This window comes from Sturnus vulgaris, chromosome 3, assembly GCF_052056855.1.
Source record: "Sturnus vulgaris isolate bStuVul1 chromosome 3, bStuVul1.hap1, whole genome shotgun sequence".
Taxonomy (NCBI): Eukaryota; Metazoa; Chordata; class Aves; order Passeriformes; family Sturnidae; genus Sturnus; species Sturnus vulgaris.
In genome coordinates, this window is record NC_142245.1 from 99,870,389 (window position 1) to 100,158,746 (window position 288,358).

The 288,358-nt window shown below is 39.9% G+C and overlaps 6 protein-coding genes and 1 long non-coding RNA gene across 15 annotated transcripts in view; 4 read left to right on the forward strand and 3 right to left on the reverse strand.

Annotated features, from left to right (window-relative positions):
- The window catches only part of LOC148224501 (uncharacterized), an 18,457-nt gene extending 18,052 nt beyond the window's left edge, over positions 1-405 (forward strand). Inside the window, exon 3 of the long non-coding RNA XR_015802730.1 lies at positions 1-405. This exon is cut by the window's left edge and continues 89 nt beyond it. This is a non-coding gene — a long non-coding RNA (uncharacterized LOC148224501).
- A 34,178-nt stretch (positions 406-34,583) lies between these two features.
- Positions 34,584-119,553, forward strand: ASAP2 (ArfGAP with SH3 domain, ankyrin repeat and PH domain 2). Of its 4 annotated transcripts, XM_088162389.1 has the most exons (29): positions 34,584-34,893; positions 52,364-52,436; positions 56,313-56,458; positions 65,112-65,186; positions 66,777-66,826; positions 77,462-77,591; positions 79,691-79,776; positions 81,162-81,237; positions 81,728-81,814; positions 83,524-83,532; positions 87,105-87,208; positions 87,328-87,397; positions 92,360-92,447; positions 94,217-94,265; positions 94,374-94,540; positions 95,892-96,025; positions 96,753-96,847; positions 98,510-98,699; positions 99,109-99,194; positions 99,378-99,493; positions 99,950-100,017; positions 100,811-100,924; positions 104,509-104,764; positions 107,177-107,338; positions 108,179-108,347; positions 109,667-109,734; positions 111,347-111,456; positions 115,238-115,360; positions 116,919-119,553. In XM_088162389.1, exons 1-29 carry the CDS (start codon positions 34,768-34,770, stop codon positions 116,991-116,993), a joined length of 3,102 nt encoding a protein of 1,033 aa, XP_088018515.1. In that variant the 5' UTR covers positions 34,584-34,767; the 3' UTR covers positions 116,994-119,553. The 4 variants fall into 4 exon arrangements, with proteins under 4 accessions (XP_088018515.1, XP_014750483.1, XP_014750484.1 ...); XM_014894997.2 differs by lacking the exon at positions 83,524-83,532; XM_014894998.2 differs by lacking the exon at positions 83,524-83,532 and having other exon boundaries at positions 111,350-111,456.
- Positions 119,554-119,829: 276 nt separating this feature from the next.
- ITGB1BP1 (integrin subunit beta 1 binding protein 1) lies at positions 119,830-128,523 on the reverse strand. 3 transcript variants are annotated; one of them, XM_088162391.1, is made up of 8 exons: positions 128,388-128,517; positions 126,960-127,060; positions 126,205-126,280; positions 125,968-126,046; positions 125,122-125,258; positions 123,848-123,940; positions 120,884-121,033; positions 119,830-120,182 (listed from the first exon to the last, which is right to left on the reverse strand). In XM_088162391.1, exons 2-8 carry the CDS (start codon positions 127,037-127,039, stop codon positions 120,111-120,113), a joined length of 687 nt encoding a protein of 228 aa, XP_088018517.1. In that variant the 5' UTR covers positions 127,040-127,060; positions 128,388-128,517; the 3' UTR covers positions 119,830-120,110. The 3 variants fall into 3 exon arrangements, with proteins under 3 accessions (XP_088018517.1, XP_088018516.1, XP_014750488.1); XM_088162390.1 differs by lacking the exon at positions 126,205-126,280 and having other exon boundaries at positions 128,388-128,523; XM_014895002.2 differs by lacking the exon at positions 126,205-126,280 and having other exon boundaries at positions 126,960-127,057; positions 128,388-128,427.
- Positions 128,524-128,542: 19 nt separating this feature from the next.
- On the forward strand, positions 128,543-146,660 carry CPSF3 (cleavage and polyadenylation specific factor 3). The gene is made up of 18 exons (XM_014895001.2): positions 128,543-128,643; positions 129,159-129,222; positions 129,628-129,725; positions 130,661-130,789; positions 131,547-131,724; positions 133,306-133,395; positions 134,376-134,526; positions 136,762-136,937; positions 137,444-137,602; positions 138,358-138,504; positions 139,444-139,596; positions 140,004-140,112; positions 140,846-140,944; positions 141,978-142,072; positions 142,622-142,709; positions 143,673-143,742; positions 144,329-144,425; positions 146,455-146,660. Exons 1-18 carry the CDS (start codon positions 128,573-128,575, stop codon positions 146,554-146,556), a joined length of 2,076 nt encoding a protein of 691 aa, XP_014750487.1. The 5' UTR covers positions 128,543-128,572; the 3' UTR covers positions 146,557-146,660.
- An 863-nt stretch (positions 146,661-147,523) lies between these two features.
- IAH1 (isoamyl acetate hydrolyzing esterase 1 (putative)) lies at positions 147,524-159,058 on the forward strand. Of its 2 annotated transcripts, XR_015802732.1 has the most exons (8): positions 147,528-147,844; positions 149,155-149,207; positions 149,653-149,801; positions 150,638-150,799; positions 152,532-152,650; positions 153,333-153,655; positions 157,832-158,054; positions 158,420-159,058. XR_015802732.1 is itself a non-coding variant. In XM_014894994.2 (6 exons), the coding sequence occupies exons 1-6, from the start codon at positions 147,764-147,766 to the stop codon at positions 153,498-153,500; spliced, it is 732 nt and encodes a 243-aa protein (XP_014750480.2). In that variant the 5' UTR covers positions 147,524-147,763; the 3' UTR covers positions 153,501-153,667. The 2 variants fall into 2 exon arrangements, 1 of the variants encoding a protein (XP_014750480.2); XM_014894994.2 differs by lacking the exons at positions 157,832-158,054; positions 158,420-159,058 and having other exon boundaries at positions 147,524-147,844; positions 153,333-153,667.
- On the reverse strand, positions 155,324-190,001 carry ADAM17 (ADAM metallopeptidase domain 17). Of its 2 annotated transcripts, none has more exons than XR_015802731.1 (19): positions 189,846-190,001; positions 177,526-177,658; positions 175,916-176,049; positions 174,931-175,019; positions 172,772-172,940; positions 172,091-172,221; positions 170,328-170,417; positions 169,156-169,269; positions 168,481-168,625; positions 167,839-167,927; positions 165,822-165,974; positions 164,832-165,031; positions 163,705-163,808; positions 162,913-163,103; positions 161,851-161,981; positions 160,848-160,926; positions 159,660-159,748; positions 158,959-159,015; positions 155,324-157,325 (listed from the first exon to the last, which is right to left on the reverse strand). XR_015802731.1 is itself a non-coding variant. In XM_014894993.2 (19 exons), the coding sequence occupies exons 1-19, from the start codon at positions 189,940-189,942 to the stop codon at positions 156,975-156,977; spliced, it is 2,490 nt and encodes an 829-aa protein (XP_014750479.2). In that variant the 5' UTR covers positions 189,943-190,001; the 3' UTR covers positions 155,324-156,974. The 2 variants fall into 2 exon arrangements, 1 of the variants encoding a protein (XP_014750479.2); XM_014894993.2 differs by having other exon boundaries at positions 162,913-163,047.
- Positions 190,002-213,025: 23,024 nt separating this feature from the next.
- Positions 213,026-234,878, reverse strand: YWHAQ (tyrosine 3-monooxygenase/tryptophan 5-monooxygenase activation protein theta). 2 transcript variants are annotated; one of them, XM_014894992.2, is made up of 6 exons: positions 234,688-234,878; positions 233,277-233,661; positions 218,147-218,270; positions 215,627-215,790; positions 215,163-215,258; positions 213,026-214,096 (listed from the first exon to the last, which is right to left on the reverse strand). In XM_014894992.2, exons 2-6 carry the CDS (start codon positions 233,568-233,570, stop codon positions 214,037-214,039), a joined length of 738 nt encoding a protein of 245 aa, XP_014750478.1. In that variant the 5' UTR covers positions 233,571-233,661; positions 234,688-234,878; the 3' UTR covers positions 213,026-214,036. The 2 variants fall into 2 exon arrangements, with proteins under 2 accessions (XP_014750478.1, XP_088018518.1); XM_088162392.1 differs by lacking the exon at positions 234,688-234,878 and adding an exon at positions 234,122-234,241.
- Between the last annotated feature and the right edge of the window lie 53,480 nt (positions 234,879-288,358).

A 288,358-nucleotide genomic window follows, 5' to 3' on the forward strand; every position in this document is an offset into this window, starting at 1 on the left:
GAAGGACCAGGGGCCATGAGGAAGGACAATTGCCTGACTGTAATAAGAGGCACCTGGAGCCAATTGAGCTAATGTTCTGCAGGTATTGACCAGATAATTGATCTCCTACTATTTCCTAAACTAGCTGCGTCTTTATTAGATATTGAGTGATAAAATGGAAAAGCAATAAATGGATTTAAAACTTCCTCCTCTCATATATAATGATGATTAGATAAAAAACATTATATGATCCATTTATAACCCTGATCTGAAACTGATAGAACTAAACCCAAACTAGATCAAATGCCAAAGCACAAAAGAGCAGGGACAAAAGAGCAGTTTGGTTCTCATATATGGCAGAACATAAAGGAACTCCACAAAGAGAGAGTATCTAGTAGCTATTTAATGCCAATGCAGAAATTCTTACCCAGTCTTTCCTAAGGGTTGCAGTCCAGTCCATTTTTAGACACAGCCAATCTCTTACTAGATATTTTGGATAGGAGCACATTGCACTGTTGGGCAGCATTTTTCTTCACAAGCTAAGAAGAGTTCTCATTTTCATCCCTTCATTTTTTCTCTTATTACTACACAAAATTTTTCAGCATCATGAGTGTTTACACCCTTTTTAATACTTACTTGCCTGTTAAATCCCCCAGTACCTTCTTTACCTTCCTTAAATTAGCAACCACAACTCACTACTCAGAAAGTTATAAAAACATTGGACTTTCATCAAACAAGGTTAAGACAAAAATGGAAATTAAGCAAGCCTCCCCAGCAAAAAGCTGCAGAACACTTCCAGAGAGTGTTGTAGATTTCAAAATATTATGCATGTGCATAATGCAATTAGATTCATGGAAGAAAAACACTTCAAGTGCAGTGAAAAGAAAGATGTCACCTCTCAGCAAGTCAGTTAGTTGCAGATCACTGAGGAATGGGATGTGAACTGGGGAAGAAGCACCACATGTTTCCCAAGCACCTTGTGTCAGCCACTTTCAGGGAAGACTAATGAACTAGATGGACCTCTGGCCTGGTTCAATACATCAGTCCTTACATTTTTTTGTTATCCCTTTGGGATGGGTAGATTGCTTGTTTGATGCAATTTATCTGCTGTATCACACAGAAACTCTGCCAAGGAAACAAATTGCTATATTCATCATAATGTTGCTGGGACAGAGGTCCACAGTGCAGAGCAGCACTTCTGGGCTGATAAAGGTATAGCCTGACAACCTGGAAAAGGGTTTCAGAGAGAGATGCTCAAGGTGTGTGCTTGTGAGGGGAGAGAGAGATTGGGTAAATGCACAACAACACGAGTGCTACTCGGGTTTTGCTCCTCATTCACCTCCCGTGGCAGAGGACAGATCCCTCCCTGGACAGCTTCAGTGAGCAGCTGCTGAAAGAGGTGATCCAGCAGCGCTGCACTGGTGGGGCCCGAGCGAGCTGCAGTGGCGCTGTGAGGTGGCGCTGGCCCGGAGCTGGGAGCAGAAGTGCAGCTCAGCTCCATCAATGTCTGTGCTGGCAGGGTGTCCCGCTTAGCCAGGGCAGTGCTCCTTACGAGAAAACATCAGCACCATGCCGTGCAACGGCGCTTCAAGCTGCAGAAGAGTCAGGACACTGGCTGAAGTTTCACTAAATAAAACTTGCACTTTCAGGCCATTACAACCTCAGGATTGTACTTTCTTATGCACAGATTCCTCTATCCTCACTTCACGTTCTGGCTCAATCAACAGATGGCTGGCTCCTAACACGCTCAGCACAATGTAATTGAGGGCAAGTGCCCAGACCTCAGTGATGGTACTTGGACCAGGAGAAGGTGAAACAGTTGATGGAGACTCATGGACACAAACCAGAATGGGATTCAGATCTGTTTCCTTATCACTTCAAATAAAACTAGGTTCATTTAGTCCAAGGCAATGAAATGTAATACTGGCATTCTGAAGTTTCAAAAATAAATAATACTTGTCTGTTCCTATAAGCTTAAATAAGCAGTGACTTATTTGGAAATACTAAGCACAAACACTTGATATATAGCACTTGCTACTGGGAGAAAAATTGTCCAAACCAGCCAACCTTCAGCTTGATTCATTACTACTCAGCAAAACAGAACTCTGCCACAAGCTAGGCATTGCACCCCCTAGTCCTGCCAGTCAGCTGTAGTCTCTGACTATATTTGTCTGTAAACAGACCTAATAATCACAGCCCCAATAATTATTAAATTATTGGAGTTTATTGGTTTCAGTCTTTGAGTTATTTTTTATCTAAAATTAATTATTATTTTATTGTATTTATCTAGCTCTCTATCAGCATAAAGAAAGAAGGATTCATGGGCCAGTTACTGTTTTCTTGATCATTTTATATGTTCTGTGATTGCCTAACCTAGGCTAAGATGGGGACAAACATCTGTGTTTTTCCATTGAGTTCTGCATAGTTTTCTTATTTGTGAAGCTAGAAAAATATTTCCTCTATTAGTTCAGTGCTCTGTTCCTATCAGTTTCAGTTCTCTGATGCATTTCACTCCTTCTTTTCTGTAATTCATTTCCATTTCCAAGTTAAAAAATATTTGGGCCAGGTACTCTGCTCTAAATTGATTTAAACCTGCTGAGAACAGGTTTCAAGAGCTCATCAGTAAAAAAGAATCTTGTTCATCTATTTGTTTTTTCCTTATTAAAGCAAAGCTACATTGTATTATGTATTCAATTGCATTATAATCATCTTAGTACATGTGTCAGCAGTAGTCAGCAATTCACAAACATATGGTTATATGGATAGTTTTATGCCTGAGATACTTCCAGTTGTTTTGGGGGTTATTCCAGTATCAACATCCTCATGTGTGTTTATGTGTGCAGGATCAGGGTCACAGCTTTCAGGGGAGTCATTTCTAAATGGGAACATGACATGCTACGTTTCACACTGACAGATCTTATAGTAATACTCAAATCTTCAAGAAATATTCTCACAAGAGTGTGACTCAAACCAGCCTCGACTGTCAGCACATGTAAAGGATCAAATGCTTAGAAAGAAGAAGTTTCAGAGTAAGAAGCCAAAGCAGCATAACTATTCTTAGGAAAAATGAAGATAGTGAAGAATGATAGACTGAGGGCTAGTTTTAAGGAGTTGACATAACTTGTCTTTGGCTTTCACCAGCCTGATTTTGAGGTTTGGTGTTTCTGCCCCAGGAGCGCAGCTGTGGTTTGTGGGGTGTTATCAGTATCAAATATTTTTCATGGTAAAAACTACTGACAAATAAATATTTTCACAAAGCAGGACTTCCTTAAAATATTTAAAAGTTTATAGTTAATACTTTCATTTTCCTACTTTCAATCCCAACCTTAGAATTATTTACCAAACTTTTCATTCTGTATTTTTGTGTGAATGTTGCAGGTTTTCTAGATTATGTTTACTTGATAACCTAATTTTTTTGTGTCTGAAGTGTCATAGACTGCCTTATGTGTTGATGTACTAGACAACTAGAAAACATTTTTAATTCAATCAGCTTAGCTATATGATGTCACAATCTCCTTATGACTAAGCAATATGTTATCAATAGGCCTTGTGCTTATGGTCTATGGATATGCCTGGGATTTCACCTGATATTAATTGTCTCTTTCCTACTGAATTTACCCTTTCATCACTCTCCTCATCCTCCTATCACCAGGTGAAACAAGTACAACTCCTTTAACCTTTCCTTGTAGGTGTAGGCCCTTTACAATCCTGGCATCCTCCCCTCCATTTTCTCTGCATCCATCCTAACTTGACCAAAAAACGCTTCCTGAAAGATGTGTTTCAGATGGAGCCTCCCCAACACTAAGTAGAGAACAAGGCAGTGGGACAGAGAATGTGAAGCCATGCAATATAAACGTGGCGGACCTGGACATTTTCACTTGGGGTAAAGAGTCTTTAGAAATCTCTAACGAAAATGCTGCAGGGTAAGATCACCCTCACCCTGGACATGAGCACAGCATCAGGGCAGATCTCTTTGGGGCACGTGTAGCAAAGACTTAGCACTTTCTCCATCATGTTCATTTTCTTCAATGTTTTTAGCTGATAAACTTCCACGAGTGCACCCTTAATGAGCTGGTATGAACACTGCACCAGCTGAGCACTGCTGCCACACTGCAGTCAGGGCAGGTGATCCAGGCAATGCTTCTCACCACTCACTCACCAGCTGATCCTGGTGGCAAGGCTGGGAAAGGGGCCCTCGATCAGGGTCCAAATCCAAAGGACAAGTAGAGTGATACAAATACCTTACTGGTGGCAATAATGAACAACTACCAGACAGATTAAATTAATTCTTTGTCTACTACAGCTAATGTTAAGTATGATTTGATCAACTCTTGATCCCTAAAGGAGTCTGAGGTTCTTTGGTTCTCATACTTCTTTGGTGTAGAACAGTAGTTTTGGTCATGTTTATTGCCCCCCTTGAGGATGTTTGGTAAGGATCATCTTTTCTGATGTTTTTATGACTGCCATCATGGCTAAGGTGTTATGCAGAACTGTGGTTTTGCACAGTCAGGGGCTTTATCACATCTGCCATGGACAGCCCACACTCCTTGGCATCCTCTCCCACTTGTGATCTTCAAACTGCTGTAATTTATGCACTTGCTAGGCCAGTTTAGTATAAGTAACATTCTGGAAAAGATGTGGTTGTTTACTAGCACTCATCCCAGGAGAATGGCATCTCAAAAACACTAACAGAATATATATCCATTTACATAGAAATAACCACACTCTGGTGAATTTAACTTCCTGAATTCAAAACACATCCATTTCTGGCTTCACCAGAGATTTGTTTCTGGTTTGAACCATTTTTTAGTGACCACAGCTGTTCCTCCATGTCTCTGCTTTTTTGAGTTATGTAAAGAATTGCTAACACTCAGTATGATCCTCATATCCAGACTGATAATCCAATACTGCTTTCTCTCGTGATGAATGATTACAGTGTTCTCCATATAATGGGTTATGGGTTCTGTGAACTCTGGTTACAGCTTTTCCCCTCAGTGGAGGGATTGACATGCTTCTTCAAGGTGAGAGTCTCTCTCTCTGTTTAAAGAGAACTCGTGCTGCAGCTGGTTCCTCAGCCACAGCGTTTCTAGCTTCCCATTCCAGGCCCTGATGATCTTCTTTTATTAAACGTTCGGGAATTACGTGTGGAATTAAGATAGCAGATGGGCGTTCTGGTTCAGATGGGCAGGATCTCCATCTGGAGGCCTCCAACAGAACTGCTTCTCTCCCTTGGTTTCAGAGACCCCGGGAGAGAAGCGCTTTGGCAGAACCAAAATGCTGCTGAAAATCAGACACACCTCGGACAGGATGCCCTTGCTTTCTGATTTGCCTTACGCCACCAATCCTTCTGGCAAACATGGCTGCAATTTGCCAGCAGCTTCAAAAGCTCTTGGAATGGCACCTCTCCCTCTCCATCCCAAACGGAAGAGGCAGAAGGGCCGAGGCGTTTCCATGCGCGGGCAGCGCTGCCCGCCGAGCCGCGGCTGCCGGGGCTGCTCGGAACCACCGAGCCAGCTGATGTGACAGGAGCACCGGCGGGACTAAAGCTGTCTGATAGAAATGAGTCTTACAGAGATGGCAAGGGAAACACTGAACCCATAATGAAGCTTCTAATGCTAAGATTTGAAAAACATACAAGAAGGCCAGCATGAACTACTTAGGGTTTTAGGCATGTTCAGGGGTTAGTCCCACAGGTGCTGGACTTCAGTGTCATAGTCCCCCATCCAAAGTTGAATCACTTCTCCTGAAACATACTTGACATAAAATGAAGCATTTCTGGGCATAGGAAGGAAGATATGCAAGCTACCAGTTTTTCCCAATGAAACATTCTGGATTTTAGAAAAGGTTTACAGTTGTGACTCTAAAAATAACAAATGAACCCTTTTTTCATTAACTGGAGTAATTTTTATCAAGAATTTAGAATCAACTTTTATTGTAGAGACCATGTTGAATTAAATGAGTTTCACTTAGTACCTTCCTCTCTTCTTGCACATTGTTTTTTCACTTTCATGAGTCTTTTGAACTCATGTTGATCAGGTCTCCCAGTAATAGGTTCCTCTCCACCACACTTGTAAAGGATGCTATCAGACTGAAACCCAGCAAGAGGCAAAGGTTGTTTGAAAAGTTGTATTCAATACCAATACCTATGTATAAATAAAAGGCTTCCATTGAATTTCAGCCAGCTAAGCTGGTAAAAAATCCTGACTAAAGAACTCAGACTGCAAATTCTTTGGAAATTCTACTAGTTAGCAAATCAAATACTTCGTAATCAAAAAGCATCTTTAGTAGATTTAAGATGGGAATTTGTTTCAGTAATAGTTAAAAGATGTTTTTCAGATTTTAGAAGTATGTCTAAGCTAAAAAAAATGAAAAGAGAAACATCAACCCATGATCTGAAGGGGAGATTGTAGTGCAAATCCATGCCTATTCATAAACACAACAAGAACTGTATTTTGAAAAATAACAATAACTCTCAGGTATACGCTGTTGGAAGTTGTTTGTCTGCTGTGTTAGTAACTTGGGAATCAAGAAAACTGAAAGGTAAACAAAAGTATTCCTGCTCCCGTAGCAGCTAAATGCAGAATTGACTTCCATCACTAAGAGGCGCTGCTGCATCAGGCCCATGGGCCACTCTTGCTCGTCATACGGTGAGGTGGAACCAAGAGCAAATAAATACCTGCACACATATATATTTGGAGGGGTTTTAAATGCTGGAACGTGTATGTGTTATTTATCTATCATCTATCTATCTATCTATCTATCTATCTATCTATCTATCTATCTATCTATCTATCTATCTATCTATCTATCTATTTATCTATCTGTCTGTCTGTCTGTCTGTCTGTCTATCTATCTATCTATCTATCATCTATCTCGATCTTTGAATTAATATTCTTCTTTCAATTAAAAAGCATTAGCTTAAAAAATACACTTTAGTGAGTGGCTGCTTTATCTTCCGTCAGAAATATCCTGTATTTTCATTAAGCTGTGAAAGATTTTGTGCTGTACTTGTGATATTGGAAATCATTCTGAGAGTTATGATGATGCAGGCAGCAAATTTTTGGTGCGTGGAGCTGTGTAAGTCCTCAAGCTGGTAATGTACATTAAAAGGAATTTTAGATCTATAGAGCCAACTCTCCTTTCATGAGAGGATCTAAGAACAGGCTTAAAGCACTTCTTACACTTAGCACTCTGTGATCCGCAGAGCATGTTAAGCAATGTTTTACTCCTTCATTTGTAAAGATGGAGTTTCAGGAAGGGATGTAGCTAAGCCAGAAATAAACACAAATATTGTAAAAATTGTTCATGCAACTAAGGTGGCTGCTCCCAGCTGGTAGAACTTGTTTCTAATTTGGAAAGGAGTTTTTTCAGCAGAGTTCACAGCAAGCTGGATTTGGACTGGGATGGAATAGGGTAGGAAGAAAGGATTTGCAGTTGATGAGGGTGAATACACCTATAAAAGAAAACCAGTACAAAACTACAATGATCACAGCTCCAGCATGCAGCAGGTCTAGAAAGTACAGGTTAGGCTTAGTAGACTTGTCTTGAGTTTGTTCTTTACATCCTTGCTGTGGACACTAGAAATCCTAGAGATAGAAATTTGTAAAGGCTCTTGCAACTATAGGCTCACACATTTTTTGTGTTAGGAAAAAATAAACAAATTAACACAGAATAAAGTAGTAGTTACAACCACAGCAATGTTTACTGCTTCCCACTCCTTGATGATTATTTAACAATTAAATTAGAGGAGGAATGTTCTTCTATTGTGATTGGTGATGGTGGAACTATAAACCAAAATGCTTTTCAAAGAAATGAGGAAAGAGCATGATTTCAAACACAGCAAAGCTGCCAAAATGCAGCCCGCCTCCCCTTACCCACCCTTGAGCCCTTGCGTGGTACTTGCCTGATCAAATCACAAGCCAGTTAGAAAATCTAAACTGACAGAAAATACACCAGCCACTGAAAAAATACAAGTCAATGCATTTTCAGAGTAGGAGCACAGAATCATAAAATCATTAAGATTCTCTGGAAAAGAACCTTGAGTCCAACCTTTGACCAAGCACCACCATATCAATTAAACCATAGCACTAAGTGCCATGTCCATGCATTTCTTGCACACTTCCAGGGATGATGACTCAACAACCTCCCAGGGCAGCCCATTCCAATGCTTAACCAGCCTTTCAGTGAAGAAATTCTTCCTGATGTCCAACCTGAACACACTGTCCTGGCACATCTTCAAGCTTATCCTGTCACTGTTGCCTGGGAGAACAGATCAACCCCCACCTGGCTGCACGCTCCTTTCAGGCAGTTGTAGAGAGCATTAAGGTCATACCCGAGCCTCCCCTTCTCCAGGTTAAACAACCCAAGATCCTCTTCAGATGTTAACTATTATAATATCTTTTTGTCTTCAATTGGAAGACCAGTGTTGTTCCCAATGCAATTTCTGAGTCAAAGAAAAAGTATCTGTTCCAATCAAGAATTTAGAGAATTTCTATATATTCGTTCTGTTTCTTTTGCTACATCAGCATATCAGAAATGGTCGAGGGATATTTTGGACTTCCAAGTTACTCTCTCCAGCTGCTCTTCAGATCTGTAAAGCAGATTACAAAGATGTGCTGCCAAGATGCTTGCTCCTTCTCCCACTGCCACTGCTGGCAATGGTATTGCATGGAGAGGAGCCTGACCCAGCAGGCCATGCCCAGGTCCTCTCCAAAGGCACACTCTCCTCTGGCAAACTCTGCTTTCCAAAAGGACAAGTTATGAAGGAAGCAAAGGGTATTATAGCAGAGGTCAAGAAGACTTAATCTATGACTCTAACCTGGTAGTGATACAGCAGTGTGTGATAACAAGGAGCTGTAAAGCACTTCAGCATGCTCCATTCTCTATATGTGTCAAGACAGGAAGGTAACGTGGTTTGTATCCTCTTAGCATTCACATCTTGTGCCTCCAATTATCCCTGTGAGAACAGAGATTTGTTTCCTTTTGTAAATTATGCTATACTTTTGGCATCAGATGCCTGAAAGTTACTAACATTATTCAATGTTGTGCAAAAAAAAGTCTTTTGTGGTTTTAAGAGAGATTGTTCCACTGTGACAATTTGTAAGTAGGAGACAGTGGCAGACTTAAGATGCAAAATTCAGTTCATGCAGACAACAGCAAAACAGGAAAATGGGTCAGCCTCTTCCAGCAGAGGGGGATTTATAATTGTCAATATATAGAATAGGAACATAGTAAAAATATTCAGTGGAACTTACCCTTTTTTAAATTTCTAAGGGAGTGGTAAAGGAAATTCTGCCTAGTTTCTAGTATACCTTTGTGTAAATGCTTCTCACTATAGCAAATCATTAAGACATCATCAAAGCAGACCAAACATCAGACTTGTATTTCTATCTTCAGCAATTGTAATAAAGCTACATATTCCTTTAAAAGGATAAGGGCATAATAGCAGGGGTGGCATCAGAATTTGTTTTCATTTATTAGCATTAAGATTTTGGTGGAAAATATTCTAAATCATAATTAATGGATTATGTGGTGATTGTATTTGTGAGAATACTTTGCTTTCTCATGAGGTCTGTACCACATCCCAGTACAGCATTATCAGGGTCTGTCTTTTTCTTTATTGTTCAAGCTCAATCATTCTTTCCATCTCCAGAGCCACCACAGAATTCATAATTGAACAACTCCATGTAAAGAAAAAGTGCTTTCTGCCATAATTAAATACTCTCTCTGTGCTGCAAACATCATAATAAATTAATCAACATTCTGAAATTTTTCCAATTACTAAAATTCTTGTATCTCAAACTCTTATAATAGTTCTTTAATTTCAAGCCCGTAAACAAGGTTAAGTAAGAAATAATCTAAAGAAATAGTAAAGAGAGGAAAAATATATTTTCTCTGATAATGTAGTGACCGTGTTGTACTCCATCCAAAACGTCCCACAACAGCAAGGCAGTGACTCTATGTCAACCACTGAGCAAACCTCACAGCATTTCTTCTTCACCTTCCCATGGTGTAAAATTTAGAATAACCATCTAGCTGCATATTGCAGCTACTACTTAACTTCGACTGTTTCTTAAAAAATGTTGTAAGGATCTAAAACACATAAACTCTTCTGCTTGTCCTCAGCTTTAAAAAAACTCATCTGGTGGTGAGCAGCACAGAAATATTGTGGAAACTCTAGGCTGATGTTCATTATGCTTATAATTTTTTTCCTGTAGCAATTGTGATCAGAAACCAACCTTTAACTAAGATTTCTCCTCTATCACTTCCAGAACTGGACATGATAAAGATAAACAACGGTCCTAAGTTTTGTGATAAGATCAGTAAAATTAGCTCAGCATGGAAATGTAACATATTAGGAATATCTTATACATGAAGTATAAGTATATAGTACAAGAGGTAAAAGTAAATTGACACACAGAATGACAGTTACTTCAAAACGAAACCATTTTTGGGTCCTGGGAATTCTTGTCAGTGCAGATTCATCCACACAACATGCTATTTCTGATTCCTTTTTCCCAATTAAACAGAATGCAGTCTTATTATCTGATTGTTTTTCTGGCAAAGACACTGTGTTTTCCTCTTGTGCTTCTAAAATAGAGATGCAGATTCTAAACAGCTGGACATTCAGCAGAAATGATCTCATTCTTTAAATCTGTAGCGTCAAAACAAGACAGAAATAACCTTTGAGTGCAATGAATATTTTTTACAACATTAAGGTCCCGCGCAGGAAATGGGACACTCAATTGTTCTTAAGATCTTTGATACAGATCTGTCAGAAGAAATCTAAACTGACTTTTGGAAAGGAAGGATGAAGAGGACTGAGAACTTTCTTGTGTCTGTACCATAATTAAAGTTATTGTTGCCAGGCTAATTTATAATCACTGAAAGTCTCTGCTTTCCCCTTTGACTTCATGAGGAATTTGACTGCAGAATGGAGTCAATTTTTCCAGTAGCCTGGGTAATCCTTGTTTTTCCCACCCATCACTAAAACCATTCTTTGCATTAGTGTGGTTTTCAGCTGCACTTCAGATCTGAAAGCAGAACTCTTATCAGTTACTGAAAAAAAATCCAAAATATTGTGCTTAATGCTACTGATAGAGCTATAAATCCTCATGCCAATAAAGGGTAAGGTCTAAAAAAATTTATCTTTGTATTTCTAAGACACCAAGATTTTAATATAAACCCTGAATCATCGGGGTTTTTCAGGGTTTGTTGTGGCTCTATGCATGCCAAAGTCCTCAGGAAGCAACAGAAGCAGACAAGATTTGTGTGCAGCTTCCCAAAAGGTTCTCAGCTCCTGCTTCCTACTCACCACCGCTTAGTGCCAAAGCATTAGGTGATTTTTGGAAGTGGAATTTCGGAAGTTTGCATCCCTCAGGAGTTTTGTACGAGTGGAGTTTTGTTTTGTTGGGTTTTGTGGTTTGATTTTTTTATTGAGTCAAGAGTTTGAATAAATTTTCTGAGTAAACTGGAACAGATTAAGCCTCCAAGGTGAGGGACAGCTGTCAATGGAAGAAAAGTTCCTGCTCACAAAGGCCTGTCTTTCCCACATTTGCTTGAAAAGTAGTTCTACACATGTGCCTGTGTACTTTAGGATATAATTTATTGTAATAACAAACAGGATACTAAGGTCTCTGGGAACAGCTGCAAGGGGCTTTGGAGCAGTGGTGTGGAAAGAGCTACATCCTTCCTGCAGCAACCAGCAAGAACAGCAGCCAGCCCAGCACAGAGCCAGGCTACAGTCTTGGTTAATCTCAGTCTAAATCCCCCAGAATCCCTGCAGCAAACAGTGTTTGACAAACTCCTCTGATGAATCTGCCACAAAGGCCACTTTTCACCTGGACTTGTGTCTGAAGTTCCATCTCATCCCATCATCCTGGCAGCTACCCAGGCTGTGAAATGGGGACTAAGTGGACTTATTTTTTCAGAGGAAGAGGAACTTTAGCAGTAAGCAGGAATTTCAAGCCCAGTAGCTGTGTGAAGAGAACCACTGCTGTGGGGATGCTCATTGGAAACCATAACCAGAGAACTTTTGATGTCCCATGGTCTCAAGAGTCAGAACAGGGTGGTGCAGATGGAGAGCAACCCAGCCATCCTGCAGTTCAGGGCAGGCTGTCCCATGGACTGCTGCCCAGGCTCCAGACCACTTGGAAGCTATGCACACCTCCCTCATTTTGCAATTTCTTCAAAGATCTGACAAAATTGCTGAAAATAAAGAAGCTTTGCCCATACGTAGGTGCAGAAAAATGTCATAAATAATTAAAGCTGATTAAAAACAAAATCACTGAGACCTTTTAATATTTTGTTCTAAATCAGGACATTTCTAAAATCACAGGATCATAGAATCATAGAATGGCATGGGTTGGAAGTGACTCTAAAGACCATGTAGTTCCAACTCCCTTGCTAGGGACACCTCCCACTAGACCAGGTTGCTCTGAGCTCCCTCCAGCCTGGCCTTGAATACTTCCTGGGATGGGACATCTACAACCTCCATGGGCAACCTGTTCCAGTGCCTCACCACCATCACAGTGAAGAACTTCCTTCTAATATCTAACCTAAGCCTACTTTCTTTTACTTTGAGTCCATTCCCCCTTGTCCTGTCACTAGAAGTGCTTGTAAAAATGAGAAACGCTCAAATATTTTAATTATAAATACAAGAATTATATTCAGGCATTTTGCATAGATATGAAATGCTTCCTTCCTTAACACATTAATCTTTCAAAGAGGCAGAAAAAAACACTATTCACTTGAATTTCTTTAAAATTTTTCCACTTATAAATATTTTTTTAACCTGATATTATGCCATTTTGGAGAGAGGGTACTGAAACAAAGCAATCTGTTTCAAACACTATCACCATGCAGCCACCAGACTGTGGTCTGATCAGGCATCTTGTGGTCTACACCTGCACAAATAGGCATGTCCCAGGTTGAGTTTCCATGATGGGAAATCACATCCTTTTAGCAATCAAGAATGGATCATGGAGATATGAAAGGCAGAGCTATGACCAAAAGCTGAAAAGCTCTTGCCAGACTTGGTTTGGCAGCCTCACACTCTCACACAATGTGCTCTATTGAGTGGAGGTTCACCAAATCTTTTGTCCTGGGAAAAGCTATGCAAATTTTTCGTGTATTCAAATTTTTTATGCTTTTCTATGAACCAGTGCTTTGGAAAACAGTTTCTCATGTAACTTCTTCAGTCAAGAACTCTCTGAAGAAGGAAATCTAACTGTGAGAAACCCTCAAGTGCTGTAGGATGCTGCTTCAAGTCCAGTTATTCCACTTTTTTTGAGTTTTCCAGAATTGTACTTTCTCATCACGGGACCATGAACCACTACTTCTTAACATAGTCCACATGTCATGGAAAATGGTGACTGATTTAATGAGCAGTTTCTCACTGACCCAAACCCCCTACAGGAACATCTCTGGTAGACTGCAAGTACTACACAAAACTACCAAGACTCTACAATCAGAGTAAGTTTCTGCTGCAGCACAGAAAAGTGTTTCTGGAAGGCAGCGCTTGAACATATTCTTAGATTTTAGAGACTGAAAGACTTTATGTCTGCTTTTCTGACTGCTCATCCATCATAAGCCTTTAAATGGAAAAGCAAAGTTTACATATTTTGTGAGAGCCTATTTTACTCAAGTTTGGGGAATTCAAGCCCCTCCTACAAGACACTCAGCCTGGTCCTTGTTCCAAACTCCCTTTTCAAATTTAAAGATGGATATGAATAAATTTTAAATTACTTCCAGCCACTGTCCTGGGCTTAGGAGAAGATGAAGAAGGAAGGAGAAAATTCTTGCCCAAGCAGTTACGAAAAGGGACATTTTGGCTGTTGTTCTCCTCTGTATTTCCAAAATAAATCTTCTCGTCTCTTGTCTGTCTGTTCATACACACCCTGGCAGTTCTACCTGACTGACACCATCTGTTATTCCCCTGCTTGGGAGAGAAATTAGTCTCTTCCATCTCTGTAGGAAACCATATAAAAACAAATGCTGAAAAAGTAGTGGCTGTCTCTAATATACTGCAAGAGCTTAAACCAGTGATATTTACATCTTCAGCCACATTAAATTTAGGCTGTGGGCAAATGACCAAATCTTTTTGCAAGATGCTCCAAATATTTGTTGACAATAAACGTGACACAAGTTTCCAGAATATCTATGAGGAAGTGGTATTAAAACAACATTTTTGCAGATCACTGTTCATAATGAAGTCTTGGAAACTTGTTGTTGAAGTATGTTTGCTACCTTGATGTGTATTGTAGATTTATCTTGACACCTGAAATTTAGGGAAAAAGAAGTATTTTAAAAAACCGAAAGCAAACAACAAACCAAGATCTTCAATGTTTATACAAATAGAAAAAGCATTGGTGGTGGAGAGAAACTATGACTGAAAATTAACCACACCTCCCCAATAAGATTCTTTCTCTACACTTCATCTTGTCATCTAGGATGCATCATTGCTGTATTGTGTTGCTTTGGGTGAAACAGATTTTTTACTAAACTGACAAAAAAGTGTACATCTTTAAGGTGAACCTCCAGTATTAGCAAATTCTATCAGAATTAACTAGCTGGAGTTAATGAAGAAACTTGCTTAAAATGGATACTGCAGTTACTGGGAGCCAAAAAAAAAAAAAAAAAAAAAAAAAAAAAAAAAAAAAAAGTGCTTAAAGCTTAAAATCTTAGATCTTATCCATAGAAAGTCTAGAGGGTGGTAACTTACAACAGCAGTTACTGATGTTTCTACTTCCTCTGCTCTAAGGAGAAATATCTCCATATCCATTAAATAAGCAGAGAAGAGCTGAGAAAACTCTTAAATTACATCCTATGTAGCTTTATTGGCTGCTTCATTCAAGCAAGAGTAGGTTGACACTGCCATAGTAATGTCAGATGTTGTTTGCTTAATAAAATGTCTCTTTGATTAGACTGTGGGCAGATATCTTGGCATTCAAACTATTAGACTGTGGTGGATTTCACTTAATTTAGAAATAAATTTCTCATAAGCATTTTATTTCTTCTTTCAGGCAGTAAAATCAGAATTAAACATATACTCATCTTTCTATAATCAAGGCATATTTTAAAGGACCTCCCACACAGCCCTTCCTGTGACTGATTTTTTTTGCTTGCAGGGAACCATAACCTAATGCTTCTACAGGAGACACCCCCTTAAAGAGATCTTGAATGTTTTTCTGAGAAATCTGTTCCTATTTGGAGCTGTCAGATTAAATATCCCTGTTTCAAGGCAGTTGTCTTCTTTTGGTGATTGAGGTTTTCCTGTTATTTTTTTCCTACTACTTCCAAACAGTGGGGTAGTATCAACACCTTTCTGGAAGTTCTCTGGCAGTTTGCAAAATTCTAAATCACAGTTAGACATGCAGTATCACACCCCGTGTATTTTCTTCCACAATGGAAGATGAAGACATAAAGCCTTTCTGTCTGAAGATGTTTTTTGCCTCTTCCTGGTGAGGTACTAACTTATATCCCAGCAATTGCTTATAAAATATTAAAAATCAGAGTTGTAACATATTTACTTTGATTTTATAGCAACATGTATTACCTAGCAAGGTGCAGGGCAAAGGGGATTCATGTCCCCTGTACCATACTGACATAGTATCAGTGTGCTAAGTGTAACATCCAAGTGTAACACAATTTGACTGCCATTATCATGGTCTGTTACAATGGTGTCAGTCTTCAAAAAACATAGAAGTCATCAACAGACACTACATTATCATTAGCAAGCAGTTTGGCTAAGGGATTTCTGCAAAGACTTTAAGTGGTAAGTACTATCCAGTCATGATTGACTCCAGTACTGTGGACAGTAAAGGTCAAAACTGAAATATCTGGCAGACTCAGAGAGTGACCGCATGCTGCTGTGACATAATTCTGTCCATCTCACTACAGAGACTTCTTTATCACCGCCAACAAACTAATTCAGTTAGAAAGGGAAAAAAATCTGGTGATTTCTACAAATTCTCTTGTATAAGAATAGAGAAAATAACTTCTGAGTGTAATACCATCCCCACAGTGACCTTGTATCACCAAACAAATGCTGACAGTGACAACAAACCTAAATTAAGTCTTTTCTACTCAGTTAGATGCTTGTCTGCTTATGTGTGCAGGAGAGTTTGTGCCTTCAAAGTTGGCAGCACACATGTGCATGCTTCAAATAATACCTTCTCACTAAGCAAAGCCAACACTGCCTCTTGACACAACCTACTGCAAGCACTGGCCACTGGGCAGAAGCAGAGATAGCAACTGGTTTATGTATGGAATTGACGTCTTGAGCCTGCAGTTAAGCTTTCCTCAGAATACTGTGGAAGGAAAACTGAGTGGCCTTTTCTCTTCCTTTAGCTATTATTAATTGACATTGTTTCTATAGTTCCACTGCCATGCATTTTTTCTCCTTTCAGTTAACCAATGAAAGTAATGTCTAAACAGAGAGTACATGAGTCAGGGACTACCTGCCAGCTTCTTTCTTTAGTGTCAATCACCTGCAGAAAGTAGGGAACTATAAGAGATAAAAGAACAACAGAATATTTCAAAGAACAGCACTGAAGATGCTATATCATAGCATTAAGATATAAAGGCTTATTGTGGGAGCAGCCGGGTTTGCAACCTCAACGAGTTATCAAAATGTGCAAGGAGCTACTGTTTTAAACAATGTGTGTTCTCCCCTACCATGGGGATGCCTCATACATGCCCCACTTGCACAAAGAAAAGCATCAACAGCCTTACTGGCCACAAAACTATGGAGAATAGTTACCACTAATGAGGCTGCGCTTCTTTTGCTTTTTTGTGAAAAGTCAGCAAGTATTTTCATTCACTGGCATAAAAGAAAGAGATGAGGAAGATGCTGACTTCCAGACTCTGCAAATGCTCACAGAAATTGCAGACCAGTGACAGGTAATTTATTTATTGTCACTCTGTTGTGAAATCACCGTATTAATTTCCCACCATTGTGGGAAGATTAGCTACTGTGTATTCAGGTGGCCTTATGTGTAGAAATAAGCTGCCTTTAGAGGTCAAACAAACTGTCCCTGAAAATGCTTATCATCTGGGTATATGAGAATCCATTAATACAGTGAAGGTTGGACACAGTTGAGAGAGATGAATTTCAGAAGACATTTAATTGAAAGGAAGGGAAGGTAGGTACAAAATCTAATTGGACAGCAATATGCTAAGAGTAGTTATTAATGGACCCACTGTTTAAATCGAGAGATTGATCAACAAGCCTATTTCTATTAAGCTTGGGGCTACAGAAATCTGGCCCAGGTCCAGTTTCATTCAAAGTTTAATTTGTAACCTGGATGATAGACTAGGCAACATTTCTATTAAATTTACAGACAACATGAAACTGCAGAAGACTGAAAGGATATTGGCTGACAGGATCAGAATTCAAAATAGTTTGAACTCATAGGAAAAAAATTCAGAAGAAGACATGAGAGGGAATTCAGACCAAGTGATGGAAACCTATATACTTAGGCCATGATTCCACAGTCATGTGAGATCTGTGCATTGCTAAATCACCCACCTTTACCACCTCTTTTAGAAGCAGATTCAATGTTTGTCATCATAATCTGCAACCTATTACCACATGCCGTGTTCACCTCTACCTTAAGCAGCAGCAGTAGGCTGGATATCTACCTGGAGGTGGTCAGAGAGCTGTGTGAAGAGGAATGGACCCATTCACACACAACACAAAGGGACAGTGCAATTGTATGGCCATCTGTAGTAAATCCGGGCTGCTGTAGTTCTGCCATCTGCAGGACTTCTCAGCTATATTCCCATTCTTTTATTTTTGCTACCACTGCTTCTAATTCAGCCACATGCTGAGACAGTTCAGGGGGCTGACAGCTGGCTCTGCCAAGAAAGTGATTATTTTTTTGTCAGAGCAGCTCTCAGAGTCAGCTCACCACATAATTCTGTGAGCTTGTGCACTGTAGGGTGGGAACGTGTCTGGGGCTGAGTGGGGCAGCAGGAACTCAGCAGCTCAGATGTGATCGGCTCCAGGTACCATAGCACTGTAAACAGAGAGAGGACACAGCTAAGACTTTAGGAAGTCACAGTAGCTATGTGAATAAAGGGACTCCCCTTCTGAAATCATCCCATGAGAAAAGAGGTGTCTCATAACTGTGGGATGAGCATCCATAGGTGGCTGTAGAAAATGTGCTTGATCACCTGAAGGCCAGAAGAATATTCCTTAAAGGGGGGAAAAATCTCTGACTAACTTGAAAATGATTCTGCTTCTCTGTTGTCTCCTGCATGGCATTTGCAGCAGCAAAGAGGAGCAGATGGCACCACACAGAGAGCAAGAAGCCCAAATGGAGCCCTGGTCACCACCTGTGCCTGCCACAGCTTGTTCACTCACCCGGGACAAATGGGAGGGGCAAATTGTGGAGAATGCCCTGACCGACTGTGCTGTGCACAATCCCTGACCACTGCTTGCTGTGCTGTGAAATTATGCATGTGCTAGAGTGAAAGCAGTAAACAATTGTGTTCTGCAAACCTTGCTCCCAATCTTTTTTAAGGTGTTATCCCTGCAACCACCCTGGACCCCCAGCCTCTGCCAGAGCTGGCATAGGGCTGGCAAGGCCTAGATCCCCCAGGCTGCTGGTTCATTGATTACTCCTATCTCTGTGTTAATAATCCTCCAAATTACTCTTGCAAATTTTCTGCTTGGCAAAAGTGCAGACAACCCAGAGATGTTAAAGTGTAACAGGATCTGTTAAAATGTAACAACGGCCGAGCTACGCACAGACAAAGGTAGTACTGAAAGAGAGGGACTGTGGATGACGGGAAAGGTTAGAATCCCATCATGTGTCCTTCTGTGTCCATCCCATCCAGTGACTCTTACAATCCACTGTTCCCCAATCAGAAGGATTTTTCAGTTCTAGGAATCTTCTGGGGACAAAGTTGTCCTGGGGAGCTATAACAACTGCCTATAACACAAGGCCATGGTATGGGGGTGGAGGAAGATGCAGGAGAGCAGAACATGGCATGAAGTGCTGAGATCCCTTGGCCACTGGCACTTCCACTCCATCACCTGCTCTCTCTCCAACAAAAACACAAGATATCATCACCTGGACAGAAACCAGGAGGGAGCAATAAAAGCAATTGGAGGTCTAGGAAGGAATTGAAGAATAAAAGATATTTATTCTATGGAGGAAAAATAAAGGGAAGCCTCATAATTGGCTTCAGAACATTTTGGCATAATTGGCATTCAGAACAGTGGAGAGGACCAGAGCAGTGGAATTACAATGTTTGCAGCAATTACACTCACAAAGTTTTTAGGATCTGGTCAGACAAGTCCCATGAGGAAGCTGGTGATACAATCTTGGGACTAATTGATGACCTGTGCCACCTCTGAGTAAATTTTTAAGATCTTATCATTAATATGCATCGCTGCATTTGCATCCTAAAGCAGACAAAGCAATAAAGAGATCCATTAGATATGAAAGAGGATTATAGGGATTTGGTTAAGAATATTGCTGTAATCAGAGTCCCCTCTCAGCACACTGAAAGGATTCTGCTCAGAAATCAGAGGCCCAGATAACTCTGCAATGCATATTCCCAACACCATTCCTCTTCAGTCTTCAAGTTATTATGTAATTGCTCTTTTCATTACCTTTATCAGAATTTGCTTGAATTAATTTAACTCAAATAAAAAATAATTACTCATATTTACCAAAATCAGAAGGATTATATAAATTGTACTTTTGTGTATATTACATGCTGCCACGTATTTGAGCACTATTCTGTGGATTTAGGACTGCTAAATAACATTAAATTCTTTATCCAATTCTCTTTGAGTCCTTCAGTGTGTTGGACTAACAAGCAGGCTCTGGGAAAATGCTTCTGGAATCACATCCTGTCTTTTAAGATAGCATCAGAATGGTTATAGTAATTATTTTGTCAACCAAACCCATTTTATTGAACTACCTACATGATCTGATTTGAAAGTAATGATAACAATGAAACAGAGGATCAGGACAGGAACTCTTTCAACAATTTTTACTCCTTAGTTCAATTTCTCTATGAAAATAGTAATTTTGCTGAGCTTTTCCTTATTTACTGTCCTTTAGCAGCTAGCTTGTCCTTTTACTGATGCATTTGTGTACCTGAATTTCATTGTTTGTGTCATTTCAGCTGCCTGGGTGTGCTCATGCAGTGCTACAAGGAGAGGAAGCCTGGAAGCAGTGCCTGTTGCATCCCAAAGGACAGGCTGAAATGTCATTTAGTGTTTTGCTATTGCTTACACTCCAGAGTTGAATGACAATGTAGAATATAAATTGTGATCATCTGATTCCAGATTTTCTGGTGGTAAAATGAATCATGGAAGAACAGACATCCTGGTACACTGCAGGTTTATTCTGGATCCTATTAATATTTCCTATCCCCCGTTTCCAAACACACTTATTGCCTACAATTCAAAAGGTTGACCAGTTTACCAGGGTTGTGCCAGGGAGAAGGGGGAGCTGATTTGAGGGCAATGTTGTGATTCTTCCCTTTAGATCCTTTCCAAACAGATTACCTTTGTTCTAAACACAAGAAAAATCAAAACAAGAGTGTATAATTCTATAGCTCCCATCCTCAAGTCTTTCTCTTTCAAAACCCAGTTAAAAATCCCTTCTTTCTCAGCTTTTTCTCAGATCACCAGTACCAGACTTCTGCGGGTCTGTCCTATTCCATATTTATTTATTTATTTATTTACTTATTTATTTCTCTAAGTGATATTTCTGCCTTCTTTTGTAAAGACAACCCAAAAGGAACAAAACAATAACCAACAATTTCCTCTGTATATGTATGTCTGTATATGTATGTGCTTTCTTTTGGATGAAGCCAGCTGGTGCTTCAGCTGCTTTTTTTCCATGGAAGTGTTTAGTAACTTCTTAATCTTAAATGGGGAATCCTATACAAAACAGTATACTCATCCTTGATGAATGTCCTGATAAATCCTGACTTTTTACTGCAATATAGGAATTCAGCCAAGTGGAGAAGAACACCATAAAAAAATCCTTTTATTTTTCATGTGAATTTTACAGAGGTTTCAAATATTAGCTTTGTAGGCTGTACTTCCTTTGGTCTTTGTCTTCTCTTCTGTTTATTTATGCTATTTTAGCCCCTCCAGCAATATTCAATAAATAATAATTTCCTTTCTGCTAAAAACTGCCATTGTATAATGTTTTCTCCAATGCATAGTTCCTATAGTTTTAGCTGAAAATCAACATCACCACCAGCCTGAGGAAGCTTAATTCAATAAGTTGTTAGTGCAGGCTAGTGCTTAGAATTTACCTCACAGAAATTAGGAAAATGAAAGCAAACACATCTACGTTTGGCTATGTTTCTACACAATCCTGCATGAAGTGAAAGTCAAAGGATTTATTGTTTCTATTACATGTTTGCATATCAAAATACATTTGATGTATTAGCAGTTTTGATAAGCATATGACAGAAGGAGCCAACAGAAATATATTTCCCATTGTTACTGAGTCTGTAAGCCTGATTCAGCTTCAGGCTGATTTCCAGTTTGCAGACTTAGCAGACATCCAGTGCTGGTGGAAGAAAGGATAACTGCATGCTTTTCCAACAGAAAACTCCTCAGAAAGGAGAGACATCTGAGGATTTTTGAGACTGAAATAATTAATATGTCCATTCAAAAGACAGAAGATTTTTTTAGTATTCACTGAGCAGAATTATTTTCTCAGACTGAAAATAAAAGTGCATTGAGAGATTTTATCCTAGAATGACTGTGGCATACAATATCTTGGCTAGCTGTGACAAGAGCAGCTTACAAGGTGAGCTTCGGACAGATACTCAGTCTTACTCTGGTACCTTTACTATGCTAATCATGAAGGCATCCCTCCATCACTGCAGTTTTACTGCTGCCTCCCCACAGTCGTACCAGCAAGCTCATGTTCTTCCTTTGAAACAACACACTTTGCTGTATGTACTTGTCTCATCTGAAAAGCTTTAAATCATCCTGGGACCTCCTTAACAAGACAGACCCTAAAACATCGTCTTTGTTTAAAGCTTTGCTGGCAAGTTCCTCGTGAGACATACAGTAAATTCACTCAAATGAAAAACAGGTCACCCCACTGCACCTTGCCATTAATCATTGCATACCTCCCTTTCCTGTGCTTCAGATTCAAGTACTGGGTTTTGTAACTCCATTACATTTTAGCTGTTTTCCTTCAATAAAAGGAGTTCAAAGCATCACCAAAACTAAGTTTTCCACTTGTTCTGTTGCTAAGTTTTATAAAATCCCAGCATAAATGAAAACTTTGTTATAAAATGAGGTCAGCACAGGACTGCTATATGAGGTCACTGAAGAGCTCATAGAGCACGTGTTACACAATGCCAGCAAGTCAAAGTGAGCTACCAGTAACAAACCATGGCAATGGCAACAGAACTCATAATGATGAGTAGCTGCCTCACAGTTATTATTCGAGGTTTTCCACAAACCTCAGCACTTGTCATGCAAATAGAAAGTCAGAACCTGCTAACAATAGTGTACGAAAACAACACACTGTTTTACAACAAACAGGCATTATGTTAATGCACAAAGCCTAAACACTCTTTTGGACTAGATAATTATTCTCCTTGTACTTCTGGAAAGGCAGAATTGCACAATGGAGAACTAGCACTAGCAGTAGCTCAGACGTGGTCAAATAGTGGCCCAACTGAGACCTCTGTGCCTCTGGGTACTTTTTATTATTGCTGTAAAACAATGATAATTTGTGATAGCTAGAGACAGAACTTTTCTTCTGCAAACCCCTATAACACTGCTTTAATTATCTTTTCCAGCGTTTTCCAGACAGTGCTTGCAGTCTATAGCAGAGCTGAGGTAGCATCACACAGCATCAGGGAAAAATAGAGCATTAAAGCACATAATGGACATAGGCTGTCACAGGGAGCTCCAAATGAGGATAGAGGTCAAGCACCAGCAAGAGGTCATTTTATGTAAACAGAAGTGGAGAGCACTAAATTTAGTCAGCTGATTATTTATCTCATATTACATTTTGCTTGAACATTTGGCTGTGGAATACAAAAATGCTAATGTGACTCCATGGATATTCTTGAGAGCATAATAAATTTGTAGAGTAGATAGATAATCCCATTGAAATAAATACTTTGGACCATGCTGAAAATAGCACTCAGGACAATACCACTTAGACATTAGAGATATTACAATAATTGGTTTCATGTAAAACAGATAGCTAAAGACATTGGATTAGTTCCCAGGAGTGTGCTAGACTACATCATTGAAGATGGGTTCTTTAATTGAATGCACATAGGAATAGATATAACAGCTTGAGCCATACACAGTATGTCACAAACCTTAACAATTATGGCTACATTTCATTTTGCACACCATCTCAACCCCATAAAATTACTTGTTTCAAATTTAAAGGTACAGAATCCAATATATTTGCTTAAGAGACATTTTATATTCTTCGACGAAGTAGACACATCCTCCTGCTTTTTACTGAGAAGAACCAAGTACAGTCCTGGAGCAATATAAATAATAAATCTCTCTCTTACACATTTATAAAGACTCCATCAGTATGATACATATTTAACATGCAAGCACTTCATATTTCATTATATATGTATGTGAAAATTACCTCCACTTTCTAGGTTTCCATACATTTTCCTGTATTACTGGTTTGAAAATATGGGCTATGTATTTTTATTTTCCATTTTTTAGTTTTATTTTCCTTTTTTTTGTTTTCTTTTCCTTTTTAGAAGTATGTTTATAGAAAAACTGTTTGCAGCTATATTTAGCCTTTTCCTACATCTTAATTTTTTTAAAAGGAGCTGCCAATATCTAGACTGTTTTTTGTTTAAGTGCAGGAAACTAAGAATTTTCATTGGTAGAATGTGCCTACACTGTTCTGATTTTGCAGTTGTATATACGGGAAAGTAAAAACACACCAATTCAAGCCATAAGGATCACAGATCGATCTGGGCAAATAATCAGACATCCTGCATTAAAGAACTTCCTCAATTTTTGAAAGATAAGGAAAGATAAGTATTGTAAATTAAATCTCTACCTTCAGCCAAAACCAACTGTGCACTGTAATGGCTCTCTCATGAGCATGATCACAAAACAATAGCTTTGGAAACAGAGTGCTGTGTTGTCTGTAAGTGTAAAGATAATGAAAATATGTGAATGGAAATCATGTGATTTCCTTGGAATGTTGTATTAAACCTCTTGACTGACTCTCATAAATTGCTTTGCAATTACTGCACTAATTCTTTTCTCTGGTTAAAGATGAAACAATGTAGTATTTACTCAACAAGTTTTCTAACACTTAAAAATGCATCAGAAAAAGCCTCAGCTGCCTTCAAAATGGCATATGTGCTTTGAAGCATATACTGGAATTCTTTATAAGTTTTTCATAATCAATTAGTCTCCTACAGGATAAAATTAGATTGTAAAACCATAAATATCAAATTAGGCTGCTTGCAGTTTACACCAGAGCAGCCTCATTTCAGAGGTGCTCAGAAACCACAGGAGGGAGTGGATTGCATCAGCTTTCAGCCCGGTGAAGACACTTCCCATAACTCACCATTCATGCACGCAGCAATTGTGAAGCAAATCTTCATCTCAGCTTACTCTGACCCATATGGACAGTCTAGTTCTGTGGAGCCAGATTTCCTTCATGAGCTGCTACTTGGGATGCTAATGCAGAGGAATTAAGGGGCTGCCTTAAGGCTCCTTACACACATCACAGTAACAACTGCGCTGCATCCAGGCACTGCTGCATTTGAACTCTTAACCGCAAGTCAGTTATTGGTGTTTATTTTTTTGTTTCCTTCATACAACATTGTAAATGTTTGTGTTGGTATAAATGAAGGATTAAAAAAATATTTTTAATCATCTCCTACACACCAAGCAACATGCTGGCATGTGATTTGTTTCACTTCATTGATAATATGCTCAGAGCCTTTTGTGCTGAGGCATGAAAAGTTAATTACTTGCAGCACAGGCTATTTATTACATCTCCTTGGATTCTAAGTGTTAGTATTTTCTGGATGGATATTTAAATGAATTTTTGAGGTAGTAATATTTTTTGTTGTTGTTATTTTAATGCACATCAGGATTATGTACATTTTTCATCATATCTGGACTTTACCAATGGCTTGTTTTCTCTTTTTCCTTTAGGTATTGATGACACATTATTTTAGCCACTGAGAACTGTGTGTTCATTACTACCTTTTAGATATTAGTGACACCAAAAGACAGACTGTCAGATACCTAAAGATAGTGAGTGTAACTCAGTTCAAACACAAATAAAGCTGATGTAAAAGGACTGAGCTTTGTGGCATCCAAAAGTCTGTACATTTCTGCTGAAGTTCGTCACTGTCTGCCACTAATCCCACAAAGCTCAGTAGGGATCAGCTGCTGATAACACCAATGAAAGGGGGTCTTTGTTACAACACCCTGTGTTTTTGTACATATTGAAGACCCTGTGAGCCTCATTCAGATTGTCTGTTACTTAGCAAATATTAACAGTGTGTATAATGCAGTGCTTCAGACAAATCTGTATTTTCTCAGGGTTTTTTGTGTTATTTCCATTTATCACAAATGTTTTATATACAATTCATGCTTATGATTTAATTCGCTATCCACAATAAATACCTCATAAATAAACATTTTATTTTTTTGGTCTTCCCTTTAGTGGCAAAATAATGATTGCATGGATAAAGTTCAAAGCTAGAATGTTTTTCCTGTGGTGGATTTATTATTACCATTCTAAAAGTTGTCTTCAAAGAGTTAAAGTTGGTTAGTTAGTTATCTCAATTCTCCCTGTTTAATGAAATTAATTTGTTTCCTTAAACTGTGTTTAATAAATAATAAGGAAGACTGGAAAATTAATACACATCTTGCTGTATTGATTTAGGTTTAATTCATTCTGTTTTCTCTCTGAAGTCTACAAGCCTTTAGGTGCTAGCTGATCTGTTCATTTCTGACATGCACATCTTTCTACTGCCTAAGCTCCTGCGCTGTTCTTGAAACAGCCTCAGAGATTATTTAAATCCACATGCTTTACTTTTTCACTTGTTCACTATTTCCCACATACTTTTATTATGCACTTCAAAACATTATAACTGTACTCTAAGATACTCCATTGTCATATTAGGTCTAATTTAACACAACCACATTATCCAAGGATAGTCTCTACATCCATTGTCCTGCAACCACAGGAATTCTGCTAGATCTCCCCTTGAGTTCTGAAAGTGCCTGGCAGCAATTCCATACCCAGGACTGCATTTTAAGATGGGTAGCTACTAGTGTTGGAGGGAAATGACCCAGGTTGTGCACATACAGGTAAGATGCGAGCAAAGTTAATACTGTGGTACTATGGTAAGTGTGATGAGAGCAGACTGCAGCTATTTTTAGATGACAGCACAGGAAATAAAATGGTATGCTTAAAACCCACAAAATGCTAAATGCAAACCTACAAAGTGCAGAGTCATTGTGACTGACGCAGCCATAATTAGCAAAGTGAAGCACCAAAGCTGGTGTAAAGGCTGGAAAGGCATGTCCTGCATGGAGTGGTTGGCTTTGTCTAGTTTGGAGCAAAGGCAACTGAGGAGTGAATCTATTGCTCTTTAAAGCTTCCTGAGGAATGGACATGGGGAGAGAGGGAGGTGATGAGCTCTTCTCCCTGGGGTGCAGTGATAGGACATACGGGAATGGTTCCAAGCTGCACCAGGGGAGGTTCAGACTTGAAGCATTTCTTTACCCTGAGATTGGTCAAACACTGGGAAGGCTTTCTTGAGAGACAATCAATGCCCTGAGCCTGTTAGTGTTTAAGACGCATTTGGACACCACCCTTAACAGCATTCAATGTTGGTCAGCCCTGGTGGTCAGGCAGTTGGAGAGAGGGTCACTGTGGTTTCCTTCCAGCTGAAACACTCTATTCCAGTCTATCCATATAGTTATAGTGCCATGCTATACAAACTACATCTCAGTATAACTTCTCACCTGAATCCTTCTGCCTGAGCCTCCTTAGGCAGAGGTTGGCCCAAGCTGTACAGACTCCATAGGGTCTTTCCCTATCACTCAGAGCACCTGTGAGCAGTTCCCACAAAAGGATGCAGGCCTTTTGTAAGCCTGGAATGCCAAATAGCTAAGTACAGGTGTCAGTAGCTAAAAACACCCTGGACTATGATCTTGTTCAGGCAAAATTCAAGAACAGAACCACCACTTTGAAGAGAGTTCCTTTCTGTACTGCCTAGGACCTGCCATGTCCCCTACCACCAAAAAGTTGTCCCACCAAGTAAACTAATTTCCTACATTTTCCATTGATTCCAGATCATGAGATGCAGGCAAGCAAAAAATGTAGCAAAGGATAGCACCTGAAAGGCATCCAAGGCAGCTAGTTCATATAATCACAGAATAGGTTTGGGCTGGAGAAGACCTTAGAGAGCACCCAGTTCCAATGCTCCTGACAAAGGCAGGGACATCTCCCACTAGAGCATGTTGCTTAAAGTTCATCACTGCCAGATATTCGTATTCAAGGCAGTTGCTCTTGCATATGTTTGAATAAGTGAGGATTACCATACAAGGATAGAAGATGCCAGGCTAGTAGACTTATTTTTGTTTCTAAATGTATTCTCCACTTTAAAGGTCATCATATTTTATTTAGCAGACATTCATGAAGTGCTTGATCTCATATGCTACACTCTTGATTGCAAGCCTGACTCTGGGAAACAAAATAATTTATGCTCTTTTGTTTAAATTCTATTTTGTTTTGAGCCATGCCTTATTACAATGGGGAAACTTCTAATTTCTATGCTTGTTTCTCATGTTAAAGCCAGGCGAACTTCAGTCTTATTTCTCTTTTTTAGGCAGTCTTTGTCTACTGAATTTCATTTCTTAGGGTTTTGTAGTATTCTAAGTAGCTTTTTGAAGATAGACTAATTTCTAAATTCCAGTGGAGCAATGGAGCACTGCTGTCTTCTGAACTGAGTTTCAGGAACTGATCCTTTACAGTAAATTTATGAGAGAAATAAAGGTGCTTTGTGTTTGACAACAATACAGGCTATTCTTTCTTTCTAAAAATTCTTGAATTGAGAACATTCCTCGTCTTTTCATTGTGTGCCCATGGGAACTAATGCCTCTAAACACCATCCAGTTGCCTTCCTTGTAAGTGCTGTCACCTGAAACTTTGCTGATTCTGGCACTGAATTGTAAATCTTTAATTTCTCAGAAGAGAAATCACCCTACCTCAAACTATATGCCAGGGATCTGACACAACAGAGCAATGTACTGAACATGGTGAGTACAAAAGTGGCCCACAGACTGCTGATCTTGCCTATTTTCATTGGTGATCTGAAACTGTAGGATCAGACTAAGATCAAAAAGCCACGTCGATGTAAGGGTACCTCCATTGTGTAATCTTTAGACACAGCTGAGCTGCTGACAGGAAGGATGGGGTCCAGCATGACCTGAAGCTTGAGAAGTGACCCTTCAGGATGTGCTTGTTCTCGCAAACATTGTGACTGCAGAGGTATTTACAACTGCCTGGTTGGGTACTAGGAAGACTGAGCTTCCCTCTGCAGATGTTACTCTCCTCCTCTTGTGTCAATAGGCTGGCTTATGGCCCAGTGCAGAGACTGAACGGCTAGGGATGGTGACACAGGAGCAGCCCAGCCAGGGGAAACACAAGCTCTGCAGATGAATGTTAGAAGAATCTCTCTGGGACTGTAGCAAGGTAACTTCAGGAGTCGGTCTCCCTGAGGCCTTCCCATCTGATATGTGTTCCTGAGGTGGCTCAGGGGCCTGAGGCTTGATCTGCACAGCACAAGACAGCCCGAGGCTCCATGAGAGGAGCGGCGCTCCAGGGAGTCCTGAGAGATAACACACAGCAGTGCACACGTTCACCCAGGGCATACCTTACAAATACTGTGAGCCCAAGATATTAATATTGAATTTAAGTTAAAACATACAGTGTAGCTCTGCCAAATCGCAGTGAGCAAAATTCTGATTACATTGAAAGATGTTATAGATGCAGTCCTGTCCAGTTTCACCCTTGGAATAGCATGTCCCCACACTGCTGGTTTAAATAATATCTTTGAGGAGTTTTGAGGGAAACAAAAAATGCCAATACTCTTCTCCATGTTTTCCTTCTTTCTTTTGTCTACACACTACTATTTCAGTTACAGGTGATGTTGTACTATTAACACTAGACAAAATAAATATTTTCAAATTCTCAACAAAAGTCTGAGAGCAATGCAATATATAACATGGAGTAAGGGTGGGAAAAGCATACAATCACATGTGCTTGAGACAGATTTTTAAGTAGGCATTTCCATATGCAAAAGGACCTGAAAAAATCTACTTGTCTGAACTAACTTTCTAGATTTGCAGAATTTGCACTTATTTATAGAAATAAATCTCTGGAAATAGACCTATGAGACCAAATAAATTTTCAAATAGCAATTATTTTCAACTTAATTCTAAAAGAGCAGACACATTTGCTATTCTAAAGCTGCTACATGTTGTTGTTGGTATCATTAAAACACGAGTTAAACCTCCAAAATCATAGGATAGACTTTAAAATAACCAGATATCTGCTCTTTTGGGGATTAATACATTTAGAAATCGTGAGAAGCCTTTCTCCAAAACTGTGGTAACAAATTTTCAAAAGTGGAAGCCGTTTTGAAAGTGTTTCTCTGAGCAATCAACACCAGGGATTGATGCTTCATGGAAAAAATGTAAGGATTGGGATGAAATGACAGAATCCACAAATAAGACTCACCACAAAGTGTTTTACTTATCTTCTGTGAATTATATGTACTATAGAAATTTCCTGAGTTTATCATCCACCTGCCTCAAAATTGTCACCCAGTAATTAGCAGCTGCCAGACTACATTTATTTGCATGCTTATTTTTAAAGTTCAAAGACAAGTGATGACGGTAATGAGATTTTCTATGAACCATCTTCTTGTTGTGTTCCCTCAAAACACCCTTAATAAAATTAACAAATACACCTCAGAATCATTGCAAGTACTGAGTATATACAAAGAAGGCCAAGAAAAAAATAATTCCTCAAACCGTCTAAAGCTACCAAAGAAAGAAATTCTGTGAAAAACCATGACATAAAATAAAAATAGAGCAAATAGAAATAATCTGTCATGGAGCTGGTCACTGAGGACACTGAGGTACACAAGTGCTGTGGGTTAAAAAAAACAACCTTACACGTTTTGGGTCCTATCCTAGGTAGCTGCTTGAGGGATCATCATGTTCTAATCAGATCATCATGTTCTTTCCCTGCTATTCTCACAAGCACTTTAACATGTCCTCTCATTAAACAGACATTAATTTTGCCTCTGATCCATGACTCTTACCTCCAACTCTGATATGTTAAATTTCAAGGATGCAAAGTCTTTTGGGCTTTCTCTCATGCTGACCCTTAGTATTGCAATAATTCCCCCTTAAACATACCAATCTGTCACATAACTCTTCTTGAAAATCCTACTTAAAATGTCTAGAGAAACACTTGGGCAGCAGGTTGTGAAGATCGTAGACTAATACAGACCAATAATGAGTATTTCCTTATATTCACTCAATTGCTTTTCATTAGCTAATTTTAGATATCAAGATCTCCAGGGGCTGCCTTATTGTTCTGTTTCTATAGCACCTGGTCCTCGGTTTGAGTTCTCATTTACTAGCAGTGATGCAAATAAAGATTTTGACATACAGATAAGATTTCTAAAGGCTCAAAACCAATCATACAAATAAATAAAAGAGATAAGAAAACCAGTTATTTTTAAATCTGTCTTACTATTTTGAAGATCTGACATGTTTTTAACAACACTGACTGATGCAACCATTAATACTATTTTGAAGTGTTGGAAGAAATGTTTGTACAAATCAAGTATTCTGATTAATAGAGCTGTAGTCTGTGTGTATCCACATTAGAAGCTTTCCAGCAATGTGTAGAACATTAATCTTTGGAAAATATTTTTGTTATTAATTTCTCTTTAGTAGAAGACTTCTAACTGAGTGACTGGGTCAAAGAAGACAGTGGCATTTTATTGAGGGAGGGAGGAAAGGAGGAAGGAAGGAAGGAAGGAAGGAAGGAAGGAAGGAAGGAAGGAAGGAAGGAAGGAAGGAAGGAAGGAAGGAAGGAAGGAAGGAAGGAAGGAAGGAAGGAAGGAAGGAAGGAAGGAAGGAAGGAAGGAAGGAAGGAAGGAAGGAAGGAAGGAAGGAAGGAAGGAAGGAAGGAAGGAAGGAAGGAAGGAAGGAAGGAAGGAAGGAAGGAAGGAAGGAAGGAAGGGAGGGAGGGAGGAAGGGAGGGAGGGAGGGAGGGGGAAAGGGAGGGAGGGAGGACCTATGGTGAGGAAGCAAGCAGGAAAACCTAGTTCACAACTGTCTCGTTATCAAGGCATTCCACTTCAGTACTTATTCGCAGGTTCAAAGAATGGAGTGTTGAAATTAAGTATCACTCATAAATAGCTAAAGACCAGAGTGTAGGGTTAGATGAGCCTGAGTATGACATTGGGATCAGCAAGTCTAATAATATTCTTGAATATAACAATGAAGGAGTAGAGAACCAGGAGAATAATTTATTGAGGTGTTAGAACTATGAAAATGATGGAAGCGCTGAGAAAACAGCCTTTCAGTAAGAGACACAGGACTCGCACACACTAATAAAAGTGTCACTGCAGAGTAATGAGGTGCCATGTGTGAGCTGACTCACAGTCACCACCTGGACACTCAGTCTGGGTTTGTGGCCAATGCAAAGCAGTTCAAATTAACTCTGCCCTCTTTAGAAGAGGGGAGTTGTTCTGTTTGCTTTATCAAGAAATAAGCTGGGAAATTATTTCATGCCTGCGTACAAGAATGCTTACAAGGAGAAAAGCCTGAGTACCAAAAAGTTCCTTAACTACTGAAAAATTGGAATAATAATAGCTGTAGATGCAATTAGCTGATGTCCTAAAACACAACAGAAGTAAAGAATTCTCCAAACTGTTGAGTCTTGATATCAAGTCTAAACAACTTCTAGCAAGTTTACCCAAGCACAAGTCTTTAGCTTCATAAAGAGAAGAGCTGGGGCAAATGCACAGTCTATCAAGCAAAAAAAAAAGGCCTTGCACTTTCATTGGGATAGCTAATTTTTGAATCTATTTAACTTAAAGACAGAAGATCATATACCGCAGCAATCATCTAACCTAACCTGCTGTACAAAATAGAATCTGTAGAATTTGAAGACTCATTGTATGATGGTACTGTCTGTGTTTTTTCAGCTGGGATAGAGTTAATCTCCTTCGCAGCTGGCACAATCCTGTGTTTGGAATTTAGTATGAGAATAATGTTGACACTACACCAATCTAGTTGTTGCTAAGTAGTGCTTACTCTAAATCAAGGACTTTCCACTTTCCCATACTCTCCCTGCAAGCAGGTGCACAAGAAGCCAGGAGGGTGCATAACTGGGACAGCTGATCTGACAAGGCCAAAGGGATATCCTGGACCAGTGAATGTTATGTTCAGCATGTAAACTGGGGTTGGCTGGGGGCATCAACCACTGCTCGGTGATGGGATCGATCAGCAGCTGGTAAGCATTGTCCTATGTATCACTTGTTCATCTTCAGTTTTAGTCCTTTCTCTCTCTCCTCAATAAAACTACTATTGAAATTATTATTATTATATTTGATTTTGTTTCCATTAATAAACTGGTCTTAGCTCAACCCACAAGTTTTTTTCTTTATTTTTTGATTCTCCTTTCCACTGGGCAGACCAGCAATGATGAGTGTCTGTGTGGTACTTTGTTGCTTTGTACCATCTCAGTTGCATATACTCCAATATCAAACTGTGGATGTAAACACTAGAGGCTGCATTATTATGTTTATTATTAGTATCTGATGGAAGACCTGCTGCTGAAAGTCAAAGTCTAGTAGTAGTTGCCTTTCAGACCCCAAGTTTTTCATCCCCTTCAAAATGTCAAAATAAATATGCCAAACTGGAAGGTATGCTAGGCAGTTTAAGAATGCTAGTGTTTACTAAGTTTGGGTAATAGTGTGGTAAGTGTTGCTTTAAAAGTACCACCATCAGCTAGTGCAAAAATGAAGATGTAAGATCACACATTTTTAGCAAGAATGAATATTTATATTCAACTATACTTATTTATTATGTGACACACAGATACAGACAATAAATTTAAATTCATTAGCAGCATAACAATGTGTACCTTTATATGGTGTAGTAATTGATCATGCATAAGTATTAAGGAGATTGGCAAAGAAGTTAAAAGCAAAATGACAGTGGTGACTTTCATCGGAGAAACTACGGAATGATTAGGATGGAAAAACTATTAAGAGTTTTTGATAGAACATGTAGAAAGTGTAGAACATGTAGATAGTCCCTGTTAATTCATCTGATTTACTACAACCAGTAAAATAAATATGGTAGACAAGCTTTATTATTTATGCTAAAGGATCTAGCAAGGATTGCAAAGGGCAGTAACATCTGGGCAGGCCTGCAGTTATTTATTTGGACATTTTACAAACGGCAGCAAAAGAGTACCTGCTTACTCATTTGAATTCCCTGAAGAGTTTTAAAACCAAGTAATAAAGAATCACTTATAGAAAGCTAATAACTGTATCACCAGAGGAGAGTGAAAGAGCCACAGGAGAGTTTCTGGACCAAAATACAGGCTTCTGAAGCTTTCTGCAGGAATCAGCTAGAAGTCCTAAGGGCTTTGAGGCTGAAAAAAACTACTGCCATGGATCACATCCTCGTATTCCCAAAATAAGCAACACCATGCTCAGTGACACCTTGCCAGTGTCCCTTCTGCTGCATCAGTCACAGCTCGGGCTGAGTTTCACCCTTTTTGCCTGGAGTGATCCTTGTTGCTTTATATTGAAGAACAAAGCACCTCCTCTGATAGCTCTTATTCCTTGATTACAGAAAAAGCTTTCTAAGAATTTAGATTTAAACGTTACTTAGTCTAAAAGTATTTTTGCACGGACCTCTTGGGAACGGCAGCATTTCACTCTAGCCCACTCGAAACAAGACAACGAACTCGTAAAACAGATTAAACTGTTAAAACATAAATTACGAGTTTTGAGGGAAGAGAGTGTCCCTGCACCTGCGGGCAGTCCCGGAGGAGACAGCGCGGAGACCTGTCCTGTGGGCTTCAACCTGCTCCCCCTCGTACCAGGCAGGCACTGTGCCTCACCTTCCCCTGCCCTTGGGTTTTTGTTGTTAAACACTATCCATACCACACGTCTGGATTCGTCCTGCCTGTCGCTGGGATTACCCAGCCGGCGCCTGCCACCTCCTCTCCCCTCGGGGCTCGGGGAGGACGGGCTGAGGGAGGGAGAGAGGGAGGGGGCCGCCATCTTCTCAGGGCGGGCGGCGGTGGCGAGTGCGCGGCGGCAGGTCCGCTCCGGGGGCTGCAGGGGGGTCGCGAGGCCGCGCCCCCGCCCCGCCAGCGTGTGAGGGAGCGAGGGAGGAGGAGGAAAGCGAGAGGGAGAAAGCGAACGGGAGGGCGGGGTGCGTCGGCAGCTCCCGCGGCTGGGCGTGTGCCCGGCCCCCGGTGCTGCGTGACCGCGCGGGAGGAGCAGGAGGAGGAGTGTGGGTGCGGGGAATTTCCTTGTGTGGCGGCGGAGGAACAACACCGCTCCAGACGGCGGGGCTGCGAGGAGGGCGCTGCCGCCGCCGCCGGTTGCCGAGCGATGTGAGGGGGAGCCCCCCCCTGCGCCCTCCCCTCCCTGCCCCTGGAGCCGCCTGCTTTCCCCCTCCCTCCCCTCGCTCATCCCCGCCCCGCCATGCCGGACCAGATCTCCGTGTCGGAATTCGTGTCCGAGACCAATGAGGATTACAAGTCACCCACCGCCTCCAACTTCACCACCCGGATGGCCCAGTGCAGGAACACGGTGGCGGCCATCGAGGAGGTGAGCCCGGGCGGGGGGCGTGGGGCGCGCAGCCCTCTCTGGCCTGGCTGCAGAGAACAAGGCGCTACCGGCGCTGGCTCCTGCCGCTCCCTCTCCCGCCCGGCCCCGAGCAGCGCCCTCGACTGCCGCTCGGAGGAAATGGGGCTCGCCCGAGTGGAGAAGGGAAAGAAAAGGAGCGGGGGAAGGGCTGGGGCGCCGTTCCCCCGGCCCGCGGGGCTCACGATCCGCCCGCCCCTCAGCGCACGGCGGGGCAGGGTCGCCCGCCGCCTTCAGCTGGGGGAGCCCGAGCCGTCGCTTCTCGCTCCTCCTGACGCCCGAGGAACCCCGATCCAGGCGGTTCCATCCGCTTTCCTCGTAACTGGGTGTGTGGGGGGGTAACTTGAACTCTGCAGTCTCCTCCGTCAGCCCCTTCCTTCACAGCGACACCTGAACAGCCTTGGCCTCGCCAGCTGCCGCGCGGGGCTTCGGCATTCCCTGTTTGTCCTTTTCCTGAGTGTGTGTCTGCTTGCCTCTGGGCACAGGTGGGATTTAATCCGCTTTCCAGTTCCCGCACACAGAAATTTAAACGCACTTCCCCCGGCCATACGGTTTAAAGCAGCCTTCCTTGGGGATCTGCTCCTTCAGGGCCGTGCCCGCCCTTCGGTGTGCGGGATCCCGAGCTTCCTCTTCCCTGTCTCCTCCGGGACAGCCGGGCTGCGGGTGCCTGGCGTGAGCCGCTTTTGTCTCGCCAAGAGCCGGCTGTTTCTCTGTCTTTAAAGATCCTCGGAACGTGCCGCTGAACCTGATGGTGAGAGCCCACCCTGCCTTCCCGCGGGGGATGTCTGGCAGCACTCGAGAGAGGGAGGCTCTTTTCCCTCCTGTTTCAAATCAGTGGGAAATCTGGGACAGGTCTGAACAGAGTGAGAGCACATTCCACATCCCAGTCATACACGCACAATGAAAGGAGTAGCGTCTGTGTATCTTGACTCCTCTAGCAGCTTCTCTGAAGTAACTTGTAGGAGGGGGGAATCTTACTTGTGCTGCAGATTAATTTGCTCCATCTACCTGTTACATCAGTTCTTACAGTGCATGTTCAGTTGATTTGTTTTGCAGTAAGCATATATTTTAAAAAGAGCCTCTTCAGCAAAAAGAATCTTGTCAGTTGTTGATGTCCCTTCTTACAAAAGAACTGCCACTAGCAATGGATTATTAACGTGTCTTAAGTGAACAAAACCCAGGTTAGGTGTTTAAACACCCTTTTCAGGATTTTCCTGTTTTGCCAGTTCCCAAAACCACTAAAGCAAGGAGTTGAATTCAAAATAATCTTGTTCCTGAGGTAATTTTCTGCCCTGCAAGCTCTTGCACTTAAATGCCTGGATTTAATTATGCACTATTAACCCGATAGTCTTAACATCAACAGTTCTGTAACAAAGACAACCTCTTCCTGAATATTCATAGTAATGAATAATTTTAATTGCAAGGTAGAACTGCTTAATAATTAATACAAGATCGAAGTTGGTATAAGCATTTGGGTCACAAGCAGTTTTATGAGATTTAGAGATTTTTATTACAGTTCTGAAAAAAAAATTTGTTTTTTTTCTCTATGTTGAATTTAGTGGATTGGTGTTTGATTTTTAATGGAACTCAATCAGAATATTAAATCTTTCTTAGTATCTGCATATTTCTGGTATTAGATGCTGTCTGCTAGTTTAGTACAAAATTATCTTTAGTAATAATGATGATAAAGAATGAGCCTAGTAAAGTTTGCAAGGCAGGAGGTGAGAGATTGCAGAGACAGGCAGTAGTTGTTAATAGTATTGATCTATCTGGCACTTCTGGCAAAATATCAGCAGTTCCTGCCTGTTTGTGCTGCTGCCTGAAAGCATGTGTGGAAATGCTTTTTCTCTGTGATTTGTCAAAAAAGAACAGCAAATATATTTTCATCGTTTCAAAATAGTGAGGGGTTTTTTCAGGCTTAGACTTCTTTGGTTTGGAAATACTCATGTCCTTTAGCATGACGTGCCTGGTTTTTCAGGTTAAATGTGATTCTTGGATAAAAAGCTGTCTATAAATTGTGCAATAGAGAAGTCAGGACTCAGCACTTTTTTTCTGGGAGGCTTGGCAAGAAGTAGTTCATCAGCTTGTTATGAACTAAAGCTTATGAAAGAATGCATGTAAAAATGCTCAGGGAATAAATACAAAGAACCTGTGCGCTTCCAGTGGCACTGGTAGTGTGAAGCACTGGTTTCCAGAGGACACTGCTCTATTGCAGCAGGCAGTGTACTGGGAACTGGAAAGTCTGGCTGTGTATGATTGAGGGAATGTGTTACTTTTAAGCAGTTAATAGGTAAGTTGAAACTGGCGGACTGCTGACTTTGTGTATGCATTGGTTTGAACAAGCGACTGTAAGAGCTAGTTTATTAACTGAAGACACATTTTTGTTTCCCAGGATATTGTATACATTTATTAACTCAACAAATTAAGTGGTTAATACGGATACACAGAGGATGTCTCTTTACTGCTACTCCCAGAAAATCTGGTTCTGGAATGGAGTATTCAGCTGCCTGCATGAAGCCAGCTCTAGCCTCCCAAGTCTGGGGCTCCCTTGGGAGCTGGGGAGGCAGTGCAGGAGCACAGGAGGGTGAGGCTGCTGTGATTTGTTAGCCTGAGCTCAACTGTCGGCAAACACAGATATGTTTTCACATCCCACTGCGATGTCTTCTGCACTTAACGTTACTGGCTACTAGTTTTGTAAGGCTGTCTTTGTTAATTAGTAGGTATCTAATAGTGTCTTAAAAGTTTAATTAATGAAGCTTTCCGTGGTGGAGTGGAAGAGGCTTGTTAAGTGAGGAAATCAATAAGATGTTGGACAATTAAAAGCGTATAATTTATCTTTATATCTTTGTGGGCAGTGGAACTGTCTTAAATCTGAACTTGGATTAACTGACCTTTGTCAGTATGATTGATTCTTAGTATCAGTTGAAAATACTTTCAGTGTTATGTGATTATATACACTGATTACAGACCATGGATCATGACTTTTGAGTTCACCAGAAACACCTGCATTGCAGTTTGGGAGCTGGTGCCTGTTCAAATACTTGCAGAAAGAGCATCTGATTCTTTGCTTAATCTGTTTCTTTGCTCTCAGTAGTGGAAAAGGGATTAGGAAAGGCATGCTTATGGAACACAAAGTGGTTTCAAAGGAAAAGGAATCATATAATTTCTGTATTGTTCTCAGATTAGGGTGTTGTTTAGCAAAATGTTGGGAATATTTAGCTTCTTCTGAAACAAAATTGTTAGCGAGCAATATGTCACAGGCCCTTACAGGTTACTGTTTAATCTTTACATGTATGATAGTGACTAAGATTAAATAAGTTTTAATTGATAGAGTGCAGAGCATGGTCACATGATTGGGGGAGGGGTTGCTTGAAATCAGTAATCTGGTCTGACGACTGCAGCCTTTTTAATTGTCTGATTCTATTAAAGGTCACAGAATCTAAAAATTTGTGGTGGTCATTCTTAAACTATGAATGTTAAAAAATCTGTTTTCAGTACTGCTGTTACTTAGAACAGACACTTCTCTCTTTTATATGCTGCAAGTTAAATAAAATAGCCCCTAAATTGTAATGAAAACTGCAAAGTGGTTCTAGTAACCACTAGGATCATTTTAATGATTTTAAGAAATTAGTTTAAAGAGTAATTGAATTACTAAAATCTAATTGTGCCACTTTTTTTTGAAGCATGAGTCAAGTGTTACAATAAAGAGTGGAAGTGAAGCCCATATTTCTGTGCTGACTGTTTATTGGGGTCCAGTGCTGGACCAAGTAAGTAGGATAGAGAGCAGTTTTGCAGACTAACATGTAAACAGAGAGTAGCAGACAGTCTCTGTGCTGAAGACATTTCCATCTAAATCAAGATTGAGGTATAAAATTTTCCCACCTACTTAAACTTAAATGCATGCACAGATTTCCCTATGAAGGGAGGAGAATGGAAACACTGAGAGAAGTTTAATAGGTTACTGGAACACCTCCACAGCATAGTGGCACTTGCCACTGGAATAAATGTATTCTAAAAAGTAGAGAGGTCAAACATGTGGGGGAAATACATAAAAGTGTACAACCAAAGGAAACAGTATAGTGGTACCAAAGATGGTTTTAGTTCTCTGGATAGAAATGGATTTCAATTGCTTACAGTCTATTTAAAAACCGCTCTCAAGGAATTTTTGTAAAAGATGAGGAATTCATGTGAAAGGCATAACTTTTAATTTCAGGTCTCTACTTGAAGGTTTTGTAGTTCTCATTCCATTATGATTATACCTCAACAATTCTGTTATTTAAATGATTTAAATTTTTTTTCCTCTTTAAAAGTTTTTTTTTTTTAAATTACAACTCCTACAAATGTATCATGTCATTTCTTTATCAAATCCTTTTCTTCCTCATTGTCATTTATGATGCAATTTTCTATCAGAAATGGCAACATCTTCTTGCCACCTAAGGCAATCCACAGTTTTCAGCTGGCTTGGAATGGTGTAAAGGATAGATGTTTATTAAATTTGATTCCCTCTTGTATGGTACAATTGGTAATATTCTCTTCTGCATTTTGGCTCTGCAAAGCTGATAAGGGGGAGATGTAATAGCAGCATGGCAGGGTGGGGGAATGTGAGTCTGGATACATGGATACACGTGTATATTTACTTTTTTTTGCTACGTTTATAGGACTGGATTCTGTTTTTCTATAGTTGATGATTGTGCCTTGAATTTCAAAATTACATGAAGAAGGTGTTTCTGTATGGTTTGAGAAGCAGTAGGAAGTGTCATGTTCTGTAGTGCATTTTGAGAAATCTACTACGGTTTCTTGTGTATTTCTTTTTAATAAAATATATCTTTATTCCCACTATAGCATGTCTTTAGTAGAACATATTTGCACACCTTTCTTACCTCATTACTAAATACACTTCCATAAATGCATGTTGTTTAAAACTTTTTTTGTATTCCACTTCTGCTTCCTTTCTGGAATCATGATTCTCTGTCATCAGCATCCAAAGAGGTTTCTGGAAAAGTCATTATAACACAAAAGGCATGATGATTTCAAAAGGAGTGTGGGAATTGTTTTCTTTTTGAGAGGAATATAGAGGATGAAAATTGCATAAATGCAGGAGCTAAATGGTACATCTTCAGTTGGAGCTTAGTGCATGTTTTCAAAGAGGCAGTTTAAACCTTTAACGGCAACATGCAGTCAGTTAAAACAATGTCAAACCACAAGAAAAGGTTTCTGTGCACCTTACCTTAGTGCATTGGTGATGAATCTGCTTCAGCCTTTACCAAATGCTCCTGTTCCTCCTGGGAGGATGAATGAAAAATATAGATTTATAAAGAAAGAGATAAATCTTTCTGAAGTATTTTACTAATTGGGGGTTTTGTGTTTTGAGTTTTCCATAATGTTGCTATATTTTTCAGAACCATCTTGTCTGAATATAGTGTGCTTCATACTGATGCTAGAAAAGGGTAATGTAGAAAGTGGCTACTTCTGCTTAGGTTTTACCCACCTTCACTTCCTCTTCTTATCTTCACGTTTGTTCTCTATATACCATAATATACAGCAATATTAGGTAAAGGTGAAGCCTTTATTTTGAAAGGCATTGCAAAGTCACAGGACGAAAACCTAATCCCTGCTTCAGAGTTCTTACAGTCCACATGTCAAGTGGATCTGGCTGATGAATATAGGTGGAGAAATGCAAGAAAACTTGGTGCACCTCTAGTGTCATTTGTTAGTAGCTGAACCACTGTGAAGTGCTTTCTTTTTATTCATATGCATTGGAGTAGTGGTTATTAAATACTTAGTTCAACTCTTAAATCTGTTATTTTTTTATAATTTCCACCTTCCATATGTGTGAATATGTGTATGTATTGCATATAGCCATTCCCTGTGTAAGCTCCAGCACTGCACCTTCTGAGCCTCGCTCTTGACAGCCCACATGATCTGCGTGCCCCAGTTTTCCAGAAACAACCTTTCCACTTAAAGCTCCACAAAAGTCGTGTCTAGCCTTGTTTAGGCTGACTCTTCCCTCTCTTGTCTTGAGTATCAAGCTTCTCCATGCTTTTGAAATGTTTACAGTCTCCTTATGTTTCTTAATTTCTTGAAACTCATTTGCTACAGCGATTATTGGTGCTTTGTCCTGCTTCTGTGGAGGTCCCTGCCTTGGCCCAGCCCTGTCCAAGGTACTGGAGCAATGGCTGGAACTCAGGTGGGCTTCATGATGAGATGAAATGCCTCCCATGGATGGGCCAGTGGCAAGAGCCTTTACTTGTTCTCAGCCCTTGCTGTCTTCAAATAAATCTTATATTCTTTGTGAAGTTGCTAGAGAGGGAAGAAGTCATATTATAGTCAGGCATCTGTCATGGCAAGCCAAGATGCTGACTTTCATACAAGGAAACAGAAGCTGGAGGGGCTAATGTGAAAATTACTTGTTTAAAGGAAGGAATCAAGTTGTGGAAACAAGTGAAGTGTTTGTTGAATAGTGGGGGCTAAATTAATTGTGTATTAAAAACAAAACATATATATATATATATATATAAAGAAAAAGGTCATTAAACTGAGTTCTGGTGAGGTTGATAGAACTGAAGAGTTCATGTTCTAAAGTCTGAAAAATGTTCATTAAATATCCTAGGAAAGGGGAAAATAATGGGAAAATTTACAGATGTGAAACACCCCAGGAAGAAAGTCACAAATTATCTGAGCCTGTCAGACATGTGAAGAAAAAGCCAGGTATTCAGAGGAAAGTTTTGTATTAAAGAATATGTGTAAAGGTAAAAGACAAATTTGCAAAGGTCAAGTTTCTTTAGGAGTGACAGGAGGCAGTAAAGAAAACAAAAACACTCTTAAGCACATAGAATTGCAAGGGGGAAAAGAAGACATAATTTGCAGTTAGAATGTAGTAGTATTAAAGATAATGTAGGTATTGCCAAGTCTAAACAAGTGCTCTACTGCAGTTTTTGAGCTCAAATTGTGGGAGAAGGTAGAATGGATGGCAGGAATAGAGATGCAAGTAAGCAAGGCAGTAAACAAAATTGTGAACAAGAAAAGGAAATTTGAATTAAAAACAAATGGAGAGATTGAGTTATCCAGAAACAGAAGTACTGTGATGGCATATGAGGAATTGAAGGGTCAGGAATTGCCACTTGGGGAGAAGCATTAAGGCGGGGATGAGGAAATGCATTAAAAGTCTGAGGAAGTTCAGAGGAATTGGAATTGCCAGGAACTGCAAAGGAAGAGGGAGTGTGACAGTGTTCACACAGGAAGTAGGATGAAAACACGGGCCTGAAAATGTGGGGGCAGGGCTAATGTGAAAAGGATCAGTGTAGCAAGGAGGCAAGCAGGAATATAGGGAAGGGGTAGTGGTGGAGGACAGGGAATAATGGTGATAGTTGTATCCTACTGTGTACTTTAGGAGTGGAAGAAGAGTTCTGTATGTTCCCCAGAAAATGGTATGTGAGTCTAAGAATTATGCAGACTTTATGAGATATTACACATATCTCAGCTTTATTTGGAAAGAGAAAATAATTTACCTTACAGGGGAGAATTTACTGATGGAGGAACTGAGATAGAGTGTTGTAACTGAATAGGCTTTTTCTTATGAGCAGTGGTGCTTTTCAGGAAATTAGCTTGGGTGGTGTGATTCAGTACTTTTCATCTTAAGTATTTGTTTTCAAGTGAGTAGGTGTTGGACAGAATTTGAAAAATTTGCTTCTTTGTGTGTGTGAACTCTGCTTCACAAAAATATTTACTATATAAGTGAAATACTGTGCAGTGAAGTGTATTTCTTTGGAGTATATTCTTTAAGAGGTGGCCATAAAAGTTAACATGAAGGAAGCTATAGTATAAATTCTAGCATCCAAATTGTTAAACCAAGAGGAAATAGAGAACTGAGGGAGAAGGCTGAAACTGCTCCATGTTGTCTTGGAGCAGTGCGGTGTTCACAACCATCTGCTGTTTGTGGACTCCTCAGCTAGCCCTGATTAAAGATGAGATTATCAATGTAGTTCTAGCCTGAAATCTATAATTCTGTCTAGGCATTATGCTAAGTATGTGTAGATACATCAAAACAGCTGAAGTGATTAGAGCTGAACAAACTACTTTCACATTCCTGAAAGCTTTGTACTACATTTAAAAAGCATATAGGAAGGGAAAATGGTAGTGAAGGGTAGTGGATGTTCTAACAGATTTTCTCATGTTTTATGATTTCTGTTCATTGTTAGTGAAAGATTTCTTTCCTACAATATGCAATTTCATGGAAACTTAGGCTGTATTCTAAGGAAGTCAACTCAGAAACAAATGCATTTAGTAATCATTTAAAGCCCCTTCAATCAAACAGGATTACGGTTTGGCAATTGTAATAGGAGTAGAAATTTCCTTAGCATTTGCAAACACATAACCCCTGCTCCATAGTCACATGCAAAACATGCAGTGTGGAGTTTTGCAGAGCACATATTTTTAATAATTTGTTTATTTTCCAGCACCGTAGGTGTATGTTACACAACAATAGAAAAAATGCCATCAGAGTCCTCCTACGCTTTGAGCTCCATGTAGACTAGATGCTAATTGTGCTGATGAGAATAGCATTGAAGAAGCAATGAAGTAGTAAATCTTTTGTAAGCTGCTTTTTGTTTGGTTTCATTCTTCTGCTTAGTTTACTCTCTTCTGTTGTTTAAATGGTCTGGATGTAGATGACAAGCTTTTCATGTAAGTATTTCCAGCCCAGTCTGTTCTAGGGATGGAGTGGTCATGTTTGCCACTGCCTTCTCTGTCCCCCAGGCCATACGGATGTATGCACTGGTGTAAGGACACATGGTGCTTAGTTACATATAGATTCAGGCGTTTGTCTCTTCTGCTTCCATCAGTTCGTTCAGTAGCTCTTTCCTATTCATTCAAGAACAGAAGTTTTGATTCACCTGGACATGCTTCTCTGTTCTAAGTTGCTTCAATTTTAAATGCAGAAGTTCTTTGTCTTAGGTAGTGTTTCGTCTTAGATAACAATTGTGCATGAATTTACTTTCCTAATGCTTCATTGATGATACAGGGAGATACCATCTGTTAAATTTGATAGATGCCTTCTGTGACATGAAATCTCTCATTATTTTGGTGAAGTCCACTCTGGGGATAAAGCTTTTATTTTTGCATCAATATTATGTAAATGAGTATTGTATATCTACTGTTTGGTACCCTAATAATTGTATTAAGTTATACTTAAAGCTGCTGAAATTTCAGTGGAATTTAAGACCATTGCTTTCAAGATTGTAATAGTGTCTTGTGATTTCTGTGTTGAGCACCTAAAATGAATGGCAGGTCAGATGCATTATTTTGTTGAAGTGTATTGATACTGAGCCCATACAGAGATTTTCAAAGGTATCATGAATTACAGAGAAGTTGAAGTGAAAATCACAGGCTGAAGTCTGGAAGCCACTATAGAACAAAAATAATTTTATAATGTTTCAAGAGAAAATAAGTTTTATCATTTGACACTGGGTTTTATGTGTAACAATAAAGGATTAGTATTATAGGTAGATGCTGTTAATAAATTTCTACCCTGATAATAGAGAGATGATGTCCAATGTGCTGCTTTACCTCTGATGAACCTTGTTTTGACAGCTGGTTCTGTATGTCCCTAGGAATAGTTGGTTCGTTTGAGGTGATTTGTCTTGCTCTCCTGAAGTCCCCTCTAGATACCTCTGCCATTCTTTGTTGTGGGAATATGGTGTCCTAAGAGTTTCAGGTGTGCATAAACTAGATAGAGTTTGTGTCCCTTCTATTCTCTTTCAGGATGGTCACCTTGTATGTGTTTGCCAGAGATGTTTGTGACACTGATTTATTATTTATTTCTGTTAAGGAGCTCTCAGAGACCTATCACGACAGAAGTTTGATTTTGCTATGCCGCTGTAGACTCTTTTCTAGGCTAGTTTCTTGTCCCTAGAATTATTGGGTGCCTAAAGAAGAAAAAGTCAAAGGAGTGTTGGATGAGGAGGGATGGATCAGTTTATGGCATCCAGCTGATCTGTGCACACTCTGCAAAAGTTCTCATTTTTAGCATAGAGTAAGTACATCATACAGAGGGGGAAATGTAACTGTTTAGTTTTTCATTGCTTTATAGAGATTGTAACAGGAATGTCTGGTTCAAGTAGAGGTTTTGAAGACTACAGATACCAAATTAGACCACTAATACGGGAACTTTTGAGTATCTGGAAAATGTTTTGATTTGTTAATTGCTTGCATAAATAACTAAAAATTCTCTTTTCCGAAAGCTTATCACATGCAGAATAAAAGGGCATCATGTTCTGCAAAGATTAATTCTTGTTGACTCTGATGGTGTCCAAAAAGATTTAATACTGGGGAAAAGAGTTACTGAATTTAAAAAGTCTGCAAAAGGAAAATCCCATCAGCCAGCTCATCATAATGCTGTTGAATGATACAGGGTGGGGATCAGCCTCTTCCAACAGCTGGACTCCAAACTATGAATGGCTTTGATGGATGCTGACAGCAGACAGAAATGCAAAAACATGAAGATAGAAAAAAGTCTGTTGCACGGTGAGGACCAGAGAATTTTGACATGGGTAAAGGGTTTTGACATGGGTGCTAAATCTTACTCACCCGTTTAAACCAATCATCACTGGAACTTTAATCCTGTTGCCTATGTTGCTTTATTTTACATGGTGATGTATCTTAGGATGTTGAACATGTAATATTAAATAAATAGAGATGGATATCAGGAATTGCCTACTGCAACTGAAAAAATATACAACAATTAAATAAGAGTTTTTGTTTACACAGCCTCTGTTTATAAATGAGAAACAGTAAAGAATAAGTGCATCATCTATTACATTACTTATGAGATCTGTATGTAAAGTCCAGACATGTCTTTGACAGCAGATAGCTGCAGTGTTGGAGAAGGAAAATATATTTCTCAATGTAAAAAATTGGTTAATGCAGGAGGTGGATATGTTCTGGAGAAAGAGTTGACATAAGCAGCTTTCATTCTTTTTCTAAGCATGAGATTTTATTTCACAAAAATGCTTGATGTCTGTTTCCAAGATAAGTATCTGTTGCATTTCTGACTTTTTGTAGTGAGGGAAGCCTGTGGAAAGCAATTAATACACAGATACAGCACCTGCTTTTAGTGTGAAACAGTCTCATTTAGAGACTTGTATTAATGATGTAACATTTTGTATCTCTGAATCTCTTATTTGCGATTTCTCTTCTGATAGAAGTAGTCTGTTAGAGAATTCTGGTTTTTAGGCATCCCTTCTTTGTGTTAATAAATGCATTGTACAGAGTCATCATGCTCAGGCCTGGTTTTATAGAAAACATAGAGCAGTTCCAAATTCTCCTGTCATTTACCTTTGCAGCAGAATTACCTTGCACTTTCAAGTATTAATTTCCCAAAGCACAGTGTTATTACGTTTTTCCACTGTGCATATCCTTAGCTCAAGAGTTTACTACATTCTTCTGCCAAATACACCAGTGCTTGTTTAAAAAGATTGCCTTGGCATTGGGCCCACAAGAACCACGAATGCAGACGCCAGAGAAATAATGCTTTTGTAGAAAGGGACCTTTCAGAGATGATTCTGCCATAAACTCTATCCTTTTTTTGCAGGTTTGTGTCTGAACCTTCAGTCTCTTTAGCTGTCAGGACTCACACCAAAGAGCTCATTTATACAAATTAACTATCAGAGCTACTGCAGTTTTTCATATGCATACTCCAAGTAATGTAATTGCCCCAAAATAAAGTTTTTTTTAAATTACAGCTGTTCTAGGATACATTCAAAAGCTACAATGCCTTGGCCCGGACTATGCCTGTAAGGGTTTTTTCCACCCTTTGTATCAGTACCTCTCTGAATGTGCAAGGTGATGAGTGGAAGGAAACTGGAGAAGATTTAGAAAAGAAATTAATACATTGAAAGAGGAAGTGGCACAACAGTAGGATAATGGAAAGAGGATTCTGGAGAGGGATAACATAATTTAGGAAGTTTTTTTACCACCCTCTGTAACAGAAAAGTGGATTGAAGCCAGTGGTGTTGACAGTTCATTTCTAGTAGAAAAATAACAAACTGAGACAGAATGTCTGTGGATATCTCTGATCTTTTGAGTTAGCAAGGATTAATTACAGCAAATATCAGATTGCCTGTAAAGATACACCAGAAAAGCCAAACTATTGTGCTTCCTGGATACAAGTATAAAAAACTTGCTGTTCTTAATTTTAAAACAAGACCAGTCCAGAGAGGCACAAGAGCCTTGTCTTGTTCTGCTGTCTCTACAATAACTCCTTGTTTGCCTCTCTTTTCCTTAACTGACCAAGTTTCTTCCTGTGCCCTTTTGTTTTTGGGGAGGATGTTCCTATATGTGTTCAGCATCTGCAGCAGCCTCTGGCATTATTATTTATTCTGAAGTACTGGAATGTATGAAGTGCAGGATTTATGACTGGGTAGCCTGATGTTTTAAAGCAAATTGCTAAAATTAAGAGTAAGATATGATATTATTTTAAAGAAATAATGCTAAGATAACTATGTATAGTAGACCAAATATCACTGTGTTAATGTATTTTTGTATATTTGTCAGTTAGATGTTCAGTATAGGGAAGAACACATAGGTTCCTGGCTCCAGAATAGTTTTTCAAATGACATGACGATTTATTTCCCCAGATTTTGTTGCTGCTTTAGCAGTACTTCCAAGCATTTGTTGCTGTTGTTCCAATGGACCTCTATGTTACAAAATGGTAACCTTGAAATTTCCTCAAATTCAGATCCAGTGCTATGAATACTTTCAGTAAAACCCCATCCAAATAGCTGAAAATGTGAAATCGTTACTTTTACACTTTCCAAAAGGAAGCTGCTGTGGGTAAGAAGGAAGGAATATGTTCGAGATTTTGAACTGTTTTAAATGCAAAATAAAGTAAAGATGATGGCCGACTCCTTCCTCTTCCTCTGTCACTACTTTCCATGGTATGCTCTCAGTCCCTTGTCTGGAATGAGAAAACTTGGGCTTCTTATTTCTCCTGAGACTAGCCTGTTGGGCTGTGTAGTGTTTATGGTTGAGAGTATCTCAGTCTGTTTTTAAACTCATTACTGGAAACTGGGGGATTATCCTGGGGAAGGATGTGTACGTGCTTTTCCTTGCTTGCTGCACTGAACATCTGCCATTGGCCGCTCCTGATAGAGGATATCAGGTTAAATGCAGCGTTGATCTGATCCAGTATGGCTGTTTTTCTGTTCCTTCACAGATAATTAATTATTTTCTGGGCCAGAAAGAAAAAAGACACTGGTGTGAGGACACTTGTATAAGATAAAGACCCAGACTACTGTTGTTAGTTTGGCACAAAAGATGTTTAATGAACCACTAGAGCCTGGGGACTCTCCACTTACGTTGCTACTGCCCTGGTTTTCCTTGCACCCTTTGGCTCTGTAAAAGGTGCCAAAATCATCTCTGGGATATTCAGTTTCTGAGTTTCTGTCTTCATTCTTTTTTTCTTCCCTCAGTTAAATATGCTAATAATAGAACAGTTTTTCTCGTCTCTCAACTGAAAAAAGCAAATAATACATTCATCTTTTGTGCCAACCATCTATATTTCACAGATCTATTTAGACAATATAGATTTGGGGATTGATGCTAATATTTTTCTTCTCTGTTTTTTGGGGGGAGAGGGGGGAAACAGTGCAACTAAAGGTTTGAAAGTTGTATATCCTGGTGGTCTTAAAACTTTCTAGGCAATGTGAACAGACTTAAACAGAACTATTATTATTATTATTATTATTATTATTATTATGATTTAGATTGAGGCATACAGAGTTGGATATAGAATAGCATTTCAGGATGTTTCAGTAATCTCAGACTGATTTTGTTCTGGTAAAATGGATTTGGTTCTAATTAGTTGACATATTTTACTGTTCAAAGTAGAAACCTTTGAAGCAGCTATAATGGAAATTGGCCTTTAGCAAGTGAAACTGGACCTTGTTCCTACATGTGGAAAAAAGTTTTGCTACTTATCACTGGTAGCTTGAGTCCTCTGTCTTGTGTTCCTCTGAAAATCTGTTTGATTTTGATATGCTTATTCCCCTCCCTAGTACACTTCTGGCTAAAAAGTAATTTCCCTTAAAAACGGTTTCATCAGATTGCCATCAGAAATCATATGAAAGTAAATGAACAGAAGACATAAATACTGTATTTGGAAAAAGATTGCACAGACAAGGACACACTCAAGAAAGTCACTTTCAAGTTTCTGTTTCAGTTCATGTGCATAACACCACTTCCACAATACTGTGACTTCTTGTCTTTTGTACTGCAGAGAATTTTTTTTTCCCTTAAGTCAAAGCTATATTTACTATTTTTAACAATAGGGAAGTCTGAGTGTGCTCATCAGTAGAAGCTGAGTGGGACTATGAAAATTATTTGTATGGCCTCGTAGACTAAGTTGTGTTGAAACAGATGCTAAAATAAGAAGTCTTACAGTAGAGTTCTTTGAGGTAAAACTAGAAACATTACATGAGAGATTACAATGATCCCTCCATGGTCACTTTTCTTCTTGTTCAGGAGTTTACTGACCATTTTAAGTGAATAAAAAAAATGCTAGTATGTGCAACATCTGACGTCATTTTAAAATTCCCTGCTTCTGAAGCTACTGAGAATGCACCAAGAAGTTGAATTAGGCTGCATTTTGGTGCATATGTGTGCATTGGTATAGTGTGTGTATATTTATGTAATAAACACAAGCTTAGAAATGTGAACTACAATGTAGCTACAGCTGGATTTAAACTGATTTCCCAGTGCTAAGATGTAGACAAAGAAAAGGACAAGGAAATATGAAGAACATTGAAGACAAGGAGCTGACATTTTCAAGTTTTATCCTGAAATGACTCCTTTGAAACCTTAGATGTGAATAAACACCAATGCGTTCAATTAAACAAAGTCCTCCTCTATTTTTTGGTCTGTAAGCAAGATTGAAATACAGTATTAAAGATGCAAAGCTTTTCAGTATTTTGCCCACTAGTTGCAGGCACACATAGGCACTCTTAAATGTCATGCATTATGAGAAGATTGCACCAAGGAAGGGAGGAATAGACAAAACATACTACAAGAGCAAGTGTAGTTTTCTTGCCACAGTTGGAAACATAGTAATTGTATTTCATAAATGTGTCCAGGTCTCTCTTCAAATGGCTAGATATTTGTTATCCTTTGTTTCCTGTTTGGAAAACTTTCCAGAACTGATTTTTTTCCCCAATTTCTAGTCATGATTTGTTAAGGTTCATGTACAACTTTGCACTGACACAGCTGAAAAGAAAGATGAAGAGAGGACCCAAGAAAGCCTGACCTGTATAAGTTTAGGGTTTAGACACATTAAGGTTTTAGGTTTTGCTTATTGTGTTGTCCTTGGTACTGTCAATGGGGTGTTTTCTTTGTTATCCTTTGTTTTGAATTTTTATGTGGACCAGCTGTCTGAAATGGGTTGGCGCTTGAGTTGTCACTGGTGTATTGGGACATTAGCTGCCATTTCTGTTGGACTCTAGTTATGCTGTGCCTTATGGGTTTTTCTTCTGCTGCCTTGTACTGGTGAAAGTAGAGGTTGGTTGAGAGACATTTCAAACCAAAATGATGACTTGATGACTTGAGTTGAGGAAGAGGATTTTCCTTACTGGGAGTTTATGCTTTCTGACTGAGGCAGTCTTGGATGGGAGGATTTTATGAATCCATAGATTTGTTTGGTCCCTCATCACTGTAGTAAAATTAATCCCATGCATTTATCCTTCCAACATTTCTCTTTCTTAAGAATTATCTCCCCCAAACTAAGGTGCAGAGATTTAATATTTTCTCAGCTGCACGCACAAATCTAAGACTTAGCTGAGAATTGAATTTGTAAGTTTTAAATCTCTGGCTGTCATCCTTCTCTTTGGACTGTTGCTCATATTGCTTGTAGTTGGAGACATTCCTTTCACTTGGACTTCAAGAGGGTCATTGCCCTTTGATGAAGTCATCAATTAAATGATTCCTCTGTAGTCAGCTGATTGGAGGGTGCTTTTCTGAGGTTATTTTTAGAAATCATTCAATGAGGGAATTCACTTCATGTACTCCCATCGAAACAGGTGACTAATCTAACCTTGGAGATCACGCTGATACAGACTTGTTGTAGTAGGTGGAAATCAAATTGCTGAAGAGGGTGAACAGATCTGGCATAGCTTTTACGGGCTTGCTTAGATTATTTTATTTTCCCCTTCCTCTGAACTTCAGAATTCCAGGTGAAAAGGCCTCTGCACTTCTGCTAATATATTTCAGGTGTGGACTATAAAGATGCTGGAGTTAAAACCTCCAATGGATACAGCAGTACCATGATGCTGTGACCACTAACCTTAAGGCATTGTCTAAACTGGTTGGTTTCCATGGAATGCTGTGAAGATTTTGTTCAGCTGTTTATGGTCTAAATAGATTCAGTTTAAGAACACTCTCAGAATCAGGGGGGTTAATATTTCTTTTTGCATTCACTATGTTAAAGTAATTGGATAGGCTCCTTGGGGCTGACTTTTCCACATTGTGTCTCTTACACAAAAGATTAACAATAAAACAATGGTAGGTCAGATGTGTAGCTGCTACAATTCATTGAAATGCTTTGAATGAAAACTGGAATTAATTTGGTAGATTTCTTTGCTTTATCATGTATCATGCTAAACAGCTCTTGGCATAATACAATTTGTAGTGTTCAGTATTGTTCTTCAGTGGGGTCTAAAGACACCACCATCTCTGAAACTTATTTTCTTCAAGCTTCACAACTTTTTTTTTTTTTTAATTAATTTGTATAACCATAATTCTGTTTCTCCCTTCTTGAACAATTCCACATTTTTGAATCATATTTCACTTCAGTAAGCAAAATGGTTGCCTGCTTTTATTTCTTTCTTTGAAACAAATTGATTATAAGTGCTTGAGCATTCTGGACAAGATTTAAACTTGAATTTTATATAGTGTTGGGGAAAACTTAGCCTAGTGTTAAGCTGTGTGAAAGCTATTTGAGAGATATGCAATTTATTTTGCTCAGCATAGCATTTAGAAAGTTCGTATAATTGAGAATGCAATTAACTAAATTATCCAGGAAAACTGAAATTAAATTCCATTTTCAGTATTCTGCCTAAGGAAGTGATATTGCTCGTTTTTTCTCCAATGTCAGAACATATGATGAGTGAAAACTGTTTTAAGCTTCTTTAATAATTTAGCATGGAAAAATGATACTGTGTAAATTGTTTCCTGCTGAGTTTACATGATGCTGGTCACCAGCCAAAGATGGAGGTGTTTTTCTGGGCAAGGGGACGGAATAGGTTGCATGGATGGGGGTTGAAGCAAATGGCAAGTAATTTATTAATTACAGAAATAAAGTTAACTATATAATAGTTGTAAGTACAGCAGGTTTCCAGGGCAGAAATTTGCCAAAGGGCAACCCACTATTACATTTTTCTCTATTTTTCAGGCTCTGGATGTCGACCGAACTGTTCTCTATAAAATGAAAAAATCTGTCAAAGCCATAAACTTATCTGGTCTGGGTAAGTACTTAATTCCTATTAGTTTATATTGGTGAAATTTTAAGATTTAAGCAGTCAGATGTCATACTGAATCAGAAAGAGTTGTATGGGTAACTCTGAGAAGAGAAATATGTAAATTTTAAATGGCAATCTTGAACTAGCTCTTTGATCATGACCTCAGTAAGGATGAGATGTTGTGGGGTAGCTTAACCTCTCTTACTGCCATACTGGTACCAAGTGGTGAAGCTGTGCTCTCCTCTTTCCACCGGGTGTGGGCTACTGGCTCCTTCTCTCACACCTGCTGCTTTGCAGATCCCTAGATGAGTTTTTAAGCTTGTATAAAGCTGCATATGCAGTGAGATGAACTTAATTGGCATTAGATGGGTGCCTGAAGTGGTAGGGCCATGTGTAGCACCAAGAGATGAGGGTGTGGGGGGGTGAAATTACTCTTTGGCAGAAACAAGAAGCTACATTGGCTCTACTGCTGTGAAACCTCAGTCTCCCTGGTGGCTTCCACTTATGTATGCTGAGAACTTCATGACAAGAGGGAGATGATGAGCTGCAATTTTTTATTGCCATGATGTAAAAAATCAGATAATTTTCTTACAATGCTGTATAAAATACAAAGAACTATTGCTGCATGCATTTTTTAATGTGTGCAAATCTCTTAGAGTTATGTACATTTATCTCCTTTGAAAAGAATAACTGAAACTTTTGTTTTTTGTGGATCAGCAGCATTTTGTGAATAAGAAACAGCATTTGTTTTTGTGGATAAGAAATGGCATTTGGTTGGCTTTTGTTCTCACTGTGCAGTTCATAGCAATTAGAGCTAACAAAACCTATATTAAATGCAAATAGATAGGCTTGTCAACCTTGGAGAGCCACCAATATCGGACAGACCTTGTGGCCATGTTGGTGTTCAGACAAGGTTTGAACAAGGACTACTGTTGTGGTATAATTCATCTCAGCTAATTGAAAGGCAGCTCCTCGTCAAATGTAATAAAGCTGTTATCTTTGGATTGTGGAGGGTCCAGTTTAAGATTCATTAGGAACTGTTTCATTGATTTGGCATCCTTTCTTCTCTTTCTTGCTTGGCTGGGTTTTTTTCGGCTGTTGATTAAAAAAAAAAGTTATTCTAGTGTGCTAGACTATGCCTCATAATTAGAGTACCTGTTAGCAAATCACTATTCTTTGCATAAAACCGGTACCTTGCCCACATTTTAAATTTGTGCTGCCCACTCAATCTTGACAAGAAAAGTTTGGAGGCATTTATCTTCCACCAGCAGAAACATCACTAATCGAGCCACTTGTCAGCCTCTGGGGCTCCTTTTGACAAAACAAACCCCATGGTCCTACATTCATAAGAGCACAGTGACTGGATTTTTAGTATAAATTCCCTAAATAGTTAATATACATGTTTTGTCTTTCTTTTTTAATGTGAGAGTTTACATAGTTAAGGATTACATAGTGACTCCCAATTTGTATCTAGCTTGGGTTCTTACCTAAAGAAAGCCTCTAAACCCTCAAAACTGGATCAAGTTTCTTTTTTTGGTGTGTTTCATACCTCTTGTTTGTAGAGAAACTTTTAAAATTTGTCAGGAAAGCACCATAGGACAGAAAGGGTATTTTGGAGGGTTCCATGGGAAAAGTAGATTTTTGTGTTCTTCAGAAGCACTTGGGGAGTACCAGCTCAGTTAATAGTGCTGCTGCAATAAACTACCATCAGCATTCTGGGAGTGTCTCAGAATCCAGAAGAATGGTCCTTAGGATGCTGGGGAATAGAAGACTCCCGGGGATGCCATGTGGAATGGATGCTGTGCTTGTTTCCCAAGGTAAAAAGTCAGCATGACTCAGCTACTGGTTGCACATCTAACCATAACACTTAATGGTAGCAGCCTTTTCACCTTGCTTTCATGCAGGAGGCAGCTTTCTCTTTCTGCTGTAGGACTTGTGGCCTGACCTCTTCTCTCACCTGAGTTCACATGAGCTAAGTTGGATGCAGGAAGCATCAAGAATGCAGAAAGCAGTGTGGTGGAAATAATTCACCTTACTGGGTAGATGTGAGATCCAAGGGAGCTGTGACATGCCACATCCTCGTTTTTGCTGCCTGTGCTAGTTCATTGAAAGCTTGCTCAGGTGTATATATGTCACACAATAGAATTAGTTGAATGCTCTTGCTTCATTCTACAGCAAAAATATTGGTAAGTGCTCAGCCCTTGCTGTTGATGCTGAGGAAAATAAGTAACTTTCAGTGCTAGTATTCAGTTTTTAAATTTAATAGCTATCTGCAAACTATCTGTCACAGGCTGGAATTTCAAGTGCTCAAGTTAAAGACTTGTAGAATTAATGCTGCTTGTGTAATTTCCATTCTGCATGTATGTTATGTGAGTCTTTAATTACATGGTGCTATACCACCGCTGCACAGGGTTTTAGTTTCATATATTGGAAATTATAGAAAATTTGTAGCTACTTGTGAAACAAAATTCTTGAATGGCTATCCAGATAGGACACATGAACAGATAGATTTGTTTTTAGTCTGGAGCATGATAAGTTTATTGAACAGGTTGTATAACTAAATCACAGAAATTTGGGAAAGGATGTAGTATCCAAAATCCTTTGGATATTAAATGTATTTGTGTGTACAAATAGGCTTGAAAGGAATCTGCATCATTGCTTGTTTAAACAGATTAATCTTCTCTAAATAATCTTCAGGATTTATGCTAGTCTCATGTAATGACCAAGACAGTCTTTGTCCTTATTAATACATAATTTATTTTCTAGGGTGTGGAGTTTTTTTCCTGACTTCCTTTGAAGCTCTAGAAATCGTCTACAACTAGAATAAGAAATAGGCAACATTAACTTTCTCAGGTGCCAATTTGGTGTGCTTTGTCCACATGCTCAAGCTTGGCATGGCCACTGAACTTGGGTTCAGAAAAACTTTCTGTTTTATTCCACAGGTCAAACTGACTTTTGACAAAAGGACTTTTTATGCCTGTCTATATAGGCAAGTAACCTGGTGACCTAGGAGCAAATCACTTGGGCAAAATAGTTAAGATTGAAGCCTCTCAGGTTTCCTTTATATTTGAATCAGGGGAATTTATTTTATGCCTAGATTTCCTCTCCTGCCCTTGGCTGAATAATCCCCCAATATGCAACTCAAAGCTTTCTGAACGTTGATGATAGGTGTATGCTGGATGAGTTGTCCTGGTGTAGAGCTTCTGGGTTTGTTGTCTCAGAAAGGAATCTGGTTGTCATGAACCAGAACTGCTTTTGGAACTGAACTTGCCTGTGGTAAATGCAGATTGGTAGGATTTGCTTCAGATCCCCACTGCTGCCCTGAATCAGAAAACTAACATGGATAGGGTGTCCTCCTCTGTAATGTGGGTTATAGTCCTTTTTCCTAGGATGACCCAAGCATATTTGATCTATTGCCTTCTGTTGTAGAGGTCCAATACTCTGCCAGCACACTGGCTCCTCTGTTTCTTTTTCAGCACACAGTAAAACATAACAGCACACAGTTAAAATAAGAAAGTGTTAATGAAAGACTCTAAAATCTGAAAGTTCATTATAGGAGTTGGGAGTTGTTATGAGGTCTCTGCTATGGTGCAGAAATATTATAGGTCTTTCTAGAGTGTCAGACATTTGTCTTGTCTTGGCACATTGTCACTTGTCCAGCATGTGGCTATCCACATAGGTACATGCAAACCAGAGTTAGTGAGATATGTCATACTTCTGACATATCAGTGTTAAACTGTAAATAATGACTGTTTTTTGTACCAAGTAAACATTTTTAGCAATAACTCTGGAAAGTTTTTTTTTTTAAAAAAACCCCATCGATTGTGATTTCAATAACCTTTTATCTACTGATGTTATCTTCATGTTTTGCTTTTTTTGAAGCTCACGTGGAAAATGAAGAACAGTATACACAAGCACTGGAGAAGTTTGGTGGCAACTGTGTTTGCAGGGATGACCCAGATTTGGGAACAGCGTTTTTAAAATTTTCTGTGTTTACAAAGGAATTAACTGCACTCTTCAAAAATTTGGTAAGAATTACTTAAGAAAAATGTGTTGGAATTTTAAAGACAAAGGCTGTATTTTGCAATTATAACAGCTTGAAGAAGACAATTTGTGTTTTAGCAATCACCGTTCTTTAAAAATTCTCAGCTTATGAAAATATCTCATGTCCTACGCTTTCCCCTTACAGAAGTCAAAACTCAACCCAAACAAAATAAACCACCATAGAACAAAAACACAACAAACCCCCCCTCTTCCGACACTTCTCACACCTAAAAGCTTTCCACAATAGTTATAACATGCATTATAAAACACACATCTCAATTTGCTTTAAATTGTGAAACCAGCCAAACTTGATTTACTGTGTGATCACAATGTTTTGCTTTACTTTTTCCCACTTTCCATTTATATTTGTAAAGGGAGATTTTAGTGGCCCTTGGAAGAGGGCGTTTTTGCTTCTCAGGGAAGTGAGTCAGGGAAACAAAATCAAGCAAAATGCTAAAACAACAGTAGCATCCATTGGGGACCAATGCTACAGCTGAAGCCAGTAAGTCTTAAAAGCCTCTTTTGGTGAGCCAAATGGGATGGAGCCAAATGGAAGAACGGGATTTTTAATTATAAATGGAGAATTTTCTGCCTCAATTTCACATTAATCAGAGGGTGCAAAAAGGGCAGATTCTGATTACATCCTACAAGCTAGAGCTTTCCCATATCTTAAGTACCAAATTTACTTGAATTCACAGAGCTCTTATACCAGGGGCTAGGAAGGGGAAATGACCCAGATTCCCAGGAGCATTTAAAAGATCTGTGTCTGCTGAAATCAATGGCATGAAGACACATCAAATGCTTTTGTGAGTCTAGACCAAATGTCTGTAGTTTGCAGCCAGCTGGTCATAATCACTTCTTTGGGGAATGTTTCCAGCTGATGGGATTTAGGGCAGTTCCATTCACTCTCTGATGCTGTCCTCTCTTTTTACCTAATCATGATATTGATGAATACAGCCACAAATGTATTTATCAACAATGAAATGTATTTCATATTGGTTATATTGATTTGAACTTCTCTGGATGTACAAATACCATCTGAGATTGTGTATCAGTTATCCCAAGCCTCTTATACATAGGCAGGCAGCTCCTATGGAAAGGAAAATGGAATGAGTCTTCTAATTGATACTTTCTGTTGACTAAAACCCCCTCTCTGTCATCTATTAATTGCAGTATGATGAATTCATTAGGCAAATGGATCTGGGAAATGTGATGTTTAGGTGATTCTAAAAAGCAATCTGCTAAAAGCTACACCCGCTCCCCAGAAAAATCTCTTAATGAATTGCATTTCAAGAATACTTCTAAAAGCTTGAAGGTGTTGCTTTTTTACCAAAAATCTTAAGCTATTTGTTCTCTTAAAACCAGAAACTTATCTTTGTAAAATGTTTCTGACAAGAATAACTGTCCTTCCACACTTTGGAAAGGAAAAACACCAGAATAAGTATCTATGGGAAGTTGGAATGCATGTTTTTGTTACCTGTTATCTACCTAAGTGTTTTGTGTCTTCTCCAAGGAATATTTGTACTTTTGTACTTCTGTGGTTTTTTTTTTAGTAGCATCAATGTTCTTTTGCTTCAATTCAGGTGTATAAGAAGGGGATATGTCATAAGAGAGTAGCTAAGTCTGTAGCTTTTCTCAATTTGTGGTTCTTATTTTCTCTATTTTTGAAGGAAAGAGTAATTTTGCACAGGCATGAATGTAATTTTTTTAAAATAATGCAATAACATAGGCACCTTGTCTCTTTAACACTGTCTGGTGAGGAGTAGATCTCTGTAAAGTTCTGCTCCTTCCTATTATGCCTCATATTATTGAGGTTTGAAGCTTTTTGTTTTTTCCTGACTAGCAAAGGAAACCTAATGGTCCTTAAATTTGATGTCTCAATAGGAAAATAGTTTTCACCAGAAAGAAATACATATGGAAAAAAAGATATGAACTTCATTACTCATATTTATCACTCATATTCATATTAAAAAGAAATGTAGAATAATGAAAAAATATAGCTGTGTATAGCTTTGCCTATTATAAGTTAATGCCACTAGAATAAATTTTTAGTAACTGGAATAAATTTTTAGTAACTTTGAAAATCTGTTCATAAATTCAGTGTTTTGAGGTCTAGTTTTCCGAAAGGTTAAAGTATATTGACCGTATAAAAAGTTCTGTACAGTAATTGGAAATAATTTGGGTGTATTTTGTTAAAGTCATAGCCATATGTGCATTCTCACAATGAGGTGATGTATCCAACTCTGAATGCTTTCAACATACTTACCTTAAAAATATGCCTCTCCTCTGGTGTTTCCTTGTAGCACTCCACATGTTTTGTTTGTAAATTTTTTCATCCAAAGTGTAGCCAGGGCCATGCAACCTGCTACTGTTGAAAAAACATTCTGAAAGGTACTCTTTAGATAGACCTATCCCTGGAGTTTCACAAGATGCTGAATTTCCACAGATTTTAACTGAAGTGGATGGGGAATGTGCAGGGAGGTGAGAGGACATGTTCAGACTGGAACAGATGCCAAAGCTATTAACACTGGCAAAGCTTTAGGGCTACTGTCAAGTTTTGCTTTGTCATGTATTTTACTTTGTTTCTAGAAGCTGATGTGTTCTGGCAGCTCTTGGCCTGGATGTCATTTAGAGCTGTAGCTCTGAAGTGCTTCTGCACAAAGATTTTCTTTAAACTTGTCCTTTGTAAGGTAGAGGAAAGCCATTATAAGGTTGTTCTTCTTTAATTGGAGTTTCAGGTGCTTGTTTTCCCTAATTATTTTTAAAGTTTCCCAAAAGTCTTTGAAGTTTTTATGGCCTTATTAAGGCATCGGTGTTTTAAAGTATTTCAATTACTGAAGTATTTTTGGTTTTAATCCTAAAACCTGTGTACTATTCAAGTTAAAGTTTAGATCTTGAGGTTTTTTATAAATTTGCTATGCTGCTTTTATGTGTGCACTTTCAAATAGTGCATAAAATTAAATAGAAAACCCCACCCCAACCTTTGTAGTTTTTCTTCACTTTTGAAGTGATTATAAATGCATCTTCAATAAATGAATTTATATTTACTGTGTACGAGATTCTTGTAACCACTCATTTTAGCCGTTTACCCCAGTTTGCACTGTTTGGATTGCTTGGTGATATAAACTGTGCAATTATTTTCTCTTGCCAAAGCTCTGATATCAACTTATAAATTTTCTTCAACTTCTGTGTTTTAAGAAGATTGAGCAATCAGCTTGTCTTTTTGGAAGTGAAAGGCCTGAAAATACTAGCGGCCATTTTCAGAGGTAACACTACATTTTGTGGCAAGCATAATATTGCCTGTTGTTGCCAACCTTGTTACCAATCCTAATAGACTTGGACCACCCACTAGAGTAGGAGGAGTTCCCAGGTAGGTGAGGTCTGTGTGGCACTTACTTGTAGTGTTAATTACTCTGTCTTTTTAAGTATTGTGCCAAGGGATAAAGGTGTGAGTCTTAATATGAAAAATGTTAGGGCAAGGAAAGGCTCATTACAATATGTTTGCACTTCAGATATTTTAATAGGATTTTAAATCCTATTAAATTGCTACACTGAGAAGAAATAAACTCTAGTTTTGTATCTCTGCTAACACTCCTTGAAAAGGGGTTTGATCTGTGAAGATGAAGTAGCTATTTAACAAATACCATTTTCTGTATTTGTTGTTGTTATACTTAGTCTTTTCCTTTCTTTTTCATTTATATAAATGTAAAGCTAATGAAACAGGCTGGGTTGAGAGGAGTGGATCTGATATTTCCACTCTGTGGAAGATAGCTGGGAGTAAGAGATTCTGTTTTCTATTAATAATCCTTGGACTTTTAGTTAGAAAAAATGGAAGAACAGCAGTGATATTTTTCTGACCATATGCTCTTTCTTTACTTACTTTTTTAAATTGAAGAAGAAATAAAATTTACTTAATTGTAAAAGGTAACAGCAAAACTCAAGGAATTATCTTTTCTGTATTATATAATGAACTTGAAAAATTTATGCCCAGAATTTTCTTTGTTTAGATCAGGGTTTTAAAAAACAATGTTTAATGCCTGAACCTTCACAAACATATTTTTGTTTAGAAAGACTCACTGAAAAAACTCTACAGGTATATATGTTTGAGATTGGAGTATTATATATATCCATATTGTATATGGAGCTTAATGATTTAAGTTGTGAGCTTTCTGTTTTTCACCAGTACACTTGGGGAAAACTTGGCTAACAGTGAGAGTTAAAAAATAAAGAGTACTGTTTGATTTGTGCTTGCTGAGATATAAACCAAGATGTAATAATTCCTCCTTGGCAGCATGTGTTCAGCTCCACCTGGAATCAAATCTTTTTTTTTTTTTTTTTGCCAAAGAGTATTGATCCAACTGGAGGAAATTCAGAGGACAGTAATAAAACATGATTAAGACTTCAATAGATAGGTTTATAAAGAAAGTTTAGAAGAATTTTAAATTTATGGTTTGCTTCACAGATAACTGATTGTGGAGGAGGAAAATAATAAATTGCTATAAATGGGATCTCACTCTGAAAATATTAGGTGAAGTGTCCCAGAGAAAGTGATAGAAACTTAGATCTTTCAACCTAGATTAGAAAATATGCACCCTGGAATTCACTGGCATGGAAGAAGAGCTAGAATAACCACAAGTCTCTTCCTTCCTTTGCTTTTGCAGCTCTTCATTTTATGCTTTTCAGATTTCTCATTAAATACTTCCTAATAGAGAAGTTCCCAGTTTGTAGTTTGCATATTGGTGCTAATAATGGGGCTGATTCTAAGAAGTCCATGGTGCCAAGACTTGGTATTTTATGTGAAGGCATTTTTCTAGACAGCTGTGCCAGCAGTTCCATATGCACACTTAGTGGTGCTCAGCTCCTGTACTGCTGAAGTCATTTTCCCTGTGGCATAATTGGTGGTGGGTGATGTCCCAGCTCAGTCATACCTGTGCTGCAGGGGAGAGGGGGGAGGACAGAGGAAGGGCAGCATTGTGTTCTTGTGTGCAAGGGGAAGGCACAGTGCAAAGATGAAACTTTGTGCTGCCAGTCTTTGTTACATATTTTTCTGAAGTCTTGAGGGTAAATGCTAAATCTTAAAGTTCAGACAAATATGTCTCATCTGTGGTGGATGTTCTGATTTCCACTTTCTCCCTGCTGTGTTGATTGGCCTTGTCCTACTAGCGCTCATGTCACTAGAAAAATGGTTAGAAACTGTTAAATCCAATAGCACTTGCCATAAAAAAAAAGAAAATAACTTAAACAGTGATTTATCAGCAGGAAGTACTGCCATCACCTGCACACACTCAAGCTCATTGATGGTTGAGAAGCCCACAGCCAAGTACAGTGTCTGCATCTAAAATGTAGTAATGGCAATAGGGGACATATACTGCTCAACTGCTTGAATTTTAGTTTAAACTGAAAAAGTTTTAAGTTCTGTTAAGAGAAGTATTTAACTTCTGAAGTATACTGAAAAGGGTTTTTTTCCTTTTTGCTTGGATTTAGCAAACAAATCCTACAGCAGTACTGTGGGCACCAGTATCCAAAGCTCTTATGGAAAAGAGCTTTACTTTAAAGTAATCAGGAGGGCTGGCAAACAGCAAATTTAAATGTTTAGCCATAGGCCCTTAAACCACTTGAACATCTTTCCCCTTTACAAATGCTGCCTTGCTTGTTGCCTCTACCAGCACTTCTGGCAGCTATGTGTTTTGTTTATATGTTCTCTCCCCTGCCATTTCTTCTTCTCTGAGCCTTCTCCAACTTAGGAAGTTTTAATTTTTTACCCTGTCATCTTGTTGGAAACTGTCAGAGGAAAACTGCAAGTGCCAAAGCAGCAATGTTGGAAGTGGAAATGAGGTCAACTATTTTTTTCCTTTCTTTTTTTTAAACATGTGGAATTTGCTAATGTTTCTCTGAGATGGCATGATTTCAATTTCTGTGAAGTTTTCTTGCACCTTTGTATATTTTTTAGAAGTGTTTTTTAAAACATAAAGTAGTCAAAATGTAGAGGCCATTGCATATGTTCTAGCTCCTGGTACTCTGTACACAGAGTAGGAGCTGCAGCATATCAGTGCTTCTCTGTGTGCCAAAAGTGGGTCTGTATTTTTAGATAGTTCAGCTTATGCTTCTCAAGAAAGAGGGGAAAAACATGTAAGATCTTTCATCTGTGTATTGCTTGCTGACTTATAAATATGAGGGAGTATGATTCATCTAACTAGGTTAATAATGACAAGTTCATGCATTATGTATGCTTACTTTTGTTACAAATAGAATAGGAGCATAGGGAATACAATAGACTGATAGTAATGTACAGGTGATAGCACACAGAAGGAATTAATTTGAATGGGCAAATATTCTGTAAACTTTTTTAAAGAATTTAGAGTTTTTCCTTTTTTTTTTTTTTTTTTTTTTTTTGGTGGGGGGCAGGGGAGGGGATTGGTGGTTTTTGTTTTTTTTTCTTTAGGTTGCTTTGGACTCCAGGCCTAATGGTGTGAAATTCTAGCAAATATCTATAACTATTTTGGAGTCTGATTGATGTTTACACATGAGTGTGTTTGGGATAATACTTCAGATTTTTTTTTTTTAATGACTTAAAGAAAAATCAGTTGTCTTTAGTCTGCTGTTGAGAAATGCTTTGTTCTTTATTCCTGTCTACTGAATTTGAAGAATAATTAAATGAAGACTATGAAAGTATTGATCCTTAAGTTAGACATTTGACTACATCATACTCATAAAATAGAATAACAAACTAGAAAACTTCGCATGGGATGGTATCTTGAAAGAGACCTCTTCTGTTTTCCACCTGAATAATTGTTCTGGATGTGCACTTGCAGCTTCTAGAAGTTTTGGGGTTTTTTTACATAGGTGTTGTGCAGTTTAAACCTTTACACTTACATCCTGTATCTCTGACATAAAATTGTATTACCTTTGGGGATGGTTGTGTTGATATGTGCATGTGGTAGGACTGCTGAGGACTTAGGAGGTGGATGGTCTCCAGCGCTGCCAACTAAGCATGTGTACATGTTGCTTACTCAATTTTTACAGAAAGTACTTTAAAAAACCAGCCCTAACACAGAGCTGAAATTTAACTTGTTGATTCTAAAGGGCCATGGTTGGGTCCTGCAGCTTGTTGAGGAGGAGAAAAAGTAGGGTGGAGGAGAGGAAATGTGATTTATATTAAGAGTTCGAAAGACCAGATTTTCTATATTGCTTTAGCTTTCCCATGCAGAGACAATCTGTGTAGTCTTTAAAACTGGTGAAGATCTTTGACTGGTGGCTGAAATTTCAAGCAAATGCAGTAAGGTAGTTTCTTTGAGGAGGAAAGGTAGGGACAGCTGGGCTTTGCTTGTTTGTTTTCACAACAGCTGTTCCATATGACAGTCTGTTCTAGTGAGGCCACCAAGTAACTACAGGGTGATAATATTTTGTATTTTACAATTCCGGAGAGACTGAAGCATCCATAATTGGAAATATTTTTTAATTAAAATTTAGTATTCTTTCATCTCTGGATGGGTTTTGCTAAAGGGGGCCTTGATGTCCCTGACATTATTCCTGAAGAAATAAAAGCATTTGTTCCTACATGATGCAAAATTTTTTCTGTAATTTGGACATTTGAAATCCATCTTCATATAGGGATTTCAGAGCTTCTTGAAAAAAATCACATTTTGAAAGAACAGCATAAAAAAGAGTAACTTATCCAAGGGCAACTTTCACTGAACTGCTGCAAAAGTTATTCTGTTTTTTTTTTCTCACCATGTTATTCTAAAGTATTTTGAGTTTTGCTCCTCAGAGCAACCAATTCTTCTGAATAGTTACAGTTTAAATTCTCTGCCTAGACATTGTGGTCCATACCTTGAATGTTTTCCCTGAATCATAAAGGAGTTGATATACAATCTTTTCCTAGCTACCTTAGTCCTACAATCTTTCTTTGTTCTTTTTACTTATTAAAATATTAGCATACAGATCCTTAACAAAAAACATTATTATTTTGCCACTTTCTTAATTCAAAATAATTTTTAACTTCTTGAAGTACTTATTTTCTCTTGAGTTCCTTGCATACTAGAAACGTCCTAAAATTCTTATTTTAAAGTTTGCATGAGATAAATAAAGCAGATGTATTGCTTTTAAAAAACAAATGGAAAATATTGGAATGGTGGCTCTTTTACAGGCCAGCATTCTTTGTCTTTATAACTTCTGTCAGAGTAAGATACCATGTATTGGAAGAGTTGCAGATATGCTTTATGGAATAGGTCTGAAGAGGCTGGAAAGTAAACAAGGTTAATATAAAATATGCACATGAACTCAGAACTATCAGTACTAAAAAACTGTATTATTGTTTTCATATAATTTAAATAGGAAATACAGCAATGTAAAAATTAGTGGTCTTATTTTGCAGACACTGTTGGATGAGATATAATCAGCAGTAATTCTGGAGATTTCCTGCTGGCTTGGGTTATGGTGTTTCCAGAGTGAGTTTAATTAACTCGTATTGCTTTCATCTTTGATTACTGGCTGTGCTGATAAACATCTCCATCAGGCAGGGACAGGAAAACAATATGTGAGATTTCCTTGTGAAACTTTCTGAAATGTGTGTATTAAGACAGTTTGTGTTCTCTGCCTAAATGTATTAACTGATTTGGTGTAATTTTCTTGTTACAGATTCAGAATATGAACAACATAATCACTTTTCCATTGGACAGTTTGCTGAAGGGAGACCTGAAAGGAGTAAAAGGGGTATGCATTTCCTCCTGTTTATATATAGGATTGCTGTTGGTACAGTAGGTACTTTTAGCAAGTATATTAATCTTACGTGCTGGGAGGTGTAGGATATTCAAGTATTGTATTAACTCAGTAAACAAGACTTTGGGGGCTTTGTTTGTTTTGGGGTTTTTTTTGTGAATCAAGTCATCCCTTCTGTTTGTGGATTCACATACCTCATGTTCTTGACTGTGTATACAAAACAACATTTGAGAAGCTTTAAAAGCAAGCCTGAGATACACCTTTTTCTCTGCTTATCTTCTGTAAGATTTAGATATTTACTTAATTGAGTAAAGGGTAGTACTATATTTTAAAGGATTATTAGCATTCTAGCATTTAGCATTCTAAACTTACCTTACTTAAGAAGCTACTTAAGTTACTTAAGAAACACACATTAGACTGTATGAGAATAGGATTTTTTCTTAAAGAAGCTGAAATCTATTTGTTTATTCCTCAAGGACATTTCCTATTTGAAATAACAGCAACTTAGGACTCAAATAATGATATGTTTATGATAAATTTCAGAGTCTATGGCGAGCAAACTTACTTGGCTTATGCTTTGTTTACTAGTGAGCAAACAGGAAGTGACTGGCAGCTATTGTTCTAGGACATCGAAGGAAGGAGAAATGTACATAGACTAAAAATGATTTCTGTAAATTACTGGAGGATAAATAGATTATTTAGTAAGATAGACTTATTATCTTTATAAGTTGTTTGCTTACCACATTTCACTCGTGTTCTTCTCTGTGTCAGAATAAATGCATTTATTACAATAGTTTGCCCTCTGCCTTGAGAATATAATCAAATGCTACTTCAGTTAATTTAATAATTGTCTCAATAACTAACTAACTAACATGTCAGAATTAGTTCCTAATCTGTAGTTGCAAAGTTTTTCCAGTGTCTGACAGTTAACATTTTTTTGTAGTTATCTGTTCTCTTGAACTTCATCAAAATTTCTGCTCTTGCAGTCTTAGACATCAATGAAATAAGTTTGCAAGTTGTTAAGATTATTTTATCCAAATTACCTTATTTAGAGGAAAGAAGATAAAGGAATTTGGAATATAACTAATTCAGAATTCTCACAAAATTAGTTATGCCAAGCCATAAGGTTTATACTGTTCCCATTAAGTCAGTGGAAAATTGATTTTTTTAAACTTTAGTGTGATGAATCAAGTTCTTAGCCAAGCTATACCGCAGCCTCAGGACAGGGACTTCTCTCCAGTAGAACCAGAGACAGAATGTTGAGAAAGTAGTTACTTTGATTAATTGCGTAGTGTGGTCTTGGGATAACATGTTATTATACCTTTTAAGGAGTAAAAAGGAGCTGTAAAAATCATAGTAAAAAGCATCCTAGAGATGCTTTTAAAAACATGAGTATATTAATTCTCTTTATGGGATTGGTTTTTCTATGTGCAAGATTGCTTTTGCAGAACCCTTAGGTTCAAGAAAAAGTGAAGTTCCTAATTCTAGTAGGCAATGCAAGCGGCCAAGGTGTGTCTTCATTGTTAGAGCCGCAGTATTTTTTATGTAAAAAGCTGGCTGTTATTTTTTCTCTTTTCTTGACAGGACCTGAAAAAACCCTTTGATAAAGCTTGGAAGGACTATGAAACAAAAGTGTATGTATCTTTTAAACTTTTATTTAAGCAGGAAATGTATCTGAAATCTGTAGAGATTATTACTTAATGCTGAGGCTGAATGCTCTCAGCAGGTGCAGGATGTACTAGAAGTGGATGTACACCTATCTGAGGCTTGTAAATTGTGTCTTATGTTGTGGATCCAACCCAGCTTAGCATAAGCCACTTGTTTGTAGTTACCAGATACACTGTATAAACAGCTGTAAAATAAGTTTATAAAAAATGGAATTTTATATCTAGCTAAATAAATGTAATGAGTCAACAAAGCTCAACACCTAATATCAAACGCAATTTATTCTGGTTCCTAGTAAATCTTAAGTGGTTCAGTGCCCTACATCAGGGGCAGTTGTTTCCAGGGTTTGCCAGGTCAATTGTATCAGTACAGCTGGCAGTCTCTGAAGTAGAATATTGTAGTGAATTTTATTCCGTATTACAGTATTACCTGGATTATAACTATCAGTTTTGTGTCACATGTTCAGTATCTTTATTCTTCTTAAATAATGCTGCCTTGTATTAGACCATCTCTGATGATACGGGTCCAGAAAAATCACGTATGATGACACTATTTAACATAAATAAATTGCAGATCCACAGTCAACTAGACTGGCTGAAAATCTAGCACCATTTATGTGTTTTTTAATTGCACAAAGTTATAATGATTCTCTGGTGCCCACTTAGTCTGTCTCAAGTCTTCAGAAATTATTCCTGTAGCTGAATTACCCATAAAAGCAACCAGTTAGCTAAATTTCATTATTTCTTTTGTGAATAACAATGAGAATGGTCTAGTTATTGCTTTCTAGCATCAAATTGTGAGGAAGACCTGTGTGGCTTTTGGTTTTTGAAATTGCCTAGCTATAGCTGGATTTTCATAAAAAGACATTCTGAAATACTGAGATAAACCTCTGGTCTGACACTCTAAATCCACACAAGATTGTGATGGCCCCAGTGTTTCATGTTCCTGACACCAGTGAGCATTCTCGTTTGGTGCCATACCAATAACTATTGAAGTCAATAACTATTGAAGTAATTAAGATTTCTAATCATTGCCTATGGCAGTGGTTGATCTCTGAGGACAGGCCTTAAAGAATAGTCCTATAATTTAGTCTGCTGTTGTCTAGCACTTCTTGATTGCTGGATCTGAAAGCTTGTTTACTTGTGTGTGACTATTCATATTGACATCCCACAAAGTTTATGTGCAGAATTTAAAATAAATATGTGCACTGCTGGGACATATAGCAAGAGCAATGTTACTACTGGACCAAGACCTCTATTGATTTTAGGATTTCTGATCTAATACTCACTAGGATGAGTGTGTTGAAGTGATGTAAAGATTTGTACTTGATCATCAATTTGCTCAGAGCTGGCATTTCAGAGTCAGATATACCAGAAATATTATCAGTTGTTATTTAATTGAATTGAGTACTTGAGAATGTATAGAAAATGTATTTGTATATTTGGGAATTTTCATTTGAGGTTATGGACATGTTGAAAATGTTGTTTTGTGTGCTATGTCATTCAGGACCTGAAATGATACTGACGATGTGTTTTCTGTCTGTGGGATTGAATCCACTGCTGCTTGTATGATTAGATTTTTTTCTTTTTCTTTCAACTGGCAATCCTTTAGAAAACCTGTTTTATGTCTTTGCTTTTAAGTAAGACACTTGGGTTTTGATTTGAAACGGGTTTCCTTTTTCCACCTGCAGTTATCTACTTTGTGCAAGATTTTGTAACAAATGAAGCAGGCCTCCTTGACAATGCTCATTTCTAAGCCATTTTTGTGTCAGATTATTCAACATGCAAAATTTGAAGGTAGTACATATTCATCAGGAAGTTCTTTCAGATCCATGAACCATTTTTTTGACATTTCTAAGTGGTGGGCTGGTACAATTACTGGTGCTCTATTTTTTTGAAGTGGTCAGATGAAAGCTCCACATCAATATTTTGAAGCTTTAAGCTCTTAGTCCAGCCTGTTGGACTCCTTGACTTTGATCAAGACCAAAAGATCATCCGCTTGAGGCTCAGGATAGGGAGCCTGGGAATTCTGTGTACAAGAAAATTATTTAAAGCAATGGGCTGCTCCTTTTCTGCCTTGCTAGTAGGCTGTTCTACAACAGCAGAAATTACTTTTCCTGGCATAAGGTTGGCAGTCAGGGACTATTGTTTTTCGGTGCAAACTGTGCCAAGGAGCAGACAAGTTTTCCATGTTTTGTTGAGTTAAATTGAGTCTCAGAACTTCTGTGAGACCCTTGCCCCTGCAGTAGGACTATGGGATTTGTCAGACCCCTGGTGTGTAAGATCAGTTCCCAGCTAAATTGAGATGTTATGAGCTGCCATTAGGGAGCATTTGTCTTTAAGAAAACAGAGATGAGAACTTTAATGATGTGATCCAGCCAGAAGTTTAATTATGTGATCAGACCTAGCCAGCATGGGTTTAGGAAGGGTAGGTTGTGTTTGACCAACCTGGTCTCGTTTTATGACCAGGTGACCCACCTGGTGGATGTGGGAAAGGTAGTGGATGTTGTCTATCTGAACTTCAGCAAGGCCTTTGACGCTGTCTGCCACAGCACACTCTTGGAAAAGCTGGCAGCCCACAGCTTGGACAGGAACACTCCTTGCTGGGTTAAGAACTGGCTGGATGGCCAGGCCCAGACCCAGAGAGTGGTGGTGAACAGTACTGCATCCAGCTGGGGATCAGTCACCAGTGGTGTTCCTCAGGGGTCTGTGCTGGGACCAGTTCTGTTCAATATTGTTATTGATAACATGGATGAGAGTATTGAGTATTAGTAAATTTGCAGACAACACTAAGCTGAGAGGGTGTGTCGGTCTGTTGGAAGGTAGGAGGGCTCTGCAGAGAGACCTGGAATGGTTGGAAGGATGGGCAGAGTCCAATAAGATGACGTTTAATAAGTCCAAGTGCCAAGTCCTGCATTTTGGCCACAATAACCCCCTGCAACGTTACAGGCTGGGGTCGATGTGCCCAGGCAGAAAGGGACCTGGGGTACTGGTTGACAGCCGGCTGAACATGAGCCAGCAGTGTGCCCTGGTGGCCAAGGCCAACGGCATCCTGGCCTGTATCAGGAATGGTGTGGCCAGCAGGAGCAGGGAGGTCATTCTTTCCCTGTACTTGGCACTGGTGAGGCCACACCTTGAGTCCTGTGTCCAGTTCTGGGCCTCTCAGTTTGGGACTTTGAGACGCTTGAGCACGTCCAGAGGAGGCAACAAGGCTGGTGAGGGGCTTGGAATACAAGCCCTGTGAGGAATGACTGATGGAGCTGGGGTTGCTCAGCCTGGAGAAAAGGAGACTCAGGAGTGACCTTATCACGCTCTACAACTCCCTGAAAGGTGGCTGTAGTCACGTGGGGGTTGGTCTCTTTCTCCAGACAGCAACTGACAGAACCAGAGGACACAGTCTTAAGCTGCCCCAAGGGAAATATAGGTTGGATATTAGGAAAAAGTTTTTTACAGAGTGATAAAAGTACTGGGGAGGTGGTGGAGTCACCATCCCTGGATGTGTTTAAAAAAGAGTGGATATGGCACTCAGTGCCATGGTTTTGTTGAGGTGTTAGGGCATGGGTTGGACTCGATGATCTTGAAGGTCTCTTCCAACTTAGTGATTCTGTGATTTTCAATTTAGGATGATAATATTAATTTAAGCTTGAATCTGTTCAGGTCATCTTTTTTCTCTTACTAATTTTTGGACATAGGAAAACAGTGAGGTTTTTCTGGGTTGCTATTACACATGCTACTGAGGTTTCTTAAGAAAATAGCTCTCTTCATTCTGTGGCTGTCCCAAATGGATCTAAACTTCCATATAGCTGTGTATTTTGGTCATCTGTAGCAGTGGGTGGATGCAGAGTCACCTCAAGAATTCTTAATTGTGAATTTTGGAGGTTTTGTCGTGGCATCTTCATGCTCTCTGCTTTAAAAAAATGGACAAAGGAACCGAGAGAGGAGGAAACCTCAGTCTCATTTACAGCTTGTGTTGCCAGAGTGGAATGGTGAATGTAGGTGCCAATAGCCAGAGGTTTGCTCAGTCTTCTTCAATCTGTTACTTTTGATAACTCCTTGTTTGAATTGTGCCTAAAACCAGCTCTAGGTGTGTACTTAGTGAGCTGTCTTTTCCAGTGATATTTTTTCAAATACATGAACAATTGTTTTTTAAATTCTTCCTGTTTTTTTTCTTTCTTTCTTTTATTTTTCTCTTTGGGTTAACAAACTATTCAAGACTGCTAGGCTGCTCTTTTTCTGTGCATGCCTCTGTGTCATATGCTTAACATCATATTGTTCATCTGCATTTCCTAATCACAAGTACAGACCTGTGAAACTACATGCCAGCTAATAAGTGGTATTTTTGTAATCTGTTGGGAAGTGACAGTTTTCATATTGATTGCTGTCTTTATAAGGAAAATTTTTAAGCTTGTCACACTATCTCATCTCTTACTCGCACCTTTGCAATGACCTCTTGGGTGCAAATATACCCACGTGTGACCTATTTGAAAAGAAAAAGTTAATTTTAAAATGCCATCTGCTTTGTTTTATTCCCATAACATTCTTTGAGCTACTGTTTCAACCTCTGTATGTAATTAAATACATTTTAAAATTCCTGTGTATCTAGTTCTTGTTTGGGAGAGAGATGTTAAGATCCATTCTGATGCTCTTGGATCACCATTCATCGTTGTTGATTACTATGCACCTCCTTTGCCCTGTAGCCACCTAACTTCTCAGACTATTTTCCTCGGGATTGCCTTAGCTGAAGTAACTGAGGGCAGCTGGATCCCTATTTCTCTGTACCCTGGGGCTGTTCTTGAGTAAGGTAGTATGAGGAGTAAGTAACCTATAGCTTCATGCAAACTTACCTCAGTCAAAAACAGGGACTATCCTGAGGTGACATTAATGAATAATTTATCTTTTTCTCACCATCAGTCATTAACATGACTCAGTTGAAGCTGTAAAGATTTTTAAATGTTTTAAAGTTGTAAAGCAGTGCTTTTCTCATGGGACCTCAGTTACAGTTGTTTCCCACATAAGAGCTGGGAGATGCTGCCAGCCACCGCAGCAGCGTGGCAGGACTGGTCGGTGTCCTTTGGGAGAGCTGTTTCAGACTGGGCTCTTTTTTTACGAGGCAGTGGCTTCCCCTGTGTACTTAAACACTAATGGCAGGCGTGCCCGGGGACCATATGGGGAAGGAGTACACATGTCATAAAACTGCTCATTCTCCCAGCAGACAGATCGGATTCAGCGAGGCGCTGAGCCAGATATCACCCACATGCTTCTGTTTGATCGGTCCTGTTGTGGTAGATTCCAAGGTAAAGACTTTGTATCAATTTTACACAGGAAATAAAAGCATAAACTTAATGAAGCATATTATTCACAATTTTTTTAGTCGAATATGTCTATATTCTAGACATAAACTTGATTTTCCTGAAAAGAAAAAAAAAGTTAGTTTTTTAAAATAGAGTTGGTTTATTTTGGGGCCTATAAATGCCTATTATCTTCAGAAGTCTTCTTTAACAAGTATGCTAATGCTATGAAATGTAAAGGTTTAATGGAGCTATTTCTGGGAAGGCTGATTACCTCTCCTCCTTTGCCATTCTCCTTTTAAAAACAGGGCATGAGGTCTCTTGCACAACTGAGTGAAGAGAACGAGTTGTCTGAATGTGCTTATGGCATTTTAAGATCCAGGCATTAACAATACATTACTGTGAAGAAATGCAAGCGCTCATATCTAGAAATAACTATAATTGATTTCTTAACTATTTGAAGTCAATGGAAAAATTAACAAAGTCAAATATAGTCATCTCTTAAGAAGTCTGCACAACTATTTAAGTGATGCTATTTCCAACTTAGTAAACTCACGTTTTACACAACATGAAACAATTTTATCTGAAAAAATCTGCCAAGTCCACATCTAAAGCATGTCCATAAGTGTAACATCTACACATCTAAATACCTACTATCTAGATAGTACTATAGGGATAGCTACTCAACCACTCCCCTGGGCAGCCTGTTCCAGTGCTTGAAAACATTTTCCAAAAGAATTTATTTTCTAATATCCAATCAAAAATTCCCATGGTGTAACTTGAGCCAGTTTTTTTTTTTTTTTTTTGTCCTATTGCTTGTTACCTGTGAGAAGAAACTGAAATTCCATTGCTAAAACCTCCTTTCAGGTAGTTGTAGAGTGATAAGGTCCCCCTGAGCCTCATTTTCAACAATCTAAAGAATCCCAGCTCCCTCAGCCACTTCTCATCAGACTTGTGCTCCAGACCTTTCACCAGTTCAGTTGCTCTTCTCTGGACTTGCTCCAGCACCTCGATGTCTTTGAGGAACACAGCCCTTGAGGTGTGGCCTCACTGGTGCAGAGTACAGGGGGATGTTCACTGCCCTGTTCCTGTTAATGACACTTTTACTGATACAGGCCAAAATGCCATTGGCCTTCTTGGCCACCTGGGCACATGCTGGCTCGTGTTCAGCTGGCCTCTGACCAGGCCCTCCAGGCTCTTTTCTGATGGGCAGCTATCCAGCCACTCTGTCCCCAGCCTGTAGCACTGCCTGGGGTTGTTGTGATCCAAGTGCAGGACCTGGCATGTGGCCTTATTGAACTTCTTACCATTGGCCTTTCGCTATTGATCTAGCCTGTTCAGATCCCTCAGCAGAGTCTTCCTGCCCTCCAGCAGATCCACATTCCCCCCCAGCTTAGTGTCATCTGTAAACTTACTGGGAATGCACTCAATCCCCTTTTCCAGGTGATTCATAGAGATATTAACCAGGACTAGTACCAGTACCGAGCCTGGGGAATACCACTAGTGAGCAGTCATCAGCTGGAGTAATTCCATTCACCACCCTCCTCTGGGCCTGGCTCTCCAGGCAGTTATTTTGCCCAGTGAAGAGTGCACCTGTTCAAGCCATGAGCAGCCAGTTTCTCCAGGAGAACCCTGTGGGAAACAGTGTCAAGGGCTTTATTGAAGTTTAGGTAACCACATCCACAATATACTGTTTCAAGTTTAAGATTGCATATTAAGTATTTTTATTTTGAAAGAGATTATCTACAAATTAAATGGAAAAATCTTTGAATGAATCTGCAGATGTTTTAGATGAAATGATGAAAATATATGAGCACATTTCACTCCTTCTGCCCTCTTCCCCTTTATCATTCAGAGCAGGATGTATGGAAGGGAAAACCTTTCTAGCATTTCTGAAAGGAAAAGGTGACTTTTCATTGAGGACTTAAGTGATAGGAGAGACATGCTTTACTGTGAGCATTGGCAGGCCGTAGGGTGATATAAAATGGAAGCTCTCACTGAAAAGCTGAAGGGCCAGAGCCTGGAGAGTCAGGCTGAAGACTAGATAAAGAAAGGATATTTGAAATGAAAATGCCTGGTATTATTTTGTCAAGCAAAATACCCTTCAGAGGCACTTTCTTTTCCAGAGTGCTACCAATTCAAGTGTGTTCCTTCCAGGTGCTCTTCTCAGTCTGTGCACCTTCTCATATACGTACCCAGACTCGGCCTGGCTTACTGCTCTATGGAAAAGGAGAGGAAGAATGACAGAGTTGCTTCCCAGCCAGCCAGTTCACTGCTGCATGTACACAGTGTGGTCTGCTTGTTTACCCTTATTAACTGACAGAAAATAAATACAAGTCTTTGGTGCTTATTTATACTACGATCTGTATGACAAAATTGATTTATTTGAAATCAAAATTATAATTTATACTGAAAGATGGTTGCTTTTCAAATTGAAGTGGTAAAAATAGTCTTATATTGGAAACTGAATGGGCGAGACCATTCACTTTATATCTCTTTAACTTTACTGTTGTAATTCTTTATCCTGTATTTCAGCTTTGCTTGTCTGTTACACACATCTGAGCTCACTGTATATTAGTTATGTGCAGCTGTGTTGGACTGACGTGTGCTCACATTTTAATCTTAGTCAGCAAAGTCTGTATATGTGCTATGTGCTGCATGAGCTCCAAGAATAGCAGCATTACAAAACATTTGCTGCTTTCTTATTGCTTCTAGGGTATTTTTTAGAGTTTTCACAATTTTCTTATTAATTTGAGTTAATTGATCTGCTTGGAAAACCTGAATGCCCTGCAACATTTGGAAATCCCACAGTGTAGTGTTACAGGACTGTCTTTGCCAAAAGGATTTGGTTAATGTCACAATAGACTGACACTTGAAGCTGAGTTGATCCTTGCATTTGGATCAGATACTCAGCCAGCCTTTAGCACTCAGAAGATTTGCCTGCAAAATGGCTGTGAGGGTTTTCTTTGTTCCCTAGAAACAAAGTGTCCTGTAGTATCAGACAGATAGGACAGATATTATTGTGGCAAAACAACAGGGTAAATTCTGAATTTTACAAACATGAAGATGTAGTTAGATATTAAAAGCATACATAATGAGGAAATGCACCATGCATGTATCTCTGATACTTGTCACAGAGAGATTATTTGGGGTATTTGGTAAATATATTTTGGAGTTTTTGAGAACAGGTAGCCTGAAGCTCTACCAAATGGCTTCAAGGATATCTTTCTCTGAATGGCTTGATAGAGGTCAGCATATCTTGATATTGGTTTTACCGGTTTTTTTTGCCTGTGGAGTATGATTTATCCTTTAAAGAGCAGGAAGCACTCTTTCACCAAAATCTAGCTTTTTTTTAGGAGGAATACAATGTATGCTGTGATACTGTGCATCATGTTTGACTCTTTGACAGTGTTTGCTGTCTTTTGCTTTAAATAGCATTGAGAGATACCTTATGACATGCTAATAAACTCCTAAGATTTTGGAGATGTTTCATTTTCTTATGCTTGAGTATTGTTCTCTGTAAAAAATGAAAATACTATACAATAGTAATTGGTAATTATTAGCCTTCTCACACCTGGACACATGTTAGTGAGTTCTCTGGTCTCAAGAACTGTTGGGTTTATTTGGAAGTTGAGAGAACTGAACCATCCTGGATCTTTCCTCTGAGGTTTGACTGATTTAGAACTATTGAGTATGATATAATGTAAAGTCCTCTAGAGTGTGTGCTAGAAAGGAGCTGCATATTCATAATTTTCTGTGAATCTTTTTTGTAATGGTTTCTTGTTCAGGATTGTCTGGTTAATTCTTGTATCTGGACTCTTTTTTCTGTGGCTTCAAAATAGTATAATTGGCAGTATTTGGAAAGAGTGCTGGCTTAGTCTTCATGAAAACAGAACATTCTGGAATTGAGTTTTAATTCAGGCGAATGGAGATTTTCAGGATATTTATTTCAAAGGAGAGGAGCTTCTTTCCAAATGTCTGCTTCTGGCGGGATGTGAGGAGCACAGTGCTGGCTGGATGTGCTGGCTGCTGGAATACTGCACAGGACTGGCTCTGCTTTGCCTGCCTGTGCTGAGAGCACAGTGGGGCTTTTTGAATTGCTGCTCAAAATGATTCCCTGTGGGAATGTTGAAGGGAAGGATTAATGGAATTAATTCTTGCTTTCCCTTGTTGCTTGAGGTGTAATAGGAGGCAGTTCCTCATTTTTGAGAAGTGTAAGTACAGAATATTTTTGTTGACTGGAAGTCCTTATGCCTTCTAGACATTTTCCCATAAGATGTTAGGGTAATGTTAACATCAGGTTAAGAGAGTACTTGAGACATGTCATCTTTTCAGAGAAAGAGCTAAGAGACACTTGACTACCCAAGAGGAGGTAGGACAGTTGTGTGTGTTATTTGTTCCTCTGATCTCCTTCCTGTATTCCTGTTGCTTCCTCTTGTTCAAAAGCAGTACAGCATTTCCTCAGGAAGCTCTTTTCAGAATTTTGAGGTTCTAAACAGTATAAGTGCCAAACTAAAAGTCTTCAAAAAGTAAACACCCTCGTGTATTTTCTTTCCTTAATATGTATAATTTTTTTATATTAGACTTGTCTAACTGGGTTGTCAAATTATGCTACTGCATTTAGGAAAAATAAGGAGAACAGCTTTGACAAATGCAGAACTGAGTTTATGGGAATATGCCAGGCTCTGGTTATTCATTTATATTCTGCAGGAGAACCTGTTTTATTCAGAGCTCTTGGAAAATGTTCATGGAAACTTTTAGGGAATTAGGACAGCTGGTCTAGCAGACTTTGAAGTCTGCAACACAGCCAGCTGGTCGGCATTCCCAGTGCCAACTGGCTCAGCAGCAAGTAGAGACAGCAACTGTGATTTTGGCTTAGGAAACCCTGTATATATAGAAGATGACTTGATGACAGGCAAGACTCAATAAATCTGGTGACATAACTGAACTTTGTTAACCAGTGTTTGCTCTGTTGGGATTAAACATCCCCCTATGTTTTCAATTGAAACTCATTATTTTTTCCTGTATTTTCTTCCTTTGGAGCAAGAACTTAGTATGTTCTTCTCATTGACTGTCTTCTTTTGGAATATCTGTCAGAACATTACTTTAACTGATGATTAATTAGATTTCAGCTACTATATGTCATTGCTGATCTTTAGTCATTGTCAAATTTCAAATGAAATGTCATCTGGAAATAAGTCATATGCAAAGCTACAGGAGTTTGGCTCCGCATCTGTCAGGAGAATTTGTGAATAATCTGATTTTCTGAGAGGTTGTGGATTTCTCACTTCATTGACTGATTCTTTTTGCCTTATAGTACAAAAATAGAGAAGGAGAAAAAAGAGCATGCTAAGCTGCATGGGATGATTCGTACAGAAATAAGTGGAGCTGAAATTGCAGAAGAGATGGAGAAAGAAAGAAGGTTCTTCCAGTTACAGATGTGTGAGGTAAGATTCAGTGTGAAACTATTATTGTTCTGCTGCTGTTTTAAGGAAAATTTTGAAAAATGCAATTGTTTAAGAGTAGCTGTGATATTAAAGGAAAATGCCAAGTTATTTGTTGACTCCATGTGTGAAAATACAGTATTTTATTATCCTGGTGGGCAAACTTTGCAGGGAATTTAGATGTTTTCTGATTTCATTTAACAGGTAAATTAATGCAAATAAAACACTAAGAGACTATAATAAATAAGTCTTTACACTACTACTTCACTGTAAGTTATTTTAAGCCCTTGATTGTTCTCTGAATTGCTCCCTGTGCTGACAGCTGTTATTAGGAAGAGAGGCTCTAGTCTAGCACACTGCTGGGCTGGTGCAAGAGAAAAGTGCTAGGGATGGAATCCAGTTGTCTTTCAAGGTGTTTCAGAATGTTTCTACTTCAAAATCTCTGTGATTTTGCAGTATGTTAAACCTGATGTGAATATTTTTATGATGTGAATATTTTTATATGATGTGAATATTTAAGGATATGTCTGGTTCTGTGGTTGGGAATTCAAGTTGCTGTGTTCTTTTTTAGTACACATTAGCCCAAAAATACACCATGTGTGTTTCTACTGCCTTTCATGTGATGATGATAGCTAATTTGACTCACATGCCAGCATAGCATAACTGCAGTTGTCTTGAATATTACTTTTAGTAACTACAGCACTCTTACATAAAGAAAAGCTTCACATTGCTATACAGAATCAGACTAAAATTTTCAAAACTGATAAAGGATTTGAGTAACAAATAAACATATGGATGTTGTCAGCTAATTGCCCATCTGTGTCCTTCCTAAGAAACAACTACCAACAGATGCTTTTCTCTTGCTGTGTCGCAATAAAGGAAGTTGTAGTGATAATGCAGGGTGAAGACTGTGAAATTGGTCAAATTACCTTAAATGTGGAATAGCTGAAGTATATCCTGTCTTTCTTTTGATTTTGTGGAAAAGAAGTTTCATGAATAGTCATGAAAGAGGACTTTGGTTTTGTTGTGATAGTAAATCAGAAGGCTGACCTATTGAAGTTTTCTCATAAGTACAGACTATTTCTGTATAAATTATGGAAGTGAACTGAATACCAAATGCCGAGAGCTCCATTTTAAATTAACAGGAACGGAAGAGGTGATTGTTGTAACTAAATACTATCCAGTGCACATGTCTACATTTAGGCTCATCGTTTGTTCACCTGAACCAGCATAAGAAGTTGCAACATTGAAAGCTGGCACTTGGATGCTCCTTTACTTTGGTTGATTTAAAACATTTAGGGTGTACTGTGAGTAGGGGAAATCCAGATGCATTAGATGCATTAGAGCATCATTAAGTAAACATTCACTCCATCACTTGGAGGTCACTGGCTAAATTGTGGTCAAAATTTGTTGGCATTTAATGGACAGTTCAGGACCTTGATGGTTGATCAATCATATTTCTGCTTGCATGGCTGCCATGTTGTATGCTATGATATTCAGGGGAGGAGCTGCCACTTAATGTGGACTTTGATTGTGCCTTATGCAAAAGGACAGTAATTACAATTCTTTTGCAATTGACAATATATTCTTTGAAAAATCTCTTGCTAAACTGTAATTTGTTGTAATTACCACGTATAAGGATTTGATAAAGAAAGTGATAAAAGCAACAAGCAGATTTTAAAGTTTATTAAAATAATCCCTCGGCGTTTTTTTTAAGCAAAATTATTTTCTCCTTAATGATGTCTGTTTAGCAATTTATTTAACAACTAGTGAGATACATTTTTAGGTGTGCTGCTACTTTTAAGAATGGGTTCCTAAATGTACTCCACAAACCCTTTCACACTTTCTTTAAGAGAGGCTTTCCTTAGAAGCCCCGAAGGATATTTTAACAATTTGAACAAATTATAATGAAATATCCTCACAGGATATCAAAAGTCAGCAGTGACAAGAATTCTTTTTGTGTGATTTGACTCTTAAAGCCACTTTTTGCTGCATTTTATTTAAGTTTCATAAATCTGTGACTGTTAAAACTTGTTGAAATATAACTGAAAATAAAGTGTTAAAAAAATAACTAATTTTTTTGTGAATTATTGTTTTAACAGTACCTGCTGAAAGTCAATGAAATCAAGATCAAAAAAGGAGTGGACTTGCTTCAGAACTTGATCAAGTATTTTCATGCTCAGTGCAAGTATGTTTTACTTTTCTTTATCTCTACACTAACTGGAACAATATTATGCTTTCACCTTTTGACATCATCATAACACTTCTCTAGAATTTTCAAAATCTTAAGATTCAGCTGTTCTTGCTGATGTCTTTTGACAGATTGCTTTTTTTCAGATTAGTCATAGCTTTTGTTACTATATTCTGAAACATGTGATGAGGTAGAGCTTGTTACATGGAATGTAATTGTATGTTCCAAAGGAATACTGAACAATAATTCGCCCTATTCATAAACTATACTTGAAATAGGGGTTTTAGTTTGATCTGTTACTTAGTGGTCCATTAATTTTGATGGACTTGAGTGTGTCTGACAATGATCTAAATTAATTCTGTGCTCAAGAAAAATAAGTTGCATAAGCAGTGGAATAAAACTATATTGAAAGAGGCACTCTTTTCTGGTTTATTGGAGGGGACCCAGTAGTAAAACACAAAGTTGTCATTAGAATTATGTGGTTTTTGTTATGATTGTGTTACAAATCTGTCATGTAGCAATGAAGTCACAGCTGTAAACTTGAAAGAGCCACTGCTAACCTGTTGAAATCAGTTAAGTTTTCATCTTAAAACACCAGTCTGCATCTATGTATTTTTTCCTTAAGTAGCTGTGTTGCTTTTAAAATCAGTTTCACTTGTAGCATGTAATTCATCTGCTCTGTTTAATAAAATTTTGTGCAATTGCTGTGTTGTGTTATCACTTTCATGACTGCTTCCCAGAGTGAAAATATTTTATGTTGCGAACAGTGCAGCAATATTCAATCAAATATGCATGTAACTGTGATTTCTTAAATTTTATTTTTTAAATCTTAAAGTATTATTTTTTAAAAACTGGAATACTTGGTATACATGGCATTACTTTGCCAATATGAAATGCATGTACTACAGAAAGATGTAGCATATTCAACTTGCATATAGACCATAATTAATGCTTGGGAAACAAGGGGGTTTTCCTTTAGTAAAAAGATTGCATCAGACATAAAATTATGTGGCTTCAAGAAATCACAATTATTTTATATCTACCAGAACTTTTGCTGTTCTGCAAATGAATCTTACTTGTTCTGGGCCTTCAGAAAGTCTGATGAGAACTTGTATTTGAGGTGAGAATAAGGAAAATTTATGTGGCAGTGGATTGTGGCATTTCTGAATGTAGTTGGGCATTTTGCATGTTAGAATAAGCTATGATGGAAATAAAGAGGTGGATCAGTCAAAGATAGATTAAAAAAGTTTACTGTCTTGGTAATAAAACTGTTAAGTTAATGGCATGGCATAATAATATGCATGTCATACTTTGGCAACTTTTTAAGCAGAAAATACGAAGTAAAGTTTCATAAACAGCTTGCTTTTGCTTTTCTTTTTAAGTTTCTTTCAGGATGGGTTAAAAGCAGTTGAAAGTCTCAAACCTTCAATTGAGATGCTCTCGACAGATCTTTATACAGTGAGTAGCAGCATTTCATGTTTGTGTGGTAAATTTAGTTTTTTACAGTAGAAGCATGACCATTTTGGTTCAAGTTGCCTGACTGCTTTAATAGTCAGCATTTAAGGTTTAGAGTAGGTTGTTGGTGAAATCGTGTTTTAATATGGCATTCAGAAGCCTTAGTTTCAGTTCAGGACCCCACTGTGTAAAATGTTATGAAAACAGCCTTTGCTCTGAAGTGTTTATTAAGTGGAAAGTAACATATGATTTCAAATGGAACACAAAGAAGCAAGGGCATTGTGAGGCAATATCAAAGTCTTAACCCAGCAATATCCCAACCATTATCAAGTTTTCTGAAGATGAAAGGGAAAATAAACTCATCACATTATCTTTTTTCTTTGCTTTCGTTCTTGCCGAATATTCTCAAATAATGTACCATTTAAGCAGCAAATTTGAAAGACTTGCATTAAAAAAAAAAGTTATTTTTAGCCTGTGTTTTTCTTCATTCAAGATTAAACAAGCACAAGATGAAGAACGAAGGCAATTAACACAGCTCAGAGATATTTTAAAATCAGCACTCCAAGTTGATCAGAAAGAGGTGAGCATATAAGGTGGTTTAACTTTGGAATACCTATTTTAATTCCTTGTAATGTAATGTTAATATTCAAAATAAAGTTATTTTAACTTTTATCAGACATTTAATTATTTTTGTTCATTCATCTTTGTTTTGATGCCAATGTTGAATGTTTCTGACAAAGGCATTTAAAAAAAAAAAAAGAATGCCCACTAAAAATATGAGACTTAGTGAAAAATAATTTCTTTTTGTTATCACTATTGTAAAATACTTCAGATGGTGCTCTGTTGTTCAAACTGACAATAAAAGAACTTGGGCAGTATCAAGAAGACCCTATTCATAGACCCTTATCTCACAATATTATTCTAAACTGTATAATGATTATGTAAAACTGAACTTCAAACCCAAAACACCTCTGTCATCATCTGCAAAAATGACAATCAAGTTTGCTATTCAGCTGCAAAATGCCAGTGTTCAGATGCGCAAGAGCTGGATCAGTTTGGCAATCTAATAAGTATTTTTTGAGTTCCAATCACAATTGCCATTAGATTTAATGACTTCTGGAGTAGTTCAAACTCTGATCTGGAAGTAAGCATCTTTTGTATTATGTAATCCTAAATATGGGATCTACCTTTGTTTCAGATTGCTAGTGCCTCCTCTTCATATAAATAAATGCCAGCCAGCTTCCTTTGTGTGGCTGCTGGGCCATGAATAAGTGATGAATGAACCCTCCAACCCCGCTTTCAGATTCTCTATCTGAGAGGGATCACAATGAAATAGTTTAGTCTACAGAGCTCAGACTTCCTTGATCATTTCTGGTCTTGCTTTGATCTTCCCATGAAAGTTACAGTGATTGCTAGCTTTTACTGGTCACAGATGATGGTTGTTGAGCAATGTAATCTAGTGAAAGATGTCCTTACCCACAGCCAAGGGTTGGGCTTGATGATCTTTAAAGGCCCCTCCCAGCCCGAACTCCTGTGATTCTGTGACTTGCTGACAAGCATTTGGGTCGGTCTGGAACGCTCTTCACTTTGTTACCTTGGGAAGTTTGTGATAAAGACCATTGTGTACAAAGTCTCATAAGATCATCAGGCACTTCCTTAGATTGTGCTTGGCATTCAGGACTCACTGATTTGCCAAAAACTTCCAAATTTGAGCTTGGTAGAATGAGAGACTAGGGAACCGTGTGGAAATGGTGACTGCTTTGGCTTAGCCATTGATTGCCCACTCCCAAAAAGGAGCCTTTGCTGTTTAGGGTGTGTTAGCAGGTGTCCTCTTTTAACTGGGTCTGTGCTCAAGAGAGCTGACAGAAAGTAGTTGGATTTCATGGTTGCCAGGAACATCTATCAGTGATACTGATATTAAATATATATATGGAAGATGTGACAAGTACACAGTTTTTCACAGACTCAAAAATTAATAATATACATAAATTTAGTATTTATACTGGGTTTGTGACATTTAAACATACAGTTATAAAAAGTGCTTTATGCTATAGTCATTATTTATTAATTCTTCAAATTTAGATATAGATGCTTACCTGCAGAGCATGAGAATTAATATAATTATTTTTAAAGCTTTTTGAAAACATCAATTAATCAGTGGGATGCCAAAGAGTTCTTATATCATTTACTGTACAACCCACTAATATTATTCTTGTTGCACTGTAATTTTCTTTACTATAACTGATTTCTTTTTCCTTCCTGAAATGCATTTACATTTTGTGACCGAAGTCTAGGAGAGTAAGTGTTACTATATTTTAATGAAAATAGTGGCATGATTTCCATTCAGATTACAAGAAACTGGATTTTTCCTCTGAGCTTTTGTCTGTTGGCATGAAAAGACTGGTTCTTTCTCCTTTTTAGTGTGTTTTATTACTGGGGGGAAAAACAGTAAAAAAAGAAAAAGAAAAAAAACATTATAAAAAAATTTATCAGATTTTTCTTGGGAAAGAAAATTATTGTAAGACGAATTGGTGATTTCCTTTGTACTTTCTTTTGGAAATTAAATCCAGTTGCTTGATTTGATGTTCTTGTAAGATTTTGAAGGTATATGTATTTTTATTTAAAATGGAATTCACGTATGGAATGACAGGACGTTGACAAATATTGTTCCTGTTGTGTTTAAAAAATTGAACACACACAAAAGCAGTCTTAGTGAACCTTTTTTTGTTGTGCCTGTATGCATAGTTTCTTCCTACACACAACTTCCTCAAACCTGGTTTGTATTGAAATTCTTTTTGAAATGTCATTTTGTCTACACCTTCATAATTTTTAATTTTTAAGCTTTCATTTTTCAAAGGTAGAAATTCTGCAAGTTTCAGTCAACCTTAGAGTTGTCTTGCCTTAATTGTTCTTGTTCCCATTGCCTTGGATGAGGTCACCTCCTGTGACTGTAGTGTTTAGATTTGTTTCTGCTTCTTTGGTAGAACCTATAATCTATTGAGGCCACTGCAAAATAGGATAAATGTTGTGTTTCTTGACAAAAATTAAGGTAGTTTGCTATAGGAGAGGCTGCCTGCAGGGGATTCTGATAGATACATCTTATGGAGACTTTGTAGGGCTATTATAGGGGTAGGGATGGGATAGATAAGGGATAGATCTCTGGAGCATCCTCCTGGGAATGATCCTGCAAATGTCAGAGAAGCTTAGGCTCTGGGAGAGTCCTAAGAGCTTTTTTTGGCAGCTTTACACACAGGAGTGATCTAAACAGTCTAAAAATCCTGCTCCATGGGAGCTGTGGAATGGCTAGCCAAAATTGGTTGTGTATAGGTTGAAGCACCTTGTATGAAAAGTTCTGTTGTGTAGTGGGGCTGATAAATAGGATCTGAGAATATTTCTTATCAGTAGTCACAGACCATCTTTAGAGAATACTGTTTTCACATTTCTTTCATTTTTAGCTCTGCTGTTCAGCTTGAAGAACAGTATATCTGTTCTGACTTAAAGTCAGTATATCCTTATAGACTTTGGAAGAAAGAATTTCAAACCTTTCTATGGTCAGGAAGTGATTCACTAAGAACATGCTGCAAATTTTTAATGACTCACCTCTTTTTATATGCCTATCTGCATTTCAAAGTTGATAAAGTGGTCAAGGTTCAGTTCCTCAGGCTTGTGTACTTCAGCCTATTCTGATCTTGTTATGCTCAAGATATATTTAAAATGACAATACTCTGCACTAGGTGTGTGTCCTCTGGCCTGAGCGATCCATTTCCTCCCCTAGGTAATGAGCATTGTTTCTGCTCCTCCAATGAGACTATTTGGTCTACCCTGTTTTCTGTGATTTGTATCTCTGTTTTGTGCAGTATGCAAACCAGAAATAAGGGAAGATCCTTGGAGAGCCTGCTTATGGAAAAGACATGCTGAAAGGAAAGATGTTAATTGTGGTGGTGATTTGTGGGGTGGTTACCATCTCTTAGGAGCTGGATCAAAATCATGAGCGTCTTGTCAGATGCCTGTAGAAAACCATCATTTGGCAATCATGCTGGACAGTATTGATCTGGACATGACCTGAACTGAGAATTTTAAATGGACAATGTGTTTGTCCTTAAGATCTTTTAATTAAATAGTATTAAATTTTTAAGATACTGTTCATAGTCATGAATGTGTGGAAATACACGTCAGCTGCTGCAGCTTCCTCTCCTGCTGAAATAAGGCAGGAAGCTTGTATTACTGGTTTGCCAGTTTGGCCAAACACAGCAGCTGAGCATAAACAGATGAAGGGAGGTAGCTGAAATGAGGCAGAAAATAATGCACAAAAAGTAGCAGCACAGCCTAAAGTAATGGGAATGGTGCTATGAGCAGGTGCTGGAGGTCATCAGCAATCTTTACATAATTGAGGATGGGGGGAACTGAAATTAATTTCCTGTCAGGCCTCTAATCTTGGGAATGGAGTTCGTTTACTGCCTAATGGGAGGCAGAGATCAAGGCATTGGTAGGGTACAATAGGCAGTGTCAGATCAAATTTTCTTCAAAAGTCAGTAAATGTATGCATGCACTGGTTTTTAATGAGTGACAGGAATATTTTTAAAATGTTGTTCTGGCTTTATGTTGTGCAGAGAGCAAAAACCCAAATTATTCTATGCAAACAAACTAGAAAGGAATGACAAACAACTGGTTTAAATCTGAAGAGATGCTTTGTCAGGCACAGACAGCTAAGTGGTAGTTCTTTAGGGCCTTTAAAAGGCTCAGATGATGTTGTAGCTACCTGGTATGGCTTCCTGGATCACTTGCTGAGAGGCAGGGAGAGGGCACAGGTTGCTTCCCTTGAAAAGGAGCACCAAGGAGTGCTGCAGCCTCTGCGGCACTCAGCTCATGACTCTTTGGACTACTGAGCTCCAGCACTATTCAGAATGAGCCTGAAATCCTGCAGCTTGGAGGTGTGGAGTGCTAAGTGCTCTGAACTGGGGTGTTGGTAGGAGCTCTGTCCTTACCATCCTGTTTAGAATAGCTCATAGTCACATAGGTGAGCTGCTTTGTGTCATTTTTCCTTACTATACTTGTATTATACACCATATAGAGCACAAGAGTAATTATGTCCATAGAGCAATCACAGTAGAAAAGAAAAAAATGAAAATTTAAAGTAATAGTCATTGTTACTGTGTGCATTAAAAGTCCATTCTGTCCTGTTACTGCTGTTAATATGGTGTGACACATCAGAGTCCTCATTTTCAGGATCTTACTTTTTACGAAGTTGAACTCTTGCAGCAGTGGGTCCTGCCTCCGGGTAGTTCTGAGAGCAGTGAGAAGTGAATTAATCCTTGTCTCTTCCTGTCTCAGATTTCTACTTTCTTCCAGATATTTTGCTTTAAGTTATTCTTTTTTGGAAATGACTTTTCAGTTTTCCTGTATGACTCCCGAACTATATTTCCAGGAGGATTCTTCTGCTTTTCAGACAATAACTTGACTCAGTTTCCACAAAGAAAATCACTTCTTCAAACTGATATATGTAATTATTTTTTCAATGGAAGAGTGCACTACCAATTGCAAGTAATAATAGTCTTTAATGTTTGTACTTTGCAGTGTGGAAGGCCACTGCTCAATTAGGTTTTGGGTTAAAACCCTTATATATTGAGGCCAAGAATAAATCTAAATAAAAGCAAGTAAAAAGATTTTGGCAGGTGCTTATAATGAATGCTTCTCAAATGGTTTTGTGCCCTCTGAAAAAATGAATGGATCTTGTTCTCTCTTGCTGAGGAAGAAAAGTGTGTTTCATTTGGCCTGTAGGATTAGAGCAGGAAGGAAAAGCTCTGAAACTCATTAATGGGGGTAGTGTGTTTGGAAGTGTGGAATGCATCACAAATTGTTGATTATTTCAGGATTCTCAGATTCGTCAGAGTACAGCTTACAGTTTACATCAGCCTCAGGGAAACAAGGAGCATGGCACTGAACGGAGTGGCAGTCTGTACAAGAAAAGTGATGGGTAAGTACTGCTGGAGTTTCCTGGGAGAAATGTTAGGTCCTAAGAGCTCAAGCAATAGTAATGCAAAATATATTTAAAACTGTCACCTCTTTTTTTTTTTTTTTTTCCCTTTAAACTAGAATCAGAAAAGTGTGGCAGAAAAGGAAGTGCTCAGTTAAAAATGGTTTTCTTACAATTTCCCATGGTACAGTAAGTATTTGTTTACAGTATTTTATGTACGTGGTTGCTAATACAGAAATGCAAGCTGTGCTGGTCTATATTTATGATTTGGAATTAGCTAGAATCCTGATGCAGTGTTTTGAATGTGAAGGATATGTTTTTTAAGGCAGCCTCTTAGAAATATATCAAGACATACACAGTATCTAAAAATACAGCTATTTTAATGTTCATGACTGTTAATGGGAAAAAAGGGCTTTTTTAGTGACTCAGTTCATGTAAATGTTAATATTTTATCAGGCTATCTAAAAATACAAATTCTAACTTTTTTTCCCATTTTTTAGAGATGAGTTAAACAACTTATGTTTGCAAGATAAACTGAGAGCATGCTGAATTGCTTTTCTCCCCCAGATTTGCTGCTGTATGGTAGTCTGCTCCTTATGGTAGTAAGCTCCTTAGGAGGAGCTGTTGGGGAAAATCCAGTCTAAAACAACTGCTCCCAGAATGACAGAAAACAGAGAGTTTAAAATTCCTCTTTACTGCTACCAATGTTTGAACACATTAACTGTAGCTATTACACATTTGTTAAAATTTTAAAACTTTATGCTTTCATGGTTTGGACCTTTTGCACTTTACCTTCAACTTGGTTTTGCTTTTCTGTAACATTTTTTATATCGTTTTCTCAAAAGTTTTAAGAAAGTTTGTTGAGGCAAAAAATAACACAGTGACAGTATTTCCCATTCTTGGTCTAATAAACAGTCCTGTTTCTTGGTCCTGTTATGAACTGTTCTGTTCTTCATCCTGTTATGCCTGTTGCTATGACTACAAGTTGACCCTGGCAGCAAAAATGAATCAATCTCTCATTTGTGCATCTAACCACAAGCTGCTGCCTTCAGAACTGATAATCAGGAATTAAGGAAGAGCATAAAGTCAGGCCTACAAAGCAGAGTCATTACTATGGCTTTGGAATTGTCCACTTGTTTGTGCCTCTTCTCAATTGAGTGTGTAGGAGTGTGTCTTTGTCAGAGAGCAGTCTGGTGTATTCTGTGCTGGTGTCTCCATGTGCTGTGATTGTGCTTGATGTTGGACATGCTGTACTGGTACCAGTAGGAATGTAGTTGGGGCAGCTCAGAGCTGTCAGAGGCTACAAAATCCACTTGTGGAGCAGAATTTGAAAACTTTCACTTGCAAGTAGTTACTGAGTCTATCAAGATACTGTTTTCTTCTCTTTTTATAAGCTGTCTACCAGATGGCCTGACATTTTTAGAAGCAGTAAGTTCCCACTGAAATCAGTGCAGCTGGAGTTTGAAATCAGTTCCTAAGGCAGATACTCAAATGTGAATTTAGATAGGTGCGTTTCACAGGTATGGTCTCGATATTTTTATATTACAGCATTAGAGAAGTCCCTTCTTGTTTTAAAATATACTCCTGAAAGGTATTTTCACTTATTTGCTCACCTCTCCATTATAATATTGATGACAGCTTTATATAAAAAAATCAATGAATGTTTCACAGACACTGAAACAGGCAGAAGTGATTTTTGTTCATTAAAAATTTTATAGACTGCTCTGAATATCGTTTGAGAATTTGGAAGGAACAACTTTGATTTCTAAGCTTCTCAGAGTTGATATCTCCTGAAATATGATGTGCTGTTCTCTCATCCCAACAGTTCATCAAAATCTCAGAAATTCAGTTGTCAGCTTTGCTTTCTTTATCAAACACAAATTTGTAAATACTTCTCATTAAGGGCTAAGTATTCTTCATGGATTTCCTTTCTTTAGTCATGTAGCCTCTCTTTGTGAGGGACTACTTTGTCAGTCTCTAGAACAGCTATCTTCAGGCAATTGCAGTGCTTAAACTTGCCTGCCAAGTACTCCTGATGGATGGACAGAATATGTTTGCTTCTCTGTCAGTCACCCAGCTGTGACCCTGTATATGCCTGCCTGCATTGGCATATGTGCAGAAGTTATACTTTCAGACAACTTAAAGCTTCAAAGAAATCAGCATTCATACATTTAACATACATGGATGAAAAAACAATGATAGAAGAAGATTGAAACGTAATTAGGAATTCCTAGGTCCTTTCCAGGTCAAGAAGCTAAAAGGCAAGAAGATTTCAGAAATATCAGACTCCTCAAAGCTGGATTTGTGTTTAAAGAAGGTTCACTGGTTGCTTGCAAAGAAAATAATACAAGAGAGACTCCTTATCGAGTCTTTTTTGTTGGTCTTTCTTTACTGCTGAAAACTTCACCATGATGATTAAAAGGATAATCTGAAGGCAAAACAATGAGATTTCTTTTTTTTAATTCTGAAGTTGATCACTGATGTCCAGAAAAAATGCATGATGAAATCATCCAGCCAGTGTGTTAAGTGGACGTATTTGCTCATGCCTTTTGTAAAAGCAGCTCTATATCTTCTGTATTGTCTCAGAGCCTAGCTTTTTGATTCCTACACTTCAGTTTGTTGCTAGAACAGTTTATACGGCAGTTATTCTGGATAAAGCATTGCCATATTTTCAGGAAGGAACACGAGTTGATGCTCAGGTCTGTATGGCATGAAAGGTGACAACACTTTTCAGGGTGTTGGCATGTTAACATGGGTGTCCAAAAACTCAGCACTAGTCTGAAATTTAATTGTCTAATCAGAGACTCGATCAGGAAAGTGAATATCAGAGGTTTCAAACAAGTAGTGTAATAGTAGTTATATTTGTTAGTCTTTTCCATGTCTAGTGTGTCCTGATCCTGCCAAGTGTCTGAATCAGTGTGGCTGAGGAGCTCACACAGCCTTCCTGCCTTTATCTTTGGGCTTCACCTTCTCCCCAGGCAGTCCCTGCTCTGTGATGAAAGTGTGCTGTCCACAAGCAAGGGGCAGAGGCCAGGGAGGCTGCTGGAGGAAAACTGTTATTTGGCTGCAGGATGGAAGCATGAATGAGGAGCTATCAGCCACATGCACAGGGTTTTTAATACCCTTGTTAATGCTGACTTCAGGTTAGGTGTTCTTCAGATAAAAGCTTAAGGATTTGTATGGCTTCCCAGATCAGCATATTGGCCCAGGATATGTTGTTGTTGCAGCCATTTCTTTGGGTTCTCAGATTGTCATACCGAGTTCTCCTGCTGCATTCTCCTGTCCAGAGGGACAATTCCTGTGTGCATTGGTCCTTCAGACCTCTCTGAAGCATTTTACTGCATTCATTTGCAGCTTCATATTTCATAAGTTAGAGAAAATTAATTAGGTCCCAAATGCACTTCAGATCCAAAGTCTTGGGGCGAGGGGATTTTCTCTTAAACATGAATTGCATTTTTACATTCTGATAGAGCCTGTGAGAAAGGTATATATGAGTTGTCCAGTGCCTATACAATTAATAATTTATAAATATTTTTATGTTTATATATAATTTAGAACTAAATAATTAAAACTGTATGCACTTCTTCTACTTAAAAGGAAGCCTGGAATTTGAAAACTATTTATTAGGCAGAGAATACAATGCGATTGTCAATAAATTATCATCTTGCTGCCTCCAAAACCTCTCTTGGGTATAATTTGTTTTTCATTGCCCAGCAAGTGACCTACAAGTTTATTGTTTCAAAGCTTGCATGACTTTGTTTTGTCTGCTGCTTATGCTGGGCAAAGCATGAGCCTGCTATTTTTCAAGGACACCATGCTTCTTTTTCTTCCTAACAGGAAAAAAATACATAATTGTTTCCTTGCTTATGTTTGTCCATGGTTTTGATTTTTTTTAACTGGTCTTCAGATATAACGATACTGTTCTTTTTTGGCCAGCTACATTGTTTTATCCGATTGTTTCAAGGGAATCTGTAATCTTTTGACTTGTCCCTTGGTGTTTTTTGTTTTTTTTAATTAAATGTTTTCATCAATAAATTTAGATGAAATTGTGAGAATGTCTACATTTCTTATGATTCATTGCAAGTTAATGACGTGTTAGCAGAGCTTCATTTGGTAATAGTTTTGTTTAGTTTAAAACTTATTTTAGCAACATAGTCTATTAATATGTTTAGAATGCAACAGTAAGTGTGGTAATGTGTTTATGAATATTGCTATCCTTATAATAGTCCTTTCCTAATGGTTTAAATTATTATTTTTAGATATTGTTTTCTAGGGAAAAGGATGACTAGTTAAATCTGCTTTCTGATCTAATTATTGTAAAAGAAGAGTGAAACTAGTCAATTGTAGGAAGGGAAAGCCTTTCTAGGTCCTACCTCAGGTCTGTAGTGCAGGTAGGTTAAGGGAAAGGAGAGTGAAGAGGTGCTGTTTGAGAAGTCTTTGTAGCCTTTATGAGTCTTTCAAAATGCAGCTTCCTTGTGAATCTTGCTTTTAGTAGAACACTGTTGCTTTCTATTCAAAAAGGAACTGAAATAGCTGAAAGGAACTTGACTAGAAAATATATATCTTTTTAAGATATATGTTATTGAACTTGATTTTTTTAGTAATCAGCTAGCTCAGTTTACTTTTACATATGTTTGCTGCAATAATTCTCTGTGAAAACATCTTATTTTCCTTCACTTGGTTCCCTTTACTGATGTAAAAAATCAGCATTTGTCCTTAACTGGTTATCTGGGGACCCCTTAAAGACATTAGCAGGAGTCAAAATAACTAATCATTGAAAACGAAACAATTAATTTTTTAAAACTAAATGTCTGAGTGTTAGGAGATTAAATATAAGGATGAACCTGTCTCTTTTTTGTACCCAGTTCCTTCAGGTAAGTGTTCCTGGTTAGTGATAATCGAAGAGATTCTACCCTTGTTCCTTTTAAAATTCTACTGTATATCCAGTTACTAGTAAACAAAATAGTCAAATAAAAGTAGCTTATGAACCATGATGCAGAAGAAAACATTAAGTAAAACCTGGAGACCTTAAAAATTTAACAGCCACTTGTCAAGTCTTTTTGGCCAGTGGGACATTATCTTGTGCTTTCAATCTGCAGGGTTCAGTCAAGTATGGATATACTAAAATGTGTATGTTTTATCTTCAAATAGGCTAACCGACCTCCAGCAAAGCTCAATCTGTTAACCTGCCAAGTGAAAACAAACCCAGAGGAGAAAAAGTGTTTTGACCTCATATCACGTAGGTTTGTTGTTCAGGTCTTTTTACTTGCAGCTCATAGCAGAATTTTGCATTATTTCTGTAGATCTGTCAGTAATCCACATTTTTACATTTTTAACATTGTAGAATGCTTCCCTTTATAAAATGCCCGTCCTGTGACAATTTGACCTTTCAGTTATTTTAGCATAATGCAACTAACTGTGCCTGTTTCTTTGGAAAACCACTTGTTTTTAAAAGCTGTCTTCACTTCTTTTTTCTATTTAATTTTTTGCTGTCTTACAGCAGAGTAATTATTTTTTGCTGACATCACTCTTCATACTGAAAATGCCCTAGCTGATCATCTTGAAAAGTTACAACTTTTGGACAAGATCAAAAGATGCTTGTAAAACTTTAAAGTTTAAGTCTGGTGGTTGCTATGCAACTGTGAAGAAAATACTAAAAGCATTTTTTGTTTTATTATCTCATAATAGGTAAAAAGTGAATAATCACCAAAATGGAATAATTTTTGGATCAGAATGGGATGATATGAAATTGTATAGTAGAATATTTCCTTTGTTTTCTCAATAGGATATTTTACTGAATTATCTATCTCAAATTAGCTGGGGAGAAGAATATAAATGTATTCATTTGTTCCTTTATTGAAGCATACATTTCTTCTGCATTTGTGAATGTAAGCTGCACTGCTTAAGTGAATAGACTTGAATGCTTGTGTTCAACATACAGCTAATTCATTTCTGCTCAAGCAAGTGGGCTTCCCTGTTTACTTTTGGACTTTCTTTCTTTGTTGATGACCATGCCATGTTTTGCCCAGTATGAGCTTATTGCAATGTTACCACATACTTGAAAAGGTATGGCTGGCCTTTTAGCCTTCTCCAGATGACTTTTTCACTTCGTTTTACTGTAGACTTAAAAAAAATTCCTTGTTCTTTACAAACTGCAAATTGCTGTATCATGGCAAGAATCTCTTAATGTGGCACTTTGCTTTCTGTTCTTTCATATATCCTCACTGTCTTAATATTTTCCATGCTTGAAGCTGTCTTTTAATACCTTTTAGCCTGAATATTTTTCAAACTTTAGGAATTTCCATCTTAGAATATTTTTGCCAGTAGCTTTACCTCTGTTGTTCTCATCAACTATTATCACTCCGACTAAGTCATTAAACTGTATCATATCTTGTTCTACATAGACTTAAAATGCTTATGCATTTTTCTTTGGTAGTACACTATGATAACAATGCTTAGAATTAGAAAAGTAGTAGTAAATTGAAAATCGTGAGCTTGGTTTAATTAAAACAGCCTGGGAGTCATGCTGGTTGTTGTTTGGACTTTGTGTCTGGCAGGTTTTTTTTGAAGTTTGTGATTACTGGGTTTTAAGAACTCATCTGAACTGTATAAGTCTTTCTTACATACACAGATAAACTTAAATATGAACTCTATATTTTACTCCACTCCCTCCCAGTAGAACTTTATACTTGTGATTACTGAGGTTATATCCAGAACACAGAGCATTTCCTTTGTTCTCCTGCTGCTCGTGTGATAAAAGCACAGCACTGAAGAAAGCAGCTTCTGTTTAAAATGCAACAAGCCACTGTGCAAATGCAGATGTAATCATAGATGAACTGTGGGTAGTAAGGTGAAACTTCTTAAATAGACTTTTTGTCTGTCAACACACTCCAGTGATGAGAATAGAGACATCAAGAATCAATTAATTTTAGATTTCATTGAGAGATTTGTGCAAGATGAGTTGTTCAATAATTTTTTTAATCAGTATGTGAATTATTTATTGTGCAGATGATAGAACATACCACTTTCAAGCAGAGGATGAACAGGAATGTCAAATGTGAGTTACTTTCCTAATTTTATTTTTGACACTGGCCATCTAATGAGACTTACTTTGAACTTCAGAAGTTCCATAACACTTAATAGCAAAATATTACTGCCATTTTAGATGGACATCTGTGCTACAAAACAGCAAAGAGGAAGCTTTAAATAATGCATTCAAAGGAGATGATAACACAGGAGAAAATAATATTGTCCAGGAACTGACAAAAGAAATTATATCTGAAGTCCAGAGGATGACTGGAAATGATGTTTGTTGTGACTGTGGAGCACAAGGTGACTCAATTAAGCATATTTCTAATTGGTAAAAATTCTTTGTCTCATGAGAATATTTAAGCTAATGTTTTATGCTTTCACTTTTACTCAGTATTTTACAAAAATTATACTTATAGTAGAATATGCTTACAGTTTAATGGAACTACTTTAGTAAGATTGATTTGCTATATGCTTATTATCAGAGAGGAGAAAAGTTACCAAGAAGCTTATTTTTCTCCCATGTATTTTGCTAGTTGTAGCTTTTGCTTACATAAATCAAATTAACTTACATAAAATACAAGTTAATAATGTTAGATTTAGGAAAAAACTGAGCAGCCATAAGTTACTTGAAGCATTTTCTTAATACACCTTTTTTCTTTTTTTTTTTTTTTTATCATGTTTGATGAAAAAGTGAGACAGGGAATATGTCTAAAGCTGTATACATTTTGAGAAGAATGCTCCTGCTGACTGTGGTTTGCAGTATTGGTTTTGTTGATCAATTAATTTCTACTTTAACCCTCTTCAAATTATTTTTAAAATCCTGCTGTTTCCTGTGTTCTTTTATGTTGTAGTGGCACTGCAGAACTTAGGTCTTTTGATGTAAAACTGTAGCTGCAAACATCAGCTCTGATGCTGTATGGACTTTCCAAATCGATAATTATTGTAAAAAGACTATGGGAAGAATCAAGCCTGCTGTCTTGAAAAAAAAGAGAATGTAAATGGCCACTAACAAACCTTTATCAAACAAATTAGTTGCTAAGCTGTCTAAGTCTTCAGACATTAATTATTTGGCTGGAAGGTGAGGGAATGATGCAGTAAATGAAAGTTACTAGGGAAAAGACTGTTGAGGGCAATGAAAGGACAGGGATGAGCCTTAGTATCTTTGAAGTAGTTGAGTGAGAATCTTGTAGTGTGTGCTGTGTGTGCACTTCTGAATCACTTCTGCTTCACTTAGTCTAAAGTCTGTATTTGAAGTGCAAAAGAAGCTGAACCCTGTAAATGTTATTTCAGTTTAAACTGCACCTTTATTCCCATTTGAGAGTGTGACACCGTTCTACTGGTGGTGGGAAAATGCAGTTCCAGAAAGTTGTTTGAAGAATGGCAGACGAGGGTGGTTAAGAGACTCCCTTGGATAGCAATGTCTTTCACAAAAATATAATAAAAATTCTCCTCTTCACTTCTTTCAGCATTAAAAAAGATAAAAAGGTGATTTTTTTTCCGTGTAGAGTAAATGTAAAGACATAAATTAAAAAAAAAAAGATAACAATGTACAAGAATCTTATTTTGCAAAATTTCATTTCTGTATTCTATGTTTTCTAGATTAAATGATTGCCTGAATAAATTTTAATTCTGTGGATGCCTTCTATTTCAGATCCTACCTGGCTTTCAACAAATTTGGGAATTTTAACTTGCATTGAATGCTCAGGAATCCATAGAGAACTTGGTGTTCACTATTCCAGAATGCAATCACTTACATTAGATGTGCTGGGAACATCTGAACTTTTGGTAATCAAATTGCTTTCATTAAATTAAAAATAGTACTGTAAAATACTAATAACACAAGTATATTTTTTGTCACTTTAGCATGATGTTCCCATCCTGAAGTTGTCTCTGGATAAACATAGTTTAAGAAAGCTTAATTTTTGAAGTTTATTGGAATTTCCTGGAACATAGTGTCCTACTGTAAAGTTTTTCTTATCTTAGAACTCAAATTAGTAGAGGCTTCATATTTTTTTGTTTTCAAATCTTTTTATCCTGAGCTGCTTTTTAAAAGAACACAGCTGTTTGACATATAAATGCCTCAGATTAAAAATTGGAGGACTTCACAAATACTTAACCCATTAATAATTTAGCATTATTTTAGAAGACAACTTTAATCCCCAAAGGAAAAAATGCTTTTAGCTTTGCTACACAAAGAAGTTACCACTTATCAGCTGCTCTGTGGAAGTTTGTATGTGTGTTCTTACCCAGCACAAAGTATTTGCATTTATTGTATGAACTGGTGTCTTGATGGCTTATTCTGCAGTTATTTGTTCATGTAGTAAATCCCAGCTGAAAATTCACATCAAATAAAAGTCCCTAATCTGTTTGTTGTTACTGACATAGCAGCAGACCAAGAAATCAGAAATGAGAGGTCCTAACTCTCATTTTCCCTTGTTCTCCCCTTGTTATGTGTGTGGCTAATAACTGAACATGTTTATTAATTGAGCTGTGGGATTTTGTTTTTTTACAGCTTGCAAAGAATATTGGGAATGCTGGATTTAATGAGATTATGGAATTCTGTCTTCCAGTTGATGAGATGGTCAAACCTAATCCGAGCAGCGATATGTAAGTAAAGAGCCACTACTTCTGAGAAAGGCAGGCATTTAATTTAATATTGCTAAGGGGCTGTGCCATTATGGTTTTCACTGGCAGGCCATAGAAGATGTGTAATATCTTATTTATGATCTTATAGCTGAGGAGTAAACTTTTTGTTTGATGCTTTGCATGTCTCTTATTGAGCTTTATCTGACTGTACCTTCTCCAATAGTAAGGAACATCTTACCAACTCTTTGAATCATGGTTTGTGGGACAGAAACAATTTAACTGTGACTTGTTGGGAACCTTAAAGACATACAAGGATAGGGATTAAAACCAAAGGAATTAATTTTGTGCTATTTGAAAACAAAATGGAAATTGTAATAAAGTGCACATTTACTTGAAAGATACAGAGCAACATTTAGAAACTACACCTAGGACCGAAGTCCATGTGGAATGAAGACAGAACATTTAACTGAGTTCCTCGAAAGCACTAAACAGTGATGGCAGAGATACAGCAAGGACAGCTGCCTACTTGGCTGGATACTACTCATCATAAAAGGCCTAGTAAACAATGCAGAAACAAACCCAGAAAAATTGGCTCTGGATGAAGCTGATTTTACATTAGGTGGATTTTTAGCATTCTGTCAAAACAAGGCAGTTTAGATAATTATTGACTACTACTATAGATAGTTATACAGAGTATTAATATTAATAATATTAATATTAATAATTTAAATTACTAATGCTTTTACCATATGCTGAATCAATATAATAAGAACACTTCTAAAAATTTGTATTTAAAAAGATCATTTAGTTTGATACCTCTGCTTATCAAATTTGGAGCTATTTTATTGAAATGAGAACCTGAATACTATCAAATGCTTTATGAACAAGAGTTATCTATTGTTCTAATTAATTTTTATTTATTGGGGTTTTTTACTTTTTGCCTGTTACATAGTATTTAGATGATGAGGTATGACTTTGTTAAATGTCTCCTGTGCAATGCTGTGAACATCCCAAGAGCTGGTAAGGAGTTCTGTCTTTGGGAGGCAAGCAAGCTCCTGTCTTGCAGTGATGGGAGGAGGGGTGGATGTGTTACTGGGCATCCACAGCAGAAGCGATAACTTGTGCTGAGTCAGGTGGATCAGTTTTCATCTCGGTTTAGAAATGTCACTAAAAGCTCCAACACATCCTCCCTGTTACTGTTGTGATGAAGGGTTTAAAAAACATACTGCTGTGAATTCAAATTCAAGGCCTGGGTAGTCTGTGCAGAGGTATAAGAGGGTTTTTTTTTTTTGGTTGGTTGAGGTTTTTTTTGTTTTTTTGTATACCATGCCTTCCATCCCTTTCCAGCAAGTACTAAGTCAGGTAAACATAAATCTGCAAGGCAACATAAACCAACATTATGAAGCTTTGATGTATCTTCTGTGCATAGAGCTGGATAGTCGTGATCTCAACATCATCACAGAGTTTGGAGGAAGAAATTTGTGGTCTGTCTTCGTATTGGATATTTGATTCATTTTCTGTAACTACATTTCATACTTGAAATACGAGACTGCATGGTTACATGCATATTTAAAAAGAAAAATTATCATAATGAATGATTTCAAATGACTTGCATGTATTTATGGAAATGCTAATGTGTATTCTCAGCTGAAAGTTAGAGAAATAAATCATATTCAATTTCAGGAATGCAAGAAAAGATTACATTACTGCCAAGTATATTGAGAGAAAATATGCAAGGAAGAAGCATGCAGACAATGCAGCTAAATTGCATGCTCTTTGCGAAGCAGTGAAATCAAGAGACATTCTTGGATTAGTTCAAGTGTATGCTGATGGCGTGGATCTCACAGAAAAGATTCCACTGGCCAATGGCCACGTAAGTGTTGTAAATTTTATTAGACAAATTGTTGTAAGTGAAATATGCATTCGTTAATTAAAAATTATTTGAAATAACATCTGAAATAATATCTGTTCTAAATGTATGTCCTATTAATTATGTAATTTTACAATAAAAAAGATATTAAATAGTTTAATCTAAAATTGTTTCCAAGTACTATCTTAGTTTGAATTTATTAAAACATTAAATCATTTAATAATCTGGGTTTTTTCAACCCATTTATTTATTTACGTTAAAGGAACAAAAGGGACACAGTAAGTCTTGACAGATGTTTTAATGGCACGTTTGAATATTTTGAAATTACATGTTTTATTTGATTCAATTAATGTCTTACTAAAATTTATTCTTCAGAGGAAGAAACAAATGTCTTTTTTCATTTTATTCTTAGGAGCAAGACGAAACAGCGCTGCACCTTGCTGTTAGATCAGTTGATCGAACATCCCTTCATATAGTTGACTTTTTAGTGCAGAACAGGTAAGTATGGAAAGCTAAATATTGACATTTCTTTTATGGAAAGTAATATAAATAATAAATACAATAAAGCTGTATTTGCAAATGTAATTTTATTCTTTGAAAATCTTCTAATGACAGTGGCTTAATAATATAGGGTAGGAAACTTAAGTTAAATTATCTTTCTTCTTTCTTGTACTCCAAAAGTGGCAATCTAGATAAGCAAACCTGTAAAGGTAGCACAGCCCTGCATTACTGCTGTCTAACAGACAACGTTGAGTGCCTCAAACTGCTGCTGAGAGGGAAGGCTTCTATTGAAATAGGTAAAAGGGTAATGTGTTCTTCAATTTCCTATTTGTCATTGCTTCAGATAAGAAACAGTGAAGTTGGAATAAGTGCAATTTATCCTCTATTGTTTATCATAATTCTGTAAATATAATCTTCATTGTTAGAGAATCAGTATTTACTGCTTATTTCAAGTTTAAAATTTACTTATATATTGCACTTAGCCTTTAAACAGGTTTGATTTTTTAATTGCTCTTTTATTGTCACATTATATACTGCCATTTCATGGCTATCATTCATGTGTGTATGGCATGTTGATTTGCTACTGCTTGTCGTGTTCAGAGGGTTGATGTGAGTTGGACCTATCTATGAAAGAAAGAGATGAGTTTTCATGTGTGTTGGTCTAGTACTTCACTATGCAGGTTTGTCTTGAGTAATGGACATGTTAATAGTGACATCTCTCATTGTACATTTCTTTTTTCGCTGTAATATAGCAAATGAATCAGGAGAGACGCCACTTGATATAGCCAAACGTTTAAAACATACTCACTGTGAAGAGCTGGTGAGTATTGTGTCATTCAGTGTGTGCATTTCATGTCTGATCATTTAACAGTTTACAGCTGAATATTCAGTGATTATATTCCAGATGTGATAGTGGTGTACTAGAAATAGTTATATCCTCAGAAATAGTCATATGCTTACGTCAAGTTATATGCTTTAAGAAGAAAACAATATTTTTCTTCAGATGCAAGGGAGTGGTTGAGTCACCTTTCCTGGAGGTATCTAGAAATGGTGTAGATGTGGCACTTAGGGCTATGGTGTAGTGGGGTGTGGCGGTTCTGGGTTTGGGGTTGGACTTCATGATCTTAAAGGTCTTTTCCAACCTAAATGGTTCTATGAATCTAAGTGTCTGACACCTCCTTGAAATCTAATTACTGAAGTACTTTTTATGTGTGAAGGCCATGAATGAAACCTGTTATCTTGTTGCCCAGAGAAATTGTGGATGCCCCATCATAATAGTGGGGGTCAAGGCTTATTAAAAAGTGACTCTGATTCAAGGAAACTGTCATTGCAGTTAATTTCTTTGAATTGCAATTTCTAAATCAAAGCAAATACAATGTACTTCTTCTCAGTAAATGGAAAATGGATCTACAATGGTTAATGAAATGTCTGGATACTTTTGATTTATTTGTGTTGTATTTGGTAGCACAGCTTAAATTAAATTTACTTCAGTGCAGTAACTTTCCAGATTGCCGACATCAAGATTCTTCCTATGTGTCGACTTTGTTTGCTTTTACATATATTGTTTTAAAATAAGTACTGCTCATAATGTGTCATCTTTTTTTTTTCCTTAGCTTACTCAAGCACTATCTGGAAGATTTAATTCTCATGTTCATGTAGAATATGAATGGCGATTACTTCATGAAGATTTGGATGAAAGTGATGATGATGTGGATGAAAAGCTGCAGGTTTGTATCAACATTATTTTTCTGTACACATGTATGTGTAAGTGTGATGTTCATAATTATTTCAATAACCTTGCTTCTTACTGTAGGTATGAAGACACTGTGAAATAAATTTCTGTACTAAAATGCAGTAGCTTAAATTTCTGGAATTATAGTTGGTCTTCTTTTTCCTCTTAAAACATGGCCATGTGGTTCCAAATTATAATTAGCCGTGTTCTATATTTTCTTTTCAATCAAGTCAATAGTTGGCTTCAATACATCAGGAATATTTAGATCTGCTGATTATGAAGCAGATCTAACATGAACTGGGAAAATTGCCTTTACAAAGGCAGGCACCTCAGACTATCTCTTCATGTTTGTGAAACATCTCTAGTCAATGGCTCTAATTTAGAATTTTAAAAGTTTATGCATTGTTTTGTCTCCAACTGAACCTTTTGTATTAAATAAGCCACATCCATTAACAGCAGAGTAGGGTCTTAATGCTGAATCTTCATATATAAAATAATTTTTCATTTTCATGCTTTCATTCATGAAATGTCTAGTGGAGTTGTGGTGCTTTTAGGTTCAGAATCACAGAATGGTTGGGGTTAGAAGTCTAACTTCCCTGCTATAGCAGGATAACCTGGAGCCAGTTGCTCAGGACCATCTCCAGATGGCTTGAACGATGATCATATTACAAAACATTCCAATAGCACAGAAACTTCATTGCATTTTCAAAATTAATTTCCCAGTTTAGGGCCCCACTTGAAAAATTATTTATGCACCTGAACACACAGACAGTTAAAAAACTACTGTGTTTTGACACCTAAAAATGGTATGGCTTTCTAAGGTACAAGTAATTTGAAATTATGTATAGGCTCTAAAATACTAATAATATCCTGAAACTTTCATAATTTGAAGTGTTCCATGTAAGTATTCCATGTAAGGCTTTTGTTCTTTGTGTGTATGTGGTGTTATAATTGCTTATGCCTTTTCTGCTTTCCTTATCACGTACAAGGAATACATAGTAGGCTTTATATTAGTCTTCAGATGTTAGCACAACATTTTTTGAAAGTAGCTAACAAAAACCCCTTTCTCCTCTGGAGAAACTACAAACTTGACCATTTTAATACTTCGCTTGCAAAATCCCCCATCTCAACTAGGGCATGAATTGGTAACTGTAAATTAATAAAATAAAACAAAACTAAGTCTTTCGTGTTGGGCTTTTCTTTGTTTTCAGAAATACTAAAACCTGACAGTCACAGGTTCATTTCCATTACCTTCATGGAATCTCTTTAAAATTGTTAGTTCACCAGACTATTAAATTAGTTTAATTGTTTTGGAGACTAATTTTGATATCAATAATTCCTCTGTTGCAAAATACCATTTTTACAATACTGTGAGTGCATAGGACTCTTTTCCCCATGTCCTGTCTCTCTAGGCCAAGATAGCTGGTGCTTGACTTGAACTAATTAGCAATAGAAGGTGTCACAGGCCATTCCTTTTAAAGCACAATTTCTACCTTGTGAGGCTCTTCTTAAAATTTTTCCTTAAAATTTTTGTATCTGTGGAAGAATCTGGAATCCATGAGCTGTTAAATGCACTTCTTCTGCATGAGCATATTCTATCCCCGTATTTATATATTCCTATATATTTTATCATTTTATTTATTGTATAATAACAATAGTAATGATGATAATTTTGATAAAACAGATTGAAACCGTTAGAGGTCTCATTTTTTTCAGCTGTAAAAGTTTTTGGTAATTTACAAATACAAATCCCTTTCTGGCATGATCTAAATTTGTCTTTTGATCTGTTCTTCTCCTTCACTTTCTTCATTGATGCCTGTTGCCTTCTGCAGTTGAGTGGGTTTTTTTGTCTAGTCCCTGAGCTCCATCTCATATAGGAAGGTATCTGCTACTCAGTAGTGTGACTAAAATAATGCAGCTCCTACTTCACTGCTCACTATTAATAGGTTTATTCTGCAGGGACTTTTGAAAGGATATTAAAGACTATTAATCACAGAGTCACAGTGTCTGTGACTACATTGTTTGCATGGGTCAATACTGCTGTTGCTTAGGATCACATCAGAGTTTTGTTTTTAAATGTCAAGCTATTGGGTGGGTCTTGCTGGCAAGACAGTTGAATAAATTTTGTAATCTATGTCAGAAAAAGTCATGTCTGAAATTTAAGTTCTTTAGTCCAGAATGTTTCATATAAAAGAGTCTAACCTAAAGGAAGGTTAGAATAATTCAACTTGTTTCTGCTGTTGCTGTACACCGTGGCTGCCTGGTCCTGCCTCAGCTTCTGCCTCCACTCTGGCACACATTTGTTCCTGTATTGATCTGCTTCAGTTTGGTGAGCCAGTGAAAAGCTGAATCATAAAGACTAGAAAGAATTTTCTGCTGGTTTAGAAACCAGAAGAAGGTGTGGGCTGAAACAAGTCCCAGAACTAGGACAGTGGAGAGGTCAGGGAATGGAGAGTATCAGCCAGCAAGGAGTGAGGCTGCTAAGCCAAAGCCAAGGTAGAGACTATCATGTACATCATTCTGATAAATCTTGGAGCTATAGTGCTGTGCTATAACATACCTAAATGCCTTACATGACCAATCCAGAAGTAGGCATTGAATGTATTCAGATGAAAATCAATTGCTTGTTGGTGATACTGTTGATATAAATCTTTATTCTGTCTAAATGCTATTACTATAAATGGTTATTTTAATTTCATACAGACAATATGTCAGTATGGGATGTTTATCTAGCACTGTTTCTGAAGTTATATTTATGCTCTCTGGGCTGTGGATTGTTAAAGCCCATTGCTGTACCACACGAATTTGTAACTCCAGCTGTTTTAATTGTCATTTGATAACAGTAATGACTATGCTTGCTGTTGAAACAGGAAGAATGATGCTAAGTGCAGATGATTACTGCAAATCTCAAAAACAGCAAATCAGATACAATTCGATAATGTGTGTGGGATGAGCAATGTTCCATCGCAGCTGCCAATGGAAGTAATCTCCCAAACTTATCCAGTGATACTAGTGAGCTAAAAAGAGTTAATGAGAAGTTTTGGCTACTCATTTCTTGTCTGCTGACCTCTAGGTAGAATACTTAGATGAAATCTTGTCTGGGTTTTGAGGTCATGTTCATCCATTTGGGATTTAGCTCTGCTAAACTTCAGAAAAGGCTTAGGATCTTCAGTTGTTTATTTAGTTTTTAAAATATTGCTGGGTATTTTGATGCAGGGAAACTTTACTTGCTCCAGCATGGAAATCTGTATTGGTTATCTATAGAAGTATAGTCTTGTGTATATAGGGATATAGAATTATCCTGTAGCAGTGTCCTACAGAAGAAATGAGAATATATTAATAGTTTGGAAGTGCAATTTACCTTTAATCTTTTGTTGTTGTTAGGATGCATAGTTACTTTGTCTTGAAGAGGGCAGAATATAGGTTTTAGGTTACATATTAAAAGCAACAAAAGTGCATTTTTGAAGCTGTTTTTTCTTTCTAGAAATGAATAACTTTCTATCAACTAATAAATAAAATTACGTGGTATCATATAAAACTAATATGGTATCAATGAGTACTTTTTTTATTGTGTTAAAGCAACCCAGTCCCAATCGGAGAGAGGACAGGCCTGTCAGCTTCTACCAAATTGGATCAAACCAACTTCAGCCTAATGTAGCATCCTTGGCAAGAGATGCAGCAAACATTGCTAAGGACAAGCAAAGAGGATTTATGCCAAGTATATTACAGAATGAAACATATGGAGCAATACTCAGTGGCAGTCCACCTTCCATTCAGCCTGCAGTACCTGTTACCAGTAGTGCACCTCCTCTACCTCCAAGGAATATTGGCAAAGGTACTAGAAAATATCATTGTGTGTTAGGAGAATAGGATCATAACTTTTTTAAAAAATAATTTAATTGTTAGGTTTTCTCTTACAGTTATTTTCCACAGGTAAGTATTGGAACAGTTATTGATGGCCTTATTTTATATCCTTGAAGTGGATCTATGTAATGTATTCTGAGTTTGATTTTTTATATACCTGCAAGAAAGTACACAATAGCATTTGGGAAAACAATACCCAGATATCCATTTATTAAGAGGATGGCTGCAGTCAATGTAGCTCATAAATTTTTTTGTTATAGTCAGTCTTTTCATGCTTCTTTTTCTTGAAGATGTCATTGTCAGAGTTCAGTATAAAGATAAAATTTCAATAGTATTTGTGTGTTGTGAAGGTTTAAGACCTCAAAGAATGGAGACTGTATGCAGAACATGAGATTTTAACCTTGCAAATTCTTCTCTTAATAAATACGTGCTTCAGGGTCATTGAAATAAAAGTGTAAGTGTCATGATGTGGAGAACTGGATGATTTAGAGATCTGGTAACTGACTGAAAATACAGCTGCCAAATTACTGATTGTCCCCATTACAGCAGTGTAAAAGTATGTGTCTCATCCTGATTCAGAGGGCCATGTGTTTGCAAAATCTACCATTAAAGCTGGTGCTATGAACTTCATTCTTATCTTCATATGTAATCTGTTTGCATCATAGTAAAGAAACATAGAGAAATCTCTGTAGGTCCTCTTTGTACAGGTCATATTTGGTGTGTTTCATTGTTGTAATACCTTTATTAATCCACCGTCTTTCATGGAGGCTAAATTTATGTATTCAATTAAGAAAAGTTACCATTAAACACATGGTTTTCTATGGTGCTGTAATTCAGACTCCATAAGAGGAGATATGATCAGGAAATGTTCTAGGCACACATGGGTGGCTTCTGCCTTTGGGAGCACTGTGCAGAGGTCAGAATGCAGGACTCCACACACCAGTGATTGTGCCTGAGATGGCAAACTGATCTTCTGTGTAATATGAAAAGTCAGTGATGGAATGGCTGCGTAAAAGGGATAGAAAAACTGAGAACCAAAGAACGTGGTTTGGGTTACTTGGAAGGGGTAGCATGGGACTCTGGGGGAAGTTTAGTTGCATGTCAAACTTAACCAGGGTGGGGTTATGTTAACATTTCACATGAAGCCTAATTTCTAGACAAGATTTTTTTACTTGATGGAAGGGAAAGTTTTCCCCACCAAACAGGAAAAGTGACACAAAGAGCTTGCCTGATTTGTTTAACTGTTAGATTCTATCTCTGAATTAGAAATACAATTGAATAGTTAAAAAGACTGTTTTACTCTTTGATATTATTTTAATCACGGCCAATTATACCCACAGTTTGCCCTTGATTAAATGACAGATTTCAAAAAATGTCATTTTAATTTCATTCCCAACCCCAAAATTCTTGGCATTGCTGTAATAGAACTCATGCTGTGAAGACATGCTGCCTGCCTTAGATTATTAGCTCATATTCTTTACTCTAGCAATGTATTAGCCTACTAATTTATATTCCTAGTTAAAAGCTATAATAGTATCATTCACCGTAGCTTCTTGTCAGTTGCTAATGTTGTTAATGTTATGCTTATGGTGTATTATTACTCCTTTATCCTCATAGCTTTAGGCTATTTTCCAAGTCTTCTGAGCCTTTTATGCTTTACCCTGCAACCTAATATTTGTTCATACCTTACTCTGTTTCATCTTTTCTTAATATGATACTCATGTGCTGAGTAGGGAGAAATGGCATAATATGTGCAAAATACTGGCTTTATAAAGAAAACCTGTAGAGTGTTTTTATGAAATGAGGAGGCAGCTCTTCAGAATGAAGTGATTTAAGAGGCTCTGAAGAAGTACTTTGTGATTGTTTCATGACTAGTTATTATAGCTTCTTGCTTGAGTGAAATTCAGGTTTACAGTTTTATTTTGCTTCTAAGTCAAAACAGATGTTTCACTTCGAGTCAGCAATGTGTGCTCATGCTTGTGGAAGAGTGAGGTCCTTTTCTTGCAGTACCTGAGAAAATTACAGTTATCAGTCAGGGATTAAAGAAGGTAGCAAGACTTGCCTTCTGCCTTCTTACTGAGAAATCTGCTTTTTCAAGTATTGACATATTTTAAAGTAATGATTGGAGACAAATTTTGTTTAGGAAAAGTGTTAGAAGTTTCTGGGTGAAGTCTTGCCGTGTAATTTTTAACACCAGACTGATTTCTGCTCTGGCATTCCATCAGGATGCAGTGACTATAGTTGTTGAATATAGTGTTCCTGAATATAGTGGTCTAGCCACACCATTTCTGAAAGCACAGGTGTGAATATTAACACTTTGTGCATAGGGAAGCAATAATAATAATAATAATAATAATAATGCAGTATTTTCCTCTCTTTTTAGTTCAGCCTTCAGTTCTTGGCAGTGGTATTCAGACAATTTCTTCATCTAATGCAATGTGGAAGACAAATTCTTTAGGAGTGGAAAGTATAAGCAGGCAGAGGTCTTCATCAGATCCACCAGCTATTCATCCCCCTGTGCCGCCATTGCGTGTAACATCTACAAGTATGTTTCCACTTTCCCCTGTTTTCCCTTCTACTGTATCTAATCACAGCTGGCTTATTTTTCCATTTCCACAACTCATATTTCCTCTTTTGGTGACTGTAGCTTTGGCCTATCGTTCCCATCCAGTAACAAACAGTCTTCGCTGATGCTCCAGTGAGGACTGTATGGTGTAGTGCAGGGTCAGCAGGAAACACCATCTATTACTAGAGCTAAAGGGCTCATCATTTTACCTATATATGTATGTAATTTTAGTGCTGCATTTCTCACTAGTTGTAAAGGTGAGTGTTAAATGTAAGCCTGGGGCTGTGTTTCCCTATTGTGCTTGATTGTTGTAGACCACTAGAATGCATTCATTGCTAGCTGCTTTTGAGGTGGTTTTAAGAATTCAATAGCAATTTTAATTAATTGGTAAACTTAGTCTGCTGTTAGGTGTGAATCACAACAAGATTTTAAGAAAAGATATTCCTCTAAATAAAATTTGCCAGATATTACTCACTTGGTTACATTTCCACAAAACACAGACTGAAGGATTTGACTGAGAAAATAATATTATCACTTTAAAAAATGTATTCTCATCTACTGTTTTCAAGACTATGACTGACTTCAGTAAGAATTTTCTTTGCTTGCAATTTAATGCTTGAATAAATTTAAGAGCTCTCTAACTTCAGCTAGGTGAAACAAAAGGGAAAGCGCTTTCCAAAGAGGTCCTCCTTCAATGATATGTAGTAAAGCATTTTTCTTAGATAAGTCCTATAACAGGGGAACCTGTAATGAGAACCCAAGAAATGAAATGGTAAATAGAAATTTAATTCCATGTTTCTGTCTGACTTTCCTATATAGATGTACTTTCTCCAGCACCACCACCTCCAGTGGCAAAGACAGCTAGCATTATAGAAGCTTTGAACCAGCAATCAAAACAACAGCCAGCTCCTCCACAAAGCAAGCCAACCCCACCACCACTGCCTCCACAACCTCCTAGCAGAATCTCTCAGAGAAAGCCTATTCCTGGGTAACTGATGTCACTTTTGTCTTTAATATACTTAATCATTTTTAGTAACTTAGTATATCTGTAACATGCAATCATCAATAAAGCATGCGTGCTTTTGCCAGTGATGTGTCCTAGAGTGTGGGAATGAACAGAAGGCAGATGCTAAGGATGTAGATGACAAGGATTCCTACAGTAAAAACAAGACAGCCTAGTGATTTAAGGTTATATGACTTGCAGAATATCTCCAGAATACCTAGCTATGATGGAGATAAAAAACCAGAAAATTATTCAATTCCTTATTCTCTTCTAGTAATAAATAGGAGATAATGAGATCTAATGTTTGATTGTGCCATTTATGCTTTGCATAAGTTTTGTTCCATTGAATCTTTTCATTCGTGGCAGAAGTAGAGAGACCTGGAAAAGAGAAAATGACTTTTAAATTTTCAGAAAAATAAGTTAGGAGAGACAAATGCACTGGAAAACAGGGTCGTATCCAAAGCGTCCTTGAGAAACTGAAGTAGTTAGTAGTCAAGGGAAAAGAAGGGTGTCATTCAATAAGCAACCCTTAGTAATTAAGAACTATGAACTACAGGAATGAAGCATGGAGAACAGCAGAGTATGGGTAAGCACAAGTCCTTAGAAGAATGATCTGTAAGGACATAGTAAGTAAGGCAGTTGACCTACTGCTGTTCCATGAGTTAAAGAGTATACTTTTATGATAGCCTGCAAACTACAGGAATTCATTCTGTCAACTGATTTAACATCAGTGGTGCCTCAGTAGGACTGCTGTGTTCAATTTGGGGCATTGCAGTAAAATGAAATACTGAGGTGGGAACCAGGGGAGATCCAAATAAGGCCTTTGAGAAAAATTTTGAAGAAATAAGGTTTCATTTGCAAATTGAGACTGAAAGATGAAACAGCCTTGACCCTTAAGCTCCTTTCTAGCCCTTTTTTTGCATGTACCATACTAACTAAAAGATAGATACAAATCGTCGAAGCTTACTATAATGTACAGACTAATATGGATGCATACTTTTTAGAAAAAAATAAAAAATAACAGTGAAAGGAACTCCAAATTTCCATCAAAGGAAAAGACACAAATTGCAATAATCAAACCTGTATTATTTTTCTGCCTTACTTTTTTTTAATTAAGTGCAACTTTCAATTGCACCTATTCAAAAGTACAGAAGAAAAGTAGTAATTTTAAAAGCAAAATAGCTGTCACCAGATTTTACTGCAGATACACCAAGACTTTATAATTTGGAAAGTACTCTATATATTGTTGCTTTTTGAGTTCTTGTTTGTTTCCGAAATGGACCCATTTCTCTCTTTCTGCACAGGACTGAGAAGTCATCTGGCTTAACTAACAAAGGGCAGACCAGAGGACTTGGGTCTCTACAACAACCTGGTAATTGTGGTTTAGGGATTTATTTTATTGTGATTAAGTTTTCACAACAATCAAAGGGAGAGTGTGGGTTTGTTGAGGTTTTCTTTGTTTATTTCCCTTACACATTTAAATATAATCAGTTACAACTTTCTTCTTGTTTCTCTTTGTGATTGTGTAGGCCATGATGCCTCAAGCTTTTTATCATGAGCGGAGCTATGGGCCAAATAAAGTCAATAATAGGACCATGTAATAAACAGAATCACAGAATGTTTGATGTTGGGAAGGACCTATGCAGGTCATTGGGCCTAACCCCTTTCCTCAAGTACCAACAAGAGTGGATTACCCAGGACTGTGCCCAGAGGATGGAGACTCCACAACCTCTCTGGGCAACCTGTGCCAGTGCTGGGTCACCCTCACAGTGACAAAGCATTTCCTTGCAGTGACAAAGTGTTTCCTGATGTTCAGACAGAGATCCCTGTATTTCAGTTTGTGTGCACTGCCTCTGGTCCTGCTTTTCAGCCAGGTGGCCACCAGCATATATTGGTGCATGGCCTGTTCATCCCTAGGTGCAGGACTTTGCCCTTCATTGCTCCAGATTCTCCCCTGATGTCTGGACCAGGATTCCTGAAGACCTGTCTTGCTAGTAAAGGCTAAGGCAAAGAAGGCTTTCAGTAGCTCAGCCTTTTCCATGTATTTTGTAACCAGAATCTCATCTTGTTTAACAATGGGTCCACATATTCTTTAATTTTCATTTTGTTACCTATGGATTTATAGAAGTTTTTCTTATTGTCTTGGACATTCCTTGCCAGATTTAATTCCAGCTAGGCTTTAGCTTTCCTAACATCATCTTAAAACCCACTCAAACAAAGGATGCATTTTGAAAATTTTTGTTTGCACTGTTGTTTGCGTATGTCAGAAACAAGGTGTCAGATACACATTTTAGAACAGAAAAATGTGTTTCTGGCTTGAAAATCTAGAGCTTATATAGTGTCACTTTAATTAAATTGCAAATAGATATTGCTCTTTTCATGTTAATAAGCAGAGTTCGTTATTCATTTTATGTTTTTTGTTGTTCAAAGTAACTACTACTTTGGGACATGACAATAATATCATCGTCATGAAATCTCTACAGTAAAGTTTGTGCAGAATCTGTGGTGGTTGTAGTGAAATTTCTCCTACCTTGTTTCTCCTTCTGCTGCATATTTTGTATTCATTTTTTAGTACTGTGATTCTTTTCCATTTCCTCTTGACTTATGCCAGGAGAATTTGCTAATGGCTATCTGCCATCTGTGTTAGGAGTCTCCTGTGAAGGATACAGCACCTTGATAATGATGGTCTTTACTAGGAAAGAAAGATTCTAACAGCATACAGTCTGTAGTGAAGGAAAGGGGAAATTGAATATTTGGTTCTGCTCTCATCTATTTTATCTTTCTTAGCATATCTGCACCATTAAATGTCTTAGGTCGTTGTCTTTGGGAAAAGGATAGAATTCTGTTCAGTTATTTAGAAATGACTCATGGGATATAAAATGATTTATATACTTTAAAGAATAATTAGTTTGGTTTCAATTGATACCGTCACTCTTACTTTTTTTGAAAGCATGCCTAATATTTACTTGGTTTATTTACCTTAGCAGGAGAGTCATCTTCTGTATGTGACATTCCAGGAACACAGACTGGTTCTACAGCTAATACTTTGGCACAAATCCAGCCACCAGCACCAATGCCAAGGAAATCACAAATAGTAAGTACAAAATGTGGTGGTTGATTTTAATAATCTTCTGTATTCTATCACACTGTAGACATGATAGTGTGTCCTGCTATGGTGAAAGTGTGACACCCATGAAACATACAATATATCCTGTGTCCTGTGTTTAAGTATTTGTGTGACTTGTACTAAATAGTTACAAAAACTTTTTTTCTCTTGAATTTCCTATAGAATAGTATGTGATTTTAAGTTTAAAAAAGCAAACCAAACCAGTTGGATTCTTTGCTCATGTCCTGATGTGACCAACACAATCCATAGAATTATGATTTGAATTATTGGAGATAGATAAGCTTTATGAGTTAGCAACTTGTAGATGAGCTTGGTGAGTCACTTTTAACACACGACTTCATTCTCAGTCTTCAGCGAAGTAAGTTATAAGGGAACTCTTGTTCTTTTATAATGGACACAGATACACTGACAGCTGTTCACATAGGTAGGTGAAATGACTTCAGACAAGACTCACTGGAGTCAAGCTCAAAACAATAGAAACTGATTCTTTGTGCTGTTGGTTCTCAGGATTCACCTAGTGACAGCAGAGAAATCTCTTGGTAAGCATATCCCCAACAGAAGGTGATTAATTCTATAGTTTTCTTCTCCACCCTCCCCCAGCCTTATAGTGACTATTAGAAAAGAGATACTGGATTTAGATGGACTCTTGATCCGATTGTGTGGCATTTCTGTACTCTCTACTTATTATTTTTAATCTAGAACTATGACTGGTTACACATATTAGTGTCAGTACCTGTAACCTTATACTGGTGTAGGCAAAGGGATGTATTTCTAGATGCCAATGGAGCTGTACATTAGGTGTAGTTAACTTGGTCTTTGGTCCTTGCTTCAATTTTATGTTGCTTTCTTGTGTGATAGATGTGAAAGATCCATATCCTTGATCATGACAGTGTATCTCTGCAGGAAGCAAATCACATATAAAGAGCCCATACATTTCTGAGATGCTGTGTGTGACTAGGTTTGGGCTGTTTCATACATTCTATGTAGGAGTGTGGTTCAGTGATAAATAATAAACAGAGACGTAGGAGACGTGCTGTTCTGGGCTCTGCAATGGTCTTGTTAATGGCTTGTAATGAACAGACCTGCTTCCTTCAGTCCCCTGTCTCTTTCCCTTCAACCCATTTTTCTTAACTATGTCCACTGAAATAGCAACTCTCCAAGACAGAGCTTAGTGTGTTTGTGTGCATAGCCTTGTCATTGGTCTTGAGTGCACAGAACCCCTGTTAGCTGCTTCTCATCTGATAATGATGAGAAGCCTCAGAGACATCATTTTGCATTTGTTGGAAGTATAAAATTTTCTAGTTTCTTGCCTCCCCCACTCTTGTTCAACCAAGTTACTGTCCATCTTGCATTAAAATAACCTTCATTTTTAGGATACCAAAAATTAAATGGTCTAAGTAATGTAAATTGCTTATGGTGTCCTATTTACTTTGTGAAGCTGTTGGACTGTGATCTTAATTTCTATTGTGTGTGCTGGGATTCAAGTAAGCACTTAATACATCCTTTCAGCACATCTCCAACAGCTCCTAACTTGACTTTCTTTATAAATTGTAGTTTCTCTATGTTGTTCTCTGTTTTTACTTTTTTGTTGTTGTTGTTATTGCTGTTTTTTGTTTGGTTGGTTGGTTGGGTTTTTTTTAATAGGACAAATTGATTTAGCTATGAAGGAATGGGCTGTGCTGGCTAGTTTTGGGGTCAGTGTGTTCCATGTTTAATATTAATTGCACGTAATATGAAAAACATCCGACTCTACAGCTGTTTCTAGGTCTTCAGTAAGGTGAATTCTGTGACTGAGCAAATCAGCTGGGTGATTTTCTTCTGTCAGAGGACAGAGAAGTAAGGGAAAACATGGCTCAGGAGTATGTGCTAGTTAAGGTGCTTTAGCTAAATCAATCTAGCTAAAGCATCTTAGCTGAGGTTTAGTCAAGGGCCCCTCAGCTAAAGAGCTTTAGCCAGATCAGTGTAGCTGAAGTTATTTGGCTAAATTGGTCCATTTAGCCTTATATTCCCGGCTTTTTTGCTAAGACTTTACCCTGCAAGGGAATCTAGAGGCCAGCCCAGGTTTAGAAAATGATTGCAGAAATGCTCCTTGAGTAAAGAAAAGACAGGTCTAGTTGTACATGCACATTTAGCCAGTGGCTTATCTCCTACACAGTCCATTTACCCAATAGACAGTTTATCAGGTGGAAATTCCTGATTCACCTTTTGTTTTCATTTTTTTCCTCAATGTGATATTTGGATTTTTGAAACCATATTGTAGATACATGGGAAACTTCCCTAGAAGGTTTTATTCCTCTGGGGATGAGATCTATTTTAATTTCCTTGCCTTCTAAAGAACAAGAAATACCTGTAATTAATGCACTTTGAAGTTAGTAATTATATAACTGTTGTATTGATGTGAAGCTTTTTCCTTCTAACCTAAAAGGTGGTTGTGGTTCAGACTGTCACTTGTCTGAGAGGGAAGCGTCTGGAAAAATTGCTGTGCTGCAGTGCCAGGCTGGCAGCTCACAGGGGTGAGAGAGCCTCAGGGTGTGCCTGCCCTGGGCAGGCCAGAGCTTTATTTATATTAGAATTTATATAGAATTTATAGTAGAATGCAAATGGATGCTTCTAGAGGAACATAACAATCATGCTGCCTCCATCCTTCCCTGTCCACATTCCCTTTTTTCTCTGCATGGTGCTCAGTTCTAACGAAATGGCACAGTAAGAGACTATTGGGCAGTACTGTCCTCAGCAGAGGATTTTGCTGGTGGAGAAAAGGAGAGTTGTAAATGGAGTCTCTTGTCCCTTTTCAAGCTTCCTGCTCCATGTCTGTCCTCACTAAAGACTAGGCACTGGGGGAACTCCATTAGGGTGATGAGGCCATCTTTTCCTTACGCCATGTAGAGTCCCTGTCCCAAACAGCCAAGGCATTAACAGCCATCTCAGACCTAAATGGCACTTACAGCTCTGCTCTGACCCCTTGGGGTAACAAGGAGAGATTTTTGCTCCCTATGACTGGGAAAAGGGTGGACTCATGGTGGAAAGCTTTACACTCTGCCTCCAGCTCTTGAGCTTCTTCACTTGTTTGGTTATTTTGCATGGAAACACTATAGGCAGCATTATTGTTGGTCTGCAACAGAGAATTAGGAGGCTGAAAAGAAATGCAGCAGCAGACTGGTTTGCACTGGAAAAGGTGTGAGATGAGGAAAACCAGTGTGAAACAATTTTGATATCACTTTGTACAGAACGTGGCTGGGACTTAGTCCCACTGCCATACTGGAATATTGCAACTCCTTACTAAACTTTACCTTTGAAAGAGCTGCCAAAAGACTTCTGTGGCTGCGAGGCAGAGGATGTTTTGGTGGGTTTTTACGCTACTGAAATGGGTTTAGCAAATTAAGAAGGAGCATATTGGCAGCTGGCTCAAGCCTCCCTCTGATAATGCTGCTGCTGTTACATTTGCACAGAACTCGACCACCTCTTGTGAACAAAATCATGCTCGCTGCAGTGATGTAGAGCTACGAAGACAGGTTTAGGTGAGCAAAGTGGAGAATTTCTAAGGGAAACGTGGCTTATGTTATTGTCACAGTGGCTCCAAAAACCTTTGGGTGGCGCCATATTCAGCCTGAAAAATATAGCTGCACTCTAACCTATGAAAAATAGCCACTGGAAGCAGTTCTGAAACTTTCTTTAGATAACTCCAAGTCTACTCTGTCTCTTTGGTGCTGTATTATTTACATTGAGGGTTTTTGTTTTTTTATTTCAGTCAAAAACTAAACCCAAGAGAGTAAAAGCAATTTACAACTGTGTAGCAGATAACCCAGATGAGCTGACTTTTTCAGAGGGAGATATTATTGTAGTTGATGGTGAAGAAGATCAGGAGTGGTGGGTGAGTATTTTGCATTTTCTGTCAACACACTTTAAAAGAAAGAAATTAAATCTTAGAGGTTGGCACTCATTTCAGAAGATCCCCTGCTGGGTTTCCAAATAACAAGAAAATGTTATTTGTTAATAACAAGCTTTCTTGTGGAAAGCAGAGATGAAATTCCAAAAGTCAAACTTCATACAAGGTTTTAGCTTTTCTCATTCAGAAAAAAAAAAAAAAAAGTTTAGTAGGGTTCACAATACACTGGGACATGGTCTGCATGATCCAGAAAATTTTTGGTGTCCTGGTTTGGACAGACTCCCACTTTTGGAAGGAAACTTCCAAAAGGATGTTCCCTAAAGGGCAGAATTCAATGGCCCTTCCCCTCACCTGTTCAGTAGATAAACCTCCCTTTCAAGGAAAGTGGAAAAAACTGTTTATTTAACTTGAAAAGTACTCAGAAACATGAAAAATTAATCATATTAAACAATAAAACCTTTCACTGTTCTGAAGAGAAAGTCCTTCTCGTGGGCTGTAGCTCAGCTCACTCAGTCTCTTACCAGTCCTTCCTGTGCTGGAAAATGCCGTCTCCTGGGCCCCGGTTGGCCACAGGCGTGAGCTCCTGGTGTTTTCTGGGTTTCCATTCCAGAGCAGGGCTGAACAGTTCCAAGGAAAAGAAAAGCCACAGCCCCACAGGGGAACTTCTCTTCCTCAGCCAGCTAAAAAAACTAACTCAAAAGCAAAGGAGAGCTCTCTCCTGTTGTTTGTCCATGCTGCAGACAACACAGTCTGTGAGAAGGAAAGCTGAAGCTCTTATCTCTGTTTTGAATACAACCACCTCAGACATTCCACTGCTTCTCCTTCTCCCCTGCTTTGCTCTTAGATCAAGTTTTAAAGGTGCAGAACTTGTTTCTGGGGTAAACAGACAGATGGGGATACAAATACAATACAGCATTATAAGGTCACTTCAGGACAGTGTCGGAGAAGAGTTTTGTATTGTCCTCAGTCTTCAGATGACTAGGACTGAGTGTATTTGAGCTGGGAAACCATCTCAAGTATTTACATTCCAGAGTCTCATTGGCTAAAGCAAAATCTTGGAAAATTATTGTGCATGAAAACACTTGCCTTAATCTTCAGGCTAGTGGAGAGCTTCAGATTGCATCTAAATTGACAATAATGCTGTATAAACACAAATAGATTTATGTAAAACCTGAAACTGTTGAAGTTTGATCCATCCTTTGGCCTCACAGTGATGGTTAAAGAAGCAACTCGACAGAGGCCAAATATGGGCTGCCAGGCATTACAGATTGCACTGAAATTATGCAGCAGTGGTACTGCAGTAACATGTTTTATATTCAAAGAACTGGATAAAACTTTTGCATTTGACAAAAGCCCAACCTACAGCTGAAAAACATGCACCTGTAGGACTGAATTTTCCTATCGGCAAAAGAAAAGTAGCACTACCACAGAAAAGATTTGGTGGGAGGCTTGTACTATGGGCAGGAAGGTCACTGGTATTCATTTTAGTGATACTGAAATGTCATTTCAAGATTTAACTTGAAAAATATCTGGACTTTTTCAGATTGGTCATATTGATGGAGATCCCAGTCGGAAAGGAGCTTTCCCTGTATCATTTGTGCACTTTATTGTTGACTAGATTGCTACTGATAAGTGGAGACATTTCTCACTTCCAGCAGTCACAGAAATAAGTTTTGTTCTATTTCATTTCACCTACCTATCTGCAGCCACCTTGCCAGAGCACTGCCCAAGTCCTAGGTACTGTAGCTTACTTTTTTATTGCCGTCGTTCTGATTTTGGGACTTTTAAACTTTTTTCTACGTGGAAACTTCTCATAAGTAGTTTACACTTTTAAAAAAAAAACCTCTTCCTGTATTTTTTAAGGTGAACTGAAAAGCTTTAACAATCAAAATCCATGTGTCTGAATATGACAACATTATGAATGTTCTTATCGATCAATTCACTGTAATTTTATTCTCCCTTTTGTAACATGACAGTACAACAGTTCAGTGTTGCTTCCCCAGTCAAAGAAATTGTGTGTGCATCTACCAGGGCAGTGAATTTATCCAGTTCTTGACACCATTTGAAGTGTTGGAACCAAAGCATGCAAGCTGCTGCATAGTTCTGAAATGGACTCATTCAGTAGCTTGCCATACTGGCTGTCATCAAGGATGCCAACAGTTGCAGAAAGAATTGTTCTAATTATGTGTCTTTGGCCAGGTGAAAGTGAAAAAGTATTTCAGTTTACCACAGGAGAAACTTCTTTCTTTCAGAATGGATGTAGATATTTGCTTAAAGTTATCTGAAATGTGTTAGTTGTTGAACTTTCTAGTTCTAATTTTGTGAGCTTGAGACTGTTTTGTTTTTCTATGCTGCATGTGTGTAGAACCTGTTTTTTGAATGTTCTTTATGTATGTTACATCCATTTTGGTCATTTAATGTGACTACTGCTGGTTAACTAAACTATGGCAATATTAATGAGTTACTACATTAACTCAAGGATTTGAAAACTGCACTTCCTGAAATGTACTTAACTATGATGATGGATTGCAGAACATTTCTTACACTTGTCTCATTATAGCATTTAGACTTTGTTTTTAAATTCTTGAATTTTCTTTAAATCATCCAGCAATGTGTTCACAGAGAGAACATATTTGGTGGAACACTTAGGTAATTATCCTTGGTCAATAAGATACCTGACACCTCACAAGTTCACTACGTTATGTTCTGGTTTATGAAATTTGTGTGCCACTACCTTGCAAACAATGATAGTTTGCCAACTCACTCTGTATTTATATGGAATACCCACATATATGGTAGCTACACTGTTGTTAAACTTGTTTTACTGATTTGTGAACAAAAGCTAGGCCATGGATAGTTCCCAGTTGGTTGATGATCCGTCAATACGGACCTGACATCATTTTGATGTTTGTATATTGTGAAATTGTACCAGGTTTTGCTTATGCTACAGGAAACAACTGAGGCATAGGATACAGAAAATCAATGTCTAGGTCACATTGGCTTTGATCACGTTATGTGAACATTGTATCTCTAGATTTATCAAGAGAGCTTTGAATTTCTGGCAAATGGTGCTTAAATTGGCCATTTCATATTGGAAGGAATGGAAACAGGCCACCACCACCATCTGTACTTATTTGGAGAAAAACCACGTTGAGAAAGTGCTGGAAGAGCAACACTGATCTCACCCTGTATCACCCTTCCTGAATGGTACCGTTGGTTGATGCCTCTCGGGCGTGTGGGTACAGCCACGTAGATGTGTAACTTTCACCTCCTAGGTGCTGTTGCTGCAGTATAAATGGGGAACAAACTGGAATGTTTCAAGATATTTTTATTGCAAGTTGAAGCAAATTAGTCTGTATTTTCAAATTTCCCAGTAAAATGATAGAGTAATAGTTTAGCACTACAGTTTTATTCACTTACCGATACGTTCAGTTTTCAACACTATTTTGTATGTTTCTATCCCTGATAGAGTCTAGAGAGTAAATGGGCATATTATTTTGCACAGATCTCCTAATGTACAGTATTTTTAACACAGAATCTTATAGTGTATGTAACAATTCGTAACATTAAAAAAAGATACAAATTTCCCTTTAGTTCTGCTAGAAGAGGAATAGAGTAAAATGTCACAACTTTGTTCACCAGTCACTTAAAAACCAGGAAACTTGTAGACTACAACTTAATAGCACTAACAGTGCAGACAGATAAAATCCCAAGGACCAATAGAGCAGCTAAACAAAATTTATCCCTAGATTTTCTGTGTTTCTCAAAAGTTTTTCTCCTCTAGCAGAGAAAAATGAAATTCTAGAGCCTGTAGATATCTATTTATAATATAAAATTAAGAATTTTAAGTCCAAAATTTTGGCATATTTCATACAACTTTGCAAATCTGATTCAAAAAAATCTGTTAATAGACAGACTATTAGGTTGCTGTGTTAACTGTTTAAAAAGGAGCAAATGACACTTAAAATGCAGCTTAGAATGCTATGAGATGTATAATATTCAATTCAGTTGTTTTTATTTTGTTTAGTTGCAGAGCAACTGTATATATTGTATAACCTAAAATCAACTCTTATTTTCAATGTCCTGGATGCAGTGATTTATAATTAGAGCATGATTAATAAATTTTACTCTTGTTAACCAGTCAAATGTCTGGAAAAATAAAACTACTTTTAAAATCACTTTTTCTGCTTCTCTTCTGTTCCGTTGCATTGCTTATGCAATATTGTTCTTTTTAATATATAAAAATGATAAATACAAGTATCACTTGAGGAAAAAAATGCATTTCTTGTGAACTTCAGTTGAACAGAAAAACTGTAGCTGGCACACTTGAGATTAAATTAGAGGGGTAGAGCACCAAGTAACTCCCTCTTACCACTTTGCTTTTGTTTTCTTTTAATACCTGGGTTAAGCAGAATCAAAGTCTGTATTAACAAATTGTTTCTCAGACAATGAGGTAGAAGCAAGTGTCAGTTTTATTTTACATTTCTGCAATATTGACATTAACATACAAAACATGAAAAAGAGAATTGTGTTAAATATAAAATTCTGTAATGTCCTGGACACTGAAGATGGAATCTTCAAGTCATGTCTGGGGAATGGCAGAGTACCATGTGCAAGGTTGTGTGGCTCTTCTTTGCACACTAAGTCTTTCCTAGGACTGTGTGTGGCTCCAAGCTGTCCGTGGTGTCACGAGAAGCCCCAGTGCCTCCCACACAAACACTGCTGCCGAAGGAAATCAGGACTTCTCCGACATTAAAACTGAATCAAAGGCTGTAGACAACACTTTGCAAATAGCTTGTGCTTGTTCCTAAAAAACCCAAACACACGTTAACACTTTCTGAAGAACTTCTAAACTTCTCAAAATTCACTTAAACAGAATGTGTCCTTCATTTTGCTTTGTGAGACACAGATTTCATCTGTCTAGTCTGCAATGACAAGTGGAAGCTGTCTTACATGAGCTCTTTTGAACCATGTCAGAGTTGCTGGCTGTCAGCACAGCACAGCACCAGCATTCAGAAAGTCATTTATTGTGTTCCCCAGCCATGCCACCCAAGGGTCTGTGTCATCAGAGCATCCTGACAATGAATTCTCCTACTCATAAGAATGGATCACCTCCCTTGCTTAAAAGTATGGCTGTATGCTCTATTACCAGAATTGTTACTCCATGCCTTCCTGCTACATATCTTAAGAGGTTTTTATCTTTGGAAATACAAGTGGAGATTGTCCATAGGAGCTGCCATAGCACTTTTTAGACTGGAGATAGCTTTCTCAGGTGAGTACAGTCACTGGCAATTTTAGGGAATGTAGGTGTTTTCCTCAAAGCTGATCCAGTGTAGGCAGCAGGGCTGTTTTCCCCTCCTCAGCCAGTACACGTTTATAGCTTTTTTTTTTAAACTGAGCAATCCTCCTTCTGACAAAAAGCCTTCACAGGGGCCTTGGATTATAGAATCTCCTTTTACAAACAGAATTCTAATACCTGATTTAAACACTGAAAGCATAAACTCTTACCAAACTATTGCACTGATAAACCCAGAGGCTGCATTCTTCAGAGGCTGCATCTGTTGTCTTCAAAGCCAGTAAACTTTTTCCTGCTCCCAGCCCATCATCATAGCACACCATCCGTACAATCAAATAGAGAGCATGCCTATGTAACACATCCTGAAAGAATATGGAAAATAAAAGTTACTCTGGAACAGTGCAACAGATATTTCAGTTTTCCACATTTTTGGTCTCACTTACAAAAGAATATTCTAGATTTATTTACAGGAGGAAAGTTTTAATTGGTAGGGTTTTTTTTTTTTACTGATAAAAAGTTAAGGTTAACCACAAGTTTAGCTTTAGTTTTTGCTTCTATTTTAGAAGTGCCTTCCTATGTGGACTATGAAGACAAGCTGAGAGAGTTGAAGAGAGAAAGCTCTTGGGGAGACTTTGGGGTACCTTCCAGTACCTGAAGAGGGCCTGCAAGAAAGCAGGAAAGGGACTTTTTACATGGGCATGTAGTGACAAAAATGGGATTCAAATGGCTTTAAACTGAAAAAGAGTAAGTTTATAGTAGGCTATTGAATTTAAGGGAAGAAATTCTTTACTGTGGGAGTGGTGAGGCACTGGAACATGTTTCTCAGAGAAGCTGTGGATTCTCCATCCCTGGAAGTGTTTGAGGTGAGGTTGGAAGGGGCTTTGAGCAACCTGGTCTAGTGGGAGGTGTCCCTGCCCAGGGCAGGGAGGTTGGAACTAGAGGATCTTTCAGATCCCTTCCAACTCAGCCCCTCCCATGATTCTATGATGACATTCCTGACCATAATTTGAAAGGGCACATTTGCTTCCCATCAACCCTCACTCACCCTCTGTGACAGCTGGGACACTCTGTCCTTCTGGCACAGAGGTAACTTAAAACTTTCCCAATATTTTTCCAGAGAATCCCCTGTCTCAGTCTTGGGAAGGATACACACAAGAAACTGTTCCCAGAAGAGGGTTTAGACAAGGTCAGTTGCTTTGGGGGGCAGTAGCCACGTAGCTGTTTGTGACCAAAGCCACATGATGTGTCCTGACTCTTCCACAGATCTCATCTGAGAGAATTCTACTCTCCATCAGAACTGCAGGATTTCCATCATAGTCCCAACACTTCTGATTTTGGCCATTCCAGAAAGGGATTAGTAGAAGACGCCCAGTTCAAGGTTTCTGCAGCCCTACCCTACACAAAGCCTTTCTCCTCCAGCCATCCTGCCCTCTGATATTACTGATCCAGTCTATTCCAGTCATACCATCTCCAGGGTCTTAGGAATTCTAGACAGCTCTGTTTCTGTGCTCATTGCATCAAACACCTGTCTCTGTCAGCTGAAGGGTCTAAAGAAATGCTCACTTTGATACAGAAGCTGTAAAAATGGGCAGTGAGCTTGCTGCCTGCCTTGAAACCCTGGAGGGAGAGCCCTCCACCAGAGCCCTAAGATCACCTTGCTGAAAAACATCTCCATCCTGACGCTCACTGGGCTCATTGCTCACACTGTTCTCACCATCAGCAACTATCATACCATGCTCAGGGCAGCTGGAGCCTGTCTGGAATTTACTGGAACCACCTTCCCATCTCTGTAAGAAAGATGCCAAGACTGTTCACCAAATTACTAATGACTCTCGAGGGTTGCTTGCTTGGAACTTGCTACAGTGCTAATGTGTATGTGGATTATCACTAAAAGGTTTTTTGAGACTTTTGAGTACAGTCTCCTTGTAAATTAATTTCCTCCAATCCTTTCAGTATCTTGGAACTCTGTGAAAAGAATTTGGTGAACAAACTAACACGTTGAAGGACAAATTAAATGCCAACAGTGAGACAGATGCAAGAAACCAAAATTTGAGGAACAATGCAATGCAATAAATTGTCAGTGCAAGCGAGCTTAACCACAAAGCTTCATCTACTTGTGAGTGCTTTCATCTTGAAGACAGAAAAGTGATGGAAGAAAGTCTTAAATTAGATGTTTGATCTTTATCAAAGCAAAAGGAGTTTAAATAATAGTGTAACCTATATTTTTAGTGAGAATTAAGAATTTAGGCGAGCAAAAGCAGAATTCGAAAGGACTCAAAGTCTGAGTAACAACTACTGCCCTTCCTCCCAGGCATTAGAAACAAGTGTTTTATTTTCTGAAGGGACCAAAGGAAACGTTTTTACTCTCTTCAGAGTATTCAACTATTGAGCAATGCTATTCTCTGTGCTCATACTTGAAGCTTTTATGAAGAGGCATTGCTGAGTTGTTGACGGGTCAAGGCTTCATAAGGCCAAGTATTTATGGTATCTGGGGCTCTGAGGGCAACCAGAAGGAAACCACATGGCTGCAACACAAAGCTACACAAAGGCAACTGGAAGGCCCTGGGGAAGAGACCGGATTTTTATTTTTAGCAAAGAAGCTGCTTGAAGTGCACTGAAGGAAAATAACCTACATGTAGGAAATGATGCAAACAAAAAGTAGGCTTGATCAATAAAGTGGAATAATGAGGCTTTAATGCTGGACTGAACTCTTCACTCTTGGATTAGGAGTGCAAGGATGGAATTAAAAGAGGTGGGCAACTCAGGTGTTCTTAGAAAAACCCCATCCTTTGTTTTTGGCTCTTCACAGAAACACCAAGGGGAACTGCATTACTAACTGGGGCTGAGGAAACTATGGTCTTGGCCACCACAGTCACACTACTTTCCCCCATGAAATAATGGCAGGACAGCCACAGAGGAAGGACTATGTGCCAAAGGCTTGCTTGCCTTTCGTCTGGTGCTCTGTCTCAAAAGGAACAGCTTTTTGTCATAAATCCAACCAGAAAAGCACAGCCTGCAGAGATATGACATGAAGCAGTGCTGCTGGGAGAGCTTGTTTGCTTGACTTTTGCTTAAAGCTAGAAACGACATTTTGGTCACACAGATCATCTACCAGAGAAATAAATGAAATCACTTTTCAACTCTCATCAGAAAGGCAAGTTGGGTGAAGCACTTACATACTGATCAGATGTGGAAACTTTAATGCCGTATTTGGAAACTCCCATAATAAACTCCTCTTCACCTGGAACAAAAGGTAACTTTCCATCTTGCTTTGGAGGGAAACAAACAAAAGCCTTTAGTGCAGACAACAGAACATGAACAATGAAGATACATAATAGAAAACATATTCATGTGTAATTGGGTCCACTGGGTCAGCACCACTGTGAACCCTGCTCAGATCCTGATGTGTAAGGTCTGCCCAGTGCTCATGCACTTGCCCAGTCTCTCAATGTTATGTGAAATACATTGAGGGGAGACTGGACATTTCTTTAATGAAAGGGTGACCAGATACTCGGAACAGGCTTCCTAGAAAGGTGGTTGATGCCCCAAACCTATCAAGTGTTTAACAGGCATTTAGGCAATGCCCTTTACAACACATTTAACTGTTTGTCAGCCCGGAAGTGGTTGGGCAGTTTGGACTGGTGGTCACTGTGAGTCCCTTCCAGCAGAAACACTCTATTCCATTCTGTTCTATTCTACTCTAAATATTACATGGTTCCAGGAAGGAATTTATCACCTCAGGGGAGAGTTTGGCTCTGTAGTCAAATCAGGTTGGCTGAAAAATCATGCATGGCCTATCATGCTGCACTGACCCAAGGTGATCCATTTTCACTAGCACAACTTTTGTTGTTTGGCTGCAAAAATAGTTTTAGCACATATTCAGAAATGTCAAGTTGCTGCACGATAAACAGACATTCTGTGCTTTTAAAAATATATAATCAGCTACCTAATGAGAAGAACCAGTTATGGGTTTTAGTACAAAAGTAAGTACAAGCAACCAGAGTTTGGCAAGGATGGATGACCCAAATATTACTCAGGTTCTTTGGTGACAGGTTCATGAGTGACTGCAAGCAGAAACTTGACATCTTCCTCTAAGGCAAAACTTTTACAGTACTGAAGAATCTGTGGAGATATTCCTTTCTGGATACTAATCCTAATTGTGCTGGAGGCAATGTAACAGCTTTCAGCTGGGACTTGTTCAATAAGGACTCACAAAAAGGGCCTTGGCTCTGAGCCTGCTTCTGCAGAATGGTTCTCTGAGTGCATCTTCTCCAGAGAATTAGAGAACTCTGATGGCTTTTGAGATTCAAAGGTTAATAGTTAAGTATGCCACTTTCTTCCAAGTAAGTCTAAATTTAACAGATGTCAAAACACAGGATAAATTAAAAAAAAACCAGCTACGCTTAAGATGTTTTGACTTTGTTGGTATTGCCTTTTTTCACCCACTTACCTGTGCAACATCTATGTAATTTATCAAGTCCAGTGGCCCTTCAAGACTTTTGCTCTCATTGTATTTCAATTTTTCAATGGCACCAACATATTTAACTCTGAATTCTGCACATGTATCAGAATTACTATTGCTTTGTCCTGCAACAAAGTAAAACAAAGCCATTCTGAAGACTTCCAGAACCGTAATGCTTTTCTAATTGCTGTTAACAGGGCAAATGTACTAAATTCCCTAATTTTGCAGACTTTCATCAAACACTTATCACAGTATATTAACTCCTCTTTAATGAACTGTACTGGGTTGATTTAGAACAGACTTTGGTAAAGGCAACAGTTTTGTATACATCCATGATACAGCACTGTTTATACCAATTCAAATTTGGAGTTAACAACATTGAATCAGAAAACACAGAAAAGCTGGTTCTACTTTTTGATGTCTATTTGTTTCAAATTAACTGTTTGGTCCAACAGTGGACATTGTAATCTGGTGACTAAAAACAAATAAAAGCAAATCTTATTCCATTATTTTGGTGCAAATGTAAACTTAGAAAAGCAGAAAACAGCCATCCAAAAACCTGTACAAGATTTGTGCTGGTAACAGACTGGTAACACAACTAAGTTTTTCTTCCTCAGACACTTTACTTTGAAAACAGTGACTTAATCCTAGAAGAATCATTAATAATGCTTAGAGGCCTAGGGCTGTGCCTGCATTAGTCACCAGGCTACCTAACAGATTCACTTGGTATTACTGAAAATACCTATCTTAAGCTTTTCCATTTTCTGCTGTTTTATACAAAGACACAAAGTTAATCCTGCTCCATCCATACCTGCTCAAGCTCTGATTGCATACCTGAACTTTTTGTAGAGTCTGTATCTAGACTGGCCACAGTACTAGACCTGGAAAGTCCCCCAAGACTGGAATCTACAGACTAAGAAAAAAAAAAAATCATCATCATCATCAGCAAGTTACTGAGAATGTGTTAACAATTCACTTCTAGACGTCCTGCCTCAACTCTTTAAAAAAAACAACCCCAACAGTTCATGTTCTAGTTATTTCAGCAGCACTGGAAAATGGGGAGGATAAAACAGTACCACCTGTTTCTTTCCTGAAGTTATCTTTCTGCCTCAATGCAGACTGAACTGATAAAAGGTCATCAGGAACCCTTGAGAAGTCGACAGATATTTTGAAAGAAGGAGGAAATGACAGACAATAAGAAAATGAATCTTAAGGTTATGTCCAGAGAAAAAGGAAAAATAAACCTTAGGGTTATGTCCAAACTTTTCTGGTACTGTATTTTTACATGAAGAAAATGACAACTACATGCTTGTCACCAATACTTGAAAAAAACATAGCAGCGCACGAGAAAAGAAACACCACCTTGGAAAATCCAGAATATTCAACTGATTATTCTAAAACCAATCAGAAAAAAGGAAAATATTATTCAAAATTAAGAATACTTCTAGAGATACTGAGAAAGCAAAAAGTACTGAAGAATAAACTCATTCTTGGTACCTAGCAGCAAGCACTGTCTTTAAAGACAAAATTTAAGAACAAATGTACTAATTTTCCTTCAAACATTACTATGTGCTGCAAGAAAATCTTGTCTTTGTGCAATTCACTGTGGAAGTGACTGAATATTCATCTCAGAATACCTAGGCTTTATGACTGGCAGGTATTTTTAACTCGCATAACACAATCTGAGGAAGTAGAAAATTCTCCTTGCGGAACACGGCATTTTACAGAAATCACATCCTACCATCAGTGCAAATGAACCACTGAACTGTTAACTTGTAACAAACCAAAGTGCTTCACAAAGAGAATAAACACCACATTCAGCTTACCTTGCTTTTAGTGCTGATTTCACTGCTTTGTGAGCTGCTGCTGCTGTGTCGCTTTTTTCCTTTTCTAAACATTTTTTCATAATTGGATCAAGGAAGAACTTCTAAGCAGAAAAAAATAAAAATTAAAGCCTGTAATATCATCAAGTGAAGGAGGTCCAGGCAAATACCAGTGACTGTGTCCAAAGTGGACCAAAAGTGGAAATCTGCATAGGACTCTTTGAATGGAGGTAGGAATTTTACTCCAGTGCTCTTCATGTATGACTAGGGAAAGTTCCTCAAACTCTCTGCTAAAACTTCCCAGTCCTTCTGAGTCGTCAAAAAAGACTACTGCCTAGTTAACAGAGTGTTGCAAAGGCAAGTTTCTAATGCATATATAGATTTAGAAACAAGGCAAAATTTAAAATTTATATTCCCACTTGAACGCCTTAGGTGATTTTTATTTGCGACTACAATCTAAGTGTCCTATAAAGTGCATACATCACATTCCCTGCTCCAATGACTGTTTCCAGTAAAACAAAAGAAAAAAGCAAAATCTACCCCTACCCCCGACTGAACACTCCTTACCCTACAAACAAAAAATCCACAAAAAAACCCCTACTTTTGAAGAACTACTTATTGGAATACTCATAGGAGCAGTGATTATCACTTAACATATTCCTGAGAATTAAAGAAAAATGTGTGGTGCATTTACTGCATTAGAACTGAGTTCCTGGGAGTTGTGGGAGCATTCCAGAAGCGCATTTCCTGTCCCTGCCCCACTATCACCTGCTTCAGTTAACATCGGGCTGGCCAGTGTCAAGCAACAGGATGCTGGCTCTCCATTTCTCAGCTTCAGAGACTAATTATTTTCATTACAAAACTTCAGAACTTTGAGCAGGTGGAAGAAAGAGGACAATGGAGGATGACAACATACGGAAGACAGCTTACATTGCAGAAAATATTGCAAGAGGCACAAGGCAGAACTTAGATGTGCGACGGGTCACAGTCCCTAGGCCGCCGCTGTTCCACCACTACTCAAACACTGGGTCCCTGGCAGACTAAAAGCCATTCTCGGCAACCAGCGGTGCACAGGGCAGGGCGGTGTCCAGCACGTCCCCGAGCCCCAGCACGTCCCTAGCCCCAGCCTCCAGCATGGATGTGCCGGCGCCTCCCGCACAGCGCCTGCGGCCGCGCCACGAGCGTCTGCCGGCTCTGAGCGGCCTGCAGGGAGGCTCCACGGGCACCGCTCCACCAGCGCTCTGCGCGCCCCACACCAGCCCTCACAGCTCCGGCCTTTCCGCGGAGCTCCTCTGCCCCTGCGGCTGCAGCGGGCGGCCCGGGGAGCCGGGCAGGGCAGCACCGCATCCCGCCTTCTCTTCCCTGCCCGTTCCTCCCTCCGTCCCCGGCCCATAACCCGACAAGTGAGAGAGCGATGGGGCCGCTGCTCACCGGGCGCGCCGGGCCCCGCTCGCTGCCGCTGCCGATCCTGCTCCCGTTCCCGATCCCGATCCCGATCCCGCTGCAGTTGGCGATGCTGTTCCCGGGGCCGTTCCCGATCCCGCTGCCGATCCCGTTCCGGGTCGCGCGGGCGGGCGCAGGCGCAGCGCAGGGCGGAAGGCGGCAGCAGCGGCGCCATGGCGGCCAAGCGCAAAGCCGAGGCGCTGATCCCGGCCGAGGAGAGCGACCAGCTGCTGATCCGGCCCCTGTGAGCGCCGGGGGAGCCGCCGGGCCGGGGGGCGCGGGGGGCCGCGGTGGGGCCGGGCGGCACCGGGGCGGCACCGCTGGGAGCCGCTGCCTTCCCTGGCGACGGTGCCGCTGCAGGCTCAGGGGGTTTCTTGGTAGCGCCACAAGCCTTGTTTTTGGGACAGCTTGAAGATGTTACTCCAGGCTTATTCGCCCCCATTTGTTGCTTAGGTGAACTTTAATTACACGTGTCAATACTTTGAGACTCGACTGCTCAGTAAAAAACAAAAGAGGCCAAAATAATTTACTCAAACAGGCTGTTTTTATTTCTGCTGCGTTACGTAGGGCCTCGTTTCCTTTAAGTACAGTTGTTGAGGTACTCTGGATAACTCTGGATACTCTGGTACTCTGAGCTTCAAAAGGCCGTGCAGTTGTTATATCTACGCAGAAAAATAATCCCAGTAAAAGCATCCAGTGTAGCTACATCTATGCGGTGTTGGTTGTTTCAGTCCTCATGACTTTGATATCCTTTTGCAGAGGTGCTGGTCAAGAAGTAGGAAGGTCATGCATCATTCTGGAGTTTAAAGGAAGAAAAATCATGGTAATTATTGCATGGATATATTTGTATGCCCTCTCAGTGTGGTATTTCAGGTCACCAAAGTGATCTGAAATGTTGCAGGTTAAATTCAGCCTCTGCACTCAAGTCAGACACAGTTCTAGAAAAGGCACATTTTGTACCTTTCTGGAGCAGTATAGCATGTATGATATTAGGCATCGCAGAGGCTGTGCTGTAAAATAAAACCATATCCCTGTATAGAATGTATGTGCTTCCAACCCAAACCATTCTACTTGAAATCCAATGCTAAGAGTAATGTTGAATGAAGAAAAAGCTTTTTCTGTATGATGCTAAAAGTTACCAGTCACTAATAACTATATAATAGACCAAGATGGAAGAGGGTTGTTTAATACGTTCTGTTGGAAGCTTTAACTTTCTTTCATTTTTCAGCTTGATTGTGGAATCCATCCTGGGCTGGAAGGAATGGATGCTCTTCCTTACATTGATTTGATCGATCCAGCTGAGATTGATCTCCTCCTTATTAGTCAGTAAGTGGCACCTAAAAGCAGAAATTACTTGAGGTTATGGTCTGAGCTGTGTTCACTTGTAGGTTATTAAGAAAGGCTGAAAATGTTATTTAGATGGTATGGAAAAATTCTGGTTTCCAGATTTTAAAAAAAAAAAAGTTTAAGGATCTCCATCTAGAACTAGGGACTGAATATTGAGGATTCACTTTTGACATTACAACTCTTCTCTGAGCTCACTCTGAGTTCTGTTTTATAACCTTGCCTGCCTTAACACCATTGAGATAGCTCCTGGAGTGAGTTTTTTTACAAAAAGACTGCAGGAGTGTATTGGTTATGGTTTTTGCTTTGAATTGAAAAGGTTCTTGGAGACTTTCACAAGCTTTGAATATGGTTTAATTATTGCTTAGTAGCTGAGAGATGAGGAGAGCTGTTCCTAAATGATGTAATCAGTAATAAACAGCTCTCCATAAAATTCTGAGGTTTTGTGGTATGTGTTTGCTCTACCTGCATTTCAAAAGTGGTTTCTTAAAATGGGTTAAACTAGAAGTGTGAACAAATAATTTACTTTTCAGAGATCATGTTTTATTTTGTAGTGTGAAACGTACAAAATTAGGATCGTGTTTTAGTTTCCATATATTTTTGTTGCTTACTGTCCCTGGTCCTTTACTCCCTCTAAATTTACATGGAAATTAGAAAAAGAAGATAATTCTAATACTATACATAGAATACCTTGGCAATTAATGAAGAATTTCCTGTATTAGTTTTATGTTTTCATGGTTGTGTTTCTGGTCACTAGTCTGCAGAACATAGACCATCACAGTTAACAACAAGGCTGAAAATTCTGTTTCTGGATTTTCATGACACCATGTTAGTCCAGTGAAGTAGTGAACTATAGATATATATATTAGTATTGTGTAATATGAATGTATTAATTGGATTTGTGTGTCTATTTTAAGTTTCCATTTAGATCACTGTGGGGCTTTGCCATGGTTTTTACAGAAAACAAGTTTTAAGGGACGGACATTTATGACTCATGCCACAAAAGCTATTTACAGATGGCTTCTTTCAGACTATGTTAAAGTCAGGTAAGCTAACCTGTGGGCTGTCTCTTCCTGAATTATTTCACCTATTATTTCACTTTCCAACGGGAAACTTAAGGTGAAGCTACCAAAAGTAGCTGGATGAGCTTGGGATGTTGTCATAAGTAGCAATATTATATTTAACCAGATTAGAAGTAATGAATCATCTTACTACCTCATGGATACTTTGCAGTGAATTTTAAGCTCCTAAGGATACAATTCATTTTTCAGGACAAGGACAGATTGAATATACAAAGAGTGCTCCGTTACTTACATGTTGGGGTTTTATTTCTCTCATATATTTTTGTTTTCTTGTGTTTTGTGCCTTGGCACATTATTTCATGTGGCTGCAATGGTCCTGAGCATATCTCAACTCAGCTGTTTTGAGCTTGGAACAGAAACCTGATGAACAGTCCTCTTTTAACTTGTTTGTTCTGGGCTGGTAGGAAAGGCATGGATCCATGTGATTTTTGAGGACTGTTACAAGCTAAGTTGCAGATCTCTGTCCAGGGTCGGGAATCTTACTGGTACGTTTTGGGGAATACAGAGCAGAATATTAGGTGAAAACACTCTTCTAGCATGGCCTTTCAAAAGAAAGCTACTTTAACTCTCCTTAGGTGAGCTACATTGAAGTAGCTGGACTTGATTTCTAATGTAGGAAGCATGGTGTTACTGAATGGAAATCTTAACTGGGGAAAATCCAGGAAGAGTTTTTTCCAGCTGTTCAGATGAGCTGATGTTTAACCATTTCACTTATATCCAGTAACATTTCAGCGGATGACATGCTATACACAGAAACAGACCTCGAAGAAAGCATGGACAAGATTGAGACCATCAACTTCCATGAAGTGAAAGAGGTGGCAGGAATCAAATTCTGGTGCTACCACGCAGGCCACGTTCTGGGAGCAGCCATGTTTATGATTGAAATAGCTGGCGTGAAGGTATTTTCTCTTTATTAAAAGTTGAAATCAAGCCCAAGTACTAATCTAGTCATTAATTATTATTGTTTCTTATGCCTCACTTTGGCTGGAGCTGTCCAGTAGACTTGGACTCAGGTCAAGGTGAGAAGCCCTGGCTTAGGACATGTGTTTTCTCACTGATTAAAACTGACAAGTGACACAGATCAGGTAGGATGTTTGGATTGTATGGGAGTCTGAGACGTGACTCAAGACTTGGCACCACTAAACATGTAGTTTCCCTTGCTGGTCTGATCAGAGGCAGGTGGTAGCTGAGGCAGTTGTGTGGAAGCTGCATTTTAGTAAAATCTCTGAACAGATGTTTTTTTCTGTAATTCTCATTTACTTCTGTGTCCCACGAGCTTAAATAGTATTTGTCAATTGTATCCGAGTTACATTTTTCTCATAACGCTATGCTATGTACCTAAAGTACCTAAAGAAATAAGATTATTATTAATTTTAGGCACAGAGGGATTAAGTAAATCATATAATCACAAGCAGCATTGTGCCAAAACCAGATACTTGAAACACATCTCATGAATTGGAGTTGAGCAGGATAATCACTGTCCAAGGAAAGTTTCACACAGCCCTGCTGAAGAGGGAAGAGAGAAGGTGGTTCTGAGGCTTGCTGCCAGTAGGAGTTTGTTCATGATTTATGATTGAGAATTATGAGAGCTTTAACTAAAAATCCTAGAAATATAACTGAATTTACAACGATCACACTAAAATTTAGATCTCTTAATGTTTCTTTTTTGTTTATTTGTTTTCTGATTGAGGCAAGATGAAGATGATTTCCCTCTTACTGTGCATGACTCAAATAGATTGGGTTTTAATATCATTATTTTCATTAATTCCCTGTGATAGTAGGTTATGTGGCAGACCAGATGCCTGCTGTCACTGACTGTGTGTTCTTACTCACATTTTCATCAATTGAATTATTGTTAAATAAAAAAATGTCAGTTTTGAGACCCATCAGTTTGGGTGCAGAGAGTTGCATTCCACCCTGCAGTTAAGAATCCATTAAAAATTACTTCTTAGTGTAATGGGGAACATGATTATTCCATTTGGAAAATCAATTAGATTACAAGCTCTTTTTTAGTATCAGAAAATATTAAAAGAATTTTTAATAAATAATTTTATTGGATTATTCATTATATTTGTATTTTGGTATGTAAATGCAGTTTGATCTTCGATTTACTTCTTCTTAGGAGTTGCTGTATTTTATGTTATATCTATTTTTACTTCTTTGTGGTCAGTGCAAGTATGCAGAAGGCTGAAAAATGGCACCTTGATATCTGAAATGAAAAATAATAACTTAATTGCTTACCTGGTTTTGTTGGAATTATGGTACTGCTTGAAAAACCTTTACTATTGAGCTTTAAATACTTGTATTGTAGTACTGTTGACCTAATATTGTAATTGCTGCTCACATAAGAAGAGTCTTATTTAAAGTACAGCTGACCTTTTTATCAAAAATTCATTAAAACCATCTTTGCACAGCTTTTTAAAGGCTGCTGACTGGTAGAACCTGTAACCAGAGCACCTGCTTCTCTTTGTCTCCAACAGCTGTTATATACAGGTGATTTCTCAAGGCAGGAAGACAGACACCTGATGGCAGCTGAGATTCCCAATATCAAACCCGATATTCTTATAATTGTGAGTTTTGCCAAATGATGTCTTTCTGTTAGTGATTAATTATTGATTAGGGCTGGGAATTAATTAAAGCCAAAATGGAATGACAAAGACAGTGGAGATTTAGTGGTAGTGATTTGTGTTAAATATCCAAAATACTTAGATGTTCAGAGCTCTGGCATTGCTTCCCATTGTATTGAAAAGTCTAATTATAATTTTATAATTTTTCTGATGAAGTTCCTTAAGGCTCTAGACAACCTTTCTGAGATGGGAGATTTATTTGATTTTGATTTGTGTTATACTAACCCAAATTTAACCAGATGTGTCTTTTAGTAGATCCTAGCCTACTTCCAGATATGTTAAGAATTTGTCCTCAGTGGAGATGCCCTGAGTGCTATTCCATATTTTTGTTTTGTTTTCTGAATGAAATTATTTTATTCTGAATCCATGCTTGGAAAACAACAACTCAAGGCAAACTTTATATGTAATGGTTTCAGCTAGAAACAAACACTGAGAACTTTCAAAATTATTTCATTTACTGTGTCCCTTCTAGCTGTTCTCTGTAATTGATAATCTAAGTCACATCAAAATCTTATATTTTGTGTAATTCCTGTATTTTAAGTCTGAGGTTAAACCATGGTGCATGTACCACTATGGGCCCTGTCAGTGTGATCATCAAAGCACTGGCAGCATTTCCAGTTAGGAAAATAAATGTGTAAAGAAGCATTGAAATTATTATGTTCAACTTCTTTAGTGCTAACAGGATCTCTCTGTCTAAATTGCTTGGAAGGATTTGAGAGAGGGGAAGGTTTCATTATTTGCCTTGGTGGGGTGGTTTTGGGAACTTGGAGTGGTTTTGACTTTTCTCTCTCTTTGACCTCTCTCCCTCCTCTCCCCAACATGTTAACACCAGTATCTTTATCTGTTTTTTTTGTTGGCTTCAGAGAAGATCAGGAATTATTCTCTGTGTCAGCCCTTTCAGAACTGTGTCTCTCCATTTGCAGGAATCCACGTATGGCACTCACATTCACGAGAAGAGGGAAGAGCGGGAGGCGAGATTCTGCAACACCGTTCACGACATCGTGAACAGGGGGGGCCGAGGCCTCATCCCTGTGTTTGCCCTGGGTCGGGCTCAAGAACTGCTCCTAATCTTAGGTATGTACCTTCCCAGCTCCTCTCCATGGAAAGGCACATAAAGGGATTTAGAATGTTTTCAGATGTCATAATTCCTTGAACAACTCTTCAACCATTTTACAGTGTGTTATTTACCTGATAATTTAATATATAATGCATGTTTGTTCAAATGCAAAACGTCCAGTAAACCAACCAGCAGTCTGCTTTGTGAAGTAGGATAGGAGACCTAGAAAAGAAGAGATGAGAGTGTGGTAATATGTGCTTGGCTTTAGAATCTTTTTGAATCAGGATTTCAGCAATTAGGGACAGTTATTACAAATAGAAAAATAACCAGTTGCAACAACAACTGTTTTACTTAAACTGTACTTCTAAAAAAAGGGGTATATTTTCTTTCAAAGTTCTACTATTTTTGTGTTTTAATTCACAAACTTGTATGAAAAAAACTATAGGAAAAGCTTAGAAGAGCATAGAAGACACTTCTAACACTTCTGAAGTACTAATAATAATGAAAAGTAAATTAGACTTTTGAACAAAAATTAGTGAGAATTAACCATGAACATAACAAGTTACTTCACAGGAAATAGATAGTCGTTACAAGGTACTTCAGAAAAAAACAGTTTTTAAGTTAATTATTCTCAGGCCTCTTCGCCTCTTTTTAGCACATTCAATTTGTCCTATGTTACGTGATTTTTTCACTAGTCTTTCTGCTCATTCAAAGGCTGGCCAGATCAAAAGATAATTATCTCAAGCTTAAAATACTTATATTTAGGGGTGTTGAATATGAAGTGTTCTCTAAATTACTGGAAATTTTTCTCACTTTTCATTTCAGTTTAGCTCCGTATTAGAAACTAGTTTGTTTTCAAAATGTCTTACTAGTCTATTCAAATGTTAACAAGAAATTCAGATCTATGCATGGGGTAGTATTTGATGTAGAATTATTTACTATTTATCACTGATTGATAGGGTTTTTTAATTTATAGAGAACATAACTGAACATCTTCAACCTTGTGTAGCCATTAGGTTGTAATTTGTTTGCCTCTCTTTGTGGTGTGTAGATATTAAAGTGAGTTTTTTCTAAAGATAAGCTTGAAAATATATCTAGGAGAGCTAGACATGCAATTGGATGCTTAATTAGGTAGAAAATGCAATTGCATCTTACATGCCTACACAGTTGAGCCTGCAGGCTTCTGTGTTTATTTTTCTTTCTGTAACTGTATGACAAAAATAAAATACTGTGTTACGGTGTAGAAAATTATGATGATGAATTCAGTTTGTGACTGGTTATCTTTTACTGACTGTTTCCACCTTCCACCTGAGCTTATTAAGGTAGCTGTGTCAGTGAGCCTCTCTGAAATGTTGTGAGAAGCTTTGCCTGCAAATCAGAAATGTTAGGTAAAAGCACATTGTAATGTCATTGTAAATGCACCAATAAAGCCAACAGAGTGTACCTCTATTTTTGGACGATTGTGCCTCAGTTGTGCAACATAAATATCTTTCAGACTAGCAGGACTGTATCCAAATGGGAAAATTGATAAGTTACATTTGTACAGCTGCATTCAGTTCTTTATGTTTAGGAAAGGTTATGGCTACTGTCATTAATGATAAAATAAGTTGTGATTAATGAAGGCTTTTTCCTTGTTTTTGTTCCAGTGGGGCTTGTAAAATATAACTGTTGGTGCTATACAGAAAGTCAGGCTTGATAATCGAGTGATTCCTTCTCACCTTGAACTCCATGGACTTGCTTTACAGACATAGAGTGAATTCTCACAAATCTGTGTGCAGATTCTCTTGCTCTTAGATGTATAATTAATATTTGACAGGGACATTTTAGCTTTATTTTAGGTGTTGTCATAAATGTAGAGTTATTGCAGTGTAGTATCATGTATACTTTATACCTTGTCGCTGAAGGTGGTGATTGATTGAAATTTGACCTTCCAAAAATATCTAAAGTTCACCTTTGTCATGTTTGTTTGCCTGTTTGCTTGTTTGTTCTGGTTGTATACAGTTCTAGCTGGTGACTGTTTTAGAAAAGCAGATGAAAGCAAACAGGCTGTGATGGTGATTTTCTGTACTAAAAATGAAAAAGTCCACTGGTAAATCTGTTTTACAAGAGTTACTAATGTTTCTGGGAAGCACACACTTTATAAATAATCCTGCAGATGGAATTTTGTGTTTTGTTGTTTGATGAGTGGGTTTTTTGAGGTTTTTTGTTTTGTTTTGTTATTTTTTATTATTTTGTTTGTTTTGGATTTTTAGATGAGTACTGGCAGAATCATCCTGAACTCCATGATATCCCCATATACTATGCCTCCTCTTTGGCAAAGAAATGTATGGCAGTTTATCAGACATACGTCAATGCCATGAATGACAAAATCCGCAAGCAAATTAACATCAACAATCCTTTTGTTTTCAAGCATATTAGTAATCTGAAGGTAAGCTTGAGATTCTTAAAAAAGGTGAACATAACAGAAGAGCTCATATTTGCTGAATAGTTTGCATGTTGAATATCCTGATATCACAGAATATTCTGATTTAGAAGGGACCCACAAGGATCATGGAGTCCAACTCTGAAGTGAAGGGCCCCTCCAGGGATTGAACCCCCAACCTTGGTGTGTCTTTAGCACCATGCTCTAATCAGCTGAGCCAATCAATATCCTTAATATCTTACAGATTGATTAGGACCAGGCTTATATCTGAGTTATCTGCTGTCCCAGTGCTTAGAGGGAAGCTTATGCCCCAACATTTTTTCCACTATAGATCCCCGTGCTTCCAGTTTACTCCGTGTGGGTATCAGTAAGAGGAATTTTCTGCAAAGGACACTTTTTGGGGTATAATCTGTGAACACAGGGCCCTTTTTGTACATTGTTCAGGGGTGCAGCTGGGCTGTCCTTCATGTAACCAAGTTGTGGTAACTGGTATTCTCACTGTGTCTTTCTAGAGTATGGATCACTTTGATGACATTGGCCCAAGTGTTGTCATGGCTTCCCCAGGGATGATGCAGAGTGGCTTATCCAGGGAGTTGTTTGAGAGCTGGTGCACAGATAAGAGAAATGGAGTCATTATTGCAGGGTACTGCGTTGAAGGAACTCTTGCTAAGGTGAGTTGCTAATGCACCACAACCTCTTAGTAACAGGTAGCATTCATATTAGGTTTTAAAAGAATTGGTCAATAGCAAGTCTTTATTTGATTTACTGAGATTGCTGTCAGGTATGTATGAGTACGTAGTCAAAACTGATTGCTTTTGGCTAATACTAATGAAAAGTACAGAAAATTTGCATGTGGTCATTTCCAGTAATGTTATATAGAATAACCTTTTATAGGAGCAGTGACCTTGTAATGGTCAGTAGTAATGCTTAGTATTTTAGACCTCTCCACTGCATACTTTTTCAAGAAGGTAGCCCTAATCCTGATTCTAGAGAAGCTGATACTAAGTCCAACACTACTTATATATCATAGACCAGGCTGCCTTGTGCACCTTGTGCCACTGACCATCTGTAGGGAATGAAATCCCTCCAAATTCCAGCACCTAAGGGCAACCACATCATCTAATTTTACCTTTAGAGGTAAAAATCACACACATATTACTGTTTTGATACAAGTTAGAGAGATTTATCTGGAAGAAGAATGAAGCCACAGACCTGCTGAGGATGCACAAAATGAAATAGTGTGTTGTGCATGCATTTTTCATGTGGGAGTGTTCTGGGAAATTTGAGAGACTTTTTTTTTACTGCTTCACATTTAATGAAGTGACTGCCACTATTATTTCATTGATTTTTGAAACTTAAAGCATTAGTTACACGGTGTGTATAGGAGGCTTTACTTTTTTTAATTAAGGTGCTTTTTATTTTCTAGCACATCATGTCTGAACCTGAAGAGATCACAACTATGTCAGGGCAAAAACTCCCACTGAAGATGTCTGTGGATTATATTTCTTTCTCTGCTCACACAGATTATCAACAAACAAGTGAATTTATCCGGGCTCTGAAACCTCCACATGTGGTCAGTATCCATGCTGCCCATTTCTCCAGAGTGGGATTCATCAAACCAGCTCGCAGCCTTGAGTCAAGGCAGAGACTGGTGTCTAGCAGTAGCCAGCATCCCTGTGCTTTGCATAATTAAAGGTGGAGATTTAAATGATTTTTTTGTCAAGTTACCTTAGCAAAGTGAAAATCAACTTGTTCTTGAGTGTCTGCATGTGGGATCCCTGGGGATGACTTTCCAGACAATGGTGTAGATCCACAATCTGTGTCAGCAGTGTTTTGAGCAAGCAAGATGCAGTATGGGACAACATTAGGTTGGGGATGCTGGTATTGGAATAATTCACTGGAATTGGCCCTGGAATAAATAAGAAAACATTGATTAAAGGTATATACAGACAGCAAAAGACAAAGGCTGCGCTTGGAGGGGGGCAAAATGAGCAAATCATGGGAAGAAGGACCAGAATATGAAGATGGGGACTAGGATCTGAAGCTGGTGTTGAAACAGTGTGCAAGCACAGATAAGAAAGAAAAAAAGTCATCACAGAAGAGAATTAACTTGGCAAAGAAAATTGTGAACTGTGAAGCATCTTCTCTGAATTGCATGTTTATTATGTTTATAATTACACACAGATGCAAAAATATAAAGCTAACTGAAATTAATACTTCCTTTTCATAATGCAGCAATATATTTGAGTGTGAAAACTTAAATGGGATCTCTGTTATGCACTCTGCTTGGTAGTATGGATTTTTCAACTAATACTCAGGGTTGTGAAATCCTACCCTTTGAATAATGCAGAGAATTCAGACACAGAACTGTAATTGAGCTCATGTTTCCTATACTGTGACCTCATGGAATTGCATGAGATAGAATATGGCAGTTTTCTTGGATAATTTGCTTACTAAACATGTCTGGTTTGACAAATAATTTCTGCTAAAAGGAAAACTTGCTTTTTTATAGATTTTAGTTCATGGTGAGCAGAACGAAATGGCCAGATTGAAAGCAGCATTGATACGGGAGTATGAGGATAATGATGAAGTTCATATAGAAGTTCATAATCCTAGGAATACTGAAGCTGTGACATTAAACTTCAGAGGAGAAAAGCTTGCCAAGGTATGAAATCAATGTTTTCTTATACGTAGAACAATAATTTCTTGTGGTATAAAATCTATATGTTATTTTCCTAGCTCCTATTTTTAATTGATTTCAAATTACATGTTTTCCAGAGTCTTAAAGTATGCGAATGTTTTGTGTTTAATTGTATTTGGGGTTTGGTTCTAGGCTTTTTATTTTGAGGGTTTTTTTTTTTGTTATTGTTTTCGGTTTTTCTTTGGTTTTTCACTCTTACAAACTTTTCTTGTGTTATGTCTCAGAAAGTTTCTAGGTTACTCTGACCTTTGTTTTCAGAGTTAATTTTACACTCTGATTTTTCTGAGAGAACTGTATTTCATCTCCATAATTACTTGAAACTGAATGCTTCAGATTGCCTTGTTGCACTATATGTGTTTTTTTCTCTCCAGGTGATGGGATCTTTAGCAGATAAGAAACCAGAGCAAGGACAGAGGATTTCTGGAATCCTAGTTAAAAGAAATTTTAACTATCACATCCTTTCTCCATGTGACCTCTCCAGTAAGTATAGACAGTGATGCAATCAGTGGGTAATTGAAACTTACTGTGTCATTAAAACACTTATAATTTCGTTTTTTTTTTCCTGCAGTTTCGTGTTTCATAAGCAATTAGTGAACATCTTAGTTTTATTTCTTATTTGCCATAAGTTCTGAACCATTGTAGTGAAGACGAAAGGTATTTAACTCATTGTTCAATCAAATTTTAAATCTTTGCTTTCTCTAACAGAAAAGAAGCAAAATTCCATTCCCCTTCTGGTTACTTAAAACCTTTTCCTCTGCAAGAATATGCATAAAACATTACAGTGAGAACCATAAAACACTCCAATCAATAGTCCTATCATTTTCTAAAATGTTGTTAGTTTTTAGTGTAAAAAGCTACAGAACAGAGAAAATACTTGTGTAGTCCTCTTATGCTTTTTATTACTCAGAGAACTGATCTATTCTCAGAATAGAGGAGGAATTAAATCTAAGGTTAGAAGGGCTTGGGGGAAAGCAGTTCTGCTGTCCTAGTTCATTGTTAGTCTCTAATAGGCAGGATAATAAAACAAGCACAACCACAAATATATTATTTATCTTCTAATAGGTGTTCCACCTTCCTCTTTATAAATTGCCCTTTTCAGCCTTCTTGTTTTAAATGTATCAATGCCATTATTTGTCTATAATGGCAATTCTGCTTATTAGGAAGTGAATTCAGAGGGCTCATTTTTAACATGTACTTTTTAAAATGGTTTCAGATTACACGGACTTGGCGATGAGCACAGTGACACAGACACAAGCCATTCCCTACACAGGCCCTTTCAATCTGCTTTGTTACCAGCTGCAGAAACTCACCGGTGTGTACTTGGGAGAACATGGTTGTGATTTACACTGGACAGCTTTTAAAACAACTTCCTGTCTTCAGAGGTCTTTTGAGTGAAGATTTCTTTGTATTTACAGCTTTCATTAGACTGTGCAGCTTCCTCCAGATCCAGTTCATGAGTGTGACACAGCTTTGGGGGGGGGATTTTACTGTATTCGTATTATAAAGTGATGAGCATATAGCAATATAGAGCATAGGCTGATTTCTGTCTCTGTCAGCCCCCAAAGTGAGTGCTCTGGCCGCACTGATGGAAACTTTATTAATTGATCTTTTATCTCTAGCCCCAAATGGAATGGCTAATGCCATCCAATTAATCAAAACAAGAGCTCTGACCTCCTTTGTGACAGACAGCCTCTTCTGTGCCTCCCCAAGAGGCACGAATTGGCTTTTCCTGGATGAGAAGCCATTTAAACCTGACACTAGGATGATCCCCTGTGCCTCTCTCTGGCTTTCTCAGGGGTTGGGGGCAGCTCCTGTCCTAGGTACATACACCGTGCAGATTCCTTTCCCAGATTTAAGGATCAGAATTTTTTAAATTCCCTAGTGTCAGAATCTAATTCATGTCACTAGTGAAGAGAAAACCTATATTCAGTTGAGGTTCACACAAGTGCTTTTCATTTAAGCTCTATGCTTATATGAGCAATGGATTATCCTTTAAGGGTGTAAGAGCTGGTTACTTCTGCAAATGGAGCAGAATTAACTACATTTCTCATGTATTGTCTTTTTTGTTGGTGTACTCAGTGTACTAAGCTAGTCAAATACGAGCATTCAAACCAAAAATGGGCAGTATTAACTAATAAAAACCCCCCAAACAATCCAGAACAAAGAAAATAATATTGGCAGGTAAGGGAAGAGAGTATGGGTTCCATTTTGTGAGCTACTCTGAGTAGTTGTGATAACAGACCACCCCTCTTATTCTTAAACTGACCTATTTTCTTATGCAAATGAAGTTTGCCTTGCTTCCAGTATAATTTCATTATTGCTAACCATTTGTTGTCACTTCTTAGGTGATGTAGAAGAAATAGAAATCCAACAAAAACCAGCCCTGAAGGTTTTCAAAAATATTACTGTGATCCAGGAACCAGGCATGGTAGTCCTTGAGGTGGGCATTGGTGAGGGAGAAAGAAGTATTTTGTTCTTCAGTTTCTTCAAAATAATGTCATAGAGATGCCATGCAGAATTCAATGTTTTAAGGAGTTTTCTGTTGTATGACAAGTAGAGCAAAGGCTAAAACAAAGTTCCCCTTGAACTGTGGTCCTGTGTGGATGTGTGTTACTTGATTTATCCAGTGCCAGTTGGGTTTTTTCCTGTATTTCGTGAGTATGATGGCAGATTTAGTGCCCTTTTTTCATTTGGCAGATAGTAATTGGAAATGACATCAAATGGTGTTCTTCCTCCCCCAAAAAGTTGAGGTAATTAATTATGTTGTAAATGTGATCAGAAACAATCAAAAGCTTGAATTTTCATGGGAAGTTATGGAGTACACCCAGTTAAAAGTAGCTAATAAGTTGGTGTGAAATGTGTGACCGTCGTTTGAAGCTGGAATTCAGAGAAAAGCAAAAAGGAGAATGCAGTTAATGTTATATTGTCTTTATGCTGCATTATTCACTCAGTCTAAATAATTAATTTCTTTTTTTTTTTTTTCTTCTAGTGGGTGGCAAATCCTGCTAATGATATGTATGCAGACACTGTGACAACAGTGATACTGGAAGTTCAGTCAAATCCCAAAATACAGAAAGGTATGTTTAGTGTATGCTTATTTAACTGAGGCATTTCTCCATATTTTTTAACGTCAAGCTTAGAGCGAAATAATGTCTTCCTATAGATAGCCTTGCCTTATGGAACTTACTGGGGAGTAAAATTTGCCACTTAAAAGCAGAATTACAACTTGGTCTTCATTATTTGTGACACGTTCATTTGCTGAAACTTTCTCTTACATGGCAGCCAATAACTGACTGTGGAAAACATGGCCGTATTTTAAATAAGTTTTAAATCTCATACAAAAAAAATTTAGAGTGATTAAGTTTGTATGGCCCAACCCAGGCCATTTAATCATTCTATATGTACAAATAGGTGTTTATTTTCACAGGATTAGCCCTCTTGTCTTTTTATTATATATTTTAACAAGTTTGTATAATAGCAGTCAGTGTTCCTTAGGTGTTTAGTCCCATATCTGACTCAATGCATTTGTTAAAAATCCTTTCACCTGAGTTTATAAATTCCCATAACAGTTCTTACTTTGTCTGGGGGTAAAGATTTTCCAGTCACCTTCACTCGAACAAATTCAGAGTGTAATTTTCTGGTGTTGGTTGTGATAATTTTCACTATATAAGCCCTTTTGGCCATGTCCTCATGTCTATAAACAATTGACAAAAGTAGATTATTTTTTCTATTAAGTAAAGGACATGTGAGATGTAATGAGTGTTAACAATAAATAGGAGAAGTAAAAAGTCAGAATGTGAATTGTGAAATCTTTTATTTTAAAATATGATAAGTACAGGAATATATAATGGAATGTATGTATTTCCTTGACTCTCATCTTTTTAAAAATACATTTTTAAATAAATTATTTAAACATACATCTTTTATTTAATTTATGGATTTTTTTTCTCCAGGAAAGTCAGTTTGTAAAAAGCATCTATCAGTTAGCCATTTTTCCCTCCCAGTAAATCTCTTTGAAAGTAATTTCTTTTTCTTTTCAGCTGCAGTAAGTAAGATTTCAAAAAAAATAGATATGGATGTGTATAGGAAGAGAATGGAGATCATGCTTCAGTAAGTTGGCATATATTTTTCTAAAGGAAAAACAGCAATTAATCATGTAACTAGATGAATAGTCTTAGTATAAAAGGGTTTAAAGATAGTTATGTAAAAATACTTCATGAATATTTACTTCAGTCTAATTTCTGTGAAGGCCAGGAATTAAGTAAAGAAAGAGGTACAGTAAAAAGTTCTCAGCATCATTAAAATTTTGAATACAAGGCCCAGTTTTATTTTCCATAAACAGATTTTTAAGTTCCCTCCAAAAGTTATGCTACAAATGGTTAATAAAAACAACTTTAGATCCCATCTATTTTAAAACTTACTCTGATGTATATTCTGTTATTTGTGTAGAAATCTTGCCTCTTTTGAAATCAAAGGAATCCTTCCCTTTGTTGATGATGAGATTATTTTGGTAAAATACTTACTGTTATTTGATAACCTCTATCACAATAAAGATTTATATTTTTAATTACATTGGGGTGAGTTAAATAATTGTTGCTGAAAGGTGATACTCACCTGACAAAGTGACCCCAGGGTTAACAGGAAAACCGAAGTTTGCTGTTTGGCCATACCTCACGCTCATGGGTCTTTGCTTTAGGGATATGTTTGGAGAGGACTGTGTGAGTTCCAAAGATGACTCTGTCCTGTGCATCACAGTGGATGGAAAGACTGCCAACCTTTCCCTGGACACTCGGGTATGTAAAGCAAAGCACTTTTGTGTGTGCCATGTTCAGCAGTCTCCTGTCTGGCACACAGAGCTGCCTACACTGTCATGTACTCATTTGCTAAGGAAATGCAGTTGGTATCAAAACAGAGAGTGTTCTTAATTAAAAAATGCTAGCAATGTTTATGCAACAATTGCAGTACATTTGGAAAAAACCCCAGTATTTTTCAGCAGCTCAGTTGTATGAAAAAATGAATAAAGAAAGATTGTAGAAGAGAAACTGAGTTAACCCACAATTTTTTGTTAATGCTTTTAAGCATAGCTCTGGTCTGAATTAGTTACAGGGTAGGAATGCTGTTAATAATTTTTTGTCTTTTTTTTTGTCATCCTTTTGGAGCTAAATTGAAAGCCTGAAATAGTCTCAAAAATAAATACTTTATTTACTAGCCTGGTCTAGAATTGAATGTCATGCATGTTAGAAAGGTACTTTAAGAAGCCATCACGGCAGGTTATTTGAATAATGTAAAACTGTAAAGAATGGTTAAAGCCATGTCCTTCATAATCTTAAGCATTTTAACATGTTGACTTTCAGCCATTACTAATAACATATTAAACACAGCTTGTGTATTGCCTCTATAATAATAATAATATATTATTATTATTATATTATCATAGTAATAATACAATGTAAATTCATTTTATGGAGTAGCTCTCATGCTCTCCTTAAGGTGTCACAACAAATATTTTAAGTGTTCTACAAACCCAGAAAAAAAGGTCCTCTGGCAAAAATTTGTTACCTATTGAAACAAAACAAGGGAATGTTAATTACCTTAAGATAATAGTGAGTTACAGTGGTTAACACAAAACTTGTGCTATCTCTTTTCAATTCTTTAATAAACATTGCTACATTTCAGTTTGTACATAGTACAAAAAAATACAGGACTGGTGAAAGAACTCTTGAAATAAAGAAAAAAGTAACTAGACTGGAAAATAATGCATACTGCTTAATCAAGAAGTTTGATTTCATTTTTATAATATGTCATTACTGTTAAAAGTCTTGTGTACTGACAGAAACCCCAATGGCAGTTCAGTTACAACAGGGTGTATCTTTGCAGTACTTACTGTACAGTCTGTGTTGGCAATGGCAAGCTTATGCCATTGTGAACCAGATTTTACAAGGCAGATCTTCTGTCCTTCTTCACGTGTATATGTATCTTATAAAACTTTATTGGCTTTAAAACAAAAAGCTTTTTCATTTAGATCTGACGGTGGGATATGTGGATTTATTTTATCCATGTTAACACAGGGCTCTCACAGTTAACATGATTTTAATAACATTGCTAGGTAATATTAAATACATATTTGCTGTTTCAAGAGCCTTTTTCCTCCCCCCAGACCTTTATGGTTGGAAAGAGTTACTTGTTCAGAAGAGTAACAAGCCAATACTGAATTAAAGGAGGTGTAGTCTTAGAGTTTAGAAAGGCCACAGGACCAAGAACAGTATTACTACTCAAATGCTGCCCTTTGTTTCTGAGGTACAAGAATCAGGAATGTAGAGTAAGTTTCATGTCTGGGGTGGGCTTCTTTCTCTAGGAAAATTCGTTTTAGTAAAAAATAAATTTATTTGGATATTTTTGTGTAAATATCATCGTGTGTGATGAGAGCGTAAGTGTGGTGCCTGTACCTCTAGTGACTGCATGTGTTTTGCAGTGTTAACCAAGTACAATGTGAGTGCATTGACAGATAAAACCAAATCTCCAGGAACTGAATTTTGTGTGATTTTATTTGAATTGAATGTAATCCGCAAAACTTAATGCATTTTACATAGCTGTTCTGAGCATAAGACTCAAAATTAAGCTTCTTGTTCCTCGGCAGGACTTGCTTAAGTCCTCTCTGAACTCCTGTACATGCTGGCAGAGCACTGAAAAACATAGAGTGCTGCTCTTGATCATTTCCATGACTACTTTTTCCTTTCCCCTTATGAGCATTCTCTGTGTGCTGAAAGGGAGCATAAAGTGCCAGTGGTTGTAACATCCTTATCCTTCTCTTTCTGTTCCCAGACAGTTGACTGTGAGCCAGGAAGTGAAGATGATGAATCCCTTCGTGAAATGGTGGAACTAGCAGCACAGAGGCTTTATGATGCCCTCAGCCCTGTATACTGACCTCTGTAGATACCTAGGATGTCTAAAAAAAAAATCTTTTAAATTTAAATTTATTTGGGCTATTTTTTATGAGTAAATAAATTTTTTTTCCTGAGGAAGTCAAAGGTTTCAGTTCTGTAAATGTGAAAGTGCTGAGTTATTTCACATGGTGGATCAGCAACCTCATAACAACTGTATGTGTGTATATAGATGCAATTAACTCAAGCAAAGTGTGCATATGTTCTCCTATGTGCACACGTAAGAAATAATTCTTAACCTGATACAGCATTACAAAGATTAAATGGAGTTTTTTGAATGTTAAAACCAGTTGGAGGATAAATTGGATATATTAAGTTTGCATATATAATTTTGTTCCTGTTGAGGAAGTGATTGTCTGCACACTTTTATCTACTTGAAGTCAAAAGGGTCTTGAACACAAGTGAAAATGGAATCTATTTGCATGGTGGGGTTGGTTGGAGCTTTAAAACTCTGCAGGCTGGCATACCATTAACTGGACTAGAGGAACACCACCACCTGCAAGAGAAGTGGGTGCTTATGACCTGTGACAGCCTCATCTGCCCCAAGCTGGTGAACACCTGGCCTAGGAAAAGGGACACGGAGTATCAGACACTGCAGGACACACAGCAGAATTCCAAATACAGTGTGATTGATGCTCTGAGGTAGCTGCGGTTGTTGCCAAACACTGTCATGCTGAAAAATGCCCACAAAACCTGAATTTTCCAGAAAAGAACTGTATTGTGCACACTTCATCCGTCCTTTTGTCACCTGATTAAATTGGCACCTGATGATCTTCATAGTAATAGTACTATTAGCAGAATTAGTCTATGAGCAGTATTAGCAAAATTAGCGACACCTTCCTCCCCACACTGTGTCGTTAGCAAGCTAAATACTATGAAGTCTTTTAAATGAGGTAATTACATTTTCTTAAGAAGCGTCTCTTTGAAAGGGATGAAAACCGTAAAATCACGCGCATTCTGTTCAAAGCCCTTCCAGCCCGCACGAAGCGTGTGTGAGGGGGGCCCCGGCTGCCCCGGGCGGGCCCTCCCCGCGCACCTTTGAAAGAGGCAATAGAAGAGTGAGCGGGGCTGGGAGCGGACCCCGGTGTGTAAGCGGGGCCTTCCAGCGGCCCGCCCCGTTTGCCGCTGCAGAGCGAGCGGCGAGGCCGCCTCCTGCCGCCGCCGCTGCCGGCGGATGTCCGGCCGCGGCCATGGCGCTGGCACAGCCCGGGGCCCGCGGGCGGCTCCTGAGCTGGCCTCGCCTGCTCCTCTTCGGAGACTCCATCACTGAGGTAGTGCCCGCCTGGCCCCGCAATTCCCGTACGGATCTCCCTGGCCAGCTCGACTCCTCGTGCCGGGCCCGGCGGCCCAGCAGCATGCCGGTGTTAGCCTGAGCTCCGGTGCGAGCGGCGGGACAGGGAAGGCCCGGCGGCCGCAGCGGGAGCGCGTTCATGGCCCCGGTCAGGCCCCGCCGTCAGGCTGAGGTTGTGCCCCTTGTGCCAGGGGCCTTCGTGCCTCGCGGGCGTCCGTGAGATCTGGAGCCGTTCCACAGAAATGCTTGAGATCGCTGTGTTAGAGACGCGGAGGTGAAGGTGTAGCTTGGGATGTTCCGGTGTCGGGGGCATTTTCCATGCAGGGGGCCCAGCCTGCTGCCCATGCCGTGTGCAGGGGCCTCGCACTCTGCTCCGGTGCATCCCAGCTGGCCGTGCCCAGCTCCCAGCCCGGAGACAGCTTCTCCATTGTCCGGACCAACGGCCTGGTGAACATCTCTGAGGCAGCGCCAGATTTTTAGCGTTGATTTTGGGTCCCTGCTTTCTGTTGTGTGGTGGATCACGGAGCTGCTCTAATGAAAAAGTAACTAACCAGAGACCGAGCTTATCTTTAGTGGGAGATGGGTTTCTTAAGCTGTCTCACTGTGCAGAATTGTAACAGGGAGGATGGTACAGCAGTGGGAATAAGGAGAAGGAATTAGTTTTTCTGCTTCTGGAAGAGGTTGGAGTTACTTATTAACTGTACCTGTTAAGAACAGGAGGGAAAAATTTGATCTTCTATTTAAGAAAGTTAAAATGAAAACAGGTATCTAGTTAGACTAAACAGCTTAAATCACCTTTTTGGTACATTTCATTTAATATTTCAGATTGTATAGTATGAGTAAACTACTGTTCATCAGCCGAACCTCTAAAACCATCCTAACTCCATTCAACTGAACTCCATGAATACAAAGAGAATTTTTGAGAGTGCTCTCCAGAATGGGAGGGTCTTAGAACTGAAGTAGAAAAATAGCACAAACAGACATAGCAAACCCTCACTGGCCAAAATGAAACTACAGTCCAACAGTAATCAGTTTGGATTTTGAAGAGACCACGGGGTCCATCCCTCCAGAGGCACCAGCCCTGCGTTACCTCAGATGCCAGTGCTGTGCCTGGGTAAAACCAGGACTGTTTGACCTCAGAGGGACAGGGCAGGGAGGAAGAAAACGCTGCAGCAGCAGTGCCAGAGGCCGTGCACAAAAGCTTTTGAGATGGGAAGATGCCAGTGGTGGGACTGAGCTCTGGGGAACAAGTTCTTCCAGTGAGGATCTCACCATTTTCCTTGCTTTCAGTACTCCTTCCAGGAAAACGGCTGGGGGACATACCTTGCTGAGAGACTGGTCAGGTAAGAGCTTAAATTTCAAAAGTGGTTTCTAGCTTGCAGAAACTCATGCAGCTTTTCTAAATGAAAACCAACAGCAGTTAATATTTAATACATGTTTATTTATTGACATTTATTTATTTAGTGAAGTGGAACTGCCTTCTGGGCAGCATGCCCAGGGCTGGTGGAAATACTCATTGGGTGTTTCCGTTCAAAGCTTGAGTGGAAATTAAAAATGTCTTAGTGATTGTCAGGATTGTTGTTCTGGTTCCATGGTGAAAGTAACAGGTAAATACTACATGTGCAGCCTCTGTGGGTGCACTTTCAAATCATGATCCCATTGAAAACTCATGTGACATCTCATGTGAGAGGGATGGAGGCACATGGCCTGACAGAATGGTTCAAAACTTCCCAAGATTTGTTTTGGTGGACAGAGAGATGTTCTTTTTCATATGTGTCTTCATTTCAGAAAATGTGATGTTTTGAACCGTGGGATCTCAGGGTACAACACCAGATGGGCTAAATTGATTCTTCCAAGACTGATCCCTGAAAGTACTAGTGCTGACAGCATTGCTGCAGTTACCATTTTCTTTGGAGCTAATGACAGTGCTTTGAAAGGTAGGATAGCTTGCTTTCTGTCTTTTTTTTTCTGTGACCTCATCTCTTAAGATGGTTTTACAGCTTAGCAGAATAGGCAAAACATTTCTGAATAGGCTTTTCCTGGTATTTCTCAGGCACTGATTATTCATTTATACAGGGGTTTGTTTTCAGTCAATTCATTTGTATTTGAGCTGTGTCTTCCATTTCTCTCCCTATCACCAAGTTTTAGTACTAGAAAAATAAATTTCAGGGTGCTCAAGACTTGGTAGCAGTTGCCTAAAATGGGAGTTGGGCAGCTAGCTGTTTTTTCTGTCTTTAAAGGAGAATGAGGAGTTCTTTGCAGATGGGCTGAGGGAAGGTAAACTTGGGTTTACCCAAGCATTTGAGTTCTCCTTCAGATAAGCATAGCAGGATGCAGAGTCTAATCAAAATGATAACATCAGTGCATGAAGGACTGACTGCATGTCAGTGGCACTTTCCAAAGTTTTCACTGCATCCAAGAATAATGGAAATCTTGGGTTTTGGGTCAGGCGAGATTTGAGGTGACTATGTGATACTAAGATACGAAGTTGTAAAAAAAGCATCTTAAAAAACCCCGACTGTTGAGTTGTTTTTTTTTTTTACCCTTGCACCTTATTTGCTTTAGTTGGAAATGCTGTCTTTAAACTTTTGATTTGTCTGCTTTGGGCATTGAGGACCAGAATTTTCCTACCACGCCTCCCGAATCCATGGACAAGGGAACTGCATACTGGAAATGAGTGTCCATGGCCGTACTGTGTACAAGTCCTGTTATGCTGGGTAAGAAGCCTTACAGGGAGCTCAGCCCCACTGATAATGTGCTCCTCCCCTCACAGAGCTGAACCCCAAGCAACACGTTCCTTTGGAGGAGTATGCTGCCAACCTGAAGGGCATGGTGCACTACCTGAATTCAGTGGGCATTACTGCAGACAGGATTATTTTGATAACACCACCACCTCTTCAGGAATCAGCTTGGGAAAAGGCATGTCTTGCCAAAGGTAAAGGAATGTTGAGGACTGTAGAATTTCTGCATTTTACCAGTGGAGTGTGACAGATCCCAGGTTGTCAGGTGATTTCCTTGGTGTGTGTGCCAAATTGCAGTCATGTTTTCTGATTTGTTGGAAAAGGGCTGCTGCTTTGCTAAACAACTTCTGGATAAGCTCATGGAGTAACTACCAAATAATTACAAACGTCCTTTCCAAAGTGTTGATTGATCTCAATGCATAGAGCTGATGGAAGTGGCTGCCCTCTTAAGAACATGGTGTTTGCCAACATATCCTAGGCAGATTCCATTGTGTCCCAGCAGCTTCCAGAATAATACAAATAATGGAGAAATGTTGGCATTGTGGGCCCTAGAATATTTTTTACTAGGTACAGCGGGTTTCACATCTGTTTGGATAAGCAATAATGTCCCAGCCAGGTTTATTTTAAAGTTAAAAAAATAATACCAGAGAATATAATATTCTAAGAATGCTAATAAAAGTGCCTGAGAAAGAAAAAATAAAAGGTAGTTAAATGATTTCCCATTTTTTTGTTTAATCTAACTCTAAAATTAGAGACATAATAGCATCACTTTGTATTACTGAGCTGGTGGAAATTGCTGTAATCCCGCTGACTTCATCAGTGGCAGTTATACCTCCTGAGAGCATCTTCTCTTTTCTGTTGGGACACCTTGTGCAGTTCTTGCACATTTATAAAAAAATTTTGAGTAAATATAGAGCTGGTACCTTTGAGGCACAGTTTTCTCTGATTTAAGTGGTGTTGCACATCCTGAGTCATGTTTTCAATCAAAGTAGTAAAACTTTGAAGATAACCTTAAGTTTAAACTGCATTAAATTAGACAACATTATTGCATGATGTTGCATTAGGAGGCTTTGATGTGTTGTCATGTGAGCACACTTCAAATGCTGCTTATCTGGCTCCCAGCTGTCAAGGAACACTTGCAATGTTAATCCATTTTCCTCTTAAAACTGTCCTTTTTATGGGGATGGAGGAAACTTGAATTTACAGCATGGAATCTGCCAGCATCTGTCTGAAAGAGAGTACTGTTTAGGAATGGAACAAAAGACAGGGTGATCTCAGACCATGGACCACAAATGAAGGATTATGGGCACAATAGGCAGCAAAATCAGACCATCTGCCCTCCAGTATCAAGGAGAAATTTTCTGCCTGTTTCTAGTTTTGTCAGATAGGTATCAGAGCAAAGGAGAGATGGGAAGCAGGAGGAAGGTGATGTTCACAGGAGCATTCATCGAGGTGCAAAAACTAGCAAGAGGGCTACTGCGAGGAGCAGTTGCATGTGGAATTGGACAAAAAAGCAGAAGGAAACTTGTAAATCGATTTCCATTTACTTAACTCTGTTTTACCTGCCTTAGTAGGTGTATGAAGAGTTTTAAGTCTAAGCACTGTGTTCACCTGAAGCTTGCCAGAAGGTGAGCTGTGAGCAGCAGAGTTATCCTGTCTGCTTGTTGCTGTTGCTTCTTTCTCAACCTGATGCATTTGTTCAAAAAAGACATTTTCAAGTGACTTTAAGAACTAAAGGGTGCCCTGAAAAAGACCACACAAGCTGTAGCTTCCACCCACTTACATTGCTGTGCTTTGGATTTAGTTTGTGCTTGGTTATGTCTGCTGGTTTAACACCTGCTACACACCTGGTGTGTGCCACAGAAGACTGAAATCATGCCGCAGCAGTGGCAGTCGCTGGATGTTGTCTTTGTTTCTGCTTGGCAGGTGACAAACTGAACCGCAGCAATGCCACCACCGGGCAGTACGCCCAGGCCTGTGTCCAGGTCGCCAGGGAATGCAGCACAGATGTGCTTGACCTCTGGACCCTGATGCAGAAGAATCAGGTACGATGAAATCAGAAATGTTTGAAACTGGCATGAATTGTGAAACGCATCATTTAGCATGGAGGAACCAGTGGTGCTGCATTATCACTGAAATGACGCAAAATACATCCTAGGAATGATACAAAATACACTTTAGGAAGGAAAAAAATAATCCAGAGTGCTTCATAATTGGGAACGAGAAATAAAGCTTTATACAACCTGGCCATGGTACTTGGTTAGCAAAGTACATTATATCTAAATAGCCTTTTCCTTGGACTTGAGTTATGGAGTAGTTTAGGTTGGAAGGGGCCTCTGGAGGTTTCTTGTCCAACCCAGTGTGCAGTGTTGGACTAATTTCACAGTCACATCTGTCTGTTACTGATGCTTCTGACCAAATACCCAAACCCATCCATGGGAGACTGCACACTTTTCCTGTGAGCAGGTAACTCTAGTTTGGACCCTAAATCTTTTCTCTCCCCTGTCATCCCCGAAGCAGTAGACTGTTGAATTTTGATTGCATTATTTGATCTCATGATCTTTTACTGATGAATAGCTGATTTTTGCCTTCAGAATATTCTCTTAATATTTTAACATAAACAGTGAAAAATAAAAACAGTTTACCAGCTGGCTTTGAAGAATTACTAAAGGCCATCTCTTTGCAGCTAGCAAATACACTAATATATGGTTTTAACCTCCCATATAGGATTTCTCTTCCTATTTGTCTGATGGCCTTCATTTATCAGCAGAAGGCAACAGCTTTCTAGCAGCTCAGCTTTGGTCACGCCTGGAAAACAAACTGTCTGCTCTTCCTTCACTGCTTCCTTATTGGCGTGACGTGGACAACACGAACCCTGAGGCCAGTCTTCTGTGACATCCCTGCAGGAGGAGCTGGGGCAGCCACGCCAGACAGAGCCAGCCCATTATCCAGCAACATGCTACAAACTGTATGCTCAGGGAACACAGCACTGGGGAGTCCCCAGCAATGCTCTTCTCTGTCCCCTTCTCTTGGTCTGTGGGAGAATAAAGGTGAGACCACTCGAGGTGTGTCCTGGGGTGGTTTTTTTTGATGTTGCTGTTGCTGGGATAGTTGTGGGGATGAGTAGCTCTTACCTTGGAGGACTCCGAGAAAAATGAGTCTCAGCTGCTCTGTGGCCAAGGGATAGAGGCTGCCCTGAGCAGTTCCTGGCCTTGCTGAGCTTTGAGGACTGCACTAGGATTAATACCATCTACTTGGTTTAAACACAGTGGAGCTTTTAAGAGGCAGTAGTGTGGAGTTTGTCAAGAGCCATTAGTGTCAATCCAGATTAATTTATTTGGATGTAATAAGCAGGAACAGCAGTTCCCTAGGTTTTACTTTGGCTTTGGTAGTGATAGAGAGTAGTTTAGAGAAGGGCTTTTAAAATTTAATTTACTCTGGCACGAGCTTCTTTATACCCAGCTCTTCTGTATAGGCGCAGGTTTCAGACCAGTGCATGCTTTTGGGCAGTATAAAACTGGTGATATACAAGCTTGGAGAAACTACTAGAAAAGGTCTGCAGCTCTGCTGACAAAGCTGCCCTGTATGTCATTTGCCATCAAGTTAAGAAGACCTTTCAAGTGAGCTGTTAAAATAATTTTACAACTCATGTAATCTATAAGTACTGCAGACTATGCAGGTTTTGGCCAAGAGAGCAAAAACCACAAAACTGCCTTTACAAACCAAAAAAGCCATTGCCTGCAACCTAGATGAAATTCAACTAGTATGGAAAAAAATTGTTTGGGAAATGAATGTCTAGCAAACCAGATAGCAGCAAAAATGAGGATACAACTAACTGTGCATAAAAATCAAATAGCATATCACTGCAAATATAACCCCTCCATAATTCTGGGCTGTATTAACAGTTATGTTGACATGGAACAGGTGTACTTATTATGTAGGGGGTGAGAGAGTAATGAGAAGTTCTCATGCAGTCCTGCACCGCTAGTGCCATTAGACTGCCCTTGCTTCATTAAATAATTAAGACAAGCTAGCCAAGACCTGTCATCTACTATGTAACAGTGTTATAAACTGGAGCATAAGTATTTTTCATGTGCCTGGAGCCAGGGCAGAAGCGAGTTTGATACATAAATATTTATGAGTATTAAACTGGACTATCCATTTTGTAATGAATGCTTACAGTAAATACTGGCTGAATAGCAAACAGGGTTCCCAGTGGGAAGCTGTGGATCTTCCAGTCTTAGATGTTAGGAATAAACAATGCAAGTACTGCTTTCAGTTTCGGAATACAGCTCAGGCTGGGGGATGGACTCAGTGATTTGCAAGGCCTGCTCCAAATCTCTGTTTTCATGTTCCCAAGCACCTGCCACTGCATGGTTTTCACCTGGGATGTAAAGACCTTTGTGCTGAGAACATGTACTCACAAATTTGGTACCTGAACATGCATTTGAGCACACCCCCATCCCTCAGGCATTTAGTGTCGCCATCTGAACTGCTGATAACCTGCAGGACCCATGGCAAGACCCAGCAGGAAGCAGGCAGCCCTCACGGTGCAGGTCTGTGCCATCAATAGTGCAGGGCTGGCCTCTGCAGCATCCGAGCTCAGAAAGGAGCAGTCAAATCCTGGCTCCTGCCTGGCTGCACGCCAGACTTTTAAACCAGGCTTTGACAACCAAAGTCTGGAGATCTTTCAGAAAAGGACTGCATAGAAACAGCTCTTGCTTAACTGATTTTTTTTTCATATAAAAAGCTTTTATTTTGTTGGGAATTAAATTAACTCCTCATACATGTACTTTGCACTGAATCAGAAAACCCAAACAAAAAACAAACAACCCCAAACAAAGTTCAAAACCAGCATATAAAACATAATAGCTAGTCAGATAGGACTACCATAAGGCACACATTCAAGTACAAGTGTAACAAGTATCCTTGGGTGTGGAGGAGAGGGAGCACTCACACAACTTTGCAGCACAGGTTCGGTTCCTTTCCCTCACATTTAAGAACACAGGCTTGCTGCAGCTCTGTTTCCTATGGCTGAGGCCAGGCTTGTAACAGTTAAATGGTTCTGCCCTTGGCCACATTCTGTCAGTTTTATCAATAGATTATTGTGGGAGAAAACAGCTGCAGAATGAAGGTGCTGCTGTAATACCAGGACAGTTGCTCTGTGACTCCACTGTGTCAGTCCATCTGCTACTAGATGGATGCTAAAATGCTCTTCTGCCAGTCGCAGCTCACCTGCCAGATCTCCAGAAGACACTATCCATTTACCAGCTTTTAACGTAGTATTTTACTACCTGTGTATCTGTATTCACAAAATCTCCTCCTTATACTTATCCTGCAAGTTTTAACAAAGGTTAGTTCTTTACTAAATTCACAATTGTTTTTCAACAAATGCCTCCCCCCCTGCAATGGAGTGATTTTTCTTCCCATCATTCCTGCAGTAGGAGCTTCCAGAAGGCCACAGATACCACGGAAAACTGAGCTCAGCAATTTGTATATTGCCTATTTTAAAATAACATTTGGAGAAACATTTCTGCACCAAAACTGCTGTAAACAGCAGTTTAAAATGTCATGTGCATAAATTATTTATTCCTTTACATTTCTTTCTCCAACCAGACACCTGCGACACACAAACCTTAGTGCAGAGGGGGAAGCTCCCAACAAAAGCCACCAAGACAAGACAGCCTCGTCACTGAGGCAGAAGAGTTTTATGCTAGAGGAGCATTTCTCATGCACCTTATACAGTGTAACAGCCTCTGTGATCCTTATATTTATACAGAAGCTGGGCATCTTAAGTTGCTTTATTCTAATTATGCATTATTTCATTGAATGCTGCGAGACTGTATTTTTACCTGTTTTCATTAATCTCTCTCTGTTCTGAAGGCATTTGCTTAGGCTTTTGGTTACATGTACCTTAAATTGCTAAATTATCTACTCTATTATGGGACATACTGCAGTGTTCATTTTGGTTTTAAAAGCCCCTTAATTTTGTCTATCAGTGCTGTCAGACTACAAAATATTAAATTATAAAAAAAGGCTGATATACAATAATCCAATATCCATCAGGATATTCGGTTTTGCACCACAGGTTGAAGGAAATGTTAAAGGTCAAGGAAATAGAAAAACAAATCCAAAAAGCTTCAAAAACAAGCCAGTTCTACTTTGGATTTTCCTTTTTAAAAGATATAATGCTCATAAATGTAGTTTAAGGAAGGTCATACACATGACCAGCATCTGCAGTAGGTCACTTCCTTATTCTCCCACTCCCTCACAAAAATATATATACATACATTTATATTTATAGAAATGAAATGGTTTCAGATCCCTGTTTTGCTGACACGAGTCACTCATTTAGAAGGCAGCAGGACACTAGCACTCTGTTTCTTTGCTGTCCACCCGGTTCTGGCGCTGTAGTTTGAAGGATGAAGCTTTCTCACTCCTAATGACAGGATGGTCTGTCAAGTCCTCAAAAGATTTGGCGGCCGAGCTGCTGTTCGGGAAAGGGTCCTTCTCAAAGGCGTCCTCGTCGATGTGCGAGTCGGTGCTGGGGTCCTCCTGGATGGTGTCCATCCTTTGGTGGTCCTGCTTGGGGGCGGCGGGCGCGGCGGGCGCGGCCGTCAGGGGCTGCAGCGGCTGGTGCCGGCTCGTGGCCTGCGCCGCGGGGAACGGCTTGATGATGCGGACCGAGGCCGAGTCCAGGCTGCTGAGCATCTCCACGTTCTGCAAGACACAAAGTGGCCGCGTCACTGCAGGCAAAAGCAACCAGCATCTAGTCCTGAGTTTGTTTTTTGCACCATTTCTCAAAGGGAGGAGGAGCAGCTGCACTCCTGTTAGAACAGCTTAAAGGCTACCATGCCCTCTGTACCACTCCCTAAAAGCAGAAAGGCTGTTCTGTCTCTGCTTCTTCCTCCTCTGTATAAAGCACCACAGGTGACAGCCTCACCGGGAAGAGATGGTGAACTTGGCCCTTCCTTCCTGGGGCCCAAACTGCTTTGGCAAAACCTAGACTGGAAATGCAGGGTCAAACCACATGACAAAGAGCTCAGTGCAGGGAAACAGTCCAAGGTACTGCTTATTCCAGTCCTCCAGCTTGGAGAGTTCATGGTTTCATGTACGAGAAGCTGCACTGAAAACAGGGTCAAAGACTGCAGGGATGAGTGCCATCACAACCAAATTCTCCAACCCAGAATAAGTTCAACTCCACTGATAATCTGTTTCTATTTCAGCATGGTTTGGAAAATATCCAGAGATCTCTAGGCATAAAAAAATCCCCAAGGACCTCAGCAAATGCCAATACTGGGAAGGATGAAATGTTTACCTGCTACCATTTCCCAACATATTCAAAAGACACAAAACCTGTTTGTTAAATCTGCTGGTGCAAGGAGACCATTGGCTATACTGTACCTGTGCTTTCTCTCCTGCTTCTGGGATTTTTTCAATTGAATGCAGGTAAGAAGCACTAACATACTAACTAGTATTAGAACTAACTTTTGTCATGGCACAGCTATGGGGCACTCGAACTAAGATCACCCTCAGTTCTACCCACAGTAGATGACAGAGAGACTGCCTCAGTGGTTTCTGACTTCAGTATGCTTCCTCCAATGGCTGTACAAGGAAGAGCTCTGCAAGGAAGAGCTCTTTTACCCCCTCCCCTTACAGAACAACATTTCCCTAAATAAATATTTCAGGTCTTAATAGGAATTGGATTGTCAAAGCACAGGAAAGGATACCCAAAACTCCGTGTCACAATGTGCTCTGTACTGGACTGTAATTAAAATTGATCTTGGCACTTTTTTGCTCTTCTCCTCTCCCAGCTCAGTATCTGCAAGGTGAGAAGTGCTGCTGATGGGCCCCTTGAGCAACTGGAAGGCTGTAGCACATCTGGCTGCTAGAAACCAAGTCCTGCAAACAGCCATCCTGCAGCAAAGACATTGCATTTTGCAGAGATTTTTGAACCTCATGCAGTGACTCCACTTGGCTGGGAACAAGCAGCCTGTGGCTGGTGCTGCCGAGTGTGCTGTGCCGAGGGGATGCCAGACATGGGCGAAGCTGTGCTCTACAGAGCAGAGTGGCTTCCTGCCCCTCTCTGCTGCACCTCAGGGGCTCTCCCAACAAGGCTCAGCTCTTACAGGAAGGATGAATCAGACCCTGTCACGCTGCAGTGCTTAGTAAGAGTGAACAGAGTTTTTTTCAGAAACCAGCTTCCTCTCATGTGGATTCATCCCTCTGCAGCATGGGGCTCTGGGGCTCTGTTACTACTCTTTTGGTAAATATTCTGCAGACACCTGAGGTTCGGGTTTTCCAATACACATGGAACAGCATTCTGTCAATTCAGACTTAGACAACAACTTACACTGGGGCAAAACAGGGACTTTGTGTTCTCCTCATACTGCTTGTCCAATTTCTTGTCCTATTGAAAAACACACAACAAAATAAGAAAGTTAATTTCCCTATGGCAAAGTCTCATTTTTCCTGCAAGGAGACAGCACTTTGTGGAGCTCTTTTCCCTTCCCCTATTTTGATACCTTCTCATTCATCCCTGGAGTGCTTGTGGGCAGAGAACTCTTTTGCTCTAAGCCCACACTGCTGTTGGCAGCACACCACATGTCCACACTCTCAGTGGTCATGAGCTTGCTGACTCTCTTTACCCATCCACACAAAGTCAACTAGGATCACTTCCCACTCTGGATCTTCTCTCAAAATGTGAGTGTCATTTCTTCACAGGGCTTTAGAAGAGTGTTTTTAAACGATAAAAATACCAAAATTATACTTGGGTAGAATTCAGAAGGCAGAGAAAGAAAATCTGCCTGGGAAAGATTGGGAAAGGCTCCAGGGAATAGTCATGGGAGCACTGGATCTGCCAGGGCCTGGCAGAGTTTAGCAAGAGTTTTGCCTACTGAAGGAGCAGTTAGCCTTACATATGCTGGATTTCCCACCAGGGTTTGCTAAAAGCTTCCCATCGTTTTCTCCCACAGACATCTGCTATTTCACATATGAAGGGTGTTCTCACAGGAAAATCCAACAGAGCAGTCATCTCAAAGACAGCTTACTCACCACACAGTGCACAAGGATGCTGAGAGGAATCCAAAACAGTAAGGAGAAGACAAGCACAGAGCCCACAATATTATCCGCTAGGAACTTCCCTGTGAAACCAGTTCAAATCTGTCAGTTACCTATCAAATACTGTTTCATTTCAACAAACATATCAATGCCCCCCTTCTGCAGCCACTGCTCAGACAAGTACAGGCTGCTTACTTTGGAGAAGGCAAAGATAAAATTACACAATTTTAGAAAATTGTATCCAGTATATTAACAATAACAGGTTTTTCTCTGAAGAGAAATGCTGTGAAGCTGTAATATTGAATATGAGTTATTTTGGAACAGCCTATACTGAGACAGCCAAGCAGCCTCTCTCACTTAAGCAAGACACACTGCGAGTCCATTACCAAATTCTGATGTAATAGTCATGTGATCTCTACCTGCATCCACAAACAAAATATTTGAATGTCAAAGATCCAAAAACTGCCTCTATCCAAGCAGGCTAAGTAGTTTTATCAGTTACCTAAGAAACAATTTTTTATGCCTGAAACTTGAGATTGTAAGCTGCATTTCAGATAATTGCATTGTGCAGGCAGTTAGGGCTCATGACACAGCACCAGCTTAACCACGGGCTTTGTCTGGTGCCAGTAACACAGAGTGAGACCCTGGGGTGAGGTGCTTGGCTTGCACAGTTGGGATCAAGACCAAGGAGGCCCACTCAGTTACAGGGAGTGACTCAGCACAGGCACAGTTTGAGTTGTGTGACCTCTGGTTTTCTTAAGTGACAGAGAAAGGAAGTGTTCCCCTGTCTGTTGACATTTAAGTCCCACTAAGAGGCCCACTTTATACCCTGCTGAATCTAGATGACTTCTAAAGAGACTGACTGTTATTTCATTTTCATTAATTGACCTAGTTCTTAGTATTCAGACAAGTAGTTATCATGGCTTTCACAAGCTTGGAAGATGCCTAGAAAAAAATGGAGTACAAAAATGCAAAATAAATCCCTCATCCTTTCAGCTTTAAAAGGTGAGATAAGTAGTGTCAAAAAAGAGGCAAAAATATACTTTGATATATCATGAGTACAGCTACTAGCTACCCTTCCACATGGGGGAATAAATCCAGGCAGCTAACTCCCCCCCAAGGCTTTTAGAGGTTCACATCATGAACTCAAAAGTCCCCAAAGGATATGGTTATATGTCTTACCAAAAGTATTGATGCTGAGTTGGTCTATGAAATCCCAAAATCGTTCAATCACATCCTGTACTTGCTTCTCGCATTTGCCCTGAAAAAGTAACAAAATAATCGTATGCTACCCAAGTATTAAGTACTGCCTTTTTGGAGAGGGAGGTAACAATGATAGTAATGAAATGAGAACTACAGACACACCATGACTTCACTTACATTCTGAATACAGAATTACTCATGCCCAATAGCAGCAGACCATTTTTACTGCTTTGATTTTTATCAAGTCAGTTTTGATTCTGGTCTGAATCAGATCAAGTTTTAATGTTTGAAACGTGCAAAATCCACTCCACCTCTGGCCCGTGTTAAGGGACATAAAACTGATGTTTCTGAAGAGATTTAAACACTGGAAGCCTCAGTTCCCATTATCCACAAAGAAGGCTTCAGCTTTCAGGAGCCCAGGGTTACAGACAAACTCACTCCCCGATTTGGCTGTGCTGGTTTAACACAGTAGAACCCTGGTTTTCCAGTTCTGCCAGCAGAAGGACTGGGGCATGCCCTCCCAAATTCACTTCTGCTGACACCTAGTTTAGCTCCAGCCACTGGGGATCTGCACGTGTCTGTGCAGCTGTACCATGGAAAAGTGCCACCAGTCTCCCTGCCACAGGCTCACTGCCCTTTTCAGACACTGCCGGCTAGATTTTCATGTAATTGCTCCCCGACCTGAATTATTGGAATAAAGATTAATTGGGCTAACGGGAACAACTGGAAAGGCAAGGGCTGCAAACCCAACAGAGCCTACAGCAGTGCTCAGTCCCCTCCTTTGTGCAGGGTGCCAGCTGGCTGAGCTGTGGGGAGCAGCAGAGAGGATTATGAGCAGCTCCAGAAGGTAACAGCTTCCCCTTGTATAGGTCTCTGCAGAACTCCAACACCCTTTAATATTTACCCCATGAAGAGGTACTTAAAACCCATTACCCTGCACAAACTTTGGCTTCTCTTCCCCAGCAGAGCTGGGCACACTCACATTTGTGTCACAGAACCCCACAGTGCAAGGCTTCCCCTTGCGCAGGAACAGGAACTGGTCGTTGGCATCCACGTACGGCGTGCACCTGTCCTGCTCGTCCCGGCAGCACACCTTGCAGGAATTATCTGTTTCTGAAATAAAACAGCAAATTTATTCCTTCAAAGCACAGAGTCACCTGCAACCCACACCCCCGCCACGTGTCTCCTGGCTGAGCAGAGTCCTGACCAGCTTCCCCACAGGGACAGCAGGACCAAGCTGCCCAATTTCGGCCACTCTGACAATCAAGCCTAAAACTCAAATCACATGCCCTGTGCAACATATTAAGAGGTACAGTGGGACCAAGTTCTCCAAGCTGAGAACCCAACACTGCACAAACCAACAGGCCAGTGAAGAGGTTCCAAGAATATCCAAAAGACAAATTTAAATATTTCTTGGGCTCTGAGTCCTCTAGGCATCTGTCTCCTTGGCTATGCCCTCCATCTCAAACAGTGGGGCTCACTGTTCCTTGTGTTGCCCCTGTGAAGTTTTCATCCTAGTCTCAGCTGCTTTCCCACATTTAGGGGATAATACAAACAGCAAAGGAACAGGAAAAGTCACTGACAGAAGTATATGGCAGACAGGTTAGCAGGGGAATGAAGCTGGGGATTCTATAGTCTCAAGGCACTTTAATAACTTTGGAATCTTTCTTTAACCCCTTGCTGGAGGCCACTACTCTGCCAGATGCTGGATCCAGAGGTTGGTTAGAATCTGCTAACAATCTCTTTTTGTCCATCTGTGGTAGAGCTGGAAGGTAGGAGAGTGTCCTCTCCTTTAGCTGGAGTGTCAGGCCCTAAGTCTCATCTTAATGTCTTCAACCCAAACCACCAGAAGACATGAGGACATTCACATTCCCTTTTTAAACAGAGAACAGCTGACAAGACCAAACAGTTTAAACTTTCCCAGAAACCACAAACTCAGCCCTCCAACAGGCCAGCCCGCAGTGAAGCAGGCACTCTCCAAGGAGCAGAGATGAAATACAAATTTCAGTCTCAGTCCTGTTTCAGTTCAGTCTGTGTCACTCACCATTGCAAGCACATGACCGCAGGTTCTTCTCCCTCTCACAGAAAGGGACGCACTCCCCATCCTTGCACTTCCCCATGTCCACGCACACGGTGTCATCTGGAGCATTCCCTGGAGGGGGACACTCACTGCTGTTCCCTGCAGATGGAAGTCAGCAGAGTGGGAGGACTGTGTTAGAGCAAAGGGCAGAGAACCTAAGTGTGCAGAAGAAAGAAGGAAAATAATGGAAATACAGGCTTATCCCAAGAAAACCCCAATAGCTTCGCTTTCAACTGCAGGCTGCCTACCAGCTGCTCTGAGAGGCAGCAGAAGCACTGGAGGCTTTCAACAGCTCAGGCATTGTGGCACTGGCAACCAAGCAGCAGGTGCAGACCCTGGAGCCCCCCTTGGCAAAGCACACACTCTGACTTGACTCCCTGCCTCCAAGACTATGAGGAGGAAGAAAACAAGTGGGGAAGTGAAGCAGAGTTGCAGTAATTCTGCCCTTTCTATGGCAAAATTCATTCTTGTCCCCTCCCAGTGACACACTCTGTTTTGCTTTTTTTTCCTTTTAAGGGAAAGAAACAATTTTTTTTTTAAAATCAACCTTTTTTATGTTCTTATGGGCAATAAATCACAAAGTGACTCTTGAACTGCAATGACACTCATTGCAGAAGCATATTGTGATGCTTAACTGGTCTCTAAAATTACATGTACCGGATGACTAAAGGGCACTAGAGTGAAAGTGGGTTGAACAGGACACTGAGCCTGGAGCACTTGGCTAGCTGACATACAGAGGACAGAACCACATCCTACCAGTGCAAAAAGACTCTCCTTTACAAGTGGCATTTATGGCTTCCTGGCATTTCTTTTGTGCACTTTCAAACTGGCAGCCTTTACAGCAAGGACTGTTCCGGTCACTGGGGAAAGATCAAAATGAAAGAAATTAATATTAACCAATTAAAAAAAAAAAAAAAAGTTCAAGTGTGACAAAGCTAGAGAAAAAATATGTATAGAAAATAAAAAGCTACTTCTTGGAGACTGACTGTGATTCAACCCTTGTCCTCTCTGCTCCATGCAACAACCACCTAACTACTCACTCTTAATGTACTGCAGGTCAAATCACATAGAAAGTAAAATATATTGAGAGACAACAGAGGGACCCTTGTGTTTATTCAAGGCACTTGGATCATGTTCTTGTAACCTGCTGTGCAACTTAGGATAAGATCTTTCACCCTTTGCTTCCCCAAACATTTCTACCCCTTCTGTTTGTCCTGAAGGTTTCCTACTTTGCATTCTGCAGTCTTTACTTTCATTATTCCCATCAAACACAAGAAGGCTGTTAGTAAAAATAACACTCATTAAAATTGACGGATTTTCTTGCTAAACAACAGGAATTGCACAAGCTCTTTAATGTTACGTCATGTAGAGGTGAACTATGAAAAGAAAATTGGACACTGCATTGCAACAAGGCCATGAACACCCCAAAAGCAACCACAGAAAGAGGAGTTATTTAGTGTAGTCACTGTGTTGTCTGCTCAAACACATTTTGCAGCAGTCTTGAATTACCAGTATGTACCAGTGTAGAAAGTCACCTTCCAACACAAACAAAACTTGTATTTGCACAGAAAGTGTGCACAGGAAATTTCTAATGCTTTTTGATTGCCTAAGTTTGCCTAATAATAATGGTAGTAACAACAATGGCAACACAATAATAATTTTCAGGCCTGTGGCTCTTGACACTTCTCAGGAAAACGGAATGCTATAAAAATAAATGTGTGCACGCAGGAGCCTTTCATGAAATCTTTCACTGTTGTGAGCTCACACATTCAGCCTTGAAGCCAGGAAAGAGGCCTGTAACACTGCAAGTGGCTTTAGGAGTTTTCAGCCCAGCCCAACGTTCTCTCCTGTGTAAAGAGAAGCTGCAGCTCATTTCCCCTTACCTGCACTTGGCACCATCTTTCAGTTTACAGTCTGCAGAGCAGCAGGGATCAACCAGCTGGTACAAGAGGCCAGGATCACATTCCTCCCCTTCATCCACTCTGGAGTTCCCACACACTTTGTTGTTGCGCTCTTTGAAGCACTCCTGGGCCTTGACCTCTATGGTCCTATGGATGGATTTTTTGCTGCAGCTTGAGAACATCTAGAGAGTTACAGGGGGAAAAAAGCAGCACTGAGTGTACCTTTCTGTCAACCACTGCCATCTAAGACAGCCACAGTCTCCCTATGCCTCTGAGCTCTGGCATCCCAGAAAGCAGTTATTCCCTCTATACTGTCAGTTTGAAAAATTCTAAGATGGGAAAGTAACAGTTGGGTCAGTAACAGACACTGCTACACACTGCAGGGACTCCCCCATACAGTCTGGTTCAGAGACAACTCCAGCTCTCCCACAGCTTCAGTGGCCCCAGGATGGGACGTGAAGCTGCAGCAACAGGCACAGAGTGCCCTGCCTCTGGACAGAGGGGCTGGGGACAGCCACAGGTCAGACCAGACTGCAGGCCAACCATCCCTGCTAATCTGGGTTTCTCATCTGTAGAACAGGCACAATGCCAACTCCACGCTGTCAGGGCAAGCTTCCACCACGGCTGTGGCACCTGGCAGCCCCTCTCCAACAGCAGCTATGGACGACCCCAATGCTGTGTGGTACTGGAGGTCCTGGATTTGACTCTTGCTGGGACATCCTTGTAACAGCTAATTACAAACAATTAATTAAAATGCACTTTGACATGCTATGAACTCCAGTGAAACCCAGACTCCAAAGATGAGCTTATCTTGCAGAGAACCAAACTGCATGCAAATGTTTTCTTATGGCTAATCCATTACATTCTGGTGGTTTCAAACTACAGGAATGATTAACTAAATAGATTTGCCATGCAAAGGGTCACTGACCATTACAGAAACTTTTGTCTTGATGCAAAACAAAACAGCCATACCTTGTTGTTTTCATGATCCCCACTGACAGCAATAGGATACATGACATATTTCCCACCCTGGTCTTCAGTGGGGGCACACTCTGGCAGACTGTCAGGATCATGCTCTGCTCCAAAGTTATGTCCAAGTTCATGTGTTGTAACCAGGTCAGCCTCCTTTTTTGAACATGAAAAAAAAAGTTGGAAAAAATTAGTCTGAGTGGTAATGGACAGAAGATCCCAGCTACTTCTAGGCCACCAGCAATACTAAGATACATCAACATGGTAGGGAATTTCCTATGAACATTTTTCTCTTTTTAGAAGTGGAGAAATGAAGGCAGAAAAAATTGTGGTCCTTTTCAAAGTAAAGTTCGAGGACTAGATTTAAACATGAAATAACTGGTAAAGGCAAAACGCTGTCCTAGAATATCAATTCAAACTTGTTTTCAAGGCAATGCAGATGCTTAAATAAATATGAAAATTTGTTTCTATGTAGCTGGAAGGCATAAAAGTTAAAACAAAACCCAATCCAAACAAACACCAGCTACTATGATTAGTCAATCTCTTGTTTAACATATCTTGCCATTATAATTATTTCTTCTAAATGGACGATGACATTAGGAGTGATGAATAAATTCTGCTACTGCATGATTTCTAGGAAAGACACCTACAATTGTGGCCCAACAGGGATGGATTTCCAACATCACTTATGCAAGACACACTTGTGTCTGTGCCTGTGCTGAGGATCCCAAACCGGCTCTGCTCGCTGCGCACCTCCCACGGCGCCTTCCCCAGCAGATGGTGTCAAGCTCACAAGGTGACAACCACAAATTAAACTCACACAGAAGTAAAGATAACCACAAGGAGACAGGGCAGTTCTGGAGAGGAACCGTGGCTGCAGCTGCTGTGTGGGCACGGGAAGGACCAAACGCTGCCATGCCTGAGTCCATCTCTAAGCATGGCTAATGTGGGAGCTGTCTGGGCATCCCTCCTGTGCTTCACTGAGTTTCATTTGGAGAAGAGTTTTAAGAAGGTTGGGGTTTTTTTTGTTTTTTTTTTTAAACTAAAGTAGACACCATGCAGCCCTTTCCCTGTGAAAACCAATGTGAACCATCATCCCAAGCCCTAAGCCTGCCACTGGGAAGACAGAAAACTCAACTTCCTTTGTAATCTAAGACAGAATTCTAGTCTAGAGATTGAACAAATGCAAATAACATGGCAACAGCTATTGCTAGAGCTCTCTGTCAACATCCCTCTAACACAAAGCTTTACTGTCTTTTTTTCCCTATCTTCTTGACAGTTTCTGTGCCAAGTTTTAGCCCACACATCAATTATAAATTCCTATTATAATCACGCTACAGAAAAGCAGAGCTGAGAAGCTGGCAGAAGTCAGCAACAGCAAAATATGCCCAACTTCAAAGATTTAATAGAGGCAGACATAGACACTGCTCTGGTGTCTTTACAAGTGAGACAAAGCTCATATTTAGGCCTTTGTGCATTTACTATCTCATGCAGTATGGAAAAAGATCCAGGAGGCATCAACTTACATTAAGCTTAATATTAGCACTAATAAGCCCTGTCTACTATACTGTTCTCTGCTCTAGTTACTCAGGACACACAAAAATCAGGTGGAGGAATTTCATTAAAAGGCTCAAATTAAACCTCCTACTTTGCCTTCTTGTTCTGTTTGAGCTTTGTTTTGTTAGAGTTTTGTTGTTTTTTGGGGATTTTTTGTTAAAATACATTTAAATTCATCTTTAGACAAAAACCTGTTTATATATAGGAAACTACAGCTCCTGTGAGACACTAGCTGTTTCTGTTCCTGTTTCACAGTGAATTCAATTTTCAGTTCCATTCAGTCCTGACTCCCCTTCTCAGCTACAACAAAAAAGATTATTTTTGTTTTATGATCTATATCCTTGTCCCCAGAGATCTCGCTCAAATGGAAAGCCAGCAGCTCTTTTCTGAGAGAGCACAGAAGCTTGTCACAATCCCATAGCACACATCACAGCACACACGTATGAGGAGGATACTCTTCTACCTTTGTGAGGATGGTCTTCCCATAGTTCTTGGTGCTGGTCAAGCCACTGTTCAGGTAGATATCCTTCTTTGCAATTTGACTGTAATAAGCTGAAAGAGTGAGAAATAAACAAATTAAAATTGAGAAACATTCTTCTTGTGTTTCAGGGTACTTTTGGGATAGAGAAATACTTGTCTGGGAAAATGAACAGCTTTACAGCTTTATTGTTCTCACAGGCTCACTAGTGAGACCCTGCCTCTTGCCAGTTTTTGGAGCTGGGAATATTTCAAGCACAGTTCCAACAGCTCATGTATTTCACTAAAGGCAAAAATAGCAGAAATTTCCAAGACAACAGCATCTGCCATTCCAGAACTGCTGCAGGATGCATCCACACAAAGCAGCCCTTAGAACAGGGTTTTTTCTATACAGCCTGTTCACACCAGATAGCTTAGTGACTTTGTTTAGTGACTTTTATTGTTCCTGCTTTTTCCAGTTCCAGCCAAAAAAAAAAAAATGGCCAGCCCTTCTGTGTAAAAAATCAGCTACTAGAGTCCATGCAAATAACACAACGTACTCTGTGAATACTGGAGAAAATAATTAAACATGAATAACAAAAACTTATCTTCCAACCCACAACTGGGACAGAGAAAAAAGAAGCCTTGCCTTTAGGACAAATGCCACCATGGCTGTTAGGTCTGGGAGAGCCAACATAAGCTAGTCCAAGTGTTCCCATGTCAAAATCTTGATATGTGAAGAGATGAGCAAGGCATACGTGAGCTGCTTTCTCTGCAATATCAAAGCTAAATTGCTTAAAATAAAAAAAAAAGTCATATCTCTGTTAGCTTACAGTGCATGTTAGAAGTCTATAGATAATAACATTTATTTAATGTGCCAGACAAGTACCTCCTGGATCTGGTTAAATCAGAAAACAGCAGCTGTTTAGCTGTCTTACAGAGCTGCAGGAAATTAAACTAATGCCCAAGTACACTGTACACATTCATTAACATAACTTGTCTACTCATTTTCCCTTTTCACAGGGAGGACAAAGCCAAGTACAATAATTTGATGAAGGTCACAAGGCAGCCAGTCTCAGGGCAGACATATCAGGACTGCCTTTCTGACTCAGACCACATTAATAAGACTAATTGATGTCTGCTCTGTAATTATGCAAGGGAGCCCTTTACCACGGGCTACAGGGCACAGCAGCTGGTTTGACTTTGTGTGACATCTACACGTCATGCAGAGGGAGCAGAGGACTTTCACTCGTTACTACAGAGCAGTGGTATGAATGAGCAATTCTCTGTTAAGGGCTACAGTTTTTCAAGGGTTACAACCTACCTCTAGAAGCATTTTCACATCCCAGGCATCTTTCTTATCATCTGGGTAACTTCTTGCCATATTATAATGCCTTTGTCCAGGTTTTACAAGATTTGGCTCATTGTGGATGATAATCTACATGTCAAAAAGGGCAACAACAATGAAGAGGAATTTTGGTCAATTTTATAGCTACAGAAAAGGTTTCAATGTAATTTTAAATGTCTCAATAGATCTGTAAGGAGAAAAATTCAAACTCAGCATGATTCTAATATTAACTCTCCAGCCTCTGCTAGTTAAATACACCAACTAAATCATACATAACTACATTGTAAGTAACCCTTTTACAGGATAATATCAGAAGTTTTTACTGGCAAATTCTGCTTTGAGATGCATTTTACTTTTAGAAAAACCCCAAACAAATACAACCAGTATCAATAACTCCAAATAATTTTAGAGTTTTAGCTAACCAAAATATGTCAAAAGATTGCTGCTTTCCCACTAATCCAGAATTAGTTCATCATGTTCTCTACCCTGTCCCTGCCAAAGTAATGCTCCTTCTTCATGCCTGAAGATCTTTTCCCAGCAAAGGGGCAGTTGGCTTGTACCATTAGGCTCCATATCCCACAGTGACAGCTCTTGCACTACTCTGAGCTTATGGAGCCTTCCTGTTTGTAACGCTGTTTTCCAGATTTCTGTGCACTAACTTCGAGACACCATCAAGAAACTGAAGGCACTACATTCCCTGTGTCCATATACAAGCCTCTACACTACCATCATGTCTAAGAGAGTCATTAAAGCTCTTCAGGCAAGACTGTGTGTTTTCACCTGTGTTTGAGGCCCACTCAGGCTTTGTATGCTAAGCACTAGCAACAGAAATATGAAATAAATGCCTGAGTATGTCTGAATGAAACAAAATTTGCTCATATTCAGGCAAAAAAAAGCACTTTTGAATTAGGAATAAATATGGAAAGATTCTCCCTGAAAATTCACATCTCAAACACTGCAAGAAACTGAAAATGGCATCATGTCAGATCATTAATGCTGGCAGGATGATATTTCAGAGTCCTTTTGGCTGGAGTTAATAATGTATGATTTTATTATTTTAGCTCTAACTCAGACAAAATAATCAGAAACACTACTGTTTAAACCATGTTCCTTTAACTTGGAAGCCCTCTGCAGAGTCCAGTGAATACCTGCTCTATCTGTATGCCGTACCCATTGAAGGTTCCATCGTCCCAAGAAGTGTTTCGGTAGATGTCATCTACTCTGTCTATCAATTCAATCTGTGTGGAAAAGAACAACAAGTTACCCAGGTAAGCTTTCAAAAGACATTCAGAGAAACTGCAACACAATTATCTAGGAACAATTACTTGAATTAAAACTGAAACTCGTGTAGGGTAACAAGGTAAACTCCCTGGACCCAATTACTGTTGGTTTTGGATCAGTATCATCCAATATAATTGAAAATTTTCCATCAAAAAATAAATAGCACAAACTTTTCCATTTATCACCTTTGTTTGTGTAGTGGAAGAGCAATAATATAAAGAACTAGACATTTTGGGGAACACTTTGTTCAAACACTAATTTTCCAGATTTCTTTGAGGGGAAGGGCAGAGGAGGGAGCTGTTTTTACTGCTTTGTTTTAGCATTGTGCTTAATTAGTTTAACTGACCCTCCAGGCTTGCTTCCCTCTTTCACCCAAAAACCTATTATTTTCCTCATTATGGTTCAAACACAAGGTTCCAGAAAGTCTCTTGTCAGTGCTCACAACCAATACCTCCCTTTTCAAGCTGTTCTCTTAAAAAAACACCTTCTACTAAATATAAATCACCAAACTTGCTAAGGAGAAGTGACATTCAGATGCAGTCAATAATAGTTTATGTTTTAGTTTCCCAATCACTATGTTGTTAACAGTACCCATCTACCTAGGAAACACAAAAGGGGTCAGCCTCAGCACACGCAGATGCTGAGATGAGAGTACCTCTGCAAACACACCAAATGAGTCCCCCTCACCTGGAGAATTTCTGGGGACAGAAAGGTCAAAATGCCAGCGAAAGTGGAACAGAGTAATTAGCATTTCAAAGAGCAAAGCTCAGAAAGAGACTTTTGACAAACAACAGGCTTCCAAACCCGTTTTCATTTGTTTTGTCTCCAGTCTCCAAACCCCCATTCTCTCCCCTTCTGCTGACAGGCTGTGGGTAGGCCTTGTTCTAGTTCACAAAATCCTGTCAGATGGACAACCCCAGTGTTTCAGGTCGGTCACTCAGTAATTGCTACACACGACGGAGCCCTGCTTCCCTGAGGATGGCTGAACACCTGCCTGCTGATGGGAAGCAGTGAATTAATTCCCTCATTTTGCTTTGCTCCTGTGAATAGCTTTTGCTATTAAACTGTTTATATCTCAACCTACAAGTTATCTCACCTTTACCCTTCTGATTCTCTCCCCATTCCATCTGGGATGAGAGAGCAAATGGCTGCCTGAGGCTGAGCTGCCTGCTGGGGTTAATTCACAACACCAATGTACAACCAAACAAGTTGTTTACTGGGCCTGCTTCTAATTTATTGTTCTAGATAGAGAATCCTGAAAGAATTTGGAAAAGAAGATCTATATGAGTTGCTTTAACCTCTCATTAAACATGCTAGAACTTTAGAGATGCTCAGATCATTTGCAGTGGATTTCAAAATCCAGGAGACCAGAGCTCTGAGAAAAGAGAAGCTCCTGGGCAGGAAATGGCATAGCCAAGAGAAGTTTGTGAAAGGAAGAAATTTGCTTCTAAGTGAAATTTGAAGACTACATTAGCTTAATTGTAGAGTATTTTTAAAGCATGACTTAGCACTTTCCCAGGTGAACGCTGTGTGTACGAAAGTAGCATAAGCTGTATGTTGTTTCAACTACTGCATCACTGTGTTTTCCTGCAGCTATTCTAGCAAATTTTAACCGGGCACATTTACTTACCAAATAGTTTATAGTGGTGCTCTCTTCCCCACGGCCCATGTACTTGAAGAAACGATGATCTGCCACTACCAACATCTTGCATGTGTTTTTGGAGTTCTCTGGAACGGCTCTTATCTTCCGATGGGCGCTTTCTAAAGTAAATATTTCAAGTAAACACTCAATACTACTACCACTGCTGAGTCTGTTGTCCTTATTTAAGACCTGAATGTGAGTGTGGGTAGGGTCCTGGGAGGAGAAGAGAATGGGGATGTTTAGTTTTAGTTTGGGGCTTTTTTTAATAGCTATTCTTAAATTTTGTCTTCCTAACAGTCCTTAAACTTACTGTAAGGAAAAGAATGAACAGCAGTGAAATTGAGTTATTCATCAGGTTTACCTATAGAGATTTTATGGTCATCACCACAGCCTTAACACTCCTTCTCCTCCTCCTGTTCCTAGTCATTACCCCAACTTTTGCAAAGGACAGAGGAAAGAGGGACCAAAAACTCTCAAAACCCCATCACAGCTCAAGATGGATTCCTTGAGTGACCACAGAGGCCAAAGAGGTCCTGCTGCACAGCGCACAGAAGTACAAAGTTGTTTTAAGAGGCATGAGGGGTGCTGCTTCCCCCCTCCATCCCCACAGTGAATTGAAAGAGCTAAATTGTTTCAAAGATGCTGCTTTCCCAAGGTATGGACACTCACCTTCATTTTGTTTCCTGTCTTCCAGTCCTTTTGGCAACAGTTCATCTTCATTCAGCTTTAAATAACCACATACTTTGGGGGACTGCAACCTTGAGAAATCTTTGATATCTTCAGATCTGTAGACCAGCAGTCTTTCATCCTCCACATCATCTACAAATCTCCACAGTGGCTGGCAGCACAAGGAGAAGTGAGGAACACAGTGAACCCAAAGTCTAGGTAAGTAAAAAACTTTATATATGTACCACAGCTTTCTGTCTTCACACACAGATGCATTTCACCCACAGCAACAAATCTACTGACAAAATGAAATCCCCAGGAAAGCCAACAGAGTCAACTCTCTTATGCTACATGGGAATCCAAAAGTCTGAGAGCATCTTAACAAAGTAGTGGTAGCTACCTGGTAAGGCCATAGGAGAAAACTTTTTTTCTCCTCAGAATCTGAGCAAGCTAAAGAAGCTGCTCAGGTTCCTCTGCTCCCCTCTGTAACAGCATGGAGCCAGGATATCCTGAACTGCTAACAAATGCACTGACCAGAAGCACAGGAGGAGGCAGGTAACAGAGAGCCTTTAAGCCAACAGCAGAATGTGGGCTCTTTCATAGCTAACCAAGTCACTCACAAGCATGAAAATTTCTCCAAAACCAAAGAAGACCATAAAATCTCAAGGAAAGACACCAATTCCCATAACAGATGCATACAAACCATCTTTTTACTTTACTGGAAAGTCCTATCATTATCTGAATGTTAAAGCAAAAGCAACACCACCAAATATACAGAGACAGGGTCAGTTCTTTGGCCAAAGCCAAGTAGCACAGACTGTCTGCATCTACAACACAGTGCACCTGGCTCTGGGTCTCCCCTGGCCCTTAGGCACGGCTCTTGCAACTTCAGCCAGCCACGATTAACCACACTGTGCTTTCACTTCACAGCAAAAAGGTCCCGAAACATGAAGGCTGTGCCACATCAGCAGCCACACGTCTGCAGCACAAAACTGAGAGTTTCATACACTAAGGCAAGGTGTGAAGGCAACAGTGGTTTACAGTAGGGCCTGCAGCCTTTCCAAACCATACACAAGTACCTTGAAAACAAAAGCAGGAAATGGCAGAGCAGCTTTGTCCATGCTGTCTTTGGGGAACAGACTCAGGCATGCTTCCCTCTGCAACTGTGCATGGGAATCATCTCATCCCGGGCTGTTAGTGGCCAAATCTGACCTGGGGACACCACCAGCGAGGCAGCATGGGCAAGCCAGAGGCTGCACACCATTGCTTGCCCTCAGCTGCACAGACACAGCCAGACTGGAACAGAGTGGCTCCACGGAGAGACAAGGCACACCCACAACTGCTCCGGACCACAAACACAAAAATGCTTTACATCACAAGCAAACAGCTACTGTATGTTCTCAATGTAAAACACAGTACAGTGACTTGGGCATTTTGATGACATTTTTATACTTTCACATGACTAAATTTCTCAGGTTTACCCATAATTCCGCATATCTTTGGGTTTGGAAACAATTACAATATCCATATAACACTCAGCCATAATTACTGTTATTCAGCCATTCTAATACTGCTTGTGTCTGGGAATATACTGCACTGAACATCTCATTATGACAGTCTCTAATTATATATTTGTCGAATATGTTTTTTTAACCAAGAGTTCAAAATAACACAAGCAATGAAAATGGTGAAAAACAAGGGAGTAGGGAGAAATAACCAGATTTTCAGGTAAAATAACCAGATTTTCAGATAAAATAACCAGATTTTCAATGAAGTCCTAAGAATGGGAAAACTTCCAAGGTGCAACACAGCCAGTTTTAAAAAGCTTCACAGACGTTGACTCTGTTTAGACTGCCACAGTTTGTTAGAGGCCATGATCACCACCAATTTCTAACATTATCCATTTCTATTTCTGAAACCCCTTCCTGTTTAAAATATACTTTCTTCCTGATGTATCTAAAACATGCAACTGTTAAAGAATGTCACTCACTAATAAAAGTCAACACTTGCAAGCCAAATTGGTTTCTTATTTCTCCCCCTCCTCACCCCAAAACAAACTCTACCACCAAATCCAGTTTGAGCTACAGAAGTGTCAACACAACTAACAAGGAAGAGGGAAAGAGGGTGATTGCCTGGATGCAGTTTTCCACAGCAAAGCGTACCTCGATATTGTATTCTTCTCCATCAGTATTGATTCGCACTGTAAAATCTTCATCCCCGATATGTGCCACAACCTTGGAATTATGCTCTCCTTTAATATAAGCATGGAAGAATTAAATTAATTCAGCTGTCTGCATGTGCTCCTGCACAGACACTATTTGCTGGGAGTTTCTAAACTTCATGACAAATTACCTTCCTCAGTCTCTGTACTGTTCAATTTAAAGAAAAGAAAGAAATTAATCAGCACTTCCCCCAAGTCTTAACTTCCCAACAGTAACAGTCAGCAAGACTCAGATTTAAGAGAAAATTTTGCAGAAAGTGTCGAGATGGCTCTGAGGATTAGTAATGGGGGACACAATATTTCTGCAACAAAAGCAGTGTGTATCTAAATACTATCAGACAGCAATTTCACGGCGTCAGCCTGCATTCCAGTGGAAAAGTCTCACCACATCACAAAGGCAACAAAGAAATCAAAACAACTTAGTAGAAGCATTAGTACTGCATAAAAGTGGAGCATGGCATCTTTCTTTACAGAAAAGTAATCTACAAAGAACTATCTTTAAGTCTTTTAATTGAACAGTCTGTGCATCACTGCATCACCTCTACCTAAGCTCTGTGTTCTGTGGCAAGGAACAGTCAAGTCCTACATTCCAGATGGAATTAAAGCCACCATCAGCATTTAAAAAAAATAATAATTTGCAAGCCACTGCTTAAGTAAATTATACCTTTGTGTTCTGCCAAACTAAACACAAGAGTCCTATCTTAGGAGCTTGATGCCATAAACCCTACCACCCACCAAACCTAAAAAATTCCCCAAACACACCACAAAAACAAAACCAGAAAACCCAAGGGAATAAGAATTACAGTTATTTCTTCATCCTACCCATATCTGATGAAAATGAGAGAAATACACCATTTACTCTGCCCAAGAGACTCGAGCAAGGCTGTGGTTTCTCAGCATTGACCCATAGTCTACTTCTTACTAACCAACGACATGTCCGGTGAAAAAGTCTTGCCATTGAACACGATACTCCTTTTCCTTGCCTTCACCATCCACAATTAATGCTTGAAATTTTTCTGAAAAGTGTTCAGCAGTTGCAGTTAAGTATAATTTAAAGTGCCTGTAAAAGAATTTACTTACATTTATTTTTAAGCAAAGTATATACACATAACAGATACATTCAATCTCCATTTTACTGAGGGTTCAAAAGAAGTTAAAAAGCATTAATTCTGATAAGCAGGCTACAAAAACATATACTGTGTAATTGGCAGCTGTAAATATTTTAGAGTCACAGATGTTTAATTAAGAAAAGATTAAAAAAATAACCCCCAAAATCCAAAACAGTCAGAGTTTGCTCATGATGTGCCTTCTCCATTTGCAAAACCAGTTACTGGTAACTATTTTTAAAATATATCAGAGCAAGAAATTTCTTCATCTACTTGAAATTAAATAATCTTGAAGTTCTTACTTTCTGACATAATACAGGCCGAAGACCATAAACAGAAATCTGAAGTCCCTACATTTTTTACAATATATTGTCACAAAAACTAAACACTATCCCAAGAAGTAAGCTGATAACCTTTTCTGGAAGAAGCCTCATGGGCTCTTGGTTTATGTGGGCTTTGGGTCAGAGATTTTTGGCATGCTCCTCTGCAATTATTCTGTAATCGTCATTGGCAACCTCACCCTAAAGCCAGGGTGCATGAGGCAGTGCAAAACAGGGACAGTCAGACATCTGATCCTATTAATCTTTCATAATTGCCCCTCCAAACTCAAAAAAATTGCCCTTTCAAACATTCAGAGATTCAAAAATTATGCATAACTTGCATGACAGTTGAAGATGACACAGCAGAAGGCACATGAATACACAGAGGACAAAAGATGTCAGACAAACAGAAATCAATCTACGTTTGTCAATACAAAGTGTAATTCTCACCCTGCTCCCCATTTCAGATTACAGTTTCAGCACTGAAATACCTGCAAGGCACTTTTCTGACTCACAATAAAATCTCTGCAATCTTCATGCCTGCTCTCTTCTACTGCTCCTCCCCCTTTCACCTGAGCTTTTATTTCCCCTCTTAGAACAAAAACCAAAGAACAAAACCAAACCAAAAAAACAGAAGATTAAAATAGGTATTTTATTTAATGGGACATTTATACTCAGCAGGAAAAGGATTAAACGTCCATGAAAATAAATACAGTAAACTTCTTGGACAACACACCACACAGACTTCCCAAATTGAAGACTGACATTTTCAAGAACAAGAGGACAGTCAAGAAGTACTGACAACATTGCCAGATGAGGTATAAGTGAAATTCAACCCCATCAGCAGGAGTAATCTACATGAAACTAAACCTAAGAATAAAGCAAAGGCATTCCTAAACTACTGCCACTTCAGCCATCAGAGAAATAAAATAGAACTTACTTCCCCCTTTCCTCTGAGCCTCTCTGAAGTCATATAACCATGCAGACCACTAACCTAGAACTGGCCAGTCATGACAGAAAACAAGACAATTTCTGGGTTTGAAACTGCACATTAGTCATCAGAAACTGAAGGAAAATATTATGCTATTTCATCACAGATGATTTAATTACCTTTGCAGGGCTGAAAAACTTAAGAGCCTCTCTACGTGTGTCTCCGGCTGGAGGTCCCTCTTCTTTAGTGAGTGTTGCTGGATGCTAGACAGAGAGAGGATGTCGTAGTCTGAAAGCATGGACTCAACTGTGTCTGAAATACCAACAAGGAAAGTTTTAGTTTCAAAATACTTTCTTTCCAAATGCACACATAAAAAAAGAGCAAATCAGAGACTCTCATTTCAACAGCAAGACCACAGTTTGCTCTAATTTTAGGATAACTATTGTACATTTCTGTAATGGCCTACTTTGCGTAGCAAGTAGAAATCATAGAGTGAGACAAGACACAGTCTGAGAGAGACAGAGTTTGCTTCAATTTTTCTACAATTTCTGAGCAACTAATTCATCATTTTTACTGCCACAGCAATGCAGAACTAATACTCTCCCTGGCTGCATTCCAGAAACTAAATGGGGAGAACCTTCCCATTTCTCTGGGGTGAATTACTCCTGGAAATTCACATGGTCCCCCACAGGAGTCTGAGGAAGAAAATAGTTTAACCTAGGAGACTTAAACCAAGTTAATTGCAGACTGGACTGTATTGGACTCTTCTGCCCAAAAGTAGCCAGAAAACTGGTATCTGCATAGCACCACCAATCACAGCTAATTAACAAGGCAACTCATGTGAGATACTCTGGTTTTCCAATACTTTACCATCATGCAAAACTCCTTTTCCTACTCAGAACACAAAAACTTGTTCAGAGGAAGGAGATCAAGTGCCTGAATTCCTATGGGAGCAGTACACAAATTATAAATTCAGGTCAATATTCTGCAGATGTTTCCACCATTAACAAGTGCATGACAGCTGCAAAAAGTGTTTGGCTATTGCTAATAAGGCCTCCTGCTACTTTGTAAGGCACTTCTTCATCAAAGGACCCATCCACACTCTTCTTTCTCTGGAGCACCCACTACCCAGCAAGACACCCAACAACCACCCTGGTTTCCACTAGAACTGACAGATTCAGTTGCTATTTACAGCCTTAATTCCCACAGTGCCGTTTCCCTTCTCAGCTAGATGTGTTCACTCTTCACTGCACTAAATGAGGATTCAGATGTGTTTTACAAGACAGAAGAGCTCACTCAGACATTCTTTATTAAAAAAATTCCCTGTTTCTTTCCCCTCTATTTCCAGCTATGCTTCTAAACCAGACCTGATAAAAAACCAAAGAGGTTTTCTGTCAAGGAAGATGGCATTCCTTCAGAGCCCCTGGTCACTAGCTTACCCCACTCAGCAAAGCCACCTCATGTGTTTTATTGGACTTTTAAGTAAGCAGCACCACTAACAAGCTGTTTTACTGGCTATTGTGCAACAAACCAAGATTGCCAACTTGAAATCTAGATGCTCACAGCTCTTGAAATAACATGGGATTTTTAAGACTGACATTCAGTACCACATTTTATCCCCAATCCATGCCTCCAAAGCCCAGGAAAGCTTTAAGAACACATGCACTGATTAGGACAAGGGAAGCACCTTGGTTTTACTTTTGCGAGAGGGTGGGTGGAAGAATTAACCAGCAGTGTGCAGCCATAGGTGTGCTTGTGTACACTGAGGTGAGGAAGGCACAGAAGCAAAGAAGACTCTCACAGCCCTCCTGGCCATGCACCAGACCCACTCAGACAGTGAAGCACGGGCAACACAGCTGCTTTCTTGGGCAGCTGAAACCACCAAGCAGCAGTTCCCAGGCTTCTCCCTCCCCAGCTGCTCCTCCCTGGCCCTTGAGCAACACAGGAAAGGCAATGCAGTTGCAATTTCCTGATTTCTGTTTACAACTCACAGGTCGAGAGCACCTGCAATTGATTACCATGTGTTTCGGGTTATATGCAAAGACAGGTTTCCATCATGGTATTTGCTGTTGTGGGGATTTCCCCCATATACGCCCCACTGCTGCATGTCAGGCTGGGCCTTCACCTTTAGGCTGCCATATGCTGCAGAGCTGGTCCACTAGAGCCACACAGTGAGTAAATGCCCAACTTCCTCTTCCAAACAGCTCTTTTTTTTTGTTAAAAAGTTTGCTCTAATTAATTGCTTTTTGTCTGGCATCTGCTCTCATCCAGAACCACATAGGAAGGGGGTAGGAACAGGCAAGGAAATTCTGGAAAAAAAACAAACCTCGTTAGACTGCCTAGTTCTGAATTCTTTTAATCCAACTTGAGATTCTCTCATCACACTCAGCTAGAGCTGACCCCCCAATTAAAGTGAATGTTGATATACAGGATATCCAACGTTAAGTTATGATAAAGAACAAGCAGGTGGTAAGTGGGGCATAAAACAAGAGGTGTGGTAGCACTGCCTGCTGTATGGGGACTTGCCAAGCACAAGGTCTGCCCGAGAGGCACAACCCCAGCTACAAAACACTGCTGTCCTTTTCCATCTCTGCCTGTCAAGTACAGACCAGAACCAAGAGAAAGCCAAGCCAGAGAGCAAGATGCAGTTGCCACAATGGCCAGACAAAATGTCTCAGTTTAATGGCAAGAGAACTGAGAAGCCTGCTAAAAAATATCAGGCTTTTTTATTTGGTAGGCAAGTCTTACTCCACCTTAATATACACAAACACCCTTTTGGAAATGTCTCACAGAGACACAGGAAGGGTAGTAAGAAAAAGACCTAAGAAGTTCATGAAGATGAGTAAGACGATTCTATTGAAGTAACAAATGAAGCACACGGCACTCCCAGTTCCTGTAATCCTGAAACAAGAGTGCACTTGTTCATATTTCCTCTTGCCCTTCCTAAATTTGTTTGCTTTTAACTTTAGTTACAACATAAGCAGAGGTTTAAGACATGCTGCTCCCAGACGTAATCTGTTAACAAATTATGGTATCAGACAGATGTGGAACAAATATGCTAGCAATACACTCAAACCAAAGTTTTTCTGTAAAATGTTCATATTGTGAAAATGAATCCATGTCCATGGCTTATTGAAAATAAAAGATGAAGTGTCATTATTTTAAAGAAAACACAGAACTTTACAGAATCCAACTGCACAGCAGTCTGTATAGTGATGGGAGCCACAGAAAGCATATACTTGACTTTTTATTCAAGTTTAAAAACTTTTCTGGTATTCCTTCCCCATTATCTTCATTATGGTCCAAGAGTCATTTCCCATGGGCTTCATCAGACCTGAGCTTAGTTTTCCCAAACCACTTTTTTGCAGTTCATTCCCTTCCACACCCTCCTAGATTTCTGCATTCCTGTCTTTTTAGGGAACACCTTAATTGCATCCTGATATGGCAAGTATTTATTTATTGCCACCAGCCTTCACCTCATGGTACCTTCTTTCCCAGAGGGAAACCTCAAGAACATACAGATGAAGGGTTTGGAAGAGAGACGGGGAAGGAACATCGGTGACAAAGACGATATCCCAAAACCCTCAAGAAGAAATCCACAGCAGTGTTCCTCCTCTACCCCCAGCTTTGAACTCACCAACTCTTCCCTCTCTTTTTTCTGGGCTAAAAGCCTCCTGGCACTGGACTTCCAGACTTAATACAGGAAAGCATCTTTTAATAAACTCTGCTCCAGCACCAAATAGCTCAAGAATGCACAAGAGAAGAGCTTAACTCCCTGAGTTGGAGGCCACTGCATGTATTTCAAAAGAAGAAGTTTCTCTTTCAGTGCCCAGCTAGCAATTCAAATACCAATGTCACCCTTCTCCAACCAGCTTGGCTTTCATAAGTGCTATGGTAAATTCCCATGATCTCATGCCCCATCTATTGTTGAGAACCCAACATGTAAATGTGGCAATTTAACAATTTCATAAGCATTCTTTGGCACTACATTATTTATGGAAAGGTTAAACTTATCTAGAAGCACGAAGTTTTAACCCAGAAGATATAATTAATATTTTTAAAAACTCTTCAAAATTGTCCCATGAAAGAAAATGCTCCTATGTAAAACTCACAATCCAGAATTTTTTAAAATCTATTACTTTTGGGATTTAAAAAAGACCACTAGATAATCAGTGGGGTTTGCAGGAATGATTGCAGTTATTTCTCCCATCATCTCAAGGGAATAAAAGCAGAAGTATTTTTTCTGTCAAAGGCACTGGAATGGGATGACAAGCCTACAGGGAGCGGTCCTAGAACAAGCACTGCAAACACACTCAGGAAGGATTTTGCAATGGGACTGTTAAATCAGTGTCATCTCCAAAACTGAAAAAGGGGCTCCAGGCTGTATTTCATGCAGTGTTCATCAACTACATTTGGGTTCTGATCTCAAGCTGATTTCCAATGGGTATTAAACACCTATCAAAAACTCATGAGCAGCAGATTAGTAACAATTTTTCAGATTCAATCGGGGTAGTGACTGAATAGTTGAAGGGCTCCATATTTGTTAATGTTACTATTTAGTTTTGTATGCTCTTCTTGTACATGAAAATATTTTAGTCGAAGTAACTGAATGCACTAATCTGAAATATAATTCAGAGTCTTTTAGAATGTAGACCAAGAAACACAGATGAGAGTCTTTCCAGCTTGAACCACAAGAGCTAAAGCAGGTCTCCATCACGCTACATAAACCAGCTGCCCCTGTATTTGTAGTAACAGCTGCTCACTGGCTGCAATGCAGCCGGATCGTTTGGCTGCAGAACCATTCAGGGAACCTAATGGAGAAGGTAAATATATTCGTATTTCAACTGGGCACACAAACAGTCTGTTCCAGGCAGGAGGTAATGCAGTCATGCCTAAATGTTTGTGGATACCTTCTCTGAGCTGCTTTTAGGATACTTTTGATGAAGAGGACACATTGAGAAGGCTCATTGTGGGAAAGCTGCTCTGTAAGGACTCCTTGCATGTGCTGTTACATCTTTATCCAGTACATCTGGTACATAGACGTTGCCAGAGACACAGTACAAAGTGAATTGAAACACTTTTCCCACACAAAACAGCCTATGCTTTTAACAGTTTGGGTAAATCATGTTTACTTGTTTCCACTGAAGAGTGGTTGCTGTTTTGCTCATAGAGAACATATAAACAGAAGAACCTGTATGAGAAACAAGTTCAAAGCAAGAATCAAATACATGTCAGCATTCTAATAAACCATAACAAGATAAAAGTTTACACTCCGTTTGAGCACATTTCTGGAAAAACCTGTTAGTAAGAATGGCCAGCCACGTCAGCACTGCTGAATGTTTTAAAAGGCACGTTTTTGACTTGATCCCAGCTGCACCAAACTAGTTAAACCACGTGAGAAAACAAGGTGCCTGCACTCAGCAGTGGACGAAGCCTCGGGGTAGGGTTAATCAGCCCTCACGCTAGGAGGTCAGGGATGCTGCTGCTTATTGTCCATCAGCTACTCCACAGTGCACTTCTCCTGCAGTTACACTGGGCAACTACTCTTTCCTTATCACACATTCAGACATGCCAGTGATGGGTATCATGGAAAAGCTAACAGCTGACTAAATACCCCCTTTAGCTCATCTCAGGAAAAACTTGTTCATGTAGCTGCACCTTTATACTATCCAAAGATTTTTCCCACAGTAAAATAAACAACTGTTTCTAGGCAATGGGAATATTTCCTTAAGGGTGCAAATTCTGTTTAGCAGAAGCTGTATAGATAATTAAGCTGTTGTTTCTGGTGGTTTTGAGTACAGCTGAATATCCACAATGGCTCCTACACATTACCTCACACACTTCCAACCTTGCAAACTATCTCCTTCACTAATGACATCTTAAATAAGGACCAGTGAGGAACAAAACTTATACTGTTGGATCTACTTGATTTAATAACAGTCTGTCCTATTAATGACAACAGACCACTTTTCAAAGAAAGAAAGAAAAAAGCAATATCCTGCCAAATATTGACATTATAAAAAATAAGGAAATCTACTGAATTAACAACCTCATAATTAAAGTGACACAAGGGCAATACAACCACCCCATCTTATACCAGAACAGCATCATATAACTTGATGCTCCAAAAACCCCAACACAACCCACCCCCAAATCACTTGCTCTCATACATCCCGCAGAGAGGAACTGCCCAGTCACAGGATGCAGTGTTCTCTGGAAACAGATCACTTGTCTGGCTGTCAAAAAACTACAAGCCTCACTACCGTACAAAGATACCACATCACAAAATCAGTTCAGGTGAAGCTGATTCTAGGTACACACTAATTACTGTCTAGACTACACTTGTGAGACCAACCCCTTCACTTCTGACTGCATTTCTTCTCCCTGTGGATATCACTTTGCACTCATTCACACGCAAACTTCCAAAATTTGAGGAACATCACAGGTCCTGAGGGGCAGAATTTTATTATTTCAGTGACAACCTGAAAACGTGAGAAAGGAAACAAGGGATATCATGTTCTTGTTCAACACCTCAGTAATTATGAATTAACATCTACTGAGTGGCAGCTGTAGGTGCCTCCCTTCATAACAGAGCCTCCTTGCCTTCTCACTTCCCAGTCCATGCACCTACATTGGTTAAGAATGCAAATATCAATGAGGGAAAAAGTACAATAATGCACGTTAGGGCAGCATAGGAAGATAGAGATGGATATTGTGAAGAGATGCAGGACACAAGTGACAAAGATGGGCAGTACTATCACACGTATCTGCAAGAATGAAAGACATCAGGAAGACCATTGAACCATTGAAAGGGTTGCAGGACATCCCCAAAAATGTCAAGTTCATTTGCTGTGCAAGAAGATCACAGAAGAGGACAGCAGGATAAACTGCTCTTTGTTAAAGAAACCTTGGCTTCACAGCAAAGCATGTCCCATCATCAGTCTGGCAAACAGGCAAAGTCACTCTTACAGTTTATGAAAAACTAGGGCAGAAGATCAACCTGTTTATAACGGAAATTAAATAGAAACTTATATCTCAAAGACAAATCTCTGCCGACTACTAAACACACAATTAAATCAGAATGTAAGTCAGATTGCCCGAGTGTTAGAGTGTGGTTGTGCTTCCTCATTCAGCCCTTCCAGCTACAGAGCACAAATCCACGCCGGGTCTCCTATTCATTCACACAAAAATTCCAGAGTGGCAGAAGCATGAAACTGAGATGAGCCACCTCTGCTATCAGCAATGTACAGCAGCAGTGAAGCTGTCAGTTTTTACTGGGGAGAAAATTAAACCACCCCAAATCTTAAATGCAAAAATGTCTGCTTAAAGGTCATAACAAATTGGCACTACTGAAAACCAAGTTCATGCTGAGCACTAGATTATGCTCCCATTACAAAAATCTTGCAATAGTTAAAGGTAATTCTTATTAATTAATGTAGCATTGACATTCTTCTTTTTGTTGACCTTGAGTACTTTTCAAAGACTTCAATCACTTAGACTTCAATCACTTTTTTCAGTTGGAAATGGAAACATTGACCTATTCATATGAATAAATGAAAACAAACCGCAGAAAAGTACTTGAAAACCTTGATATTAAGTAACTTCATGGAAAAGATTGCTAATCCTCAACATAAAAATAATACTGGTAATTTGCATTCAATAGGGTGATGTCTACACCAAGCATTTGCTGTTAATACAGAGACACTGCATCAACAAATTCCTGCAATGATTTTGACATAATCCTGCCACATCCTGGGCAGGGACCACATGTTGTGGGACTGTGTGTCCTTGAATTCTCCACCATGTGATGCATGGTGAGAAACACACTCAACCTTCAGCTTTTGGGGACAAACTGCAAAATCAGCTCCATGTAGAAGAGTAATCTTGCTTCGGAGGATGTCCAAATGGGTAAGAAAAAGTAACAAAAAAGGCAGATCATGGTAGGGAAATCAATCATTCGACCCTCACCTATGCCCTGCCTTAGTCCCCAACTGCTTCAGTCCAGTAGGATAAAAATTAATCTTGCATTAAGATTTTTGTCACAAATTATCTCCCTGCACATTCTTGACACTGAGCTAAACTTCCAATCCCTAAATTCTTTGGCAGCAAGTAACATTCCTGGCTTTTGGACTTCCTGCATTTTGTCACACCAAACGTGAAGAATTCAAAACTGACTGCAAATAAATTTATGCTGCCCTCTGTATCACTTAGCTCCCCTGGTTTATACATCAACACCACTACCATTTGGTTTTTTGAGTTGTTTTATTCAACAACTTCTAAATCTGAGATTTCTGATGTGCATTAGGTAGGTTTGCACCAAACAACTTGTAACATGTAATTTTTCCAGCTCACACAGCTGTTCTGAGTTCTGCATACTATTTCTGCAGTGTGGAGAAAAAACTGGTGAAAATCAGGGCACTTGCCTCAGATTTTATTAGTGCAATGTGGCAGGGAGAAAAAGACCCCTAGTGAGTGATTTTAAAAATATCTGCCCAGAAAAGGAACAACTATCTTATTTAAGTTCCCTACCAAGTTTGTGACAAAAAGTTCTCATTCAAAAGAGGTAACAGTAGTGTAAAACACGTTTTAAATCCAGACTCTGTTGGGGGTAATCCTGCATACATCCTGCTTAGTGGCCATATGCCACTCTATTGTAATACAGATTCAGGCAGTTCTTTGGATATATTCAGTGACCTATTCACCTATTCAGCACCCAAGCTGGATATTTGCACTGTTACTCTTTTCAAGTATTCTTTTCAAATTAAGCTCTGTTACCACTGAGATATGTCTGAACTCCAAGATGAACAGCATAAATATTTTAGAGCTATAAAAGGTTATCTTCAGAGACAAACTACAACAAAAATTTTTGAAAAGTTGCCATTAATTTTTCTGGGGCCAAACTACAGTATCAGTCACTGTATTGAGTTGTAGAGTCCCACTTCTCTAGAAATTGATCCCTGATGTCAACATTATTAAAAGGAGTACACCTAAAGACAAACTGAGGTGGGTACCATCCTGCCTTCATCCCTCACCTGGAAAACAACCAGTTCCACGCCCTAAAAACAAAGGGGCAGGTGCTTGGACAATCACACTGTGAGCTGCTCCACAGTAACAGAGTTCACAGAGAGAAAATATAATCCTCACTGAAAATAAACCAAAACCAAGCAAGCAAAGACCCCAAACCATGGGAAAAAAATAAATAAGAAAAAAAAAGGGAAAAAAAACAACCAACCAAAAAAAGAGATTAGCTTCCAGACAGCTCACATTCCATGAATGTGCTCACAGGAATGGGGAAGGGATTGGAAAGCTGAGGTCAGGTTGTGGCAGTCCCATTTTAGAACAGTTTAGACTCCTGGAGCACCACACCCTAAGATTACTTCAGCCAAAAAAACCTGGAAAATGACCCATATCTTTTTATCACTTAGTCTATTGTCAAATTCTTTTTTTTCACTGTAAAATTATTTTCCTCCATGAAAAACTGAACTCAGCATAATAAGCAAGAAGTTTTCAATAGAAATCACAAAGTGTTCATTCATGAAACTTCCTTAAGGATAATGCTTATCATAAATCTGATTTCAGTTCCCAAAAATTAAGCTGTAGATAAACAGAGCTTTCAAAATAATAACACTGAAATTATTAGAAGGAAAAGATATTTAGAAAACCAAGCTGTAAGACGAGGACAACAAAACTCCAACAAAAGATGAACATAAAACCACAATAAAATAGGCAAAGGTATTTTTTAAAGCAGCTTGTAAAAGGCATAAAGCTAATACTCCAAATATTTTTATATTTTATGAGAAGAAAACACACAGCTAAAAATCCAAAAGGGCTTGTAAAATAAGTAAGCTGCAAATACAGCCCCAAGAATGGATGCTAAAGGCCCATACCAATAATTGACCTTAGTATTCACTGCAGAGGAGATTAAAAAGTTCCCCAAAAGGAACTTTTTGTCATTATATGATATATGTAAAAACATGTGTTCAAAACTCAGGAAAAGAGGCTTTACAAGAAGTCAAGAAAATGACCAATAAATCAACTGGATATGAATGTATTCATCCAAGAGTTATAAAGCACTGCAAAAATAGAACTGGTCAACTCCTAACTGTGATATGGGACTGAAGAGCCACTGGTGTAGTGCAGGGGGTCTGAAAAGACCAATTTCCACTCCAGGTACCATCTAAAGGCCTCATCAACAAATACATTCAATGTCCTGACCTGGCAAACAGGTAATAATAACAATAACGTGTAAGTTACTAGACCTGGGGCTAAATAAGATACTAGGAAAGTAGTGCCTACTTTATATTAGCATATGTATATATATATCTATATGGGAGTAGTACGTGGATAAAATTAACAGGTAATGTAGCACACACAGACTTTTCAAGCTCCCTCATAAAATACTTATATATATTTAGTTTACTGGACAACAAAACAAAACACGTGATGAAATTCAAAGTGTGAATGTGTGAAGTAATATGTGAGTAAAATAATTCTTTGCTGTATTTACACAGCAAAGTATGTCAGTGCAATTATTACCACTCAAAACAAAACAAAAACCCAAAACAAATGAACAAAAACCCAAAAGAAAACAAAAACAAAATTAAAAAAAAAAAACAAAATAAACGAACCCAATCCCCTCCAAAAGCCCCCAAACAAGCAAACAAAAAAAAAACACAAAGAAAAGAGAGCTTGGAATGACTATTAAAGACCAAAAACTACTAAGAAAGGAGACAAAGTCAAAAGCATTCATAATTATAAATCGATGCTGCCTTTGTATTACAAATGGTGTCCTGCAGCCCTGACCAAACACCTCAAATAAACAAAAATCCAACACAAAATATATAGACAGAAGTAACCAATAAAGGCATGAATCTTTCTTCATACTAAGAGCTATTATATAGACTAACATTTTTCTCACTTAAAAAACAAAAGATAGTACAAATGAGACAAATTGCATATGTATGTAAGTCACTAAAGGTGTGAAGAAAATGAGTAATTCTTCCAACATTTAGAAACAGAAGAAATTAGGTTTTCCTCCTTGCAGCATTTAATAAAATTGAAGAGCTCACAGTCCAGGCACACTGGTACATGGGCCAAGAAGATAAAAGCCATCAGATAAAGACTGCACAAACTCACAGCAGACAGGTCCTTTAGAAGGCACGAAAATCTAACAGCCCAAGATGCAATCAATGTTCAGGACTTCCCTGACCTGCCTGATATTGAAAGGACACGCTGTGCTTGTTTTGTTTCTACTACACTTCCTGGAACATCCACCACTGAACACCATCCTTCCCAGGTTCCTGCAGCCACCAACTGCTGAGGTGTGCACAGAACCACAGATCCACCTCAGGTGCAGGACAGGAGGGCAGAGCTGCAGCCTGGACACCTGTCAGGAAATGTGCTGAGGTCTAAGCCAGGAAAGGAGACTTGGAGCAGTCCCTGCTGGCCTCACTGACTGCAGACAGGACAACTACCTCTGTGCAAATGAAAAGCTCATCATCACTGGAACAGTGTTCAGAGAGTGTCTTTAGACAGTTCAGTTGTGGATCTGAATGTCAGCATCATCACATGTGACTCCCACCCCTGCACAGCAATGGGCTTAAGGAAAGCAACAGAACTTATCACAAAATCATTTTTGTACCTTTGATTTTCAAAACAAACGCTTTCATGTGGGGGCCAGACAAAGCTTTTAAAGGAAACTAAAACTTTTCTGCTTCAGTGATAAGAAACTATTGTACAAAGGAGAGGAAAAACGGAGCAAAGACAAGGATCCAAGTAGTATGTAAGACACGGGTCTTAAGGGCAAGACACAGCCACTGCCTCTTGCAAGAGTCCATCTGCCATTTCAGTGATAAGCTTTTGCTTATCAAATGAAAGTCTACAACTTGTTCATTGGCAAGCAGAAGCTTAGATGCAAAACTGCTTACAGAAGTTAAATAAAGCAGCGGTTCTCCCCATGTCAAGCTTTTCTAGAGGTCACTTTCAGCTCCAATGGCTTCGGTGTCTCTGGTGAATCTCCAAACAGAACTATGAAGGGAAGCCATTTATATGATTTTGCTCAGTGAGGCTGTGCAGCCTCCCTCACTGGAGATATTCCAGAACCGCCTGGATGCGATGCTGTGGAATGTGATGCAGGATGACCCTGCAGGAGCATGGAGACGGGACCAGACGACCCACTGCGGTCCCTTCCTACCCGACCTATCCCGGGACTATCCCGCCTCAACAGAACGCACACTGCTGAGAGAAAAACTCTTCAGCAGAGCGTGAAGACAATGGTGTCTGCGCTCGTTCCCGCAGAGAGCAGTAACCCCAAACATTGCCCATCAGCCATGCCTTCAGAAAAGAGGTGCTCTGCCCCACCCCACACATCACCCACCGCTAACCCCGGGCAGAGGCGCGGATGCCGTGCCTCCCGCCCATCCTGTCGCAGTGGTCTCTCCCTCCTTCTCCCCTCTCTCCCCTCCCCTCCGCGGTGGCCGTGGTCGCGCCCTGCCCTCACCATAGCGCTGCGGGCGCTGCGGCTGCCCCAGCGCCTCCAGCCCGCCCGGCCCCCACAGAAGCACTAGGGCCGGGACCAGCCACAGTCGAAGCCTCATGTCCGGGCGCGGCCTCCTCCAGCACTGCGCGCCCGCTCGTTCGCATCCGCTCAGGGCACCCCGCGCTCCGCCCGCCGTGCCGGGCCCGCCGCCCTCCTGGGCCCGCACCCGGAAGCGCGGCAGCTGCGCGCGGGGCATTGTGGGGCGGGCGGGGCCGCCATCTTGAGCGGGGGGCGGTGCGGAGGGGAGGTGTGTGCTCCGCTGTGAAGGGGGAGGCGGTGGGTGCAGCCCTCGTGGAGGCACGGGAAGGGGCTGCGTGGACGGGATCGCAGTGGGGCGTCTGGTCCAGCCTCACTGCTCCTGTAGGGTCATCCTAGAGCACGTGGCACAGGGTTGCATCCAGACAGTTCTTGAATATACTCAGGGAGGGAGACAACACAGCCTCTGGACAATTCCAGTGCTTGGTTGCACGCACAATAAAGTTATTCCTCATGTTCTGGTGGAACTTCCTGAGCATCCATTTCTCCCCGTTGCGTCTTGTCCTATTGCTTGGCACCACCAAGAGGAGTCTGGCTCCATTCTCTTGACACCCTCCCTCTCAGTCATCTCGTGTGGCTGAACGGGCCCAGCTCTGTCAGCTTTTCCCCGTAAGAGAGATGCTTTAGTCCCTTCATCATCTTTGTAGCCTCTGCTGGACCCTCTCTAGGGGCTCCATGCCTCTCTTGTACTGAGGAGTCCAGAACTGGACACAGCACTCCTGGTGTGGCCTCACCAGGGCTGAGTAGAGGGGCAGGATCACCTTCTGCCTGCTGGCAACGCTGTTCTTCCTGCTGAGAGCTCCTGCTTTCTTGGGACATCCTCACCACAGCCCCCTCACGGCCTTCCTAGGGTGGGAACAGATCCGTGGAAAGGAAGAAGGCTCTGGGCTCTGCAGCCCCTCTCCAGGGCAGAGTGGGGTGTGGACGTGGCTTGGCAGGAGCCTGATCCTCTCAGATCTTGCGCGCTCAGTGATGCCACTCACAGCTGTGTTTGCTGCTTCTCCCCAGCCCATATGAGTGACTGTACTCGATGACTTTATAAGGTTTTGTGTAGTTTTCTTAGCACAACTGAGGATTGTGGCACTTAGTGCAAATAATAAGTGATGGGTCCATGACTCAACTGTTCCCAAAGAGCATGCCTTATTGAGATAAAAGCACAGAAAATGTACTTGTGTTAGACCTGTGCTGCAATGCTCTGGTTAATGTTCTCCAGATTTAGGTGAATCTCTTACCTTTTTGCAGATGCCTCCAGCAAAGATGATTGCAAGTGATGTACTTGGCAAAAATGGAGAAAAAGTGTTCCCATTGCCCATCCTGCCTGAGCTGTGCTGCTCAATAGTTAACCTGAAATATTTTAAAAGAATCAATAAAATTACTCATTTTTCAATTTTTCATAACACCATAGAGGCAGATACATCACTTAAACCAAGAGTGTGTCTACCAGTTCTTGTCCCCAAAGATGAGAAGATTATAAGAGATGAAACTTCTGGGGAAACTTCCAGTGGGTCTGCATTGAATTTCCAACAATCTGCATCTAATGACTCCTGAAATGAGAGGTTGTATCTTGCTTAGCAGCCCTCACTGCATCTCCTCCATACATTTGTTCAGTCGATGTGATGCTCAGGAAGTGCCACATGAACATGAGGAGGAATTTCTTTCTGTGTGAGTGACTGAGCACTGGAAAAGATTGTCCAGGGAAGCTGTCAAGTCTCCCTCACTGGAGATATTCCAGAACCACCAGGATACACTCCTGTGCCATGTGGTCTGGAATGGCCCTGCTTGAGCAGGGAGGCTGGACCAGATGATCCACTGTGATCCCTTCTAGCCTTATCCATTCTGTGATTTTTATGGTTTCTGCGATTTCCGTGATTTCTGTGGCCTACTGCTTGTAAACTTGTAGCAAGGAGTTCCACAATGTCTCTGTATATATAAACAGCCATTTTCCTTGCTTTCAACTTCACATTTTGTGACGCCACGTGATGACCCAAGCCTGCTTCTTGCTTGGAAAGGACAGTACATCAAGTCTGCCTTCTCTATGCCAGTCACCACTTCAGAGCCTCCATGAAATCCCCTTCCAGTCTGGTAAGGCTCCTCCTGCAGACTGACAAGTCCAAGTGAAATCTCCTTCTTTCCAAGGAAGTGTTTGCTGCTATTCTATTCTGTTATTCCTGTTTGTCATGGTGGGACCGGAACTGCGTATGGTGTTCGTGACACAGGCACATACTTGATTTATAAAGTGGTATAACAATATTCCCTGCCTTATTGTCAATATTGCTTCTGGATATTTCTAATATTCAATGTGCTGTTGATCTCCACTGAGCTGGCATTGTCCTACAAGTAATATTCCCAGCTTCCACTCCTGATGGGTAGTGGTCAGTTCAGCCAGTATTCCACATGTAATGCAGGACTGTCTTCCCCATGTGCATGGCTTTACATCTGTCTGCCTTCATGATCATCTGTTGTTTTCTTGCCAGGCACTGAAGGCACACAGTTGCCCACATGTGGGTGCCCAGTGCTATTCTGGATCACACAAAGTGTCTGAGTGAGGCTTTAGAAGAGTCTGGGAGTCCCTGTTGGGTCCTGTGCCAGAGCAAATGTGTCCCCCACATGGTGGAGCATCAGTGGGGGTGTATGAGCCCTGAAGAGACTAAGGTCTTTCTGCAATTCCCAGCCACACCTTTTCTCTCTTTTCATGAATAATATTCATGATTTGAATGATCAGTTACTCAGATTATTTATGAATAAGCTCAGAGATGTGAAGGTGCATTAGTGACTTCCTTTCATTGTGAAAACTGACCATATACTTGGTGTTTTAACTGCAGTTCAATCCATGCTGGGATCTTCTCTCTTATCCCTTGGCTGTTTAGTCTCCTTAAGAACCTTTGGCAAGAAAGTCTTCAAAGTCTTTCAGAAATCTCAGCAAACTGTATCTCTGCAATCCCTCTTATCCAACTGCTTGCTGACACATTCAGAAGACTTCAATCTGAGTTTATAAGGCGAGACTTCTCTTGGCAAGAGCAATGTTGACAAAACCCTTGTTGACCTTTCCCTGGTAAATCCCATCTCCCCGCATATGCACTAATTATAGTTGTACTAATCTGTGCAGAATAGGTATCTCTTTTAATGGCCACTAGTTGTCCAACTTTCCCTTAGAAACAATTAAAAAAAAATAATGTAACATTTGATACAATCCATTTCTTAGATTCCAAGAAAGTTTTAAGCAAGAATTTATCACATAGTTAGAATTTCACTGCACAGTAAGAATCATTGCATCCTTGAGTTTCCTGGGTGAACAGTGTCTGTTGAGAATTTGTAACTGTTTGTTTTGTATAATGAACTTCTTTTTAAGTCAACATCTCCATTTGAAACAGATCAGAGATAAGACCAATGATTAATGTTCCAGCAGAGGAACACAGACTTAGAAGGTTCTCTTGAGTTTTCTACCATTCCATTATCATCTCTCAGTACTGGTTTTGCAGCCAGTTTGGTTGGTGGGTTTCAGCTTCTGGTACCTGGTACACTAAGATTATTGAAATAATCTTAGATTATTTCAGATCCTCTTGAAAATTATTTATTATTGGGTTTTATACATTTTATGACTCTTTCCTTTGATGTCATTCATGAAATCTACCATAACCCTCTGAGTTATAGGTTTGATTGGTTTTTATTCCAAATGGAATGTCTTATTTTGGTTAGCCTTCCTTGTATGGGATTAATTCATATTTCTGCTTTCTGGCTTTTGGATTTGTGGTTTCTTTGTTTGTTTTTTTTTTATATAGTACAGCCATTCTGAAGTATATAATAAATAATTGTCCTTTACCCATGTCTTGATTCTAGTGACTTTCTGTAATTTTTTGACCTCCACTGAATACAGAGTTGAAGTTTCAGGTAGATCATACTTCACTAGCTTTCTAAGACATCTTTTCAGATTAATAACAACTAAACAAATGCTCATCATTGTGAGTATTTGGTGAAGGTTACACACAGCATTTATAAACATCAATTGTCATTTGCCATTTTATCAGATGTGATTTAATATTGCAGGATCTTTCTGCAAGCCTTAGAGTCAACTTTAGATGGAACTTGTTCGAATGGCACTGTTTTATCTGTGAACCATTTATCCCAATTTCCAGATCATATATTGGACTTCAGAGGTCCTGGCACAGATCCATTTTTTTAATCGATGGATGGACTACCCTATCTCTGACTATTTTGTAAGATGTGAAGGAAGATACAGAAAGCCAGGTAAAAAGTTTCTTTTTCTCTTATCATTTGAATTTTCCTAGTTTTTTTCCCTTCCATTTACTTCTTATCTCACAAGGACACATTAATAATAAAAGTTGATTGCCTGCAAATATTTTTAGGGTTATGGAACTGTGACTTTTATTTTGACCATCACAATGGAGTTGTTAGATTAAAGTGTTTAGACTATTGCTATTTAATAATAGCATAACAATATATAGTTATTATGAATATTGTCACTGATTTAGCAATATTGTTTATTCCACATTAATAACAATAATTGATTTGGTATCAGTAGGTTAGTTTAATGGCATGTCTGAGTGTGGTGGTTTTTTTAAATCTTAATTAGTTTATACAAATATATCATTTTGTGTCCAGTATAAGACCACTTTTGGAATGTGCTGATACTCAGTATTAATAGAAATGCATTATTTCCTTCACACAGTAAGGAATTTGAGCCATTTTATTAATATGAGTAGGGACTAAACAAGGATATGCTAAATACATAGGATATGATTAGAGATTAATGGGAAACAGTGCATAGTGTGTTGGTGAGAAATAGCACAAGTACATCACATTGAATAAAAGAAAGAAACAAAACAATTTCATATACGTAGACAGTGAGTGTGTTCCCTGTGTTAAAAATAAAAGCTGGAGATGTGGAGTGACAGCTAGGTGGATAACTGACCCTGTTCACTAGAAGGGTTCCTTTAAGAACAACTGTTTGGTAAAAGAGGTAAACCCACTACCCAGAGTGATTAAAAAATATACAGTTTAGTAGTTTGTTTGGAAAGGAAGATGGAATCTGTGGCATGCCCTGGAGGAAGATGGTGGATTACCTTTGTTTTGTGAATGTTTGAAGAGTAAATGATCCCTCGAGGAAAAAGTCCTGATCTTGGTTCTGAGGCAGAGATAAGCAGAGCTCCTCCCCACCCATGTGGAAGATGTAGGCTTCATAAAGCTGCATATTTTCCCATGGGAATTTCTGAAACACGTATTACATGTGGCTTTTGAATCTATGCTGGGCAAAGTCCTGGGAAGTGCAGTAATTTATAAGAAGTATTCATACTTTGGGAGAAGGATGGAATGTATAAATTCATAAATCTCTTCCACTTAGATGATCATCTGCAGAAAGAAAAAAAATTCTTTTAAAAGCACCTGGGAGTTTCTCAAAGTGAAATAATCTCCAAAACATGGAAAAAAAACCCCAATGGCAAAACATCATCCGCATTTATGTCTCACAAGGAGGTTTTTGTGTTTGTTTCATACCATGGAACAGGGGTCCTAACAGCAAGAACAGGTCTGCAAGAGTTAACAGGCAGAAGACTGGTATACTTTGGCCTGATTGCTGAGCTTGTCTTCTCCCTCTTGCTGATAAATGAGATCTGGACTCCTGTGGCATACTAGTTCTGAAGTTTCTCTAATTCCTCTCTTCCTTACCTGTTTTTTCCTCCTCTCTTCTCTTCTATGTCTGTCTTTCACCAAGTCATCTAACTTAGTCTCTTTTATCTCCATAGATGTTTTTCTCTCCCATACAGCATTTCATTACTTTGAAGGCCTCACCCTTACTTAGTGCTGTTTGGCCTACTGTCACTTTTAAAATATGTAAAATAACACTCCACATCAATGATCCAGGATTTTATAGTACATTTCCCAACATTTCCTCTATCTACTCAGCAAGATAGAAATTTGAAATATACATATTTCAATATTTTCTGACTTTGAGAAACTTCTGTGGTCTCCTGTGGTCTTCCAGGACTGCACAAATATGCTGCAGCTGAACTGACTTGCTGTGCTAGTTTTGAAATCTGTTACTACTGCATCACAAAGGAAAGCAGAGACCAACATGAGAGAGCTTTTTAAAGGCAGAAGCAACCTGAATTTGTTCTTCATTATTGTGAGCATATGTTCCCTATAATTATAATATCACGTAATGCTTTTCTTCCTTGAAGCATATCAGAGTTAATCTTCCTAGGGAGGGAATATACTCTTGTGAAGTTACTTCCTGCTACAGCCTTTTTAAAATGCACAAAGAAATTATATTCTGACACCAAGTGGTCCCTATTTCTTTTATCTGCCAGGAGATGGTGCTGCCAGTCTTCCATCTCTTCCTTTCCAGTTTTTAGGAAAGGTGGCACATGTTTATGTATAAATAATGAAGATACTTCTGCCACCTGACTTGTGTGCTTTTGTCCTAGTAGAGATCTTAAGAGAAACAGAAAACATTTTATTTCTATATAAACAGAAAACATTTCCTTTCCATATGGAAAGCTTACTACTTACAATTGTACATATATATTTAGGATTCACCAGATGTCAAAGCCATTCAGGAATTTTCCAGAGTTTTTTAGTGTTCCACGGCAAGATGATGAATATAAACCACTTATAGTAGTTTCACATATGCCTTTCTCACCTTTACACCACATCTGTGGATACACTGGCAAGATGGTTCATACTTTCACAGGCATTCCAGCCCTGTTCAGAGAACAAGAACTGTGACACTGCTTTAAATGCAGTTTTAAAACTCACCATAAATCACTTTTTGTAATTTAGACAGTTCTGTTAGCATCAATGTTAACAGGTCATGTGGCTTCAGGTTCCACTGAGCACACTTCACAAAATTTGGCCTGAAAAGGCCTTGCAATGTATAATGGAGAGACACATTCTCTTCTGCTTGATCACATTTATAAATATGTGTGAATGCCACAGAGCAATGTACTTCCTCTTAAGCCTAAAGGATCCTTTTTTTCGCTTTGTTTATTTGGTATCAGATTTTCTTTTCATCGGTGCAATTGTTTGGTAACACTCATGGCTACAGTAAAAGAAAAAAAAAAACTGAAAAAAAGAATTGGATCTAAGTCAAATCCCCAAGCTTTGTTATGTTCTGGTTCTAAAATACATTCTGGTGATTTAACATATATCCTGATGATTTCTCTTACCCACCCAACAGCTGTCACAGACACTGGTGGAAGTTAACATCTCTGGTATTAATTCCTGCTCTTCAGTGGACATCAGATATTTTTATTGATTCTCTTTTCTCTCCTAGGAAAAAACTTCTTTGATGTAAAATTTAACTGAAGAAAAGAGAATCTAAGTACAAGGTAAAATATATTTCTTCTGGGCAGTATTTTTCATCAGATATTAGGACCAGACATTATTCCAGGAGTATTGTTAATATAAAGGCAGCAAATGTAGGCCTTGTGGAAAGTAATGAAGTGTGGGCCAGTTTCCAGCTGTACTATTTTGGTGTATGAGATGCAGAGGGAACTGACTGCCAGTATACTCCAACAAGCGTAAGTAAAACTGGCAGCTGGACAACTGGATACCTACCATAGTAAAAAAACAAAACAAAACACCCCAAAACATTTAACTGATTGAATGTGCGTATGTTTGGGTTTGGAAAGATGTGCTGGCATTCTACCTTATGCAGACTGCTTTGGTTCTACATTTGTGTGGGTATTTACTATGTCTTTAAATAATATATATGAAGAGTTCCAATTAAGGCTTAGAATTGTATGAAAGAGACAAATGAAACTCTTTTGGGCAAACTGAAATTAGTATTCAGTGGCTTCACAAATGAGATTTTTTTTTCTCATGCATGGGAATTTAAAGGTGGTACTCCTGTTTTTTTTTCTCTTGCAAGCTATGTTGACAATATGGGATTTAAGTGTAAGTGGAGACTTCAACATGCTATGGAAAATTAATGTATTGAATTCTGTACCATCTGCATTACAAAGAAACAGAAAAAGAGTAGGCTAGAAAAAGGCTACACTGGAATGGATTTGTGCCTTCTAGGGTTTTTTTGGCAATACTTCAAATACAGAGTAATTCATGGAATACATGGAATGTAGTGTTAGATTCTGCTTGCTGTTCCTAAGGAGAGCTGTAGTAGACCACACTTGTGAATGAGGCACCATCGAGAGTTGCTCGAAAAGAGATAAATGCCTGAGCCAACTAAATAAGACCTTGCATTTTCCTTGGGTTCCACAGTGAGAACTGGAGTCCTGAGCCTCCTACAGAATCAGATGCTCTTGAAAAAATTGATGGGAGGGAATGTTGCAGCAATTCTCCCAGGTGTCCTTCTGTAAAATGAGAAGTTGTGTTCCTGTCTTAATGCTCCTCTGGGCACTGTCTTAACACCTCAACAGAGGGGAAAGAACAGGACAAGAGGATCTCATGTAGTGACCTGGTGACTTTGCAGCAGAAGGACAGGGCAGAGTTACCCTAAATTGCACCATTGACTGGACAAACCCATTCACTCCAGAACTGGAGGAATGCAGGCAGTTTTTTTGATGAGCTGCTGCAGTCCTTAGTGTCTGCAAGGTATCAGCCTGTTCAGAGGTTTCATTCTCCTTACTTATTTTTGACCCTGTTAACTCACTGATATCTGAGCAATGTAAGTGTGAACCATTGCTGCTCCAGGCTAGCAAGTACTTCACATTCTGAATAGGTCTAAGTGCCTTCACTGAGCTGGAAATCTGGATCCAAGTCCTCACAGCTCTTTCTCAGACAAAATAGTTTTCCTGAGTATGTGAGTGAGACCAAGAGGATTTATTTTTAAATAATTTCTTTACAAAGAAAAGTTCAGCAAATATCTTGGGTTTGTCAAAATCTTTATGTGACCAGAATTCACACATACCTCCTGTTTCCAAAAAGAAAAGGAAATCTCTATGAGCAGCCTTCATCTGGGGCAGCAGTTCACCACTGCAAAATGGGCCTGCATGTGTGTTGGACTTGTAGACAGCCTACTGATGTCAGTCTTGGGAGCACCACTGTCTCACTTCATCCCACAGTCAGGGTTCAGGTGACCCAGACTGGCCATCCTCATGATGGAGCTTTGGTGAAGGAGCTGCATTTGAACTGCTTAAGACTTGTGAGTGATTCAAGTCACCTGCCCATCAGCTGAAATTTCAACATTTTTTTTAATATGTCTTCTTACTTATATGCCTTTGATGTCTCATTTTCATGGTGCCTCATTTCTCTCCACTGCAGGGCTTTCAGTTCCGTGTGCTTGAAATGTGAGTCACAGAATGGCCACTCCCCAGGCCTGCCCGATTACACTGCTCTGGGATGTGCTCACCAGCCAGATCTGATACAGGACACACTGCAGGAAGACAGAGAGGAGGGCACTTCCAAGGGACACTTCTGCTTGCAGGACAGTGCTGCTAGGAGGCATATTCCTTTCTACACCTGTGCAGGCTCTTCATCCTTCTCCTGGCCTACCTGCAGTGGTTTGGTTGGAAGTATATTCCATGTAGTGGTAGTAAAGAGCCTTGAGAGACCTGCCCTCAGCAAATATACTGGCTGTATTGTTCACTGAGCTGTAGCTTAAATAGCCCTGGTAACACAGCTCTGCCAACATAAGGCAGCTGGGAGCACTTTGGTAATTCTGTAATCACAAATGTCAGACGAGGTCAGGAGTCTCCAAACAGTTTGGACCACTGGAGTGTAGTCACTTAAACTTATTGTACTCTGTTATTAAAATTCTACCTAAAACCATGTCTTCATATGATTCTGTAGAGTCCCTGCCAGTGGCTCATGGGGCACAGTAAGGAAACCACTGGCCAAAATACTTCAACTGTAACTAATTTAAGGTACCATTATAGAGACTCTGTCTAAGTCTCCTCACATTTCTATGTGTGAATCAGTTTTCTAGTGGTAGAGCATAGACAGTGATATGTATTAGACATGCAATTCAAGAGCCAAGTGTCATAGTTACTACACACCTGCTGACTTAAAGCACCAATTTAAAAGGACTGGGAAATAACCTGAAAACAAGCACAATGCTAGACCCATGTTAAAGTAATTATCTTAGGTAATTTTCTTTATGAAAAGTGACACTAAGCTCGTGTTTCTCACACATGACTGCAAAGTGTTATTGGTGAAGAACTGGTAGGCAGAAGTTTCTAAGGTCCCTAAAGCAGAAAGCACAAGCACAGAGTTTACTGCAAATCTAGGACAGAAACTCATACTTGCTTATTACTCTTTTAATATTTTTGTTCTCAAAAGAATACTGATTTTTATATAACCAGGGATGTTAATATGGCTCTTTGTAAATTATTTTTGCACTTGAGGGAAGAGATAATAAAAGGAGTGTTTGAGAAAATGTCTGTTCTGAGAAAATGCCTGTTGGTTAAGATAGTAGGTAAACAGCACTGTAATTAAAGGACTCAAACACTTTTGAAGTTGCTGAGGAAATGTGTGACAAATATCATCAAGAATGTGGTTCAAAGGACCGCATTCATATGGTTCATATCTCTAAGACACACAGGGAAAGCAAAATTCTGATCCTATGCTAGTTGGGTACCTAGCTGAATTGAACTTACTACCCTGTCAGATGTCCACACTGGATAACTTTTCTTGCTTTATCTTGGATGCTGAGAAAAGATGACCCGTGGGATCAGGGCAAAAAAGGAGCCTGAAATAGGTCATAAAAAGGGCTATGAAAAATGAGGAGTTTAATAAGATGACCAAGAAAAACTTTAAGAGAAAAAAAACCCCAAACTCTGTAGAACTCTCTGGTGCAATCAGAGCTTTTGCTCTTGCTCTTGTCTCCTTGGTAGTCTCTTTTCCTTTCCGTTTCCCTTTGAGCTTCACAAAAACTATTCCAGTTTGACCAGTTAAATGATGCTGAATATGGTTTATCATTGTTTGTGTTTGTAATTAAATCAAACTGAATTCTTAGGTACACTCATAGTTTATTTTGTTGGCTGGTTGGGTTTTTAAAATTTGTTTTCATAAATACAGGTAAAAAAAGGAGTGGAAAGCGTAAATAGTTATGCAGAATTGAGATCTACAGTTGGATTTCTGGATTGTCCGGGAAACTCCTCCAGCTGACTGGGAAGACTGAGACACAGGCAAACACCTGCAGTGGGATCCCATGGGCCTCCACTTACATTTTCCATGTAAGGGCAGCAGTGTCTGCACAAGACCTCTGGGCTCTTGCAGCAATGGTCCTCCTGCTTAGGTGCCTTGTCAGGATTAGAGACTGATCAGATGTCTGTACCAGCATCTTCTAGCTCCACTGGCAGAGGCCTTGCTGAAGGAGTCGTTTCCCAGTAGGAATCAGTAAGACCAGCAGACTGTCCACTGCAAATGAAACCATCCTTTTTGTCAAAAGTCAGTTTTTCTGTGTGTTTTGATGAAAACATTATTGGAACCAGTGTAAGCGAGGATGCATTGCTGCTGGTTTTGAAGCAGTTGTACTGAGATTAAAGAAAACATCACTTTTCAGGGCCTTTTACAACACTGAAGTGATTAGAACAAAATTAAACCCCAGTTGAATTTTAGTGTGCTGCTGTTGGACAAGTTTTCTCATTTACCACAGGTGATACAAATCCAGGTCTTTTTCCCTTGAGAATACAGATTATTGACTTTCTGAGTATCTAAGAAATAGTCTAAAGCATAATTCACCAAGCCCCAATCTCCAGAATGCAATAATAGTTCCCCAAGAATAAAAACACCACCACGGACTGGACAAATATATTTGCACTTAATGACTATGCAATAAGGGGTCTAAAATTAAACTTTAAAAAAGCTAGTATAAAATAAAAGAAATTAAGGTCTTGAGAGAACAAAACCCCAGCAACACTTCTGTTTATGTAAGATGAAATAAGTGTAGTGGCTAGTTTTAACACAGGATAACTTTAATGCATTTGTTAGTGGATTAGTGAGAACAACTGACTGCATTAATGCTTGTAATGCTATTTAGAGTATTGGGATGACTTAGGTTATGTGTGTTTGAAAGACACAGCCCTGAGGAACCTGTGACTTTGAAGCTTAACTTGCTCTGAGAGGAGATATGAACCATGTAATTTCCATAGGTCCCTTCCAGCCTTAATGGTTTTATGACTCTACAGCATTATTGAAATGAAGCTGCTTTTATTAAAATATTTTCCTTGTTAGTGGCTGACAGCTTTGTGTAATGATAAGAGCAATGGAGGCATGATGTTAAGCTATTAAAAGTTATAATCAGTAAAAGATGAAGCCATAAACAAACAGCTGTACTTTATAAATGTGTGTGCAATTTATGCAATGTATAGAAACAGTTTAAGTACAAGATGTTTTGTAAGATCTTTAAATGTATATTACTTGTCTTGCTCCTATTAATGCAAAGATACCGCATATATGGTAGAAAGTAAACCTGAGCAGTTTTTTTATTTTGTATGAGTTTATTGCTTTTATATTGCTATTTTACTGTGCAAGCTTCTAGTATTTCCTATCATAACTTAAACCATGTTCAAATGAGCTATTTGAAAAGTTTAATTAATGAGTAAACTGGCTGTTCTTAACTGCATACAAAAACACCCAGAAGAGTTTATCTTCAAGGATTTAGACTTTTATTTATGTTTTTTCCAGACAACATGACCAATAATTACTGTTAAATGTGGTTTCTAAATAGTCTTCAACCAAGACACCATAATTAAAGTAATGTATTTAGTACCAAATTTTAACAACAATTTTGTGTCCCCATCTGAGTCCAGAAATCCAAGTTATGCAAAAGTAGGAGTGGCTCACAGGACTGCAAACTTACAGCTAATGATGTGTGGGTACTGGCATGGGGTCAGCCTAGGTCCTTACTAAACAAAAGTTGTTAGCATCTGATTATAACTAATTTCCAACATCAAACGAGTCAGTCCTCTGCAAGCAGACACGGTCAGATCTCATAAATAAATACATATATATATATATATATACAAACATATGTAAATATATATAACAAAATACTTACAAATAAAATATATATTTCAGTATACACACACTACCGTAACTGAAACCACTTGGTGTATTACTTATTATTTTCCCACCTTTTACTTCTCATGAATACAGTGCATCTTTTAGCTTATAATTTTAGAGAGAGGATTCTAAATCCACTTTTCAGTTGAAAGTAATAGGAGTCTTGCTCTAGATTGTTTCATTTTAATGAGTTAAACTTCTTTAGTGAACTAATATTCTGTGGTTAATTATCAGCTCATCTTGTTTCTTGCATTAATCCTATGTTCTCCTGTTTCCTTGATTACAGGCATCACTACCAGGACATTTCATTCTGGAACAGTACAGAAACAACCTCCCACACAATAAAGCGCAGGAGGACTGTAAACAAGGTTTGCCTTTTGATGCTTAAATTTGTTTTTACCCTTAAGCCCAGCTTGTAAAGGTAGAAATTGGATCATGCAGAGCACCTGAAATTGTAGAAAAACAGGTTTGCTGACCATGCCTGTGTTCTGCTAGGGTGTCATTTGGATTGATGCTTCTGCTAAGGATTCCAAGCTCCTTTCCCTGGTGAAGATCTCAATTTTTGTCTTTTATTTACAGCTCTTCTTTTTGTGCAGTTTAAGACTCAGGAGCATTCACTGCTGGAAGAGACTTTGATCATGCAGCCTAATGAGTGAGAGTCCAGTGTCACTCTATTTGAACCAACAATAAGCAGACCAGACTCAGAATACAGTGCAAAGTAGACAAATAAACCTGCCTTGAGTCTGACAAGTAGGGATGTTAAAGTCTTTGTACCTGGGTTTTTGTTATGTTGCCACATCATCCATCCTAATTTGCATTGTCATAGGGAGGAGGAGTGCTCCTGGCCTCTCCTTCCATGTAGTGTGGGGGCCAGCATGTGGGCAGGGGAGGGAGAAGGGAAAGGTGTCCATCCTTGCATGTGGTTTTGCATTCAGGCTGTCTGATGCCAGCCTAAGAGGGGCACTAGGAACAAGCAGAGATGAGACACCAGAAGATTTCAAAGGCAGTATTGATTTGTGTTGGACTAAATTGACTGCATAACTCTGACCTCAAGGATCCTCCAGAGCAAGTATCCAGTGCAGCAAGTGGTTGTCAGCAGGGGAGACAGCACAGGCTGCCACTGGACCTTTGTACCCCAGCAATTCCTATTTAATGAAAATCTTCAGACATCACTGGCAGGGAGTATGAATCAGCCCAGCCTGTGGATTGCTGCAATATGTAAGGCTCAGACTGATACATTTTATCCCACAACACTGTTTAGAAGCAATATGTTGAGTTTATAAGCTAAGGATCCTTGAATTAAGAAAGTAAGTAAACAAGTTACTGATAGCAAACAGGAGTTTTGGGAGTGGGTGGGTGCAAATGGATATGAAACTTGAGTGACAAGGAAGAAAACCAAACAAAAATACATCAAACTGCATCTACTCAGTGGATAGGTCTCTGAGGCAGGTTCCCTGAACAGCAGAAATCTCTCTATTCCAATTGGAAATGAAAACATGGGAAAGATTCACAAATCAGGGGAAAAAACAAGCAGGAAAAGACAGGAAATATGCTGTTAAATGTAAGATTTAAAATTTTTGGTCATTCCTTCCACAAAGGTCCTTCAGTAGTCAGACACTCCTCATTTCTAAATTTAAACTTTCTTCATTATCACAGTATTTTTCTTATTAACCAATGATATTTTTATAATACACATGTATTTATTTATATTTCTTAAGAGCTTGAAGATTTTTTCTCATTTTTTTTAGAAATTGGGATGGCTTTACAAAGAAAAATACTTTAGAAGAAGAAATGCAGCACATGGAAAATAATTGACATCTTTGTATGTTGTCCATGTCTCTGGCTCCACAGGTGGCAGGGTGGAGAGAGTGCTTCCTTTGGCTACACGAGTAGGAAAGAATTGATGACTAGGGCCAAAGGAACATAGGACTTGTCCAATCTTGCACATCCAAGAAAGTCTGTAATAGACACCTGGAAGAACCCATAACATGTGTTGTCAATAAATCTAAGCTAAAACCCAGGTTTTTAACATCCTCTAACCCAAAATACCCAAAGACTGAAAGCCACAACTATTAAAAAAATAAGGTACAAGAAGAGGTCAGGAGAGAATGGGCATTGCAGAGGCCTTTGGTTTCTGCAGTAATAGAGAGTATATGACATACAGTTCTAGCAAGAAGCACTCTACTCCAATTTCTCTTACCGAGGAGGAAATCAACCTTACCACAGTTCTTCCAAAGTGGTTCTGAGAGGCAAGCCCCTCCTGGATCTCAGTTGGCTAGATGAGCATCCATGTAGTAACTGCAAATCAGAGTTGTGAAGGATCTCAAGGATAAACATCCTCTTTCAGACAATACAGTGGTTTTGTGTAGTTTCCATCAAAATAACAAAGTGTTTTATTGTTCTGTGTATTCTGCTTTTTAAAGTTCTTTATCTTGTACACCCTGACTTCTCTGCCCAAATACAGGTGTTTCTAAGTGCATTCTTGTAATCCATTATCATCTTAATGCTACGGTCAGGACTCTTCAGCCTTCCTGTTTGGTTTTGTTTGTAGGTATGATGTGAATAATGTTAATGGAGAATGATTACAGATGGGATGCACCAAGTGAGGATAACATTCCATGTACAAATTCTGCAACCAGGTTGTGGCTGATTTATAAACAGCTGCAAAAAAGCCATCTGAAGGCCAGTCTAACCAACTGCAGACTTTGGCACAGCTCATGTCAGATGTATACAAGGTATGATAATGGAGTAGCCAGCACAATGCTGCACTTCCAAAATCTTGTAGATGAATTGCTAACCTATTAAAATTGGGCAATAGAGTATATTATTCTTAAAACTGCTTCTTTGAGCTCAAGTCTTGCTTCTGTTCACACATCAACTGCACCAAGCAGATGTCTCATGCAGCTGAGGAAGCAGTGCTGAATTCCAGACAGAGCAGACGGCAAGTCAGTTTTAAGGGTTTCATCTATAAGACCAACATAGGATTCTATGGCATTCAGTTAATCAGTGCTTGCAAGGTGATGGAATCAAGAATAACAGGATTTGTTACATTGGGAGATGTATTTTCCATATTTTTTTAATCCTTGTTGTTGGTCATGTGATTGCATGACTAGTTGGGGAATCAGACACCTCCAATGGAAAAGAGAAATTAGGTCATCTGGTCCATCCTTGCTGCCAGGACATGACTGTTCCCTGCAGTGGATCACTTCCCACACAGTTATCTTTCCAACCATCTTTTAGAAGATGGAAATGCAATTCAGAGTCCCATTTGGCTATGGCTTCCAGAACTTTTGAGGACTTCTTTTTGGCCAAGAATGCTTAATGAGAGAATCAGATCTAACAATTTTAAATTCTTTTCAAAGAGAAAAAAGCTAATGTCGGAATTTCATTCTCAATAAAAACTTTTTAATAGAAAAATTGTGCAATATTTGGGATAATTGGGGACATGGTTTTCATTAGACAGGAAGTAGCTTCTGCAACTCAATTCTACCAATTAAATAATAGGTTTTCTGCTAAAAATATCAAGCAACTAATTCAGTAAGTAGTTTAGGAAGCATCCAGTACTTGTGATACTCTGAGCAGACCATCATCAGGAGACCCAGCATCAGTGCTAACTGACTAAGGATTCCAGGTTGCCTTGATAAATTACTCCAAGTGCTTGGATCACCATCCTTCAACAGAACATCTCAATGGGCAAACACTCAGACTGTACATAGTAGGATTGGTTAGTAAAGAAAAAAAATTAATAAACACAAATGGAAAAACAGTGATAGAACTTACACATAGGGAAATGGCAAACTACTTCCCTTATGGCAGCTTTAGCATGACTTCCATGATGCCTGCAAATGCAAACAACCTCCACCTTTTACCACTACATCACTGTGCTCATTGAATAAATCCAGTACCTGAATTAGTAAGTGGCAGCCCAAGTATTTCCCTAAGGTTCGTGTCCTTTCTCAAAGGACTCATTTGCTTTGTTTTACCTGGAGATGTGACCATGTAGTTTGGTTTAAAGGCTTGATATACTTTCTGAAGTTAGGCAGGTTTTCTCTAAACTCTACTCAGCCTCATGGATCACTTCCTTTGGCTACCAAATTCTCATCCTCCTTTGCCTTCTCACACTTACCTAGATAATTTCTTGATGTTTTTAGACCATCATCCTTCACTAGGGAATTTTGTTTGAACTTTACCCTGCAGCAACATTCTCACCAGAGAGGATTCAAAAGCATTTAAGGAATTTCTGTAGAAACCCAGCAGGTCTGAAACAAGCTCATCGTGACAAAATGAGTAATGTCTTCTCTAGATCTTCTCTGAAAACATCACAACCACTGCAACCTCAAGTACAAGTGCATGTGGTTGCTTATTATGTCTCACCAGATAAATCATAAGATTTTCTTGATAAAAGATGCCTTTTTCCTTCTCCAACAGAGGAAGAGTGCTCTCAGGTGCTCCAGAGTTCAGGAATAAAACAGGTTACTCTCTCCAGTTGCCTTATTAAATCTTCAAATTAATCCACATAGCTTTTCCTTTTGTCTCCAGCAGAACTACAAAGACACTGCAGGGTTATTCCATCTCTGCTATAAACCCGGAAGTCATTGACAAATTCTTATTATCCTTCTGGTCTTTTAAAGTAAATGAGAACATTTACATAAATAATGCTTGACCTTGTCTTAATTTAAATGGGCTTTTCCCCATGATTTTAGGTAGTCATTGCAGTTACCAAAGGCTGTCCAAAATTCATCAGTCACGGAAGGGTCAGCATGCCAGGTGGGAATTCCCAGGGTTTGGAGCTTGTATATGTCATGCTCTCCATGGCAGGCTTGTGAAACTTTACTGTAGTAAAAATAATTATTAGATCCACAGCAAAATGACAATTTTCCTTGGCTTTGTTGCATTAACAGGTTTCTAGATTCCACTTGATGAGGAAAGATGTGGTTACTAACAGAAGAACACACTGAATTATAGACCTTTTGTGGGTGTAGCAATTTCCTACTGTTAGAGAAAAACAAAACCAAAACATTCCAGTATTACAAATCCACTGAACAGTCAACTTGTTTTCTTTCCTGTTACATTTCTTACTGCACCATTTAATCCTAGTGATTTATTAATTAGTAGTAAGGCCTGCCTGGTTTTCTCAGCAAGTGAAATTTAGAAAGTCAAGGAATACAATATGAAGTTCCAGGATGCTGATATAGATCTCATATTTGTAACTGGATGGAAAAAAAATTACATTTGGAAAGCTTGAGCACCTTTTAAAAATAAAAGTGCTTTTGACAAGAATGATTCGCCCTTTCTCCTCCAGTTCTAATTGGACAAAAATATTTGCAATTGTTTTATCAACCAAGCCGGACAGATAAGCAACATTTCCTTTTTATCTTTTAAGACAGTGAACTAACGAGTGAGCCATTTTTATAAAGAGCAGCCATTTGGAAAAAGAAAGTTATGTTTATTTCTTTTAAATGTCAATACCCATGCTGTTAAAGATCATTCTATTCGGCAACCAAAACAATTCCTTCTTCCTCAGCTCTTTTTTCCCTTTGCAATGCATTCTTTGCAGATGCACTCCAAAGCAAATTGCCTCCCTTACCAGCCAAATTATCACTGACAAAATACAAATTAACTATTGCAGACTATCAATGAACTGAATCCTCACTAAAATCAGCAAAACCTTGAGCAAAAGGATGTGCAGTATTAGGACCCACCTCTGAAAACCAATTACTGTTACAGATGTATTGAAGTTCCACACAATGTACTATCCCTGCATACCACAAAATGTTCCTGGAGCACTCTGTTAATCTAAGATTCCTCTACAGGCAGAGCTGCTGACAGCAGAATGCTCACAAGATTTAGCTAACAGGCAGCACTGACACAAAAATAAGTGGGTAGAAACTAGCTAAGAGAAAGCTTCTATATGGATTTCTAGCCATCAGCAGGATGAGGACCTGGAACAGGCTTCCAGTACCAAAGGAGGAGAACAATCTAACACCAGCCTGATAAACATACTGTGTAGTACCTGTGATGGCAATGAGTGGGATGTGATATCTAGGGAGTCTCCTGCAGACTTATTTTAAGTACATAAACCACAGCATAAGTTGTCCCACTTTGAAGCAGAAGTCTTAATTGGTTAGGCTGGCACACTTAAGGCTGTATCCTCCACAGGAACCATTAATATTATTTCTCAAAATGTTTATTATTTATCAAAGCTACTGGTTTTGAACCATATTCCACAGATTCACTAGAGGTGACCATGTGCTCTTGGTATAGAATAGCACGTAACCATCTTGTTGCTTGTAGAATAGAGCAGCACATGCAGAGATACAAACATCTTTTCAGCCTTGACCACACACCAGATATTCATGCATGACATCCCTCACTTTTAAGTGACAAAGTATCTTAAGTCCTTTCCATTCTGGAGGTAATAAGAGACAACAGAGTTTGCATTCAGTACTGACGGACGGGCTCTGATTTTCTTATTCTCCTGCCTTACAACACTTTCAGTAGTGATCATCTTATTGCATCTTTCCCACTCTGGGATCCTACACACCTGGCACCTGGGTGCAGACCATCCCCTCAAGTATTTTCAACATGCAAAGATGAGAGCAATTTGTGCCTTCAAACATCTCTCCATCACCAGCCAGTGTGCCCAGCCCTCGCTCCAGAGCCTTAGAGGGACAGAGCAGAAAGGAATAGCAATGCAAGGACAGCTGGAGTAAAGCAGAGCAGGAGTGTAACTGGAACATTAGAAACACATTTGTAGTGATGGGCTTCACAGCAAAGTAGCTTTGAACTTGGCTGCTAAATAATTCAAGTGGGCCTAGCAAAAGCCCTAATTTTGTTTCTCATTAAGCATTACTGAAACTGTCCTAGGTGGTATAAAACTTGAGGGGAGGGACAAAATGGAGTATGAAAAATTGGGCCAGCTAAATTGGCTCTAGCTGCAATTCCACTGTACAGACTTTGGTGATGCTCTGGTACTCCTTGAGAAGTTCCTCTTGTTCCTCCCACTGATGAAACTGTCAACCATCTCTCAAACCACAAACCCTAACAGCAATAAGCTAGCATGAGCTTCCACTTGACACAATGCTTATTGAGTGCTAATACTTATTTGAAGCATTTTGGCACAGCTACACATTAACATTATATATATATATATACTTTGCTCAAATATGTTTACATGGATGCTTATTCTATGTTCGCATAAAATGCTACTGAAGACCTGATACATGAAAATTGAAAATTATGTTCTCAACGTCCTGTATTTAAACTGATTAATTCTAGCATTAAAGATGAATTAAGTCACCAACCACTGAAACCTTTAAAAATCATATAGCAAGATCTTGTTCAGACTATTCAGTCTGATCAAATTAGCTCTATAAATGAAGTTTAAGTAACCTATACATTGAAACTAATGAAACGATTCCAACAGAACAAAGGCAGCCTTTTCTGTCAGCCTGGATTTTTCAGAAGGGATGAGAGTGGCAAAACCTTGACTGCCATTTTATAATAGCCCAGATATTCTGTTTCCTCCTGCTTCATGTTGGCATAATTTGTTCTATGAATAGAAATACAAGTATTTTTAAACGTCACTGGGCTGATTGATGCATCCTATACTACAGAAGCTTCAGTATCTCTTAACACATGCACAAAATCTATTTGGAAGCCACGAGTTATGTGAAGAATGCTGTAAGTACAGTGTTGTTACTGCTGTTACTGCTGAAACCAAACTATCTCTCCCTGGATGTCACACACCAGATTTCCCTGGGGAATACAATTTAAGTAATTAATAGCACAGAAATATCTCTTCTCCCTCTCATTTACCTTCTTTTTACAAGACTGTAATGACCCTCTTTTATTGTTTCCAACAGATTTACAACAGATTGCAAATACCCAGCATCTGCTCAGCAATAACATCAGCAGCCATATGTGATTTGAAGCCAAGGCCTAAAAAAAGCCCCACTCTTCTCCCTCCCAACAAGTTTTACAAGCTGTCCTTTTGCTTCCAAAGTAGAGGGATTTTACAATGACAACGACTATGACAGGAACGAGGATTAAACTAAGCAAAGAGGTTGGACAACAAAGAATATAATTTGCAGTAAGAAAGCTTATGAGCCACTTCTAATGGCATTTACAGAATCTCTGTTCAGGAATTCTTATACTAATGTCTATGCACAGATACTACACTACAAACTGCCTTTAATCTAGTTTCCATATACAAAAACACAAGTTTTAAAATACTTGATATCAGTTTCAGGCTACACTTTATTATCAGGTGTACTCATGACCATGTGGCAGAAGACGACAAGGCATTCCTCTAGGAAGCTGGAGTCTCTGCAGTGTAGTGGAAAATATCATGGCAGTAATCCAAAGCTGGTACTAACATTTCACCCTTCCCACTCAGGCATTTTATACAGCTGAAAGCTGGCCAAGCTGTAATTGCTGGAGATTTCAGCAACCGTGTCATCTAGCCACACTCACACAAAACAGGGTAGTTCTTATTACACAAGTCTGGGATTTCAGCTGCACAATGGGAATCTCAAGTCTATACTCTTCCAGTAACATCTAGGATAAATTACAGTCTGCCTTTTCCTACAGATGATGACTTATTGCCCAAATTTATCCGGGAGGGAAATACTCAGCAAAAGTCATTTAGGGAATTACAATCGATCCCTTTTCATTTGTGGTATCATCCCATTCTCCTACACATTTCATTTCCTCTCTCCTCCAAAACAATGCAAATGCCTGGCCAAATTCTGGAAGCAACAATGAAGAGAGATGCTGTTGTATTCATTATCATTAAAATTTAAAAGCTGATGCTGCAGTTTTTTTTTTCATGTAAAACATGGATGCAATCAACAAGAGATAGCTAGAATTTGCCCACCTTGATAAACATCAGAAAGCACATTTATTTACTAAGCTATAATCTAGATACAAGACCCAGCGGCTGTTCCTGTAAGGAAAACTAACAAGTCTCTCAACAAGGTGCAAAAGAAAAGAAACAAGATAACAGTGTTAGCTGACAATGCAGTGCAAGCTAAGACAGCAGCCAGAAGACAGCAAAGAAAGCAAACCCTTAAATGAGCAGATAAAGCTGACTGCTATATGTCAGTACCCAAACAGCTTTACTAGAGAATGGCAACACTTAGGAGCTAAAACCTTTATGAAACTAAAGGATCAGTAAGAAACGTGTAGGTGAGGAGAAATTATGAAACCAAAACACCGATTAAGAAGCATATGAGTTTATGTAGAGTCCTGCCACACAATACTTTGACAGCAATTCAAAGTGACTGCATGAAGAAAATGGTATTGATACAGTTTTTTTTAGAGTAATGCATGTCAATTGAAGCACAGAACCAGAACAGTTTTATTGTAGGAACAGTCATAGTGCACACTCAAAGAATGAAAAAAACCATGGAAGGTGGAAGATACACCACCAGAAGCTTTCAAGGACTAGTAATATATATCCTTTTTCATAATCTGATTTCTTGTCCAGCCACAACACTAACAAGAGTTAAATATTTTCAAAAACCCACCAATATGGGACAGTAAGAGGTAGAGATTTAGGAAAAAACTCTTAAGGGATCCTGGGGAGGGAAGAAAAAAGCAGAGCAACATATTGTTACAAAAAGCTCCAAAAATGAAGGAAAACAGTAACACTAAATGTAGCCTAAGAACAAGAGAAAGCAGATCATGATGTAGCAGCACACAAACTAACATTCTAGAGCAGGACAAATTCCTCTGCATTACTAAACATGTAGCTGGAACCCTGTAATGAGGTCCATCAGGAAAAACACAATACACCAGAGAATTCCAATAGATTACAAAAAATTTGCATCATTAGATGAGAATATCTGCAAGCCATGAAAGAGTATCAAGAAATTGGTGATCTCTTCTTAGTTTATTACTAAGGTGAATCAATTTCCTCTAGCACATTTAGTTATTAAGAAGTCCACATGTCAGATTAACTATGAAAAGTTATCTGGGGTATTTTTTTAAAACAAGTTAATTCAAAAGCAGACTTTCAAGAAGTATGCAGTAAATTTGAGAAAGGTATTTCCAGCACAAGATACTGACTTTTTTAAGTTCAGCTCTTAAGTTATTATATGGAATTGTTACAAGTCAACAGTAGGTGGTTTATAAAATGTAATTTTATTTAATGTTACTTTGCTGTTACAGAGGGCATAACATTTTCACAAGGCTTTTTTGGGACTACAATCAATGATTAGCAACACACAATAGTGGTCCAAACTCTCTAACAATCACTGGACAAACTTGACACCTTCTCACATGTGCACAAACCTGCATGGAAAAGTACTAAATTTTATACTTGGACATGTGAACTTCAATTGGTTTTCCCATTCCAGTGTATTAAGAAATGACATGCACTTTAGTCTGCCAAAAAGCACTGCCTGTACTCCAGCAGTAACATGCTGCTTCTAATACATAGTAAAGTGAATACCAGAACTACAAAGGCAGGAGTGTAAGTGAACTTTTATTGGGAAGGGATATCAACTTAAAACAGCAGCAACTGAAGATTAAGAGAAGCCCCTGTTTTTGAACACACAAGCTTCTGTATTACATGATACGGGAAGCAACTCAATTTGTGGTTTTCCAAACTTTAAATGCTTAACTTGATCTGGCCCAAAACTTCCATATTCCTACTGAAACGAATACACAGTAGCGTGTGAAAGTCAATTATGGAAAGGAAACCCTGCAGAATAAGAAGGGAATGTGGAGAATTAAATGCTATGTGGAACACTCTTTAGTTGCAATTAACTACATTTTCATATCTTAATGTAATACAAAACACAGTCAACTGGCAGGAACTGGTTCAGATTTGTTTTTAAATACCAGGTACACTTTAGTCCGCTACATAAGTGTTTGGAAGTTACTTATGTTTATATGAAATGAAGCTATTAATACTTTTCTACAGCAGTAACCGCACACCAGGAAGGCCAGGACAAACACAAATCAAGGAATGGAGTTTTCCCAAAGCTGCAGTGTGAAAAGACTATAAATTGATTTCCATACACATGGATGGGTTTTCTTTGCTATAGGAAATCCAAGTGGAGCTATAAGGAATGGAGACGTGTAAAAAGGTTTCTTGAGAAGGAAAGGGAGAATGATGCCCCACGTGCAGTTTAGTTTTCTGCACCTTCTGCAGCATCACATTCTTCTCCTGCGCTGTCTGATGTCCATAACTAGAAAGAAAAGAAAAAGTGTCAGCTTTCAGAAGTGCAGCTTGAATTCCAAAAAGGGACAACTACTGACTGTAAGGAAATGATAATGAATTAGACTTAAGGATGCCCACAAAGTACCAGTGCTCTGGCATTGTACAACCCTGGCTTCCAGTTCTTGCAGGGAGAGAAGTAACTGGACAGAGCTCCCCATGCTCAGGGCACAATGAGCTTTTCCCCTCAGGCAGAGAGGCAGAGCAGACATGTTCTGAACGGCTGCAGCTCTTGTGCCTAACAGTGAGCTGTGCCATCAATCCCAGGCCATTTAACAGCCTCAACAGCAGCTCCACAGGCAACTTCCATTTCAAACGCAGCAGTTTGAATCCTACAAGTGTTGATTGCCACTTTGGTTATCGAAGCTAAGCACTTCACTCTGCTAACTACAGACACATCTACTGAAGGACTACTGCAAAATAATAAATGTTGTTGTAATTTTAAACAGAGTAATTATTCAGAGAGGCTATTCCCTGAAAAACTGACTTAGTTGCATATTTTAATACAACATAATTGTTCCATAACACACTTTTCTCAAATGGTTTATCATTATAATAACATAAACAAACCGATTTTATTCTTACTACATTGAAATTTCAGAGCTTTTAAATGAAAATCGGGACAACAAATAAAGCAAGCTACACTGGATATACACCAGGGAAAACTTAGTTTTTAGGTAGTCATCAAAAAAGTTTGAGTAAGATTCCCTGACAGCTCAGAGATTGCTGTTTTAACTCCTTGTCCTAGCTTATACATTAAGTTGGGCTGAATGCCCCTTCTCCCCTCTACCCTAAGGCCATCATACCAGGAAGAATGAGAGCTAACCAGGTTCTTATTCCAGATTACACAGCATGAAGTTGGACATCAACTTACACAACAATCAAACTAAGTAATAAAAAGGTACCATAGGTAAACAGCCCAAGTCAGTCCTGTGCTTTGTGCTAGAGCAAAACAAAGGCTTTTTTTCCATCACAAATTCAGTCTAAGCAAACACCTGGAGAATACAACTACATAACACATAAAAAAAGCAACTTACTGTTAGGTTGTCTCTAAGCAACTGCATGATGAGAGTACTGTCTTTGTATGAGTCTTCGTTCAGTGTATCAAGTTCTGCAATTGCCTCATCAAATGCCTGAAATAATTAAACCATCTTTAGGTTTTCTATATTAACTGATCATTAAGCAAGCAGAAGCTAAACCTATCAGAAAAGGTAGCTTAAATAAAAGCAACATCAGAACATCAGAAGTTAATGACTGCTCTATTTGAAACAAAACCATAAAAAAGACGTAATAAAAGCTTGCCATGTTGCTGAAAATTTAAGTCATGTTGTAAATACACCCTGCTTGTACCTCTTCAATCCCACTAACAATATAAGCTAGGAAACTAGAAACTTTAAACAGGATCATGTCCTTCACAAACTTTAGGAATAATTCATACAGTTTTAAGCAGAAACTCTCTTCTACTTTCCCTTCAGGCATACTGGAAAAAAAGGTGACTTACTGTCTTTGCCAGTGTGCAGGCAAGCTCAGGATTGTTGAGAATCTCATAATAAAATACAGAGAAGTTAAGAGCTAGACCCAAGCGAATTGGATGTGTTGGCTGCATCTCCTTCTTGCTGATATCAAATGCCTCCTGATAAGCCCCCTGTGAATTTTCTATTGTTTCTGTAAAAGAATGACAAACAAAGTGATTTGGGGTTTGTTAAATTTTTTTGAAGATATTCCTACCTAAATCACTCCATTAGTAGGAGACACTACAGTGCTGCACGTAAACCTGTTCTTAGGAAAACGTTGCTCTTATTTTCATCAAAGTAATGATTTTACACCGATCTTAAGTACAGCTGCCACACTGACAAAACACAGGGAGCAAACTTAGCTACTGCAGAGCAGAGGTATTCAAGAGATAAACACAGAACTTGGTAAACACAAGCATCCAAGACTACTTCAGTCTTCACTGGCCTTTGATACAATAGTTGGGGTGGGGGGAAAGGATTTGTGCATTACTTTTTCTACAGAACTCATACTTTATTCCTTGCACAGGATGGACATGTTCATGTGAGTTATGCGTCCAAAGTAAAGAAGGCCCAATTTCTTGAGAAAGTTTGGAAGGCATGTACAGCGTGTTCCTGAAAAACGGAAGGTTTGCCCCCAAAAACCACATGTAGACAAGTCAAGATAAAAAGCCCCAGTGTTGTGCCCAAAATAACTGGGATAAACACCACAGAGAAAAGAGGTTACGAGGTTAGAGAGTACTTCAGGAGTGCTACCTATAGTCTATTCCAGATTCACTTCTGATAGACAACCAAAGGGTCAACAGCTGCCCTAAACATGCTGCAGAATGGAAGGAGATTGCAGGAAAAGAAAGGTCATTGTCAGTGAGAGAGCTTGCTACTACTGGCACTGCTCTAGCAAATGCTGGTAAGATCCTGGTAAATAAAATCTAATAAGTACTGTAAAGTCAAGACAGATTTTTATTTTCCAGTATTTACACAGTAATGAGTGCTAAATCCATTTGTTGAGAACAGGTGAAAGAAGACAAAAAGCTAGCAAATCCAGGAGACAAATTAGCTTGTAAGTACATAAAATATATTTGAAGCTGAGAAAACAAACAGATGCTTTGAGGTGGAACATCAGAAAAGCTTCAAGTCTTGAAGTTTCCAAGAAGCCACGCAGAAAAGTCTGCATGATGAGAAACACATAAGTTGTAACTTCAGAGCTAAACTCCAGCAGGATCTGCTAACAAGGTTACATCAATCAGTCTCTCCTGTACTGTATCCCCTATCAGCATGTGTGGCATTTAACTGCAGTCATTTTAGCCAAGAGAAGCTGGTATTTCTGTGCTTGGACAAGCCCTAGATTTGTAGCTGTCGCTTGAGACAAAGTTTAAATAAGATAAGCTTTGTGAAAGCCAAAGGCAAGTTTTCTCTGCTACCTTGGACTTGCTCTTTGAATCAGATTAAAGGTTAAGAATTTCTGAATGCAACACATCAATGCAAAGACTTTTACTCCATTCTGTGTGTCTTCATCTTTTGACTTGAATACTTCTACAATTGAGGGAGACTAACAAAGCCTTTACTGAAGTGACAACCAGCCCCGTCCTCCCACTGTGCACTGCAATCAGTTTCAGGGGGCCAACACTGTCAGATCCTGCAATGCCCAACCTCAGGGGACAGTACTGCAGCATCCACATGCTCCAGCAGCCTCTCCTTTGTGTCACAGCATTACTGCACGACTAATTTTAGTTTGCTATGAAGAAATAGATCACTAGCTGATGCCATACCAAGAATTTTTAACATGACAAAACTATATGGGCACCTTGCAAGACAGTTTTAATAATTAATTCAATACATCTGCTCAACACAGAGTTGAAATCTTCCCCAGAAGAGGTTCCTGAGGTACTTACAACTACCTATGCACCTGTTCTAACTCCTAGGAAAGGTCTACAGTCTCAGTATGAAGTGGCAGTTTCCAGGCCGTTCCTGTTGAATCCAAAAGGGCAAACTAAAATTTCAGGAACAGTATTATTCCCACTAAAATTCCCATTTTAGAGTACAGCTCATGCTTTCTGGCTAGAGTATCGACCTAGTAATTTTGTAGCTCCTTTATAAACACACGTGACTATAATGAAGTCTGCTTCACAGTCAAACAGTTAAAATTTATACATCAACAGGACTCTACCATTGAGTACAAAATGTTACAGAGATTTGTTTACTCTCCCAACCAACTTTATTTTAGTAAGGAATTACAAACAAGCAACATTAAATATATTACCATGTCTTCACCTACATTGTTTTCCAGAAGATTTGAATAAGCATTATGGAGCAACTATTCAGGAATTTAGGGTAGATGATAGGAACACCAGCTAAAATTCCCTGGCATACTTAAGGCCTAGTCAGTTTTACTCTCTGTCTGTATGAAAACTGGAGAAACACAGCTAACTCATGTGAATTTGGAGTCTGTGCATTTCATTTCCTGGCTGCTCACCCATGGACCAGAGCTGTGAAAGACCCAAGGTACTTACGTTTTCTGTCATCACCACAGGCAACCTCAGCAAGGTATCGGAAGTAGTCTCCCTTCATCTTCAGGTAGAATACCTTGCTCTCTGGATTAGTTGCATTAGCTATTAAATATTTGTCCAAGAGCTCCTGAAACAATAACAAAACACACATTGACATACTGCAAACATCACTGCAACTAAGTTCAATCTACTTCTCTCCCAGAAGTTTGGAAGGACTCAAACGTTTGCTACAAGAGTAGATGGAGTTTTAAGGCATTTTAGACAGATACACAGTTATTTCAACAAACTGAGAATAGGCACAAAACCAGAGACTATGTTAAGATGAACAGACAACTGGCCAATCAGACTGCAAGTAATAAGGAATGGTTTACTGGTGTACAGTTTCAGCACCAAGTTTAGTTTCATGATGTGCACTTCTCATTTCAAAAACATTGCAAATGAGTAAACTTTTACTGGAAAAGCAAAACACAACACAAAGTTCCAAAGCTTTTTTTTTTTTTTTTTTTTTTGCATCAACTGTGTTTATTACACTTGTGATAAGGAATCTCCAGCCCACCTACCACAGGCAGTCAAGGATTCAAATCCATCCAGTCTGCAGCCAAACTGCACCATCTCTTCCCAAGGCTCTAAAGAAGACCTGGCTCCAGCACAACAGGGAGCCATCCTTCATATCCACCTTGCCATTCCCACAATGGAAAGAGCTATACAGTGCTCTCCAGCACACCCTGAGCTGCTGCAAACATCACTCCCCTTGTCCACAGCTCCCCTACCTGATAACCAGAAGGACAAAGAAAGGTTTGAAAGCCTCCAGCAAGAGAAGGTAAGTCTCTCTTCAAAGCTGCAAGTCATCCTAAGGCAGGGGTGAAGAAAGGGGAGAAGAGGTACAGGACTTTCCCCTAGAGAACAGAGTAGTTCAAAGAACTGGCAAGCAGCAGAGCAGCTTATGGCTTGACCTTGTCCCTGAACTCCAGAGATTTGACCGAACTCATTACTACAACCACCCATGTTCTCCAGAGTTCACAAAAGATGCAAATGAGTTCTCATACACTCAAGAAAACCCTGCAATACCCAGAGAAACTTCACAGTAGGAATGTAAGTGATAAAGATCTGCATTTACTTAGTTAGAAAGTAAACAGGTTATAAAAGGAACAGAAAGTTTCCACAAAACCTGCAGCTGGCTAGTTAAGACTGTTGTTACGGAACATGTATCCAAATTCATGAAGCAGCTACAAAGGAAATATTCAAGGAACTGTTAGCTTTCTGCACAAAAATTCTTAGCACTATAATCAAAGCAAGCTAAATTTAAACACACACCTACTCCCTGTGCACACCACCATACCATTATTACTTCCTTTAATGATCAATGGAAGAAGAGCAGTCCAGTTCGAAGTGTTCACTTATCCCAAGTCCATTTGAGGTTTTAGCAACTATTTTAAACTGACACTTGCAGTAGGGTACTTCCAATTGGGTTAAAAAAGCATTTTTGCATCCAAAATGTATGTGTTCCATGGATGCAATACTGCAGCACCCAGACAAGCTGCCTCAGAGATCCCCACCAAGGCAGTAAAGAAAGTACAGTCATACCTACCCCCTTGATATCACCCTAGAGAAAACAGCAGGAAGGTAAGATGATACCAAACCTGACATACCCTTGCACTTACCAAATCAGAGACAGACATTTCTAGGAGTTTCTGTAAGGATAAAAAGCCACTGCCAAAGCCTAGACACTGGCTATTTGGTAAAGACTTAAGGTGAGGAATCCGTGTAACAATTTACCACAGTCAAGTATACAGGGGCTTGAGCAAACATATAACAGTACAGCTCACTGGTGTTATGGAAAAAGCAAAACCTTAGGTCTGTTTCAAAACAAGAGTTAAAAGGTAGTAGGCAGATGAGTAATACAATACCATATTAATGCTGTTATTGTGCATGAATCATTCCATATTAGAGTGAGTTATTCCCACCCTACTGATTTCTGCAAAGAAAAAAACTTCACATTTTGGCTCGATGTTTTCCTACTGCTTTTCTCCTATGACAATGTCCACATCAGCCATAAAAGTGCAACACTACACAAACCAGTTTCAAAGTCTCAGAGACAACAACATGATAACCTGAAGTCTAACATTTGAGTTTCACTTTACAAGAAACTGCCCAGAACACATAAAACACCTATGGTTTAGAAAGGTTCCACAAATCCATAATGTTTGAAGAGCAGCCACCAGCCTCTAAAAGCCATCCTATAGTTGAGACTGCATTAAGTAGCAGAGATGTGATTTATCCATGTGCTCAGATTAACTGTGCCACAGTCTAAGGAGCAGTGACCAGACAAGTAGTGAGGATGCTATATGGCATTTTAAACCAGGTATTTTGTAAAACCAGATCTTTAATTTATCTTTCAAATGCTGAAATAAAACTTTTAAGATGTTACAACAATATCAACAAGGGAACAACAATTAGGCATTTTTCCTTTAAGCTTTCCAAAACATAGAAATTTACTGTATACTTAGCACACAAAAAGTACTACCCATTTTATTACAAAATTCTGTCTTTGGAGGCAGCTCTAGCACTACAGCTGATTTGGCTATGGCTGGACAACACTTAACCCCTGGAATCTAGTGCACACTAAAGAATGTTAGCAGCAAAACTTTAGCGTGGCCAATTTAAGCCGAATCTGAAAGCTACATTCCCTAGAGCATCAGTGCCCATTTTTTCTTCCCACCAGATGGGGTAGGCCACACACTTCTTCCAGGAATATGGAAGGATTTTGCTGATCCAACCCCATCACAAGCAAGCAGCACTGTGGCCTGTGTGTCAGTGCATCTTTAAAATGCTGCCTTCCTTATGCAGATCTGATAACCAGTGGCTCTGTCCAAACTTCTGAGAAACTTAAGAGAAAAAAGCGATGCTAACAAGGAGCTGCAGTTTTTCAGACAGCAGAGTGGGTTATTTCCTAGGCACTTCTCAGGTGGAGAAGGTGAATAGCCCAGCAGCTCTCACTCCCAGTTCATCCTGAGGGCCTCCTAATCCTTACATAATACAAGCAAGTAAGAGACCTGTGCCTTTTCCTTCAGCTAGGGTGGAAAATCCTCATTCTGAACTTTACATATTCAGTTTTGTTTTTTAATAGCCTTAAATGGAACAAGATCTCATTTATGAATCGTGTAAGTTAAAACAGAATCCAAACAGACTTTGAGTGAAGCTAATTATTTATCAGGCCAGATGTTAATCTTTCAAATCAATAATGTATTTGGTGTACTTCGTGAGCCATTCATCTCAGGATATCATCATCATTTCTTGGAAGGCATCTTACTCTCCCTCTCACTGACAACATTTTGGTGGGGTAGTAAGAGCTGACAGCACAGTAAGCCAAATTATTTACTTTACACTGTTGTGAGTCCGTAACAGTCAGGCAAACTCAAAATTTCCTGCATCTGTTCTCTCATCTTTCCCACTTGGGCTTTTTAACATTTCCAGCAGACAGAAATTAGCCAGGAATCCTTATTTTAAACATCGGTTGATATTAATTAAAATAACTACAGACAGGCAAAGCAATGAAGCAGACCACAGAGAGCCTCAAAGTTTTTGTGATTTTGCCTAGGGAGAGATAAGCACTGCCAGAGTTATGATTCTGGGATGAATTAAGACAATACAGTAGACTGCCATCCATGCTCACATACAGTGAAGGGCCCATCCCTTTGATGAATTAAAATACAGCTGCCACCATCACTTAAGAAGTGCAGCTCGTCCATCACCTTCCAAACCAAGCCTTGAAAAACGAGCAATTACGTGCTCTGCAACACAAAACATGCCTCAGAAGCTGCATGAAAGCCACACGATGTCCGAGCTGCTGATCTGCCCAGATGGGGTGTGACTCTCAGAACCAGGAGCAGTATGAAGATGAAGGAATCAAAGCTCTATCCTCAGACCAGACCCTTTGTGTCCCACTGCAGTTGCATTACAATAGGTTTGCAATGTGACAGTCTGTGGCTGGTAGCTGCTGCTTGCACCACACTGACTTATTAAGCTCAAGTGGCCTGCTGGTCCTCCTAGAGCGTGACAAGATTTCCCACTCCACTTTTCCTAAGTGTTGCTCATCCATTTCAATTTATTTCTACCTTCACAGTGTGCTAACACTCTTGTCATCCTAACAGCATCATATTCTCATATATGATACTCTTTTCCCCGCCTACAGAAGGAAGGCTTATTTATCCATTAAAGAGATGCCAGCAACAAAAGGCTAACACTCCCTGGAAAAGGCCTGCAGCTGCCTGAAGAAGCCATGGGGAGCAGGTTGGGAGCCTGGCAGCTAGATACCCCTTCCCCCTGAAATTTTTTCTTTCTTTCTATCTCCATTGGCAGGCATTCCTCTACATGCCAAATGAAACTTACATTTCAACTGCCGTTTTGGATTCTTCTCCAATCTACTCTTGTTCTTTCCCAACTACGTAAGTATTCTCTCAGTCCTTTTTCCCCTCTGTTTAAGTAGGCTCAAGGGTTGAACATATGGTACTCACTGACCACTGCAATTAACCCGAGCCAGAAATACTAAGTCAGTATATCTGCTCATCATTCCCCCTTTTTTTCAGCTTTATGAAAAGCAAGCCCTGAAGGAGTGTCAGCCATACCTTTACTTGAAGGTACGTATGACACAGACAAAGCAGCTCTCTGAAGACAGAGCTGCTTAATAATTATTTGTAGCATGTGCATCCAGCCAACCTCTCCCTACAATACACTGGCATATCTCCTCTGAAAATCACATTCATCCCACTCCACATATGCTTTCTGTTACCCGTTTTCAGGGCAACACCTCCTTGGAAATGCTGACATAAAAACACGAAGTCCTACCATTCTCTCCCCATCTGAGCCTATTTTAAAAGGCAAGATTGATTGAGACATTAAGTTCAACCATAGTGTACACTAAATACTTTCCATACAGTTTAACTACAGGATAGGTTCAAGTGGCAGAAAAATACCACTGCTATCTGATCTATGCTGTTCTCTCTTCCCACATATCCAGTCATAAAAAAAAATCTCAATAGCAGGGATGAATTTGGAAGAAAAAAAATCTTGAATACCAAACTGACCTTTTTGCTTCCTTCAGCAGTTGTGCCATTTAGAACTGGACTACAGTAAGAGAAGCAAATATGCAAGTCTCCTCATATATTCAAATACCACTAGCTAGTGGATGTATTCTTCACACTTAACCATTCAATACCAGAGGATGAATATGAACCAGATCAGCTCCAGAGATTATTTACTCATCACAACTAGTTGGAGGCTAATTTTCAAAGCACACTAAAGACAGCATATGCCTAGGTATCCACAGAAGTTCTCAATGTGGTAAACTCAAGTAACCTAAAACATTTAAAATGTCACCATCAGTCAGATGTCAACACCTATGACATGTTTGGGTCACATTACCAGCACCAAGTTATTTAATGTTATGCTATTAAAAGACTGATCTACATTGTCATTTGCACTTCTCACTGAGTACAGTTCATCATTAATTTTGCTCTACTAAAAGGAAAAAAAGTCAGTGTAAAAGCAGCCATCAGAAACAGCAATGCTCTCCAAAAGTCTGTCCCATAAGTTAAGCTGCTGCACAGTATTTAGCAAGGAGGAGTGTCTTCATGTTCTAAATGGTACAGAATTTTCTGAATGAAGTCTATGTTAGATGAAGTTTGATTTTTCAAGTCAGACTGCTTCAGCAATATCCTTGAGCCTTAAGCCCATATATCTTACTTCAAGTTGTTTAAAATACCTTATTTCAGCACCATCTCCATCTTCTAGGAATGTAATCTTAAGGGCTATTTTTAAATGTGAACATCCTAAGTTTGTGTGAAGTAACTGGTATTTGCAGGTTTTAGTAATTTAAAACAATGTCCTTCACCTGGCTTGAACTCATATGACACAAAAAGCATCTAGAGAAAAAACAAAACCCTATTGTAGAATTTTTTTGACAGAAGAACAAACTAATAAATATCAATGCTTATAATCTTACAGAAATATACATTCCTCCTCACCCCACGATGGAAGAAGTTCCATAATTTGGAAAAAAAAGAATAATAAGAAAAAAGAAACTAAGTTGAACTTCTGCTCAGCAGCTCTTAGCTGTCCAAGTGTTCCCGGACTTTCCAGCAGAGGAGGTGCCATCATTCCACAGAGTACCAATTTTTCACAGGTTTTACAGGAACTAGACTGAGTTTTGCTGTTGTTTCCTGAACTGACACTGAATGTTCTCTATTTTGAGCCTTAAGTGCTTTTGGGTTTTTTGTTTTGTTTAATAAGGAGCATGGAAGCTCACCAGAGAACAAATGTTACCTGGGTAATGGCAAGTAACTGATTACTGGATGTTGTACCACTCACTAATGGGCCAAATCCCACAGAACCTAAAAGTCACTTGCAAGTGAAGAAACTGTTTCAAAATAAACCTATTTTTAGACAAGGTTCTTCAAAAATAATGCCCAAGCACAGAGTGCATGTCAACACTTCTTTTAGCAAGTTAACTCACCACCCTGAAACATGGATTCAACATCAGAGTCCCATCTAGATGAGCAGCTTGCATCTCACAGGAACACCATAAAGCGTATGAAGCTACATATATTCGGCCAAGATTGCAGTATGCAAAATATTTGGAAAAATTATTCAGTCTCAAGTATTTTTGATGGTCCATCCAGACCCCATATGAGAAAAAAAGACCTAGAAGTAGCTTAGAGAGAAATGGTTTCCACCCCAACTACAGTCAGAAAGCAAACCTAGTTGGTGAGGCAGCTCAGACCAACACAATCACCTATTATAACTTAAATGTGAATTTAAACACATCAAATATTCCAAAGTCTCTGACAGCACAGATGATTGGTGTGGGCTCAGACCTTTCAATAAGCCTCTACTCACAAATGACTGCCTGTTTTAATAGTCTAGCAGAGTGGTATTCAAGACTCCTTGACTATTTCGAGTACAATCAGTCATTCTAAAGTCCACAGTATGACTCACTGAAACCTAGGTGTTTTTTAACGTTCAGCAGTTGTTTTCTTGACAGGAAAGGGAGAGTCCCCTGCTGCAACATTAAGATCACTTTACTTTCAAGTGTAATTCAGCAGAATAGAGTTCTTCATCCTTCAGGATTCAAGTTGTATGCATCAACTCCTTTTGGGAGAACATTAAGTAATTTTCATACAGACCTCTCCAGACTAACAGCATTTTAGTTTATGTATTGGGGAAAATATGCATGCACCTTTCCAGTAATGGCATGGCCTTAAGATGACCTGACAAAGCACTACTGAAAGCAAAGACAAATGTACCTGACATGAAAACGGAGAAGGTGACCTAATTCATCTTTTCCATTTGGTTCCATGTCTTTGTCTATATAGTTTTAAAAACTGGCAGCCAATACTTAAGACTGGCCCTGAATGAAGTATCTGGAAACCCACTTAACAAATGCAGTGGAAGCCTGAGCTGCAGCATGTCTGCCCACGCTATTCCCCACCTGGGGTTGAGATTAATTTAATCTAGAATTTACACTCACTGCTTATACTTCTCCTCAAGTTAGAAGGTTCTGTGGTCCCCAGAGAACTACGTAAGCCAGGAACTATGGAAATGCAAGTTCTCCTTTCTACAGATTTTTAGACAAAATGAATCCAGTGAAAGTCAGAGAATTATGTAAGTTTTCATGGAAGAGCCCAAAGTTTTCCAGTTTCCCCAGAAATGAGAATTTAAAAAAATGAGTATTAAATGAGTATTAAAAAAAAAAGTCATTCCTCTTTTCAAAAGTTAGAAATTTTTGATTAATTAATGGCTACATAACAGCCAAAAGCTTTCAGGAAAAATTCCTTGGTATCTGACATATTTATCTCAAATTGATTCTAACATTCTTCCATGACTGCATTTTACATATTTCTAATTCCTCAAAATACTTCCAAGTGCTCTTCTCCTCTTAGAAACACAAATTTTAGACACTAAATCCTCCTCTTCAGAATCCTGGCCATCTAAAAGCTTCTTTCAGCATCCATTTGTGACACTGCATAATATGACAGAATCAAACAAAAAAATCTAAATTTTTATTTTAAAATATTTATACTCTCTGCAGCTGCAGAAGCCTAAAGGAAAGATTAAATGACTGACTGAGGTATATCTAGACTAACAGCACTCAAGAGGAACAACAGCCCACACGAGTTATGTGGTCTTAAGGTACCTACCTTGCCCTTACCCAAAAAACTAATTTTGACTTCCCTTAGTTCTCTTCTCTCTTTGGGAGCCCTTGATCAGAGGCTTGTGATCACTCAAAATGGTAACACAACTGATGCACTTCCTTCCCATTGCATAGTGTAGCTTGGAAGAGCCTTTTGGATCATCCAGCTTTATCTCGAAGGAAACCCAGCAATATATTATTTCACTCAGTCTATTAGGAGTGTGCCAGTAATTTGCTATTCCCCAAATGACACAACCTACAATGAAGTCTAACCTTAGGTCAGAAAAACTGAAGTCAACATTTCAGATAACCTGGTTACAACATTGCACAGAAAGTGAGCAGTGACTCTTGGCTAAGGCCCTGTTACCTACTTTTATTAAAAACAATTTCTGCTTACAAGAACTTTGCAAAATGCATTCAACTTCACAACAAAACTTCCTGAAGAAGTTTTATCCAGGAATGATGTGGCTGTCAGTCAGGTAAAAGTGTATACAGTGCATTTAGAAAAGTTATTATTAAACCAAATGCAAATTCTTCTGTTTTCAGAGCTGAAAGCTATTTCTATATGAGTCTAGTTCAGTGAATGGATCATATAAATTAAAGGAGAAAATGAAGAGTAACAGAGCAAGTAATAAACCTTTATCAGTATTAGAAACTGGTAAACCAAACCCTTGCTTACTTTAACAAATTTAGAGAAAGGTACAAGCAAAATCATAGCTAATTCAGGACTTTCAGTTCTTAGATCTTGATATCTGATGTTTTGTTGGGTGCACACACAAGATGTGGAACTCAGCACTCAAACTGTTTTGCTGCCTCTCCTAAGTGCCTGGCTCACACAAACGGGACACTGTAAGATATTCAGATATACAGGATGGATTAGCAAATGACAAGCTGACACATCAGCAGCATGCACAGCTGAAGTGTTCTGACGTTGGTTCTAGCTTCCCGGGATGCAGAAAGGATGAGGAGGAACTTGCAAACACCCCTCCCATAAACTTGGTGGAGCTATACTGAGTAAGTGCCATAAATGCAGTGCTCAAGAATAGTTATTACTTACCTGTTTGTAACAAAACTGGCTTCAAGTTTATTGGCAGTAAGAAAGCATAACCACAAGTAACAGAGGGGCTCCTGGACCCTCATTCTCAAAGGCCAAGAGCATAAAGCTAAATATGAAAACATTCATTAATCAAGTGAACATCTTCACCTACCCAACTTATAAAGTATATCCATAAACTTTTACCAGCCCTTCCTCTGCTTTTCTTCCTCACCACCCTCCTCTGAAAATCGAGCATCCCCCATAACTGAAACCAGAATACCAAGCTGCAGTGCCTGTACAGAAACTGGTACAATCTACTCCTTTAATACTGTGCTAAACAACCCCAATTTGTGCCATGATTAAGAAATCAAGTGTAATAACGTTCAGACTCAAGTGTGTTCTTTCCTCCTCAAGTTCTCTCTCTCTCACATACACTCTTCTGTGTTTTACTTCAAAAAGGCGCCTATCACATTAGTATCCACGGTAGTAGAAATGCATGTGAGACAACTATCTATCAGGAAAGCATGACAGGGATTTATAAAATCTGTTAAAAGCTTCACTGCATTAGCAGAAAACCAGAATTTGTAGCTTTGTTGTCCAATTCAACCTAGTGAGTACATCCAACTTTCTCATGGCCACCAAAGCAGTAAATGTCCTCCAAGAAATTTAATAATTCTAGACAGCATTCAGCTGTAGGGAGAGGAGGCAGTAAGCAACGACTGCATGGGATGGGAGATTCAGCTACCATCAGAATTCCTTGAACTATTTTTAGACCCGTTAACAGTTCACAGTCTGCTCAAGAACCTTGGTGCATTCTAGGCTTTGTTTCTGCAAGAATCAGTCCCTTCTCAGAAATGATTAAGTTTTCCTTGCACAAGAGTGAGGATTCCACCAGCAGATTCTACTGAAAGATGACAGAGGAGGTAAGAGAAGGTCTATGAATAAGTCAAGTTCAGATCTAAGTTTCAAACATATTAAACTAAAAAAAAATTAAAGCATTAAGTTCCACAATTCTTACCACAAGTGTGTTGATGGTTGCTAGAAGTTGTGCTAAGAACACAAAGGAAAAATTATCTCTCTTTCCACAAATTACTTTTCATAAAAAAAGATGATTAGTTCCAAACCATTCATTCAATTCCCATTCACTCACAATTCTGGACTTGCCCAGAACTAACATTCCCAACCTGACTTTCATGAAGTAGCCTTTCCTTTTAGTCAGTCACTTAAGAATAGCAGTTGCTTTAACTCATAAAAGGTTAACAATTAGTACTTGAAACACTGTCCCAACAACGAATGAGATAACTAACTCAAGTCCAAATGTAATATTAAATGATTAGCATGCCTGACCTTCAAAATAAAACGGCATCCTAAACAGTTCCCTGTATCAAAAGAGTGCATGTAATACCCTTTTACTGGGTTTCACCTCTACACCACACATTTCTGTACAAACTCTGTCTGTTCCCTGACAATAGGAACACAGAGACATAGAATCCACAAGACATGAAACTTTGGTAAATTGTTTACATAGCAGCATGAAGTTGATGTCTACTGAATCTGACAAATTCCTGCATGTGCAATAAAAAACCCAAAGATTTCACTTTTCTGTAGGCCAAAGGTAGTAGTAGGGAAGAGACGGGGCTATGGTCAAAGTTACCCCTCATCAGACATCAGATATTTCAGCTGACAAGAAGAATCCATTTGCTACTGCAAAAAAATGCCAACTTCATTTGCAATGGACCTCTGAACTAGAGTTGTTGAAACAGACTGCTCTAAACATTACCTTCTAGCATGGGGATTTTTGTTCTACTCATTTTAAGTAACTAACTTTAGAACTAGATCTGCAAAATAGATAATAATCAGAAGTGGACAGATTTTTTAGTCGTTTTGATTAGCTTTTATTGTTTCTTAATTATGTGAAGCAGCAGTAGAACAACATTGCAACCTTGAGGGGAAGGGAGGGAGGAAGGAAGGAAAGGGGAGTGCTGGCAAGAGCAACACATCAATATATGCTTTCAACAATTAACAGTGCAATCTCTCAGAAGATCAAAGCATCCTATCAGCCTTTAGACAGTAAAAATACAGACAATGCACACCTTATAGCTCAAAACTATTTCATTGCAGGCACTGCCACAGGGTGGCAAAAAGAATCAACAGGATAACTAATGTGAGTGTTCATTTCTATAAGTTCATAATCCCCTCACTCACTTCTAGAGAAACAAGGGCCTGACAATACAATGTAAAAATATTTACAGAGGACACTGTGAAACCAGATGTTGGGAAACAACTGAAAAGCCTCAGCTATGTAACTTTTCTACACAAAATTTTAAAAGAATATTAAAAAAACACTTTAACGTTTCATCTAGAGACATGAGAGGTAGCTATCAAGACACAGTTGTTTCAAGCACTAATAATTTTGCATCTTCATCAAGATTTAAACTGTGGGCAGTTATCAAATCTCATCTCTGTTACTCCAAGAAGAGCTCCACCACATCAGGACCTAGAAACTGAACACATGCAAACACGTGCAAAAACCCTGAAGCTGCAAGTGCAGAGTGCTTCCAGGCAAGGGCTACTGTCTTCCCTGCCTTTACATTACTGCTCTCTAAAGAACAAAGGAGCCTGAATGCAACACAAGCTATAGCCATGCAAAAGAACGAAGGCTCTCACAAAACCCACCAGTTTAATCTGCTTCCCCAGAAAAGTTCCAATTCAAAAGTTAACTTTTAAAAAAACCTATTGTCACTGAACAGTGGAGTGTGCATATAATTAAGCAGACCTTATACTGAAAGCTCCATCTTCGAAGATTCCCACATCATTTCACTAATTATATGAAAGTTGCTGCTGCATTCACCCTTTCTACATTATCTTGCACCAGTCTTGACATCACTCAAGTCAAGAGAAAGCAACATGAACTTTGTGCTCAGAGGATATGAAACAATATAGTGCAACTTTATCTTGAAAAAAATTAAGTTGCCAACCTGTTTCTTTATTCAAGGAGAAGAGAGTTTCAAGAACAGTTTAAACTATGAGTCATAAGGGATGATTCAACATTAATTTTCTATACTACCAAAGAATTAGTCAATCAATACAGGGAGTTCAGCAAAACCTCCTAGTGTACCTTTCAAATAAAACATTTGTGCAAGTTGTTTGACAGCCATACCATTTCTCCATTAAAGAGCTACTCTCGTCTGAAAGACCAGTCATAAAATTAACAGGTAAAAAGCATTCAGATTATGCCTACTTGCAGGATAGGCAGTTAAAGAATGACAGTTAAATAATCAGTAAAAGCTTTATTTTTATGTCTATATCTATATACATGTATCTCAAAATAATTTTTTGTGTTTGTATTCTAGTGCTGTAAATTTAAGTTCTTTATCAAACCACGACCTGAAAAAATGCCTTACTTAACTGGCTTGGGGCATTTTTTGCAGGAAAAAAGTAATTACAGACTCCATGTCTCTGACATTTTAATAAAAAAATCAGTATTTTTAATGCTAGCATAAATATTTCCAAATGAAGATTTAGAAATATGCCGTAACAGTAGTTAAAAAAAAAAACTTTTGAAAAAACTGTTAGTAGTATGACTAACAGCAGTCACACTCCACCCAACACACCCACCCTTGCTAAATCCAAATACTCCAGATGACAAGCAACCTTTCCATACTACTTGCCAGCAGTTGTTACAGTTTAGCTGCCTTCCTAGAATTAAAAAAGCATCTCTGAGATTCAGCTCAAGAGATCTGAGAAAGCTATGAGCCGTTACCATAGTACTAGTACAGAAGAAATTATCATTCAAAGGAGGAGCCAAAACCACTGTGTGGCTCAGCTTTAGGAAACCCATCCTTTGTAACGCCTGCTCCTTGTGAATTCCAACCCCTCACATGCTGACTCATGGATCATAGGAGTGCTAGATGGAGGAGGAAAGGGAGGGAATCAGAAGAGAACAGAACTGCACATGGCCCTCAAAGGAAGAATAAAAAAAGGAAGGCTTGCAGTAGATAGACAACATCTCCTTCTACCAAAGGAAGGCACATCTTTGCAGCAGGACAGGACAGGAAAAGCATGCTCAGCTGCAGGTTTTGGTCTTCACTACTTCCTGCAGCCTTTCACGCCGGAAGGCGAGAGTTGCCAACAGGTCACTGCTGAGAACAGAGGAAGACTAGAGTGCTTTAAAAAACTCATCTAGCACAGGAAGAGCTCGCTTTCCCTACCCCAGAGGTCTGCGCTAGCACGGCTACCAGAACACCTGCTGGCCACCATCAGATGGGGTGGAGTAAGTTCAGCAGAGACACTGTGTGAAGTGGTTCACTGCCTCTCCCTATGGCAACACAAGTTCCTTGTCAAAATGGTACAACCAGTATGAGATTTTATGCATCACGTTCTCCAAGGCACTAGATTTGGTAAAAGGACAGAGGGAGATTAAGAAGTCTGAAGAGTGGGCTTCATATGGAGGTCTGAAGAAGTTAGTTCTGAAATGGAGCACTGAGGAGGGAAAGAAGAGTGATACAAATGCTGGCACTTCATCACACAGGATTCTAGTGAAACTCTTGTCATAGGAAGTAGGAATTCTACAGAAGACCCATCATTTTCACACAGGTGAAAGTTTCACAATTTCAATACATATGTAACTGGAGAAACAATTTTGCTCTTGTGGAAGGCACGGGCTCTTAAATATGTTAAGGAATTAACTCAACTGATTTATAAAGCTAATAAATATAAAAATTATTTTCAAGAAAAGATAACTTCCTTTGATTTAGAAGGAAAGAACAAACCTAGGTGGCAGCATACAAGGAAGCATACAGGTATTTTCAGCACAATCCAAAGAAGCATTCCCTTGTACGTGAGTCAGAATACTTAATCAAGAAGAAAAATCAGTAACTTCCAAACCAGTCACCTTTAAATTCACATCTCCTAAACCAATCTAGGATAAATTTACCTCAAAATTTTTTATTTCCTTATAGACTTGCTTCCTTCTGCTCTCAGATTAGCAATACTAGACACCAAAAAAAAGGTAACTAAGAGGAGCAAATCAACCACTGAAGATGGTCTGCCACAGAATTACTATTGCATTATGCACATGCAGTTTCTTGCAGATACAATTCCCTGGTCATGTAGAACAGGTCCAGAAGCCTCTACACTGCTCACACACACCTCTTGAGCTCCCACTACAGTGCACTACTGCTTTTCTATCAAAAGCATCTGGAATTCTGCTGCCTCCACAGAAATGTACTTCTGGGCTCTGATGCGTGCTTAGAGCGTCATTCCAGTCTTTACACCTTGGCTTTACATTACTCCATAATTACCTTATATCTCAAAGATACTCTGAGAAGTCAGTTTGCATCTATCAAAGTCAATTTCTACATGTCTCTTTCCCACCTTCAATACACATGTCGAAGTTTGTAAAGTCAAATTTATGTTAAAATATTCCTCAAAATTTCTCTTGAAGACTCCTCGAGAGTATTTTTCTTTATCAGGAAGTAAAAAAAATGCACACATAGTTTCAATGTTTTTTACCAAGTTATAAACTGATCTGAATATAGCGGGCTTCACATTTTCAGCTTATCTTATGAATAGGTAAGCGTACTAACCATAGCACAGAGGCTAAATTCCCTGCATCTCTGCATACGGATCCACCCAAAAATGTACCTCACAGACACTCAAAATTGAGTATCTCAAATACCTCTAGACATATAGGGACAACAGCACTGAGCAGTTGATCTTCACCACGGTGGCCCACGTAAGGGTTATAGAAGTTTCTGTACTGACTTCACCTACCCCAGCACAGCACTGCACGATATGCCCCAGCCAAGTTCCCAGTGCTTCCCCCAGTACAGCAGCACACTTAAATACGGCATTTCTTTACCCTAAACAAAATACAAGGAAAAAAAAAAAAAAAAGTCCCCACTTACCAGCACCGTGGTGCAGATGGACCTGAGCTCAGACTCCACCTTCTCCCGATAGTCCTTGATAAGCTGCATCTTCTTGTCACTGGTGTCTGTCTTCTGCTCGATGCTGGAGATGACCCTCCAGGCCGAGCGCCGCCCCCCCACCACGTTCTTGTAGGCCACGGAGAGCAGGTTGCGCTCCTCGTTGGACAGCTCGGCACCTTGCTCCGTTACTGCTTTCATGCAGGTGGCCATGTCATCGTAGCGCTCGGCTTGCTCAGCCAGCTTGGCTTTCTGGATCAACTCGGTCTTATCCATGGTGGCTGGCAGTGGGACAAGATCAGTGGAGTAGCAGAAGCAGAAGAAGCTGGAGATGTCACACTATTAACACGAGAATGCACCTCAAAACCTGACAGAAAGAAGACAGTAACCATGATGCCCGAACAAACACCACCGAACATGATCCTACAGCACTCCTTGCAACCCAGCTAAAAACGAGATTTACTGTGAGCCTTGCCTTCCCTTGCTCATCTCCAATGCTTCTCCTGGAGACTCGGACTGCAACATCCTGCCCGCCCTTCTATGCAAGGCTACGGGGACTCGTCCCAAGGGTCCACCTCTCGGGAAACCACGACCTAGAAACCCAGCCGGGGAAGTCACACTCGGTCAGTGCTATCCCAGGGACGGCAGCCTGCCGTCCAAGCAGTGGAAATAGCTGTTTTTCCATCAGAAAAAAGTCATCACCCCGCTTCTCCTTCGTGCCCTACGTGAGCATATTAATATGCCCTCTTAACAGGGACTCGTGGAAGGAATCCTGGTTACCACCCAGCCTGGGGCCCTCGCCCAAATCCCTGCCCTCCGTGCGCTACCAGCACTGCGGGCGAGCTCCAAAGGCAGGCGGTCATGAAAGCCGGGACTGGCGGGAAAAAATACATAATAAAAGCAGCAAGACAAGCTCGGCCCCGGAGAACGTGGCAGGGGTTAAACCCCTCCAGGACCCGCCTCCCTGGGGGCGAGCGAGGCCGGGGCCGCGAGGCCGGGGGCGGGGGCCCTGGGCGCTTCATCTCCCCGCGGCGGGGCGCGGCGGCCCCGGGCCTCCCGTCTGCCTCGCCGGCCGCCGATCCGGCCCTCGGCGCGGCAGGGGCCCCGCGCTGCCGGCGGGGAGCGCGGCGGTTGCCGGTACACGGCAGCGGGTGCGGTCTCGGGCTCAGCGGCCGCGTCCCCTGGGAAGGCAGGGGGCGCGGGGGCGGCCGGCGGAGTCCCCGTGGCGACGGGGCGGGAAGAGGAAGCGGCGGCGGGTGCGAAATGGCGGCGCTGGCTGCACCTCCCGCTCCCCGGGGCCGCCGAGCTCTCCACGCCGCGATCACAAAATGGAGGACGCGGCGAGAGGAGGCAGCGGGGCACATCCTGCCGCCGGCCGCGGCCCCGCGCTCACCTGGGTCCGCCGGGCTGTAGGGCCGGGCCGCACCCGGTCGGTGCCGCGCTCGGGGCTGTGGCGGAGAGAAAGAGCCGCTCCCGTCTCGGCCGAGCCAGCGCTGAAGGGCGTTGGCGCGCGCACCGACCCGCTGCGCGGCCCGCGCCCACGCGGCCAATCGCGGCCCGGCCTGCGCGCCAGGCCCCGCCCCCCCGCGCACGGCCAGCCAATCGGAGAGAAGCGCGCCGCCGCGGGGGCGAGCGCGGGCAGGGCGCGAGCTCGGCTGGGCCCGTGGGCTGCGGCTGGGGCCACGGGGTTTCCTCCAATGAGATCCAGGGTGGGGTGACGTCACTGTAACCATGGTGACGCCGCTACAACCCCCCCCCCCACCCCCCCGACTCCCTCGCCGCTCCCCCCTCCCCGCCCGGCACCCGGGACCGGGAACGGGAAGGGGAAGGGGACCGGGGATGGGGGAGGCGGCGGGAGAGGGCCCGCGGCTCTCTGTAGGAGGGCCTGGCCGAGGCGGTTCCCGTGCCGGCGGCGGGGCGGGAGCGGGGGGGCGAGGCGGTGCCCGTGCCCGCACCACGGCGGTTGCTGTTCCGCCCGCGGGCGGCCGCGCCCTCGGGCCGCTGCTCCCCTCAGCGCCGGCGGGCGGGAGCTCCCGCAGGAGCGGGCGGCAAGCTCGGCCCTGCCCGGCCGGCCCCGCGGCGGCTCGGGCGGGGCAGGGCCGGGAGCGGCCGCGCTGCCCTCCAGAGCGGGCCGCGCGAAGTCCGGGTGCTGCCGCCGCCGGGTGCCGGGGGGCGGCAGGGTCTGCCTAGTGCAGGCACTGCGGGGCTTCGTACTCCCGAGTACGTGTTCCCAGAGCCCCACGCGGGTGCAGACAGCATTTCCCATAAACAGCTATCAGTATATTTGCTCGTCTTCATCCTCTTGATCTCACCTTAATTCTCTAGAGAGGTATGTCATGCTATGACACACAATGGTAGCGTGTTATCCACCCGTGGCTGGATAAAAGTGAGGCACCTTTGGCCATATGTAGGTCCAAAACGTTGGCCGAGTGGATGCGTGACTTGTGTGCATTCATGCTGCCTGAGCCTCAGAGGATGTGGTAAGGACACGGTGGGTTTGTGCTGTTGGTCTTGCCTTACAAAATCAGGTCAAATGCATTTGGTGTATTAGGGCTCAGGCGAGGTCATTTTCTCCAATGTCTATGCAATACCAGGTCTGTGCATGAAGTGATGAGATTTCTCACCTTTGCTTTCAGCATCACCAAATATAGTCACGCTGAGAAACTTGAGCATCCAGATGGGATGATGAATTCTCTGAATCAACCTCAGGATGTTACTGTCTCAACTCATAAAGCTCTTGGTCTGTGTTTGGACTAGGACTGAGACTATGTATGTGAAAATTTGAGCTATGCTGTGAACAAGACACTTTTCTTTGTCATTTGAGTTTGGGAAATATTGCTTTATTAAAAAAATAAAACAGACATATCAATAACAACCTTTTCAAATTTATTGAAACTCAGAAACTGCTCTGGATCTCCCCCAGAAGTTACCTTTTGGTAACTTGCTAGTTTTAGGATGCCCATTTATTCTTTCTTGTTTGTAAGATATGTTTTCATTTTCATTAGTCCCCAATAATTATCTTAATTTACATGAAGTAAAGACCAAAATCACCAATTGTGTAACAAAACCTTTTTTATTAACACCGTGTCTCCATCAACTAACCATTCCACCTACAAGGCACAAATGAGTATGTTTTATTTGAGGAAGGACAGCTGACCTAATTGAGGTTACTTCCTTCACTGATTCACCTCGGAAAAGGGGAAGATATTAAGAATTACCCTCATACCATTTAGTTCCTGTCTCCCTCCCACCCATTGAGAGGCTACATGAACAAATACAGAACCAAGTTAAGAGTTGGGAAGTGCTGAGCAGGGCAGTTTGTGTGCACAGAGCAGTGTGATGGATGCAGACTGAACTCCACACGTGGTGCAGAACACACACGTGTGCAGAGCAGCTGTGTGGCAGGTGTGTCTGGCTTCAAATCTTCTCTGTGCTCCTTGCTTTTCAGGCTTGGGCCTTGTGGGCTTACATGCCATAAGATTGCCCAGCAATACCAATTTTAATCACATAGCCATAAGCCTGTTTTCCCAGAGGAACCCTATTGCTGAGTAGGAATATTGTCCTTTAGGGAGCCTTTCTGAGAGGGGACTTGAAGAATTCGTTGTGTTTAGATTAGAAAAATTAATGTTAAGAGGAGATTTGATGTCTCAAAAGAAGAATAAATGGCATGGATGTAGAATTGTTGTTTAAATGAAAGACAAATGGGTGTAAAATGGACATTAATGAATTTAGACTGTGAATTAGATTAGAAGATTTGGAATTTTCAGAGCAATGAGGCCATGAGACAGTTTCCCTGTGCTGAGGACAGGATGCCCTTCTGGTTAGAAAACAGAGCCTGATAAGTTTATAAAGGTGTTTATGTGATGTAGTTGCCTGGGATAGCAGGAGCATAAGCTCCAGAAGCTTTCCAATTCTGTATTTCTTTTATTGTTTATTCCATATTCTTATACATGCTCAGTCCATGTATACTTCAATGTACAGTTTAACATTATCCTTCATTCAATTAAAAAAACCCTAATTTCCTGTAGAACATTTCAGGACTGCTGTAACGTTACTGACCATTAGTGACTTTACCCTTATCACCACTATGAAATGGTTGGCATTTTTTGTCTTGTGTGCAGGAAATTAAAAGTATCAACACTTCTGGTTACCTATATGAAGAAATTTAAGATCTTAATTTCCTAGGTGGTAAATACCATATCAAAGACCTGCATTTCCAGGGTGGTAAAAGCTTTATGCTACTTTGCATGTACAGAAAATCCACCTCCCACTGACTTCAGATGCACCTACTCACATGCAGCATCTTAGCAGCTCACACCACAAATTACTCAATTGGGGTGTGGGAGAAAAATGAGGAATATATATAATGCAAATTCCTCAAACTTGTATGTGATCTTTACAACAGAGTTAGAAGACAGTTTTCTAGAGCCTCTGTTATTTGTTGTAAGACTCTTCTTGCTTTTTCCCAGCAGAACCAGCCCCCCCCATCAAATGCTTTCCATCTCTACATGACAGGAGGTTGAGATGGTACAGACAGGAGCTTCCTTCCTACTGTCTTTACAACAGGTACACAGCAGGTAAAAGTGGCATCTCACAAAGCAAACATATAGCACTATGAATGAGGATAAACACACAAACAAAGAACCCCCAAAAGCAGACTTCTGTTACGGGATTCATCCAGACTACCACTGAACAACAGTATGAGTGAGATCTTTGGATATGCAGCATGTTCCTGAACGATCCAAAATACTCCTGTCATGGGTAGCAGTAGAAAAACTTACTCATTTTGTGTCCTGCCTTGAATGGGATGGAGATTCTTTACAACTACTCTTTTGTCTGTTCACTTAATGGCAAGAGAACGTATTTTATGTTTACTAAGACTTCGTGTTTTGGTGGCTAAGGACTTTTCTCTTTTGCTCTCATACTCTTACTGTAATCTTTTCCTTATTATCAGCCCCCTAATTTACACTGCTATCCGATCTTACCCCCTTCTGATTCCTGTCTTCTGCTCAGCTCTTGCCTGTACACTTGTTCTCTTGCTGTCATTCTTTCTGTATCTATACCCTTTGCCCTTCTTTTGTTGTTCCAACTTTTACTAAAACTTCTGGGCAGAGAAGAGTTGCTTAGGAGGCCTAGACATTTAGCAGTCTTATATGAGTGCTAGAGTCTTAAGGAAATTCTGCAGGCAAATTTTAAGATGTCAGCTGAGGGTATTAAAATCGAGTTTTCTCTTCATGATTTCCGTGTTTGGTTAGTTTTCCATGAAACCAGCATAAGACTTAACTTCCATCTGGCCAACTTCTTGAAGAGTTTAAAGGCACCACTCTGATGGTTGCAGGTGTTGGAATTCTTTGATAATCAAATTGTAATAAAGTGTGTCATCCTGGACAAAACTAGAATTCCCTTTGATTTTCCCTATAAGAAACAGCTAAACCATTCTAGCTAAAACATGAAAAGCATTCTAGATGTGTTCATATAGATTGATCTGTATTTAAGCCTTTGGAGAGGAACTAAACCAGTGGTCATGACTCTTCTAGATAAAACTTAAATTTACTTAACTTTGTTTATCTTGCACTTGGTTGGGGGACTTAGGAATGAAAGGATAAGATCTCTTGTTATCCTTGTATTTTTTGCTCATATCTTAAAGGTGCTAGAGGGTGGCACGAGTGCTCTTACATTAAAAATAGGAAGTCACCCATGTAAGAGGCTAAAGCATCATCAGAGTCTAGTTAAGTGGCAAATAAATGTGAGTCAGTCTTTAAACATTAGCCTGATTCCATATTGTGTCTGTACTGTGCTGTGAGGAGGCCATAGGACTTCTTAAATTTTTGAAAATACTTGCATGGCTTGCTCATTACTGATATAAACTAATTGCTCCAGAGGACAAGCTTTTGAAGATGCTCATGATCATGAAGATGCTCATCCAGCTAATGATGGGTGCGGCTTTATGCAAATAGTTTTCTTCTGCTGGGAGAAGAGAAATCAAGGAATACTTGGGTTAGGAAGGCAACTGTCAGTGTGGGAGAGTGGTACTGAACCTCAGTGTTTCTGCTGAGTGCCATTTGTCTAGTTTAAGTGGTTCCAGGATAAGTGTATGTCCATGCTGGGAGTAGTTTGGTCATTGCTTGTAAAGGATGGTATTGATTAATATTGATATCTGCTGCAAGGTAAATGCTGCTGTAGTCTGATGTGCTGAGGCAGCTACTGATCATGGTTGATAAGAGTGTCTCAGCCTTTGTCTGATACTCTTTCTTCCCTCCTACCATTTCACAAATTGATATTAGATTCCTCTCTTTTTTGGGATGTGCAGTATATATAACCTTATTGAACATGACAGGGTTTCTCTGTATCCTTTCCTTCTGTGGCATCTGGTACTGGAGAGTGCAATGGGCTCTGGGGAACAGTCAAGCCTGTGTTACCTGGGTGAGCCATCTCCCTACCTCAGAGAGCTTTCCTTTCCTCCTGATGGCCTGTGATCAAGGGAGGGAGGATGCTGGCTAAACAGAACCATTCCCTTTTTTGTGCTGTTGACATTAAAATGCAGGTTTGTCTGTTTTGGTCCTAAGCAGATCTAGTGAATCTCTTGTGAAGTAGATCCAAAGCCCTGGGACCTCACGGGGCTGCAGCTGCCAAGAAGCATGTGGTGGAGTCCCATATGGGATTCCTCTCCAGGAACAGCCTGCACTGGTCTAGCTGGACATAAAGATTTTGCAGATTTCCCTTGGGCTTCTCTTTTATTTTCACTGGCTCTGTCTTACAAGTGTGACTTAGGAGTGAGAGGAGCCAGCTGGAGTTCATGGTAAACCTCAAAATTGAGGTGCATCCCTTTTTTATGGAAATGAAGCAAATAGTCTTTTAATGGCTTTTGTTCAGTTACATGCAACTTGCTCTACTGAAGGTTGATAAAAGGTCCCCCTTTGCATGAACAAACACGACTAGGAAAAAGTCACTCTGATTATCAAGTAAATTTTATCCTTCTATCTGGAGGCAACAGGAGGGCCCCTAGAATTAAGACAAATGTAGCTAATGTCCTTTTAATGGTGATTTGATTATTCTTTCATTACAAGTAACTAGTTCCCTTTTCTAATTATATGTCTTGCTTTTATCTAAGAAAAATTACCCAATTTATGGGAGTGGACCATTAAAATTGCTCATCCACTAACAGTTTATCGTAGTGCTATGAGATTGCTGGTTTCAGAAAGTGTTCTGTATTGCAATAGATTTGTATAGATTTTTTGGTTCTTCTGCCGTTTTGCCAATGGTCATGACAAATGAGAAAGCAGGTAGTGAGGGTGGATGTACAAGGCAAAAATTGGATAGGTCAGAGTGCACAAATACTGGACACATTTAGTGTGCCTTTTAGAGAGTGAGAAGTATTGGAAGGGAAAGGGGCACTAGGAATAAGACCAAAATACATAAAAATGCACTAGTACCTGGAAAGGCTTCAGGTTTAAAAAGATTTAGCAAATTCAGCTAGACCTCTGTCTGTGTTTGACCTCTGTACTTCTTGGTTTTTCTCTCTCTCTTCTTCTCTTTCCCCTGCAACTGCATATGAGCATGTTATTCAAATGGGAGAGGGGACATCAGTCAACCAAATGACACAGCGGGGATAGGAGAGGTGGCATTGGAGGTGTAGCAGGGAGCATGATTTGAGAAAGCCTTGGGTCCTGCAGGCAGGTCACTGCAGGCAGGTCACTGCAAGTCACACTTGTTAGCTTTGTGATGGGCTAGGGATGCCAGCATGCAAAGCTGATGCAGAGAGGTAATATCTCTTACTGTATCAATTAACAGTTTGAAAAATAGACGAGCATTTGATCTGAAAGTACAAGTATAGTTTCTCTGTATAATCTAAATGTACTTTTTTGTTCTGTGTCATATAATATTAAGACTGATGCATATCTGAAGGTCAAGTGTTCATCTATACAGGTAAACTGACTGGAAAAGGACTTGTGAATAGTTATTCCTGTAAACTAGAAGTCAACTGGGGCAATTCCTTACATGGAAACTCCATTCCATAAAGAAAGCCACTTTTATTCTGAAATACAGTGCATGCTAGGGGAGCAATAACAACAAATGATGATTATCAGACTATTCCCAGTATAGAGCAGCCATAAGAATAAAGTAAGGAAAGGGAGAGGAGAAAAAAGACAGAGATGGAAAGAAGGCAGTCAAGTGGTCAAGTAGAGATACCTGTGGGAAGATGTAATATAACTATCCTTTCTCATCTGAATTTTGCAGACTGAAATTAATTGTGTAGTAGCCCTCAGAAATTTGTTCAAAGGTGAGATATTTTGGTTTTGAAGAGTTCATGCTCTTCCATCAGTTCAATGTGGCAATAGGATGTGTACGTATTTAATTTTTCCATACAATTTTAATGATAAGGCTCTTGGTTATGAGTTTAATTAGGATTCAGCACTGTCTTTCATGTACAAAGATCAGAAGTCTGAGGACTATGAAAAACGCATGTTAAATGTCTTGCTACTTATGATTATATATCTGGTACACTATTAATAGTGATTTATATGTAGAATAAAATAATTCTTCAGTGGAATAAAGACATAGCATATGCATATATATGCATATTTTAGGCTGAAATGCCCTTTGACAAGCCAAGAACAGGACACTATTCATACATCTTTAGTAAGTGAATTAATTTTGGCAGTTAACATACTACATCTTTGCTTTACTGAAATATCACTCTTGTGCTTGTCTGCCATCATTATAGGCAAGCTGCTTAATGATGGCCTGTGGTAATGCAAATTATATCACTTAATTACTTGCATTAATGTAGGAAGTTTCAGGTACACAGAGTGAGTGTCCATGGAGCTACAGGCAAGGAAAAAAGCTTCATACTAGGGAAAGAAGTGTCTAAGTGTGGGGCTGCCTCCTACATTCGTGGGTTGAGGTTACCAGTGGGAGGTTTTGCCTTCTGGAGAAACCAAATGAGAGGTGCAACCTCCCTTTCCCTTTTTTCATGTTCTACTGCAAATGAGAGAGCAGAGCTTTCTGTTGAGGTGAAGAGCTATGCTTACAACATACAGCCCCAAAAAGCACAGTGACCTGCTGATGTTGGCTGTGTTGGCAGATAAAGCCATTTCTGCAGACACTTCTGAGTAGGGAGGTTCAGATGTGGTCCTGGTCCATGGATGAGTACATGAGGAGTTTAGTCTGAAGGTGCTAGATGTTCACAGTGTTAAACATTGATGTTTTCAGATCTAATTTCCATGTATTTGAACAGTGGAGACTTCCAGATAGAACACACAGAATAGCTGTAACTAAATCCCAGTATTTAGTTAATTCTGCTTCTTTATGAGGTTCCTCAAATTATTGTTGCTTGTGTAACCTTCAGAAAAGTGTGTTTGAATATTTAGATGTTATGTAGTTAGCATTGCTCCCCTTCTTAAGAACAGGCAATTCTATGAATTTGCCTTATTTCTGTAACTTTAAATGCAGTGTTTCTATACGTCTTTACCTGAGCTTAAAAGCTATGCATGGGCCATTAATAAGATAATTAAGGGGAAAGTTTTGGCATAAAATGTTATATTAAATGTATCAAATATTTAATAGATTTTTTTTTCTATTGTCACAGATTGCCACCTTTGTTAGCTATTTCATGCAAATGTTTTCCTGGAGGGATAGTATCTTCCTTTCCTAGGTGTGATATTGGAGGAGTACTGGTTGACCAGCTTGCTTTATTGTACCCATGCTTCTGTCATCATAGTTAGATAGGAAACGAATGTTCTGCTCTGTCAAACCCTTCAGGAATTTTTACCCTGAATAAGAAGGTTGCAAAACTTTTTTCATGGGAAAAAAAAGCCCATGCTTCTACAGTATGAATGAAAGCACCTCCATGCCATGGGTAGGGATATCTTTCACTAGATCTGGTTGTTTATAGCCCCATCCAACTTGGCCTTGAAGACTTCCATGGATGGGGCATCCACAACTTCTCTGGACAGCACATATCAATGCTTCAATACCATCATTAGAAAAAATGTCTTCCTTATGTCTAATCTAAACTCCCAGTTTAAAACCATTGTCAGGTTGCTCTGGCCCTTGTAAAAAGTCCTTCTCCATATTTCTTATAAGTCCCCTGTATGTACTGAAAGGTCTCTCTTGCAAATAAAGAGAAGTGTGTATCCTGGAAATGTCAGATCTGTTTTCCAAGATTTTCTTAGGATGCTCCACAGAAAGACAGACTTGGATTTCTCTCCAGTAGATGTAGTTCCAAGTTACTGGATTTTTAAGCATAGTAGCCCCAGCATCACTCTGTAGCCTATGGAAAACATTTCCAGGGAATGATTCTTCCCATCTCACTGAGATTTTGCAAGTGTCTGTTTCCAGATCCTTAAGCAACTAAGTAAAATTAAATAGGCTGAACATAAGCCAAAGTCTATAAATATGAGAACAATTTGATGAATATTCATAATGGCTGAAGATTACCCCTAATGGATCAATACCAACATCATTACATATTAATTCTACAAACATTGCATATTAATTATGAGCAGATTATGCTCACTCAGAAAGCACATAAATGGTCATCAGGCCTGTATGAAGTGCTCAATTTCATAGTGTTTAAAGTGGCATTTGTTAGGGGACTAAATTTTCTACATTTTCCCCTTTTGTGTCATACTTTTATACTTTCATTTAAAGTCATACTTCTTTTTCAGGTGGAGAGGAATATTCCGTATTTCTGATGCAATTGTTTTATTGTTACTCTTGGCACACAGCCATTTAATTTGTTTGAAGGAACAGTAGTTGCAGGGCGTGATAAGTAGGGTGATTGTCATCAAGAGTCATTTAGTGTTTGCTTTCACAGAGCACAAACTCCTTTTGATTCACTTTAAAAGAAAAAGGCCTGATTTTTGTTTGGTGTAAATCAGAGAAAAATGCTGCCTGTTTAGAATGCCTGTCTTTTGTACTTAATTAATTCCTTAAAGATTTTTATTGTAAACCCATTGAAAGATTTGTACAATCTCATTTAGTCTGTCCTTACTTTTGAAATTCTTCAGTTATACCTCTGTGGACTCTTTATGCTTCTCATATATCTCTGTGATGGGAGACTCAGTACTGGACACTTGATTTAGACAGTGGTTTAATGCTTTCAGGACTTTTCTCAGTAGAATTCTTCCTGATATTCTGTCAGCTTTATAAAATGACACTGAACATTGTGCAAATGTTCTTATTTTGCTGGCCACTTCAATACTTAAATAATTTTGTCCTAGACTATACTTGATAACATGGCATTTCCTCTGTTTCTTGCTGTCCATTCAACCAGCATCTGTTAGGTCTATATGAAGGTTTTTCACAACCTTGTCTCAGAGCTCTGTTTTGATTGTCAGATAACATTGTGTCACTAGTAAACTTGCTCTGTTCACACTCTTTTCCAGATCATTAGTCAAGACATTGAGCAGTAGCCTGCATCTTTAGGCACCCTGCAGTAAGTAAAACCTGTATTCCCACCTTTTTGCTTGCATCAGTGACAATGACAGAACATGATGCATCTGAGAAGGCAGCCAAACAAATCTTGTCCCTCTAGACTTTAGCATTGTTTGAAGTTTGAACCAGTCTGGATAAAAAAATATGCTGTGAACAGCTATGGTGGCATCAAAGTCTCAGAGACCAAGAAACCTGTAGGAGTTGAAGGAGCGGAGCCCACAAATGAGTGTTTCCTACAGCCTTAGAGCCAAACACTTGTTATCTAGGGTCAAACTACCCTAGACTGCCCCTGGCTGGCAGCTGACCCTGTGGGTAGCAGTGAAGAGTGGAGATGCAGAGCAGAGGAGATGGATGTGTGTTGGGCCCTCTGCCAAGTGTCTAGACCTGTGCACTGCAGACTCCACTGCACTGGGATCGATGTAGGCACTCTATGTTTTTTCCTCTTCCTTCCATCAGTCATTCTAGTCACTACTGGAGAGATGTATTTCTGTACATAGCTTGTCAGTCAACATGTAGGAGGTAGTGTGGAAGTCCACAATCCCTGTGAGCTCTGCTTTCTTTGCTATGATATAATCCCAAACCTTCAACATAGGAATACTTAGTCCTAGCATCTCTTACATTCCCAAATGATTGCCTGGCTCCAACTCAGCCATGGGCTTTGCACTCTTCTCATGTTGCTGAATTATTGATGCTGCTTCATTGCCAAAGAGCTCCTTAATGCCCAGTACAAGAACCTGATGTGAGATGTTCCCTTCTGTAGTTCATCTCATCCCTCAGACACACATAGGCAACTTGCAGAGGGAATGGGTTGGGGTGAAGGAGGAGAGACTATATGAGCAGATGGGGGAAAATGGGATCAAATATCAAAACACCAGGATAGGAGCCCTGGCTGAGAAATCAGAACAAAAAGACGTGTTTCATTAGTTGGAAGGAGATGACTATGTCTAGTTCAGTTTGGCAAGGAAGATCCACATTAGTTTTCCACATTTTGCTAAAGCAGCTTCTGAGGGAGTTGTTCCTGCAGGCCTGTCTCCCCTCTCAGGTTTGCCTCTAATTACGAACAGTAGAAGTATGCTGGGGGAAGGCAGTACAGGGGATTTTGGAAGGCTCTATGCTTGTTCACTGAAGCATGAGAACAAATTCTGTGCACATTTCAAGGCAGGAGCATGTCTGGTTGCCTACATCTGCCTCAAATCCTGCAATCCTACCTTACAATTCACTCATGCTGCCTGTGAAAGTGCAGCCTAAACCTAAATGCTAGTTAATACTAGGCCCTTTGTATCTACCTCCTTCCTTCCACCAAAACAGCCTCAGTACCTTTTGAGCATGAATTTTTCAACAAAAAAACCCCTAAAAACCAACCAACCAACCTAGAAAAAAAACCCAAAAAACAAAAAACAAAACAAAACCAAAAAACAAACAAACAAAAAACCCAAACCAAAACAAAAAAAACCCCCAAAACAACAAAACGAAAATCCGAAACAAACAAACAAACAAACCCAATAAAACAAAAAAAAACCCCAGTTCCTTAGAATATCCCAGCAAGATCCCAATCAGACTTTTGGTACTAGCACATTAACTTTTTTACTGGTGAAAATAACTCATACCTCTTGGCATCAAACTTTGTTTTTTCAGCTCTGCATCACATTAGCAAGGGATGATTGTGCTTAGCTAGAAATATAAGGTACTCCTAGTTGTTTGCTAAATTACGGGCTTCTAAGTTTTTAGCAGAAATTCTGGTGTTAATCCTTAAATACATGACTTTATACTATACTCCATGATCTTCACTTTTAGTCTGTCTGTTTTACTCTCAGCCTACCTGTGCAATACTCTGATCTTTCCCTGCACACAGCCTTTGAATCTTGTGATATGCTCTTGTTTCATTAGCATGTTTTCATTTTCTTGTGCCAAGGTTGTTAATGAAAGTATTAAATAAGATCAGTTCCAAGGTCCCAAGCTTGAAGAAGCTTTAATTGGATATGCAGGGTACATTTTGTAGATAAACAAAGGACACAGCACAGATCCTCATGGGAGCAAATCAGCCTAATCCTGATGTCTTCTTGTAGAGTTATTCTGCTTATTCAGAGGATGCCGCTTCATTTCAGCCTTTTGTCTTGGACACAGATAGCAAAGCAGACCCTTATCCTATGGCCTGGGTAGCTTTATAAGGACTATGAAATATGATTTGGGTGAATCATGATTGAATGGGCAGCACTGATGTTGAGGTGGAAGGCATCAGTAGGACAGAAATACTCTTGCAGCAACTTTGTAAAGGAAAAACAAGCAAGAGGCTATTTTGCAGATGTGGAAAAAGGTAGAGAAAACACAAGCCAAAAGCACTGAATAGACAGATGAGGAGCCTCCCGGAAATGCTGTGCATTCTTGGGGCCATCGAATCAGAAATGCATTGTGCTCCTGGCATGGCTCAAACAGCCACTTGTGAACTACAGATAAGTCTTTATATAAACCACCAGTCAAGCATATTGCGTATCTTCTTGTGTATAGAATATTATTGCCATGATTCATGGGTACCTTTTACCTTATTTTATGTGCAGAATTAATTGCACTTTCTGTGGAAAGGAAATATATTTTCAGTGGGTTTTTTTAAAATTAAATAGCGGGGAGCACATAAAAAAACCACTAAGCAATACCACATTACTAAGCATATGAAAAGCAGTTAGGAGTATTAAAACCATGGACTTCAGAAAAATTATCTGCCCCTTCAGGATCCCCAAAGCTGAAGTGCTATAGCATATCAGCCACTCCTCTGTCTCCTCTTTATCACACTGATGATCTGGGGACACAAAAAGGAAAAAACCAAGAAATTACTTTCCAATTTATGGACATTAATCCAGTGCAGTTGTCCTTTAGCCTTTTCCTCATGTTTAGGTCTTCTTTCTCATAGACTCTGTCCAGACCTAAACAAATCTGAAGTTACAAATTTTTCCTTGTCCCCTGAGCCTAAAGGCTCTTGTCTAAAGGCAGTGCTTTTCTGGTAACTCAAGAAGAAATTTGTTAAACATTGCATGGATTCCTAGATATCCAGGGAAAGAGCAGAAGGTAGAAGGCTATTAACTGAGAGAAGCTTCAGGGTTGTGCGTGTCTCCATTAGGAGGGTTGATGGCTGCTTTTTGGTATGGGGTAGCAAAATGCATGAGAGGCAAATTAGTAAGTGGGCATGTTTAGGGCTGCCTTCAATTTGAAGGATCTCACTGTCAAACTTGTTGCAAGCAGACAAAACTGGATTTTTTAAAATGAGGATAAGGACAGAGAAGGAAAAATACATCTTATTCTTCCAGAACATTGGTCCCATACTAGGCACAAGCACACTCCCTCCCAATTTCAGCACCACCAGAGAGCTGGGTTGATGAACAGTCTTCATGCTAAGGGACAGCACTACTTTTGGTATAAGTTAATTTAATTTCAGCAGGTCAGTGTGAAGTACACTGCAAAACCATAGAAAAGCTGCAGAGAATTCCCTATAGCAACTCTCAGAATTGCTTTCCTTTAGCAAGTGTCTGAATAGCCTGATCTCAGCAATTTCCCTCATAATAACGATTTATGCTGGCTCAAAACAGAGGGCACCAATTAAACTGTAAGCCAGCAACACATCTCTAAAAGTTTTCGTCCTCCATTTACAGTAAATGGTTTTAGAATAAAAGAACTTTACCTTCTAACTGTTGTGGTTTTCCTTTAGCTGTGATTTTTTTTTTATTTTATAATAATGCCCTAACACCTGGGCAGTCAGCTCAGTGGAGGAGGAGGCAACAAGTTTCATCCACAATCTGGACAGGGAATTGAGTGCACCCTCAGGCAGTTCGAAGATGACACCCAGCTGGGTGGGAGTGTGGATCTGCTGGAGGGCAGGAAGGCTCTGCAGAGGATCTACACAGGCTGGAGCAATGGGCTGAGGCCAGTGGCATGAGGGTCAACAAGATGAAGTGCTGGTTTCTGCACTTGGATCCCAACAACTCTATACACTGCTACAGTCTGGAGGCAGAGTGGCTGGAAAGCTTCTCCAGTGAAAAGGGCCTGAGGGTGTTGGTTGGGAGCAGCTGAACACAGGCCAGAGTGTGCCCAGGTGGCCAAGAAGACCAGTGACATCCTGGCCTGTATCAGTAATAGTGCTGTGGGACACCTTCCACAAGACCAGATTAATCAAAGCCCTTTCCAGCCTGGACTTGAACACTTTCAGAGATGAGGCATCCACAGCTTCTCTGAACAACTTGTTCCAGTGCCCCATCCTTTGGAATGGTACCTTCCCTAGTCTACAATGTAGAGAGATGCTCCAGCTGGGACTCAGAACCAGAGTGCAGTCAGGTAGTGGTAACAGTGTATTGTAGTAGGCCCTGCTACCATTGTGAAGTCTTGCTCTACTTATTTTTGTCACAGTCAGGGTCCTAAGTATTCCTCTCTATCACTCATCTGCTTTTTTTCCTGCACTAAGCAGTTGCTAAGGATTTGGCCAAGAGGCAGGCTTCTCAGAAGGTCATCAGTTCCAGACTTCAGTATGGGATTGTAGTGGTAAATCATCTTGCCACCAGCTAGAATACTGAAGACCAGCACTTTGCTCTTTGCCAAAATGCAAGAAAGCAGGTAATGGCTGCAGCAAAAACCAGATATCTGGCAAAATATGTTGGGATATCAGTAGAAGAATATGAGATATTTTCAGAGGAAGGATCCACTTCCTGTTATCCTGAAAGGGTTAGGCTCCTCCAACAGGTTACTGAATCTGCCTGCAAAATGGGTTTAAATCTTTGCCAGTTTGTAGTAAAAAACATGAACTGCAGGAGCAAGCCTAGTTAACACTATTCTACAAGCTCTCCTACAAGGATCCATGGAAATGGCAAGGATGACATTCTTCCTTCAGTGGGCATTGGTCTCTCTCTTGCTTCAGAAGGCCAAAAAGGAGGTGGAAACACTCGTGACTCCTTGATTTGAGATACAGCTGGCTGTGCAGTGTTGCTCTTTCCATTCCTGTATTAGTGTTTTAGCTGTAGTTCCACTGTTGTACCAGTCCTTAGGCTGAAGCAGATCTCTGAGTGCACTGGAGTAGGAATTACCATTCCCAGCTGGACATGGCTATCATTGTTTATTGTGTATTGGGTTTATTGTGTACTGTGTACTCAATGCTGTTAAACTCACAGCAAGTTTGTGAAATGCTCTATACAGAACTCCTGTCGCTCTGACACCCGTCTAGCTGGAGTCAGGCACGGAAAGGAGAAGACAAAAATCACTCTCCTGGGTCATCCCTTACAGTAGGAGATCACTATTTTTCCATTTCCCCACATTCTTTACATTCTTTCACAGTCAGGGTTGGGTCTGGAGGAGAACCAACCAGATCACAAGCCTACTGCAAAGCCACCAGCTTGAGGCACAAGGATAAATGTTAGTAAATATTAACCTACAGGAGAACGGGGAGTGTGCCTCGTGGAGCAGCTTGCTCTTTCCAATGAAGGATTAGGAATCTGTTTCTACAAGGAAAGGGAACAAATACCCTCTGTTCAACTCTATTCCCTTTCAGAGATGGGGAGAGGAAAGGTTCCCTTCCCCTGGTGAAAAAGTGAGGACCAGTAGTAGATTTGGACCCTGAACGCAGGACATCATATTGTCTACCTTCCTGTGTGAATTTTACCATTTATCTTTCCCCAAATCTGGACAGACACTTCCTAGCACACTTCCAGAAGGATGTGACACATGTTAAGGTACACTAAAGACAATGTGCCTTGTTTGAACAGTAATTAGCTCAGCCCCATTTTGATTGTAAGCTTTCACTTCCAAATATTTGGGAGAAACTTACTTCCAATAATATTGCAGGTATACATCTGCCAGGATGGATCTGTTCTGAATGATGTTTGTTTTCTTCAAGCATTTGTCCTTTGAAGCATTGTCCAAAGCAGGCACTTCCATTGTAATGCCTGGCAAAAGATGGCTTGAGAAATCACCCCAAACTACTTCAAGTCAGCTTCTTAGCTGAAAGGAGGAATGTGGCCACAGCAGTGCATCCCATTGTTAGAGAAAATAAAGATGGAAGTGTTGCTTTTTTCCTGCTCAAAGAAAGTGAAGTGAAACAGGTGCCTCACAGCTTTTGGTATCAACCTAATTGAATAAAAAAATTAGGGCCATAAAGTAACCTGGACTTTATAGCTTAATCTGATCTCTGTCAAAGCATTTCAAGGATGTGCATCATGCCTGTAAAAGGTATTATAATTATGGCAACAGAACTTGAACTCTAATTTGTGCTGCCCTTGCCACAAAGTACCCTGACAATTCTTCTTCTGTTGTCATTCTGCATCCTGAGAGATGCTGAGCCCCCATTAAAGCTTGAAGTCTGGTGGTGGAAGTGTCCCTGCCTCACCCAGGTGTGTCAGTGAGTTGTTAAGAGGATGTAAACAATTTAAAGGCAATAACCCGGAGTCCTGTGTGTTTTCAAGCAACGCCTGGGCAACAGGCAGTGATGCCCTGCCTACAGTACCTTTGTGAAGCTCCTATTACTTTGTCATCATGCCTGTACTTGGTGTATCAGGGGCAGTACCCCTGTAGGTATGAGGTTACTGCTGTATTGAGTCTTGCCCATTCCTCCATCTCAGCCCTTTCCAGAGGTACAGAAGCTGGAGAGGACATCAGGATCTTTCTGAGGAAGAAGCATTTGGATCATAATGCAGCACTTCACTTGTGCAGCCAGGAGAGCTTTGCTCACCCTTAGTAGCTGCAGATACAGGAGGGAGGCTGTTGGACATAACCCCTGCTCCCATCATCTTCCACTGCCTAGATGTCACATGATGCTAAAACCTCCTGCCCACATTTCTCTCATAGAGTTTTTCAATCTTTGTCTGATTCATGAATTAGATCTAATCCCTGCTAATCCCTAATCTAACTTAATCTAATCAAGCACTGTTTAAGAGCTTGTTAAAACTGAACATTAACATCTAAGTAATATTCCAAAACTCCATATAATTTCATTCCTTTTGCACTCAATGCAATATCTTGTTTTTATTTAATGCCACTTCTTCGGCCATTTTGGTTTTTGGTTTTTTTGGTTTTTTTTTGTGTATGCCTACACAGTATTTAAATTTATAACACATCATTTTAGTTGAAATCATTAAGAAACCTGAAGCACTCATTGAGCCTTAGGACTGAAACACTGCTCAGCTCAGTTTAGCACTTCAGCTTGCACCAGCAGATGTAAGGTTCCTAAATGTTACAACCACCTCAGTTATGAAAAAAACCAGGAGATCATATTAATAGATTTCTTGCTGCTTAGAGTATTAATTCTCTGTCAATGAACTCAAAAGCATCATTAAAGGCTGTGGGAGCTGGACACTTACTCAGGTGCCTGGTGGCAATGCTAAGCCAAGCTACAAGAAAAACACATTTCACCCTGCAGATCATTTTAGCAGGTCCTTTCCGAGGGCATAACTTTGTTTACAACAAAGGAAATACTACAACTAAAACACGGTCCCCAGGGGGCACTTCCCTGTCTCCGTTAACCGGAGGAAACAAGACACACCTTCCATGCGAGCTGAGAAACTGCTTTCTATCGTGCCATATGGATCTGAGGTAGGCAGGGATGCCAAAACCATCCCTAGGCTGCTGTCTTATAAAACTCTGCAGCAGTTAATGCATGTCAGCTCTGGGAGACAGAGATGGAAAATGCATTGCAATGCTTTTGAACATTCCACCAGAACCCTTGTCTAATCGAAAGATCATGTATTGCTGTGATGTGTCTTGAAATTAAAAAAAGTAATCCTTCTTTTTAATGAGTTGAGAGCAGCACTGCTTGCTGATAGGGGTACACTTCCCTGTTTATATTGTGAGTTGTTTCCCACCACTTGCAAACCAGATCTCTGCTTCATGGAAATACTGCATGAGCACTTAAAACACTTTGCTCTTGCTGGCAGCTGGGGCTGATATCTTCTTGAGGGAATTCTTCGTGAGGGATTCTCAGAAGTCTGTAGGAGCTATTTTCAGTGGGACAGCAGGTCTGTCTGTTCCTCTGCATTATAAATTGTGTCTTTGGGTTGATCTTTATATTCAGAGTTGTGTTACTGAAAAAGTCAGTATTTTATCAGGTAGCTGTCTGCATCTCAGTTTTGAGGATAACTAATGTCCTCAGAAGTACTGAGCACTCATGATTCCTAGGCTTCTGGCAGCTCAGTTCTGAGTTTCAATTTATGTATTTAACTATAATATCCTGCATTTGTTGTGGAAGCCATGAAATATTTTCTAAGACAGGTCTTTTGTTAACAATAGGTCAAGTTAAGTTGCAGTGTTTTTTACAGCATATATTTTATTAAGAGTTTTTGATAAATGCTAAACAATGGGAAGGAAGGAAATATCTTCCATCCCTTCCATGGTCATCACCACACTATCAGGTTTGTGAGTATACTGCAGGGGAATTCTACCTTAACCTCAGGAGGCTGCAGGATCCCACTGCTTGCAGCAAGGCTCTGAGCAAGATCCTCAGGCCACAGAACTCTCACCTAAAGAAAACATTAAAAATGTACCAATTAAAATACTCCTGCAGAATGATGCCCAGCTCTAATCAGCAGAGGAGAGCAAAACAACAAGAAAAACTGTGAAAAGCCTGAGAAGGATTCTCCAAAGGTGGTGGTTTAAAATCTGCCCTTATATAACTTGTTGAAGTCACCAAATATGAACCTGGGCCAGCAAACTCATTCAATTTTTTATTCTATAAATAGTTTCCTCTTTCCAATGGCATGAGTCTAAGGTTTAATAGTGGTTTGGCAGTTTGCAGAGAAAAAACCTGAGCAGTGTGCCAGTTTGCTGGGAGGGAGGAGAAGGGGGATGGTGAAACACCCTGAGACTCATTTTCATTTGCACCCAACTGACTTAAGGTTTGGACTTAACCCATTTATGGGATTCAACCTTTGACATGTCTGATTATTTGGAAAATACAGGAGAGCCCAGACCTCGGAGGAGGCACTTCCCCAGCACCCTGCGTGCCTGCGTGCCTGCTGCAGTGCTGGAGCCTCTGCTGCTCTCCCTGCTGTGCTTCAGCACCCCGATAGGAGATTCCTGTCTAAATACACCTCAATTTCTGCACAGCTTTCAACGTGGGGGAAAAGCACCCAAAATATTTGGGTTTGTTTGGTTTGGGGTTTTTTTTGTAATGATTATCCCATACAATTAGCTTTCCCAGCCTGATTCTGTGTTGCTCACTGGAAATGCAGACTTAAAGAGGCAGTACTGGAACTAAAGAAACTGGGCAGGAAAGATAAAACAATGGCTTGGAAAAAAAGTCATTCCCCTTGATAGAAATGGATAACCAGACAGAAAGGGATGGAGAGGGATCCCCAAACTCCAGCCCTTGTCTTTGGGAGGCTGCTTTGGGAAGGCTGGGGAGAGGGAGGCAAGCCGAGCTGGGAGTGTAGGAGCCCCGTAGGAATAGGAAGGGAGGAGCTGTGGGTTGTGTCAGCAGGAAGCTGGAGACTGATGGAGCTGGCTTCGAGCTCCTGCACCCCCGAGGATGAGCAAATGCAACTTGCTTGGCCTGGGAACAGAGAGGATGTAGGTAGGTAAGGAAATATGATGGGAGACCTGTGTGTGCCTGAGGCATTATACCTGGCCACATGTCACTTCAGTTTTGTTGGTGATGAATGAAAGGGGTTTCTAGGGGGGAAGTTGCAGATTCATAGCGTTCAGGTGGTGGAAAGCAAACCTTTTTCTGAGAGAGCCGAAGTAGGTGTAGCTGGCCACAGCTTAGTGTGAGCCTTGGCAACCCCCGCCCAGGAGAGGGACACAAGTCCCTTTGCTCACTGAGCATCCCTACTGAGACCCCAGGAAGGAGGACAGTGTCTCTGGCACAGTAGTCATGACAGGACCAAACTCTCATTTGTTGTTTACTGTTGTTAGTCTTCGGTTCAAAAATAATACAAACGCATCAGAGTCATCCCTGCCTCTGCTGTGGATCCTCCACTTGGAGGAGGCCTCAGAGTGAGGTCCCTGGAGGGCAGCTCAAGCTGCAGACCTGGTCTGTGTCACTGACACAACTGTGTGTGCAAAACAAGCACACCCAGAGGTCTGTGCCCCAGCCTGACCCCAAAGCTCCTCTGTACACACTGTGTGTTCCCCTGTGCAACAGGGAGCTGTTTGCAGGACTGATGCTCCTTCCCACCACCATCCCAGGTGCAGCTAGCCCTTTCCTTTCAGGAAATGTAGCCCCCTCAAACAAGAAAGGGAGGAATAACCTGTTCAGGAGATACCTAAGAGGATCAAATTAGGGGAAAGGGACCTGTCAAGATTCTCCTGTGCTTTTGACCTACTATCTCACCTCTCCTTAATAGTGGCTTCTACTTTAGGGCAGGGCTTCTTAATGGTCATTTGGTGCTCAGGTCTCCAACCATGTTGTGGGCAACCTGTACAATGCTTGTGGAAGTAGGATTCATTGGCATCCCAGCTAGCCTAGGTTTTGTCCTTCTGCCCCTTGCCTGCCAAGAATGTTCTGTGTGGCCCAAATAATGTATGAGGCTGGGCAGGGAGAAAAGATCTCCAAAAACGGCATCTTGAAATGCCAGGCTGCAGTTCTTGGCCAGGCATTTCCATCTTACACAGAAAGTGGGAATTCTGTTCTTAAATACCTTGAATGAGGTGTTCTTAATTCATAAAACTTTTTGAGATTGTTCACCATTTGCCTTTTCATGTTTTTGTTCATTGTGCAGAAAAGAACATTTACTTTTTAAGAAGACAAGGAGTATGAATGTTGTTAAGTAACAAATGTATTAAATATTTCATCAAGGGAAGTGTTTTAATAGGCACTTCGGGTTTCATGTGCTGTTTACTTTTGATAGATTAGGTGAAAACTGTTTCTTGAGGGAAAATATGATCTTCTTTTGCCAAAACAAAATGTCTCGCAGCCCAAGTCATTGCATTTACTTGGCCATGACCCTGATCAGAAGAGTAGTGGCACTAGCTGATAAATGGATGTTTATACCAGCAGCCTGATGAAACACTAGAGCCCACAGGCTTTAAATATTGAGCATGACACTATTTTTCAGAAGTTGTGCTATTAATATCATGGTAATTTTTGTATAGAGCTAATTAAAAGTTGTCATATGGTCTGTCTCCTGCATGTGGAATGACACCTGGTCCAAGCAAAGGCAGTGCTGAACTTAATAAGCATTTGAGGCTAGATCCTCATTTGGAGTAATCTGTGTTTCATACCTTCTCCTCATTATACTCATTGCCTCATTGTATTTGATAGATTTCTATGGCAGTTCATGGTGGGCTGTGTTTAGACATTTGCATAAGATTTAATGTTATGCTATTTACATACAGAGCATGGTACACAGGAATACAGCCTGCTCCTTGGAGTCTGATAAAATGCCAGTGAGCTTGTAGGTGTGATGCAATGTACCTGTGATCAGGGCTGAATCAGGGATTGGAAATGAGCTGTCAGGGAGGATGTCACGAAAGCAGACTCAGCCTACAGTGCCAACTCATCTAACCTTTGGCTTCAGGGGGAAAAGGGAAGAACACTCTTCTCCCATGCATTAGCACCTGCAAAAATGAGAAATAAAAAGCAGTCTGTTTCTGGTATTCCTTTTCCTCCATAAATCAAATTTTATTTTGGGAGGATTACAGTTCTACAGACTAAGTGGTTTGACATAAAATAATTTTGTTGAAAGTTGTGAAGTGAGAAGTGCAGAAAGGAAATTTCTGTTCTACTTTACCAAAAATTCCTTCTTGACTCCTCTTGGACAGAGAGAATAATTCAGACACAACGGGTTTGTTTCTCTCCTAAAGGAAGCAGCACAAATCAATAATTTTACTTGGACTCCTCTGCATGGGAAGTCAGACTGCTGTAATTGTAGCTGTATTGCTGCAGTTATGCCATATAATCTCTTGTGTATCTTCTTATTACAGGATAAAGAGTGACTTCTTTTCAGCTTAGTTTAGACTACCTTTTCTGATGTTAAGAAACATCAAATGTGTTGAAAATGGCTATTGTTCATATAGGAAGAGAAATACTCACATGAGGAATTATGTTGCCAGCATGATTAATTAAATTCACATCTTCCTTTATAGTGGTGTAATTCCCCTTTTCTGTGGTTAATGCCAGGTTCAAGGCAGTGTTAATACGTCTTGCAGCCTTTTTAAACTTCTGCACAGAGCCTGCTGCTAATGAGCTGCCCAAGCAGAAAACCTGAGATTTCTGACATTTTAACAGGAAGGTGCTTTCTACTGCTGCAACCAGGGCTGGGCAAAACCAGAAGTCAGTGGTGTAATCCTGTCCGTGAGACCTCAAAGCAGTGCAGAATATCCCATAAACATTATTGTTCCCACTTTTATATCCTTGTTTATTTGTGCTTGGTTAAAAAAATGAGTCCTACTGATGCTAATGGCGGAAATTGGAGAGGGTTGGAGTGAGACTGGTTTTTTGCCCAGAGAGCACAGAGCGTTTCTCCAGGAGTTGTCTTTGTCTGGTTCCTAGCCCTGTGTTCACTGCATCAGGCAATGTTTTTTGTCTAAAAGAATGAGTGAATTCTGTAAGTCTTCCCTCTTGAGACTGGTTAGTTTTATCATCTCCAACAGGATGCAACCATATGCACAGAAACTTGCTCAAGTCTCTGCATGAAGGTTGAGCTTGGATTGGTAATAAGGACTGACTTTTAGCCCTGGGGACATTTCTCCTGGTTGTTTGTCATGACCTGCTACGCCTCAGAAACCAGAATGATCCCCCTTCCATTTCTCAATCAGACTGGGAAAAAGATGCAATATTGTCAAATATTATAGTCAGCAGTTTCAGTGCCAGAAGGGCTGTTCTTAAGCAAATTCTCCTTGGCTGGCAGCATGCTGTGCACTGTGCCATTGGTGGTGACCTGCCCTGGGGACAGAGTCCACTGTTGGCTCTTAGCAGTGCTTGGGTATCGGGTAGGTTGATACCTTTTTATTCTGTTTAAAGGCAAACTGAAATACTCTTTATGTGATTATTAAATATACATATTCCTGGTTTTATTCCATCAAGAAAATTAAATCTTGTTGTTTGGCTTTAGTGTATACAAACCTTTGAAAACCTACGTTACAAAAAAGTTCAAAATGTTTCTTAGAGCCACAGAAAATACTGTGAATAAAAATGGACCAACAAATAGTTTCTGCCTCACAACTTGATTATATGAAGATTCCACAGCTAAAATCTGGGATCAGAAATCTGCCTCCTGCATCCTAGGGTTCTGGTGTGTTTAAATCATTGATAAGATGATGCCTATCATTGGTCACAAGAGCTGTATTTTTTACCTGCAATTATCTTTTAAGGAAAAGTGTGTTAAATTATCCTGTCACTAAGCCCATTTTGACCAGTGACTTACTACATGTTAACAAAGTGTTAAAACCTGAATCCTGCTTTCTCCATAAGAAAGTGCACCAAAATCCCCTTCTGCTTGGTTTGATGAAGGACAACACATGGTACCTGTGCAGGGATGATCTTAGGTTAGAAACAGGATCTCAGCTCAGTGGAGTGCTCACATACACAGTCAGGGTAGCATCAGGCTTGGGTTTTGTCTCTCTCCTGAAACAGCTTCTTTCAGCTGAAGCTGTAGAAGGTGAGGCAAGCTGAAGCGTATTCCTTGCATCATTCCTGAAGAACAGCTCCACAGTTCCATGTGATGGCTACAGAGTAATTTCCCATACAAGAAGACACTATTCCAGCTTGCATCCAGACCAGAATGATTACAGTGATCAGAGCTGCCCTCTTTTTCAACCTCCAGCAAGCTTAATACTTCATAACTCTGCAAAAGGGAGTCCAAAGGTCTTGCTGCACGAGCTGATCCTTAAACTGGATGATGAATGTTTTTGGTGCAATATGGGTTCTTTCTTTAGCTGCCATTTTTCAGGGACTAGCTCAACATTGTGTAACCAGCTCTAGCAGTCCCTAGGAGTATGCCCCTTTGTGCTACATAATCCAGTGAGCTTCTTTGCCCCCGTGTTCACTGTAAGAGCACACAGCAGGGAGGAGGAAGATGCACACCTGAAGCATGGGCATGCTGCATTCTCTCTGGAGAAAAGGAAAAGCATCACAGCTGATGGAAGTTGGTCACCTCTGTGTGTTGCTATGTGGATAGATGGATGATGTACACGCAGGCACATTAATGTGGCTTTCTCTACAGTTTGTGTCCATTTCTTTTCTCTTGCATGCTAGACCTGTTTCCTCAATACTTTGAATTAATTTTACTGACCTGATGCGCTTGGCATGCAGAGGTGATACTGCTGCTGTGAGTCATTGCCGTGGGATGAGGTAATGCTCCTGCTGGCTTCCCCACGCGCTGGGCGGCGGCTGCTCTCCCCCATAGGAGTGGAGACCCAGAGACAGTGCAGCTGAGCATGGGGGCCGTGCCTCCTCCTCACTCCTGCAGGAGGCTACTACATTTTCCTATTCTCCTTTAAATTGATTAACCCTCTCTCTTCAGGCTTTGCTTATGCTTTCTTCTCTGTACATCCTGCAGGCAAGTGCCAGAGCCCAGCTCTGCTGGTGAATGGGGCATGGATGAGTAAATAAAGCTTTTCTTCTTGCACTGCATGTGAACATCTCTCCCATACAGCAGTTCCTACCTGCCCTCTCCCAGGGTTTAAGCTTCCACCACGCAGTAGGTGCAAGTTTTGGCCAATGGCAGCTGCAGATATCACATTGCACACAATGTCCCTCTTCACTTAGGGGCCAGCCCATGCTGTGTCTGTTTCTGTGAGCACTTGCCTCCTTCTGCTTATGGCTGCATCTCTCTACATCACTCTGGATTGCTCTGAATTGTTCTGCACCCCTCTGTGTCCCTCTATGTCCCCCTGCACATCTGAGTGGCCAGAGCAAGGTGTCAGGTCAGTGAGCAGGCTCCTGCTCCACCTGCTCCTCCCATCGGAAGCAGTCAAATCTGGGGGAGCAAAGCTTGCTGGAGGCTGTGTCTACTCTATTTGCTCAGAGGCCATTCACACCGTATGCCCTAATATGTATTTTTTAATTACATTGCTCCTGGCTCAAGTGCCATTTACTTGGAACAGGCAGGTTTTCTTCCAGTGCAGCAGTGTATTTACAGCCCTGCTGGTGCTGGCACAGAGAGGATGCATCTGGGGGCATATCCAGGTGGTTTGACAGTCCACCAAAGCATTGATTTTAATTTGTTTTTTAAATGTATATTTTATATCATATCATATCGTATCATATATCATATGTAATATCAATCTTTTAAGAGATATCTTTATATTTTATATTACTCCCAGCCCTCCTCCCCTCTTACAGGGAGCAATCCTCCCTGTCAGCATGGAGCCCCAGCAACAGGAATGTAGCACAGGAGTGTCACTGTGCAGGGACACAGTGCACACTGGGCACCTTGTGACTAATCCCTTCTTATCTGCTCTCCCAAAGCTGACAAAAGTAGGCATAAAGCTGTAACAGGAGCACAAACTTGGCATGACCAGATCCTATTAATTCTATATAAATGCAATTAGGTGTTGGTGTCACATCTAGATTTCACACATACCAGGGCTTTATCTCTTACTGCGCAAATCTGGTGCTGATGGTGGCAGTTCCCAGCCACGAGTTCTCATACAGCTCCCCTGGCACTGATGGCTACAGGAGATGGTGCCCATGCTGCTCTGTGATATGAAGGTAAACCAAAAGAGGGCTGTCACTTTTGGCACCTTGGGGGACTGAATGAGCTTTTCACTGTAATAGAATGGTTTAGGTTGGAAAATACCTTTAAAACAGATGTTAACACAGCACTGTCAAGTCCACCAGTAAACCACATCCCTAAGTGTCACATCTATACATCTTTTAAACCCCTTCCAGAATGGTGACCCACCCACTTCCCTGAACAGCCTGTTCCAATGCTTCACCACCCTTTCAATGAATAAACTTTTACTAATATCCAGTCTAAACCTCCTCTGGCACAAATTGACACCATTTCCCCTTTAAAAATTTCCCATCACTGTGAACAGTAATTATCTTTGTGAGCACTGTCAACATTGCATCCCTCATGTCCAGCTGCTGTTTGCCACCACTACTTTCAAAAGAGATCAATATGACACCAATCTGTGAGGAGGCGTGTTCCCATAGACCTAAGTCTTCCAGCACATAAACAACCCAGGAGTTTTTTTAAAACAGTACACCTTTTAATGAAGTTGGAGGTGTCCTGGGCTCATGGAAGATGCCATGATGAGGGTATCAGTGGTCTACAAAATATCTGCACCCTTCTCACATGAATCAGAAATCACTGCTAGATTTTATCAAATGGCTAAAGAAGCTGAGGCAACACTCAGTAGCCCTTAAACTTCTGATTTAGGTGGAAAAATGTGCTAGAAAGGCTTTGAAATTCTACATCTAGCTGTATAATAAAAACATCCACGTCCAGCGGTACTTGCATGTCTGACGTCTTCAGATTTCTTATGCATGCTGTGACATTTCCCCTCTATTTAATGGCATTAATCCTATGCTGAGATTGCCTTGGCTTGTTGCTGGGATGCTCTCCTGCCCAGCCTTTTGCTGCAGTTGAGCAAATGAATACTTTGTGGTGTACAGAACTGGCCACTTGGGTATTATTTTTGCTACGTGTTTTTTTTTCTTAAATTCCAGCACTACTTTTCTCTCTCTCCCTCTCTTTCATGTGTTACTTTCTGTGTAGTGTGAGCCCATCTGCATTTAGTTGAACGAGTGGGAACTGTGGGCACGCAATAGTACATGATCCCTTCTATTACATAATTAAATTGCCATAATGTATATGACTTAGGAAAATGTCTGAACAAGTTGCTATGAATCATACATTTTTTCAGCCTGAAACTGCCCTATTTAGCTTTTGTTAATCATTTCACTGCTCCTACATTTCAAAGTAAAGCTTCCCTTTGCTTCAGCTCCAAAGGCAGAAGGATGGGAAGAGTGAAACACATTTCCATCTCAGTTATTTTAGTGCAATATGAACATAAGGTAAATTACAGCACGTGCAGTTGAGATCAGAATCTGGCACAGAGTCTCTGTGCCCCATGATAAGAAGTTTCTGCACTCCTGGCCTACTGAACTATCAGTAAAAGCAAGCAAGTAGATTGGTAATTGTTGTAGTTCAATATCTCACATACATTTTTGGGCACAGATTTGTGGGCAAGTTTTTTAAAAATTGAAAAAATTTGAATCTGTTGTTTTCTTTCCCTACCAGTTGCTACTTGATCAAAATTTAGAAAACAATAACAAACTGTTCTGTGTCTAGTAGGATCTTGCTTTAAGCAAGATACATCTTGTGTTTATCAGAAAGTCTGTCTAATGAGAGAGAGGATCCTGCCAAAAACATGGGAGAGATTTGGCTGGAACTAAATGTAAGGAGTCAGAGGTAAAAGGAAAAAAGTCCAGTGTCTGCTTATTTAGTGTGTCAGACTTTGTCTTCACTGGAGTTACTTTATCTTTCCCTGTGCAGCTCAGAGCTTGGTGCTGGAGTGCTGAGCTTTGGCATCTGGTTAGAGTAGACAGGGTAGCTGAATCAGTGTGTCTGGGGAGTAGAAGTGTGAGTCAAAAGTGACACATACTCGATTAAAGAAATCCACTTGGTTCAGAGAGCCCTGCCACAGCTCCAGCACTGTCTGGGAGGTAGTGGGGCTGATGGGCTCCTGTGCTTGCCCTGGCCTGGCCCCAGCACCATTCCTGGACGGGGTCTTGTGTCTGGAGCTGGCACCAGCCAGTGCATCTCTCAGTGGGATAACCTACCCTGCAGATTTCAGTGGGGTCTCACTGCTTCTCCCCACACAGAGCAGTATCAACAGGCACCCCGTGTTTCAGACTGGAGTCTGCTTTACTGTGGATTCTGGTGATTCACATTCCTTCCTTGCTTTCTGCCTTATTTCTTATTTCTGTTGTGTCAACAGCCGCACAGCAGTTGCGAGTCAGGGACATCTTATTACCATGCAGAATTTTATAGTGAATGAGTAATCGAACCTCTGCAATGTGTTTTAGAGCCAGGCTTGCAAAATCTCTGGGGCAGCAAAGGGTCTGAGTAGGGCGCAAAGGAAGCACTGAGCAGTCCTGCCCTGCATGGGGGAAGGTGGTGAATGCACATATTCTGGGGAAAATTTAATGTTCTGTGTTTGGCAAGATGTACTCGCGGCACTGCTCGCACAGGTCCAGCCTCTTTTTCCACTCTCTAGCACTGCATAGAATGAATGGCCGATATCATGCTGTGGCAGTTCGGAAGGGGAGGGGAGCCTTTGTCATGCAGATTAAAGCACTTGCATTCATATAGGCAGAGACTTTCTTGGCACAGTCTAGGATCTTCCTGTAGCTTTTCTTCTTTCATTAGAAGATTCACCAATGTTATCCCTATTCCTTGTTAGTATAGGTGTCTAGAATGAGCTTACATTTCATTCAGAGACTACATTAACTGCACAATGGTTCTATTTATAAGATATATAGAGAGCATAATTAGAAAAATGTGGGTGGGGTGACAAATATGGTACCCTTTGCTCTCAGTGGCTATGATGTTTTCCTTTTGCAGTGCATAGGAATCCCAGGGTTTCCCAAGGCACTTGTTAATGTTAAATACTCCTGACCTTCAGGCTGTCTTTACTGGGTAATAAAAACAGAAAATGTTCTTACCTGGTATAGTGAACTCAGCCTGTCCATTTTACACATGTGCGTAAAATGTTACTGTGATAAGGCAGGATTGTACCCACCCTGAGATAGTTAATGGAAGGAAATCCCTGCTGAAAGCTGGTCAGAATATGACCCTTCAGGTTGGTGGATAACCCTGGGGTTCTGCCCTTCCTCCCAGTTCCATCATCAGCCCATGTACCCACTCTGTTGCTCCCTCTCCTGCTGCAATATTGACGGCTTAAATATTTACTCCATATAACAGCATCCCTTGGAAATTGTAACACAATAAAAATACTGGAGGATTGTCTGGGTGGTTTTTTATGTGCAGCATTTTCAAGCTATTTGGAAAACAAAAGTTCTTGATGTAATTTCAATGTACATAAAATCACACAGGCCACTATAATAAAATAATACCATGAACCCTATATGAATGACATTCATATACATCAGCAAAGCCCACGACACCTTGCTTGAACATAAGAATCTGTTACACAGCTGTCATTGTGGGTGTAAAAACAAAGAAAGTTGCTAAAACCCAAAGAAAATTACTGATGCTTATTCTTGGGAAATATTATTGAATTATTTATATGAATATTTTCTGATAACTTCTCTAATGGAAATGATGCAAATGCCTGTTAAGGAGTGCTCCAGGTGTCCTGGTTCATGAACCTAAAAAACAAAAGCTTTGATTCCCAATGCAGACTTCTCACCTTGATAGGCCAGATACTAGGTTTCTGGATTTTGCTTAAATGCCTTTTTCTTAGAAAACCCACTAATTTCCATCTCATACTAATCTCCCTGAGTTACCCCTCAGTTTAGAGCAAGAAGTACAGATCAAAGAAGTCATGCTTTACTTTTTAAAGAGGTGAAGAACCATTCAACAATGTCACAGGTTCTTCACTGTAATGCAAAACACTATGTAGCTCTCTTTAGAGGAGGATACTTCTGGATTTAGCAAGATCCTTACATTTTCTGAGCAGTTCAGGAAGGGAATAAATGAAGAGAAACTTCAGATACTGAGACCTGTAATTTTTTTCTCCTATATATTTTTCAGGTTTTTAGATCATTTAATTGCATACTGAAAAAGGATTGGAACAAAATGTGCAAGTAAGGGCATTACAAATGATGGCATCACTTTAAATGCCACATTCTAAAGTCAGATAGTTACTCTCAAATGGAGCACATGACTTCTGTAGTCTGTAAGCAGCCAAGGACCCCTGTATTAGAAAACTGGTCCACATCATTATCAGCTCCAAAACTCTTACCAGAAAACTGAGGTGAAAATTATTCTCATTCACCAGGCATTTATAGTCAACATTTTATTCCAGTTAAATGTTTCTTTAATTATTTCAAAGCACATTTTTACTATTTTTATCACTACTGATCAGCCAAAACAAATCAGTTTGTGTGTTAAATTAAGAACTTCTCATTGAATTAGTTTTTAGTCAGACTCTCATTTCTAACTTCCAATACAGCTAGAACACCTGCCTTGTAGTAGATAATACATTCTTTTGCTTAAATGCACAGGTGTCCTGGAATATAAGAGAATAATGATTTGGAGACACTATATATGTTCAAGTTGCAGCTCTTTAATACATGTTTGTGTTGTTTTTTTTTTTCATAGTGGAAAGAAAAATAAGCCAAGGGAACATTATTTTATATTAAAGATGGGGAGTCTAATCCAAATGTCATGAAATGCAGAGCTTTTTCCTCTGCATTTGGTGAGCTTTGGACCAAATGCCAGGCTTGCAAAATGCAGCATTTTGTGATGGCAGCCTCAACCCCACTGCCTGATCTGGGGCTGGAGCTGCTGCCAGATCAGCAACTCAAAGTTGCTGCCAACAGTCTGTCTCTGGGTGGGGATCATGGGCCTGTTTGCCTTTCCCAGCTGTAGCTGGGAGCTGCTGGGTTGGGCTGGGAGACCTCTGCTAAGAGTGGGCATCTTTCCCTGGTGAGACAGGTGCCTGCAGTGTGATGGTGCAGTGGGCTGAGGCAGGCAGGGGAGCCTGCTGGTCCTCCAGGGATGTCACCATAAGGACATGGGCATCCTTGGCAGGAATCATCACACAGCAGGTCTGAGAATGAAAAAAGGGACAGTCACGCCATTTCACATGGTTTCAAGGCATGTTCTTCCACACAGATTTTTTTTTAATAATTTGCTTACTTGTAACTGACTTGCTAACAGCCACAAACATGAGTTCTGTGCTGCTGAAAGACAGCCCTGGTGACGGAAGTTATTGCTTCTGCTTCAGGGAATGATCAGCAAACCCCTTCCCCATGCAGGGCTGGCAGTCTGCCTCCTCTCTGGCCAGCAGGATCACTGTCTCTCAAATGTGAAACTGAGTTACTTGGGAAGAGTGTGGGACTCCTCAGAGTCTCGTTTCTCCCCAGCTTTATTGCACAGGCAGTAGTCTGGAAAGATTGTTAACATTGACTGAAGCTGCTGGGATTGCTGTGGCTGCTCTGCAGGCTCTGAGGCTTGTCTGCACCACTCTGGGTTGTTCAGGTCTTTGCTATGTGCTCTGATGCCCTTTCTAAGGTGAAGCTTATTACCTAGGAAAGGAAATTTATTAAACCTAAAGCTGATCAAGGCTTCCGCTCCCCAGATGTGAAGGTTTCTCCTATGGCACTCTCAGTCCATGATGGGTTGTCTCCTACTAAGGAGACACACTTAGGAGACACACTCCTAAGTCTGCACACTTAAAAGCCAGCATTAGATGCACAGCTTTCACCCAACTCTGAAAAGCATAACCTAACAAAGACTTATGAACACAGCTGTGAACCAGTGCAGGAATGCCAGGTGTGGGTACAACTGGGTCCTGCCTCTACTCAGACACTGGAATTTCTGGTGAAATGCATCCATGAGCAAAGATGGATCACCTGCAGGCTGCAACTCTGGAAGTCTCTTGAGAATGATGCAGTAAATCCCCAGAGGGACCCTTACATGTGGTCTGTCCTCTAGACAGAGCTCATAAAATATAAATAAATTCTCAGTGCTTTCTTTCTGAAGGGCCATGGTTTCCTCTACAGCAGTGCAAAGCCCTTCCCTCTGCATCTTGCCTCATTTGTTCCCATGCTCCAGTTGGGGCAGTGGGGTCATGGCTCTCTTCTAGCATTTCAGTCATTTTATCTGCTCAGTGAGCATGGGATACCTGCCTCTCTTTTCCTATCTGAGCCCATGAAATGTGTGTGAGGATGGAGAGTTGGACTGAGAGGCTGGACAGCAGGTCTGTTAGCAGGGAGCCCTCCAAAACCTACCTTGGAGGAGGTGGCTCTGCCCCATGATGGCCAAGGGAGGCAGGACATGTGTGAGCCTACACAGTGATGCTCAAAGGGCTGCATTCCCTTGGTGCTTGTGTTTCAGGATGACTAAGGTAATGCAAGCTGTGATTAAACCTTGTGTTCAACACTGCAAAATAATGTCCTTGTACAAAATCAAAAGCAAAGACAACCTTTCTTGAAACTCTCTAGTTGTAATTATCTTTGGAACAGCAGAAAGGGAAGAAAAATCATATTATTGTTTCCATTAATGGACGTCCTCTGTTGAAGGACATTATCACAACAGAGATTTGGCAATGGAGGTGAGCTGAAGCTGAAAGAGCAGATGCTCAGGTGGTGTAAAATGGCTTTAGTTTAGTAGAAGTTAGTGGATTTTCATTGCTTTACCCTTTACGACCTGATTCATAAGCCCCGACACCTTGTGTCCTGTTTCTGACTGCTAAAATCACCTTTTCTCTTAAATAACACTTCTAGTGTGTTGTAAAAGAACTTTCACTAAATTTAACAAAGAGAAAATTAAAACCTCATGAATTAACAGATTTAATGCTCTGGCTTCTTCTAATTCAGTCCATGGGCAGTTTGCTTTGAGAAAATGTTATGACAAAATCTGGAGGGGAAGGATTTTAAATAAAAATTCATCTGGATCACATAGCCAGACCTTTCTTACATGAAAAAAACAAAAAAACTCCAGCACTTTTGTTTTTAGAAGTAATAATGTGATACAAACTCTTCACATTTGCCAATATCTTGAAGTCAGCCTTGAGATAAAGGCTTACCTAATGCATTGGGTTGTTTCTCTGACTATGTCTGTCACATTCCATCAACTCCCTGGGATGCTTCCTGGCCCCTTCCCTGCCTGGTTCAGCTGTGGTCTGTGGCTGAGAGCAGAGGTGGGAGCTGCCCAAGCCTGGCAGTGCTGTGCCTTGCTTGCTGCTGGTCCCTTGCTCCATCTTCTGCCAAGGGCTTCTCATCCTGGAGTTTGAGTTCCTGTAGGTTCTTCCCTTCTGCCTTGTGTTTGGTTGGTGTTAGGTGTTCTTCACTCAGTGTCTCAGGGAGGTTGTGACTGTGACAGCCCTCAGCACTACTGGTGTGCTGGGTGGGAGATCCCATCACACAGAGCAGCCAGTCCCTCTCACACTCCGTGTGCCTGCCCCAAGCACAGCTCTGCTGTCAGCTTGCTTGTGTCACCACTTTGCCCCCAGATGGTCCTCACCTTCAGCGAAACTGTGGCTGAGTGTGATGCGAGGCCATCACTTCAAAATGGCAGCACTTTGAAAAATAGTAAGGGAAAGAGATGAATAGATTTCATAGCCCATTTTCCCCAAGAATCTAATAAACAAAGCTAGATGTGGGTGTCTCAGCATACCTCACATAGTTTGGAGAGAACGAAATAACACAAATAATATTTCCACTAGTGCAGATATCCTCTCTTGGAGTAGATGAGTCCCAGAGGTCCCTTCCAGCCTCCACTCTTCTGTGAACCTGTGGTGGGAATCTGGTGCCATTGGTAGCAGGGATGCAATCACCACCTCCGGGTACCGTGTGCGCACAGAGGGCTTGTCACGTGTGGCATTCAAAATCTCTGCCACAACTTCTGTACATGGCTTTGTTCATCTAGCAGCTTAAAAATCTGTGTCCGGTGAATAATGTGGCTGTGCTGAGGAGGGACACAGCCTCTGCAGCACACCTTGCACAGAGACTTTTATTTCCTCTTCTCCTCCCCCTGGTTGGAAATGTGTGGGACTGCTTTTCCCTCCCAGTGTACAGATGATGTCATTGCAATCACCATGACATCATCTTCCAGGAGGGGAAAGAGGAGCAAAATCTTGCTCTTGCCATACCTGCCCAAGTGGGTTTGCTGCTGGAAGGTCTTGGGAGCTGATGCAGGGTGAAATTGTCAGAAGCCCTTATAAAAATTCTATACAGCAAAGATCAAAAAGGTATTAAATCCATCAGTGGATGAAATGGTAGGGCTGGAGTAAACTGAATTTGAACAATGTCAGATTTGGTTCAATGGTGTTTGTAACTGAAGACTAAGTAAATAAATAACATGATTTCATGCAATTTCTGGCCAATAATTAAAAACATCTTGGTTCTTTGTCATGGAAAACCATCTGTCCTATACCTAGTAGGGGTTTGCACCTAAGTGATCTTTTTTTTTTTTTTTAACTCTTCTGCTTGTAGTATGAGTTATTCCTTATCCTGGATTTCCTCTCTCTCTGCCTCCTGCGAGGCTGAACCAGTCACATATGTCAGGTTTCAGCAGGCAGCAGGCTGCCTGCCCATGTACCAAGTATAATGAAAATTCTGGTTTTTCCCATCCAAGCAAACCAGTTACCATCCTCTGTGTGTGCAGGAAAGGTGTGATTGTGTCTCAGGCCAAGAGCTGTCTCATCAGTGACAGACCCCTTGCAAAGGGCTGTCAGGGACAGTGGTGTGTTTGTGAGTATCCTGCCCTGCCTGGGTCCTGGGGATTTACTGTGCTTGCTGTCATCTTTATGAATTTCCCCTTCATTTTTATTTCCTACCTCGTATACTATCCTTGTCACACAAAATGAGACAAGCTATTAGTACCACAGCTGAACTGTAAATATGTATATTTATATATATGTATGTATAGATGTACAATTAGAAACACTATAACTCTCTATTTTTTTTTCTTCTGGTTTTTCTCTTCTCCAGTCCTTAATGAGTTTCTTCGTCAGGAATTTAAGAGGTAAGGTTCAAAATTTGTAGTATTGTGTTGGTTGATTTTAGCATGCCAGCTTTGCATTATTATTATTATTCATTTTCCTTTGGTTATTAAGATAGAAGACCAAGAGTTGCTTTAATAAAGGAGATGTCCTTGGCACCAGGATAGCCTTTACCAGAAGAGACACAGTCCAGCCATAATCTTGTCCAGTCATAATCCAGTCCAGCCATAGCAAAACTCAGCCAGCTGCCTCTTAAAATTGCAGTGCAGAGGTCAAAAAGGCTCACAAGAAATAAATTTAGGATATGAGAAGAGCAAGGTAGAAGAGGAGAATGAAACTAAGTAGTAAAATTTTGCAAAGTTCAAGAATGTTTTCTACTTTCTACCTGGCCTTCAGGTAGGGCAAGGATCCTGTGGTACCAGAGGAGAGACCTCTGGAGAGCAATGTGTCCAAGCTCTGCTCAGTCAGGGTCACCCACATCAGGTCACACAGGACTGTGTCCAGTTGGTTCCTGAGTATCTCCAAGGGTAGAGACTTCACAATTTTTTCCTGTGTTCAACCACCCTTACAGTAAGAGGAGTCTTTTTATTATGCTTAAACATATTTTCCTGTGTTTGGATCCGTGCCTAATGCCTCTGGTCCTGTCCCTGGGTGCCATGGAGAAGAGTCTGGCTGTGTGCTCTTTGCTCCCTCCTCATCAGGGAGTTAAACACACTGATAGGATTCCACTGACCCCTCTCTTCTCCAGGCTGAACAGTACCACCTCTCCTTCTGCTCACATGATGGATGTTCCAGCCCCTTCATCACCATTGTGGCCCTCACTGGATTTGCAGCAGTGTCAACATCCTTCTTGTACTGGGGAGATTCTCAGCTTCCAGGTTCTGTAACAGCAGTGTGGGTTTTGCCTACAATTCCTCTATGTGCTGTCAAATAATAAAATAGCCATTGCTCAGCAGAGTCGTTTTTGAAAGGAATTAGTTCATTGCCAAGGCCATTTTATGCTTAAATTTAACTGGCATGGGAGTGAGTTGAAAGGTGTCTGTGTAACAGCTACACTGGGATCCACAGCTTCATACAGACACTTCATGGATCTGTTGACTGTACATCTGTACACAAATAATCAGAGCACTAATAATGTGTGCAAAGGAATGGAGGCCATTTGGAAACCTGTATAGTTTTGATGGAGCATAGAATGGAGAAAATTTTTGTATGGCCACGTGCTTCATCAGACCAGTCCATTTTAGTCATCCTTGAATAGATTTTGATCTTCAACAAATATACTTGATATTCAAATTATTTTGCCAGTGGTTAAGTAAATACATTTCCTCTTAGAATTTGCTTATGATAAGCAAATTCTTGAAGCTCTATGCTCCAAGATAATCCATTGTTCTTGCTGCAGGAAAAGTCCCCCAGCTCATACAACGTGATTTTTGCTTTCTGTGCATCTGACTGAGGGTTCTTTCATGCATTTCAGTTTGGCCAAGCACACATTTCCTGACAGCCATACGACTAATGTCTGTCTCCAGAAGTATTTATGATGCTTTTCAGATGGATGCATTAGCAAAAAGTTAGTTAGTAGAAACATTAGCTGAAAGTGAACAAAGTCCTTAGTCTGTCATCTAAACATCAAAGGTGGAAATAAGATATGATGCAAGCAATATATACCTGTCAAGGCTGTAACAGCTCTCTTTTATTGCAAAACAAAGCATCAGTGGCTGTCATGATTCTCAGCTGAGGCCTACCAGGGCAGTCCCAGAGCTCTCTCACATCTGAGTTGTTTGTTGAACAGCACCACAGCTCTTGCACCTGGCTCACCAGCCTGGTCAAAAGTCAGTCCTGTGGTGGCCAATTGTAACAACACAGATATAGTGACGTCCAAATTTATTCCAGTTTTTTTTTTCTAGTACAAAAGGTAAATATGTCCATATCTAGTAAGACTATTAAGATTTAAAGACTACCCTTGAGGCTTTTATGAACATACATGTAAGAAGAAGAAGGTTTATTCCTGAAAAAAATCACTGTTACAATACAAAAGAGTGGCACTATAATGTAGTCATCTCCAAAAGAAAAAAGGTAGTGTTTCTCCATTGTCAGGGTTGGGAAGAAGAAAAGGACTTCATTGTATGACTTTATGTAGTGGTTTTGATCCACCAATTTGAGATTTCCCAGCCTTTGAGAATTATATGATTATATGAACCAGTGTCTTTGTGGGCAAAGGTGTCTCTTCTGTGGAAATACGTAAACGTCTCCTTTTCCACTTTTGTAGTAGAAAGAAGTATTGAACTGACCTGAGTTTTCCTCTTCTTTATACTCCACGTCAGTTAAAATCTTGATCTTTTCCAAATATGTTTTGGATATTAAAAGCCTGGTAGAAAAATATTTGCTTCAGATTTGATAATTCATCTAGCACTCAGTACAGGGTGATGCAGGTGTGTTTTTGGGAGCCTGAGGTGCCACACCATAGAAATAACGATTGCTCATCAGAGTGCTAATGTTGCTTTGCACCACTTAAATAAACTGTATTGAATTAACAGCTCCTTGGTAGAGCCACTTATTTTAGAGTTGTTTTTTCTTCTGTTGCGATTATATCACTGTAGTTTAAATGGCTAAACACTTTGAGACACAGGCCAGGCTTCAGAGGTGTTGCAAATTTAAGTGACGTTTGGTGGATACTTTGACGAAGTCAAATGATCAGCAGTTACTGCTATGAATAAAACAATAATATTTCTTCATATTTGGCTTAGTGTAGTATCTAAACAAAGGTTCAGCATTATGTCTTGGGGACTAAATTCTTCTGGAAGGAACCAGTGAAGTTCCTTCCTCATTTTTCACTCTGTCATGCTTCCTCTGAGCTGGTTGAGGAACCTAACAATGTCCGTGTGTTATTTTGAACTTTCCAGCTCCCATTGGCACCACCTTATATAGCACAAAGCAATTTGTTTTCATTACAAAGGACATTAAGGTGATGTAGCTGAAATTGTTCTGTGCCCTAAATCTATATAATTTGTTGCTCTTGAGCTATTCAGCTCAGCTTCCATTAGCACAGACTGACATCAACAAACCATTTCATCTTCTAGGCCTGTCACATCAAGTATTTTTTACAGCACTGTTATAACTTCATTTCAGAAACTGACTGTGACAAAGAAGGGGCTGCATTAGACTCTGTGTCAATAGCAATCTGATTTGCTTCTCAGAAACTTCATTAGCTAAAAATAAATTAGAAAGTGACATGTGTACAGCATTGGCAGTTCAAACACTGAGAAATGAAGCACTCTGGCAAAGCAGTGCATGCCCCACCAGCCACTGCCAGTTCCTTGGCCATGACCATTGCTGGTCCCATTCCCTGTCTGCTCCTGCAAGCTGCCAGGAGAACATTTGTTTGCAGACTGGTGTTCTCTAGAGTTACATTAATGGGTAAAAATTTTGGAGAGGTACCAAGATCCTGCTGGTCTTCAAAATATCCAGTAGATAACAAATCTGTTTGATGAAGAAAACAGTTTTTTGAGCTGTTTATTCATCACTTTTTTATCCACATAATGCTTTATTAATATTGTGTACTGACAATTTCTAATCAGAATGCCAATATGGTGCCCAGAAAGAAACCTTGAAAAACTCTATTATGTCTTTGCAGTTATAAATCAAACACATAATCTCCTCAAAGAATTAAATATTCTCTTATTTGTTGTTGGCAGGTCTTATCTTCCATAATTACATTTCTACTCTTGTTCCTCAGCAGTTTTTCATTTTTTTGTCTAATACCCCAACTCGCTGTTCTTCAGTTGCTGAGAGGTGCTAACCTTCTATTTTTGAACTTGCTGCTACAGCAGCCCTCTCCTAGGCTTCACAACCTGCTCAGGAAGACAAGGTTTATCTGATAGACAGCACCAGCAAAGTGGACATCCTGTCTTTCCTTGTCACCTGTCCTGCCACCTATGGCCTTTTCTTCTAGATACTTCGTTTTCTTTCTAAATTTTCTGCATTTTATTATATTGGATTTTGATGCCACAGAAGACATAAAATAGGGCAGGGTAAATACCTAATAGATGTCTTCCTTGCTTTGTTCACTGACATTTAAAGGGCATTTCAGCTGTGCCCATGTAGAGGCACAGTGCTGGCACAAGCACCCATGGGACAGAGGAGTATCCCTGGGGACACCACACAGCCCCTCACCAGCACAGCAGACCAGACCCTGCTCACACTGGATTTACTGTCTGCACATTCCATCCAAATCAATATTTCTCAAACTTGTTGAAAGTACCTCTTATTTTGTTTCTTTTGCCTAGGCAGCACTCCTCTGAGCTCAGCTTCCCCCTCCCAGATTAGCAGCCAAATTTGACATGTTTCCGTTCAGAGCTGCATTAAGCTGATCAATCTAAAATTAATAACCTTACTTAATACATAGCTTGCATTCACACACTGCAGATGCTCCAAAACCACGTCTAACACCTGCTCACCCATTCTCAGATGAGGCAGCAGTAGTTTGGAATAAGAAATGTCTCCCATTTCTGTGTGAAGTGTCTGTACTGACAACTACCTTAATCTTCTAGCAGATGCTCAGCACACCCACGGTGAGGATGAAATGTTTGAACCTGCAGAAATTAAAGGCTGCCTGTATTTTTTCCCAGACTCTGAGAGGTCCAGAGGTTCACTGTCTTTCCTATGTAGAGATTTGTGTTGTGCACCCTGCAGAGGAGCCCTGGCAAGTGGAAGGGTTGGCTGAGACTCAGCCTAGGACCTGTGTCTTGTAGCTCACTTTTGCACCAATCTGGGTATCATGACCTATAGGAACCTTATAAAAAGGTCTTGCACAGCAGCCCTCAGTTAACATTTTACTGGCTATCCCTAAGTGCACAGAGGCTGGCATGGGGCAAGTTGGCCAAAACTGAGAAGAAATACGAAGGACAAAGCTGCAAAGCTTTTTACAAATTCAAGTACAAGCTCAAATAAAAAAAAAAAGTATCTATTTTTCCCAGGTTTGTAAAAAACAAAATTTTTCTTGTTATTTGTGGAGCCTGAAAGTGGCTCAGTGAAATGGTGGGCGTCTCTCCCTGGAGGTTATGTCCTTAGGCACTCCCTCATTATTATCTGAACTATAGTTTTGCTCCCAGCATGCTTTGCTGTTGCATGTTAATTTGCTGTACCCCATTGGCCCTTCCCCCTTTGTACCGCCCTGAGCCCTCTGACCATTCGCTGTTGCTCTACCCCGCCCCTCTGGCTCTCCTATATCATCCTGCTCACTCGTAGTCTAGGAGTTAGTTTGCTCTTGGCCTGTTTGGGGCAGTGGGGTGGATGTGGTGTGTTGGAACTGTCCATGTGGCTTTAGTTAAGCAGAGCTCTCCCAAAGGAGTGAAATCGCTCACCGCCGGGGAGCGAGCCGGAGGATGTGCCAGTGCCCCGGAGGACGTGCCAGTGCCCCGGAGTCGTGCTCCAAGGACACTTTTCTGGAAGGTCGCGGTGCTCTACCACCACCCCAGCTCTCACCACAGCAGTTATTGCTTCATAATTAATAATCTGTACTGTTCTTTTTTGTATTATTTTGTTAGCTTAATCCTCCACTTCATTAAGCACCCCAGAAACATTCCATACTCCCAACTTTTTTATTAAGATCCCCACCAGCCAGAAAGTATTAGGACCAAATCTACACTGCTGAGAGTGGGTGGTTGGATGGTCAGCAGGTTGTCTTTGCCCATGTTCAGAAAGAGAGGAAAAATTGTGCAAGCCATAGGCTGCTGCAGATCAAAAGATGTGAAGACAAACAAGAATATCATAATTTTCCACTGTTGCCATAGAAATTCTTTTTCAAAGAGCACCTGTTCTTTCTGTGACTTGGATTAGGATACCCTGGTGTCATTTAGTCCCTTGTGAGCTCGACTTACATTTCTACTAGGTTTCACTGCTGCATTCTCACACCTCTGATGGGATTGCAGAATGATATTTAGAACTGTGAGGAAGTTAATGCCCATGAAAAATAAGGTGACTGATAGTGGATGCTTAGAAACGTGCACCAAAGTGTGAAAGCTGTGGGAGAACTTCCCCAGGAGGCTTTGCCAAGGAACTCCTAAGTCAAGTATTATATTTTTGTGATTAATAATACTTGATATATTCTGTCTTCCATCAACTACTTCTGTTCACTGTTTGAACATACACATTTGTGAAATCCACCAATGTTATGTCTCAGTGAGCTCTCCAGTTTAACAACACACTGTGTGCACCTCTTGCTTTTGAATCTGCCACTACAAAATTTTAGGTGAGGTTTCCTAGCTTATTATTACTAGTAATAGTAGTAGAAGAAGTAGTTAAATCATTATTCCATATTAATCTACTCCATGTGCCTTAAAGTTTCATAGACCCTAACATATTACTCATGGTCCTCTATCCTTAAGTTGAAGATTTCTTATCTCTGTCAGGTTCTTCCTTGTATCACCCTTGCTTCCTATCTTTGTGCTTTTTCTGCTGCTACTGCATTGCTTTGGGAAGAGATGCTAATGCTCGCTGTAGAGATGTATTGTAAGATGTAGGCAATACAATCCTTGCAATACTTTTTGGGTTTTTTTCCTCTCAAATAGTTTTCTATAATTTCCTAATAGTAGTATTAAAATTAGCCTTTTTAAACTGATCCTGAGCTTTGAGTAGATAGTTTAACAGACCTCTCTAAGATCTCATTCCTGAGTGGTAGCAATCCAGTCAGAGTCCGTCACTGTGTGCATGGAGTTAAAGCTGTCTTTCCATAATGCATAATTTCACATTTATCAATATCACATTTCATCTGGCTTTTTATCATCCAGCCATTTATTGCAAGGTTGTACTGCAACTCTATACAGTCAGCTTTCCATTTTATTGCTTTGAATCAGTTCATATCATCATCAATCTTTGTTCCTCACTCTTTCAAATAATTTATGAAGATGTCATATGATCCATCTGGTTCATATGATCTAAACTCTGGAAGAGATTCTTGTGGGATTCTCTGGTAATCACCCTTGTCCAAAAACACTGCCTGCCTATTCCTACCTTTTTTTCCTGTATTTGATGGTGATCTGTTCAAGCAAGGCCCTTCTTTCTCAGGAAGCTTAGGAGGAGACAAGCTTGCAGGCTTACCCAGAGTTAGTGAGCATAAGACAAAATGCACCTTGTCTGCTCTGCCCAGAAGAGCTCAGCTGGGTCTGATACGTGGGGTGTTACTCATGCCTTACCCTGGCCATGCTCCCTGTAGCAGAAGATCACTATGGGATGAGAGAGCAAAGTGTATGAAAGATTTGGAATTTAACTATTTGAACAAAAAGAGTTGACCATGAGGTGTTTGCATATGCTTGTTTGGGCTCTTCTGGCCCCATTCTTGAAAACCTGTCCTAATCTAATGGCACCTAACAGAAGATTTGAATGTACATTAAACTGCTGCAGGCTGGATCCTGGAAATTGCTGGGACACTGCTGTCTCCAGTGCTGGCAGTGCTGCAAGTACATATCTTGTGCAATGAGAAGGGAAAAATTTCATCAGGATAGGTTGAAGGTGTTGCTGGTTTATGGGTCTGCTGTGGAGAGTTTGGAAAAGCAAAGGAGAGAGGCAATGACACTGGTGCCCATGCCTTGCTGCTCTGAGCCAGTGATGATGTGAGGCAACACCAACTCACAGTCTCAGCAGCCCTTAAACCACCAAGGCTCCTGTTTTTTGTTCTTTGTGGCTGCTTGGGCCTGAGTGAAGAGCATGCATCCACCCAGGACCATTCTCATCCCCAAAGCCTGAGTGTTGGTACAAGCCCCCTTGGGACATTCTAGTGGCAGTAGAAGGAAGAGCAAGTTTACACTGTGTTTTTCTTTGAAGCCAAAACTGAAGAGGTTAAGTCCTTTAATTTTTTCTTGATATGTCTAATTTTCTTTACACAGGCTGGCACACATGTCAGTGCCTTTATGCCTTTATGCCCTCTTGAGAATATGGAGAAACTGTCTCATGCAAGTACTTCCTGTTAATAAACATAATGCCTCACCTTCAGTGAATACTGAATAGTTCAGAGGTCTTTGAATAGGTAGTTCTGTTATCTAGTGGTGGTAATGAATCATGCTTGCTTATGAAATCCTATTTGTCTGTACAACACTTTAAGCTCCATCCAGCAGCCCACTCTGATATAAGAAATTTTATAATGACCACAGAAAAAAAGCAATCATTGCTAAGAAGTGGTTGTGGTGTTTTTTCCTGTAAAGATAATATTATTTTAAAGAATATAATAATGGGATAAAAAACAAATGTTGCATTCAGCGATAATCTGTAGAACTTTTGTTCCGGTGGTGATAGGGTTGTTTCTTAGGTACCCTGAGACTGTTGTGCAACAGGTAACACAATTCCTCTGCTCTGGGTGATCTGGTGGCCTGTGCCACTGTGTGTGCCTTGCTGGATTCAAGGTCTGTCTGCTCCAGAGCTCACCTGTGCCTGAAGCCAGGCACAGCCAGGAGATGCTACAGAAATCAGAGTCACCATCATTTTCCTTCTGTCAAAGGAGTTTAAGATTACAAACTCTTAACCAGAATGTCTCAAAAGAAGCTCATCAGAAAGAGAAAGGTTTCACTTTTAATTATACTCTGTGGTGAAGTGGGAGCTTGAGGTGATGTGGTTGGGTGATACCCAGTTGCCATTTGGAAAATTCTGCCAGCAATCTTAAGGAATACAAAACTCACTCATTAAAAAAACAGAAAAATGTAAAGCATAAATGCTGCTCTACCTGACCAGGACTCAAGAGAGCTGTGCAGGCATTTCAGATGCACACCCCACTGTTCAGTGGGTCTGGTGTGTACAAATGCAAACAGCAGAGGTGCTCCTGAAGCCTGGAGATAGACCAGTGCAGACCAGCTCTCATGGGCACATTGGATTTTAGAGACCATCAAACATCATTACTGGGCCACAACTCCCTGCATCCACAATATTTAACCCTCAATTTCGCTTTCCTCTCCTCCACAAGATCCTGGGTCCCTCCTCATTCCTTACCTGTGCCATCTGTAATGCCTTAAGACTCCTATAATGCAGCACCTCCCACATCTCTAACTTGACCCTGAATTTACATCCATGGAGCCCTTCATGGCTCCACCAGGGCAAGAGCCACCCTCCATCACTCTTCAGCAAGACAACATCCAGCTTGCCACTCACCTGCCCCTGGGGCTGTGCAGAACCAAAGGGAGGCAGCTTGGCTGCTCCCAGCAGTGCATATGTGCCCTCTGCCAGCCAAATGCTGTGCACTGGCCAAGAGCCAGCCTGGGCTCCCCAGGGCTCATGGGCTACTTGGCTGCTCCTTGTGGCCTCTGGAGAGGCCAGCAGCTCTCCCACCCCCTCAGCAGCTGCGGGAACAGGGGAGTTGCCTCACAGACCATATGTTGCACAGATTTTGTCCTACTTTCTCTCTCTGGTGCTGCATGGTCACTACCCAGGAGAGGGCTAGGCATGGCCAGGAGTTTGTATTGGATACTGATAGTCCTTCTGTCGGGAGCAGGGAAAAAGAAATCAATTTTTATGAGTTCCTGTGGATGTATTACCTTGAAGGGGGGATGCTAAGAAATTAAAGTAATTTCATAATCTAATGCTGACAAATCCAAAAGCTTTCAGTAGAAAATAGCCCTGCTGAGACAGTATAAACTTATGCTTTTCCCCACTCTTGGCTTGTTGTACATAAGAGTTCCAAAAAATGAGGTATTTTTTTCTGATCCTGTTAATGTAGCCTACTAATCTGCAGCACGAAGCCTATGATACCAAGACTAAAATAAACCTGGATTTTAGAGGGGGAACACATCAAGCCATAGATGCTATTTAATGAACAAAGCATCTTATTTTCAGGTAAATATCTGCAGTCATATAAGAGGAAGGAACTGATCCATGAGCAGACCTGACTCTGCTTGCTGAAGCCTTTCCTAAGACAGTAGTAGCTCCTTAGCATGGAGGATTTGGAAACTGTTTAGAAATGGTGCTTGGCTGATACTAAGTCAGTATTTACATCTCTGAAAACAGGGACCTCAGTGCAAGTGCTGGCAGACAGACAGCACCCATGGGCTCTGACTCAGACTTCAGAAGATGTGCTCTGCTGTCAGGCAAGAGCAGTGATCTTTAACCAAGCGTAAAAAAAGGAATATAGGGAAATAAAATACTTTCATTTGAGCATTTCATTTGAAGCAGAGTCAGTAAGAAAGCAGAACCTGCAGTTCAAACCCTCCAAAGGATAACTTTATATAAATATTTTTTATCAAACATGTCTTATAGCAAAAAGAATTTGGATTTGGTAGTTGAGTTTGCTTAAAGCAAACTAAATTTCCTGCTGTAGGGTGGTTCATGTTCCTTGGCATTCGGTACATTATTCAAGGGAGGTAGCTTTGCCTGACGACAGTGTTTCAGTGTCAAGGTAGCAAGATGCCAAGCATACATAATGTTTTGAAGCTGCAGAAGCACGGCTGTGCAGAAATGTGCTCTGCAGGCTGAGAGGTGTTCCAAATGGTGGCAAACATACAGGGCTGATTGCAGTGACCTTCACATCTCAGCACCCCTGGTAACCATGAAGGTTTGTGCCAGTGAGTGGGTGAACTCTTTTTCTGTACCAGGAACACCACAGACACCATGCCATGCAGCAGCCTTGAGGAACCAGCTGGGGATAAGCCCTCCCTGGCATGGTATGGGACCCTCATGAGCTGGTCCAAGCAGATGAATGAATTGCCACCTCAAAAGTTTCACCTGTCTTAGGGCAAGGCGGCTACCCCCTCTCTAACACAAGCATTCAGTTAATGCAGGCTTTTAAGTGCAGTCCTAGCTTTTCATATCCTGTCTTGGAAACTTACTTGGGAATATGTAAAAGGTCCCAGATTTTCATTTCTTTAGGACAAGGTGTTTTTTATTTTAAAGAGCAAGGAGGCATTTGTGCATGAAAAATTTGCTCAGCAACTACCTATACCAGCCAGTTCTGAGGAAATTATGTTCTGTGAAAAGCCACAGGGCAAGAGGGCATGAATTATCCTACAGCTGCCTTGTTTTTCTGGAAGCAAATGGTATTGTTACTTTGCATCTCTCTCTCACTTTGGCCTAACTGACTACTGGGCATGGGTTTCTATTTTACATGGCTCATTGATTTATGTAGGAAGGCAGCTTTGGTGTTCTTCCACAGCTTTTGATGGATATCTCACACCACTGGATCTCTGGCTATTCCCTGCACTGAAGAAGTATCCGAGCAGTTTGTTCTGCTTCATGAGCTCTAATAGTTCAAATACAATGCTATGGATTTGATTTTAACTAGAACAAGGTCCACAGGAAAATAGAGCTGGAAGAAATCTTGGGATGCTTTCTGGTCCACCTTCCTCCTCCAAAACAGAACTGTCTCTGCCTGACAAAATGCTGGCATTTATTTCTAGACAAAAGCTCATTTGGGGCCAATCAATAAGTTAATCAGATTATCAATAAGATAACAATCAATATAATAATTGATAATAATTGTCGAGATAATATCAATAAATTATCAATAAGATAATCAGACCTGGTCTGGATAGGCCATCATCCATGTGTATTTTGTAAGTACAGCTGAAGCATTTGTGTGCCACTGTAGTATAGTGCAGACATGGTCATGAAGTGACCTTTTAAATCCTTACTCAAGAAGCACTGTTCTAGTCTGAGCTGTTGTCCTGTGGGTGAGAAGGGTGGAGGCATTCTGCAAGTGCTGTTTGATGCCCTGTGTGGCTGGCTGCTGGTTTGGTGGCTGGTGAGATACTGCTCTGCCTCCCCCTCCCTCTTCTAAGGCACAGGGGTCACTTTACTGTTGTATTTAAAGAAAGGTGTCCTGTGCTGTTTAGGATATTCCAGACAGCATTTTAAAACTATTTATGCAAACATTATTTCCTGGGGCAGTGATGTTGACATGTGAATGTAAATGTCCCATGGGTGTCTCTGAATGTTGTCACTGAAATGCTGATGCTCAGACGTGGTGTGACCCTCACATCTAGGAGGTGCCAGCAGCATCTGCTGTAATGGCAGCAGAGCCATGAGTTCACACTATTCGGCAGGGTCTGTGTCAAATGTAGCCTGGAAACAAGATCAATTTCCAGCTCTGCTGAGTCTATCTCACCTTGGCTCCCATTTACATTCTGTCCTTGTCCCTTCCCTTGTAAGATGAGAGTAATAATGAAGTCAGCCATCAAAGGCTGGTGCCAGAGGTAAGCAAATGCAATATATAAAATATCAAATGTAAAGCCACAAGGAAAAGCTCCCGACAAATGCTGTGAATGTATCACTGCATTGCTCAGATAACACTGGTAAAAGTGGGTTTGGTTCTCAGAGATATTCTCATGTAAGTTAAGTAAATTCCCCACATTGCACATGGATTTATTTTCCATTTATCTACTTGTCTGGGTAGTGGCCCATCAATGTTCAGCTGAGTAGCACAAGAGCACCCTGCAGATAACCTTCCTACACCAGAGATCAGCTTGTTTTCAAAGGGATTGCAGACTGAAATCTGAGACAAAACTGAGTATCTGATTGATACTCCATGCTTTAAAGAGTCAAACTAATGCCTTATGATTCATCTACGATTTATAAGTAAGTACTTGCACTGATACAATGATGGGATCACTTGATGAGTCATTTGTGATTTAACGTGTCTGCAAAGTTCGGGCATGTGTCACTCAACAAAACTTCCTTCTGAGCCCATGGGTTCACTGCCTCAGCTGTGCCCTCAGGCAGGTCCCCCAAACTTCTGCTGAACAGCAGCAGAGCGGCCACGAGGGCTCCCTTCTCCCTTGCTCCCTTTCCTTTCTGTAGTCTAGATGGGCCTAATGTAAAGGGCAGAGTCACATGTGACATGTTTCCCAGGGTTTTGTTGTTGCAATTTCTCTTCTTCAACAAACAATTGCTATGGCAACCTTGCTGCTCCTCAAATCTTCTCACTTCCTATTTATTCTAAAACACAGCTACAAACTGTGACTGCTCCAAACACTAACATATTAAAGCCATTAAAATCTTCAGATGAGAAAGAGTGGGCAGGGAAATGTGATCAGCCCAGAGAATAATATGACCCTTCAAGACTTCATCTCTATGCAGATTTTGTATCTGAATTTTAGTCAGGAAATTGTAGTTTTCATTGGTGTTATGGTTTCTGATCAAATAGGGAACGGTTTTCTGGTCACAGTCAGCTGAGACTTGATGGTGCTGCTCAGGGAGGAAGGGTGCTGAGCATTTGGCTTTCTTCTTGGATGCTACAGCGTGTCCAGGGCTGGGGGAGACGGATCTGCTAAAATGAAAATTTTATTAAAAGACAGTTTTGTAAACTTTTGCAAGATACGAGATGTTCATGTGTTGTCTGAGGGGATGTGTAAGAGGAAGGCAAAGAGACAAAGGAAACCCCCAAAAGAACCCAAAAATCCAGGACAGAGCACGACCTCATCTCCCATTCCCAGCAGGTTTTGCCACCACACACACCCACCCCTGGGCACCTGCAGGTCCACCCGACTACTGAGCTCTAATGAGACACTTTCACCCTCTCTTTATTTTTTAAAGACTTACAATGATTACTAAGAGTCTTGCTTTTTGTTTTCTGCAGCCTGTTTTTTAAAAGACCCATTTACTTGGGAATTTGAAGGAAAAATTCATCCAAGGATCTTCTGCTAAAGCTCCTTGGAGCTTCTGAATGGGCCCTGTTTTAGGGTGCCTGCTCCCATTAGGGTGTGCAACATGGCATCTTTGCTTCCTAAATCACTGGAATTCATTTTCTACATGAGAACAGTTTCTTAATGTAGAGAGAGTAACTACAGTGTTGCTGAAAGGCTTGTGTCTCGTTTGTGCTCAGTGTTCCTGCCCTCCTTCATCTCCTGGTACAATCTAAGTGAAGGCACTGAGAAGGGACATTTCAGACCAGCTTCTGAGCTAATGTTGACTGAAAACTCATCCCTTCAAGTTTAGGCTGCCTACAAATGTCTAGATCTAAAATCTAGTCCTGGGTCTGCTACACAGCATGAATTTGGTGAAAGTACTTGAATTGTCTGTGCCTGACTGTCCAAGTATGCAAAGTGAGGATAAGAGGAATTACTTGTTGGGGTTTACAAGATTTGTTGTAATCATGCTTTGAGATCTGATTAATGGGATACAGTTCAAGCATTTATTGTTTTCTTTGGCTCAGGTCTCTCCTTGTAAACAGTCAGAGTGGTCATGCTCTAAAACTGTTTGTCTGTGAGGTTTGGGGCAAACCCTTAGAAGGAAACCAGAAGCCATGGAAGGAAAATGCAGACAGCTGCCTGGGGCGGGAAGAGGCTTTCCTGTGGAGGTGAGTCAGCTCCAGGGGAGAAGGGCAGCTGTGTCCAAAACTAACAGTGCAGAAAACAGGCACACACAACTGCCCTGACATCGTCCACTTGAGGAAGATGTTTGGTTTCATCTGCAACTTCTTTCTCTTTGTTAAGCAGGCAGGTTTCTCATCTGCACTGAATGCTCCCAGATCTGTGTCTATATGCTTGGAGTCCATGTTAACCTGGCCTTTGGAAAATACCCTGGCCACATTCTTCTCTTGTTCCAGAGGCACTTCAAAGTGACCTCAAGGAGGAATTTATGCCCAGTTTATATTCTGTTTCCTTGTATATTTCAAAGGCTGAGGTTGATTTACATGCATGAGTGTTCATATTCTTGTAGGTCTCACTAATCACTCTCTTGTGTTCAGGTTGATTATACCAAGTTCAGGATATTCTGCACTGTGTTACTGTTTGGGTAATGCTGGTAACTAGCTTCTGTTCTTCAGTGTTCCTGCAGTGGCATTGCTACTGAAGAGCATCTTCATCCTCTGTGACTCTGTAAGTATTGCTGGCCATAACAGAAATATTATCCTGATTACTTGCATGTTTAAAGCAAAATCTAAACTATTTGGTGCGATTTTTAACTAGGGAAAAAAAGATCCCTTTAAAATGTAGACTCTTTTTGTAGAGCAGGGTAAGAAGATCTTCACATTCAAAAGTTAGCAGGTAAATTACCTGGCATGAAATGAAGTCTAGTAATACCCATGACTGCCAGTTATGTGAAAGTCTGGAAGTGAGACCGAAATTATCCCCCCTGCAGAGAACAGGCCCTGGCATTTTACATACTTTTGTCTGCCTCAGGAAGGGAGAGAGGAAGGAAGAAGATCTTCAGACAAGAAAAAGTAGTGCCTGTCTCGCCTGCAAGACGCCTAAACCCCTCATGCATCTGCTGGCCTGCAGGGAGCTGGCTGGCCAGCCTCCCTCCAGCCTCCTCCCAGGGACCAGGGTACATGCCAGCCTCCCTCCAGCCTCCTCCCAGGGACCAGGAGGAATTCCCAGGAAATAACAGCTTCATGTGCCACAACAGTGTGGTACAGCTCATACAAATGGTAGGATACATGAGCCAGGGCCATGACATCTTTGGCCAGACTTGAGCCTGGTATGTCCCATGTCCCATAGTGAAGGAAGGCATGAGGGGCAGGAAGAGATTCTGTTTCAGCTGGCTATAAATAATTAGACTCAGAAAAAAACAGAGCTTACTCCAGGTATTCTCAACATTCTTCCTGGTCCTGGCTTGTGTCAGAGTGATACACCAGGAGCATCACTGTACCATTCAGCATCTCTCTGGTCATTTATTTTCAGTTACAAGCCAGATTTTCTACACCAGGACCAAATTTAAAGCAATTCCACCTGATTTTGTACTTAAAACACTGAAATAAGTCCTTTTTCTCCTTTATCATATAATGCTTGTTACTACTGCTAGTAGGAGCATGGCACAGGCACCTCATTTATCAGACCACAGTCGTCTGTTCAGCCCAACCTGCTGCTTTTATATTGTGCAGTTGCTTATGGGCAGCTATTGATCCCCTAAAGCTTCATCACAGAGATTGCCCAGACTATAGCAAATGCCCATTTAGAGAAAGCCTCTATCAGATGATGCTGTCATTGCAGTAAGTGTAAATATGCTTCATAACACATCCAAATTTTAGGAGCAGTTGAGAAAAACGTACACTAAATATTTCCAAGCATTTGTTGAGTGAAAATCTGTGTGTTTTGAGCTTTGCTGCAGATTATTCTGTTAGCACCCCATTTTAATAACATATTTATCAACTGAGCACAGCTACTAATGACTTCAATGGAAACGAGAGTTAGTTTTGATACAACTAAGAGTTTAATGTTGAAACACAAGCTCTACCTGACTGAAAAGATAAGTGTGTCTCTCTCCCCAGGACCTCTTTGTGGACTGCATTATCTGTAGGCTTGTTTTTTTACACTGATTTAATTTTTATTATGCTTATCTTCTCTACACTTTAAGAGGGCCTGACAGGAAGCTTTTCTCATTTAAAGACAGGAAAAAAAATAAAACTAATGTATTGTTACTGACTTAGATGCGCCAGTCTTTAATACACATCTCAAGACTTTTATCAGCTAATATTAATAATGAATGAAAATGCAGTACACCTAGAGATAAAAGGGAGATTGTTCATAAAAAAACCTGTGTCAATGACATTAATGAACAAAGAGGTGAATTTGTAGGAACTGGAAGATGCAGGGCACTGGCATCACAGCACAGCCACTCATTCCAGTGGCACAGGTCTGAACCCAGTTTGTGCTGCATGCCTCAAGCTGTGGTTCCTCAGGGCTGCCCAGTGGCTGGTGGGTGAGTGTTTAAATGCCAAACTAACTGTGGAAGAGACTCACTTTTGTTAGCAGGTGAACACTGCATGGAAAGGTTTATGAGCACCCCATGGGCAGACCCTGATCTGTACCATCAGGTCTCAGCTGACTGTGACCAGAAAAGCCTTCCCTGTCTGATCAGAAACCATGCACCCCATGGGCAGACCCTGATGGAGGGTGCAAGGGGCCGTGTGAGATGCAGAGAATGGGCAGGGACCTCACTGCCACTCACCACTCCCTACCACCCTCCCACAGTCAAATTCAATCCCATCTTCAAACTCATAGATGTTTTTTGTTGCTCTGCTTCCTCAGGGAGCCTTTTCAGACCCTACCTACTCTAACAGGCCAGAATCACTATTTCCTTTTCAGACTGAAGCCTTTCCTGAGCACAGCAGCCTGTTTGCTCTGGCAGAGCAACTGGTGACACCAGCTGTGCCATCCATGAGCTTAATCATCATCCTTATCCCTAATGTTTGCTGCACTAATGGAGATCACTATCATCCCCACCTTTCCCCAGTTTACTAGGCTAAATTAAACTTATTTTCTTCACATTGGCCAAGCTTTCCCTCCCAGTCATCCCCAGAGCCTGGTGTACTTTGGATTGCCATAGGACAGTCTGTCCCTATACTGTGCAGCACTGCCTCTTCACAAATGTCATTGGCTCCCTTCTTCCTTCCATGCCAAGGTAATTCCTTTATATATTAAATAAGTTTGGGTCTTAAACAGTATAATCAAAGAAACACCATTGCTTGAACTGGGAAGTTTTATAGTCAGAGCAGGGATGGAGTCAGCCCTCATGCATCCAAATAACCTGATTAATTTCAGTAGGTTTATACTGATTTAAACCATGACATTTCATCAAATTTACACCTTGCATTTTTAAGGACAAACCTAAATTGGGATCTTCATGCAAAAATGATGTCTGTGGATATTAAGATAGCCTCTACCTATAAGCTCTCAGGACCTGGATGTCGTAGGCCAGCGTGCACAGGTAGGGACAAATTACTTCTCAGGCAACAAACAGGGAATGCTCAGTCACAGATCTTTCTGTGGCAAAAATCAAGGTAATCTGCTGAGGCTGAGGACACCATACACAGCTCTTGGCTTTTACTGTGAGGTTAAAGTCAACTGTTCATAAACTACTGAGGTGAAATGAGGAAAATTAAAAAGAACTTGTCTATAAAGTGACAGTAAAAGCTAGCCTAGGATATTGCCCAGGAAGCCAGTTTATATACCTGTATTGGGAAGTTTGTCTGGGCTGTTATTCTGGTGATACTAAATTGGGAGGAGCTGTTGACTCCCTCAAAGGCAGACAGGCCCTGCAGAGAGACTTTGATGAATTAAAGAGCTGGACAATGACCAACCTTGTGAAGGGTAACAGACACAAGTGCTGGATTCTGCACCTGGGATGGGGCAGCCCTGGATGGACAGACAGACTGGGGAAGGGGAGGCTGGAGAGCAGTGCCATGGAAAGGGAGATGAGGGTCCTGGTCAGTGGCAAGTTGAACATTGTCCAGCAGTGCCCTGGCAGCCAGGAGAGCCAACCCTGTCCTGGGGACATCAGGCACAGCATCACCAGCCAGGCAAGGGAGGGATTGTCCTGCTCTGCTCTGCTCTGGGGCAGCCTCACCTCCAGTGCTGGGGCAGTTTTGGGTGCCACAATGTAAGAAAGGCTTTAAACGATTGCAGAGTGTCCAAGGGAGGGCAACAAAGATGGGGAAGGGCCCTGAGGGGAAGCCGTGTGAGGAGTGGCTGAGGACACTTGGTCTGTTCAGCCTGGAGGAGACTGAGGGGAGACCTCACTGCAGGTACAACTTCCATGGGAGGGGAAGAGAGGGACAGACACTGATCTCTGCTCTGTGGGGACACGGACAGGACCTGAGGCCTGGAGTTGTGTCAGAGGAGGTTTAGGTTGGATGTTAGAAAATGGTTCTTCAGCCAGAAGGTGTTTGGGCAGTGGAACAGCTCCCCAGGGCAGTGCTCACAGCACCAGCCTGACAGAGCCCAAGAAGCATTTGAATGATTGGACAATGCTTATATGCACATGGCTTAACTCTTGGGGCTGTCCTGTGCACGGCCAGGGGCTGGACTCGGTGATCCTTATGGGTCTCTTCCCACTCAGGGTATTCTAAGCCTGTTATTCCATGAAAGGGCTTTGCAGTTTAAAATCCCTGTAAAATAAAAGAAAAGAAAAAGAAAAGAAACCAAATAAACCAATCCACCAACCAAACAACCCCCCCAAAGCCAAACAAACACAAATAAAGTCCCCAAAACAAACAAATTAAAACAAACAAACAAACAAAATTAAATCCACAAGAAAACAACTGTTCCATAATAAAATAATTTAAGGTGTAGAGTGGGAAGGTCAAGTAAAGACCCTGCTGTGCTGCTTCTGCAAAGAAACCAGTTAAGCATGCTGTAAAGTCACTTGTACGTGGGCTCACTTTCCAT

What these genes read in the sequence shown, in the direction of transcription:
- ASAP2 (XM_088162389.1), top strand. Translation starts at nt 34,768, where the DNA reads ATGCCGGACCAGATCTCCGTGTCGGAATTCGTGTCCGAGACCAATGAG. An exon ending in TTGTGACTGTGGAGCACAAG is followed by an intron (nt 94,541 to 95,891) that starts GTGACTCAATTA and finishes CTTCTATTTCAG; the next exon opens with ATCCTACCTGGCTTTCAACA. An exon ending in TGGGAACATCTGAACTTTTG is followed by an intron (nt 96,026 to 96,752) that starts GTAATCAAATTG and finishes GTTTTTTTACAG; the next exon opens with CTTGCAAAGAATATTGGGAA.
- ITGB1BP1 (XM_088162391.1), bottom strand. Translation starts at nt 127,039, where the DNA reads ATGAAAAAATGTTTAGAAAAGGAAAAAAGCGACACAGCAGCAGCAGCT. An exon ending in AGACTCTACAAAAAGTTCAG is followed by an intron (nt 125,259 to 125,967) that starts GTATGCAATCAG and finishes ACTTTGTTGCAG; the next exon opens with GACAAAGCAATAGTAATTCT. An exon ending in TTTATCAGTGCAATAGTTTG is followed by an intron (nt 120,183 to 120,883) that starts GTAAGAGTTTAT and finishes TGGGTTTTTTAG; the next exon opens with GAACAAGCACAAGCTATTTG.
- CPSF3 (XM_014895001.2), top strand. Translation starts at nt 128,573, where the DNA reads ATGGCGGCCAAGCGCAAAGCCGAGGCGCTGATCCCGGCCGAGGAGAGC. An exon ending in AGCATATTAGTAATCTGAAG is followed by an intron (nt 136,938 to 137,443) that starts GTAAGCTTGAGA and finishes GTGTCTTTCTAG; the next exon opens with AGTATGGATCACTTTGATGA. An exon ending in ACCTTTCCCTGGACACTCGG is followed by an intron (nt 144,426 to 146,454) that starts GTATGTAAAGCA and finishes TTCTGTTCCCAG; the next exon opens with ACAGTTGACTGTGAGCCAGG.
- IAH1 (XM_014894994.2), top strand. Translation starts at nt 147,764, where the DNA reads ATGGCGCTGGCACAGCCCGGGGCCCGCGGGCGGCTCCTGAGCTGGCCT. An exon ending in CTTGCTGAGAGACTGGTCAG is followed by an intron (nt 149,208 to 149,652) that starts GTAAGAGCTTAA and finishes TCTTCATTTCAG; the next exon opens with AAAATGTGATGTTTTGAACC. An exon ending in CCCTGATGCAGAAGAATCAG is followed by an intron (nt 152,651 to 153,332) that starts GTACGATGAAAT and finishes CCTCCCATATAG; the next exon opens with GATTTCTCTTCCTATTTGTC.
- ADAM17 (XM_014894993.2), bottom strand. Translation starts at nt 189,942, where the DNA reads ATGAGGCTTCGACTGTGGCTGGTCCCGGCCCTAGTGCTTCTGTGGGGG. An exon ending in AGTTTTTCAGCCCTGCAAAG is followed by an intron (nt 176,050 to 177,525) that starts GTAATTAAATCA and finishes ATTCTTTTACAG; the next exon opens with GCACTTTAAATTATACTTAA. An exon ending in GAGAAGAATACAATATCGAG is followed by an intron (nt 172,941 to 174,930) that starts GTACGCTTTGCT and finishes TTGTGCTGCCAG; the next exon opens with CCACTGTGGAGATTTGTAGA.
- YWHAQ (XM_014894992.2), bottom strand. Translation starts at nt 233,570, where the DNA reads ATGGATAAGACCGAGTTGATCCAGAAAGCCAAGCTGGCTGAGCAAGCC. An exon ending in CTGTGGTGATGACAGAAAAC is followed by an intron (nt 215,791 to 218,146) that starts GTAAGTACCTTG and finishes ATTCTTTTACAG; the next exon opens with AAACAATAGAAAATTCACAG. An exon ending in CCTGCACACTGGCAAAGACA is followed by an intron (nt 215,259 to 215,626) that starts GTAAGTCACCTT and finishes TAATTATTTCAG; the next exon opens with GCATTTGATGAGGCAATTGC.